Source organism: Arachis ipaensis, chromosome B4, assembly GCF_059453495.1.
Source record: "Arachis ipaensis isolate K30076 ecotype BB chromosome B4, ASM5945349v1, whole genome shotgun sequence".
In the NCBI taxonomy this organism is placed as follows: Eukaryota; Viridiplantae; Streptophyta; class Magnoliopsida; order Fabales; family Fabaceae; genus Arachis; species Arachis ipaensis.
In genome coordinates this window covers 1,547,568-1,835,925 of record NC_142439.1, presented here as the reverse complement: position 1 = coordinate 1,835,925, position 288,358 = coordinate 1,547,568, and the positions used below count along the sequence as shown (strand labels likewise).

The 288,358-nt window shown below is 33.9% G+C and overlaps 21 protein-coding genes and 1 pseudogene across 32 annotated transcripts in view; 9 read left to right on the top strand and 13 right to left on the bottom strand.

The window, feature by feature from the left end:
• The window catches only part of FU (kinase family with ARM repeat domain-containing protein), a 13,353-nt gene extending 1,699 nt beyond the window's left edge, over positions 1–11,654 (top strand). Inside the window, exons 3-22 of one of the 2 annotated variants that reach the window (XM_088485955.1) lie at positions 1–31; positions 217–291; positions 425–517; positions 1,072–1,135; positions 1,238–1,322; positions 1,977–2,049; positions 2,136–2,204; positions 2,301–2,381; positions 2,473–2,542; positions 2,896–3,048; positions 4,593–4,731; positions 4,965–5,136; positions 5,759–5,857; positions 6,633–7,160; positions 7,256–8,413; positions 8,533–8,766; positions 9,224–9,367; positions 9,554–9,634; positions 10,463–10,651; positions 11,096–11,654. The exon at positions 1–31 is cut by the window's left edge and continues 62 nt beyond it. In XM_088485955.1, the coding sequence (XP_088342081.1) occupies positions 1–31; positions 217–291; positions 425–517; positions 1,072–1,135; positions 1,238–1,322; positions 1,977–2,049; positions 2,136–2,204; positions 2,301–2,381; positions 2,473–2,542; positions 2,896–3,048; positions 4,593–4,731; positions 4,965–5,136; positions 5,759–5,857; positions 6,633–7,160; positions 7,256–8,413; positions 8,533–8,766; positions 9,224–9,367; positions 9,554–9,634; positions 10,463–10,651; positions 11,096–11,341 (3,784 nt within the window). In that variant the 3' untranslated portion in view covers positions 11,342–11,654. Of the gene's footprint in view, positions 32–216; positions 292–424; positions 518–1,071; positions 1,136–1,237; positions 1,323–1,976; positions 2,050–2,135; positions 2,205–2,300; positions 2,382–2,472; positions 2,543–2,895; positions 3,049–4,592; positions 4,732–4,964; positions 5,137–5,758; positions 5,858–6,632; positions 7,161–7,255; positions 8,414–8,532; positions 8,767–9,034; positions 9,195–9,223; positions 9,368–9,553; positions 9,635–10,462; positions 10,652–11,095 lie in introns of those variants that run through there. The other variant, XM_088485956.1, reaches the window with a different exon arrangement.
• Positions 11,655–15,148: 3,494 nt separating this feature from the next.
• LOC107638289 (ARM repeat superfamily protein) lies at positions 15,149–19,846 on the top strand. Of its 2 annotated transcripts, none has more exons than XM_088483402.1 (8): positions 15,149–15,557; positions 15,748–15,839; positions 15,955–16,105; positions 17,285–17,412; positions 17,519–17,677; positions 17,752–17,937; positions 18,596–18,858; positions 19,446–19,846. In XM_088483402.1, exons 1-7 carry the CDS (start codon positions 15,377–15,379, stop codon positions 18,806–18,808), a joined length of 1,110 nt encoding a protein of 369 aa, XP_088339528.1. In that variant the 5' UTR covers positions 15,149–15,376; the 3' UTR covers positions 18,809–18,858; positions 19,446–19,846. The 2 variants fall into 2 exon arrangements, with proteins under 2 accessions (XP_088339528.1, XP_088339529.1); XM_088483403.1 differs by lacking the exon at positions 19,446–19,846 and adding an exon at positions 18,937–19,007.
• Positions 19,179–34,022, bottom strand: CERK1 (chitin elicitor receptor kinase 1). Its single transcript, XM_016341490.3, has 13 exons — positions 33,973–34,022; positions 26,392–27,269; positions 25,004–25,037; positions 24,900–24,907; positions 24,618–24,779; positions 23,378–23,571; positions 22,697–22,786; positions 20,758–20,851; positions 20,524–20,675; positions 20,346–20,440; positions 20,059–20,197; positions 19,725–19,823; positions 19,179–19,623 (listed from the first exon to the last, which is right to left on the bottom strand). The coding sequence occupies exons 2-13, from the start codon at positions 27,026–27,028 to the stop codon at positions 19,459–19,461; spliced, it is 1,869 nt and encodes a 622-aa protein (XP_016196976.1). The 5' UTR covers positions 27,029–27,269; positions 33,973–34,022; the 3' UTR covers positions 19,179–19,458.
• LOC110270818 (uncharacterized) lies at positions 27,608–28,172 on the top strand. Its single transcript, XM_021120250.2, has 2 exons — positions 27,608–27,835; positions 27,912–28,172. The coding sequence occupies exons 1-2, from the start codon at positions 27,620–27,622 to the stop codon at positions 28,170–28,172; spliced, it is 477 nt and encodes a 158-aa protein (XP_020975909.2). The 5' UTR covers positions 27,608–27,619.
• Positions 34,023–35,443: 1,421 nt separating the features above from the next.
• On the bottom strand, positions 35,444–44,120 carry LOC107638290 (uncharacterized). 2 transcript variants are annotated; one of them, XM_088485378.1, is made up of 11 exons: positions 43,891–44,120; positions 43,183–43,820; positions 42,901–43,061; positions 41,967–42,027; positions 40,554–40,619; positions 40,369–40,454; positions 40,138–40,201; positions 38,261–38,473; positions 36,929–36,994; positions 36,150–36,229; positions 35,444–36,061 (listed from the first exon to the last, which is right to left on the bottom strand). In XM_088485378.1, the coding sequence occupies exons 1-11, from the start codon at positions 44,030–44,032 to the stop codon at positions 35,944–35,946; spliced, it is 1,695 nt and encodes a 564-aa protein (XP_088341504.1). In that variant the 5' UTR covers positions 44,033–44,120; the 3' UTR covers positions 35,444–35,943. The 2 variants fall into 2 exon arrangements, with proteins under 2 accessions (XP_088341504.1, XP_088341505.1); XM_088485379.1 differs by having other exon boundaries at positions 36,165–36,229; positions 43,891–44,104.
• A 2,192-nt stretch (positions 44,121–46,312) lies between these two features.
• Positions 46,313–52,194, bottom strand: LOC107638291 (uncharacterized). The gene is made up of 5 exons (XM_016341494.3): positions 51,781–52,194; positions 49,681–50,847; positions 49,237–49,386; positions 48,804–48,989; positions 46,313–46,711 (listed from the first exon to the last, which is right to left on the bottom strand). Exons 2-5 carry the CDS (start codon positions 50,776–50,778, stop codon positions 46,631–46,633), a joined length of 1,515 nt encoding a protein of 504 aa, XP_016196980.1. The 5' UTR covers positions 50,779–50,847; positions 51,781–52,194; the 3' UTR covers positions 46,313–46,630.
• A 1,020-nt stretch (positions 52,195–53,214) lies between these two features.
• Positions 53,215–54,933, bottom strand: LOC107635811 (ENTH/ANTH/VHS superfamily protein). Its single transcript, XM_016339374.1, has one exon. The coding sequence runs from the start codon at positions 54,931–54,933 to the stop codon at positions 53,215–53,217; it is 1,719 nt and encodes a 572-aa protein (XP_016194860.1).
• Positions 54,934–56,933: 2,000 nt separating this feature from the next.
• LOC107638292 (G1/S-specific cyclin-E protein) lies at positions 56,934–65,742 on the bottom strand. Its single transcript, XM_088485296.1, has 10 exons — positions 65,260–65,742; positions 65,040–65,166; positions 64,033–64,174; positions 63,670–63,942; positions 63,441–63,588; positions 61,760–62,680; positions 61,408–61,646; positions 61,235–61,308; positions 57,789–57,897; positions 56,934–57,332 (listed from the first exon to the last, which is right to left on the bottom strand). The coding sequence occupies exons 2-10, from the start codon at positions 65,093–65,095 to the stop codon at positions 57,306–57,308; spliced, it is 1,989 nt and encodes a 662-aa protein (XP_088341422.1). The 5' UTR covers positions 65,096–65,166; positions 65,260–65,742; the 3' UTR covers positions 56,934–57,305.
• Positions 65,743–73,459: 7,717 nt separating this feature from the next.
• Positions 73,460–87,689, top strand: LOC107638293 (uncharacterized). Of its 2 annotated transcripts, none has more exons than XM_016341498.3 (10): positions 73,460–73,761; positions 76,557–76,674; positions 77,615–77,711; positions 78,898–79,004; positions 80,792–80,914; positions 81,052–81,205; positions 81,836–81,896; positions 81,985–82,352; positions 84,888–86,409; positions 86,862–87,689. In XM_016341498.3, the coding sequence occupies exons 1-10, from the start codon at positions 73,634–73,636 to the stop codon at positions 87,094–87,096; spliced, it is 2,913 nt and encodes a 970-aa protein (XP_016196984.1). In that variant the 5' UTR covers positions 73,460–73,633; the 3' UTR covers positions 87,097–87,689. The 2 variants fall into 2 exon arrangements, with proteins under 2 accessions (XP_016196984.1, XP_088339995.1); XM_088483869.1 differs by having other exon boundaries at positions 73,495–73,761; positions 78,898–78,991.
• Positions 87,690–90,093: 2,404 nt separating this feature from the next.
• On the bottom strand, positions 90,094–101,862 carry LOC107638294 (uncharacterized). 3 transcript variants are annotated; one of them, XM_088485273.1, is made up of 17 exons: positions 101,354–101,862; positions 100,592–101,256; positions 99,217–99,583; positions 98,843–99,144; positions 98,006–98,440; positions 97,850–97,921; positions 97,626–97,706; positions 97,418–97,458; positions 97,237–97,324; positions 97,011–97,163; positions 95,736–95,912; positions 95,563–95,642; positions 95,415–95,484; positions 95,221–95,322; positions 90,872–90,977; positions 90,632–90,719; positions 90,094–90,430 (listed from the first exon to the last, which is right to left on the bottom strand). In XM_088485273.1, exons 1-17 carry the CDS (start codon positions 101,706–101,708, stop codon positions 90,250–90,252), a joined length of 3,363 nt encoding a protein of 1,120 aa, XP_088341399.1. In that variant the 5' UTR covers positions 101,709–101,862; the 3' UTR covers positions 90,094–90,249. The 3 variants fall into 3 exon arrangements, with proteins under 3 accessions (XP_088341399.1, XP_088341397.1, XP_088341398.1); XM_088485271.1 differs by having other exon boundaries at positions 98,843–99,583; XM_088485272.1 differs by having other exon boundaries at positions 97,418–97,455; positions 98,843–99,583.
• Positions 101,863–104,174: 2,312 nt separating this feature from the next.
• On the bottom strand, positions 104,175–118,215 carry LOC107638295 (subtilisin-like protease SBT5.3). Of its 2 annotated transcripts, none has more exons than XM_016341506.3 (11): positions 118,033–118,215; positions 117,805–117,917; positions 117,507–117,604; positions 117,210–117,374; positions 113,375–113,483; positions 109,866–110,400; positions 108,559–108,653; positions 107,534–107,779; positions 106,132–106,246; positions 105,835–106,048; positions 104,175–104,875 (listed from the first exon to the last, which is right to left on the bottom strand). In XM_016341506.3, the coding sequence occupies exons 1-11, from the start codon at positions 118,099–118,101 to the stop codon at positions 104,334–104,336; spliced, it is 2,301 nt and encodes a 766-aa protein (XP_016196992.1). In that variant the 5' UTR covers positions 118,102–118,215; the 3' UTR covers positions 104,175–104,333. The 2 variants fall into 2 exon arrangements, with proteins under 2 accessions (XP_016196992.1, XP_016196991.1); XM_016341505.3 differs by having other exon boundaries at positions 117,507–117,607; positions 118,033–118,214.
• A 13,918-nt stretch (positions 118,216–132,133) lies between these two features.
• LOC148566441 (uncharacterized) lies at positions 132,134–133,517 on the bottom strand (annotated as a pseudogene).
• A 1,627-nt stretch (positions 133,518–135,144) lies between these two features.
• Positions 135,145–144,096, top strand: LOC107638296 (RNA recognition motif (RRM)-containing protein). Its single transcript, XM_016341507.3, has 4 exons — positions 135,145–135,348; positions 135,653–135,985; positions 140,609–141,828; positions 142,647–144,096. Exons 1-4 carry the CDS (start codon positions 135,346–135,348, stop codon positions 143,845–143,847), a joined length of 2,757 nt encoding a protein of 918 aa, XP_016196993.1. The 5' UTR covers positions 135,145–135,345; the 3' UTR covers positions 143,848–144,096.
• Positions 144,097–150,094: 5,998 nt separating this feature from the next.
• LOC107637497 (Leucine-rich repeat (LRR) family protein) lies at positions 150,095–151,505 on the bottom strand. The gene has a single exon (XM_016340906.3). It carries the CDS (start codon positions 151,329–151,331, stop codon positions 150,099–150,101), a length of 1,233 nt encoding a protein of 410 aa, XP_016196392.1. The 5' UTR covers positions 151,332–151,505; the 3' UTR covers positions 150,095–150,098.
• Positions 151,506–164,771: 13,266 nt separating this feature from the next.
• On the bottom strand, positions 164,772–168,403 carry LOC107638297 (uncharacterized). Its single transcript, XM_016341508.3, has 2 exons — positions 166,936–168,403; positions 164,772–165,161 (listed from the first exon to the last, which is right to left on the bottom strand). The coding sequence occupies exon 1, from the start codon at positions 168,068–168,070 to the stop codon at positions 166,955–166,957; it is 1,116 nt and encodes a 371-aa protein (XP_016196994.1). The 5' UTR covers positions 168,071–168,403; the 3' UTR covers positions 164,772–165,161; positions 166,936–166,954.
• Positions 168,404–175,098: 6,695 nt separating this feature from the next.
• On the top strand, positions 175,099–176,865 carry LOC148566440 (uncharacterized). Its single transcript, XM_088483334.1, has 3 exons — positions 175,099–175,855; positions 175,938–176,335; positions 176,416–176,865. Exons 1-3 carry the CDS (start codon positions 175,099–175,101, stop codon positions 176,863–176,865), a joined length of 1,605 nt encoding a protein of 534 aa, XP_088339460.1.
• Positions 176,866–194,427: 17,562 nt separating this feature from the next.
• Positions 194,428–221,184, bottom strand: LOC107638298 (ARM repeat superfamily protein). Of its 2 annotated transcripts, none has more exons than XM_016341510.2 (27): positions 220,900–221,184; positions 220,713–220,808; positions 220,434–220,615; positions 220,027–220,288; positions 219,870–219,937; positions 219,551–219,620; positions 219,112–219,477; positions 212,134–212,213; positions 211,954–212,005; positions 211,581–211,734; positions 211,344–211,431; positions 208,603–208,705; positions 208,426–208,513; positions 205,096–205,193; positions 204,459–204,641; positions 202,063–202,311; positions 201,413–201,508; positions 201,240–201,334; positions 201,069–201,132; positions 200,889–200,964; positions 200,706–200,779; positions 199,908–200,156; positions 199,738–199,811; positions 199,100–199,206; positions 198,548–198,666; positions 197,023–197,100; positions 194,428–194,970 (listed from the first exon to the last, which is right to left on the bottom strand). In XM_016341510.2, exons 1-27 carry the CDS (start codon positions 221,095–221,097, stop codon positions 194,773–194,775), a joined length of 3,567 nt encoding a protein of 1,188 aa, XP_016196996.1. In that variant the 5' UTR covers positions 221,098–221,184; the 3' UTR covers positions 194,428–194,772. The 2 variants fall into 2 exon arrangements, with proteins under 2 accessions (XP_016196996.1, XP_088339538.1); XM_088483412.1 differs by lacking the exon at positions 194,428–194,970 and adding an exon at positions 195,909–196,103.
• A 9,429-nt stretch (positions 221,185–230,613) lies between these two features.
• Positions 230,614–235,746, top strand: LOC107638299 (DCD domain-containing protein NRP-B). The gene is made up of 5 exons (XM_016341512.3): positions 230,614–231,526; positions 232,456–232,556; positions 234,125–234,208; positions 235,027–235,137; positions 235,435–235,746. Exons 1-5 carry the CDS (start codon positions 230,962–230,964, stop codon positions 235,504–235,506), a joined length of 933 nt encoding a protein of 310 aa, XP_016196998.1. The 5' UTR covers positions 230,614–230,961; the 3' UTR covers positions 235,507–235,746.
• Positions 235,747–243,803: 8,057 nt separating this feature from the next.
• On the top strand, positions 243,804–254,561 carry LOC107638302 (heat shock protein 70 (Hsp 70) family protein). The gene is made up of 14 exons (XM_088483547.1): positions 243,804–244,923; positions 245,232–245,464; positions 247,631–247,790; positions 248,359–248,604; positions 248,732–248,868; positions 248,985–249,318; positions 249,421–249,576; positions 250,020–250,094; positions 250,173–250,273; positions 250,363–250,432; positions 253,041–253,097; positions 253,471–253,532; positions 253,729–253,801; positions 253,892–254,561. Exons 1-14 carry the CDS (start codon positions 244,153–244,155, stop codon positions 254,120–254,122), a joined length of 2,706 nt encoding a protein of 901 aa, XP_088339673.1. The 5' UTR covers positions 243,804–244,152; the 3' UTR covers positions 254,123–254,561.
• Positions 254,562–255,099: 538 nt separating this feature from the next.
• Positions 255,100–259,731, bottom strand: LOC107638301 (Cysteine proteinases superfamily protein). 3 transcript variants are annotated; one of them, XM_016341514.3, is made up of 10 exons: positions 259,353–259,731; positions 258,667–258,882; positions 258,435–258,508; positions 258,093–258,147; positions 257,917–257,991; positions 257,284–257,357; positions 257,130–257,178; positions 256,111–256,195; positions 255,445–255,501; positions 255,100–255,364 (listed from the first exon to the last, which is right to left on the bottom strand). In XM_016341514.3, the coding sequence occupies exons 2-10, from the start codon at positions 258,832–258,834 to the stop codon at positions 255,321–255,323; spliced, it is 681 nt and encodes a 226-aa protein (XP_016197000.1). In that variant the 5' UTR covers positions 258,835–258,882; positions 259,353–259,731; the 3' UTR covers positions 255,100–255,320. The 3 variants fall into 3 exon arrangements, with proteins under 3 accessions (XP_016197000.1, XP_016197001.1, XP_088339674.1); XM_016341515.3 differs by having other exon boundaries at positions 258,962–259,705; XM_088483548.1 differs by lacking the exon at positions 259,353–259,731 and adding an exon at positions 259,135–259,253.
• Positions 259,732–263,099: 3,368 nt separating this feature from the next.
• LOC107638304 (U6 snRNA phosphodiesterase-like protein) lies at positions 263,100–269,212 on the top strand. 2 transcript variants are annotated; one of them, XM_016341518.3, is made up of 7 exons: positions 263,100–263,573; positions 264,387–264,576; positions 264,992–265,081; positions 266,191–266,440; positions 266,534–266,630; positions 268,711–268,776; positions 268,981–269,212. In XM_016341518.3, the coding sequence occupies exons 2-7, from the start codon at positions 264,429–264,431 to the stop codon at positions 269,170–269,172; spliced, it is 843 nt and encodes a 280-aa protein (XP_016197004.1). In that variant the 5' UTR covers positions 263,100–263,573; positions 264,387–264,428; the 3' UTR covers positions 269,173–269,212. The 2 variants fall into 2 exon arrangements, with proteins under 2 accessions (XP_016197004.1, XP_016197003.1); XM_016341517.3 differs by having other exon boundaries at positions 263,303–263,573; positions 266,531–266,630.
• Positions 269,213–270,502: 1,290 nt separating this feature from the next.
• LOC107638305 (uncharacterized) lies at positions 270,503–286,326 on the bottom strand. The gene is made up of 20 exons (XM_016341519.3): positions 286,066–286,326; positions 285,745–285,829; positions 285,461–285,617; positions 284,524–284,596; positions 284,309–284,352; positions 277,752–277,794; positions 277,459–277,677; positions 277,224–277,340; positions 276,822–276,893; positions 275,395–275,439; positions 274,966–275,045; positions 274,807–274,871; positions 274,662–274,728; positions 274,431–274,544; positions 273,629–273,702; positions 272,651–272,748; positions 272,464–272,523; positions 272,316–272,384; positions 272,185–272,238; positions 270,503–270,822 (listed from the first exon to the last, which is right to left on the bottom strand). Exons 3-20 carry the CDS (start codon positions 285,589–285,591, stop codon positions 270,757–270,759), a joined length of 1,491 nt encoding a protein of 496 aa, XP_016197005.1. The 5' UTR covers positions 285,592–285,617; positions 285,745–285,829; positions 286,066–286,326; the 3' UTR covers positions 270,503–270,756.
• Positions 286,327–288,358: the final 2,032 nt, after the last annotated feature.

Below are 288,358 nucleotides of genomic sequence, written 5' to 3'. Positions count from 1 at the left end.
AGAGTTTTGTGTTGTCACAGAATTTGCTCAAGTAAGCATCTGTATTTTCTCTCATGTTTGCAGTTCAATGTTTAACTAGCGCTGGACCTGAAGTATTATTATATCTTTTAATGTTATCCTTTCAAAAATGACGACGCTTGAAATCTTGAATAATGGAACCAGCCAATATGATTGATTAGAAAATTGTCATTCTGATTATGTTTTTTTATACTACAGGGAGAGCTATTTGAGATTCTTGAGGATGATAAGTGCCTTCCTGAAGAACAAGTTCAAGCAATTGCAAAACAACTGGTATTTTCTGTATATTTATTTTTTTTATTTCTTTCTTTCTTGCTTGCTTTCCTTATTTTTATTGATTTCCGGATGAAGAGTTTTGGTTCACAAGACCAATAACCGCATTACGTTTTTTGGTTGGATTATGCAGGTAAAAGCGTTACATTATTTGCATTCCAACCGAATCATCCATCGTGATATGAAGCCGCAGAATATTCTCATTGGTGCTGGATCTGTTGTCAAGGTTGGTTTGACTGATTGTATGTTTGTTCCTGTGATGAAACACAAGTCAGAATTTAATCATGATCTTCATCTTGCCTGTTACAGCAGAATTTGCGCAGTATTAAATGGAATTTTTCATCTTTCTGATAAGTACAAAACTGCAACATACACTGTTTATAGACTGCATATATTTGGTAACCTTCAAGTAGCCACCTTCTTGTTTTAGCCATTTTCAACTTTTACATGAAGTTTAACATGTAAAACTTAAAACACCCCTAAGTTCAGGTTATTGAAAACATGTTAGATTCTGTTTTATTTAATGTCTCATAATCCTGTAAGTGGTCTAATTTTAGTCTTAGAAGTTCTCTCTCTTAAGGCAGCTGGGGTGGGGGTGGGTCGGTTGATGTGATCTAAAATGAACTTATATATGAAAATTGAAAATGGTTGAAACAGAGGGAGTTGCTTAGAATTTAACCTATTTGTTATTCTGACCTTCTGATGTTATGGCTTCATTTTCTATAATTAAGTACAGTTGGCTCAAACCTAATTTGTCTTTTTCTCATGAATCTGTGATAGCTATGCGATTTTGGTTTTGCACGAGCAATGTCCACAAATACAGTTGTCTTGCGATCCATAAAAGGTTTGGTTTATGAGAGCTGATTATGTTGTTAAATAGCTGTTTGTTCTAGAAAGTGATTGCAGTACTATCTACATGTTTTTTTTAACAGTTTTAGTGTTACAGGAACTCCTCTATACATGGCTCCAGAGCTTGTACGGGAACAACCTTACACCCACACTGTTGATTTATGGTCTCTCGGTGTTATATTGTAAGTTAAAGATCTGGTGCAAACAATAGACTTCATATTTAATTATTCTTTACTTTGTGTAGATTTTTTGCTACATTTGAATCTGAGTATCTGACATAATATTTGATATTAGGTTAGATATCTCTGCATGATTTAAGTTGGTCATTTTTATTTTGTAAGATATAATCACAGGAAATTAAATCCACAATCCTTAAAAGTTAAAACAGAGAAAAAGGTTGCCATGCATTTGTCCATGTTATTCTTTTATCTTTTGCCATTCTTTTGCTAGCCCAGTTGATTACCTATTTGTTAGAAAATACTCATCAAAATAGCCAATGGATTCACCAAAATTACTCATTTTAAGTAGTCAGTTCTCTTCTTGTTCGTTTGAGCAAGAGGGATATTTTGTATTATCTTTTTTGTCCTTTCTAGTTGTCATATGTTTCTATTTTTCTAATTTCTAATTTTGAAGAAATTTCTAGCTTCAATCTAGCAATTCTTGTTCAGTTTTACTTTCCCTTTTTCAAAGTGTGACATTTCTCTTTGAGCTTTTTTAAGTCTCTTTTCAGCATGTAAAAAGGTGGGTTATGATAACCTGTATTGTTGAGCAGCAATTTCCAATCCTTATCGTTCTATTCACCTTAAGCTGAAGCCAGTATTTTGTGTGTCTAACAGATATGAGTTGTATGTTGGCCAACCTCCTTTTTACACAAATTCTGTGTATGCTCTCATCAGACACATTGTCAAGGTACATTTCTCTAATACTTTAAATTTGTTATGCAATTTCTTGTATGCTGTATTAAATGTGGATTAATTGCTCATTCAATAATCCAGGATCCAGTTAAATATCCAGAGAGCATGAGTCCCAGTTTCAAAAGCTTTTTGAAGGGCCTGCTAAACAAGGTAGCTAACTTGTGAATATTCCTCATCCACTGTATATATATATACATACATAAAATAACATACAAATTCTTTGATTTCTAATATTATTCTGAGCAGGCACCTGAAAGTCGTTTAACTTGGCCTGCACTTCTTGAACACCCATTTGTTAAAGAGACTTCTGATGAACTTGAAGACAGGGTACCTAATTCATCTTTATTTCAGTGGTATTTCCATAGTGGGCAAGTTGTTCCTTGTTAATTTAGTAAAATATTCACTGAACTTGTCTTAGGCATTGTGTGAGATTACCGGCTCACCTGGGGACTGTGATGCTGCAAGGAGGACCATTCAAAATTCAACAGGTCAAGCTTCTAATTAAACTGTTAGTTGATTGTGGACACTTTACTAATTAGTGCACAAGAAATGGTTTTTCAACTGAGTTCACAAATAAATTAGATTTTGGTATATAGGTGTTGGATGTTTTAATTTAAATGTCATACATCAATATTTCACTTGCTAAAACTGAAATCCACTCTTAATTACAATTTACATAAGAAACCGCATATTTTTTCGAGTCAAAATTATATGTTAAAATAATGTAATATAAACTGGTAGTGTGTATTACCAAAGTATCTACTACATTAGCCTTCACTTATTTTTCCCTTTATTTAATTATCTATTTATTTTGCTTCCTTATTAGTTTAATTTGTCACAGGTTGTAACTATCCCAAGTCTGGTTTGTTGGAGCATAATTCTTCTCCACTTGAGAATAAAGCTCTGTTAAAGAGCCCTAAACCAGACAAGGAGAATTCATTAGTTCCTGATGAGTCCCCTGGAATCTCAAATCAATCTGCTATAATAGAGTCAGGTAATTTTTTGATTTCATACACTGTTTATTCTATGAAACTATTTCTTTGCCTCTTGTGACTACCATTGTTTTGTAATCTTTCACAAACTCAGGTTTAATTTTACTTTGAAATTCCTTTTGGTTGAGATGCCTTTTTTTGTGTGTGTAAATCATATTGATTTACCACAGAATTAGCTGATTAGGTGATATTATACATAATAAAATTGGGATAATGCTCATTGTTAATGGACGATCAGATGATAACTTATGATCATATGTGGAAAAGACCTACATTTGTTTGGGCAAAGAAGATAAATTAATGGGAGAGTAGCCTAAAAGTTAAAGTTTAGGAAGATGTAGGAACTCTAAAGATATAATCAAATCATTTGTTTGTGAACACAAATAAAAAGGTTTAATTACTCTTCAACACCAAAAAATGTGTTAAAGTGCTACTTCTATACACTGTAACAAAAACATCACAGTATATATTGAAAATTTTGAATGCACTTGATCTATTCCTATAGTGTAAGAGTTTGGTACCACAAATATTATGTTTAGGCAATAACAGCAGAATAATAAGAGTATAAGAAAGGAAATATAGAATTATGGAAGAGAGAGTAGAAGGAAGAATAGAAGAGAGAGTAGATAAATTCTAGTAGAAAGTTATTATTAGAAAACTAAAACAGTTAAGCTTTCAATACATTTATTATTCACGTTCTTTTGAATTTATCCAGTATGAGTAACTTAAAATTTTAATATTTGATACTCGAGGCCAATTTGGAAATAACAAATAGCACAACCACTACAGATAACAGCTTTTCAGATAAAAATACTTAAGTATAAGCTTCTACCTTTTTGATAAAACACAGCTTCAGCGTACAAGAGTACCCTAACAGGAATTTATTTTTATTACATCCTTTTATTTTTATTTTTATTCTTTTTAAAAATTTGAGGCATACAGCTTTTCTCCATCTATTATGCATTTTGTTCATATAATTGTGGTTTCGTATGCCCCCATATCATGTCAGGAGGGGTAACATGTATGCATTATTGTCATGGAGCGGGTTGAATGCCACATATGCTGGAAAGTGAAATGGACTTTGCCAGACTTTGAGAGGAGATCATCCTGGCATATTACCCTAAGGCCTAGGTGGTTAATTAGACTGAGAACTTATAGATACATATATCTGTTGCCATTACTGATTCTATCCTGATTGGAAAAGCCTTCTTTCTACAAGTTCTTGACTGTGATCATGTGCAACTTATTGCAAATATAGATGACTCATTAATGAGAGAATAACTTGTGAATAAATACCAGTCAGCTGCCCTAGTGGTAGATCATCCTTGTTGCATCTTTTTTCCGACTGTAGGCAACCATATACCCGCTTTATGCTTTTAAGAATTTTCTTACTCTTTATGCGGACATCTTTAGACAATGAATTCAAATTACAGTTTGTTCTATGTTTTTGGGGAAATGGATTGTCCACTATGAATGTAGAAATTGATATTTTTGATTTTGTGTTGACACCTCTAATCTGTGATTGAGAATATGTACTTTTGTGTAGGTTGCCAAAGATTGGATCAACTTGAAAATAACTCTCGAACAGTCAAAGGTGCAAAAATAATTGGTCAAGATAGTGAAGCTTTGGGGCATATTCTTCTACCACTTAAAAAGTGGTCAAATGGATCTCAAAATATTTGCAGGTAAATACACATTGCATGTTTACAGCTACTATGCATTTCATGAATCATCATGAGTCTTATTAAATACTGATTTGGCTTTAATGTCTGGAATAATTTGTTAAACTGAAATGTGGATCCATATCTGTGAAATGTCATGGTATATAGAAATGTGATGGATATAGTCCTATCTCTTGGTTTTCAACTTTTGCATACATATTCCATCTTGAAATCTAACTTATTGTTTTGAATTATAGTGATCAAGTACTCATTGAGGCAAACCAATCACTAAGGATTGTTTCAAATCTTGTTGCGGCTGGTGTGCTAAGTCTTAGTGGGAAAATGGATGAACTTATAACTGAAATTCTTCTATTCATTGGGTCTGTTCTAAGCGTGAAATCCTCTGAACTTGTAGACTTGATAGCAAAGGTATGCATTGAAGCACTTTATCTATCCATTTCTTTCACAATTATGACTGTTTCCTTTATATCTTACAAACTATTTAAAAAACTCCTTGGATCACCACAAATGGTTGTTTGACATGGTTGTTCGAGTCAACTCATGAGCCAACAAAATGAGCTTACTCAAGGTCAGGCTAGGCTCATTTAATATATAAGCTCAAATCCAGACTCAAGCTTGGCTCACAAGCTCATGAGTTCAGCTTATTGAACTGTTAATAAGTCGAGCTCGAGCAAGTTCACGAGTCGGATTGACTCGCTTCCAGCCCTATGTGTGAGTGATTTTCATTTGGAACAATTAGTTATTACTTATTGGGCCAACTTAGTTGGACTTGTAAGGGAGTATCTGTTTCCTACTCTATTTAGTACAGAAGTATCATGGGCACTTACCAAGAATATTAGTTGCCGTCCACAAATGTTCCCATTTAATTGGTGTTAGAATTTTTGTTTGTTACGTGTTTGAAGCTTTGTAAGTACATTAAACATGAAGTTCCTTTATTATTAATTCACCGTTGTTTGGTGCATGGTTTGATGTTAATCTGTTTTCTTCACTTAAGTTGCTAGTTAAACTACAAATGTCTTACATTTTGCAGGGTTTCTCCATCACAAAAGTTTTGCTAGAAAACTATGGGGCTTGCACTTCAAGTTCTTACTTCAGGCACTGGGTTGCAATTGTTGAAATTTATTCTCAGGTAGTCTGGTTGTACCAGTTCTATGTAGTAAATTCACATTAGATTTTAATCTTCTTTCCAAAGTTTAAATTGTGGGCTTCAGGTCAGGGAGAACTAAGATATCCTTAATTAATGAATAACGTGAAGCTGATATTGATTTGATGTACTGTTCCGTGACTGAATAGACAAAATATTAGCCCTGATTTTATGTTGATTTGAAACTCCTAATCCTCATTACATGATTCAACCCAAAAGAAGAAAAAAGGGTAAACTTTAATGGCAATTTGCAATCTATGCTATAATATAATATCTTTGCCTTGAGTGACACTCTCAATTCATTTTGTTTTATGATCAAAGTTTCTGGTTTTCTTTTAAATGTTTCACTATATGGGATGCTGAGGAATGTGTATTACTTTGCATCATTTGCTTTTTCCTTTATTTTCTCTCATTTTTTCATTAGTTTTGGTTTAGAAGGATTCCTTGTATTTCCCACCTGTAATTTTATGTACCTAAACAATTCGTAAAATTAAAGAAGGCAACAAATAGAATTAGATATATGGAAACTTATACGGTGCAGTAGGATACTGTGGGATATTTTTATTTTTATGGTATTCTAATACACAGCTAACCACTTAACCTCACCTAACTGGAGTATTTTATGTATGTTTCCTCATTCAATGCTAATGACCTAAATTGGAATAAAAGAAGAAAATGGAATTAAGCTAGATGGAAAGATCCTGTAATGGTCTGTTCTTTCCCTTCTTACTATAATGTCAGTGATTAATATATTTTGCAGATTGTAACTTCAAGCAGTGAAGCATCTGGAAGGGTACTGTCTGAGTCTAGTGCGTGCATTACAGTCATGCTATCTAGAGTTGTTAAGGTGCTTAGATCATCTCAAATTTTGGATCCAGATACACATAATGAAACTGTTGGTAGAGTCTTAGAACATGCTAAAACATCTGGTCTAGTAGACAATTTGTGTCTGTGCTTAGCCACTTCAGGTTCGAGTCTCATCTCAGGCTCTTCGAATATGCTACGGGCTGCTACTGAAGCATGCAGGGCTGTCTGGTCTTTTATTAATGCACTGGATATATACTTTATGAAAAAGAGTTCCCCTTTGTTTCCCATAAACGCTTTGTGGAATCATTCGTTGAATAGGAAGCAAATTATGGATCATGGGCGAAGTCCCTTGGCTGTTACAGATACCGCCCAAATTGTTGATGCAGTAACGAGAGCATACTTGAGATCTAAAGCTGTACAAGTTGCTGTTTACTATTGTTTTCACCAGCGTATTGAGTTTGCCATGAATTGTAGTCTCCAGGTACTTTGTGCATGTTCTGATAGAACTTATTTGCAAATGGCAATTGTAGATAATAGGTCAACAGTAATTAATTTTTGTATTGCTTTTTTTCTCAGCTTTTGTCAAGGTGCTGCATACACAGCGGTACTGTTGCAGCTCTCCTTTGTGGTCTACCTACTACCCTTCCGGTGACTACTCTTGTTAGTGGTGGTGGTGATGGTACTATTATTTCAGAGATATTCTCTGTTTTGTCATTATGTATTAACTCTGCTAACAAAGATGCACAGAGTGGGGAACCGAATAATATTCAGTGCAAATTATCATATCCCTCTGCTTTGGTTCGTCATTCATGTCTCACTCTTGCAATAATTGCACAATGCTTAAAGTCAACTGGACGAAATTCAGCAATTTTTATGCTGACTACCTCACATAAGAAGCAGTTTGCTAGACTATCATGTCTAGCCCATCATATGTCTTCAGATGACAAGGCAAAAGCTTCTCAAACTGCATCAGCATTTTTGGCTCTGGCGTCCATTTTATTTCTTGAATCTGGGGCTTCAGTTGAGTCTCAAATAGCTGACATTGCTATGCCTTTAATCCCTCGAACTTTTGCTCTGTGTGACCATCTTAAAATTTCTTCTTGCAAAAAGAATGACAATGAATTGGATCCTGACTACCTAAGTGGGAAGCTTTCATATTGGCAAGGGGTAAGAGATGGATTTGTTGGTCTATTAGATTCCAGACTGAAATGGGGAGGACCATTAGCTGTTCAGCAGTTTTGTGCAAGTGGTATCCCTCTTCTTCTTATTGGCTTATTAGGCAATGATGTTTTAAATGAGGCACATGGAAATGAGTGCCTGAATGATAGAGTTGGATTATCTCCAGTTGGGGTTGTATGGACTATTTCTTCGATCTCTCACTGTCTTTCAGGCAGTGCTTTGACTTTTCGCCATATTTTAATTAGAACTGAACACATTAAGCTCATCACCAGCTTGATATGTGATGTTCATATTAAGTTAGTAAAAGGCTGGATTGGACCTGGTGGAGGACGAGCAGGAGTAAGAGAACTAATAAATGCAGTAGTAGATCTCTTAGCATTTCCTTTTGTTGTGCTGCAAAATGCCCCTGGCCTGCCATCATCAGCCACTGCTTCTGTGAACAGTGGGTTTCTACTCAACATTGGTTCACCTGGTCAGAGAGTCTGCTTGGAGGACAAGGATATGGTTAAGGCCATACAAGAAGACATGAACAAATACATTAAGATCCTTGTGGATGTAAATTTATCTTAATACTTTAACTCATAAGCTGAATTTCTTTTAGTGACTGTTTGAAGTAATAGATATTCATTTCTAGTCAAATGCTTGGAAAATATTAACTGCTTTTAAATTTTCAGGTGGGTGTGCCTGTTATTATCCTTCGATGCCTAGATCATATGGAGTTGGCTGACTTGGGCAGACCTGTTGCCTTCCTTGCCAAAATGGTATTCCACCGGCCTTTAGCAATTCAACTTGTGAGTAAAGGACTTTTGGAACCAAACAGGATGAGAAGGTTATTTGATTGTTCAGGCCCAAAAGAAGTTACACTGGACACACTAATGATAGTTTCTGATCTTGCTCGCATGGACAAGGTTAGTTTTTGTTCCTTATAAGTTCTTTTATCAACTACAAAATGCCAAGTCTGGTCCCTTGTGCCTTGTTTTTATTTGGTTTATTGTATGGCAAAGTATATGTAGTTAAGTACAGAAAAAGTGAAAGATATAGATATATGATTGCATGCTATTGAATTTGTAAGGAAACTATGAGAAGTTTTATTTTTGTTGCCTCTAATTTGTCGTTCTCAATTGTAATCAGGATATATTTCTTAAGTATTTTTTTGTTATCCAAAATTTGGTTTAGTGTGAGAGGCTACTTGGGTTTCGCTATACTTTTGAAGAAAGACTTTTTGTTCTCCCTATTCAATGTCTCAGGTTATGCTTTTTATTTTTGATGTGTATAGTCTATTCATCTCTCTTTGCTTAATTGCTTTAGGATGTCCCTCGTTGATACTTCACAAATTTATTATTGCTTTCTCTTTGTGGTGTCCAGCGATTCTATGAGTGTATCCAAGGTGCTTCTATTTTGGAGTTCTTAAAAGATTTTCTTTCACATGAAGATCCCAATTTCCGTGCCAAAGCTTGTTGTGCTCTTGGAAATATGTGTCGTCATAGCGCCTATTTTTACAGTTCATTTGTAAGTATCATGAATAATAAGTAATATAGTATTGGTTTTTCTGTAGTCATAATGGACACACAAGAAAAACTTGTTTCTATCCAAACAGAGAAAGTAATATTATTCTGTTTGATCAACACAAATTTCAGAATTTGTTATCATAAGAATAGTACTTTTCCAGATAATATATTGAATTGGAATTTCTAGGCAAGGCACCAAATTGTTGGCCTCCTGATCGATAGGTGCTCTGATCCTGACAAAAGGACACGAAAGTTTGCTTGCTTTGCAGTAAGTTTTTATCAATATCTCCAGCAGTTATAATGCTCATGTTTTTAGCATTTATTTTATTTGAGGTGAAGTATTTTGACTTACAATAATCTTGTGCTACATAAATAAAATTTACAATATAAGTAGACGTAGATCTGTGGTATGTGCCAACCAATCGTAGATTGTGTTAAGCTGATTGTAGATCGTGGTAATAATGTGAAGTCTATTTTAGTTAAGCCATTTGTAGAATGTGGATTATGTTGATGTTAATAGATGATTATTTTTGTTAAAGTTACATAATATCTTAATTGTGTTTGTAATTTAACATATTTTGTTTTAAAATAATTAAATCTTAAATGTTTAAAATAGGTTTTAACATTATTCATATAATTCATAAAATTAATGAATATAATAAATTTGCACAAATTTATCAAAACTTTGGAATCATATGACTTAAAGCAATAGCCAATATGAATTTGTTAATAATGATCACTTGCAAAAAACAAAAATCTAAATTTTCTAAACTAAGAGTTTGAACATTTATAAAAGATAATACTTTTATATCTTCTTCCCATTCGAGGCGTTAATGGTTGACACTCCTAAGAAATCAATGATTTTTTGCCATAAAAGAGTATATTTTTTGTTTGAATTTATCTTTACCTATTTCCATTTCAGATATTTAATAGTTCCTGTCAATAAAATCAATTTGAAACAGTTGTTCGTGGCATAAAATTATACTTGTTTTTAGAGCAGATTTCAAATCTTTCCATGTTTCTTACCAAAATTTGGTGCACCCTTTTTTTTTTTTTTAACATTCCTTTTGATTTGCTTTCTGCAACCTGAAAACAGATTGGAAATGCGGCTTACCACGATGATACATTGTATGAAGAGCTGAGAAGATCTATTCCTCAGTTGGCTAATGTACTGCAGATGGCAGAGGACGACAAGACTAAGGTAAATGCAGCAGGTGCACTCAGCAATTTGGTTCGACACTCTGACAAGCTTTGTGAAGAAATAGTGTCCAAAGGAGCGATTCAGGTGAAGTTCTTGCTGCAGTTTATTACTGTTTCTAAATTTTTGTGATATGAATTAAGGAGCGATTCATCTTTGGCTTAATTCATAAAACCTGGAAATGCACCACAGAAAATAAAGTAGTTTTCTCTTTTTGGGGCTTGAGAAAATAAACTCTGTGTGTGTATATTTTTTGTAAACAATGGTATAAAAAACTCCAATAAGATGCATTTGCAAATTCCAATTTTTAATTCCATTTCTGGCATCTAGAATTGAGCATGGAATTCTGAATTTCAATTCCTATCCCATGCGCCATTTCTTTCAAAAAAAAGTATTAAGAAATGAGTTTTATTGGTCTGCATTCAAGTGCTACTATGTCTACTATTTTCATTAAAATGATTAGCATCTTGATGCATTTATCATTCATAATTTTATGTGTAAAATGTCTCATACGGTTTTTAATCTGGGCAGTCTCTGTTGAAGTTAATTTCTGACTGCGCGGTGTCAGCCCTAAATCCAAGCAGGAATGAGTTAGCAACCGAATCTCCAATGAAGATTGCTCTCTTTTCCTTAACAAAGATGTGTGCATACCCACTTTGCAGACGGTTCATTCGTTCGTCACCTTTGTTCCCTGTCATTCGAAGTCTTAAACAGTCACCGGAACCAAACATTGGCAAATATGCTAACATGATCATTGACAAAGTTGCCGAATCATGACATTCATAGTCTAGATGGCATTTGGCAAATGCATTGAAGTTATTGAGTAATTCTATCTTAAACACGTAAGGGCAACACTGAAGAGATTTTCTCGTCATATGATGGAGAGAGGTCAAAGGATGTCAATCAAGTTAGATGATTACGCTCGTACATTATTTAGTTTAAGGGAGCCCCTAGATCTTGGGATTGACATAACTTAGCCGCCCTTTGGGGTGTCATTGTATATAATATGATCATTTGCACATGTATGATGATTTTTACATCATGAAAAATACATCTACTTATAGATATTATATATTCCCTTCTCTGCAAACCCAACACACACAAAAAAAAAATGATCTACAATGTATTTTTATCCAAGCTATTGTCGATTTTTTGTTTAGGTTTTTGTGCACTAATATCATTTAGATGGCAAAGTAGTTAAGGAAGACGGATTCATGGCTATTGCTTTAGTATCTAACTATCTATGGTGATGGTGACTTTAACCATCACCACAAAAGTTAGTTCATGGCGGGTGAGTCCAAAGTCTTATAAGGCATCTATTTTAGCAGGTGTTGGTCCCTTGATATGGGATTTTTTTTTAGGTATTGATCTCACGAGACTTATAACGCAGCATCCTCTCTAAGAGATGACATACTAATCGCTCCACTTTGTGGCACTTCACTCAGTGGTAATTTACTCGGTCTTTTGCTGGTCAAAACCCCTAGGTAGTCCTTTCCAGATGGTTGACTCTCAATGAGAGTACCAATGTAATGAGCTATAAGATCTTGAAAGAACTATTACTACAAAAACTAGCTCTTTATAACGCATTTTTTTAATTGTTGGGCTCTTGTTAAGAGACTCTTTTTTAGGTATTAGTTCCACTAGACTCAAAACATAATTGAAGAGTGAAATATATAAATTTATTGTTAACTAGAGTGAGAATCACAAGAAGAGATAAATTAATTATACTATATAGCATATTTTAATAAGTATTATATTATTTAAAGATTGATTAGATAATATATAAATTAATGTTAAATTTGAATTATTTATATTAAAATTATTTTGTAGAATATTTATTTAATAATTTGTATATAATTTTATATAATTATTCAACTAAAAATAAGATAAATGATTTAAAATATAGTTTATTAATTTAAAATTTTGAGCCAATGAGTTATAACTCAAATGACATAGTCTTTCTATACTCAATTAAGAGGTCGCGGGTTCGAGTCTCCTATCTTTGATAAAAAATAAATAAATAAATAATAATTTAAAATTTTGAATTCATTTATTTTTAAAAAGACATAGGCTTTTTTTTATTAGAGTTGTATAAAACTACATCTTCATTTGTTGCTTCTATTTAATATAAATTAAAATATAGTTTATTAGTTTAAAGATTTGAATTTATTTATTTTTAAAAAAGACATTGGCCTTTTATATTAAAGTTGTACAAAATTACATCTTTATTTGTTGCTTCTATTTGCTTTAATTGTCCTACTTTGTCTTTTTATATGGTGTTATTTGTCTTGCAAATAATTAAAAAAAATAATAAGAATGAGAAATACCAAAAATATAATATATTAATTTTATAATTATGATATATTTGAATATATCTAGTAAGAAGATGTGGCAAATTTAAACTTATTTTTCTTTAGAAAAATAAATAAGAATAAAAAATACCAAAAATATATTATAAAATTATAAATTAATTTTATAATCATGATATATTTAAATATTTTTAAGTAAGAAAATGTCATATTTAAACTTACTTGGAGGTTGAAAGGGTAAGATAGATATACTATTAATATGTATAAGTTGTAGAATTTTAATATTGTAACTAAAATTTTTATAATTATTATTATTATGATACTTTTTAATGTATATTTATTGTATTTAATTAGTACTTTATGTTTTAATAAATAATAATCAATAATTTTTTTTTATTTTACTAAAAAATGATTGGTTGATTTTTAAGTTTTGCTAAATCATCAAAATTGCTGAAGTGGCATCATTAGAAGAGAAACACATAACTGGTAAACTTATTGTATAAGAAGTTGGTATCACCTTTTACATAATAAAACTAGAATGAGACCCGCACGATGCGCGGAGCGGTAAATTAATGATAGTATATAATAAATATTAAAAATTAATATGTTTTGTAGAATTAAATTAAATATGTAACTAAAGTTAAATTTGGAAGGTGTTTTATTTAAAATAATTTGTATTACAAAAAATTTGGATGTTAGAGTTTTACAAAGTGACATTTTTATTTGGTAGTTTGATTTTTGTATTTGTTTTAGTTGATGAACTTAGTCTTCTTATATGCGTTCATCCTCCTTTTTCTTTAAAATTTGTGTTGGCATTGTCTTAGATAGATATCTCTATTACTTTTTCATGTTCATAAGTCCTGTTTAGGAATTTTTATATTTGTTAAAATTAAATATTTAAATAAATTAATTAGTTTTTGAGAGACTTATTAGTTATAAAATACCTATTAGTCATTATGCAAATTTTTCTATTTATAGATTGATGTAAATTTTTGTATTTGAAGTTGTGCTAACCGAATAATCATCTAAAATATTATAATATAATAGGTTATATAAAATAAGATTGTGTTATATTTGACTCATTTAATATATTATATAAAATATAATTCTTTGAACAAAGAAAAACAATAGATTTAATTTTTTTTGAAAAAGCGTAACTTTATATTCACTAACCAATATTGATGTGAGTGCAATCATTTTTTAGCTCATTTCACTAACTACATCTCAAGTGTCGTCAACACTTTAATCCGACCATTAGTTTCAGGGTGATAAGCCAAGCTCACAGCTAAACTTGTTTCTTGGGCCTTAAATAACTGCTTCCAAAAGCTGTTAATAAATACCCTATCCCTGTCTGACACCATAGATTTAGTAATGCCATGAAGTTTTCCCACATTCTGGATAGCTACTAAAACCATGCTTCATGGTAAGGATGAAAATAGGGCAAGTTAAGAACAGCACTTTAAATTTTAAATTATTTTAAAATATTAGTGAAAAGATGTATTTTAAATTTTAATTTTAAATTTTTAATTATTTTATATATTTTATTTATATTTTTTGTTTTTGATATTGGAACAGCAATGATATTTTTTTGAAACGTAGACTGATAGAATGTTATTTTTGAATGTGGAACTATTTAATTAGAGAAATAGAAATTAGATCATTTAATTTGTGAAAAATATAAAAATTGGACCGTCTAATTTGTGACAGGTACATAAATCAGACCGTCCGATTTGTGAGAAGTATAGAAATTGGACAAAAAAATTTCTGTTAAAAAATATTAAAAAATTTGAATTCGCACTTTTCACACTTTTAAAAAATATAAAAGATTACAATATTAGGATATATCACTACTTTTACTTCCATATGAAAAAAAAGCACCTTTTATTTACTGAGACTAAATTAATCGATACAATTTAATGATCCAATAAATTAAGGAAAAGTATAAGTAGACAATGAAAATATTAAATTAATATGAATAATGAATATATTGGATATTTTTTTTTTTTACCGAAGATATGAAAACTCAAACCTGCAACCTCTTAATTGAGTATGGAGAGACTATGCCATTTGAGCTATTGCTTCTTGGCGAATATATTGAATATTCAATTCACTAGATATGTGAATAGTTATACTAATATTAAGATCTAAATGAGTAATTTAGGAGTATAATATATTTTTATTTTATTAGGTCAATTTTAGAACTCATTATGCACTTTATTCACAAAAAACCATTCCCTACCTAACAAACTCCATAAATTTCCAATTTAATCACTGCAAACCCTAAAAATAAACTACACAAACGCGCATCATCATTACGAAATCTCGCCGTTGGATCTTGGAACGAATGGTAGGGATTGATCTACATGACGTGTCAATTAAAAAGAAAAGTTTGAGGTTCTCTGAAGTGTGAAGTTAGTTCAGCACTCCTGCTTATTAAGAAGCAAGCAGAAGGAGGGGGGAAAACTCTGAAGTGCCTTGTTAGTTGTTTCTTCGCGTTTTCCGAATGGACCGAATATGCCTCACTCTCCTCCTCTTCGTGGCGGTGGCGATGTGCCGCGCAGACACCAACAACAGCTCCGGCGGCCTGTTATTGCCCACTGATGCGGTGGATTCTGTTTTAGTTCCGCCTGAAAACTCCGACGGCGGCTTTTCTTCACTGGACAGCATGTTAAACTGGGCTATAAGTATGTCAACTTATTTTTTTATTTTGCTTTTCATATTTATGTAAAATCATCAATGTTTCACTTTTCAGTAACTTTTTGGTCAATTTGAATGTTTTTTTTTTTTTTAATTAGAAAAGAATCTCAACATGAAAAGTTGGAAGTGAATGTTTAATGCTGTAAACGATTTTTCTTTGTTAATTTGGCAAATTAGGTAATTCGGATCCCGAAAAATTAAAGGAATCTGCCCAAGCTCAGCAACGGCTCTCACCAAGCGAGCTCCAGAAACGCCAAATGGAAATCAAGGTTGGGGATGTTTGATGTGTCAATCCATTCGAACATTAATTGCACTTATTTTTGTGATATCTGGTGTTTGTTGTTTCTTTGTATTGTGATACATACTTTTTGGCTGTTAAAACAGGAGATTATGGAGAAAACAAAGATGCCTTCGGACGGGGAACTAATGAAGATTGCTATAAGTGACTTGAATAACAAGTCAGCATCATTGGAAGATAGGTACCGTGCATTACAGGAGCTCTTAGAGCTCGTGGAGCCAATAGATAATGCAAACGGTAGGTATTTTCTGTTAGGGTAAAGTATGTTTTTTTTTTTTCTCTAACATGTTTAATTTGATTTAGTTTTGTTTTTAACGTATTCGATTCATTCAATTTTGTCCCTAATGTTTTCAATTTATGTCAAAATTATCCATGGATGTTTTCGATTAGGTCCCTAATGTTTTTGATGGAGTTAACATTCATGTGTAATTTTGACACAAATCGAAAATGTTAAGGACAAAATAAAATCAAGTTAAACGATAGGGGTATTTTTGAAAAATTTCCTAAATGTTAGGGACAACATGCATACTACCTTTTGTGTTATTGTCTATGTTTTCATAACCGAGGTGTACCCCAATTACATTAACTTCCCTGTGGTTAGTGTCTCAGAGATACAAATACAAAGACAATGGATATAGAAAGTTGTATGTAGGAGAGTGAGAGATTGTGAGATTGAATACAGTGTGCATCTTAGAAGGAAGTTCATTAGTGTCTCTACCTTAGATAATGAAAAATGAAAAACCATTTTTGCTGCTTGAAGTGTTTATTCCTAGAACAATATCCATAACTCATGTCAATTCTGGTAGAATTGGCTGCTATTATAGTCATAAATAAAGTAATTTTATTTTATGTTTGCGTTTAGGCCAAATTACAATCACCTCTCTTGAGGTTTCTAGAAATTCAACTTGACTCCCCCTTGAGAGAGAGAGAGAGTTTTTATTTTCTAAGAGTCCTCGAGAATTACTCACAACCATTGGAGTAGGAACTTCAAAAACAATTGAAAAGAGAATCAAATACTGAATACTTTTGGAGAAATGAAGGAAATAAGTGTGGGAGTTTGAGACATTAGTGGATCCCTCTGTTATATAATGCGTTGGAAACAAATAATAGGTTCCAATCTTCCTTTGTTTTGGACAATGCATTTAATACAACATATCTTCATCTGATTTTCTTTCCACTAGTCTTCATTTTTTTGTTCTATATGTAATTGATTTGTGTAATGTTGCTTATAGGTGAATCCATTATGGGTAAGGATATAAACTAGCATATTCGCCTACCACTTATAGCACTAAAGAAGAAACCTAGACATAACTTCAAAGATTGCCACAATACAAAATTATTTCTTTTTTGTTTAATAATATTTCTTTTGTTATAGAAAAGTAGTGTATTTCTTATAGAGATTTATGCATCTCTCAGATTTGCACAAACTTGGGGGACTTGTCGTGATTACACAGGAACTTAATCACTCTGATCCAGGCATAAGGACAATTGCTGCATGGATCCTCGGGAAAGCTAGTCAAAATAACCCAATTGTGCAGCAGCAGGTATGCTTTTCCTCTGATGATGCATTCAGTATTTGGAAGTGCATTGGTTTCTAGAGAATGATTGAAGCTAAGCAATATAAATTAACATTCTCAAATGTCAACTTAGGTCTTGGAACTCCAAGTACTCTCTAAGCTGATGAAAATGGTAAAATCTGATTCTGTAGAAGAAGCCAATAAGGCACTATATGCAGTTTCAGCATTAATTCGGAATAATGCTGCAAGTCAGGAGAAGTTCTATGCCGAAGCTGGAGGTTGGATGCTTCACGTAAGCAAAAATTTTATATGATAATTTGATGTTGATGTTTACAGTTTTGGTAACTGAGGCTGGTTTATCTATAGGATATTTTGAGGAATGCTAATCTTGATATCAGACTACGGAAGAAGGCTGTGCTCCTATTGGCTGATCTAGCAGCGTATCAACTAGAGAATGTAGACAGAGATGGCCCGCCTTTTTTCAATGATCGGGATCTGTTGAAGTCAGTAGTTGATTTAACTGCATCACCTGATCTTGATCTCCAGGAGAAGGTGATTATTGACATGGCATCTCATATTATCTTTTTAATTGTTGGAAATCTGCTTTTGTGTTGCGTGACTATGATGCTATTGGAAAATGCAATCCTTCATTTAACATTTTAAGATTATTTCATACCGGACTAGTCATTTAGGCTTAGTTTGGTAAAAAAAAAAATTTCAAACGGACCTTATAAAAGCTAGCTTTTCAAAAGTTGTAGCATCTATGTTTGATAAATTAAATTAAAAATGACTTTTAATAAGCACAAGCAACAAGTGCTTTTGACAAAATAGTTTTTAAAATTTAAAAATACTATAATAGACATTAATGTAAGAATTAAATTTAGATATTAGTTAATGATTGATGTTATATAAGACTTTTTAATTTTGATAAACACAAGTTAACTTTGAAAAGCTCTTCCTTAGATGCTTTCAAAAGCATCCTAGCTTTTAAAAGCTGCAAACACAAGCACAAGCACCTCTCGAAAAACTTTACCAAACCAAGCCTTAGTCTAGTCACATGCTTATTTCGTTAGGTTTCCATGGATTGACCTTTGGTGGTTGTGCTTACCTTCTTTAAATATCTTGTCTGAAAAAAGGAGCCCATTTTGGGGTTCATGTTGAGCTTTCTTGATTTGACTTTGTGGCATTGCTTCTGCCATGTGTTAAACAGGCTCTTGTAGCGATTAGAAGTTTTCTGCAACTAAGGATCACCGAAGCTATCGTTTTCAGAGATTTTTGTGCTTTGGGAAATGCACTGAATAGGATGAAGCAATCGTTGCATGATTTGATGGCAGACGAGTATCAGAGAGACTATGTGATGGATGTGGAAACCCTTCGCATTGAAGTGGAACAAATTTTCCATAAAAAACTCGTAAAGCAGTGATGAGTTCACATTCCTGTGATCATAATGACGCATAATTATTCAGTTTCTAGGTTTGTATCATTATTTAATGTTTTTTATACCTTTTTTTTCCTTTAGTTTTCTCACAATTTTGATGTATCATATTACAGGGATTAATAACTTAATATCAATCTTATAGTTGTGTATACCAAAAAGGAAAAAGAATCTATGAACGAGTCAATCCAGCGTTGAGAGTTGTTATCGACAATTGTTCATTTTACTATCTTATTCTATGTTATGGACAAATGTTAATGAGATTTTGATTTTAACAAATCATTCCTTTGAAGTTCAACATAGGTAGTTGTTGATCTGCTCATTACTAAGATTGTGATAACAAAGAGGCAACAATATCTTGAGATCAAATTGGATTTATTACACAGCTTTAAAAGGGATGAATGTACCTGGGCATAAACAAACATATCTCAATGGCTTATGTACTATGTACATTGCTTGAAATTAATGATGAAAATGTTAACCTCACCACCGTTTCTACTTTGTTCAGACTAATAAAATTTTAAGATGTACAAATTCCTCCTAGGTTTTACTGATGTGTTTCAACTTTCAAGAATTCCCGTGTATTCTGAACTTACCCAAATTGTTTACATGGTCAAATACTCAGGTGTCGTATCATCCTATCTTCCGGACATGAGATTCACAAGATTTTGGTTTTCATAGAAGGAGCCAACATCCCAATCATCAGTAGTTGAAGAAAGTGTCATTAAGGCAACGACAATGGATCTCATACTCGGACGCAGTTGGGGATTGTCCTGTGTACAAGCTTTCGCTAGATGCGCCATCTGGAAGCCAAATAAGTCATGGTAGATTGAGGACTTGAAATCATTACAAAATAAATAAATAAATAAATGCTCAAACAGTCGAATCAAACAAATATGCTCACTTTGCGAACTGAATCAATAGGGTAGTTTTCCCCAAGCCTTGGATCCACTAGTTTACAAAGATCTTCTGTAGGATCAGGCTGACTAAGAACTCCTTCAAACTGCATTATAAAAAGAATTTAATATATTTTACTGTGATTAGGCAGTTAAATGCTACTCATCGCAGAAAATAATGAAAATGACTAAGAAGGCATGTGGTTCATGAAAATTTTCAAATTCGTGGGAATTGTAAAATCATTCCGATGTAAGGTTTTAGTGTAAAATTTCCAGGAATGAAACATTCTTCTAACCACACCCCTTAATTGTAAAATTTTTGAGTGAAGAAATTATGATCACCAAAGCCACAAGGCCCTTTGAGTCAGCAACAGATTCGCTTGTCTTGACGATAGCTTCCTTAGCTGAAATAAGTTCAAAAAGAACTACTCCAAAAGCATACACATCTACTTTGGGTGATACATCTCCATATTGAGCATACCTTCAAACAAAACAGTGGTAATTACTTAACTGAATTCCAATGAAATCAATGATTTCAACCTCAAATAAATGCACTTGGCAAACAGATTTGATTAAAAGATCTAGCATGACTAACAACACTCGTACTGAAAGAGCGTAAGTTATCATACTCTGGAGGCATGTATCCAAAAGTTCCGACAAGACGACCAGTAGGAAGTGATGAGCTTCCAACTTCTGTCAGTTTAGTCAATCCGAAATCGGCAACCTACAAAGATGAATATCTTATGAGTATCTATGATGAGGATCCAAGTAATAGAAATTAAGATAAGATCTGAAAACTTATTGAACCTTTCCGCGGTAGTTTTTATCTATTAATATATTTGCTGACTTTATGTCACGATGAATATATACAGGCACTGTATGCTCATGAATATATTCAAGACCTCTGGCAGAATCCAACGCAATTTGAACACGGGTAGCCCATGGCAGTGGCTCTCTTCCTGGCAATATTATCGCTTCAGCATTAACTCAACAATTAGAAATACAGTATTTGTAAATAAAAATCACATGAGCTGATCTAACCAGAACCGCGGAGATGCTGACTCAAGTTTCCATTCTCAATGTATTCATAGACAAGGAAAAGCGAACCCTCGATACTATATCCAATCAGCCGCACCTGGATGGTAATGAAGAGTTTCAGAGACACACACCAAAAGAGTTGAGACTTTATAATACAAAACACATCTCCATTGAATCCTTGTGCAGACTTACATACACTAAATATCAAAGAGGAGTGACAAACGATGTCACAGAAGTTCTCCCGACAACATATGTTAAGAACAATATACTTAGAAGGTTTTGTAAACAGAAGCGAGCAGTTTATGCCTAAATGTTGGTGAAATGGAAAGCAAACGAACCAGTGGAAGGTCAAATGGAACTGAATTCCTCAAAAGAAAGCCAAAGACAACAAACTGGAAAAGATTGGAACTACCACAAACAAATTGGGGAACTGGAACTGCTGAAAAGAAACCCAACTAGAGTGCAGGACAGACAGGAATGCTAAAATGTAGTAGAATATATGAATGACAAAAAATAGGCAGAAAACATGAAAATGCAATTGCCAACTTCAAGGGAAACACAGAATCAAAATTTGTGTTACCATTTCATGATTTATAGGCAAAAGGGGTCCATAAGATCCAAAATCCTAAAAACAAGTACCAATATCATCCCAGATATCCTGGAAACAAGGTCAGAGAGCTTCCAACCACCAGAACAAGATGAGTAGACACCAGAAAACAGATGTTGGAGACAGATAAAACCATAGTACGCTGTATTCCATCATCCTTCTGTTTTTCTTTTGGTGTTAAATAAAGATAAGGAATTAAAATTGGAAATGGAAGTAAATTGAACATGCATGGAAAATTAAACAGCTTCTGAGAGGTACTGATATGTGTCACTATTAAAGAAACCGAGAAGAGCTCCAATTACCAGGGTAAAAGCATACTTAATGAAAGGAAAGAAAAAAGAGATGCAGACTGCAGGCTCCCAACTCTCCTATGACTGAATCCCCCTTTCTCCTTGCACCCTATGCTTCCTATCTTAAACTTCGTGTATCTTTCATAATTCACTTGCACTCCCGTGTAAGGGGCATATCAGTTTTTGGGATAGTTTCAATAACAAAAAATAAATAAAGACAGCCCGGTGCACAAGTATCCCGCATTAACGCAGGGTTGGAGGAAGAGCCACACCCAAAGGGTGATTTGTATACAGCCTAACTTGATAATTATATCAATTGCTGTTTCTATGGCTTGAACCCTTGACCTTGACGTCACACGGAGACAACTCAACCGTTGCTCCAAGGCTCCCCTTCGATGGTTTCAATAAGAAACAGAAACAAAAAAGAGTAAATGGTCAAATTCATCCCTAAAAGATCACTCGGTCTACAAATTGGTCCCTGAAAGTTTTTTTTAATCAAGTTCGTCTTTCAAAGATTTTAAGTTGGTCATATTAGTCCTTCCATCACTTCCGTTGTTGAGAGCGTCAGAATTTGCTTATATGACACGTTAAATGACATCATAGTGCACACCTAAAAATTTTAATAGCTGCTAACATGATAAGTTTATGAAATTAGATCAAATCAATTCCAAATTGTGGAATTTCAATGCCTCAAGGTCCCCCAATTCAGGATTGATTTGATCTAATTTCATAAACTTGTCATATTAGTAGTCAATTATGATTGTCAGATGTGTGTTGTGGTCAGTGTGGAGTCATTTAACGTGCTACATCGGCAAATTTTGACGCAATAGATAGCATTCACCAGTAACAATATTCAGTTAGTTACTTGTATAATATAACAATTATGGATGGTGCTCTAATCTAATTACTAAACACATATTCTAGAGGCAAAAAGTCTATGCCAAAGATATTACTAGATCTCATCACTGACATTATTAAAACTATTCTGATGTCACCTGCATGTACACAATTCAGAAACACAATAAAATTTTGAAGCATTTAATACCAGGTTTAGATGATGAACACGTGTCAGGACTTTCAATTCTGCAAGAAATTCTTTTGATGCTTGCATATCCATCTTCTTGATTGCAGCTTTCTGCAGGCACAGAATATTGGCTGTTATAATGAGAATAAGGATTCTATAAAGAACACTAGGGAATGGTTCTTAAGAACCAAAAATACTTTGATCCTTGTAAAACATTACCAAGCATTGTAAGGCATTGATACAGAATTTATAGTCATGATGCATGATTATGAATTTCTAGACTCATGATACATCCTTTAATTTAATTAATTCAATAACTAGCTCTAGGAAATAAGGTCCTGCACTAATTAAGAATTACTTCCTTTTAAAAAGGCACTAGGAACCAATGTTTAATTAAGTTACAACTCTTGATTTATCCCAACGTTACTTCACAAGAACTGGTTTGCAAGTTACAATAAGACCACGACATCTTTTCATCCACTTTCTGCCATGATTCGAGGATATCTATCTTCTTCATAAATCAATCTTTCTATCAGTTAATAGTAAATTCTATCATCCATTTTCTTTTGACTAGCAAGGAGCAACCACTCCAAGACAAAAGCCTTCATTCATCAAATATGACAACCTCCGCAAATAAAAACAGTAAATAACAGGTTGAAACTTTCTTAAAATTGCTTCGGTAAGATGAATGTGAATACTAACCTCTCCCCTCAACTCTGCATAGTAGACAGCACCAAAACCACCTTGACCAATTTTATTAGCCAAATTGAAGTTATTCGTGGCAGTTGCTAATTCTTCATATGAAAACTCAACTGATTTGTCCACTGTTATGCCTGTGATGGTACCAGGCCCAGCAGGCCCTGCAGCTTCATAAGCAGCACTACGCGAGGTTTCATCTAAGAAAGACAAGCACCATATCACAAACTTTAGTTATGAGGGAAAGGAAGTGAATGTTGTAGAAGGTTCCAACTGTTGATGTTTCATTGAAGATTATTAGGGCAATTATTTGAAGATTGAAGCCTCACTTTCAGGATAAATATCTTGACATTAGTGTACAAATTAGTGTAGATTATTTTCTATTTAGTTTAGCTGCTATTGCAGGAAAGCAGATTCTCTGCTATCTATCTTATGAGGAATATTTCCTCCCTAATTCTATGAATAGTGTAATGTACAGCTGTACCCTCTGGACTATTTATTTGGCCACTGTTCTACTATCTGAAATATACAAAACACAATTTTCACACCAACAAGGGCAACACAAAAAGGTTAGCAGAGAAATAATTGTTGTGGCAAATAATTTGAGTTACAACAAAATATGAGAGCAGGAACAAATATAGAAAGTTGGGATGACACCTACAGAAACGTTTATAGAGACTTAGCAAATGTGGCTTCATGATGTCAAATGGAAGGCATATTGCTATATGTGGTAGAGCAAGATTAAAAAAAATATAAACTGTAGGAGGGCCATCAAAACAAGGCTGATCTAAACAGATTCAAAACGAAACCAATTCAAACAAGAATAGCACACATCTCATTCAATGTATGTAAAAGATAATTAGATAACATTAAATGGAATCTGAAATCTAGATTCTTTGCCTAAGATTTTTTGTTTAGTGTCAAATAATTTTCTAGTAACAAAGTTAACACACTAAGCTAGAACATATTCTATGTAAAAGACAATGATAACAGCTTTAAATAGTTTACACCTTCAACTTTTTAGATTTCATTTAGATCAGGGATATCTGAGCTACAATTTAAAGGATGAATGAGGTTATTTTGGTTAGATATATTTTAGTAAATGTGAATGAGGTTTATTTAGTTATTAGTTTCAATGATTAACTTTTTTCAAGTCAAGTATACGTTTCAGCACTGTATCATTCATCAGCATCTAATGTTAGTGGAAGGAAGGTGTTTGACAGAATATAAGTAGAGATAAACACACCTTTACCATCTTGTCTGAACATTGGTTTGGAGTCTTGTGAAAGCAATTCTTCCCTCTGCATCTTTTTTTTCCTGAAATATCCGAAATATATACCAACAGCCACTAATAGAAGACCAGCTACTATACCAACGACTATGCCGGCAATAGCCCCAGCAGCAAGACCTGCTTATATAGTATCAAATTATGAGCTTAAAGTAGCATTACCAGCAGCTTATATTAATATCATATGAAGTGACAATCATCCTCACAAAAACAACTTTCCAAGAAGAAAGAAAGTCAGACCTCCAGAACTGCAGAAGAAAATAAAATGATATTCAGTCATTTTAGTCAAATGAAAGGTAAAGCAACTACATGCAGATTGCATAACAAGTGCTGTAACAGTTTACCTGGATGACAAAAACACAAAGCTACCATTTTGATCTGTAAAATGACACAAAGAAGTAAGACATTTGAATAGAAACTGAAGTACCTAGGAAAATGCTCTGTAACAGCCAGATTCAGATAAATAAAAATGATGTTTGCTAGCATCAAATGTGCTTGTGCTTCAAGAATGTAACTATGGAAACTATCAAATGTGCTTGATTCTGATCTTATATGGACATAAGAAAAAGGAAAAAATAACAATTCCAAAATCATTGTTGAATTAATATTAGGCTCGAGTCATTCTACTATTGTCAAATATTAACGGTAAACTAATAGGCACTGTTGTCCCCTCTTTTGGCATTATTTTTATTCACAACTCAAGGAGAGCTTATAATTAAATGATCGGGGCATCCAATCAAGTTCGACGTAATAATTGTTGCAAAACAATGCTGAAAAGTGAAGGCTGGCATCTCCTAACCCACATGAAAAGTTAACACACAATTACAAAATAAAAGCAGCTTTTAGAATAGCGGATAGGGTGGGACAAGAGACCGAAATTGAGACACGGTAGAAAATGAACACTAGTGTCCTTTCTTATGATAATGTATTTAATAACTTACAATGCAATATGTACACGGTACGTTCTAGTATAATAATTGGTACCTTCTTAACAAAAGAAAAAAAGAGAAGCAAAAAACCTATTTTATTCACTTCTCTTAGTTTGGATCCACCCTTCTAACTTTTCCTCTCTTCACTTCTTTCTTTAATCTCTTATGGACTTGCTTCTTTGTTTTACCACTTCCAAAATCCAAACATCCATAGCTGCGGGTTCGCCTTTTATGTTTATTAATTTTCCTCTAAGTCTGGGACCAGTACTGTCACCATCATTAATGGTAATCCCATAGGCAATTCAGTTAGGGATCCATGGGTCCCGGTAAGCGAAAAAACCTTGGTAAATTCACGAAACTATGACCATGTCTCTCCCATAGTTACATAAAATGCAATACGTTTCCAGTACAGTAATGGGTTCACAGTTCGCAGTACACCATATATAAAATATGGTGGAAATTCAGGTGCAATCAACTTCATGTGAAATTGATAACTGAGAGCTATTAGATAAAAATTTAGTCAAATCATTCAAATTATTTAACTGCTTTCGAGCTATCAACTTCTCGTGAAGTTAGAAGTTAATAGTACCTGAATTTTCACCATTTTATGTGAAAAATATACATGTGACGTTCCGGTACGTAGATGAATTGGTACGGAGTAAGCTACTTAATTAGTAAATTCATGTAAATATAGTCTCTCCTATCTTTGTCTCACCGCAACCAAAAATATTTAGTATTGTGTCAACAAAAACAAACCAAGAGCACCAAAGAGAAGCAAAAAAGGGTATTTGAGAAAGGGTTACCTTTGCCTGGAATATAAACAAGGCCAGAGCCTTGGTTGAAATTGACAGAGGGATTGTACTTCTGAAGCAAGAAAGCGTCAACACTCTGATTCTTCGCCACAGCCTGTAAGGTGTCCCCAGGCCTAAGTGGATACGTGATGAACAAACCATAATTCGCCACTTGTCTGTTCCCACAGGAGCAGTTAACGGTAACGTTAAGGGTTCCAGTGTTAGGGATGTTGTTAGGAGGATAAGTGTTGAACTTCCTCAGCCAATTCACGTTCGTCAAATTGGCGTAATTGTTAGTCGCCACATGCTCGTACGTGTCCCCGCTCTGGATATCGTACTTGAAAGTGTGCCCTAGAAACTCGCCGTTGATGCAGTCGCATGGGAACGGAACGTTGACTCTTATGAAGGCTTGGACACTGTCCTTGTTGGGAATCGTGTCTTTGTTGTAGTTGACTATGCCGTTTGGGTCCGAGAGGACGTTGGATTTCATGATCTGTGAAACGTACGTCAAGTTGGAGCCTGTCCACATGTAGTAGGAAGCTAGAGCTAGTGGACAGCCCTTGCTGCACTGAGATTCCGCGCCGTAAAGAACGCAACCCAGCAGCAACAACTGCAAGAGCACAGATGCAAACCCATATCTGGGTTCCATCCAGAGAGAGACACAGAGAAAAGAAAAACGAAGAGCTGGGTTGGGGTTGGTTGATTTGGAAATGTGTTCTTGTGTTCTGCAGAGTTGACCAGGTGAAATGAAGTTTTGATGCGGAAAGAGAAGGTTGACAGTTTCCTTTTAGTTTTTGATTCCGATTTAGTTTTTTCTACTCCGCAGGCTTGTAATTGTTTGAATGAGTCTCCACCATTTTCAAGCTGGAATCTCAGTTATTGGTAAAAAACTAAAAAGAGAAAAGGACAAATATGTCCCTGACCTTTTGTCCCGCGGACATTTTCGTCCCTGAGCATTTGAAAATACTTTTAAATCCCTGACCTTCACAAATCTTGGACGGATGAGTCCCTCCGTCGAATTGCCTCTGCCAGACTCGCCGGAGAAGTCTGATGTGGCTCTCGTGCGGATGACGTGGCATGACTGGTTGACACCTGGACTGCTAACTGGAAAGCTACATTATAAAATTGGACAAATAAGTCCCTGCACCACTAAACTACGTCGTTTTGATTTCATCCCTAATCCTTAAATTGATTGCGTTCTTTCTGGAGGCCAGTGTGAGGAGCTCAATCTGCATCAACCATGGCTGCTAATGGAGCATCAGCAATGTCGAGAAGAAGCCGCAGAGGAGTAAGAGAAGAAAATTATGCTTCAAGCTCAGACCCTTGTGTTGTGCACGACGGAGACCTGAAGGACGATGTCGCCCCGAGATGCTTCTGTGGAGTTTATGCGATAATGTATATGTCGAAGACGATTAGCAACCCAAACAGAGTCTTTTTGGGTTGCCCATTCTATAAGGTAAGATAAAAAAACCTGGGAATTTTGTTCTGTTTGAATGGTTTGATATATTACATTATTTTGGGAATTTTGACAGGGAAACCAACTGCATTGCAAGTTTTTTCTTTGGGTCGATGAGCATCTTGTTAGAATTGGAAGCAGTGGTTGCATCTTTGATAAAAGACCTCTGATTGAGAAAGAGGCAGAAGTTGTTGAAGAGGAAGAGGGATTTCGTCATAGGATGGCTGTACTGGAGGAGAAGGTTACTGTGTTAGAGAAGAAAAAAAATTTGTTAGCTTGTTGTGTTGTTATAATTGTATGTGCAGTTGTGGCTGCTTTTTATGTATTTAGTGACTGAGCAATGAATTTTAGAAAGTAGAGTAGGAAAATGTGTTGATCCTGGTTTTTGTTGTGTATTGAAACATGCTGTTTAGGCAATTTATGTATCATATTATCTATCTAAATGCAATTAAAGTTATGATATTCGTAGGTTGTTGAAAATATGTTGTCAATATCCAAAGAAGCATTAAATGATTGAGGAAAGTAGGGATGAAAGTTGTATACATGAAAGTTATGTAAACATCTTTGCGACAGTTAAATTTTTTAAAAGCTGCCCAAAAAGAGCAAATCTGTTCAAGTGTATAGTATTATGAAGCTTAACATCACAAAAGTAAGCCTCAAACACCTAACAAGTTTGCAACAGTTTATAAAATCCTAAGAGCTTCTCCAAAAAAAAAAAACCAATTCTCCCAAAAAAACATTGTTCTCACAGTCAAGTTTCCTAAATGCTATTACAAGGCATAGTGGGATGTCCAAGGTGTCATATTTCTTCATGTCTTTGGATTGATGGATGGTGGATTAGGAATGAATTTGAACAGTCTTGTTGTTGCTGTGCTTGCTGCTGCCAATGTCTCCTTGGAAGCTGCTGTACTCGGTCCTGGCCTGACTTGAGATGGTTGTGGGCCATGTGGAGCACCTTGTGGTTGAAGCTGTGGTGGTGCAGGCTGACTTGGAGGTGGGAGTGAACTGGGGCAAAGTGGGACAGGTGGCCTGAATATCTTCTGTTTGGGTCTGATTTTTGAAGTTTTTGGTTGAACTGTTTGGTGAGCTGTGGATGGAACTTGAAGTGGAGGCCTAAATGGTGTACCTCTGATTGTGAGTTGGTCTGCCACGAGAGCTGGTGTTACAGGGTTTGGTGTTGCTGCCACAGCACTTGGAACCTGTTTGTGATACATAAGACGGTATTCATGAGACTTAGGATAAATAACAGTTTAAAGGGTCAACATTTCACAATAATATATAAAACTTACATCTGGAGCCTAGCTAGATGGATCACTTTGGGTGTTAGGAGCATCCTGTCCAATTAAGTTGACCAATGTTGATCATTACTATATAAATCCTTAAATATTGAACTAAACATATATATACACCAAATATCCAGATTACTAAGAATAAATAAAATACTAACATCATCTTTTGGTGCTGACTGTGATAGTGGAAGGACAACTAGTGACTGACTTGTCCCACCTTTCTTGGACTTCTTCGTCTTAGGTTTCCAGTTGGGGTTAGATGGAGCACCCTTGCATGTCTTGTAATTATGTCCCTCTGAGCCACATTTACTGCAAGTTACCTTAAAGGATCTCTTCAGCTTGGCACCTTGCTGCATCATTGGTTCAGCCGGATCCTTTTGTCTGTTGTGTACCTTTGGTCTGCCTATTGGTCTCTTTATGATGGGAGGATCTGGTCTTGAATACTCACTCCGTATCCAAAATTCCTGACTAGGCACCGGTTGAATAGAATGTGAATATGTCTTATGGATTGACTCCATGCATAACCATGGATGAACATATTCTTCTGGTTGATCATGTCTTTTCCTGATTGCTGCTACTGCATGGATACAGGGCATGCCTAAAACAGACCAATATCATGCACTAGTTAGCAATAAACCAGATAATTTAGAACAGTAAACCATATAATTCAGAACAGATTTAACATATAATTAGAACTAACCAGTCAGCTGCCACTTGTTGCATGAGCAAGTTTGCTTGATGAGATCCACATCTACCTTTGTATTCTTACGACTCACTTCAAATCTCTTACGTTCCTCGTCACCTGTCCACTCTGCAAGCCACTTGTTGCTGGGCCTTATAAGACGATCCAGCCTTTTCTGCTGAACAGGTGCGAGCTTTCCAGAATAATTTTCTAGTTACTGCTTATGTTTGACCATCCTCCTCATCAGATAGCACCTAATTTCTTCACACATTGTGAGAATAGGCTTGATTCTATAGTTTACTATCTTCGCGTTGAACACCTCACACATGTTATTTGTGAGGTTGTCCACTTTTGGTCCATGTGAGAAATAGGCCTTCACCCAAGTTGCTGGCTCAAATTTCGATAGATACTCCCATGCACCCTGGTTAATTCGCTTGAGTTTTTCCATTTGCTCCTTAAATTCTGGTATGGTGGTGCATTTAGCACAATCCCAAACCACCTCCCGAATATAGAGGTCCTTAAAACGGTTGATAATAAAATTTTTCCAAATGTGCATCACACAGTTTCGGTGATGGGCATTTGGCATAACTGACTTCAATGCAGGTAACAATCCCTACATAGCAGTTGCACAATCATATAAAGTAACACAACAGTCATGATACATTTGCTACCCAATAACATAATATTAAAAATTGAATTTTTATGAAACCTAATTGTTATTTAGATAGTTTTTAATTATAATATATAATTAATTAAAAATTTTCATAAATATCTAAAATAATCGATACAATTTTATTTGATACGAGTTCAGAGAGTTTGTAAAAGAAAGGAATATATTAATAAAGATTACATGGATTAAATTATTGTAGAAGTTACATGATTAGAAGTACATGCTGCTATATATATATAGTATGTGCAGCAGAGTTATAATGGAAACTAACTAATTAACTTGCTTTGATTATAACATTAACTAATTAACTTGCTTTGATTATATCATCAAGAAGTCAACATATATAGCATATCACGATTGGTAACTAACTAATTAACTTGCTTTGATTATAACATTAACTCTTATCTTAATAATCTTCATTATGAGTATAACAAGTTATGCAGCAGTAGTAGTACATTCATAGTAAGTACATTCTTACAAGTTATAACAAGTTATGCAGCAGTAACTTCCTATGATTATAATTTTAACTTATATCTCTATAAATTTTTATACTTATGCAGCAGTAACTTCCTTTGATTATAACTTTAACTCATATCTCTATAAATATTGAATACTTATGCAGCAGTAGTACATACATAGCAAGTAAAACAGCACTAATTCATATCAAGTTATGCAGCAGTAACTTTCTTTAATTATAACTTTAATTGATATCTCATTAAATTTTTATACTTATGCAGCAGTAGTACATACATAGCAAGTAAAACAGCACTAATTCATATCAAGTTATGCAGCAGTAACTTTCTTTAATTATAACTTTAACTGATATCTCTATAATTTTTTTTACTTATGCAGCAGTAGTACATACATAGCAAGTAAAACAGCACTAATTTATTTCAAGTTATGCAGTAGTTGTACATTCATACTAAGCTAAACAGCACTAATTATATTAAGTAAAGCAATAGTTGTATCCAGCTACTAAGAAATAACCTAGTATTCAATAACACTCATCATTAAAGAATTACATAACACTATGGCAAGACATAAAGTAATTATCAAGTTTACCTTTTGTTGGTCGGACATAAAGTTCCAACCATGAGTCTGCACATCCCCCAAATCCTCTTGGAGCAGAGTCAAAAACCACTTCCAGGACTCCTTAGTTTCAGACCTAGCTACTCCGTAGGCAACCACGTAAAATTGGTTATTTGCATCCTGAGCCACTGCTGTGAGGAGTTGTCCACCGTAATAAGTCTTCAGAAAACAGCCATCAAGATGTATCAATGGCCTACACCCACTCTTGAACCCCTGTTTGCATGCTTCTAAGCATATATAAAGCTTATCAAAAACAGGGGGGGATTGAGGTATAGGAGTGACACACAACTCTGCCCTAGACCCTGGATTGCTTCTTAATATCTCAAACAAGTAATCTCTAACATTACTATACTGCTCCCTCTCATTACCCATGATTCTCTCTCTTGCCTCTCTAACTGCTCTGTAAACCATTTTTGGATGTGCAGTGAGTGAGAATTCTTCTCTGAGAAAGTCAATAGCCTCACTTGTCCTCATATGAGGCTGTGTACTCATTCTCTTCTCAACCTTCAAGCTAATCCAATGTTGATCAGCCGCATTACTTCCCATGTCCCTTGCACATGTATGGTCATTTTTGTAAGTCTTCACCTGGTAGCATTGCAGAGATTTATTGTATGATAAATGAACCAACCACGGACACTCATCATCCATGCATCCCACCCTCACTCTCTCTTTGTCATTCTTAATCCACCTAAGCTCCCTACCCTCAGCAATGAATGAGTCTTTTACAACTTCCTTAAATCGCTCTATGGTGGCAAACCTAGTCCCTAACTCAAATCTCCCCTCTCCATGCTCATAATCATCATCAAACTCAGGGAATTTATGCTTGTTAGATTCATCATCTGATGAAATAGGTGTATGTAAATTCTCAGATTCATAATCATATACCGGGTCATCATCATCATCTTGGATCAGGCTCACATAGAACCTAAAATGTTGGTCCCTGTTTGGTTCTGGGCCTCTGTTGGGCTGCACATTAGGATCAGACCCAACATTATTTCTGGTCTGCTGCTCATTGGGTCCACTACTTTGTCCCATCTTCTTCCACGTCTTCCTGTTTCTTTTAGCACCTGTCTTATTTGCAGTTGTCTTCTTTGGAGACACAACTTTTTTCTTTCCCTTCATTACTCTCTGCCTTTTGCTACCTTTCTCATCAGCACTGGTATCATCATCACTATTACTTTCAAATCCGGGAGGTGGAGGTTTGTAGGGCTCATCCTCCGTACTCTCGTACCCATCATCAGATGACGAACTCTGATCATCCACCAAAATCTCTCCATCATCAGGAGTGTTAGTTTGCTTTCCAGCATCCTCCACAATCTCAGGTTCATCAACAGGGTGGTCAAAGTATAGGTAAAACTCATCCGTCTCTGTATTCTTCATTTTGTTCTCTCGCATTGCGTTAATCCCTGCATCTCCTGTCAAAATATGCAGCCCAGACTCAATATCAGGACTCCTTGGATCATACCAATAAACTGTCTTGTATGATTGGTACCCCAACCCCTTGAACAATGTGATCAAGTCTCCGAAATTAATGAAGTCCAGGTCCATTTCTGGAAACTTCTCCACCTTCCCATTTTTGTAAACCAGAGAGCCATTACTTTCTCTCACAAAATTACCTCCATGGTGGAATACAGGCACCACAAACACATCAACCATCTGAAAAAAAGAAAAACAAAAAATTGTAAACAATGATCAAGAATTACTCTTTTCACATATTAACAAGCAATGGCCTTCAACATACAGAAACGAAAAATCACCGCAGAAGCTTTCTTTGCCCTAACAGTAATTCAATTTCAATCGAAAAACCCCAATACTTTTTTGACAACTTCTATCAACATGCACGATCAGTCCTTTCACAACAGAGTTCATACTTGCATAAGTATTTAACATCACAATCCACTAACTAAGCAACACAACAAACTTCTTACCTTCGGTGACGAAGACAGCAACTCAGATAACAATGGAGGCCTCTTCGACGGTCACTGCACACGGCAAATGTCTCAGCCTGGGTAGTGATCTTTTTGGAGGGAGAAACAGAGTATGATGATCGTTGGTATCCTTAGGGTTTTATGCAATTCAGAAAGGGTGGTATGGGTGTAATGGGTATTGTAAGGGACTTTGTAAGGGATGAAATCAAAACGACGTAGTTTAGTGGTGCAGGGACTTATTTGTCCAATTTTATAATGTAGCTTTCCAGTCAGCAGTCCAGGTGTCAACCAGTCATGCCACGTCATCCGCACGAGAGCCACATCAGACTTCTCCGGCGAGTCTGGCAGAGGCAATTCGACGGAGGGACTCATCCGTCCAAGATTTGTGAAGGTCAGGGATTTAAAAGTATTTTCAAATGCTCAGGGACGAAAATGTCCGCGGGGCAAAAGGTCAGGGACCTATTTGTCCTTTTCTCAACTAAAAATTTAGTCTAATCAATTAAATTATTTAATTATTTTTAGTTATTAATTTTACATAAAATTAAATATAACTTGGTTACAACAAATGTTTTCCAGTTACGATTCTAGCCGTTATAGTTAAATTTATTTCCTACTCACTACTATAATGTTTTTTTTTGGTATGTTTTAGAGATTCTTTTCTCATATTTTTTAGTGTTTTTAAAATTTTTTAATCTTTTAGATCTCACTAAATAAATATAGTTATTTAAAAAAAATTATATTAAAATAGTAAGATTCAACAAGTGATCTCACAAATCGGTTTTTTAATTATTGAGTTCTATCATATAAATTAAATAATAAAAAAATTATAATCTTAAAAAATTTAAATTTTAAAATAACTACTATATTATTTAGTGAGATTTAAAATATTAAATTTTTAAATATATAATCAACAATAATTTGATAAACTCGTTTAAATAAAAAAATTTACTATAAAAAATTATAATTTTAAAATATAAAATTTTAAAATACAAATGGCAGAATAATTTTATAATAATTTAATTATCTTTATTATTTTATGTAAAGAGAATTTTGTTTATTAAGGTCTAAAAAATAATATTAAAATAAACACTATCAAAAAAGATTTTAAATTTAATGTTATGAAGAAAAAATAAAAAAATTTATATAAGAACTAATTTGATTAATTTTTAAAATTTTAGGGATGAAAATGATTTACGTCTAGACTTTCAGGAACTATTTTGATTATAAATAACTTTTTTACATGTTAAGTGACATATAGCATACTAGGTGTCACTGACCTAATACGTCAACCAATCATCTTATGACACGTGGCATTAACTTACCACGTCATCATGCCACGTGACACTTAACGTAACACGTCATCATCTAACTAACAGAAGGACCAATTTGACTTGTTTTATCTTTTAAGGACTAATATGACTAAAAAAATCTTTTGAAGACTAATTTGAAAAATGAATGATCTTTTTCAAAGACAAATTTAACTATAAACCCAAAGTTTGGATGGTGGTGGTAAAAATAAATGAAAACATTATGGACCTTTTAGTGTTTTTTGTGTCTTGTGTATTTACTTTGCCAAACATAAAATATATATATATTGTGTCTATATCTTTTAAATCTGTTTCGGTATCTCTGTCTCTTAATATAAGTAACCAAACGTAGTGTTAATGTCAACCGAGGGTTGTCCTACGAAAAAATGGTTTAGTATAGAGTTGGACATATCAATCAAAAAAGCCATGAGAAAACAAAAAAGAGAAAAAATGTAAGATCAATATGTTTCTACCTTAGTAACTTTGGATGTTATGTTTCTATAATTTTGGATGTTCTTTTATGTATACTTGAGGATGTTCTTTTGAATTTTTTTTTATAAGATGACTTTTTTTAGGCCGGCAGTTGATATGGAAGAAAGCAATAATCCACACGATATTGGAAATAAATCCTTTAGTGCAACTCTTGGAGTAAATGAATCCCAACAAGTTGTTGAATTCATGTCTTTGTTAAATTCTTTTAGAAATTCTTAGTTTATTGTAAGTAGGCATATAAAACAACCAAACTAGAACAGTCATCTAATATGCAGGAAATAAAACAATTGGACAACGAAAAAAAAAATTACATCATCTAATAATACACATACAGCAGTTCCCAGATTTCCTCCTCCACTTATCCTTGAATGATTTGCTTTATTGCTTTATTATTGGGGAACTTTCAAGGGTAACTACCCATTCAAAAGGGAATAAACTATAAATTCAATAGAATAGAATGCCTCTAGTTCATGCTCAATGAATTTTCCTGGGGACTTTTAGAATCTATGCTTCAAAATTTCCGTCATATGAAGGGCCTTTCTTTAGTTAGTCATGCACCTTGACACTTCTAGCTTCAGACCCTGTAGGTCTCCCAACGCCGCAAGGGCACCTTTCGCCTTTGGCTACCTTGACTACCTCTACGCCCATGCTCTAGTATTTGCTGCCTGGCTGTACCATCAAATGGCGATAGTAACGTCCACGAATTATTCTGTGGCACAAAAATTGAATCTTGTTGGGGAACCTCAGCTGCATCTGCTGCTGGACAAACCTTCAAAACATGTAACAGTTTAAATAAGGATACTAATCTTTTCAAGTTTAGAATCCGATATTTAGATTTAGCCTAGAAAAACTGTTACCATCTCACTATACACCTCTCAATTCCTCTAGATATTGGACGAAGGAAGGGCGGATCCCGTTGAGCATAAAGCAACCCAACCTACAAGAGAACAGAAAGTGGAAAAGAAAAACAGCAGAGATTTACTTTTACAAAGTTTCTTAGAACACATGATACTGTGAATTTCAGACAGTTTTTCACAAATTTAAGGCATTCATACTACCAACCTAAAACTTCTGTACATATACATTCTGTTCACCAACCCATATTATATCCAGTTCTATTTTATTGGAAATGTTAGAAAGAATAACCAATCCTAGAGAGGTAAGCACAGTTTAAGGGAAACAATAGCTTGGAAGGCTAGGGCTTATAATCAAGGTTTATTATCCAAATTAAGAGAGATTTGAGATCACAAATTCCAAGCCCCCTTTAGAGAACCCGAAAATTGGACAAAATATATACGGGCTTGCCCATTTATTTGATGACAGTTAGAGCCAAAGCCAATCAAAATCACATGAATTTTGATTTACATATATTTGAAGTAAATGTCACGTAATAAAGTTAAAACCATTTTGGATGCAAATAAAAAGTTAGACATAAAAATCACTTGATAAGAGACAATAGAATATAATATAAAAATAATTAAAGGAAGCAATTTTATAAATAACTGTCAAAGATGGGCAGAGAAAATTCCAATCCAACTACATGATCTATGAATAACTTAACAACTATGAAGAAAGATCTTGGAAGAGGCCACTGGTCTTTCCTGAAATAGAATGCATAAGAACAAAGATTATGTACCTCCAATAATGCAACAGCAGACGGGTCGTCAAATATTTCTTCGCTATAATCGATTCGGTAATTAACCTGTCGGAAGATTATGAATATCTTCATTAGTATATTCTAATCTAAGCAGTTTTACAGGATCAGTAAACATAAATAAAGCGCAGTGCCTTCCATTAGTTCAACTATGCAAATCTATTGATAATACTTCTTACAGATCGTGTTGGAATATTTAGATTTTATTGCCACTAGGGTAACTATATTGTCTATATTGATTACATCAACCCTATCATTTAAGTTTCCACTTTATTGTCCAATCGCCGGTTGTCAACTAGGGGAATTGGGGAAAATTAAATTGTTTTTTTTTCATCTTGTGCTACTTTTTCTACTTGTTCTACCCTACTGATCTGATATCATGATGCCAGATCTAGGGAGGGGATAAACATTTCAGTTCCTACTTTAGGAGTGATTATTCATCAAATTGCTCCCAGATCTTAAACAAATATACCTGATTTGTGCCTACTGTTATCGTCTAAAAACTCCTGTTCTTTTGAACAGAAAGAAATAAAGAATCTTGTTATGATCAAAATACAATTTTCACATTATAAAATACATCTATATTTAATGAACATCAAAGGCAATATTATTTTTTCTAGTTAATTGGTCAACTACAATTATAAATCCTAATAAACAACCATGGAAACCCTTCTCAATTCCTTCTCCCACAGAAACCATATAAAAAAAAATTACAACAAAAAATAAAAAAGAAAAAAGACAAACAAATGCAAATAAAGATAACCAAGGCAATAATAATATCAATCATTATCTATTCAAATGACATTTTTGTTGTTAAATATTTCCCCTTTTGACTTAAATAAATTAAGCAAAGCCTTCAGTTTGAAATGTAAACAAATAAATTAAAATGCAAATATTTTTCCTGTTTTCCCATTCTATAGTTAATGATAGTATATCCACTTTCATACAAGTACACTCAAGTGGATATCAAATATTTGCTGGTCAGCAACATCATTAGATACACTAATCAGATATGAGGATATACTAAGAATGAATAACTAACTTTCAAGCAGCGTCCTTGTTTGTTAGGTACACCATTACAAACACTAAGCTTCTTGTTCCTCTCCTCCATTAACATTTCAAGCAAAATATACTTCTTTAACAAATAGAATTTCAACATTAGGGACACCATCCTTTGATTTTACAATTTCATATCCATGTGTACATGTTCGCATTTCCCATGTGTGAAGATTGTTTTCTGCCAATATTATTCATTTTTCAATAGAACTGATGCAACATACTAGCAGCATATAAACTTTAGTTAGGAAAGTTTACCCCAAATTCTGTGTTGACAAGAGCTTGAACGAAATCCATTAACTGAAGCTTTGCCCACTCCATGCGCAATATAGGATCATCAATTTGTGGTGGACACCTCCAAGGGGCACCAAAACGTAATTTGTCTTTTGAAACCTCTCCATTGCATACATCAATTGCAAACTTTTGCAAGATCTCCAATGCTCTATCCATCGCCGGATTCAGGACAGTAATCTGAATGAAGTTGTTTAATGTTTAAACCTAAAATGGACGGAATATATATTTTTCCCAAGTATAGAAAAGTCAAAATTCACATATTCAGGACAGTATCCTCTAGTAGTATATGTTAATAATATTAATACATCCATTACCAGTGGATGCATAGAACAGTACATATAATTGAAAACCTCCGGATCATCCTTCAAGAAAGTATTAACACTGAAGGTCGTAGCAAACTAGCAATAGTTCCCGAGCCTTCAAAAGACTCACTCTCCTGGCCTTAATTCTATTTCCAAATTTGTATGAGATAATCTCCTCACTCTCTCTCCCACCTCTCTAAATAACCTCTCACCTCTACCCTAAAATAGAATTGTCCATACACCACTAGTCTGCCAACTTGACTGAGTTAGTTAAAATACTAGTTTCCAAAATACCCTTAGTCTTTCTCATTCTCTCCCATAAAAAGCATACATTAACAGTATACAATAGGGTGGGTAGGTGTCGCTAGTAGTTTAACTAGTATTTTTTCCCATTAGTTTCATCTTCCATGGATCAAACAGTGCCCATTATATCAGCCACAAACAATGTTTCCAGAAATGCCAGTTCGATCTGAATCAATTTTATTGGATTCATTTAGGGTATTTCTTGGTATCCTTCTAGCTGATGAACTCTTCTTAGCTCTTGACATTTTCTCACATGATGAATACACCTTAGATATTACCCAAAAAACTAAAGGTAGGTTACACTGACTTCAGATAATAAACTACAAATGAAATCCCTAGATTTGTCAATGATACAAATCATGAGCGGCAGTTAGTGTCGTGTTTATAAGGGATGTCAGTGTCACATTTTACAAAAATTGAAAGGTACCAAACGTCATATAATTAAAATCTCATGGGAGGTGAATTTGAATCCCACCTTAGACACGGAAAACATCCTATGGCCAGCAGTTTGCCCTTAAGTGGATGTCCTATGGTGAAGGGATAAGTCACCACGTCCAGTGGTGGATATCTTTGGAAAAGTTTAAAAAATAAAATAAAAAAATCTCATGGGAGGTTAGGTATACTTTCACAGATGGAGGGATACCCTGTGTAATATTGCCTAACCTCAAGAAATTCAGTGTAACTACCCAAAACCTAATAGATCAAGCTGTTCGCCCTCACACCTAAGACAGGCTGTCCCAGATTCAAAAAGTAGATTCTGTACCCAAATTCTAAATTCACACTAGTCCTGACCTTCCAAATTAATTACCGGATATACATATATAGACATACATATACAAATCCTCAACCCTTCAACAGCAGATTGCTAGCCCTACATTGTCCAAGCCACATTGATCACGGTAACCACCAAACAAAATGCCACTCAAGCACCAGATTATGTTAAAGAGATGGTTATTAACATAAAATTCCAGCATCCTATCAAGCAAGCCAGTTCAGCCGATGGATCAGTTCCATCATTGTGTTTAAAAGAAACATGTTCTGGATACCTTTTAAGCAGATTTTAGCAGCTATAATTTTTCTTTCTCCTTCCTTGATCTTGAGGATAGACTAAAGAAAAAGATACCAATATACCCAGACACAATTTAACTGAACATAAATAGAAGCATTTCATGTCAGAGAATAGACAAATAAGGTCAAGAAAGAAGATGCATCCCATGCTCATTATTTGAAACTTACTTGCAAATACGCTAAATATGCATCTACAATATCCTCAAAAGTACTAGCCTTGTCTTCCGTTATCCTACAGTTCAACAAAAGCATCAACCACTGAGACATACAGCAAAAGGTAGATGTAAAGAATACACAGCTATACAACATAAAGCACTTACACGTGCTTAATGGTATACTACTGCTCAGGCTACATATTAGATGACAAAAATAAATCAAACAATGAAAATTAATTCTTACTTTTGGTAATATTTACTTTGCTTAAGTGCATAAAGCTCAAAGAGATGTCGAGGGTTTGGCCCAAGTACCTCAGCAATTACATTCCACTGACATTTAGGAACCACAAGTTAAAAATTGCAAAAATTTCTGTAACTTAAACACCAAAATAAATGTAAAGTTATCTGAGGAAAAAGTAATATCCTCACTTCTTTATGACTGAAATAATCAGGGACCATATGCATTTTAGCTTCCTGTGGAGTCCATCCAAAGGTCTACCAACAAAAAATTGTTGAATTAATGATATAAAGAATATATGACAAACATAAAATGTCACAGACAGATATACATCATTGTCAGAATACACAAAAGTTCTCACACAGAAAAACTTCATAACCAAAGTCCAGACACATACTCTCTCAGAAGTCAAGTGATAAAGTATTATCAAGGATTGACCCACAGGGGTTTAAACCCCAGTGCCAACTATAGCAACTGTAGTGACTACAATATTTTTACTATTCAACCCATATATAGCTTGCTCAAAGGATCACAAACAGATAGACACCATTGTTGAACTGCTACCCAAATCTAGCTGTATGTATAATACTCTGTAACAGATAGATCTCAACTCATGCAGATTCTCTCTCTACCCATCCCTCTCTATTCTGAAGCCATACATAATTGAAAAAGCACAATTTTACTGCTAGAGAAAAGGGGGCACTAGCTCCTTAAAAGAAATTGTAGGAGAGAAATAACAATCTGACTTGAAAATTAAAAGGGGAAAAAATGAGAATCCCAACTCCCGGCCTTAGAAATAGTGTGATCTACATTAAATTCCTCAATCTACAAAGCACGCCTTGCTCGGTCCTCCCTCCCCTATAGCAAAGTCTAGGTAAATACATGAATGTCCTAATGCATGTGATATACATGACTACTTCAGAAAGCTCTTCTTGCATGGGTTCAATGCATTTCTCACCAAATTTTCAGCACCAAAATGTAGAGTGTACAGTCAAGTTTATAAACAGATTCGGCGAGAATTGGATAGTGATTTCCTTCTGTTGAAACATGCATAAAACTACAATGAAGCAGAACAAGGGTCAAATGTATTCTTGTTATAATCTCATTGATTCCATAAAAAGATTATTGGCAGAAGCAGGGCAAGGTTTGCATTCAGCATGTGAAAAATAGATAGGTTGGAAGGAAGGGAAGAATAAAAGAAAGGGATACGTTTGCGACGAACAGAACAGAGAAGATCTATTGGCAAGTAAATGTTCATTTAAGATTTCATTTTCTTAAGGTTTAACTAAGAATTTAATATACTCCATTACTATATGTCATTTATTACACAGAGAAAAGGCAGATAGAGAGAGATTTCAAACAAAAATGCTGCAGATTATTCCTACTTTTCCTGGGCAATGACTCAATGCATAACTCAACGATATCTGATAACATGAACATTTGTCTTCACATATCTAGTTCCAAATTCCAACATTTAATCTCTGGGTCCTCTATATGTGCGCACGAGAGAGAGAGAGAGAGAGAGAGAGAGAGAGAGAGAGAGAGAGAGAGAGAGAGAGAGAGAGAGAGAGAGAGAGAGAGAGAGAGAATAGTTATCCAAGTACCTCGCGTGATATGAATATATCCTTATATCCGAACTCCAAGAATGCTTCATATGAATAGTAGCTGAAGCAAACAACAAGGTATAAGACGCAATAGAATGGAAACAGGCCCACGCAAGATATTCCAGTTAGTGAAGATATTAAATGAAATTGCGGAAGAATAGGAAAAAAGAAGGTAGAGGGAAGAGAAGTAATAAACTAGACTGAATGATGAAAATAACCCTGGACTCAAACACAAGAACATAAAAATGCAATGAACCAAGTAGTGGAATATAGCTGAGATAGAAATCAGCTTAGACCACTGACCATACCAAATATTTAATTCTCGAGTGAACATAAAAAATAAATAACTCTTTTTTTGATAAATGACTTCTTACAACAGAAATCATAATCCACTGCAATTAACCATCACAGAGATTGTGTCTCCTACAAAAGTTCTGAGTTGCAAAGAGGAACGTCCTAGAAATTGTTTCTACCTATTCTAGTATACATATCCGATAATGTACTTTGCATCATTTTCTTCCATTCCCCATATTATATGACTTTATACTCAGAAGCTGAGTATAAAATTCAAGCACATTCCGTAAATAGAAGTAATAAAAGGATTCCTAGTATCTAAAAATTCAATTGTACACTATTTAACAAAGTCTAAAAATTCTTACAGTAAAACCAGCGAAATTTCAACAATCCATCTATGCCTATTTTACAGAATCCAACCTCATCAGCCAATGGAAAGTGCACTTTTTTCTGAAATTCTGAATCTGACTTTTCATTTTGGAAGCAAGCAAGTTTCATAGCCATAAAATTTGGAGCCGGAACAGCTAAAAGGTTTTAATTAAATTCCAGTGACAGTTTACAGTTACAAAGAATTTTTTATACCTATTCTTGACAACATTAGAAGGGGCAAAGAAAGTGAATCTGAAATATAGAAAATCACCTGTCAGATGTCACCAAGATCACGGGCAGAATACGCTCATTCGCACCCAAAGCAATTATACGCCATATCAGACTATCATGATACAGTGGTCCGCTAACTGATATATCATCATTTACAGTAGCATGCTTTAAAACTTCGATATTATTAAGAACTAACTTCGGCTGCAAGTGACTAGAACAGATTATAAATTTTGAAGCATTATACAAAAGCAGAAAAATCCAGTTGAATTACTTGTGTCCAATGTCTAACCAGAGAAGTTTACTCCACCATTGAATTGCATACCTGGAAATGGTCCACTTCAGCAGCTTGTGATAACAGCTCCAACAACAAACAAGGCCAATCAGTAGAAGAATGCGTCAAACTCCTTGAGAACACGCCAGTCCGGTTCATATGAGCAATGGCATTAGCCCTCCACCCTTGCTGAACCTCGAGCACCTTCTTCGCCAGCTTCAGCGCCACAACCGCCTCCTTGAAATAAGAAGCCTCCTCCACAGACAAGGAAACCTTCTCCTTCTCCCCGAACCCTAAAATTCTGTCTATCTCGGCGGCATCGCAGCGAGCGGACATTGCAAAGATCGCCCGGTCCCACAGCACTGCGGGTGAGGCCGCCCTGTTGTTAGGGACAGGGGACTTCGAAGCACTGCCGCCGGCGAGCAACACGCTGCGGAGAGCCCCGGTGAGGCCGTGCCATTTGCTGAGAGTGGCAAATACCTGCTGAGCGGTGATGGTGCCCATCCGGACACCTCTTTCAGCCATGGACTCAAGGCATTGTTCGAGGCTTTTCCGGCAGTCGGAGATAGAAGGCGGCGGACAGCTGGACCACGACGCCCACGGGTGGGAGGAGCAGTGGCCTTCAACAGATTGCGCAAAGTCGACGTAGCCGGTGAAGTGAGGAGCTTTGTTCCAGTCAGTGAGCAAACCTGCAAAGAATTGAAGAATTGAAGAAGGGAAGAGAGAGTGAATTTGTTGAGAGGGAGAGAGAAAGAGTACGGTTGAGGAAGAGGGTTGTTTTTCCGACGCCTCTGGGGCCGTGGAGGATGAGAGGCTGGGGGACGCGATGGTGCTGTGCGTGGTTGTTAAGGATTGTTTCAAGGAGAGGTCTGGGAATGATTCTCCATGGCTTCTTCACCATGTCTTTGATCTGATCTTTGCACTCTTCTTTCTGCAGATGAGTGAATGAAGTACAAGGGTTTTGGAGGGTTTTGCTCACTGTATCATTAACTAATGGGAAAGTATAATGAGTCAATAGAATATTTGTACAATGTGTATAACGAAAGTTTATGGAGTATTAGAGATATAATCATTAGTGTTATCTTTTTTCAAGGTTTATGAAGTATTAGAGATATAATCATTAGTGTTACCTTTTTCCATCAGTTGAAGCTTTTGAGATGAGTGGTATAATGACATGGTATTAGAACGCTAGATGCGAAAGGTTAAGAGTTCGATCGTCACATGAGAGTTCCGTTCATTTTCATTAAAATCAATTGTACCTGAGTTTCCACTATAAATAAATGATACTATTGTACATGTTTTTTTTACAACCAACCTCAATCAAATTGCACAACTATAACTCAAATGTCATAATCTTTTCATATTTATTTAGAGATTATAGATTCCAGTCCCGTTATCTTTCAAAAATAAATTGGCACAACTATAATTAAGAACATTTTCAAAATATAGCGTGTGCACACCTCTTCCATAACTCAAAAGAGCACACTTTCTTCTACTCTCAGTTCTAAAATTGTTTCATCATCAAATTTAAAAATCTTCCAAAATCCAAAATTATTCACAATAAAAAACTTCTCAAATCAGAGCACAAAAATTCCAACAAAACTTAAGAAAAAAAAAACTGATGAATGATAATTATTTAAAGTAATGAATTCGATTTTACCTTATTTTATTACTGTCAAAATTCAAAACTTGACGAGCATAAAAAATCTACGACTAACAAGTATATATGCATGCAATTACTTAGCATGGTTTCTATTACTATTTTTATTTTCCTCTTTCTCTTGTTTAATAAGATGCTCATCACTAATTCAAGTTATTTGATTCTTCTCTACTTTATCTCGCTTCATATTTTTTTCTCGAAAAATTACTTATCAAGAATGTAAATGAAATAATAATGATATAACAATGAAGTTGAAATGTTTATTGTTTGTGTTGGAATTTATATTTTGTGTACTGAACTTTATTTTTTTGTGCTGATTATTTTTGTCCTAAAATTCATTAATTTTGTTGATGGATGATAAGATTGGAGTTAGAACAAAATAAAAGATATTTTTGTCTGAAAAATTTTAAAAATACGATTTTAATTCAAAATACAACGTTGAGGACTATTTTAAATTAAAAAAAAAAGATTAAGAACGATTTTAATTTTAAGGACCAAAATAACACTTTTTTTAGTATCTCTATCATAGTAGCTAGAATCTCAATTTAACTCTTAAAATCTTTCGATATTACAATTTTAAATGAGTTAGTCAATTTTACGAAATTTGTACTAGATTTTACGATTTAAATCTTGTTAAGATTTTACGTTTTACGTACTTAATTTATTTTTTCGATTTTACATAAAATCTCAATTTTCTCTACCTTGATCTCTATCATTTTTATCAGAATAGATACAAATATATTAATTCAATATCTCTAAACACAATATCTCTATTCTTGTCTCATATGCCAAACATATACATCTTCCATCTCATGTCTATAAACAAACTCAACCTAATAGAGCACTAGAAAGTCTAACAGCGCACTTGATTTAAAACCCTATTTTAAATCATATGCTTTTAGAGGGAATAGATTCTATCAAGATTCATCATATATACCGAATTATACCGGCTAGACGATTGTTATTTTACGTTCATACAATGTTATACAATGTCATAAATGGCGCATGGTTAGAAACACTTTTAAATTAATGACTAAACCTTATACATCATATGTAAGGATTTTTTTTATGCCTAATAAAAACAAAGATTAAGAAGAGATTAGCATTTCAACTATGTAAATCCAAAAAACCTTCCCTTGACAAGTTGATATCCATTATTATTAACAGGTATTCGTAAAACACACCTTTTTTATAAACAGAAAGAACTAAAGTTAAATACAGAGTATAACCGTTCAAACTTCAAAGATACATTTAATATATTGAAAATAAATGAAAACAAAAAAAATCCTTTTATACCACCATATGTATCCATAGAGTTGACGAAACCTCCTCTAACTTCTGATGGACAAATAGCTCACTATAATTTCTTTTATATCTAAATACATTGAACTAATACAGCCTATTTGGAAACTAGATCAATTTGTATCAAATTACATTGAACTCTTACATAGTAGTTTATCCATTATCCAAACTAAGAATTATATGACGCTACTGACCACAATACTAGAAATTCAATATTAATCTAATAGTCTAAAACAAATTAAAAATTATATAATATCCGTCTAATAACATCATGCAACCATGCTACAAAATAAATAATAAATATCTTTCGAATTATTATTACAAGAGTTGTAACAGTAATTTAAAAGAAAAGAAAGAACTAAAATGAAGCAAGGCCAAAGTTGTCTAATATTCTCCATTCCTTTCAAGTGTTGAGAGATCTTATGAACTAACGACAATTAAGGCAAAAGTTGATTAATCCGCATAGCATTGTACACCTCAAAAGTTGAAATCTATCATGTAAAAGGTTTAAAATTGAAAAGAGCATATTAAACCTCATCATTTGTAATGTTGAGATACCTCCCAAACTAGTTTATCCATGAAATGGCATTTCTTGTCGAACCCCCAGCCTGGATTGCTCTGCATCATCATATTCCAATCCAAACATTAACATAAACATGCTACATAGAAAGCAAAAGAATCAAGCATGCTATATATGGTGGTGCATCATTTATGTAATTTCCCCACCACAGGCATACATATGATTTGCAGTCTTGTACTATTATACATTAACAAAGACATATGTCATATACATACGTCATATACATACTGCGCATATATAATTCAAAAGCATGCAAAATCATGTATGGATTAACATTAACATATCATTCAAAGTCCAAGGAAAACTTCTATTCCTTGTCCTTTTTTCATTTAATAAGAACTCTGGCCTATGTAAATATCTTACATAGTAGGTTCCAAGGCCACATAAAAGAGGAGGTCACGTAAAACTTTGTTGAAACTCAATGACAGAGATCAAACACGGAATTGCGCTAAGGTTTGGTTGTTGCCAAAAAGCAACATGCTATAAATTTGTGAAGAATAGAAATGGAATAGGTATTACTGTTGATAAGTATTGGAAGAATGATGTGATAAAGGTTAAACGGATGGGTGATCAAATCATCACAATTAAAATAATGATTAATGGGGAGGCCTTTTATGTGATTAGTGCACATGTATCACAAGTCAGTTTGGAAAAACAACACAGGCAAAGTTTTTGGAAGATCTAATTCAAAACATACCATTAGTAGACAATATTTCCTTGGGAGACTTAAATCGACATGTGGGGGAACGATGAGTGCAGATATGAAGGGATCCACGAGGTAAATGGTTTTGAGATAATCGACACAAAAGGCAAAATAATTTTAGGATTTTTTTTCAACCTTCGCGTTTCCTATAACAAACACCTAGTTTAAGAAACGAGACAAACATCTTCGGACATATAAAGTGGGCAAATCGATTTTTTCTCGGACTAACTGCAAAATAATAATTTTTTTGTCAATGTGGTTGAAAATGCTAGTAAGAAGAATCACAATAACCCTCCTTATTAAAAAAAAAAAAAATAGCGTGCTCTTCGACTCCAGCAAAACGTGACATGAAGTCATCAATAAAGGAACCCAATGATTAGGTGGTGGCTAATGAAAGGGGAGAAATAAAGAGATTTCCAGAAACAGGTAGAAGAAAAAGGAAGTTAGGATGAGATGGCAAACGTGCTGAAGTGATTAGAAAAGTAGCAAAAGAAACCTTCAGAGAAATGAGGTACTGGAACAAGATATAAAGAATCATGGTGGTTGGACAGAAGTATGCAAGAGAAGATGAATGTAAAAGGAAATATTTCAACGATTGTTCTTTATGACAGAATACGAAAATAGGGAAAAAGTATAAGCCGACTAAGGAGGTAACAAAGCAAGAAACAGATCTTTTGGGAGTCTTTATTGGTCTGAGGGCATGAGAGAGAAAGTTGATGTGACGCCTATTGTTGAAAAGATGATTTAATCACATATTATGTGGTTTACCAGTAAAGTATCGGGACAGGAGGTTATATCAGATAAGAAAAACATCAGTGGTTAAGGGTTAAGAAATGACCTAAAATGGCTCTAAATGAGATGGTTGAGAGAGATCTAAATACAAATAGACTTACTTCAGGAAATGACATGACACAATGACGTCATTTAATTCATGCTGCCAACCCCACTTATTGGGATAAGGCTTGTTTTTTTCCCACTTTACATTTCAGAAAAGTACGGTATTTTGGTCTTTGTATATCAACCATGTATACCATCTCTATGGTGATATTTCATACTTTAAGACTTAGAAGTATTCAAATTGTGACACAAAAAAAAACCCCTCATTGTTTGAACCATTCTGCAGTACACTACAAAAATGCTGAGAAATGATTCGATTACTGCATAGTTTCGACTTTGGATAAGATATACTATCGAATTGCTTTTCTACTATATTTGTAGCTAATAGAATGTTTTTGGTTGTACTGCAAATCTACAATTAGAACCATTTATTATTATTTGCTAATTACTTTCTTTATAAATACTTATGATGAATTCCATAATAGGAACTTATTATGAGACTACCAACATAAGAGACAAACTCATAATAGGATCTACGGTTCAATGCCTAAAACCAAAATAACTTGCCATCCAGTAGTTAGTTTCCAAACCTGTAGAGAGATGACAGCACGGTTAGTAAATTGCTTCACCGAAGATGGTGCACTTTTAGGAAGAGTGCTAGCAACTCTTTCTAATTCTTCATTTTGCTTCTTTGCAGTTACCCTATCTGGTCCACTGTAGTGATCGACGATCTTTTTCAGCAAAGGAACTCTCGCCATTGTCTCTTCCATTATTTCCTAGTAGGATATAAATGTCAGAGAAGCAAAAAACAAGTGTGAATAAATACAGAAACATAAAGCAGACAATTACTTCAAAGGAAAAGAAGTAATACAGCAGTTATCTAAATGTACGTGTTAATCAAGGGGAAAAAAGTGAGTTATTGGAAATTTGGAAACCAAACTAATTGTCAAAACTCAAAACTTTGGCACGTTACGTAATTTCTAGTTGCCCTCAATCATAGATAAGATTACTAATACAGCATACCTCCCACTCCTCTTGACTTTGAATCCCTTCATATGCCATCAAGAAGGGTTTCATCTTCTCGAGTGCATCCCGAAGTGGAATAGGTTCTTTCTCATCAATATCGGGGTTCTGATCAAACTCACCCATCAAATATTCTGGCTCAAATTCAATCTGCCATAAAAAATAAAACAACAGGGAACAGTCAAATACTGTACTATGAAGATTAAACATGGAACAGAGGGTTAGATTAAAATTTTTCTCTAAGAAAGCCATTGTTCTTAATTTCTTCTGAGATAGATGAATCAAGGCCAACAAGTTTCCTAATAACAATTCAATTAACTTAATCCACTTCTTTATGCCCTTCCAATAAATCCAGCTAAGCTGGAAAGTTTCACCTTGGTTCATTGAACTACTTTTGATCATTTCTCAACAAATTCAGAATGACAGCGGCGGCTAACCACTTACAGCACAATTGGTGTCAAATGCTTCCAAATACTCATCCTCCAATGGTGAGGGGAAAACACTATTAGCCATCTCCTCAAAACCTGCAGTCAATTGATTCATGATGTCAGGCCCAACCCGCTTGGCAAACCTCTCGCCGTCTGCATCATCTCCATGAAATAGCCCTGAGGCGTAATCCTCTTCATCCCTATCCCCATCACCCCTTTCCTCCAAGTCCCTCCCTCTAAATCCTCCTCTCCCCCGACCTCCACCCCTGCCTCGACCAAAGCCACCTCTTCCTCTTCCAGCAACATCATTATCCCGTTGCGACAGAATCCTCCGTGCAACATTCACTGCATCGTCAACACTTTGCATTGGCTGTCTCTTACGCACAGAATCAGATGGTGCAGCATCAGCAGGAGCACGACGATCACCAACACCACCACCACCAGTGCCTGGAGCTCGTTGAGCACGGATATGCCTATTCTCTTGGGAAACTTGAGTCCTTTGATCAGGCTGCTGCTTGGGCTTCCCACGTCCACTGCCAGACAACACACCTACTATGCCTCCAGGAAGGTTCTTCTGATCACTCTCACCATCACCACTGCTAAAAATTGGTGTTTTTGGTGGCAAAACATCTGAAGACGCACCAGCACCAGCATCAACACCAACATAATCATCATCTTCCTCTCTTTTGAAGAAAACGGGTTTCTTTGGCTCAGAATCAGGCTGCTTCTGGGAATCTTGTTGGATATGGGATGGTAACGGACCACCACGACCACGACCGGCAGATGGCTGTTTTATGGACGACATGAATGACGAGAAAGAAGGCATGCCTGACGGAGGGGCTGGCCTACCACGACCGTGTCCGCGACCAGAAACCGAAGATGGGGGAGAAGGCAACTCTGGTTCTTCAGATTTAGGATCACCAAAATTGGGCTTTCCTGGAGCTTTCTCATTGAATCCAAATGGTCCTCCCAAACCAGAGCCTCCACGACCTCGACCACTACCACTGCCGCTGCCACCACCAAAACCAGAAGAGGTGGAAAAATGTGCTAGAGTGTTCCTAGTGGCATTAGAGATGGTGGGGGTTTGGAGCCTTACCCCAATTATTCCTCTCATTGGCAATTTGATACAAAATCCTTTCTTGGGACAATACACAAAGAGGTTCAGACAGACAACATGAAATACCTGAAACAATAAAAAATCCTATTATTATGGTGATCCAATTAACAAAAAAATAAAATGAGTGTGACTTTTAAGTATGGGAAACTAAATCAATCTGAATATGTAATATGTAATATATTTTTTTGGTGTCTGAAAATAAAAGGAAAGAAAAAGAAACGAAAAAGAAAAACAAAGAACAAGCACAGCCTAAATAGCAGTAACTACATCACAATGCAGCAGAGAAATGTAATATGTAATATATAATGGGTCATTCTAGTAGGACTATATTATGGTGACTAGCATGACTATAGTGTTTTAAAAAGTGTGGCTAAAATTAAAATATCGCTCTTTTATTGTTAAACAACATTTTTAAGAAAGTGTTACTTAAAAAAAAAGTGTTACCAAAATATAAAAAAATGTGACTTTAATTTTAACAACACTTGCATAGTCACACCATAGCCACCATAGTATAGTCATACTAGAATTCACCATATATAATATAATGCTACTGAATATGTTTGAGTAAGAACCATTAGATTGAAAACATAAATTTATAAGTGTTCCAATCTTCCAATACTGCACCTCATGAAGGAAAACATAAATTTATACAATCCCATGAACAATCCAGCATATATAACAATTCCATCCATCAACAATAACATAAGCCTCAATGAAAACATAAATCTAACATAAAAAGTTTCAATAAAATCATAAATCCAATGATATAGAACATAGCATAGTCTCAATTAAAACATAACATAGTCATTCATAACATTGTTGACCTTTCAAAATTTTCTGCTTTTAACTTCTAAAGACACTGAAATTAAATTAAACAGGGGACAAAAAAATATAAATTAATAACTGCCTCAAGGAACAAATTTCAACCGTGAAGAACTATTATCAGAGCTTACAGGGACAACACGAAAAAACAAAGAATATAGAAGCAGAAAATGGTACCACGAAGGGGACGGCTGGAGAAGAGGACGGCGAAACCGCAGAACCCGGAGAAGACACGGCTAGTCGGCCGTGACGCCGTGCAGACGAAGGCGGCGATGCTCGAGACGGAGAGGCGACTGAGCTTGAGGCGCAGTGAATCGTTAACGGCGGAGCTCCAGGCGCAGTTAATCGCGGACGGCGGAGCAGGAGCTTGAGGTGTTGTGAATGGTGGATATTGCGTGAGATTTGAGTGCGCGGAAAAAGAGAAAAGTGATGAGCGATGAGCGATGAAAATGGAGAATCGAGAATGGAGGCGCTGTGAATGAGAAAGAGCTTGTTTGGAAACCGAATTAGAATTAATTAGAATTATTTTTCATTGTTTTCGAAATCTTGACTTTTCAAATCTAGAACTCTAATACCATATAATGAAATCACTCATCCCAAAAGCGTAATTTTACAGGACAATATAATACTAATGGTCATATCTCTAATACTTTCTAAACTTACATCTTACACATTATACGCTTAGGCTATTAGCTCTCTATACTTATTCTAAAAAAAAGAACTTGAATTCATAGTTATCACTCATCGTAACCAAATCGGTAATCAACCTAACTATAAGACTGGGTCATTAAATTATTAGTTCAACTAGTTGGTTACTAATTTATCCAATTGACGGATGGTAATTAAATAAAAATATAAAATTATAAAAAAATTAAATATTAAATGAGGAGTGTTAGAGGGTTAGTAATTTTTGTTATTTATAATCATCAATAATATTTTGGTGTGAGATTTCGTCCAATAATATAGGATTACTCATTTTTTTTGTTAGTTATATATTGGCCAAAATTTAATAAAATTATTGGCCCGTAAATTTTTTCATATTAAATTAATTGAAAAAAAAAAGTGCAAGACCAACAATGGAGATTGTGTAGCAGTAAAGCCATACTACAGCCTAGAAGAAACATTTTTGTAGAGAACACCAATTGAAAGAGCAAGCCTGATTCATCAACAAATTCAACTTACTGACCATTTTTAACAACAAAAAATTTAACAAAAAATTCAATTTAGAGACAAAATTAAATAAATAAAAAACGTTAAATATAAAATTAAATCAAAATAGATATTAAGAGTATTTTTTGAAAAAAATGATAGACTTCAGAAACAAAAAGTATATTTTACCATTTTCTTATATTTAAAATATAAACCATTTGAAGATGCATGACTAAAATATTTCTTTCTATTCTTGACAAAAAGTTATTTATAGTCTATGATGGAAATATTCAACTAGCAAAAACACAATTGCCGAAACTAAATGGACAAATTACATCTTAATGAATAACCAGTAAAAGGAGAGACCATTATTTAGAAAAGTAAAGAAAAAAAAACAAGGTGACAATGAAACACAATTGCAATTCTTAATTTTTTTTTTTTTTTTGTTAGTATTTTGAAACCTCATGTCATATACTTTGCCATAATTCTGCTTTGATGCTCCAACCATAGTTGTTGCTGTTGAAACAAAGTTTGCTCTTGATTTGACAATTCAGATGTTTTTACCATCATGTTTGTGGTGGACCATGTCTCAAAAGGATCATCTTCATTTGGTGTTACCAATGTTTCCTCATTACTATTTGTCGCTCTAAAAGTTGGTGCCACAACTGAATTATGAATACTCTGTGCTTCAAATTCCATAGGAATCATATTCAGAGTAGATTGGAAACTTAATACATTATTGAATGTTGGTGCTATAGTAGTTTCACACGAATTATTCACTTGGAACCTTGGTGTTGCAATAATTGTTTCACTGGAATTTCTATTTTGAAAATCTTGATGTTGAGCATCAAAGGTTGCCTCTGATTTCTCATTTGTATTTATCACACCAAAAAGTATATCCAAATTTGTCATGGAATTAGAACCTTGAAAATCATCATTTAAACCAACATGACTTTGTTGGATAGGAGGATCAAGAAATGGATTATATTGGATTGGAGGTACCAAAGGTTGATCCAAAAAATTGACAAATGAGTTAAAATCATTTGCCAATTTAGGTGATGCTTTTTCAGGTGCAATTGTTGACTCTGCCAATACCAACTCCCAACCCTCCTTGGAGGCATCATCAACAACAACTTCTTGTGATTGTTTCTCATCCTCTGACCCATCATTATTAGAGCAAGTGTCTTTCTCATCCTGTGATGAACTTGACCCTGCATGAAGAAGATTCCTATTGGGTTTGGATCCATCATTCGTCGAAAACGAAGCTTGGTCTTTAAGGAACTCCTGCAATGTCTCCATAAGCACTCCAGACAATTTCTGCACAGTTGGGTAATCATAGGATCTTCCAATCCCAATGCCCTTACAGAAACCATAAAAAGCAGATAACTCTTCAAATTGCTTGCATGATTTGTCACAAGCCTTGTAAGCAGCCACACATGCTGCATAAGCATATGGCAAATGGAAAAAGCTATCCAAAACTACACCAATCCCATCACTTATATCACTGTAAAGATCAAAACTTTCCTGCACCACGGCGTAAAGCGAAACTTGAACCAGACGGTTCCCTTTAGCCGAACCGGTAGGCCTAGTACCAATGGCTCTGTCCAACAACTTTTGCCAATTTACAACTCTATCCAAAACAATTCTGGGTTTCATATCTTTCATATTATCATTCTTTATGTGGTTTTTATCATGATGATTCGCGAATCTCCTGTAAAGCTTTCCGGTTAGGAAGCAATACAAGCGCTCGTCGAGGTAGAGAGCGAATGTTCTTACAAATGCAGTATAATCCCAAGGACTAGAACTGGAGTCATCTCTAAAATTAGAAAGGTTGAGAATCCTTGCACCTTGTTTCATTGCATGGAATATTTCCCTTGGAAAATAGAGATTGCCATCTTGGAAGATTCTAAGCACAATCATAAGAGATTTGAGAGCAACAACCCAATTGCGTGTCTTCCCAATACGTTTGGCTATTGCTTGGGCGCATGGGGCAGCATAGAGTTTGTTGGATGAGACTAGTTGAACAATTTCATTGATGTAACGTTCTTCTATTTGATTTTTATCATGGGTTGTGGCCTTAAGAACCATCACTTCTAGATTGGCTGCATTGGTTGCCTTTGCTAGGCTAATGCTAGTTTGGTCTTTCACTGCTCCAATGGCCTTTTTTAGCTTGCTTGGCATGCTGATCCAATTCGAATTCTAATTCTAATTCTTGTGTCTACTTTTGAGAAAATAAACGAAAAAGAAAAAAAGAATTCGAAGTTGAGGAAGAAGGAAGAGTGTGGATGCTCTTTTGGATTCTACTTTTAGTGAATGGATTTTGATGGTAGTGAGTAAAGAATGGAAACAAAACTAGGACAAAGCAAAAGTATCGTTCTTTGCGCTGACTAATAATCTATGCTTTCTAGTTAGTAATGTACTTGGTTATTTTGGATTAGATTTGTTACCTTATTGTCTTCCATTTGTCTATTCTTTTGTGTAGACACTAATTATTATATTTGGAAAAGTATATGTAACCAACTCTAAATCAGTTAAGAATGGAACAACTTTGTTAATTATAAAGATAGTAATTAGTTTTATTTATTTATGATTTAAAATATTGGTTATTAAATGTTTCACCACATTCAAATTAGGAGGAGATATGTTTAATATCATTACAACGTGAATCACGAAAATTGATTCAATTAGCTTCCGTCTCTTTATCCTCCTTCTTTCTTCAAATACCTGAAACATGATAAATCAGAAAATAGATTCAGAACCATTCAATTTACAAAGAAAGGAAACATCCTAATGCCTAACATAAATACCATCCACGTAGAGATTTTAGATTCACCCAGACACATTTAGCTGATTTTTTTGCTGGAACGATCTTGGATTCGGAGTTTAGCAACGGCCCAATACAAATACAGAGTGCGAGTTCGATTTACCAAAATATCCTTAATTTAAAATTCTAGTCTCATTGCTAGCTAGCTTGCTCCTCAACCCTTTCTTTTCTCCAAAATGTAAATGAGAATTTTCTCTAAATCACTTCGCTCCAAAATCACTCGTTAACACTAAAATAATCATAACTTCACCACACCCAACATAGAGAGACACACGCCCCATCCGACTCTGGCACGAACAGTGTGGGAGAAAGAAAAAACCCAAGAAAAAAAAAAAAAAAGAAAAACCACTCACTTCTCTGCTTTTGCCTCTCAGTACAAGAGGTTCGTAGAGCCTTCGCCTTCAACCATAGTTTAAGATCGGGACTCAATATTTACAATAAGATTTTGGAGCGCTCTTTAGCCCCTAAAATTTTAATTGCCTTTATTTATTTAGTCTCCAAACTTTGTGAACATAATTCATGTTAATTCTTTAAACAATTTTCAACATACAAACGTTAACGGAACACTACAGCCGAATGCCACACTAAACTTTGTAAAATGATGTCAATTTAATTTTGGCACTAAAATAACCCAAAAACATCATCGTAAATAGTGTTTATTAACATTTTACCTAACAAAATAAGTGATACGATGCCCTTTTTGAACTATTTAAATGCTGCATCATTTTACAAGTTTTAACTAGTCTATAACAGTACTCCATTAACGTTTTTATACTAAAAATCGTCTCAGGAACTAATATAAGGCACATTTATAAACTTTGGGGACTAAATAGAAGCAATTGAAACTTCAGGAAATAAATTGAGACTCGCATATAAGTTCAGAGACCAAATTGAGTATTAAGTCGAAATACTAATATTAATTAATCTCATAAACGCTAAGTGACATGAACATTAATTAAACATCTAAAATCTTGACGTCTGTCTGGATAGCCTGAATGATCAAACTACTCAAAATTTTTATTTTAATAGATTATTTTGTGAATAAAATATCTTAGTTTCTTAATGAAATCCCATAAAAACAAATTAAGTGCAGATAATTAAATGAGTCATTCTCCACCAACATATAAAAAGATGTCAAATTTTGAACTATATGGTACACTGTTACACAACTTTTTTTTAAAAAAATTTATGAAAAAAAAAACCATTAAAAGTAATAAAATCCTATTTCTATTTTTACCTATTATTTTTTCTTTTTTCTTCACAAATATAAAAACAAAAAATAATTACACAAATCAAACACTTTTTTCTTTACACTTGAACTAATACTAAACAATTCATTTTTTTTCCACTAAAAGTGTTTAACTCCCTAACATTTCTCGAACTATTATTGACAAAATAATAAAATAATATTCATCTCTGAATTAGTGAATTTACAAATACCGAAATTACGGATTTCAACTCAATTTACAAGATTTCTATACACATATATACATACTATATACCTGAACATAGTGTTACAAAAAGAAATACGGATCAAAAGGAGAAAAGGTGAAAACAAAATTTGTTACAAACAAAGAATATCTAAATTCCTATACTCGTGGCAAGTTCACTGAAAATGCAATGATACAGAATGCGGCATTCTGGTGTTCCAGTACTTGAGGTCGATATGTGAGGACTGTATGAAACTTGTTTTGCAATTTATAGTAGTCTTTGAAAAGGCGTTATCTACTCAAACCAACTTCTTTTCTTCTTCTTCCTGAAAGTTGACTTCAATAAATAAGCTTAAAGATAAAGAAGTACCATGAACTTGATAACTAAATCCCACATCAACACAACATGGAAGTACCAAAACCAAACAACGCTATCCACGTATTTGCAATAAAAGTGGCACACATTTCATTTTGTAAGGTAAAATAAAGAAGTTACTTTAATTTCTTAGAATAAAGTAACGCAAGTAAATATGAGGCAACAAACTTGAGTTGAACTCATTTACCAAGATGCAACATCTTATTGATTTATTCTATGCAACTGTAAATAATCCAACTTAAAGTCACGGAGTTAACTATCAAGCTTTTTCTCCATTTTTTCAGTACCTTAAAGCTCAACAACTTGGAATAATGTGGAAAAAAAAAAGGAATTATATTCAAATAGAGTTCAGAAAATTGAATGGCATAATGAGCAGATATCAAAATTTGAATTTGAGAGTTCTCACAAATAGAAGTGTCATTGAATTTGTACTACTGCCTCTCAAATCAGATTGCTGTGATCTTTGGCATCCCCGGTATAATCTTTTGATAAACTCCTGTAGATGATTGTAGATGCTGCATGCATTTATACCAAATTAAGGTTAGCACATATAATATTTGCCTGATGGGTGGACAGTAAGAACTGACATGTCACAGTAACAAGTGTGATTTTGAAGAACGCCAGTATCACTGCCAAACCAACATCTACTCACACAATTTACGATCCAAACCACATGGTGTCATCCCCGAGGGGAAAAAGAAAAGTAAATTTCAATCCACTTGATCAAAAGAAATGCACATATAAACTCTAGCATACTATCAAGAATGCTTAAGAAAAACATGGAAACCATGCAACAACCTGGAATTCCACTGCTCAGATTGTAACAACCATGTTCTTTAACTTCCGTGATCCCAACTCTTGAGAGCCAACCATACTCTATGGCCTATATAGATTTAGAGAAAATTGATCTAAGAGGAAGAAAAAGTCATAGGAATTTCCAGTTCTGCCATTTGATTTCTATAACTTGCAGAAAGCGAGACAATTTCACATATCCACATTTCTTAGGCTACAATTGTGAGTATAAAAGTGAATGGAGAGATATGGCTAATAATGGAATGAAAGAGAAAAGTGTGGAATGGGATGGATATGTTTATGCACACCCTCGTTTGGGAGTTTGATGAAGGGATTGGGGAGAGATCCAACACTCATTTGGAAGTTCAATGGCTAATAATGGAATGGCAAGATAAAATACCGTTTCTCACCAAACTTCTAGCGTAATTGATCACTGGCATAGTATCAAAGCCTTTGACAGTTTGACACTAAGAGGGCAAGATATTATCCTTGCTTCCCCTAATAAGTACAATTTATTTATGGTGGATCTATACACAATCCACATATCAAGTTGCACTGAAAGATCGTGTGCAATGATGTGCTGCTTATTCAGATGTATTGCATGCTGTGGTTACCACAGATAAATTCCTCATCTATCCTTATGTTTTTCTGCTCCTATTTGTCTATTGATCTTTATTCAGGGTTCTTAGTTAGCGTGGAAGTGCCCTTGAACAAATTATTTTATGCTCAGCTTCCATTTGATACAAATACAACAACAATAAAAGCATTTTTCCACTAGTGAGATCAACTATAGAGATTAAACCACATTAATGCGTCCTATCATAAGCCATTTAAATCTAGTTCTTAATCATTTCTTTATTAATTACCTTGGTTGCCCTCAACCTCTAAACTTTATTCAATCCTCTTTTTGAAAAGAGATATTGACGACAGGAAACTAGGCATATATAATAACTAACTGTATAGAAACTAAGCTTTTATAGGAAATTATCACTCTCATTCATTGAATTTTTTTTACTATAGTCACTTTGTTTCGTGTGTGTGTGTGCACGCGCGTGCGCACGCTACTATCAATAACACTAAGGAAGTTTCTATTCTCACATATTCATTTTTTTCTCAGTCATTTCAAGTCCTCTGTATTAGGGGAGAAAATAGAAAGTGTAAGGGTATTTTGAGAAAGGTCTAGTAACTAACTCTGCCAAGCTAGCAGAGTAGTGGTATGTGAAAAATATATTGCTGTTAAAGGAGAATAAGGTGAAGAATGAGAATTAGAGAAGCTCATTCTGGTCTTTGGGACTAAATCAGTCCTTAAGAGAGTGGCAACCTCTCGAAATACTGCCATGTTACTTAACTTCTTTCATAAATAATACTATTTTGGGAAATAGGGTGATGTCACAATGATATCACTCTATAGCTCCCTGTTTCAGAAACTCTCTCTAGACTACTCTGTTCCTTTATACTTCTTACTGGTACCATATTCTTATACTATTAGATCTATTCTTCTTATTAGGGCTTCTACAGTTCATTTCATCACATGATCAAGCCATCCAAGGGAAGGTTCTTCCATCATTTCCAAAACAGGTGCTACCCTAACTTTCTTGGTAATGGAAATCTTTACCTAGATGGTCCCAATTTTTGACGAGACACGGTTGTTGATAAGTTGATAGCCAGCCAAGAAAAAAAATGTTCTTTTCCCACTTGAAGATATTAGCTATATGCTTCAAAGAACCATTGCATATACAAGAATCCATGTTGTAGACACTGGCATTCAAATATAGGTCATTCCTAATCATTTGTTCTATAACTTTTCTTGATCTCCCTTTGCCCCGTCTCTCAACAAATTTGTTAAGGCAAGTTAATTAAAAGGACCATTTGCTTTGCAGAAAATAGAAATCGATGCATAATCTTATCCCAAATCACTGATTCACTGGTTGTGCTGAAGAAACCACCTTTATATGCTCAAATGACATGCAATAAAGTGTGTTCTAAATTGCACATTGCACATAAATTAAGTTCCTTAACTATCTTAGGTGCTATTTGGTCTTATAGAAAGAAGACCTGTAGAAGCCCATGTAAGAAGAATAAATTAGATTTAAGGAAATCTAATAGTAGGAGCAGAAGGAGACCAAGGAAAAATGGAATGACTACAAACATGGTTCATATGACACATTGCGATGCGCTATTGCATCATGGATTCCTTATCCCCGAAGCTATGGGGTTATTACTTCACTCTATTTATGAAAGGAAAAGAACTTGTTAAAATAATGATTTTCTATGAATACAATAGTGTAAATAGTAACTCAGCAAATCAGAGAATGAATATATTACTCTTACGTGATGTGTGTAGATTGCATCTTGATTGTATTGATACATGAGAGAAGACTAACATGAGCACCTACTCAACTACTCTCCATCAATGCACTACCTAAACTACTAACCACTAACTAACATTAATATCTCTCATCATATTTCAACAAAACTATCATCTGATTTTATCTCTTTTACTAAACTACACGAAACTTGTTCCAATAACTATCAATTTATTTTCTTATTCCAAATAAATAAATTTCTATATATAGTTTGCCCTTTCTGTGCACTTTTCAGTTTCTTAACTTCTTCTCCCTCAGCAAAAACCAAAACCTTAGATAGATGAAATCCATAGAGTATTGAACAAGCAACCTCATGAGTATAAAGCAACAAGAGAAGCCCCACGGCTTCCCTCATGCTACAGCAACAGAACCTTAACATGGATCAAATGAGGGGCTTCCCTCATTCAAATCAAACAAAAAATGCCACAACTTCTCAAAGAAGATATGACATCTACACTAAAAGTAGCAATCAGAGAAATTAAAAGAAAGGGTAATACTCTATAAAAGGAATAGACAAAACTGAAGGATTAAATCCCCTTCGATCAAAAATCTTCATATTACTGAAAAAATCATGCAAAAAGGAAAAGAAGCTATAATGAATAAAGTCAAACGCCATGCAACAAAAATTATATGAAAATTTATCACTACATTGAATGCATTCTCTTTCGATGTAAAAAATGAAATAGACACATGCCTTAGTCGATGCCTGTTGCAGGCTGTGAAAAAAGCAACAAACCCATATAGAATACTCTTGAGAGCACGGAAAATCTGAAAAGGAAAAGAACAAAAATCTACAGATCAGGATAACTTTCTAGAAAGAGAAGAGGTAAAAGAAATGCATAATTTATTGGAGTGCCATATTCAAACCTGGGAAAAAAGGTCATTCCAAAGAGAGCGCCAAATGGAAACCTCATAGGTGGTAACAGTTGCTTCCGAAGATGATGCTAACTCAAGAATGCTACTAATAATCTGCCATGCATCCCCAAGTACATCAAAAATGCACGTACATACAAAAGTCAGCACACTTGATATTGCAAGGACCAGACGTACAGGTGCATACAGTATTTCCCAGAGAATAAAAAATACAGGATATATGACACATGTTCCTGCAGTAAATTAGAGATGAACACCCAAAATATATCAGATGACAATTTATGTTGAAAAGAATAAGTTTAAGAAATAACAGAGTACCAGAATTCCAATACACATGATGACCTACCAATTCTCCAAATAAAAGTAACCAGAAGCCATATTGGTACAAAGAATAGCTCCAGTATATCTCCCACTAGAGTGTAAAAAGTCCCAATTCCAAGCCACAGGACAGAAAATATACTTTCTACTAATTCAAACAACAACTTCAAACTTGGGAGAAGAAATCCAAATATCTCGAACAGGGCCTCTGAAAGAGGTTGAACAAGAACAGAAAAAAAGGATCTTGTGGTATGTGTAAAGGCAAGCAACCACCTAGTAGCCTTCTGCAAGTTATGTAGAAACAGCATTGTCCCTAAATATCTGACCCTTGAAACCATTTCCCAACTTTCAACCCAATCAAAAAGAGGTCCACATATACGAGCAGCAGTTGCCTTCAGAACAGGAACATTTTTGTATAAATCATAGAATCCAATGAGAACAGTTACTAATGAGATTAAAACATATAAAAGTCTGGCAAGTGGGCACATCCATGGACGATAAAGATTGCATAATACTGGGTAAGACTGAAGGAAGATGACCCAAGATGGAAGGCCTGCCTCTAGCAAAGTAAGCAATCGCAGGTCAGATATTATAACTTCCCTTAATTTAAATGGAAGGTCATGATCATTAAACCTAAATAATAGTAGAACATCACTATACTGAGTGGTTTCAATAGTCTCAACAGCATCAAAGCTTGAGCTCCGGGAAAAATTCACTGAGTTATAACCAGAAACACAACGGGAATTCACTAGTTTTCTTCGCTTATTGGGTCCAGAAGAAGGAGGTGTGAGTAGCATGCCTGGTGTTTCTACAGCATCATCAGAATATAATCCAATAGTGGTGTCCCAACCATCCTCGACAGTTAACAAACCATCGTTGCAGATGTTCTCATCATCATCAATAGATATTGTTCCAGAAAAATCTTCACTTGCATCGTAAAATATCTCCCCTGTTGAAATTACAGATAAGAGGGGAAAACGATCATTGAGAAGTTAACATTGCTCCAGAAACTACACAAATCATGCAGCTTGTAGTTGTCATCGTGTAACAAGATTCAGCAAATTCTACAATCAATATATAGTCTCAAATTTTGAGGCACGAAATGCATCAGTTTAAAAGGAATAAAAAAAAGGGGGGACATCTGAAAGTTCAAGGGCTAGTCCATGGGACTCCCACTATGACTATAGGACACAGGATAAATGGTGACAAAAAATTTCCACCATTTGAACCCACCCCCAGCCAAAAAAAGTGCACTCCAAACATGGCACAGTCCAAACAATCCTATGAAACCCAAACTTATGTTAAATAAATCAATATAGTCATATGTCAAGTGTTTGTGTCTGTGTGTGCATGAGAGAGCGAGAGAGAGAGAGAGAGAGAGAGAGAGAGAGAGAGAGAGAGAGGGGGACAGATAGAGGGAGCAGGGACATAGGGGCGTATCTCCCCATGCATATCCTTGTTTCTGCTCTTGCATGAAATTAAAATGGAAAGATACGTATCAAGGCTTCTCAATTTACTTATGTTGTGCACACTCACACTAAGGCTTTGTTTGTTTGGAGTAAAGTAGGAGGGAAATAGAGGGGAGGGAAGAGAAATTAGAAAATTTTCTTTGTAAATTACACAATAAAATTTAAAATTTCTCTTCCCTCTCCTCTATTTCACTCTACACAAACAAAGCCTAAAGTAAAGATAAGAATTCTTGTTACTACCTGAGGCAGAATCCAGGTGTATTTTCAAAAGCAGAAGTTCAGGTAGTGTTCCCGAGAACCAAGTAGTCATACAGCTTCGGGCTTGAGCTATACTGTCAAATTCCCATCTTTTCATGCGTTTTGCTTCTATAGCCAGTGATGTATCAGTCTGCAGATCAAATAAAAGATAACAAATAAAGGTAAATTGTGAATGAAGAAAGTAAGACAGTGTGGCGAACAGATGTGGTACCTGAAGTTCATTAAGGTAGTTGATACCACGAACACTTTCCCATTCAACTTCAAATATAATAAAACCATACAAAGTTCTTTGCAGTTCACTGCTAAATTGCAGAGTCTCCCTTAGGTTTTTCACAGGTAGTAAAGCTTTCTTCCTTGTCATCACTGCTTCAACGAATGAGAAACATCTCGTAAATTTCTTTGAATTACTTGATTGTGAATAAACATCCTTTTCTTCCTTTCTCCCTCTTCGGGCTTTGGTGTATGCAAAAGGAGATAACCTTGACTGCAAATCAATAAAAATGATATAAAATTTAACAACCAACAGAGTTAATTAGAACAAATTATTTCAACGACCAATGGTGTGCTTAACAACCTTGGTAACCATCAATTGCCAAATGTGCGCACCCCGTAAACCAAGGTCACTCAACCATGGTCTGTTGTCCACCAAAATATACATTTTTTTACTTTCATTGGCAAGGAAAAGACTAAGATCTGCAAAATAAGATTGCAAGTCTCTGCAAAATACATCACAAATATTCATTAGATAAGTATGACAAATACCAAATTATACCAACATAGCACAATCAGGCACTGTCGATGTAGATTTAGAAAAATTTAATGTCCTAAATCATTAACAGAATTTGATAAATGTGGCATGCAATATGTCAATCAGCAAGCAGTTAAAACACAAAACTAAGCAAAGCCTATCATGATGAAGGACACCCCCGCGCCATATTTGGACACTAGAAAGCTCCTGCAACACAAATTTCCAACTTGCTAGTTATGTCTTTCATTTCATAACTTTCAGCTTATTGTCTATAGAGAATAAGGTCAAAGGTAAGCCTAACAATTTTCAACAGAGATTGGCTATGAAACAGCAATATTGAACCCAAACTATAAAGCAAGTAAGTCCCAGAAGCAGGACTCATCAGTCCACAGAATGGGATGGAGGGATTAAACTTGTCCATTTTAGGGAGTAGGGACCTATAAATCCAACATTGTAATTCTTCATAGACTTAATTTTTTTTCCTTTCAGACATATAAGTATTCATTTTACGTGGTACTTAAAACGAAATTCAACCCCTCCTACAAAGACAAATATTGAGAAGAAAAAATAAAAAACTAGTGGATCCACCAAAAGTTTCCCAACAGCTTCCATTCCCATGTGAAAATTCCAACATAGTACAAACCTTTCCCAACACCGAAAAAAAAAAAGAAAAGAAAAAGATCAAATGGATCAAATGCAGTCCAAATGTGATGGTTGAGAATCGAATTGAGAATAGTAACTAATAACGATAAGGGATAAATGGTATTCCCTGGATATTCCGTTGTTTTACCACATAACACAAGAATTAAAAAATATATATTTAAAAAAAATACCCAATTTGCAAACTGGTGAGGGGGAAAATGCAGCGTCCATCGTCACCATTCCCCATGAAGAAGAAAACAAGTCCTCCCTCTAAACCTTTCTTATAGCTGCAATCTTCAACAAATTAGCAACTAGCACCTGCTTCAATTCAAATTCCAATAATGATAATTATAATAAAAAAAATAATAATATTATTATTAAATTAAAATTAAGATGAGAAGAACAATTCACCGCATGCATTGAACACAATTCAGCACCAGAAACAGGTGCGTGAGGAAGAGGACCTGACGAACGGGCATTCCATGTAAGTGGAGAACGATGGAAGAATTCGAGCAGAGAAAGGAGTGCGATGAAGCAAAGAGCGAGTAACTTCATAACCAAGAAGAGAATAAGACAATTGAGGGAAATTAAATTAAAAACAGAGAAAGAGAAAAAAAAAGGATATGAGAGAGAGAGAGGAATTTAAAGGGTAGGCATAAATGCGGGGACTGAAATAGATCTAGAAGAGCGGTTTCAACGAGTGTCAGCGAGATTCTATTGACGGTGATGACAAATTTCAATTGGATTCAGAAAGAGAGAGAGACTGAGAAGGAAGAGGAGAGGGAGGAGGGAGGGAGGGATGGAAAGAAGAACAATAACAAGAAAGAGAGAGAGAGAGAGAGAGAGAGAGAGAGAGAGAGCATTTAAACTCGTCTAGATCACGTTCGTTGTTTTGTTTTCTTGTTTTTATCTGCTATTTATTTATTAGGTGAGGACCCGGGCAACTTGCACAGGATTATAGAATTTATTATCGCATGTCAGAATGTATTTAATTTAATCTATAATATTTTTCACTTTGTGATAGTAAGAAATTCAATTCACCCGGGTTCAAGAATTTCAATTTCGGCCGGTCGATGAGTTATAACTCAAATGACATAGTCTCTCCATATTTAATTAAGAAATTACGGATTCGAGTCTCTTATTTTTGATAAAAAAAAATTTAAATTTCTAATTGCCATTCTAATTTCTTGTTCTTTTCACTGTGTCAAACAATTTTTACAACATTAATCATTCTAATAATAGAAAAAAATATTCTTAAAATTAAATCTTAAATCGTAAAACTTTGTTAAAACTAATTGAAGATATCATAAATATAATATGTATTAATTACATTAAAATTTAAAAAATTAAACAGAAATACTAAATAACTAAATCTTTTTTTTAATCAAGTTTGATTAAGTCAAAATTTACACCCATACTTTCATAACTTAGCTTCAATTCGGAGGAGGAACAATTGAGTTGATGTTTTAATGCTCAATGGAAGGTTGGTACGGAATCAAGCTAGGATCAAGGTTGCTATACGAGATTTCTACAAAAACTTATATTATCAGGAGACCTCGCCTGTTATAGGATTCATGGACGGATTAGTTGAGCAGATTAGTAAGGAAGAGGCAACAAAGTTAGAGTTGATGCCATTTCTGAAAGAAATAAAGGAGGCAGTTTGGGAGTGTGAGTCAAGCAAGGCACCAGGCAACGATGGATATAATATGAATTTCATTAAGAAGTGCTGGGATGAAGTGGTAGGGAATTTACTGATGCAGTGATGGGGTTCTTCCAGTCAGCAGTACTGCCTAGGGAGTCAAATATCACTTGGGTGGTGCTAACACCGAAGTTTGTGGGAGCCAAAGAAATAAAAGATCTCAGGCCGATTAGTATGGTAGGTTGTGTGTACAAGGTCATATCTAAGGTGTTGGTTCGGAGAATGCGAAAGGTTATGCCAGGTTTAATTGGGGAGACCCAGAGTGCTTTTGTGAAGGGCAGAAAAATCCATGATGGGCACTGATTGCCTGTGAAACTGTGCAGTGGCTGAAGGTAAAGAAAAAGAGCTCCGCGATTATTAAATTGGACTTTCAAAAAGCTTATGATAGGGTCAAGTGGGGTTTTATGGATATTGTTCTGCAGAAGATGGGTTTTGGACTTAGGTGGAGGGCTTGGATAAAGGAATGTGTCTGCTCCGCATCTATGGCGATTCTTATCAATGGCTCCCCTTCTAAGCCTTTCAAGATGGAAAGGGGCCTACGACAAGGAGACCGACTGTCTCCTCTTCTGTTTGTTCTAGTTGTAAATGTTCTCCACATAATGACTAGGAAGGCTGTGAGGAATGGACGTATTTCCCCGCTCTTGGTTGGGCGAGACAACATTGAGCTATCGTACTTGCAGTTTGCTAATGATACCGTCCTATTATGTCCTACTGAGGAAGAGACTATCAGAAATTACAAGCGGTTGTTGCGATGCTTTGAGTTGATGTCTGGGTTGAGTATCAACTTTGAGAAGTCTAGTTTTATTCCAATTAATTGTGAGCGGCGCTGGACACGGCGGATGTGTAATTTAGTGGAGTGCAAGGAGGCATCTCTCCCAGTCAGATACCTGGGCATTTCTCTGGGAGCAAATCCGAGGCTCGTTAAGACTTGTCAAAAGACGCTCAATAAGGCGGGTAAGTTGATCCTCATTAAATCGGTTCTTAATAGTCTGCATGTTTACTATCTCAGTCTGTACAAGATGTCCAAGGCAGTGGCGGAGAAGTTAATCTCCCTACAACGACGCTTCTTATGGAATAAAGAGGATGGGAGGTATGGGATGCCGCTGGTAAAATAGGAAATAGTCATGGCTCCAAAAAAGACAGGTGGCTTGGGAGTTGGTGATACAGTGATTTGAAATACAGCCTTACTTTTTAAGTGGTGGTGGAGATTTTCGAAAGAGGACTGTCCGTTATGGAAAAAAGTTGTTTGCTCTTGTAATAACATGAACCCCACTGAGATGCTAAGTGGCCAACCAATACCTACAAGAGGGGGTCCATAGAAGGAGATCTGCCAATTACAAATCAGAGAGCCCCATGTTAGAGAAAGGATGATCAGAGGCTTGTCCATGGAAGTAGAGAATGGTGGAACAACCCGGTTTTGGGAGGATAATTGGCTACCTGGTGGTCTGTTGAAAGATGTGTTTCTAAGACTGTTCTCGGTCTCAAACCTGAAAGGATTTGTTATAGGGAATTGTGGGTTTTGGGATGGGTTAGAGTGGAATTGGAGCTTTCAATGGAGGAGAAAGTTATTTCAATGGGAGGTGGAGCTACTAAATCAGCTCCTTGGGATGTTACAAACAGTTAAGCTCACAAGTGAGAGAGAGGATAGTGTGATATGGAAATTTGATAAATCTAGTTTTTTCTCGACTAACTCCTTTGTGCAGGTGATGCAAGCAGAAGTTCTTCCGGAGGACATCGCGAGATATAGCTTCACTAGTGCTATTTGGAGAGGTTTCGTACCTCCCAAGATCGAGCTGTTTTCTTGGTTTATGTTGGTTGGCAGAGTGAATACCAAGGATAGATTGTGTAGACTAGGCGTTATTGAAGAGACTGATAATATGTGTGTTATGTTGTAAGTATGTAGAGTCTGCGTTTCATTTGTTTATTGGGTGTGAGATCACTTGACAGGTGTGGAGTGCTTGGCTATTTGTTCTTGGGAGGCTCTGGACAATACCAGGTTCACTAAAGGAGTACTTTCAGAGTTGGACGTCTGGTTCAGTGAGAAAGGATGACAGGAAGCGGTGGTTCATTGGTTTCTCTGCTGTTATATGGACAATTTGGGTAGAAAGAAATGCGAGGATCTTCAGAAATCAAGCTTCTAGCGTGGAGGAAATTATCAACTGGTTGTTCGAATTTTCTGATGAATTGTTTGGTGGTGAGCCATATGGTTGTTGATGACAATGCCGAAAATAATTGGGAGCTATCACGTACTTGATGTTGTTGGTTTGTACTGTTTGTCTCTAAATACTCCACCTTGTGTGTTGAGCTCTTTACTTCAAATATATATATATATATATATATATATTCTTTTTTCATAACTCTTCTTTTTTTTATTATTTTTTTCTTTTCGTCCTCTTTCATTATCAGAAATGGAACTAGATAAAATATTAAAGATGGGCCAAAAATTAATTTTATAATAAAATAAAACTAAAATAAAAATTTTAGGAGGACTAAAATAAAATTTATATATAATTTATATAAAAAAATTTAAGGAGTAATTGCCCCTTCCTCATAGTAAAGTTTCGCACATATTCATTATCATTATTATGATGATCGTTATTATTATATCACCTTCTTCTCATTCTCTTTCACTATTATCATCACCATCATCATCATCATAATTATTGTCATCCTCTCTCTTCTTCTTCTTTTTCTTTAGCATCCTTGTCTTCTTTTAAAAAAAAAAAAAATTTGCAACATTCTATTTTATGTTTTTGTGCAAATTTTTTTAGCATCATCTTATTCTTCTTTAAAAAAAAAAAAAAACTACGACATTTTATTTTATATGTCACCTTTAAGAATTTTTAATATCAAAATTAAAAAATTTAGATGTCACAATTAAAAAAATTTTATATTATTTTTTATATATTTTTTTTAAACAACTCCTTTTCCTCCTTCTTCTTCTTATTTTGATAGTTTTTTTTGTTTCACACTCTTATAATTTTTATTATTTCATCTTTTAAAAAAAATAAAAAAATCAAACAAAGAAGAAGAATGAATAAAAAGAAGGAATTACGCAATTTTTTGTTTTATTTTTTATTTAAATTTTTTTGACAATAAACATAAAAAAATAAAAAAATATGTAACTTTATAAATAAAAATACAAAAATTTCGCACAAATAAAAAAAAAAGAAAAATAAGAAGCAAAAAGAAGAAACTACAGTATCAAATAATCTTAAAAAATTTCAGTGTTAAAATTAAGAATTTTTTGTATCAAAATTAAACAATTTTTGTGTCACAGGTAAAAATTTTTAATGTTATTTTTCACGTGAAAAAGAAAAATGTGTAATTTTATGTACATGTCTGTGAGTAATTTTTACTAAATTTAGACTAACTTAATTGAATTTAATTAATAAAAATATCGGGATACATAACAAAACTCAAAATTAAATCAATACAAAATACTAAATTATAAAATTGTCACTCCTAAGATTTTAATAAGAAAATTAATTAAAATTATTGTAAATTGAATATAAATACTTATTTGAATTTTAACGTTAAAAATTTATTAGGTCCCAAATCTGTATTGTGCATAATAAATGATTGACTCTCATAAGTGAATTTTAAGAAGTGAACTTTGAGAAAATATTATAAATAAAATCAAAATATATTTACATTTTGATAGCTACTTTATATTTTGTATTTTAATAGGTGGGTATGTATTTACATTTACTTTCTATTTATGTATGCATATAAAATTTTAGTGTTTCGATCACTTTTGGATTTTTTTAGATACATTAATAGATACTATCTTGTTTTTCGACAAACCCAATTTTTTCTAAAATTTGGTATTCTAAAATTTTTGGACATTCTAAACAAGACATACTTTGTGATCTCCACCCTATTTTTGTAAATTTTTATTGTTTTGACCACTTTTTAAATTTATTTTTACTTTTTTATATATTTTTTTCATATTTTCATTCTTCTTTTACCTTTTATTTCTTCATCACATCATCCATTAATTTTTTGTGCATAATTTTATTAGTCATTTTAATCAGTTTTAGTAGCTTTTACATTTTATTTTACCTTTTTAAAATTGTATTTAATTCTCATAAACACTTATTTTTATCATTTTGAGTTGTATGGTTCTAACAATATTGCAAAAATTAGTAACTTTAATGATAATTCATACTATGGAATGGAAAATCATTTGAAAAGAAAGTCATATTCATATAGACAATTCTAATAGCATCAACCCTTTATGAATTATTATGATCACAATCCACTCTATCATGCAATTCAATGACTATGGTGATACTTGCTATGATTATACATCTTCTCAACCAGCGATGGATTTAGAAAATTTTGGTAGTGGGGCAAAATTTATATAACATGATAATAATTTTATAATAAAAATAATATGTGTATAAAAAATTAAATATTAAATTATTTATTAACCACTATATATCTGTGTATAAATACATGTATTGTTTAACTTATTTTTAATGTATATTTTATATTTTAATATATATTTTATACAGATAATTATTTTTTATGTACATATAATATGATTATTGTTATGATTATATTTTGTTATTGTAAAATATAATTAGCTTTCAAAATATCTAATATACAAATTAAAAAACTAAAATAGTAATTTAAATAATAATATATAATTTAAAATTCTATTTTTTTAGGTTTTATAATTTTAAAAAATTAAGTAATTTTTCTATTTAATACTACCATCAAAGTTTCTCTCTTTCTATATATATTACTAAATAATTATTTAAAAATTTACTTCCCAACACAATTAGAAGCAGACTCTTATTGATATTCATAGTTAAAAAAGTTCTTTCAATTAATATAGTTGTTACGCAAAAATTAAAGCTAATTTAAAAAGAAGATAAATAATATTCTCTTGAGTTGATTTTTAAAAAAGAACATTAATTTCGTTTAAATCTGAGAATTGATTATTCTAACGAATATCTAATATAAAAATTTTAAATTGACGATTAAATATCAAAAGTTGAGTAAAAAATTATTATGGGATCAAATTTAATAATCTAATGGGGGCAAATAAATATTATTATCATATACTACTCAAAAAATTTTCAAATTGTAGTTGGGCGCTTGCCACCACACCAATACACTTAGAACCGTCTCTGTTCTCAACCAACATATTTATATGACTTGCATTCTCAATATTTTTTTCAACTACAATACTCTCAAATTTCATTTCACTACCAACAAATTTCATGGGATTCAAGTCCAACATTTCAATATCATCGTCCATATGAATCATTTGAACAAGCACCTTCTCATACTCCTCTTGAACTACCAACTCAATATTCTTATTTTTGTAAATCACCTCCCGCACGCTATGATTTTCTCCAACATGACCAATCTTCTTTTTTCCTATAACCCTTAATAGAAGAACATGTTCAACCATTAAATCAAGAACAAAAAGAGTTTAAATCTATCATCCAAAGACGAGAAGAGAAATTGGATCGCCTCAAAAAATTAATGAATCAAATTACTACAGGCATGCCTACCCTCTCTTCTATTGTACTACCATCGTACGTATGTGTAAAAATAAAGTTAACCAAAGAGAGTGGTGTGGAAGAAAGTTGGAGCCTCAAGTGAAAAAAAAAAGGAGATAATGAGTGAATTACAACAAAAAAACTATTGAATGCATCAAATTTGAAGGAGTGGTTGAAAGTTTAGGATGAGCTAAGTAAGTAACAAACTTTATTATTAAGAATGATTCCACACCAACGAGTAACTTCGATAAATTTGTTGAACCTTCGCCCGTTGAATGTGAAAACAATGTTGAGGAAGAATGTTTATAACCTTTAAAGCACACTTTGAGTAACGAAAATGATGTAAAATAAATTAGTAACAAAAAGGTGAAGATTATCATAAAAGAATTCAAATATAAAAATCATATTAGTATTTAACAAATTATTTAAGAATTCTTTTTATTAAGTCACTATCTAACACATTTTTTGAATGAATAATTTTTTTCACTTAATTTTTTTTATCCACATCAATATGTTTTATTGGAATTGAATGGCTAACTTCAAACTCTTTATTAATTGAAGAGTAAAAGTAGTCAAATATTAATCGATAATAAAAACCAAGGCTCGTAATAAAATTATAAAAAATATTTTAAAATTTAAGTTTTAAAAGTGGTGTGAGATTCAATTCATTGAGATTCAACTAAAAGTCCGAAACTTGTGGAGAATTTACAAATTTTTCCACTCCAAAAGAAGCATCATGAGCAACAAAAAGTTCTTTCAGAAGTCTCAAACTTTGTAAGAAAATTTATCTTATTGTTGGACACCTAATATTTTTCTTTATTTTTTATTAAAAATATTTTTTTTCATTCAACTAAATTAATCTAAACCAACATTTAATAATACCGAAAAAAGCTCATAAAGTTATTTTTTCTTAAATAACATTCGTAGGTAAAAAATGTTATTTTTTGACTAATAAACTATAATTCAAATAGCATAATTTTCTCATAGAAATTGCGGATTCGAAATTCCTCCTAATTTTAAAAACAAAAATGTTATTTCCTGAATAAAAAAATAAGAAAATGACAAATAGATTTCTAACCTTTTGTTTCGCAGACATTTTTGTCCCTGATCATTGAAAAATATTTTTAAATCTCTGACCTTCATAAAACTTGGACGGATCAGTCCTTCCGTCCAAATACCTCCGTCTGTCCAAATGTCTTCGTCAGGAACTGATTTGTCCAAATACCTCAGTGAGGGACTGATCCGTCCAAATTTTATAAAGATCATAAATTTAAAAGTATTTTTCAACGATCAGGAACAAAAATATTCGCAGGACAAAAATTCAGTATCTATTTGTCATTTTCTAAAAAAAAATTGTGTGTGTAAAACTGTAAACGAAGTAAATAGAAAGTTTAATTTGGTCAAATTGATTTCTTTCCCACCCGTACTGAAGTCTTACGTAGTTGTTGTTTGTTGATGGTAGCACCTCCACCATCTCGCTCAACCAGATCTGAATACATACATCACTCTCACTTGTAATCACGATTATTCCGTTCATTTCTCTTGCTTGGATTGCAGCAAGTGAGAAATGCAGCGTGCTTCTGTCACCGTTGAGGAACAGCTGTTGCAAAAAGCGATCAAGGAAGAGTGTCCATGGGAGAACCTTCCCAAGCGAATTCAACTTACCCTCTCTTCCAAAGAAGAATGGCACAGAAGGTTAGAGTAGCTTCCTCATGCTTCCTTGCAAAATCTTCATGCTTTCAGTTGTAACCTAAATTAAGTCCTCACTGTTTTAAGATTTCTTGGTTGTTTAACTGTTTATGTTTGCCCTGTGTCTCTTTTATTTTCCTGTTTCCACTATCAAACGAGTTTCTGTTTCTGTCTCTGAGACAGTGCAGCCTAAGGGACTAAAATTCAGGGTTCGGAGTCTCCGTCACTTGGGGCTCTAATTACCATAATTTTTCTCGTGATGTGCTAAGAGATTGCAGTTTGAGAATGTTCTATTAAAGAGTGAACAAACTGGACAAGATAGAATTGAAAAAAGTGTGCATTAGAGGAAAAAGAAAGTTATAATAACATATGTGGTTTAGAGATAGGAAGAGAAGACTAGTAGAAGCACATAACTTGGTTTGATCAGCCCAACCAACCCTAATTAGTGGGGAAAGCAAGGGTACATAACTTTGTATGTTGTATCAATGAAAATAAGATACTGAGGTATGAGCCTGTTTGATTTGCATCTCCAGTTTTATCATTTTCAGGGATTTTGTTAAAAAAAATTATGAAAAAGATAAAATTGTCTTCTATTTTTGCCTAAATGCTATTTCTTTTCTGTATTTCTTTGAATTGTTTCCTTACAAGATTATTATCAGAACCCATTTGGAGAATCTTAATAAATTACAAAACCCATTTTGTCATCCAGTAACATCAAGTCAACAACTGCCTCTTTTATTGTTGCTGAAATGGCCCTGCAGTTGGATAGTGGTGCAACATTTAGTATTGAGCAATCAATATTTGAAAATTCCCATGTGTAGTTGCATATGTTAGACTTAATATGCTATGCAATAGCCTTTAATTTCCGAATGTGATCAACTCCCCTTTTTAAGAATTACTTGGTGCAAAGTTCTATGATTTTTCATTAGCTTATTTTTGTACAGAGTTTAATTTGAATCCTGGCTAATCCGTTTTCGGATTTAGCTTTACTTGTAGGAGAGGAAAAGAAATACATCCTCTGATTCTTGTAAGCTTGTTTCAACATGACTGGTCTCTTGCTAGATATGTTTCCTTTGCTTGTTTTTGGTAAATTGGAGGTAGGCGTACATAATAAATAGGATGGGATGGGATGGGATGGTACCGAAAACAATACAGGATGGACTGGATGGTGCTGGCACCAGATGGTGGTTACCAATGACTTGGGGTTGTTCCCGGTGCTGGGCAGAGGTTGCCAGTGGCATATGGGTGAACTTGGGTGGTGGTTGTGGGGTGACAGTATGTGGTGGTTACAGGAGTGGGTGGTGGTGGGATCTAGGGAGAAAATTGGGATGAAACATACTAGTCAATCCTGGATCTCGTCCGGCCCAAAACTGGGATGATGGGATCTATGGACATGGGATTTGAACAAAGGTAGACGCAAATTCTGTGATATGAATAACATCTATATCGTATATAACTTTTTTTTCTTTTTAAAAAAAGCAGAAAATCAAGAGAAACCATGTATTAAGCATCATAACTAATAATCCAAAATCTTAAGTTCTATATTTCATAGTAGTTCCATAATCCATACTAAATAAACTCATAAAGTCATAAAGTCATGAAGTCATAAATCCTAATTTAAGTTGTCAATAACCAATCATCATGATAGAAGGGCAGTGAAATTACCCATATACCTCCCTTAAAACCATCATAGAAGTTGTTATAAAGAGGCAAAGTCGGGTTTCAACACCCGTGTAAGATCCCAGTTGCATTTGCTGAGAAAGGCTTAGATTTTGGCCCAGATCACACCAGGATCCCAGCTGGGACATCTGGAATGAAAAAACCTAGATTTCATCTGGTCTCTTCTCAGATGCATGCTGGGATGGGATTGGTTGCCGAGATCCCATGAGATCCAACGAGATTGACTACCGTATTGTGGGATGAAATAACCAACTTAACTTAAAATTATTATTATTTTACTAGATTAGGCTCATTTAAAATATGGACAATTTTATGAGGAGGTTTTTGTGTGGAGAGAATGAAGACGAGTATATAATCTACCTTAAAAAATTAAAAAAATAAAATGACATATTCTTCTAAATAGATATCTAACTATTTATCAAAGAGAATCTTCATTCTCTTTTTTTCCCTCTTTACCATAGCATGCACCTTAAAATATTTGTGGAGCTACCAAAAAATAATTTAAAAGAACTAGGCCACTTTGTACTTGGTTAGCTGAGTTTTAGCTGTTGCCAAACACCCCCCTAAATTTTCACTGGTTTGATGAATCTTTTCCTTGGGTTATTAGCTGGAAAATCAAAAATCTATTATTATGCAATGTACACTCAAGAAAATTCTCATTCATTCATGAGTAGTTTATTTATTTACTTATCTATACCCATTATGACGAGGATTAAGGTAGATTGATAACTGTTTTGGTCCCCAATTTCAGTTTACAATTTTATCCTTATTGTTCATTGTAAAAAATAAACACATAAATGGTTATAAAACTGTTCTCCGGTTACTCATTGCTCCCCACTTTCTGAGAAATAAAACTGTCCAGTTTCTTCATTTTTTCTCAGTTTCACATTTAAAAAAAAAATATAGACATTATATCTTTTTTGTTATTTCTTTAGATTGAGATCAAGTTTTCAATTATATTAACAAAATTTTAAAAATTATTTCTCTTGTGAATAATAGATATTCAAAATATGTCACACATCAGTTTTTGGTTTTCATGTGTTGATTCCTTGACTATACATTTTAGAAGTACATAATTAACATTTCCTTTAATTTTGTTGGCCATGGGAATTGCTCTGCAGGATAATTGAAAGTTGCATAAAGAAGAGACTCCAATGGAATAATTGTTTTGCTCGAAAGGTTTGTAGAGAAAGCGAATATTATGAAGACATGATGCAGTACTTGCGGAAGAATCTTGCTGTATGTGCTCTACTAAATACCTGTCTCGTTCTTTTTACTGCAATTTGTATATTAAATAAATTGTTCTAGAACTTTATATCCCTAATTAATTGGAGTTTTAATGCTGAAAAGATAAAATAATATCAACATTTTAACTAAAATAGCAGGTTACTGTAGTTTTTGGATAATGTTTTGTTAAAACTAGTATCATGTAAGACAGAAAATATGGTATAAACTCTGTATATAATAAGGAATATGATAATCCACTAGTTGGGAAAATAAACCTCAGAAGCATGCAAAGTATTATGAACACGTATGAGATGTAGAGAAGTAACAAGAAATAGTCAGGGCATAAATGAGCCCTTCACCGTAATTCCAGAAGTTACTCTTGAAGAACTCCTCACTAATGGAAACTATGGTCTTTGGAAATCCATAAAGCAAAACTTCCTCCGTAACAAACAATGCGGTCATTTCCTTGGTGTGAAAGAGGGATGACCTTGAGCATGTTTGTTGAGCCTATCAACATCAACCAAGATAATTGGCTTTGGCAGTCCTTTCAAGAAGTCTGTTGATAGTGTCATCCTGTGTGGTATTAGACATAGGAAGCATTTCCACTTATTCACCAGGAATGGAATTTCATTTTTTTTTGTCAAACTTCATATGCACGCACATATTTCTGGATATTGTTTTGCACTCTTTATTGAATCATTTCAATAGTAGGAGACTCCTTGGAGCAACAACTGGTTTATCTTCATGTGACCTCAAGGTCACAGATTCAAGCTGTTGAGTTAGCACTGACACTTGTGTACTCGGCAGTCCCTTTATGTTCCTGAATCGTATTTTATCTAAAATTTTAAAAATTCAATGCAAGATGTATATACTAGTTAAATATTGGGCAGTGCTCGTGTATGCTTTCATTGCAAGCCACCTGTATTTATTTATTTATTCCTTTCTTTCGCAGCTTTTCCCATATCATCTAGCCGAGTATGTCTGCCGTGTCATGAGGGTATCACCTTTCAGATATTATTGTGATATGATCTTTGAAGTAATGAAAAATGGTATCTTTTACTTGTTTAATTTCTCTAGTGCATTTGCTCTCCATGATGGCTACTTGCAATGAAGTGTTTTGTTTTGTTTTTTGTTTTTCTCTTCCTCCTCCCCCCACCATGTGTCTGGCCATCTTAATGAGCCTTTCTAATACCAATAAAAATTTTGTATGATATATTTTCTGACTGATGATTCATCTGTAACTTGAATGGATAGAACTGGAATGTTAGATTGTTCTTAAATTGAGAGTTGCTTTAATAATCCTGGTTGGTTGTCTACTTGTCTATCAAAATCTTTTCTGTAAATTCGGGTGGTGTGAATAAGTAGTTGGTAAATAGGAATGTCCCTGAAGTCAGGAAACTTATGTTTGAATTTGAAAAGCTTATTCCTGTTTTTTCTTTTCCCCTATTTTTCTGGTTATAGGTGATGCTTCTAAGTTTAAATAGAGGGAGCAAATTGGTGCTATAAGATGAAATGTGATATGTATTGATTACAGGTTGATGGTAGTATATATATAAAGCGAGCCATATATGTGAGGAAACATATCATGAGGTGATCATATGCCTGGCAATAATGCAGACCTTCTGTTGAACTTGATGTCGATCCAACAGCCATTATGGTTATAGCAACTTTAGTTTGGGATTGTTTTATTCAAAAAGCAATCACGTTAGGGAGAAGGGCTTCTAGTTGTGCGGTTTCCTGAGTATGCTTGAAAACAAGGGTTAGTGCTAGTGTTTGGAATTAATGATAAAATGGTTAAGAAGACAAGAGGCTTATGGAGACCAAATAGTAAAAAAAGGAGGGAAAGGGGGGGGGGGGGGGGGAGGTTTACAAGTAGCTACATCTTAGAACTTCTGTTAATCTCAGAAGTTATATCACAGAACTTATGTATTCTCAATGATAATGTTACTAGTTACACATGTTTGTATATACGTATAGGCATTCAGTTTAGCAGGTTTCACATGAAACCTATACCACGCTCTATTGTAGGTAGCACTCTATGTTGTAACTTCATTACTTGCCTTGCAGCCTATATTTATTTCTGATTCGTTGTTACTGTATATTATAGTCTGCCAATCAAAGAATCCACTCTAGTACCTGTGATGCCCTTCCCTTCCCTTGTTATTTGTACCAACCTAATCTTTATTTGCAAGTAAGCCTGTTTTTTGAATTTATTAAATGTTTAATTTTACGCAGAGCAACCTTATGACAGCATTCCAAATTTTAGTGCTGCGGATGCTTTGAGGCTTACAGGAATCGGAAGAAATGAATTTATTGATATAATGAACAGGTGCAGATCTAAGGTACTGGATTGATTTATGTAGGCAAATATTAATATATAATTGGTACTTGGATTTCAAGTCTATCATTTTATGTTTGACATCAGCTGTTGCAATGTTGTGCCTATCACCAAGGTATCAATCAAGAAAGACACTAGGTCAAATCTGATTGCCTAATCATTTGGTGAATTGGTTGTATTATTATTTGGTTTCTCTTCCTAGCTTAGCCTTTTTGAAATGTTCATGTTTACCAAGAAATCCTCCCTGATTCTAGGAAGTGATTCTCTTAATTCTAGCTATTATACTTCGTTAATTTCTCTATCAGGAGGAGACATTTTTTGTATAGAATAATCTGAATCATATTACCAAACATTTCAAGTTGCCATCAGACAAAATCTGTGTGCAGTGCCTCATATTCACAATCATGGCTGATAGTTTGTCAGTCACTGAGGGTACCCTTAAATGGAGAATACCATTCAATTCCCACGTATTTAATAACTCAACTAATTAGAGGGTACTGTTTGCTTGTCCTACGCATCAGTCTCCCTCCTGGCTTTTGACCATCACCATTTCATCCAGTGATCTTGAGGGCATTCCCGATCACATTCTAGTGTTCCGGAGTGTGAATGATTTGGTACACGAGCTTATGGGTGACTTCATGTATTACCAAACAAAATACTAGGACCATGTTTGTTTGTATCTCTATCCGTAGTGTCTACTTGTCTCTATAGTTTGTCTCGGGGAAGCCTCAAACCATAGCGTAGGTTGCTTTTGGATTCTATCTCTATTAGAGAAATATGGAGACAAGAGACATAGACAAAATGGCGAAGATGGCTATTTTGTCTTCAGTTTTAGAAAGTACAGAAAATACACGAACTTTCTGTCTGAGACCAAAATTTTGATGTCTCTGTCCTTGTATTCACAACCAAATGAGTTTCAGTATACAAACACAGCCTAGGGTTCAAGGCCATGGAACACGGGCAAACATATGTTTTATGACATTCAATATGTTACTTCGGAACGATTGCTTGTGATTTTCTTTCTTAATGGGGTTTAGAGTAGGAAACTTTGATAATTAGGAAAATAGTAAAAAGTAAAGTTGAGATATAAAATGTAATAACTTCAATGGAGAAATGTAGGTTTGCCTTTTATGCAATCATATACCACAACCAGACTGGATGTGGTTGATATTTCTGTCTTCATTAGCAAAATCTACATGTCATTTATGATGCATGGACATTGACACCAACCTGGGATATGACACGATACAGGATACGTGGACAAGCGAATTTTAATTTCTTATAAAACACGGGAACACGACATATATGTAAAATATAAAGTATTTTTTAGAGTAATGATATTTTGATATTTATTGATATTAAAATATAAATTAATTTTTAAACTGTTTTTAATATTTTTTTAATTATATAAAGTATTTAAAATATTTTTGTTTTAATAAATGATAATATATACTATTTCTAAACTCATTTTAAGAATATATGTTAAGAGTAAAGTTGGACACACTGACATATGGTATTTAGGTGTGTCTAAGCGTGTCCAGAGAAGAATTTTTTATTTTTTATTAAGATGCAGTTGGACACAGAAGACACGCGTGTTGGATGAGAGTCGATGAGTTTCGTGTCCGACTCGTAGACACAGCAACTCGGCAAAGTGTCCGTGCCTCATAGATTATCATTGTTTAATTATCTAGGGAATGTATCTTAATTCTGGCCCTCATAAATTTCAATTTGATTTTCATAAACATCTCTATGTTCTCAAAATTTGGATTTTTTTTTTCTTGGGTTTTACAGAAAATCATGTGGAAATTGAACAAATCAATTGCCAAAGAACTTTTACCAACACAACCTGTGGATTTTCCAATTGAACCGTGGTGGGGAGTTTGTCTTGTCAACTTTACATTGGAAGAATTTAAGGTGAGTTGTGCTTAAGACCCTTTGAGTATGGAAGAAGAGTTGTATGTAATAATGTTGTCACTTTTGTTAATTGCAGATAGTTGTATATTCCCTTGTCTTATAGTTTCTTTTTTTTTTTTCTTTTCCTGCTATTTTAGAAACTCTCAGAAGAGGAAATGGCCACAATAGACAAAGTGTGTAAGGAAGAGGCAAATTCATTCATCTTGTTTGATCCGAATGTTATCAAGGGTCTTTACAAACGGGGATTGGTCTATTTTGATGTTCCTGTATATCCTGATGATCGGTTTAAAGGTGTGTTCTATGTGTTAAAATGTGCTCTATGTTTTACTCTGAATATCCTTAGAGGTATATTCACGGAGAATTAAAGTTTTAAGCTTGAAGCTTAGGATATCCCTTACACATCATGGTCCAAAGCATATGCTAAACTATATGGCAGAGAGTTGTACATCAGTCATTGTCCCTAACAATTTTTTTGTTTTGGTTGCACAAACAAATTGGCAAAACCAAAATATAGATATATCTTCTGTCATTTACATTAGTTTCTACTCAACCTCATGCACAACTCTTTTGTCCATTTCTAGGTAATAGTAAGTATATTCTAACCATTCCAAACTCAATACTGTCTAAAATAATGATACTAGTTATGTTTCTGTATCTTGTGCCTTAGCTAATGATTGGTCAGCTGTGTAGTTAGTAATTATGGTGAATTAAATTTTGTAAAATATTAATAGTTGGTGTGCTTGTGTAATCATTCTGAGGCTTATAAAGCCTATTGTGTTGAGAACTGAATGGATGTAGTGTACTGAGCAATTATACTTCATCAGTAATATCTTTTTATTTTGTGTCCTTGTGTGGATCATTTACTTGTTAATGGCTATTTGATCAATTGGCTTGAGAATTTTTATATTTATGGTTGTTCAGTTTCTAGGCTCGAAGGTTTTGTTTCCAACAGGGAGCAGACTTATGAAGATCCCATTGAAGAGTAACATTTATTTCAGTCTGTATCTTTTTTGTTAAACTTGCTTTACGTACATTGCGTCCCTAATTCTAAGGTTTTCCTATTCTTCCAGGTTATTATATGCAGTATTTGTTGTTTCAAATGAAAACGCATCTGTTACCGAATTGGCAAGTACCCTACAGGCAGACTTGGCACAACTGCAGGCTGCTGCTTCTTTTGTATGTCGATTGGGATGGGCAACGAAAGTAATTGATCCAGCATCTATTCTTCAAGATACAAGTGCATCTGGGTCTCGTAGAAGTATAGTTAGCGATGAATTTGGTCAAGCCCTTGAGAATATGGTTATCAATAATGATTCCAACCGGCAAGGAGATGCTTCAAGTTCCGGAAATTACGGTCCACGTCCTGCCTATACACGTGCAGCTTTCATAGTAGATGCTAATATAACATCCTATCTTATGATGGGTTCTGTTTCACCAGGTTTCCTTTCACTTCTCCATCATGCTGAAATTTATTTGCTAATGATTCGCCAGCTTTCGTTGTTGATTTTTGAGCATTTTGTCGATAAGATAATAGATAGGAATGGACACAGTTTGATAAGTTTAATATTTATATTGTTCTCAAAATAAAGGAAAATGGTAGCTAGGTTGACTACAGAGCTTTTTATTATCCGTCATTTTGCCTATATAGCTCTAACCACCTTGTGTAAAATATTAGTGCTAGAGGTATCTTGCATCCCTATGAGAATAATGGAGCCCTGGTGTCATATTAGGGGACAATATTTCCTAATAAAATTAATATTGACTGTGAGTGAGCCCTAATAATCAAACTTGCAAAAGTCTGTGCGAAGTCTCTCTGGTTTCTTTGCTTATCATATAGGTTTTCTAGTTATATGTTATACAAACCAAGCTACTGAATGAGTTGTATTCCATGTAAATAGGCACTATAATTTCTTCAATGTAAAATGGGATAGCACTTACTGAGTTACTGTTATTAATAAGTCCATTTCCAATTCTAATGGATTTGGTTTTATGCATGATCATGTCTATTCAACATATAAATTCGTGAACTAAAACTTCTCTCTAGTAATGCACATTAGAAGTGAGTACTTTCGAGTAGAGAAAATAAAATATAACAGCGCCAGATCTTGAGGGTCTGCCAATGCTGTTCTAAAGAGGCCCCAGAATTGGGGTACTTTATTTTGTGGAACTACTTTTTCTGTCTCTCACTTTTGGTCTCGCATACATTTTCTCTCACCTATTTTCTCATCACTTAACCACATCCACCCCAAACTTTAACTTCTTCGTCCATTATCAAGGTTAAGAACACTCCCTAATGCTACTTCTTTCTTCTCTGGTGACCACAATAGTTGATAGAGTGAGTTGAAGAGTGAGCTAAGCAAGAGTCTAGAAGAGGTAGAATCTGTTAGATTGTTAAGAGTTGGTAGCAGATAGATAGATCTTACAACTAACTAAGGTATGAAAACTCCCTTCTACTCCTTTGTAATAGCTTATTGAATAAGCTACTCAGCTATGTATATAAGCAGTGAACTGAGCTTAAACTCAGTAATATAACACAATAAACATTCATTCTCAATTCTCTCAACTCTTTCTTCTCTCTTCTATCTCTCCTCTCCTCTCTCTCTCTCTCTCTCTCCCCTTTTCTCAAACTCTATCATGGCATCAGAGCTTCAGATTGCAAAAGCATGGATCCTCCGCCAATGCCACCGCTGGGAAATGTCTCTGCCTGCGGTTGTGCCTCTCTCACTTTCTCTTCCGAATATCTCTCTCTGACTCGATGATCAGAATTTTCTTCTCTGGCGCCATCAAGTCCTATCGGTAATCAAAGGCAATCGCCTTTTCAGTCTCGTTGATTGGTGTGCTCTTCATCCTCTGAAATTTATGTTGCTGGAGGATGCTCTCAATAATGGTGCATCCGACGAGTTTGAGCTCTGGGAAGAGAAAGATTAGACAATCCTCATGTGGTTGATGTCGATGATGACTGAAGGGTGCTCACACTTGTTGATTGTGAGTTTTCGTGGCAAATGTGGTAGAAACTTGATCTTTACTTCACGTCGCAGACAACAGCACACATGCAACAACTGAAAGTAGGGTTAAGCATTATAGAGAAGACTTCGCAACCTCTGAAGGAATGTCTCCTCTCTCACACTTTTCTTTTTCTTTTAATTTAACGTGACTCAGTGGTGGTGGTGGCTTCTGCTGTAATCACCACTCACTATCCTACTTTTGTACCAGTTTAAACTATCGAATAAAACACCAAAACCCCAAAATAGTATGACTTCCCAAACATTGAGTGGCATGTCTTGAAAATAACAATAACACCGGTTTAGGTTTAGGTTTATGCTTTACTTCATATTTGTTGGTTATCACGGATTCAACTTTGGGGCTGCCTAAATTGCAAAAGAGCCAGTGATTGAGAGCATTGATGGCAAAGAATACTGACATAGTTGATGATTTAAAAAATAGGCGAGTAATTAATTTGGCTTCTACCATATCAACTTGAGATATTGAATGGTTCTAAGATTTCGGGCTAGATAATGAAGGGTATTGTGGTGGTGATTTTCATCCGATACAGCACATACTGATCCTGTTGATAAATAATGAATTTGTTTTTGGTTTGTATGTTACACACACATACTTCTGCAACAAATGCTTTATTTTCTTTGTTATTCTTTTAATTATATTTATTTATTCTCTGCATTGTTAGCGTAATAAAGTTCAAGGAGAATTTTTTTTAAAATAATTTGATTAACAATTAGCAGCTAATTCAACTTCCATTGACCACATACTTCCAGAAATAAGCAATCAATCTAAGGTTAATAATCTTCATTACATGATAATCTATTTCATTTTCTTTTCATTGATTTCCAAATCCATTATTAACTTGTTCATGCTTTTTTTGTATTTGTACTGTATACCAATAGCAAAACTATTATTCTGTGGTGCTATTATGTGTACTATAGTCTGACCATGTTCTCCCTGTAACCTATTTCAGGCCTGAAATCTCATGCTGTTACACTATATGAAGCCGGCAAATTAGGCCATGCCAGCATTGCTGATCTTTGCAGGGATCTTGGCACTCTGGAGGGTGCAAAATTTGAGGGAGAGCTGCAGGAATTTGCAAATCATGCATTTAGCCTGCGTTGTGTATTAGAATGTCTACAAGCAGGTGGAACTGCATCCAATGAAAAAGAGGAGAAAGGTTTTAACAAGATGGATACTGTCACTTCATGCACTGATGAGTCAAGTTCTATGAAAGCTGAAATCTCTCTGGCTGGGAAATCAGAATACTCTGTTATTGCAGAACTTAGGATGAGTGGTGATAATTTAGATCTAGATAATTCGGCGGAGGCTTCTACTTCATCAGAAGCAGTTCATAGTAGTGCATTTGCAACCCATTCTACTACTTCGTTAGATGATGCAAGTATAAGTGGGAAAAAGAAATATCGGGTAGACATTCTCCGCTGTGAAAGCTTGGCTTCGCTTGCACCGGAAACTCTTGATCGTTTGTTTCTTCGTGACTATGATATAGTTATGTCCATGGTGCCTCTTCCTCATTCATCAGTTCTTCCAGGATCCACTGGTCCAGTACATTTTGGTCCTCCCTCGTATTCTTTTATGACTCCTTGGATGAAACTGGTATTATATTCGTATGCAGCTAGTGGGCCTCTTTCAGTTATCCTTATGAAAGGACAGTCTCTGCGCTTGCTTCCTGCTCCCCTGACTGGTTGTGTGAAAGCTCTCATATGGTCTTGGGATGATTCTACAGTAGGAGGCCTGGGAGGAAAGCATGATGGAAATTTAGTAAATGGAAGTATACTGCTGTACTGTTTAAATTCCCTTCTTAAACATTCGGCTGTCCTGGTGCAGCCGCTTGGTAAGTTTGATCTCGACGAATCTGGAAAAGTGGTTTCCTTGGATATCCCTTTGCCCCTAAAGAACTCTGATGGATCAATTGACCCCTTTGGAGAAGATTTAGGAATAAGTGAAAAAGAAAGCTCAAAGTTGAATTCTCTCTTGACCGACTTGGCAAACAAGATTGAACTACAAACAGTTGGATATATTCGCCTACTGAGATTATTTAAAGGAGCAGATTCAGAGCAGTTCTCACCCGCTAAAGAGAACTATGATTGGGTTCCATTGGGTGTTGAATTTGGGATGCCGCTGTTCAGTCCAAAGTTATGCAATAGTATATGTAAGAGGGTAGTTTCATCTCAGTTGCTTCAATCTGGCTTATTTGGTGAACACCATAATGCTATGCAAAGCTTAAGAAAAAAGTTGCATGACATTTGTGCTGTGTACCATGCAACTGGTCCTGCTGCAAAGCTTCTTTACCAGAAAGAGCAAGTTAAGGAATCTTCACAACTTCATATGAACTATGCTAGCGGAAGATGGAAGCCACTTGCAGAACCTTCGTCTCTGATTTCAGGAGCAACTAGTGAGAATCAAAGGTTAAAACTTGCTAACAGGCAGTGCTGTGGAAGTGAAATTTTGTGCTTTGATGGCAGCATTCTTAGGTTTGTTAAACTTCTACAAATTAAGTTCTTGAATATTGTTGAATTTATTTTATTTATTTATCTTTTTTATCAGAGGAATCAATTATCACAATAAATTTGCTTGTGGAGTCCTTTACCAGTTTAAAATTGAAAGTACAATAATTTATAAGAACTTCATTTATATAGCTTGTATTTTTGTTTTTGCTGTATTAGTTGACAGAGATATAATCATTTATGTTTTTCCTCCTATTAGTTTAAGCTTTTGAGAAAAATGGTATCATAACATGGTATCAGAGCTTCTATGATCGAAATGTCTAGAAAATTCACGCAAATCCAAAAAAAAATCTCTTGCATGAGAGGCGTGTTAGAGATATAACCATTTATGTGATTCCTCCTATCAGCTTAAGCTTTTGAGATAATTAGTATCATGATATTAGTTAAATACAATTCTCAGAAACTGTATAATGGTGCAGGTCTTTTGCCTCCCCTCCTGGCTATGAAGCTGCGACAAAGCTCAATGAAGAAGCGCGGCAAGTTGACACAAAATCTGAGGCAGATGAAACTGATAGTAAGGAAGTAACGCTTCCCGGAGTAAATCTCATTTTTGATGGTTCTAAGTTGCATCCATTTGATATAGGTGCCTGCCTCCAGGCTCGTCAACCTATTTCCTTAATAGCAGAGGCAGCAGCAATCAGTTCCACAAAGTAAATCTCAGCCTCTAATCTAAATGTGTGCGCTTGTAACCTACATTTTGAATACTAAAATGGACTCAGGTTTCTTGTTGGCTTTCCACTTCAACAAATTCCTACCACTTGCTAGCACACAAAAAGGAGTAATGTAATCAATTTCTTTGATGGGCTTTCGATTCTGTAGCTCTTTCTGAGCTGGGGTTACTGCTAGTGCTCTGTTGATTATTATATTTGTACTTCGATGTTTATCCTACCCCCAAATTGTTTCATTTTTTCGAAGTGTTTCATATTACGTTCCTGGAACATGAGTATTGCAAGTAAGGTATCATGTTTCATTTTGTCTTCTAGCACTTCAGGAAATGACAACACTAGCCTTTCAATCAGAGAGAAAAAGACGGAAAAGTTCACCTTTGTAAGTGGCAATGCAGCTTTGTTCTATGGATACTGTAGTCTGTAGCCCATTGAGCAACACAAGTTTTTGGGACGTTTTATTTTTTATTTCTTTTGGGTGGCGTGGCAAGTATTTCACGGGGTCTATTATTTAATATAATTGTAATGTCTATTCATATTTATTAATATATAATAAGAATGTAGGGATGGTTCTTTGATTGACCCATGGTGCAATGAGTTATTTATTATTAATAAGAATGTAGTGGATGTTTCTTTGATGCTATGTTTGGTTAGTGTATACCAAGAGACAAAGATAGTGAGACATAAATTTAGAAGACAAAGACACAAAATACATATGTACATATTTTAAAATACATATGTACATATTTTATGTTTGGCAAAGTAAATACACAAGACACAGAAAACATTAAAAAGTCCATAATACCCCCATTATTTATCTTCACCACTATCATCTAAATTTTTCATCTATTACCATCTATTTTTCTCTTCTATCACCATTCATAACCAAAAACCAATAATTCAAATAATAGAAAATTTCAATAATTTCAACAACAAATTCATCCATTAATAACAGTAAAAACGCTACTTAATAATCAATTTAACAACTCTAAAGTTAAAAAAAAAAAGAAAAAACTGAAACAAATATGACAGAAAAGTGTGCAGAGAGTAAGAGCGGAAGAGAGACGACAATGGCGATCTCGAAGAGAAAAAGGGAGAGAGGCGACAATGGCGAACTCAAAGACGGAGAAAGGGAGAGAAGTAGCAGTGGCAGATTCGAAGAGGGAGAGAAAGAAAGACAGATCTGGAGGCAACAACGGCAGAGGGCGACGACAATAGCGATGAAATAGCCAAGGAACAAAGAAAAAGAGAAAGAAAAGAGTGGAGAAAGAGAGGCGGCGGTTGTTTAGCGGCAGAAAGCGGGGAAAGAAGTGACATATGGTGGTGGTTTGGGTGGGAGAGAGGAAAGGAAAAGAAGATCTGACGGAGGTGGTTTGGAATGGTGGCAGGAAGAGAGGTGAGAAATAGAAAAAAGAGGAAGAAGGTCTTTCTGATGGCAGAAGGAGGAAGAAGATCTGGAAGGATATAATTGAAAAATAAATGTAAAAAAGATTGTGTTCCACCTCCTATTGTAGTACACAAATTTTATGTATTTGTGTGCTTCCGTGTCTATCTGTGTATCCATACAAAATTTATGTCTCAACAAACAAACAATGGACATGTACTATTGTGTATGTCTTACTAACCAAACGCTACCTGATTGACACGTGGTGCGATGAGTTATTTATTAAGAATGTAGTGGATGGTTCTTTGATTGACATGTGGTGCTATGAGTACTCGACAAGTATGTATTCTGGTTGAATGACACGTGGGAGATAAGAAAACACAGCAGTACCATGTCGCACAACAAATTTTTTGTACAACTTTTTTCTTGTTTGACAAACGAAATTTAAAATTTGAAATTGGCTCGGCTGAAATTTTTCTCAAACAAAAAAGCTTTTAAGTAAGATTTAATCTTTTCTCATTTCAAATTTATGATTTGAATTTCTTGCGCTCTTATTCCTAATTTTCTCTCAAAATCTATCATTTTCTGCATCTCTGAAGAAGTAGCTTCGAGTTTTTGGGACTCATTCGGTGTTTCATAGTCCGATTTTATGCGACTTTCACCTCCTTACCCTATCGGCACCGGTAATATTGGTACCATCTACCTCTGCCGCCTTAGATGACTTCCTCTCCTTCGAGTACGATAACTACAACAACAACGTCGACAATGAACCCTCTTAACAAAGGATCGTCTTGGAGTGCCTAACTACAAGGAAGTTAGCATCGTGAACATTAGCGTCGCAAGTCCAATATAAGCTAGCCTGGTCCGACTCGCATGAAATCCTAGCCCCAATCTTGCACAGTTTGCATTTCATCATATCTACCTTCTCTAATCTTTATTTTATTTCAGTTCTCAAATTAGAAAGATATATGCATTTCATCATATCTACCTTCTCTAATCTTTATTTTATTTCCATTCTCAAATTAGAAAAATATCTTATTGTTTTTGCTCTCTACTCTTTTCTCTTAAGTGTGAAGGAAAAAGATAAAGAAAGAAGAAAAAATTGTAAGTTACATTGTCTTATTTTATAAATGAGAAACTTGAGTGATGTTGGAAAGCATTATCCAACTGCCAAATGGGCTGTCATGTTTCAAACAAAGAAGAACAAGCACAAACAATAACACATAATGACCCTTCTACTACTACGATTATTGCAACTAGCAAGAGAATTAAAGTTCCTAACCATGTAAGTTACTATAAGTTGTTATTATTATAAATTATGACACCTTTTTGAATTTTAGTTCATAAACTAATGGCTATGGCATTGGTGAAAATGATTTGTTTGGCAATTTTTGAATGGTGTTCATCATGCCTCAATCCCAAAGAAGCTACATTCCAGGTGAGTTTTTGTGAAGTTATTTTCACTATTTCATGACATCTTATATTAGTAACATACAGGACTTTGAGCGCGACAATTCTACAATGAAAAATGTATAATAACTTAATACCCATAAAAAAAGAAATTACTTTGACAGAACGTTCTAAAAAAATAAGATAATTTGCAAAACTCATTTTGGCCCGTGGAAACCTTCTATTCATCCTACCAGTTATAAGTATATATAGTAGCATAAAGAGTACAAGTATACAAGAAAAATCTCCGATGGCAAAAATTGAGAATAACGGAAATCAAACAGAGAAGCAGCCATCGATTTTGCTTCTTTAAGTGCAAGGCTGAATTATCCGGGAGATACACCTGCAAAGCCTAATAATTCTCAAATATCCAACTCCCACATTCTCAGCTGCACTTCTTACTTGAGATACAAGGGACAAAGGCGAGTCATGTTCCATGCCGGTATGACCAAGTATTTGAGATGGAAGGACCTTTGCAGGATAAGCCCCACTGCTCAGACACAATTTGTCCAACCAATTAGCTTCTTTAAAAACAAAACACAAATAAAACTGATCTTCCGAATGAAATTATTAAATAATACTAAACACGTTTAGAATTAATGATAGAAATAAGGATTTACATTTATTTTTTTGAAGGGGGGGGGGGGTGTTGGGTGTATTAGGAAAATAGAAAGACCACGGCAGGACCTACCATTTAATGCATGTCATATCAAAAGTCACCTTCACTTTCCTACCACTACTAAAGTCCATGAAAACTAGCTGCAAATCAAGCTGTTGACCTGCAAAACAACATACATTAAGTGAAACTACAATTAAGTCCTTGATCAAGACTCTCAAATTGCAAGGATGTAATTCCTATCAAGAATTTTAAGACTTTGCTGCATATAATTGGGAATCAAACTCCAGAATTCAGAAATAGAACTTTCTTTACCAGAATGGGAAAAGAACTTTGCCTGGACCAGATTTCTAATTTCTATGCGAGATAACTGAACCTCCTCAACCACATCTAGCAAATTACTCAGAAGTGAACTAATTATCTGCATACAATAGCAGGTCAGTGATAACAACAATAAATTTCAGCAGAATCCAGCATTCATCCATTTCCTACTCTGATAATTGCATGCTACAAACTTGTAAAAGCAAGCATTTAGCCGAAGAAATTTAAAGAAAAATGAAATTCTAACTAGAAACATAATTGCTTGAGCCTGAGATTCTTCTGGCCAGCTACCAGGATTATTAAATAAAATAAAGAAACAAATCCTCAGCCTGTCAGCCAGATAAAGCAACTAAAATATTAAGGACGCAAGCTTTCTTAGATTTTACAACCCAGCCCGTGCAAAAGGTTTGGCTAAGGTATTATAAACCCCACTTACAAAAGAATGCATGGTCAAGGACCGTCCATAATAAGATCTAATTTATTAGAGAACACAATGGTTTTTATATCAAACATACCTGTCACACAAACTTCCTTTTGGCTTGAAGTATGAAAAAGATACATAGATGCACCTCTCTTGTTCAAGCCTTTTATTTATAAAATGCCGACTCGAATAGCAATTACTTGAGCTTAGTAAGTTGAATAAGCCCAATTTAGGCAAGGAAGAAGGGAATGCCAATTGACATGATTGGATATTATGGCAGAATACCTTCAAAATCAGATCTCAATTTCAAGAAATTTATCACTCAGTAGTTTCATGAACTTATACTAAAGGAAGACCTTCAGCAGACAAGTTCTCAAAAAATATTAGTGCATCCCCATATCAGTTTTTCCATTGTTTTCTAATAGTTCTGCAGAGCCAGCATCATCAAAACCTTTATTAGTATACCAAACAATATCCAGCTATCACTCCTAATCAAGCTTATGAACACCAGAGGCCCTTCCCAACCACCCTATGGCTGTTGATCCAATACTTGATTCATTACCAGCTCCATTATGGCATAGTTCAGACATTTATGAACCCCTGATAAGTATGGTTTTTCTTCCATTTTTTATCCATGACAGCAACTTTGGCATATGTTTCTATACCTTCATCCAACAAACAGGCAATCAAACTTGAACGTTGGCAACAAGCTCTAATGAACAAAACTAATAGCATTGAAAGAAAATCAAACATTGGATGTTGTTCTATGCATCCATTGCCAAGATGACTATTGTGCACACCATTCTTGCCATTATTGCATCCAAATCTTGGCCTTAACACACCAGATTGATGTCAAGAATGCATTCCTCCAGGCTGACCTTAAAGCACATTCTTTATATGGATTGAAACAGGCACCAAGGGTATGGTTTGAGAAGTTCTAAACAACACTGACTGGTTTTTCTTTCATACAAAATCAGTATGATCCAACCATTTTTATAAAAAGGACTTCTAAAGGAATTGTGGTATTCCTTGTTTATGTACACGACATTGTGGTGATGGGCTCCAATCAAGAGGCTATCTTTGAAATCAAGCAACAGCTGCATTCAACTGTGACGACCAAGAAAATAAATAAATAAACAAATAAAAGAGACACTAGTGGCCAGATTTTCTCACGCACTCATTCTTTTTTTCTTGTCCATTTCTTCTCCTTTCCCGAGCTTCTACCTTTGTGTCACCCATTCCCCTTCTCTCCTCTCTTCATACCCGTTTTATTCTTTGATATGCAAAACTCATCTGGTTTTTCATTTTATTACTCTTTCTGCACTGTATCAATATTATATACCCATCATTTTGTACTCTATTATTTTAGCTTACATCTTCAAAACCCCATTTGAAGTAGCCTAAGCTTGAAGAGGAAAATCACTCTTATATGGAAGTTTTGATGATTACTTGTTTAGTTGTTTTAAGTACTTAAACTAATATTTTCTTAAATTTTGATTATCTCCTGTTAAATCTTGTATCTGTGGGATCTGCTGTGCATTCAAAGAAGGCTTGAAACCCCAAGATATGTGAATGTATTGATTGAAATTATGTCTGGTGACACTAGTCGTTTTTTCCTATGAAGTCTATCTGAGGCTTGCTAGGTACGGATGTCTCTATGCACCAATCATGGCTAGACCAAGTCATGACATCAACTTTCAACAAGAAAGATCTTGGGCATCTCAATTTTTCCTTGGGGTTAATGCAAAACATAGAAGAGATGAAGGTTAACTTCTACCAGACCCATCTTTTTACTAAAAGTTGGTTGGTAGTCTTATCTATGTAATCCACAGTTGACCAGACATCTCTTTTGTTGTTCACATAGTAAGCAAATTCATGCAATGCCCAAATTTCCATCTTTCAGTAGTGCACCACATTATGAAAATACCTAATGGCTTCTGACTGCAACTTGAAGCATATAGTGATGCTGATTACACACAGAAATCTACCGGTTAGTGATGCTCCAATTTTCATGGAAATGCAAGAAGCAAGACTGTCAGACATCCACAGAAGTAGAATATCAGTGTATTGTACTTAACATGTTCTGAGGTTATTTGGTCGCCTGGTGTTACTTCTAATCCGGGTTTCTTACGAGCTCAACCAACACCACCCCATGCTGACAACACAAGTACCATCCAGATTGCAACACCACGAATGGACAAACTAGAGGTAGATTGCCACTAGATCCATCAGGCATCTGACCACCAAGTTATCACTCTACCTTGGGTCTCCACGTCCATTTAAGTGGCAGACATCTTCACAAAATCCTTGCAACGTTGTGCCAAATTTCCTAATTAGCAAATTGATGCTCATAGATTTTTCCAATATCAATTTGAGGGGGAATGTCATTAGAATTGACTGGATATTATTGTAGAATATCAACAGAATATCTGCCATTATATTAGCAGATATTCCAGCAGAGATTTGCTCATTCAAATCTGCAAATTCTGTGGGATTACACATCTGTATTAATCAAACTCCATGGTATTGTGCATCTGTAATTATGTAATAATATCCTAAATTAGGTTAGCCTACCTATAGGTTAGCATTTGAAACTGATGTGTAGTTGTGTACTTACTCTATATTAACTGGGCTGAAGACAAATTATCATTTAGTCAGCAATGTGTGGGCAGCGTGAGGTGTGGAGAGTTCATTAGAGGAGATTTCAATCATGTGAGTGGGTTAAGCAGGAGGCAGAGCAGATTTGAAACTAGATCCGAGAACCTAGAGGCTGAAGGGCTCCTAGGACTTCTATCTTTCATTGTCATTTACACATCTTCTGCAATTGTTCTCATTCAAAATGCAGGAAACCTTGCTACTATTTGGGTTTTAAACATGTATTCTTCTCATCCTTGTGTAGGACTGTTCAAATAAACTGGTTGTTAAACTGATCCGTAAGCATACCATTACGAAAAAAAAGGGCCTGGTTTTTTAAATAGTTTTAAAACTGAACCAATAATTTTTGAAGTGGTTCCAAACCTGTTTCTAACCAGTTTGAAAATGTTTACACTTTACACATCTATTTCAAACATTCCCAGTCTAACAGAAAAATAAATGAACCACTATGCACTACCCATCACACCCCATAACCCTGAGTATGACTGAATTTGTGGTAAAATGTGCACAGCAGACATTCATCTTTACCACAAATCTAGTGTACAAAACTAGTAGGAAGGATAACCGAATGATTAGAAAAAAGTTGGGGTTAGCGTCAGATAGAGGTGAAACAAGCACAGGTACAGGTTGATTCAGAGTAACCAAGCAAAGACATCCCTCTAAGATGAAGAAGCACTGCCCAAGAAATATTGCTCAAAGAGTCAAACTCGGGTGGCAAACCAGCCAATGATAGAGAAATGAAGAATTACTCATATTTCCATTCTGCTTTCCAGAATCAAAATTTGGAGAACTTCAACCAGGCGACCTTAATATGCCCAAATAAGCAAGATGTAGACTAACCCAATTTTTTAAGATTGAAATTCTTAGATATAACAGCATAAAATAGCTTAATACCATTATAGGAATAAAATGTAGAAACTACTGGTCTTAGATCACATCTAAGAGTTAAATCATTAAATGTACAAATATCAAACTAGTATGTAGTTAAAAGTGTTAAACTATGCCTATTAGCATAGGATGATGACAATTGTCTCATAATTATAGTGGCTGTAAGTGTTAGTGTGTTACATTCCTAAGCAGTTAGCCAAGGCTCAGCTACTATCCTCAGCTCTTGGCTTTAACTATAAATCACATTCATTAAATTCATTCTCCTATTGGTTTGCCTTGTTTATATCAAGCATATTAGCCAAACGAAAAGCAATTTGTGGACCAATCCTTTTAAAAGGGGAAAATATGAATACATAACTAAACAAATGGAGTAATTTACCTGTGTTTCTTGTCCCAAACTTATTGAATCTGTGCATTTCTTAGTGGTATGGGTATTTAAGACAAATTCAAATGCAGAACAAGCATTGATGTCAGGAAAAGTCTGAAACGAGACACTTCTCCATATTAGAAAATAAAAAAAATTATGAATACTGAATATTGTAATAAAACAGCTAACTTGAAAAATAAAATTACCTTCATAATGTTCACATCATTCAAGTCGTTTGAAGTTATTATGCTAGGTAGACTGGCATTTACTGCAAACCTAAATTCCACCAAACATATACTTAATGCTTCAAGTAAAATAAATAAATCATGGAAAAAGAAATCAAATATGGCTAACCTCTGGATGACATAACCACAATAGTTGAGAATAATTTTGTAACCACCATCTGTGTGCTCAAAATCTTCAATAACCCATTGCTTAAAGAAAAGGTAGAAGCAAAAATCTTTGTCAGGTAATGGTATCTTTTATATATATATATATATTTGCAAGCACAAAAAAAATGTTGAGACCTTTAAACTCTGAAATATAAACTTGTTAGACATTCTCTTCTGGATATAATCACGAACAAATTCTATGGTATCAATATAGCTTTGAACCCCTTCAATCTTGCAAACACTATGAAAGAATTCACTTAAGGATTTTGCTTTACAAGTCAAATTTTCAAGCTCCTGCCTCAGTTCGATCACCTTTTATCAAAAGAACAAGCATTAACCACTAAAATATCATCAATTGAAAAGAAAAAGCGAACAATAAATTAAATCTATCATAGAGTTGCACCAATGAACCACAAAGAGAAACTAGCAACAACATATAAGGAAAATACATCATACTTTCCAACAGGAAATTCACAAATTAGGTGAAATACTAAATTAAAATATTTCTTTATAACAGTGATCTGTTGAAAGAGAGAGCACAAGTTATATGAACTGTACGGTTTTAATTATGCACCTTAACTGTTTTCTGGCATTCTTTTCATACTAACAACAGATTTGGGAAGAAACTTGTTAGTATCTTAGAATATCTAGATATACAGTTAGTATAACATGGAAATTTTAAGAATATCAATTTCTTCATGAAATCAGTGGTCCATTTCTATTTACAAAGTAATTATAAGAGTTGTCGCTTATTTCCTTTATTTTTCTTTCTCTTCTCTCCTTTTCTTGTTTTCTTTTTTTTTTTTTTTGGTAAAAGAATATTATTCAATTGGGGAAAAGAACATTGCAAGAAGACAGGAACTTAACAGGTCCTCGAAACAATCAGAAAATATAAAAAGATAAATGAAGTGTAACTTTCTTATCTTAATATGTCCACGAAAAAAAAAAAGGTCCTGTTAAATGATCATTGAGCTTTACACTAGACTAGATAGAGGACAAATGTCTTTCTTTTCCCATAAAACCTGTTAATCTGAATTCTGATCTAAGGACTTGCTGGAAAAGACATGTTGTACTGTTTCTGGATTTCCCCACACAGCACACATATTAGGGGAGATAGCCTCATATTTCCTTTATATCTCTATTCTAAATTGTTTCTAACACAAAATAAGAAACACAAATACACACTATTAGTACTACACTGTCCTTGACTATCTGAGCTTAGTGTTGCAAAGATGATAATGTTGCGTTACATAAGTAGATGCACTGGTCAAAACAGGATTAAGAACAAATACATTATAAAAATTGTTGGGATAGCACCATTATTTAAAAGATAACACGAGTTTGCTTGGGTGCATCATTTTGATAGGGATTATTAAAACAATTGCATATGTATATATCCAATCAAAATACCTGACATTTTCCCTCAGAATTGAGCAAGCTAGTAGTGATACGAATATCATTAGCTTGAGTTTCCACTGCCACACTCTTAGATAAGGATGCCATGAAACGCAACTCCATTTCCTTAGACTCCTGAAGGCCATGGTTCAACTGCTGTACTTTTTTCTGTAAACAATGAAATTTTAGTACCACCACCAACCGCAGGTGCAGCAAAACATCAAGACGTAAGATAGAATACCAGCAATCTGTCACGCTTCATATGCATTAACTGCAATTTAGCCTTCTCATATGATATATTAAGCATCAGCATTCTTCCTTCAACATATCTGCTAGGTTATATAATCTATCATTACAGCAAAACTGTTCCACAAACATAATGTGAACCATTTTAAACTTAGTGATGCAGTCAAAGAATGTACCTTTTATGTCTAGAAACATTTTGGGTATCGGCTATTTTCTTCTGAAAGGAAAACAAGAAACATGACCATAAGCAATGAGACACGTCAAATTAACATATTGCTTATTGTCTTAATATTTAATATAATCTGTTCTAATCACTATAAAATGTAAGTTTGCCCACAATTAAACTGCAAAATGCATTAAACTTGACTAAATAATGTAACAGACCTGAGGATGAATGTCAGAACAAAGAAATTCACATTGCTTAACTTTCTGCAGATGAACAAGAACTTCTTCCAGCTTGCATATCTAAATATTGAGGATAAAATAAATAAATTACTGATACAGAATATTGATGATAAAATATGCATGAACTGTATAACAAAGTAAGCAACAATATCCACAATTTTATTTGAATGCTATTACTTCCTAATTCTACATTCATGACTTACCATTCGTAAATTTAGCCTATCAACTGACGGAGAAAGGAAATGTTGTGTGCTCCCGAGGAACTTCTTGAGAAACTGCAAAGTACTTTAGAAGTTTAAGAGGCTCTAACAAAAATATCAAAACTAAAATTGATTCTTATCATAAAAAAATACCCATACATCAGCCCAGTCATTCCATGTCTGATCTCTGAGCTTCTCTCCACTGCTCATGTAACGTCTTTGCTCCGAATTAAGTTGTATAGCACTATTCCCAATATGGACCTCTGGACTTCTTATAATCCTCCCAAATTTGTCTTTGTCTCCATCACCTGGTAATTGTATCTCAAAACCCTTTCTTTTCTTCTCAAAAGAAAACTCAAAGCCAGACTTGGTAACAGGGCTCAGAGCTACTTTGGGTGCCCCTCGGCAGTTGTTGTCAAGATGGCAATGACCATATGAGTTATCTTTATTAGACAAGTCTTGCATATTACTGTTCAGCAGTTCACTCGAAGACCCATAAAGAGATGGCGACAGAGTTGGAGTTTCTTTGCTAGGAGTGCTCAGAAACAAAACCATATTACTAGGACTCTCAGCTGGTTTTCTCTTGGATGCACTCTTAAGAAGCATGAAATCAGTGACAAAAATGAGGATTAAAAATCGAAGAAACTGAATCGTCAACATCTTAAGGCAAGGAAAGTTCGCCTTCCAATAGGAGTTAGCTTTTTAGGTTGGCTAAGATACCTTTAGACATATCCAGTACATTTCACAAGGGTCAAAATTTCAATTTAACACAGGAAAAATCTAACCATAGCAAAATTGGGCAAACTGAAGTAGATTTCGTAAATTTAAAGCTTTTGAAATGAGATGGATTAAATATCTAAACTTTATATCAACAAAATCTCTCATCAATCATTTAATATATGACTCCAGATGCCCCTCAAGTTACTAATGATTTTCAGAGACATTGTCTTTATTACTTCCATGAATCATGACTAACATAAATCGCTTGCATTTTACCTGTGAAATCATACAATCTGTACTAGTCTTTACACTGTTTTCAAACCCAGACAACCCAAATCCATCAGCTGCTGCGTCTGAGTTGCTCTCAGCATCTTGCCCTAAACCACTATTAACAGATTCATTATGCTTTTTCAGCTGCTTCAATTCATGAGAACAAGTCCTTTGGCATTCCACATGTTGTGATCGCTTCTGGTTCAACATCACAGGAGAAGAAAATGGATTATCATATGTAACACTTGCAACATCATCTTTCCTTTTCTCAACTGTGCTATCTGTTTGGTCAATCTGCAGGCAAGAAGCTGTGATTTCCCCAGTCTTAGAATTTTTGCCACTCTGGAAGTCAACAGAAATCAAACTAAAAGCTTGCTCACCCGTTTTTGAGTCAACAGTCTGTTCATTATCAGTTAGCATCGCAAGGTTTCTAAAGGAGTCAATCCCATGGGAATCTGTGATGATCGAACCTTGATTCATCCTATTCCCTTGAGTTAAACCATAGAGATGCTCATCTAAAGAAGCATTTCGAGTTTCAACTTGATTGTATTCACAATCTTTTTCATTAATGTCAGACATTTGTCCTCTGTCTTCAAGATTACTTCCCTTCACCTGGGCAACACCATAACCAAGTTTTGATTGAACTGAGTTGCCCATCATTAGTGGAGTTCTTGCACTATTAGCAATAAGAAAGTCTAACTCTTTATGGATTGCTGCACTTGCACCTTCAACAAACTTCTTGGTTTCCTGCAGAAGGTAACAAGTATCACCTAGTATGCATTGTAGTTCAAAAGATGCACCACTGGATGCAATGACAGCCACAAAATTATCATTATAAACTATGCAATTCTACAATCTTATGGGCGTGTTTGGTTGTCCATAGGAGACATGACACAGTGCCACACATTCACCGATTGATTGCTATGACAGATTTTCAATGGACACGGTGGTATACAAATGCACACTAAATACATATCCTTCCAAAATGTTTATAAACAGACTCTTATAATTTTTCCCTTATTCTTTTCTCATAAATTTTATTCTTTTCATTTTTCCAATCCTAACAGCCTCTTCTCCTTTCTCCTCTCTCCCCATCCCTCTCACCTCCTCCTCTCCTCCCTCCCTCCATTATTGAGCCTCCTCTCATCCTTCCTCTCGACTTCTTTTCATTTCAGGGATATTGTTTGCTCTTTTGTTGACTATTGATGATTTTTGGAGGATGATAATGAATCTGTGGTAGTGGTGGTGATCGATGATGGTGGGAGCCGACTGCTACTGCTGAGGGTACAACAGACATTTTGTTATGATTGAGAATGTATTGTTTTGTCATGTACTTTGTTACCAAACAAGATGTAAAATTTGTGTCTTCTTGTGTCCATGTACCTTTGTGTGATTGTCTCTATGTCTTCATTGTGCATGTACTATTGAATAATAACCTAACAACCATGCTAGGTTTACCCCAAAATCAACCACTAAAATCAGCCACTAGAATAGAATACACATAAAAATACAAAATAAATACTAAAAATTAATTAAACTACACCTATATTTATACACAAATACATAGTGGCTGATTTTAGTGGCTAATTTTGGTGTGCAAATATCATTTTTGATAAACTAATTACTTATAAATAAAAGGTAAGTGTATTTTGGGGTACCAGGGAGTGGCATGGAATTGCAGATAAATTTTACAGAAAAGGTATCAACATCATGAGACAAAATGCAAATCAACATTCAACTAAAAATGGTCCTTGCCTTGATTGAAGTATCAGGAGTTTTGATTTGGTGAAGGGAATCATCTGCGACTGTATCATGTTTCCCAACTCTACCCATAGCTGGACCTACGTTCGGTGTATCTGCAGCCTCAGAATCATGGATGCCATGTGGCTGAACTGAATCATCCACACCAGTATGATTCCCCTCGTTGTCTAAGAAATCATGGATGACTTGATCAACTGGAGAGCTAAGCCGTGAATCTGCAGCCTCAGTATTCAAAGGGGAGATGGCAGGCAAATCCTTGCTTCCTTCTACAAGGATTGCGTCCAAAGTAGGAGAGAGTCTGTCATAATCGTACCTCTGCGGGTCCAACCCAGTCATACTCATGTCACTGGAATCTCTACAAACATTCACGGGATCCGTAGGTACTCCAGACTGAGGAGACTGCATCTTGGCTTCCGAAAGAACCATAAAACACCCAGTAGTGGAGGCTGAGTGGCCGGAGCCTTGGCTCGGCAATGTCTCTTCAAACTGAGGACTGAACCTCGAGGGCGTCTTCAAGTCTTCAAAATCCGACCTGGCAAGACTCCGGTAATGCAATGAAAAGGCAGTTGAGTCCATTGTGAGATCATCAGATGCAGCAGAGTCCGGCAAGCGTTCGGGTCTGATGAAACTGGACGACACCGGACATCGAAAATCATCTTCTGCACAATGTAATGGAATGGAATGGAATGAAATGAAACACGACGGGAAAAAAGAATAAAAAAGTGAAACAGAAGTAGCAAGGGTTGCGCAACTCGCCATCGTCAGTGGAAGGAGCGGCGCTACTGCCACTGGGGGAAGGGGAACCGAGTGGTCTCAGAAAGGAGTGATTGAGATCGGCGGCTTCACCGTTGGGCGGGGAAGAGGACTCCTTGAGGTCGAGCTCGTCGTCTTCGTCGCTGTCGCCGGCCAGGTCCCGGAAAAACCCTAGGACCTCGGGGGAGGGGGAGGAGGAAGGAACTGAACCGGGAGGAGTGTCGGAGGAAGAAGAGTCGTCGGGGCGGAAGATGTGGACGGAGGTAATCTCGTTGTCCGCGAAGCTGACGCGGCGCAACTTCTTCCTCCGAAGCGCGACGGTCTCGTCTTCGGTTTCGGTGTTGTTGGAAGGTTCCATTGTTGAAATGAGCTTGGGCACTGCAGGAGTAAGAGAGTAAGCAGAAGGACACCTAGATGGCTAGATGTTTACCCTCAATTTTTGTGCGGGAAAATGCGCCATTTTGGTCCCGCTTCGGATTTGACTTTGGCGGATGACAATAACTAAAATCCACAGTGGTTATGAGATTTACTGCAAATTATTCAATGTCTTTTTTTTTTTTTTTTTTTTTGGAGCGTAGAGGATAAGGATAACAGTACAGGAAAACAAACAAATCTCATAAAGGGGGCTAATTCTTTTAGTTACGAAAATTTAGAAGGTGTTATACTCAATTATAAAAAAATGGTGTATTTTTATTGATATGAAGATAAATTTTTTTTAACTAAAATTCACAAATTAGAGGTTAAGTTTTGTTTTAACTAATCCAATTTGAGGTATTAAAGAAATTTGAACCTCAGATTTATATGAGGTGAAAATTTTTTTAAAAATAAATAAATCGGTGGGTCAATTTTGTGAAAAAAAAATTATAAACTACAAATCTAACTCTCGTATTTGTATTTTTTGAAAGAAAAAAAATTAAACCACAAAAATTAAACCCTCATTTGTGGTATTCAGTATTCACACCCAAAAAAATACATTAAATATTTACATTGCTGAAAAACACCACTTGAATAACAATGTCAAAAATAAAAAAACGGGAGCAAAACAAAACAAGCGAATAAAAAAAATAATTCTTTGTCACTTTTTGCATAACCATCAATAATAAAAGAGATCTATACTTAACCACTCGTTATAATTTATCTAATCGCTCTTTATAGTTTAAAAAGCATATATTAATTACGTAACTAATAAGAATTCTACTAACTCTGGCCAACTTTTGTTTATAGTTGTGTTTAATAAAAGTGTTTAATAGAAATGTCTTTTTTTATGGTTTATCTAATAAAAGTGTCTTTGTAATAAATATGTCTCCTTATATATGTGTCTTCTAGTAGAAGTGTCTTTAATATTAATTATTGTTGACAATAAGTTAACAGATAATATATTAGTACCCTATACTTTTTCCATGTTAATTATCTCCTCAATCATTTTTTTCTTTATTCTGAAAAATCATTCTATTTCTTTCTAATCATATGTTCCAAATAATCGTATAAAAGCATACGATTCATCTCTTGCATTCTTTCTTTCTATTTGATATCTCAGTCAAACTTAAAAAATATTTCTTCAATGTACCAAAACAAGACCATAATCTACCAACATATGATATTCATACATATCATACTTGTCAATAAAAGCTACAACCAAGAAATAAGCGGTGATAAATTATCTTGTTGATTAATAACCCCAAACCGACTTAGTCTCTCCTTAAATTGATCCCGTCAGTCAAAACAAATCAGACAAATAATTTTACTTTTAGTGGCACTAGTCCTTTCTATATAGTCCTAGTAAAGTTGTACCTTGTTACATCCTCTAAGACCAATTCTGCTTGCAACACCTACACAAATGAGTTAGTAGAAAAAATACCTTAACGTATCGTGTAGCTGGTTCACTAGATTCAACTCTCATTAGCTCAGATCTCACCTCCATTTGAAGTTTCATATTCACTCAAACCCATTCCAAAACCTACAATCTCGTATCACTGATCCTCTTTGGTTTGAAATCGAGAAAAATCTTGAAAAATGATCTTTCAAATAACCTCCAAGAAGCCAAATATCTTCTTAGAATCTAGTTCCTCTCCCATCACCGCTTCCATAGACAATCCAATAATCAATTTCTGTCTAACTTATTGATTCGTGAACTATAATTGACAAATATCCTTCGACGAATCTCCTAGCAGGTAGTTCTTAGGTGGACAGAAGTTCATTTGGATTCAAGTTATTACATGAACACAAACACCTTCTCTCATAACAAACACTCCTCCTCAAAGAAGCGTCATCACCACTTAAATAGAAGAGCTGTGTTGCGAATCATAGTATCACTGACTCCTAATCCACCTAACCTTTTAGGAGTTTGCACCACTTCCCACTTAACTAAAGTCATACCATTCCTCTCATCTTTCTTACCCTATAAAAATTTTTTCTGTAAAAAAATCAATTTCTCTACAACACCTTTTAACATCTTACATAAATTTAAATAATAAATCAAAAGACTATTAAACACATATTTTATTTTTATGTATTACTGTGTGTATTTATGTTTATTGTGTATTTGTGTTTCTCTTTTTGTGTCTAAAAGACAGAGTCTAAACACTGCCTTGGTGACTATAACAATACAAACAATCTTTCTTTCATTGTTGTCTCCATGAACCACTTTTCCTCTAATTGTAGGTTTAGTTATGATTATTTGATGCACAATTTGTCATGTTTTTGGAGCATCCCATTGCGAAATTCTTGCTTCCAAGCATACCACTTTTTCTTCAAATCGATAACTTGCTAGATGAGCGAATGCTATTTTTCCGAAATTGAGAATTTGATATTAAGAAGCGAACGATAATCGCAAGAAATACCAACCAAGCTATAAGTCTATTTGGTTCACATTTTTATTCTCTTATGCAATCATTATTTTTCCATCAACAACAGTACATGAAAACTTTCTAAACCACAAATTTGGAAGCTGTATGGTACAATTTGCAATAATGCATGCACCAAATCAATTAGACTTGACGACAATTGGACTTTTCACATAATGGTTGCCATCTGTCCAAATCAGTTTTCCAAATTTGAAATGATTATTTCTTGCTTCTCCTTGCCTCCCCTTCAGGGTTACTTCAAAGATCTTTTCTTCACCAACCTCTTTGAACTCCAGTATGTTAGGCTTGACAGAAACAGTGATCCCGCTTGGGTTTTGAACTTGAGCAAAGTATGTAGCCGGAGCACCAACGTTTTTGAGGGTTCTTGTGAGTGTGAGTGAGCCAGGGAATTCTGGAACTGTGATTGAAGGATAGTTGAGGTTGAGGATACTGAAATTCGTTGCACATTTATAGTGATGACCTTCTGAAAACAAGGAAATTTGTTTTTCGTGGTAGCCTAAAGCACATAAGAAGTTGAAGTAATCATCGATTTTTGTGTCATAAACAAGGCCAGGATCCATTGCGCTGTTGGGATCAACATGCCCTGCCCCATAACTAAATGGTGTTGCCTTGCCATATGTAGCATTTAGCAGTGGCTCTGCCTCATTATCTAGTGTTGTGGCTGAAAAGTAGCACAGCAAAATCAGTACTTGCAAGCACAAATGCAAATGGTTTAAACAAAAAGGGTTTAGTTAAGGTGTGTCTTTAAGACACATAATAAGTTTACTATTAGTAGAAAGATTTTGAAGAAAATCTCATATCCTAAATTATTCAAGCTGTGATGTTAATGGTTTGACGAACTAGAACAGAGAGAGAAAGAATGAAAGTTGAGAGAGAAAAAAATTGATTCTTATCATTTTGATAATTTCTAACGAATGAAAAGTAGAAAAATGAAAAATTTTATGTACCCTTAACTAATTATTAGGCTTATTTTTTTTGGATATGAGAAGGATGTGTGTGTTATGCGTTGTTGTGGAGAATGTGGATGTTAAACATGGATGTGGGACAGTTTTTTCTGAAATAAGGATAAAGAAATCGGACCATTCGATTTCTTTGTAAAAAAAATTAAGCCTACTAATTGGACAGTCCGATTAGTGTGGAAAAGAAATTTTAAATTTTGGCAAAAGTAATCGGACCCTCCGATTTGTGTTCCCAAAAATCGGACGATCCGATTTTGTTCCTGCGTAAAGCACCTATACATTCCATAATTGCTTCCTACACCATTTTTTCAGCCACATCTAAATTAAAAAGTGAATTAATTACCATCAATATTAAACTAATAAAAAATAATATAGATAACATATTCAAATGTTTTTATTTGATAAATACAGAATAAATTCATTGAAACTTAAATCTTGGTGGAAACTCAGGTGCAGTTCACTTTATATAAAGTTGATAATAATTTAGAGTCGTTAAATAATTTGATAAATTTGACTAAATTATCATTTAATAGTTGTCAACTATAAATTTCATACGAAATTAACTGCACCTGAATTTTTAACCTTATATTTCCAATGAAAACTTTTTCATTTTGTAATCTTAACATTTACTCTAAGCGAGGCAAAATTGAGATTTTCTCACCCGTGGTCATGATTGCAGACTTAATAGCCGCCGGACTCCAGGACGGATGCATGGTTTTCAACAATCCAACGATGCCTGAAATGTGAGGGCAAGACATTGATGTGCCTGAGAGTGAGTTATAAGGAATCCTACGCTTGTCAAACTCCTGATTGGTTGGCCCTTGGCCTTCTGTGTAAGCTGCTATAACTGACACACCTGGTGCAGTGATATCAGGCTGAAAAATTGAAACCAAAAAGTGTTTAGATATTTGACAACAAATTTGGAAGAAACATTCATCAATTAAGCAAAATATTACACCTTTAGGATCTCTGGTACAAGGATATTAGGCCCTTTTGATGAGAATGAAGCCATGAAAGGAGCTGGCTTAGTATGTAACAAAGTCTTTGGATATGTAATATAAGCCACTGGGAACCTAGCAATAAACTTCAAGCAGTTAAATTTGATCCATGATTCTACTAAATACATGGGATATATAGTTGTAGAGATAGACACAGATGCAGAAACTAAAAAGTTCTTATATATTTGAGAAAAAGACAAAGAAATTTTAGACTTTTTAATTAGAAAATATATGAATTTCTAATTAATCGAAATAAAAAAAAATCTATCACTTTTTGTAACGTGAGATATTTAAGTTATTCTGTTTAAAATATATAAAGATAAATAAGTCTTTTTAAAATGATTTAGGTAGTGTTTGGTTGATATTTATGTCTCAATGACACATGCACACAGTGACATATGCCTACTATTTGATTTGGTGAGACACATATTTTAAAAAAACACGGGAGGACTCGGATGGATATTAAATTTATGTACCTCCAATTTGGTGAGACATTGAGACACAACTTGTGAGATACTAATTTTTTACTCTTTTATCCTTATTCAATTTTTAAATTTTCAAAATTTGTCCTCTTATCTTTTCAAACCTTTTTTGAATAAAGGGTAATTTAATCTTTTAATTTTTTTCAAATATTTGTGTTTTGTTTATTATTTTTACCAAACATAATACATAGACACAAATATTTTATAGGGGTATAAGTTACCGAACCGGATCGAAAATTACCGCAAACCGAACCAAAAATTACAACAACTGATTTAAAAACCGAAAAAATCGGTTTTTTTAGTTTTTTCTGACAAAACCGATCGGTTCAGTTCGGTTTTCGGATGGCTCGATAGAAACTGAACCGAACCGAAGATATGCATCCATTTTAATGTTTTAACCATTTTAACTTTTAACCTAACAACAAAAATCCCCAACCCCTAATCATTTCAATGTTTTACTTTTATTATTTCAGTTTATTGACTATTTTAAACCTCTAATTACTGTTATTCATATTTTGCTCATTAGATATTAAAAACCGAAAAAATCGACTGAACCAAACCGCTGTTGGTTCAGTTCGGTTCGGTTCGATTATTGTAAAAGTAGCAAACCGAACAGTTGTGTGTTTATAAGAACCGAACCGAACCGATAACACCCCTAATATTTTATATCTATATTTTTAATGTCTGTGTTTTTGTGTCTATGTCCATTTTATACATCAATAATCAAGCAAACGAAGTCTAAATGTCTCACATTATAAAAAGTGAAAGACTCTTTTATATTATTTATTTGTCTTCGAAATAAAAAATTAAAAATTTATTTATCGTTTTTTCTATATATTTTCTTTTGCATTTTTTAAGATGAAAATGGTAGATAACTTACTTGGTGGAGTTGATGTAATCAAATATAGCGAGACCATCAGTGAAATTGACATGAGTGGCAGGAAGGAGGTGAGGATCGGCTAATATTTCATTCCCATCGATCTTATCATTGGCAAGAACCATTCCCACGGCACCTGCTAGAAGAGCTTCCTCTCCCTTCTCCGCTCTTGGACTTGATCCCCGGAGGCACAACACAATCTTTCCCTTCACCTTCTTCGGGTCTAGTGTTCCATCCAGACACAACTCACTGCATAATTCAATTGGATCATTCTTATAAATTCAGTCCAACTCTTTATAAAACTCTTTTTGAGTGTTAGTTGGGTACACCTAAATATTATATTATTTTAGTTTAGTTAATTTATTAATTTCTATAATTTTATTAAATTTGTAATTAAATTTTTATATATTTTTAATTAAATTTTTATACCACTTTTAATTTTGTAATTAGGTTTATTTTAGTGTAAAAAATATTAGAATTAACTAAATATTTTTCTGTAAATTAAACGTATATATAACTAAAAATCTAATTAAATTTTTTATCATATTAATTTTTTTATTAATTTTAATATTTTTAATATAAAAATAATATAAGAATTAAATTAAAAAAATATATAAAAATTTAATTATAAATTTAATAAAAGTATAAAAACCAAAAGAATTATTAAATCTTATTTCCCAAGTCTAGTTTTATGCTTAAGTAAAATTCTAATGTTGATTTGACTCAGAAAAATAATAAATATAGGCTACTAAGTACTAATATATTATCTCTCAATTTATTACAAAAAATAATTAATAATTATATTTTAAATACATATATAAAAATACATATTTAAAAAATATATTTATGAAGATACTTCTATTAAACATAGATATAAAAAAAATATTTTTATTAGACACATTAATAAAGACACTTCTATTAAATACAATTATAAATAAGAATTAGTAGAGATTAACAAAAATGATGTTAGTAACATAACGAAATTAAAACAACAATAATCACATTATTGATCACTTTTTGATACTTACGCATTTATAACTTTTGCGCTAGCCAATTTAGCATCTGCAGCTTTAATGATTGGGTAGAACTTGTGCGCCATTTTTGAAGCGGATAAACTTTCACCCTACAAATGAAACCATACAAGTGTATTTTCACGTTGAAAAAGTATAGGTAAACAATAAAAATATTAAACAATGTAAATAATAAATATATTGAATATTCATTTTACTAGCATACAGATGGTTATTTTAATATTAAAATTTAAAAAATTAATTTAAAAATGTAGTATATTTTTATTTAATTGGTGATTGTTCATATTGTTCAACAAAATTATTATCCCCAACATTCTCCTTTGACATTGTATACTATTTACTCACACAATATAAACTATGTGAACATCCCATGAGATGCTACCCTTTTTAGTTCAAAGTTAGAGAAAACCACAAATACGAAAGGATCATGACGCTAATAAAATGGATGAGAAATGTTACGGTTACTTAGTCATTAACTCAATTTATTTAATCTATTTTTTAATATAATAATTTAATAATATATTTTATTTTATATCTTTAAATATTAATAACTAATTAATAATAAAAAATAATAAATTTTGATAATTTTTTAATATTTTATTACGAGATAAAGATATTATACATGAACTATACTTATTTAGTATTCATGAATTGCAGATCCGATATATCTATTGTTCACCTTATTTAATATTTTCATTTTCTACCTATATTTAACATAACTTTTGAAAAATTTCAAACCGACTTTAAATGAACGGTGAAAACTCAGGTGTAGTCGATTTCACGTAAAGTTGATATTTGAGAGTCGATAGATGATTTGACTAAATTTTCATCTAACGACTTTTAGATATCAACTTTACGTGAAGTTGATTGCACCTGAGTTTTCACCTAAATGAATTGATAATGAGGATTAAGAGCATATTTGGGTGAGCTTCTAAGAAAAGATCTTTTTTCGAATTATTTTTTTTTAAAAATCTTATAGAAAGTAAAAATAATTTTATATTTGGGTATCTCATGCAAAAAAATCTTTTTATCTATCAATTATGTTTGGGTATAACGATATAAAAGTATTTTTTTGTTTATTTATTAGATGAAAAAGATCTTGTTTTTAAGAGAAAAAGTTCTTTTAAAAAAAATCTAAATTACAGCTTCTCAAAAAAGATTTTTTTTTATTTTTCTAGTACTTTTACTTTTATTACTAAAAATTTATCAAACACACTAAAAAATAAAAAAAAAATAATAAAAAAAATTTTTTTTTATGAAAACAATGACGCCCGAACAAGCACTGATTAAAGTTAAAGAGAAACCTTAATGGTGATGTTGTTGCCAAGGACAACATAACTAGCGAACGCCCTATCCATGGTGCTGGCAGCAACGGTGATATGCCAAGGCGCAAGGTTCACAACAGAAGCATCAAAAGGGCCACTATTGCCGGCGGAGCAAACAACCACAATGCCATTCATGGCGGCATGGAAGGACCCAATGGAAATACTGTCATTGAAAAATGGAGAAGGAGGGCCACCAATCGACACCGACAAGACGTCCACGCCGTCGTGGATGGCCATGTCGAAGGCCGCCATCATATCCGCATCGAAGCAGCCGTAGCCGCCGTAGCAAACCTTGTATGTCGCCACACGTGCCTTGGGCGAGCCGCCCTTGGCGGTGCCATAGCCTTGGCCAAAGACACTGACTCCCGCAACGAAGTTGCCCGCAGCTGTTGAGAGGGTGTGGGACCCATGCCCTTCGATGTCTCTTGGTGACTCATACTCTTCTATTGACCCATTCACTTTTCCTACAGCCGAAAGAAATGCTTTGTTGAAGTACCTTGCTCCGATCAACTTCCTGAATTCATGTACCAAATATTACAGATTTATGAGTTTTTGAATAGCCTCAGATTTGTGAATTATCAGAACTAGATATGAATTAATGAGGAGTAGCTAGGTCTCAGTAACTTGCTAAACGCATAATAATTAAATTTGAGAGAGTTGTGGTCAAATTTATTGAGTTAGCAGTCTTAGTATGGGAATGAATCCTTTCAACTGTTAAAAAAAATTAAGAGGGTAAAGTGTGGTTTTTAACCCCTTATTATTCTCTTTTTTATATTTATTATTGGTCTTACTTAAAAAATAAATGATAAAAAATCACATTTAATTCTCTCAATTGTTAAAAAAATTGAGAGATTCATTCCCGTGTTAATACTATCCAAGTTTTCATTTAGAAAAGAATGAATACCCAATTTTAATTCTGATGATTTTTTTTAAGAGTTATGAAGCCTCTAAATAAAAGAAAAATTATATTTTTGGCTCTTTGATATTTAATTTTGTAGGACTGGTTAATCTTTCTGTCAATATCGATACTAGGACTGTACATGAATCGAACAATATCCGCATTCGATCAAAATTTTGTGGATATTATCCGATTCGTACTATAGTAGGATCGGATTGCGGATTTAGCAGTGATATCCGCGGATCCGATCCGCAAATCCGCATATTCGCACGTCTCATATAAATAGCACAGTTTAAGAAAGTAAACCCTAATGTGATATGAATTTTATGATATCTTGTTTTTAATTTTTTATGTTGTACTTCAACTTAGAATAATTAAACTTAAATCTTGTGTTTTTTTTTTGTTATTCAAGAGAACTTTTATTGATAATATTTTAGGAGTAAATAGGCTTAAACAGGTAAAAAATAAATTTTATGGTATTTTTTGTAAAAATAGCCAAATAGAATCTTAAAATAATTTTTTTTGTTAATTATGCAGATATACCCGGTATCTGATCCAATCCGATCCGTAAGCATGCGGATTGGATCGGATCGGATTTGGTCTAGAAAAAATGCGGATATTGTATCCGATCCGATCCGATGAGTGCAGTGCGGATCGGATAGAATTTTAGGCTATATCTGATCCAATCCGATTCGTGTGCAGCCCTAGATACAAGGGTTAATTAGTCTTATAAAAATAAATATCAAGGATCAAAAAGGATATTTTTTTTTTACGGAGTGTCTTGTTGTCTTTCGAGATAATTGTCAAGAGCCGTTTAGAGTTTTTCTCTTTATAAAATGGATATTGTCACTAGTAATATTGGATTATAACCATTAAAATTTGTTAATTTTTGTTGTCGGTTGGAATAAAGTATGTTATTGAATTACTAAATTAAAATAATTGAATTAATAACTACGTGATGGACAAAAATAACAAATTTTGATGGCCTCTATTCTAATATTTTTCTTTTAACAATTTTTTTATGTATAGCTTTTTTCATTTTAAGAGATGGTTAAGAGTAATTTTAAAAAAGACGGTCCCTCTATTTAAACAAATTTTTTGTTTTATTTTTTTTATTTAATTTATTTCAGTTACAAAAAAAAATACAAAATATTCTGCCTAGCTGCATCAAGATTTTAGCTATCCAAAGCTATTTAGTTTCTAGTCACCAAAAAAAAAAAAACTATTTAGTTTCTCGTTTCCCTTCATTGTTAAATAATAATTAAAAAAATAAAAACCTTCACTTGTTTAAGCCTTGCATTATCGCTTGAAAGCTTTATGATGTTTCGTTTTCTTTATTCCCCGAGAATAAAGCGTCGCACACTACCTGTTTGTAAAATTAGCTATTAAGAATTGGTGATAACTGATAAGATACTTAGAATATACTGTTACCTATAAGCTTTGCCTTTTAGTGGAGTGGATATTACACCTTTTTTGATAGGCAGCACAAAGTTCACGATGTCAAAATTATCGCCTTTTCATAATATCTAATGCGCGTTAAAAGAAAAAAATTATATGGTAATTATCTAAATCAGTTTCAAAATTTTTAAAAAAATAAATATTATAATTTAAAAAAAATTAATATACACGTCAATTTTTAGTATTTATCTTTATCAGCTAAATCAATTCTTAATTTAATTTTTAGCATCTTTTATTAATAAAATCTGTAGATTAACATGTTAATTCATATACATGATAATTAAGCGTCCACATATACAAAAAAAACAAAAACAAAATAATTCTTGAATAATAGTAAAACATGTCGTTTTAGTGTTCTCTTAGGTTGTATTTGTTTATAGAGACAGAACACAAAATCATGTTTGGCAGAGGAGACATGGAGAGAGACAATGTTTTCAGAAACATTGAATTAGTGTATTTTGTGTCCATCCTAATAGAAAAGACACGGAGTCACTAACAATGACACAATTTATTTTTTATTTTTTCTTTCATTATTCTTGTTAATTTTTTATAATTATATTTTTTATTATTATATTTTTCATCTCAAAATTTTTGAATGAAAAAAAATGAGAATAAATTGAATTTTTATAATTTGTTATAATTTTTCACCAAACAAAATATAAAAACACAAAATTTTGTGTCTCTGTCCATTAGTGTCTTGTTCTGTTCTTAGGAATATTGCGTTGTAATTATAGTTCAAATTCTTCATTCTTAAAACTAAATTTGTAAACCTTAATTTACCATACGCTTTATTATAAATCCTAGTTTTTAAAAGACAAATAATTTTCTTGATTTTTTTATCAACTAATAAATAAAAGTATGCATTTAAATTAATTAAATAATAATAAATTTTTAAAAAAAATTGAATAAAGACTATATATATAATAAATTTGTTTTTTAACTAATTGACTCTAGACTTTAATTAACTACATTTCTAATTAATTCTCTAATAGAATTATTATAAATTTAATAAAATTACAAAGACTAACAAATAATTAAACATCCAAAATAAATAAACGAAAAAAAAGGCATAATAAAGAGAAAAAGAAAATATGAATATAGATAAGAAGAAAGAAAATATTATTATATATACCTGTTGCAGTGAAAGGTAGGATCAGATCCATGATCACATATTCCTCTCCACTTTGAGGGAATCGGTCCAAACCCTTTCTCGTTAAAGCTCTCAGATTCAGGCCAAACCCCTACAAGACACAGTGAGACCAAAAAGTGAGTAGCGTGTGGACCAATAAAGATAAAGATATATAAATACTAGAGAATGTGAATCGAAGATTCTATTCATTAGGGTCTCATCAAGCTTAGCAACATGGTCCAATTTTTTGTTCTCGTAAACACACGTTTCACGGCTATCATTAAGTAGCAATTGTTTAGGTGGATATTCCGACAAAGACGTTAAAATAAAACGTTTTTGTTACGTTTTTAAATAAAGATGTTCAATTTTTGTTCAGTAGATAAATTATTACGTATTAAAATTTTGATATTTGATATAAATTAAAAGTGTTATTTTTATTGAAAAATATTGTTATATTTTTGAAATTACTAATTTGATTTTGATATTAATTTTTTTATTTGCTTAAAATTTAAATTTTTAACAAAAAATTTATTAGAAAGTTATTTTATTTTTTATAAATTTTATAGTGTTATTTTTTCTTTTATATTCATTCTTATATGCTAACTACCTCTTACTAGTTGCTATTACCGTGAAAAGGTAATGGAGGTAAAGTATATAGCAATAGGCAACGTTTATTTTGAGGTATTAGAATGAAAATTAAGAAAATTTTAGTCTTTATTTTTTAAATTTTAATATTTTAATACTTCTAAAAAATGAAAAAATAGTGATTGAAATTTGTAGAGACAAAGAAATTTTAATAATATTTTATATTTAAAATATTCTTATTTTAATTAATTAATTCCAACTTTATCTTTTATGCAAATTAAATTAAAATTTTATTTTTATTTTAGTCTCTGTCTTCCACTTTACATTAAATACAATATTGAGATTTATTTCAGTTTTTATTTTTCAATCTCCGTCTCTTAGTTTCTGTTTATCTTTCAAATGCTAATTGTTTCTTGGGCAACATTTACATATTCATTAGAGACTCACACAAATAAAATGAGATGGTATATATCAACCAATCTATCATAAAGAACACAACATACTGCCAATGAGTCATAGATCAAATGGCATAATCTCCTTATACTCAATTAAGAGGTTGTTGATTCGAGTCACCTATCTTTAGTAAAAAAAAAAAAAAAACTACGTACATGCCCAAACAGCTGCAACCAAATTCACATGCAGCCTGAAAAATGTCACAAGTGAACTATGCATACAAATTATCACAATCTCATTTCCTTATATAGGTATCTACTCATATTTATTGCAGCTACTAAAAAGAAAATATTAACAAAATTTGCTCAATTTCCCCCTTTGGAACTATATATGGTGTTATTCAAGATATAGCCTGTGTACAAATAGTGCCTGAGATAGATATATATCCAAATGAAACTATTTTTTATTTGAAAGATTATTCTTTTTATTTATATTCATTATACATTGACTATAAAACTATTAGTCATGTAACATGAATGATTCATATTAATCCAACGAATAAACTCCTAAAAATATCTTCAACTTATCACATGTTGGACAAAAATACCCTCTAAATTTATTAACGATAAAATATTTTTAAAATATTTTATAAAAAGAACAAAAAATACAGTCTTTTATATGTGAAAAATAAATTTTATTTTTGATAAATCGTTTAAGTATTTGATTCAACATTTTGTGAGAATATTTAAATAATTATTTAAAAAATGATAAAAGGTAGATTTTTAGGTTTTCTTTTCATTTTTTTTATATTATTCGCCATTTACCAAAAAATAAAAAAAAATCTATTTAGCATAAAATCACAAATTTTAAAGATAAAAACATCTTATTTAATTTTTTTAATCATGTTATAAAAAATCAACATCCGATATTTTAAGTTTTTTTTTTGAAAACAAATATATTTAATAGTTAAATACTTTTGTTATATTTTAAAATGTTTTGGAGGTGTATGTATGTTTTTGTTGTTAATAAATTTTAAAAATACTTTAGTCAATAATTTAATCATTTACTCTGATCCAACTTGTAAAGGTTTTGCAACATCTTCAAGTGTTTAACAAAAGACATTTACTAATTAAAAAAAAAAAAGTGGTATATATACAGATTTGAAATTAAAGTTCTAATCAATTGGATAGAATAAAAGTTTAAAATGTTCTCCTTGTGGGACCTTGAATTAATAAGTCCATAGAATATTGGTTATTAATTGTTAATTAAAAGAAAAATGTTTCTTTCTAGAAATTTTAAATATGTATTTAGTAGTAACTTTTCTGATTTTATAGTCTAATCACGGTCAAATTAAACAAACCGTTTAATATTTTTTTAATTATATTATCTAAAGTTACTGGTATATATATATAAGAATATCCATAGAATATTAATTAACAAAAAAGTGAAAAACAAATATATACTCCTCTTATTTTAAAATATATGTTAGTTTAAAATCTTGGTATATTAAAAATTAGTATATTTATTTATTTATTCAATCATGCAATATATACATAAAAATGCAATCATTATATATCTATATATTATATATTTGGCATTTCGAAATTTTTATTATATTACTGTAAATAAATTTAATTACTCTAATAGAACAGATTTATTATTCTGGTAGCTGGTTATTAATTGAAAAAATATGTAAATTAATTTATATAATTTACACAAATATATAGTGGTGAATTTTTAGTGTATATAAAGTATTTTTGTTATTTATTTTAGGTAAACTATTAAAAGAGTACCATAAAGTTTATACAGTTAACAAAATTAACACCGAAAGATACGAATTATAAATAAGTTTTTGAATAATTTAAAAATATAACAAAAAATTATATTTTATTAATAACAAATAAATTTTGTATTTAGCAAATAACTTATCTATTTGAGTAATATTTGATCTACAAACCTTTTTTAATTCTTTATAGAAAAGTCCAATCATTTAAAAAAAATAAAGAAAATTATTTGGCTAAATAAAAATATCTTATTTTTCTAATAATGCTTACAAAAGATTATATCAAAATATAATTTTTAAATTTTTTTCTAATAATATATATTTAATATTTAATTATTTTTATCATATTTTTTAATTTTTTAAGAGTTTATTATCGATTTTGAGTTTTAGGATTATTTTTATTAACAATATAAATTTTTAAATATTATTTTAATAGTTTATCCTTTATTTAGACAAAAATTATATCTAAATAATTAAATTTTAATATAAAAAATTATAAAATGTTACAAACAAAAGTTTAGACCTTCCAGAGAGAATAATAATGTTATTGAGTGAAAAATTTCGGAATCAACCTTTTTGAAATAATAAATAAAACTCCAAAAAAAATATCATTAGAAGCTGGTGGGAAATAATAGATCAGAGATAATGAAAAAGAAAAAAAAAAAATTGAAAGCGCCGTATTTTTATTAAAATTTAGTCAATATTTAATTATTAAAAAAATATTTTTTATATTATTAAAAATATTAATAATAATTAATTAGAAATCATAAAATATATTGATTTACTAACACTTCTCAACGAAAAAGGTAAAAATTCAGCTGAAGTTGACTTTACGTGAAGTTGATAAATTTAGTCAAATCAATCAAATCATTCAACGACTCTCAAGTATTAACTTCACGTAAAGTCGACTGCACCTAAATTTCTACCCATGAAAAAACATGTTACGTGTATTTCGTGCTTGTGTGTAAGAGTCAACGATCAAGATCAAGAGGTTATTACTTATCTATTATAATTAATTAATAATTATAGTAATAATCAAAGCCATAAATTCATAGACGCTGACACTAATGCACTGACCTGTATCCAAGTTTCCAATGATAACACCTTCACCATATCTTGCTTTCTTCCATATTGAGTTCGATGTTACTTCTCCATTTTGCTCCAGCCCCATGAATTCCCATGACCGAGTCGTGTGTAGTTTCCTCTCTCTATTCTCGAGCACTGATATCACTTTCGGATGCCCTACAACCATGACGCAGTTTCGTCAAATAAAGAAACTACAAAAAAATCGTTAATGCTAAAGAAACAAAAAAAAATATAAAAAAGAAAGTTAAAACAAAAGAGAATGCATAAAATAGTGTTCTCATCAATTACTTGCGATCTCAGCTGCTACTTCTTCTTCCAAGATTGCAGCAAAACCATTTATGTGCCTTGTGTAAGAGTAAAAGATAGATTCTTTGGCTGCATCATAACTACTACGTACAAGGAAGGAAACAAAAGAATATATTAATGGATAATTTAGATATACATAGAAATATTATATATTAATATAATTTCTCACTATTTCTTTTATAAATGAAACTAAGAAAAAATATTTAATAGTGAGAGATCACATCTTATCTTGTAAAGTGAAAATTTAAAATTTAAAAGATCCAAATTCATATTATAATACCTTTCCAAGAAAGATTGAAGAAACTGATGGTGGGAGTGCGTGACGTGATCGAAATTAAGAGAAGACAGATGTGCTGGATCATGTGAGTGGGCTCCCATGTACACTACATAAGACTAGAACCACAATAAAACAGTAGAGATGAGAGAACATTAGAAAATTTGCTTTCTAGTTCAACAAAATAAATAAATAAAAGATGTGAAGAGTGTGAATTGCAATGACTCATATCACCTTTTTTGCGGCACAGCAGGCAAGAAGAAGGGAAAGGAAATAACAGAGGACAGAGCTTGGTACTCTCATTTTGTTTGGGAAATTAAATCAAATATCCTTTGGCCTTTGATTATTGCAAACTTCGCAACTGAAACAACATTTATATGAATGCGGAATCAAATTAGCCAAAAGTTGGAGGCTAGGAAGGAACGGTAGGGACCGATCACACAATAAGGATATAATCACATGGAATAAGTCTGGCGAGGAGTGCTAGGACCAACAACTTTCGTGATTTGTAGTTATCAAGTAACTATCAATAATGTTTTTAATGGTGTGAGATTATTCACTTTTTCTTTTGTTGGTTACATGCTGACTAGAATTTAAAAAGTTGTTGGCCCGTAGACTTTTTTTAAGTCTGCGTTTGTTTGAGAACATTATAAGACATGACACTAATAACGAAACATAAAAGACAGATTATATAATTTAGTGTTCTTATATTCTATTTGGTAATAAAATAGAAGAAATTATGAAAAATTAATTTATTTTCTTTTTTTATTCAAAAAAATTGAAAAAAAAATATAATAATAAAAATGATAATTATAAAAAATTAATAAGAATAATAAAAAAAATAAAAAATAAATTGTGTCTCTTATTAGTGTCTCTATATCTTTTCTGTCAGAATGGACATAAAATACACTAATTCAATGTCTCTAAACATAATATCTTTGTCCATATCTCATCTGTCAAACACAATTTTATATTTATGTGTTCTTGTCTTATTGTCACATCTCTATAGATAAACACAACTTAATAGATCATTTTAATTTTTTTTATGTCAATTGATATTTTAAAGTGTAATGTTATATTCATATAAGATTTTGTTTACATTTTTTTATTTCAAAAAAATATGTTTTTTTAGATGTATCAAAATTTTCAAAAATATTCCTAAAATTTAATTTATTTACTTCAATTTTATCCTTAAAAAATTTAATTTATTTTAAATATATGCTTGACAATTAACACTGATTAAATCAGTGATAAACATCACTGACGTAACAAACAGAGTGTTTGATGTGGTAAGTAAGCTTCTGACTCAGTTAAGAAAATTTTTTTAATTAGTTTTTAATATTTTTATTAAAAGAATTTAAAAAACAAAAACTAAAAGCTCTAATTTAAATCCTAAATTCTCATTTGGTGTCATATGAAATCATAAGATTGAAGATAAAAATTTTTTACTTTAAAAATAAAATTAGCTTATGCTGAATGGAAACTTTTGGTTATTGTTATCTTTAAAATTTTGAAATAATTTATGGCTATTTTTATGTTTTATTTGCGGGTAAAAAATAAAACCCACATAAAATTGGGATATTAACGTAGAAAGTGTGGGAAGTTTTTTATTAAGTTTGGAACTGATGTTTGGTGATAACATGAGTAAAATTGGTGCTTCAAAGTTTTAAAATTATACTCAATCGAAAACATTGTAATGTAATTGTCCTTGAAATTTTATTTATGTTTCAAAAATACCCATGAGTACCTGTAAAAAATTTAGCCTAAAAATTGTAATTATCTCCCTATTATAAATTGTAATTTTAGTATAATATAGTGACATATGCAATACAAAAGTCACAATTTATAAGTTGGCATCATTTAGAGCCTGATTGGGAAGCTTCAAAAGTAATTTTTTTTGAGCTTTTAATTTATAAAAGGTAGTAGTATTAATGTTTGGTGTAATTTTTAAAACCAAATTGCAACTTTCTAAGAAATTATTTAAGAGCTTATAGAGAAGTTAAAAAAAATGACTTCTCTCGTAATACTACTACTTTTTATCACATTTATATAAAATAAGTACTTTTAAAACTAAAAACTCAAATACAAAAATAACTTATTTATAAGCTATTTTTAATATAGTCATTTATTGTTTAAACTATTTTTTCAAAAGTAATTTAATTAAGTTATTTTCTCAAACTAGACCTTAGTGTTTGCATAATAATGCAAAAATTGCTAACGAGTTATATTTCAAATGTTGTAATATTTTCATACTCACTTAAAGGTCGCAGATTTAAATTTCATTCCTAACTATAAAAAAAATATATATATATATATATATATATATATATATATATATATAAAATTTTTCCATTACATTAATATAACCGACAATCTAAAACATGACACTTTTTTTTTTGTGTCACAAATTACACATAATAAAAGTTGATCTAAATCAATCTACCCTAATAATGCATAAATCCAATAGCAAAACAAGAGCAAGGGTTAACTCAATTCAAAGACAAAAGTATAAAAGTAGTTGGTTTTGACAGCTCAATACAAAATGGCTACATCTTCCAAGCCAAAAAAACACAGAGGCCAAATTGCAATTTACGAAAATTACAGCTGCAAAGTGCAATTTGTTTTTTTTCTATAATTATCCTTTCCACGTTGCCAACAAGAAAATAGTTGGATTGAAAAATTATATCAAACTAAACAATTTCTAATTACACCAAATTATTCTATTTTCATCACATTCTTGTACTAAATTTCTCCATCTAGTATCTATCAATAAAGAGAAAATTATTTGATCTTTGTCAATTGAAACTCCAAATAATTTACCTCTTACATCAGGTTTCTTTATTTATTCATTTTAAAATTGTTTTTTCAGTTTTCTTTAGTCTTTTCTTGATGTAATTTTATAAGTTGTTGTGCATGGGAACTAATCACTCATTTTTCTAGTGGACTTATATCTTCTTAAGGATGAACTAATTCTTATTGGATTAACCCACATTATCCCCGGCCTAGTCTCAACCCATTTAATTTCCCCCACAAAATATTTACATAACTACAATGTAGGGGTGTAAATTACCGAATTGGACCGAAAATTACCACAAAGCGAACCGAAAATTACAACAACCGAATTAAAAACCGAAAAAATCTTTCTTTTTTTGTTTTTTCTGACAAAACCGATCGATTTGGTTTGGTTTTCGGTTGGCTCGATAGAAACCAAACCGAAAATATGCATCCATTTCAATGTTTTAACCATTTTAACCTTTAACCTAACAACAAAAATCTCCAACCCCTAACCATTTCAATGTTTTACTCTTATTATTTCAGTTTATTAACTATTTTAAACCTCTAATTATTGTAATTCATATTTTGCTCATTAGAAATTAAAAACCAAAAAAACTGACCGAACCAAATCGCTATTGGTTTGGTTCGGTTCGGTTCGGTTGTTGTAAAAGCAGCAAACCAAACGGTTGTGTGTCTGTAAGAACCGAACATATCGGTTCGGTTAGTTTTTGATCTAAAACCGAACCGATAACACCCCTACTACCATGTATAAATAAATAACTCTTTTTCTTCCGCTTCACCACAATTTTTAAATGATAAATTTTAATACATTCTTTAGTCCATACTTTTTGTTATCATTTGGAATATTTGATTTAAAAAAAACAAAATATTCAAAAATCAAGAAATAGATGTAGTAGAAATAATCAACAGGTCGCTTAAGAATATAAAGAGTGAAGTGGTATTTGATTTCTATGGTTATTGATGGCAATATCAGAAATGATTATGGATTGATTTTTTTTATTATTGTTTTGCATGTATATTTTTCTCTTTAATTACTCCACCTTATTATATTGAGCTCTTTATTTAAAAACAAATAAGCTGAAATTAGAATGAGATTTCTAAATATTCGGAACATTACAAATTTCCTTTGACAAAAATACTAAAATATTAAATTTATATTGACTCTAAAAAAATAACGTCAAATTCCCAAATCATCCAAATCAGTAAACTTTAGAGTTACATTCAACAAGTTTAGTTTCACATTGCACAACAAATACCAAGAAAAGAAAAACAAAGAATCGAAGAGAAGAAAATTAACCAAAACAGCAACAACATTTTTTAATGCATTACGAAATACATCCAAAAACGTGGAGTTTATGTTAGTTAATAAGCAATTATAAATTTTCACCCAAAGACATTAGATTTCTATTTTACGTGAATTTATTAGCGAATTTCAAGTATTTAAATCACGTACTTAATATTTTTTGTACCACTTAAATTAAATAGCTTAAATAAAAGAATGAATATGACGTAATGATACTTTTTTAAGAGTTTGCAAGGAAATTCTGGACACTTACAAAAAATTATATTTTTTACATACCATTTTAAAATATATAATTTTTTAAATATTTTTAATTTAAAAAATAAAATTATTTTTACCTTTAACAAAAATTTAAAGTCCTACAACTAATATGCTGAGTCTTCCACTTGATCTTGTCAACTTTAATTTCTTTCTTGCATCCTGAAATTCATAATGAGTATAAGTTCTAAATTTGAAACACAAACAATCCTTTTGTTAAAATTCGCTTTTCATTTGAGTTAAAATGATATTTCATAACATTATTGTTCCGTTTTCATGGTCAAAACTTGAATTTTAATTTATTATTATAGTTCAAATGACATAATTTCTCCGTATTTAGTTAAATCATTAATGAAATCGTTATTACAGACACAATATGTTTTGCCTTGAATGTTTGTAAAACATATATTTGTTAATTAACAAAACACAATCATAAACAATTTACAAAAGATAAATTACGAATTTAACTAGAATTACAATTCAGGTCATAACTTATTTTAGGGCCGTTTGAGAAGCTTTAAAAGTAATTTTGTTGAACTTTTAACTTATGAAAAGTAGTAGTATTAATGTCTAGCGCAATTTTCAAAACCAAATTGCGGCTTTCTAAGAAGCTATTTAGAGCAACTCCAATGCTAAGAAATAGAGTTCCTCTTCTGACATATGGGGACTCAATTACCATTGGAGTGAAAAAGAAAAGAGGGTTCTTCACGGGGATCAAGGTTGAGAGTCCCTCTAAGCAGAAACTTGCAACAACCAATAAAATCATGCCATGTGGTAAATTAATAAAAAAAATAAAAAATATATTAAATATATATATTAAATACTTATATATATCTATTTAATTAATTATTTATATTAATTATTTAATAATTAGTTATATTAAATTATAATTAATATAAATAATTATATTAAATCAATATCAAATATTATTTATATTGTTATATTAAATCATAATTAATTAAATTTATTTTACATAAAAAATAAATTTAATTTTTATATATTATAAAATAATTTTTAGTTGGATTATTTATTTTTATTTATAAAATTTAAAATACTAATCAAATTTAAGTTATTTATTTTAATATTTTATAATATTGAATTATTTTGAATTTATAAATTTAAATAATATTATTATAAAAAAATAATAATTATATTAATTTTAATTACTTAATTAATTAATTAGGTGGGATCACAATAGGGATTAAAGTTAGTTCCTTCTAGTCACCAAAAAAAAAAAAAGTTAGTTCCTTCTAATGGAGAAGAGAGAGATTCTTTGAGTTCCTATTTATTGGTTATGACGCAAAATCTGATGTGAAGTCACTTTTTTATGACAGGTGGGCCATAAATAGGGATTGAAATAAGTTCCGTACTGGAGATGGTCTCAGGAGTTTAAAAAAGTTAAAAAAAATGACTTTTCTCTCAATACTATTATTTTTTATCACATTTTTATAAAATAATTACTTTTAAAACTAAAAATTTAAATACAAAATAATTTATTTACAAACTACTTTTAATATAATTATTTATTATTTAAACTATTTTTTCAAAAATAACTTAATTAAACTGTTCACTCAATCTGGATATTAATAGCTAAACAATTCCTGAAGCATGTATACAAAAAATTTCTATGCTTCACACCACTACTGACCACATCGAATTTGAAGTATTCCACTGCCAACCCCATGTCCATAAAGACAAATTTGGTGCTGATAATCCTTCCTATCAACCTAAGAGAGAAGAATCCAACTTTTTTACCATATCAACAAATACAACAATAATGGGCAATAGCAAATACAACCCCAAAAGTGTATGGGGGGTATATATGTCTATTCCATGCATTCTATCTATGGCTAATAGGAAGCACTATTGCAACATTAGCCTGCATTATTTAAAAATCACAAAGTAACATATTACATGAACCTTGTGATCTTATCCAAGCTCAATCACACAAGACGTGAGGAATCACAATTTCTATCAAGTAAATGATTCTATTATAATTATAATTTCACCCTAAAATGAAGAAGTTTCAATTGACAGAATCATGAGGATGACAACAAACTTGAATTTATCAAAAATCAAATGGGATAAGAATTGGCACTTTTTTGTTATACTATATTAAAAAATTATATTTAAATAAATACTTCAATATATGTATACATATTATAGATTGAGAGAATTATAATTTTTTATACTATAGAATTTTTATGATACAATTCTTTATTTTAAGAGTAAATTTTTTTTTACTTAAGCAAATTAAATACTTCTATTATATATATATATATATAGAGAGATTAACCGAATTAGTTTTTATTACATTATTATATTATATGTATTATAGTATAAAATTTATTATGAAATTTTTTTTTGTTTTAGAGTTATATAAATTGTTCAAAAAAACAAAAAGTATTGGGAGGCAATACTTGTCAACCAACAAATTAGCTAACAATTAAACATTAAAAAGAAACATCTAAAATTATAATAAAAATTTTCCAAAATTTAAATAAAAAGAATATTTAAAAATGAAATAAAGTAAAATATATTTAAAATTTTAAATTTAGAATTTAGACTTTAAAAATAAAATTATGGATTTAGGATTTATAATTTAAAATTTATGGTATAAAATCTAAGGTGACCAACGACACGCAGTCGACCTACAACGAGGGTCAGTGGTCGGAGGTGGTAGTTGAAATTGTGGTGTTGAGAAATGAATAAAAAGATAATTTAAAAGAAATTGTAAATGTGTGTTCTTTTTTTTTTATGTTGGTTGAAATTAGCTTATTAATTATTGGTTCCTAACATAATTTTTTCATAAATAATTATGATATCTAAAACTCTTCTGTTATTATTTTAATTATCCGAAAGATTTTGTATAAAAAATGTTATAGCTATTGGCTTTTCAGACATTATGCGGATTTAAAGCCAGTTAAATTTATTACTGGTAATTGAGTAATTTACTTGGCAAATGCCTATTTTTTATAGTTGTTTTATTTTTTGTTTTCCAAAACATTCTCTAATTCGACATACCAATAACTAATTTACCATAAATTTAACGACAAACTCCTTTAAAGTAGACAAAATCGCAAGTTGACTCGTCAAAATGTACGACTTTATGCTTTTACTCACTTCTTCTGTCACGCTTCTACTATTCGTGTTCGTGAAGATATTTCTACGCAAAAACGCTGAAAAAAGTCATAGAATCGTTGGAATGGCAGTTCTGCACTTCTGCCGCTGACCCACATTTCGGAAAGGAAGTTGGCCTAGTGCTTAGTTTTGTTGTCCAATCAAAGAACCTGACTCAGAATCTGAGGCACAATATATTACACTAAGAAGAAGGTGCTAGAATCTTAGATTTTTCTCCATTTTCACTTTTTTTAGTTTCTTTGTCTCTAAAATCTAAAGCCCACCATGCGTCTTTAAAAGAGTAAAAAGACGTGTCTGGAATTAAGTTTATTGTTTTTTAAAATAAATAAGGGGGACAACAGAGTTGATTAGACAATACTGATTGCTATGGAAAAAGAAAATTTTGGAAAAAAAAGTAAAGATAGAGCACGGAAGAATACGTTGGAGAAGAGATCGGTGATGGAATTGAAATGATTTGTAGAGTCGTCGGAATGGCAGTCTTGCCACTGACCCACTTTTCGAGAAAGAAATTGGCCTAATGCTTAGTTTTTTTTGTCCAATCCATAATCCGACTCCGAATCTAAGGCACAATATACTAAGAAGAAGGTGCTAGAATCTTAGGCTTTCCTCCATTTTCACTTTTCCTAGTCTCTTTGTCTCTAAAATCTAAATCCCACCATGTGTCTTTAAAAGAGTAAAAAGATGTGTCTAGAATTTAGTTTATTTTTTTTTTAAATAAGGGGGACAATACTGACTATAATGAAAAAAGAAAATTTAAAAAAAAAATTAAAGATAGAACACGGAAGAAGACAGTGGAGAAGAGATCGAGTGGTGATAGAATTGAAATGATTAAATAAAAGGTTAAGTACTTTTTTTCGTCCCTAAGATCTTAGGTCAAAATCAAAATTGTCCCCGACCTTTTTTTTATTGATATAATTTTCAACGTCACAAAATGTTATAAAATCATCATTTTCATCATAAAAAGACAAATTTACCCTTACAAAAAATATAAAATTAAAAATTATAACATAAAAAAATTAAACTCTATTCTAGATCCCACCATCATCTTCAGCCCTAACCCTTCCTCATCAACATCCTCTCATTTCTCTCATCTATCCCTAACAAGACACCCACGCAGTTGCGCCGTCACCTCCCAACTGGTGTTGACGAGCTTCCATCTGCAGCAAGTCGCAACTTGTCAACTCGCCGGCAACGACGACCACAACCACCACGAAGGGAGCCCCGAGCACGGTCGACCAAGTGCCGCACGTTCTCCAGAACTATTCGTTGGCGACGAAGACCATGGCCCCATGAGCGGAGTTTCGAGTGCCGTCGTTACCCGCATAAACAAAGCTCCCGACCCCTCGACGAAGCAACTGTCGGCATCTCCTTGCCGCAGAAGATGACGTCAACAACCACACGAAGGTAGCCAGTCTATGCGTTGCACCCAACCATACCCTCCATCAGCCCTAAGCTCCCCTGTTTGTGTTTTGTTCGTTGTTTTCCATTTTTTAAAACCATTAATTAAAAGGAGCGAACATGAATAAATTAATTATTGTTAGTATTGTTGCTGTTGTTAGCAGAAGAGATACATTAATGGGTAGGAAAGAAAATTATTATTATTTCTTAAGTAATTACCCGAATCAGTCCCTGAGAATTTTAAAAGCGAACACTTTAGTCCCTAAAGAAAATTAATATACAAAAACATCCCCAAAATTTTTCTTCCGCGAACAATTCAGTCCCTGGCTTGATTTCTCCGTTTGTGGCCGACAGAAAATGATGAAGTGGCACGTCTAAAAGCCACGTTGACTGCTACGTGTCAGGTGACGCGGCTGGACAAATTAGTCCCTATCCTCGTCAGCAGAACGGCGTCGTCTTTCCTATTTGAGAGGAATATAAAAAGTGTCTATTCACTTCATACGAAGGTAAAAGACCCTAACCCACTTTTGTTCAGTTTTTTATAGAGAAAAACATACCTTGTTGGAGCGTTTATCTTCTACATCATCTCCCACCTCATCTCTCACATCATCCTCGTCAGCAGAACGACGTTGTTTGTAACTGTGGTGCCCCTCATATTTCTTCTCTACAAATCAAAAACCCTACCGTGGCGGCCTCCTCGTATTCTGAAATTGAGCGTGTCCCAAATGAAAAGTAGTGTAAGAGGCTCAGCCGCTTCTAGCTGCCGCGGAGGGAGGTTCGTCCATGAGGGCGGTGAGAATCTGAGTTTAAGTAAGGGACAACACCCGAAATGCTTATGTGGTCTCTATGTAATTATCTCCAAGTCCAGCACTGTCGAGAATCCATGAAGGTTGTTCTTCAGGTGTCCAAGGTATAAGGTAATTACCGATTCTTTTGTTGGACTCAAATCATTTAGATTTAGAATCTTGTTAAGACATTAAGGGTTTGGACGCAGGAAAAACTATCCTACTGCAAATTCTTAGTATGGGTTGACATAGTTTTTGACCTCAATGAAAAGAATGTTGGGTTGAAAGAAGTTGCTGTTGCTGATGACTTAGTGGGTGGTTTCCGAGAGACTTGTTGGAGCTGCAAGGCAGGGTGGGTGCGTTAGAGAATAATCAAAATGCAATTGTGAAGAAAGACAGGAAAAATATTTGCTTTAATGTATACTTATTGGTTGGGTTTATTGTGTTAGTTTATGTAGTTGTGTTTAATTGCTCTGCAAAAGCTTAGATTTGTATGTTTATTCTGAATTTATGAATGAAATCAAAGTATTGTGTATATTATGCATTTTTTTGGATAAATTTTGAGTGAATTTGTGTTGAATTTCATAGGAGTAGCTGCATTATTATGTTCGGAAACAAATATAAATGAAAAGGGTATTTTCTAATTAGCTATCACAGTTAACTAATCAATGAACGAACACATGAATTAAGGAAAGACACCCTGGAGTACAATAATTGAAAACATACTTAGTCACATACATGCATATGCACAAATCCATGAAAAATAATAACATAATAATAGAAAAGACACATGCCAATTTCATGGAAGGCATTAGCATGACCACAACACAGAATATTAGAGTTTTATCCTGAATTCAAAGTTCATCCAAAAAAAGAACAACCACGGAGCTATTTCTTAGCACAAAAGACTAGAGTTTTATCCTAAATTTCGTTCATCCAAAAAGAGAACAAGCATAGAGTTGTTTCTCAGCACAAAAGACTATAATTTTCTCCTAAATGTTAAAGTTCATCCAGAAAGAGAACAAGCATGGAGCCGTTTCTCATCACTTCTTTCCGGGAGCCTTGAATCTTGGATTTGGGATGAACTGGAACATTCTTGATAATGTACCCTTACTAGCAGCTGCCATTGTTTCTGCCGAGACCCCATCATTGCTTTTGGGAGGTGGGATAGATGGTGGAGTGCTTGACTGCACTAGCGGTGGTGGGGGATGATGTAGTCTGATAATAGGCTGCTTAGGTCTTGCATGTGGCGGAACATTGGATCCCAATGCAGAATCCTATAAATTGTAAAAACCAAAAAAATATAGTTATACTAAAATAGAGACACAACAATGTAAATTATAGAAACAAAAAAATGTAGCTATTGCAACAAATCACTACATTTGGAATTGAGTTGATATTATGTATAATATTATTCATGAATGACTATGTGCACCTTATTAGTGATTCAATTTTCGAACAAAATAATGGTAAAAAAATTATTTCAACATGAACAGGATAGTAACACGATAAAATTAGCTTCAAGAAAAATTGTTCTTCAAATTCAAGTATTATAATTAGAATTCTATATAACTACAAGCATCATGACGCATTCTAGCAGTTTCTTATCATGTCTAATTCAAACAACCAAATGAATTAAAATAAAGACGGATCAGTCCTCAAGAAAAAAAAATTAGTCATATAAGTCCCTAGAGAAATTTAAATAATCCTATTCGGTCCCTTTGATCAGTTTGGTTCACGTTATACCTGAGGTTGTGGTGCTGATAGTGAAACATATATCTCATTTGCCCCAAGATTGGAGGATACAGAACTAGCTCCAGCACCACGTCCTCCATTCGTCCTAGATGTAGTAGCAGGCCTCTCTTTGGAGCTGGAGGGCCTTTACAAGTTTTTGGATTATGGCCAGCCTCGCCACATTTGGCACATGTAACTCGAAATATCTTTGAAACCTTGTTTCCATCTGTCTCCTTTTCAGAAGGGTCCTTTCTTCTTTTATTCACTGGCCTTCCAACAGGCCTCTTCAGCTTAGGTGGGACTGAGTTTAGTATGTTTGTCTTCTCCTAATACTCTTCAGAGTTGACTGGCTGGATGCAATACTGGTATGTTGCTCTAGCTGCCCCAATTTTCAATAGTGAATGTACATATGGCTCAACTCTATTACCCCTTCTTGCAATGGCAGCTAGTGCATGAACACAAGGAAGACCTGAAGATAATACATAGTTAGTAACAACTCCAATTAAGTTCAATATACATGTGTTGAAGTAAATAAAAATTGAAACAATGCACCTGTCAACTGCCAAGTATTACAAGTGCACTTGTTATTGCCTAAGTGAATTGTTGGACCTCAAAAACCATCCTCTCATCATCCCCAACCCATACTGGATGCCAATACCTAACCCCTTTTATAATGTCGTCAAGTCTCTTTTGCTGTACAGGGGCCAATTCAGTGCCAATATATGTCTCCAAAACTTGTTTATACTGTCATTCTTCGCATAATATAACACCTCAACTCTTCACACATTGTAAAGATAGGTTTGCCTCTATAATTGACTATTTTTGCATTCCACATCTCACACATGTTATTCGTCAAGTTATCAAACTTTGGCCCGTGACTGAATTGTGATTTGGTCCAACATGCAGGCTCAAATCTAGATAAGTTGTTCCATGCATCTTCATTCACCCTCTGAAACTTCTGTATACTTTCCTCAAATTCTGTGAAAGTAGTACACTTGGCACACTCCCTGACAATGTTCTTCACCTGCTTGTCTTTGAACCGGTTGGTAAAGTTTTTTCATATGTGTCTAACACAATTTATGTGATATGCATGTGGTATCACTTCCTTCAATGCAGGTTGAAGATCCTAATTACAACAAGAAATAAAGTTATATAACAAACTATAAAGTACAAAGGATGGTTATATAATAGTGATTGGTTCTCATCAAGATTATACTATTGAGACAAATAAAGGTTTTTTGCTATTTTAATTACTCTCTTTTCTTTATTTCTTTTATTTTTTCTTTCATAAAAAAAAATAGCTAATCATAACACTTTCCAAAGCATGTTAAGGTAATATAAATCAAACATTATTTTAACAAGTCAACTGTGTATACAAGAAATTAAAAGATGAGTTACGAACTATGACTTAATCAAAAGTTTGATATGGAACCTTAAAGAAAAGTAAAATTGAATAGTTGACAGTAAACAATCTTGTAAACCGTGTACATTTGTTATAAGTTGCTTTAGATATTTAGGAATCTAAACCGCTAATTATAGATATAAATTGATGGTACTTCTATGCTTGTTAATACAAGTTTCATGAATGAAAAATTCTTAGTATACTAAAGATGACTAGTAGGTCCATTCACCTCATTCTATTTTTGCTTATAATTATATGAGTTTTGAAAAAGTTTGCAGTTATCCCGCTGAAAATTAAGAAAACATTTTTCCAGAGTTTTGTAAAGAATATCCCGCTGAAAATTAAGAAAACATTTTCCAGAGTTCTGTAAAGAAAATAAGATTTAAAGCAGTGCATTCTCTTTGTTTAATAAAAATCATGAAAATAAATGTTCATCAGAGTGCATAACATGTCCTCTAAATAGAGTATTTAGTGATCAATTTGTATGTGTGGGATTTGAGCCACCAATGAGGCTGAAAATAGAGTATTTGGTGATCATCACTTTCTTTATTAGCAAACAATGAACTTATATCACAACCAAAAATAAATTCATTTACTAAATGTGATTAATATACTACAAGAAAGCAACTTCTATAACACACTGTAATGACGAGAAAAGCCACCTTATCTTGGACTTGATAAAAAAATGACTTAAAAAAATATTATATAATTATTGAAATTTAAATTTATATTAGCAATCCTCCGACAGCAAAAACTTAAATACAAATGTATCTTCTATCTAGTTGACTAACTTTTTTATGCTAACATTTAAATATTAGAACTATTGCATATTTCATATCCATAGTAAGTATGAGGGTAGATTGAATGGTACCTTTTGTTGATTGGAAATGAAATTCCAACCATGGATATAGTGGTCTCCAAGATCTTCTTGAAGCAAAGTGAGAAACCACTTCCAGCTCTCCTTTGTCTCACTACTAACTATAGCATACGCAATAATGTAAAAGTGATTGTTTGCGTCCTGGTCCACTGCTGAAAGGAGTTGCCCCCCGAAATAGCCCTTCAAAAAGCAACCATCTAATCTAATCAATTTCCTACAACCCGATTTAAATTCCCTTTTAGATGCATCTAAACAAATATATAACTTGTCAAATAATGGAGGTGACTGGGGGATGGGAGTAACGTCCATCAATGCAGTGCTCCCGGGGTTACTCCTTAACAACTCCAAGAGATAATGTCTCAATTTGCTGTATTGTTGTCTCTGGTTCCCAATGACACGTTCTCTTGCTTCTTTAAGTGCTCCATAGACCATTTTTTCATTGATCACGACATTGTAATCTATCTTGATGTGGTCATAAGCCTCACTTAGGGTTATGTGAGGTTGAGTGAGCAACCTCTTTTCTAGCTTGTTGGCCACCCACTTTTGATCTGCCATATTGCTTCCAAATTCCCTCCCGCAAGTGTGAGTGTGCACATATGTCTTGAATTGGTAACCCTTCACTTGATTATTCCAGGCACAGTAAATTAGCCACGGTCCCACGGACAAGGGTTAGTTCTACCACTCACAGCACCTGCAACCACAGCCCCACCAACCACAATCCCACCATTCCCAGACCCAGCATTCACAGCTTCTTCTCCTATGGTTCCAGCATTGACACCTGCATCCTTTGTATTAACAGGATTCACATTCACACTTTTCACATTGTTTGCTTCATTACTTTGCACAGCTACCTCATCATTACTTTGCACATCTCCACCTTTACTAGTAGATGCCTCCTTAGCCCTTTTTGGTTTTCTTGATTTTTTATCCTCTCCAACCCATGCTCACAATCACATCTCACTCTCATTTAATCATTCTTGATGTACCTAATCTTTCTCCCCTCATAGATAACATGATCCTTCAGAGCAGCCTTAAAGCTTTCAATTGTTGCGAATTCGATCCCCAATTCAAAGTACACATCTCTAAATCCAGTATTTTCATTAAATTGTGGAAACTCATACCTCTCTCTCTCATCTTTAGAGCTCTCTGGAGTTAGCATTGTCTCTGACTCATACTCAAAAGTAGGTTCTTTTTCCTCCTCATTTTGTATACTTTCTTCATTATTTTCAGCACCATTGTTGCCAGTACCACCAGAATTTGGCACTGGAGCCTGTGATAAAGTTGGACTAGCATTCATGTGTCTAACATTGTCTGAGGACATAAAATTGGACCCAACACCAGCTGGTCTACTATCCTTCGGGCCACCAGATTTTGATCCAGAACCACTTGGCCCTTCAATTTTTGTCCTTGCAGATTTTGGGCCCCTAACACTTGGCCTAATTGAGCTAGGCCCACTTGTTTGTTTCTTGTCAACCTTTGACTTCTTCTTCTCCATACCACTCTCTGGTTTTTTCCCAACTTTACTACTCTTTTTCTTGACAATCACATAGTCGGAGTCACTGCTTTCATCTTCAAATCCTGGAGGGGGTGGTTTATATGGTTCGTCCTCCGTACTTCCATATCCATCATCATCACTAGATTCCTCTTCCGCATCTGCATCACCCTTAAAGTCCAAGTCGATATCCTCAAGTGGAGTAACCATTATCGGGTGATCAAAATACAAATGAAAGTCATCAATCTCCTTGTTCTTTTGTATGTTCTCACGCAACTGATTAATCTCCAAATCTCCTTTTATTGGGTGTAGTCCACTCTCCAAGTCAACAGTCGTGAGATCATACCAATACATAGTAGTGTAGTCCAAATAGCCTAACTCTTTAAACGGGGTTTGTAGGTCAAAGAAACATATAAGATCAACATCCATCTTAGGAAATTTCTCAACTTTTTCATCCAGATAAAGAAAAACTCATTTTTTATCCCTAACAAAATGCCCACCATGGTAAAAAAAACAGGAACCACAAATTCCTCCATTTATATGCAAGAAAAACGCGTTTAATGATTAACAAACATAATCATATAACCCTAAATTCTGACAAATATCATAAAGGAAAAACAAAAACAAAAACAAAAATTCTACCTTCAACACCGTAAAACTAACAACATTGTATACTACTGAGCAATTGTGAGGGAACATACATGCAAAAACAAAATCAGAACTAGCAAACAATGCCATAGCACGTTTTGTGCTCTGTACCCCAACCCAAAAAATGAATCAGTAAATCTAAATTAGTTTTTCAGACAGAGAATAAGAATATAAAATATTCTTTCCTTCTTCAACGCAAGTCTTGAGTGGTCCTTGTCACTCTTATATGCGATTCCGTACTTCTGGGTTTGAGCATGAGGCGTTACAAATGGTAATAGAATACAGAATTTTATCAACATCGTCACGATGGTGATGTGGGAGATGAGGTGGGAGATGATGTAGAAGATGAACGCTCCAACAAGGTATGATTTTCTCTATAAAAAACTGAACAAAGGTGGGGGTTAGGGTCTTTTACCTTCGTATGAAGTGAAGAGAGACTTTTATATTCCTCTCAAACACGAAAAATGACGCCGTTCTGTTGATGAGGATAGAGACTAATTTGTCCAGTCGCGTCACCTGACACGTAGCAGTCCACGTGGCCTTCAGACGTGCCACTTCATCATTTTCCGTCGGCCACAAACGGAGAAATCAAGCCAGGGACTGTTGTCCGCCGGAGAAAAACTTTTGGGGTATTTTTGTATATTAATTTTCTTTGGGGACTAAAGTGTTCGCTTTTAAAATCTTCAGGGATTGATTTGGATAATTACTCTTATTTCTTTATATCTTTTTTGTTTCTATTGTTGCTGTTGGTAATGTTGGTGGATTGTGAAGAGTCTATGGTTTGCGTCTGATGGTGAGAGAGTGACAGTGGACTAAAGGTAGAGGTGTATGTGACTGAGTGCATATGGTGGTGGGTGGGTGAAGTTCAGTGGTTCACTGGTGAGTGGATGAGGTTGAATGGTGGTGAATGATGATGAAGATGAAGTGGAGGAGAAGGACAATGATCGTGGAAATTGAGAATTTTTTTTTTCAAAAAAAAGATAGAAATTATTATTTTTTAATTTTAAAATTTATTTTTTATAAGGATAAATTTATCTTTTTAGGTTAAAAAGATGATTTTATAACATTTTGACAATTTTGTAATGTTGCATATGATATTAATAAAAAAAAAATCGAGGATAATTTTAATTTTGACAAAAAATTTTATGAATAAAAAAATTAATTCACCCTTAAATAAAAATAATTTATTTTATTTATTTTTTTTTGAGAATTTTTTGTCAAACTTTTTGAAATGTTAAACTCTCCTTATTTTTTTTTTTAATTGAATCTCTCTTATTCATTATTTGTTTATTAACTTTAGTTAAACGAGTCTAGTCCATTTTTTTTACCCAAATTTTTTCTAGGCTTATAACATTTACATATGATATATTATGAACTAATAAATTACTTTGTATTAATTTAAGAATTAATTATAAAATTTATTTTATTTTATTAATTTTTTTATAATTTACGAATTATGTTTTTATAGTAGTCTTTTGAATTAAAATAAAAACTACGAATTTATTACCTTGACCCGGGCCGTGCACTCACGCGGTAGTCGGTAGCTGACTAGTAACTAGTTATCCCCCGTCTTGGACGAATGCTTCACGTCAATCATCACAAACCCTAAAACTCTATCTTCTCAAACACTGACGGAATCGTCACAAAATCGCTGCTTGCTGCTTACTCCTTACTTCTCTTCCAAATTGGAGCAATTCTCTGCCTCTTCACTCCTCCATGGTCAGTTTCATCTAACACTCGCTGAACCCTTTTCTTTTAAACCGTTTTGCCTGTCTCACGTTGTCATACAATTGTTTCGATTTTCAAAAGCACTATTCAATCACCAAAATTAATCACTAAAATCAGCTAATAATATATTTGTGGATAAATATATGTGATTTAATTTATTTTCAATGTGTATTTTATGCTGATAGTTGACTTTAGTGGCTAATTTTTGGTATACACGTAGTATAGTCGGTCAGTTTTAGGAAGTTACTGAAATTACTATACTGTTTCTGTTTCTGTTTATGTCTGTTTTGTACAGTCGAGTCGGAGCGGCAGGGACCGGATTAGGAGGGATTACCCTCCAAGAAATGAAGATAGGGACAGTGGTGCTATTGGGCGAGGCAACAGCAGTAGTGGCAAGAATCCCCCATCCAGGCACCTCTGGGTTGGGAACCTGTCCCACAACATTGTGGAGGACGACCTTGCTCATCATTTCTCACAGTTCGGGCCGCTGGAGACCATCGCCTTCCAGCCCGGCCGCTGCTACGCCTTCGTTAACTTCAAGAGGGACCAGGATGCTATTGATGCCATCAGAGCACTGCAAAGTTTTCCTCTTGCTGGCAACACGCTTAGGATCGAGTTTGCGAAGGCGGTCAGTCTTGCCCACCTTTTACTGCTTGTTACTTTTCCAGATGATTGTTATTTTTGTGTATATGTATATGTGCCGGAAATTCAGTTCAGTTCATTTAATGGCGGCCATACTAGTGGCTTTAGATATGGGAGTAAAACACTCTAGTCACCGCTGTCCTTGTAAGATAAGGTTCAACGTTCAATCCATTACATCAAAGTGCTCCAAAATATGCACATTTACAGCCGAGACAAAAACATGGTGGGGAAGTTACTTCTTTCCATGTTTAGTCAACAAGTCACTCCAACTTCTCTGATAATAAGGAATACTACATCTAGATGGACCAATGCATCCAGCAATCAGCTACTACCCTTTCCACAAGTCCTGCATTGATTTTCCATATTACTAAGCTGTGTCTCGGGGAATGGGTTAAGAAATGTTTAAGCTGCCCTCTTGTTTACTGTAGTCTAAATATCTCTAGTTCCAAATTCATTGTGATTTTGCACTCTTAACAAATTCATTTCCCAAGGTGGAAGTCTGAAAAAATGGGTGGAGTATATTGTACCTAATACATCGGATCATTTTGTTTTGGGTAAAACCATAGGGTTTCAACTATTGGAGTCAATCCTATTCAAATATTTGAGATCTATAAGGGGTGTGGCTCCTCCAGCACCTGTTTTTCCATATCTAAGACTCGAACCCAAGACTATAGGTTAACTGGTTAAGGGGAACAAGTTGCTGTTACTCAAACCAACATCAAATCAATTAAATAGCATAAGTACTTGAGAGTTAATATGAAATTTAATTCTAGCTTTCTAAGTAAATATTGCACAAATGAAAAATTTGAGTTGCCCATATGGTTGAAAGTACTAGTTACTATGAAATTAACAAGTCTATACGAAATAAGGATTTTATTGATGATATTTCTTATGTCTAGTTGCTAAATTCAAATTGACGTTTTTACCTCACTTTGAGTTTCATATGCCACAAAATGTCAACCTGCTATGCTTTATAATTGTTGTAAATAACATGAAACAAAATTACTTGGAAAAGAGGAATGCAACTTCACAAAGGATGGCTTAAAAGGAGATTATGATTGTAGGGAAATTTAAGAAACTAAAACTACAAGAAGGTTCATCATATGTGGAGTATGAGTAGAGTAACCTAGTTAGCACATTATTCAATTTTGAATAAGATTTGGTGTTTCCATCAATGGAATAAGGGAAATGAAGAGCAACATAACATCTTATTTGAAAATTGAAACTGGTTGTAGCTTTTCATTTCATTGGTTATTTATCTTAAGTATTTTACTATTATCTAGCTCCATTTATGTATACTGTACTTTAATAAAATATTAAAGAATCAGTCAGTTTTTAAGAGCAATTGAATTCTCATTTCATTATAATCCTATGCTAACAATCCTAATCTTTTCCAATGGGGGGTTGGAATGGATTATATGCTAGTGCCTAGTAGTGGTTTAGTGCCATGGAAGACATTGAAAGAGAGTCATTTAGAAGAAGTCACATATATCTCAAATGAAGTTGCAAGACATCCATTTCGATAATAATGTCTCCATTTTCAGTTTAAAGGATATAGTGCAGCAAAATCTGCAGGGGAAATCTGAGTTAAAAAACTTAAACCAGTTCACTTATCCAAAAATGAAGCAACAAGTGATGATATCTGTTCATGTGTTTGACTGTTAGCAAACTTCCTCTTCACACAAGAAGTGCACTTGTGTGGGCAAAAGTTGACATGCATGAACTACAATTGTGAAATTGTAGCTGCTATCTTTGGGTTTCCTTTGCAAAGCCATCCTGACTTTACACTCCTACAGATCTTTTAATTTGTTTGCAAGGTTTTACCCTTCTATTATAATTGCCATATACATATTCCATATTTAACTTATCATCTGGGCCTTTCATTTTCCATTTACTTTGATAATGGTTGTTGCCAATTAAGACCTGATTTAATGCTGGCCAGACTTCAGATACAAACAATATATTGAAGAAGTGATGATATGTGATAAAGGAAAGTGCAAATCTGAATGCTTCCAACACTGTACTTCAATATAGGGAAAGACATGAAAAATCCCAGTTCTCTTGATAAAATACATGTTCTGATTAATCATTTGGTTATAGATTTTAGTGTATGATTAGTTATAGTTATTCGTCTGGCATCCAATAGCTTTTGCAAATATTATGGGGAAATTCATTTGAGTTATATTATGGTGCAGTTGGAATATGATGTTCATTGCTAAATCCAGTAACTGATTATGCTTTCCATGCCCAGTCATAGAGCTGAATTAAAACTATTGATATTGGGGATTAAACTGTAAATTAAACCACAGCTACTTGCTGTTAGTGCCTTCTGTTGTAATCCCTGTTAAGTGGGGAGTGAGAAACCTGAATCACCATAAAATTATTTTTGCTAAAGATTGCTGATAGACCATCAATCCAAACATGTCATCTGCCTAGTCTTAATATAGCTGGCCTTAGCTATTTTACGTCTTACGGCATCCCCCCACTACTAGCCTCACACTACTGCTCATGGCTGAAATCACTTGCTTCAGTCAACGCCTTAATACTTGAAGCAAGAGAACACAATCACAGGTCATACATGTTGAGATTGGTGGCTGGTGATTCCATGATGATGGAAACTAACAAATATTTTATCTGACAAAGCCCCCATTCATTTTCACCACTGTCCCCGTATCAGCAATGACAACTTAGGCATCAAAGAGTTAAGCTGATAATGTGGACACCTTGGGAATGATAATAATTGCATGTTTCTTGTACAGTTGTACTATAACAAGGAGGTTATTATGTTTGGTGTTAGAGACAAGGAGTGATTGGTGTTGGCGAGGATCTGATAAAGTGTTTCTAGAAGGGGTTTCATCATTTGTGTGAGGATTTTCCCCCATTCTGGGTGCTGATGGCTTGTGGCTTAATAGATGGAAGATGGTGTGGGTGGACAACTATTTTCCACAAACACAGGAAGAGAAAGGGAGAGATGCTACACCTATTTGAACCAATGACTTTTGGTGTATAGATATTCCACACTAGATAAATGAGTGAGATTAAATGATGTGTGAGACAGCTTAGTTCACAAATAGTACAGCAGAAATATCACCCTTGCTGCGAATAACTAAGTAATACTAATAAGAGATCACTGCATAAGATGGTATTGATGTAAAGAAATCACTGTATAACACTTGTAAAGCACAGCAAAGCTGAACAAAAGGTTGCACTAAATAAGTAAATATCCATGGATACCCATCTCTAAGAATAACAATGTTTTGCACCAAATCAAACAAGTTTTCCATAGATGTCCGGTCAAACTTAAAACTTTGATTAACAATGCTCTTCTTCTATCAAACACAAGAAATTGCTGTGTTCCCTATCCATTTCTTCTTACGGCTTAGCTCAAAATATTAAAAATGCTGTTTAATTTATTAACCATCTAAAAAAAAAAGAGAAAACAGAAAAACGAAAAAGAAGACTTTAATCCCCTCCAAATGGATGTTGTTTGTGTTCAGCACAAATAAACAACGAGTGTGCATGTTCTGCCTGAGCTGAAAAATCGACGTCACAATTAAGAACTAATAAACATTGAGAAATTCTGCAAAGGATTCTTTTTGCAACGTGCATCCAAGCCTGTAATCTGCTGGGAGAAACAGCTTCAGTTTCCAATTAATCTGCTCGATTGATTCAAATCTTACAAGAACATCAGTATTCATAATACAAGTTCAGTATTTAGCAACCTCATATTTAGCGATTATGGTGATCTAATCCGTCCAAATTGAATGAACCTTTTATTTTGTCAGTGATCAGTTGTCAACTATATGGTTTCATTTGATAAATATGCACCATATTCATTAAAATGTGATATTATCTGCTGATATCTTGCTACTTCAGTCCCTGAGAATATTTAGCTTCTCAGCATCAGGGTCCTGATATGGATGTGATAATCTGAATAATCCTAACTCGTTGCAATTATATGGAAAGAAGAGATATCTTAAACTTGTGGAAATGCTACAGAGGCCAAATCAATCAAAGAACTGTATTGTCTGCATATTGTCATTCCATGTTAGCCTATTTGCTTCAAAACCTGCAGAGCAAGCAATCAAATACTTAGAAAGCATGAATTTTTCAGTTCTTGTCCAAATAAAGTCCTTGACTAAGGGACCGAGTCAAAATTGGATAGAATGATTTGTTGGAAAGCACACCTCATCGATCCGAATACGGCAGTATGAAACTGTCATGCATGGGATACGGATGATTTGAGTACACTCAAGTTATAGCAATTCTTTATAGCATTTTGTACTTTGATTCTCTATCATTGAATTTAAATTCGTACAAAAGTTTAAAGTCCCAAGTTTATCATTTAATTCAACATTCTATACAGATTTAATTTGCCTTAATTGGAGACTTATTCTTTTTCCTGGAAAGAAGAGAAAGGGGAAGGGATGTTAAAGAGTTTCCCATTCGTTATTAATAATTCTTGACTTCATGATGTTATATTGAATATTGATATATGACCTTTATAATTTTCATCTTCTGATGTGAGCTTGGTTATGGAATTCTTAATTTCCCTTTTTAAGGATCAAAACCAAAATGCTAGGAATGATAGTTTATATGCTTAATACAGGACAAGCCAGTGACAACAGCAAGAAATGAACATTACTCACGGGATGAACGAAGCTCCTCATTTAGGGGATCACCTCCCTCCCAAAGGGACTTTAGAGGACGCCATGGTAGCCCCCCTCAACCGGTTTATTCGGAGAAATCCAAACTGAGTGATAAAAGTCCAGAACCCAGTGAGATATTGTGGATTGGATTCCCTTCTTCTCTGAAGGTGGATGAATCCATTTTAAGAAAGTCATTTTCTCCATTTGGTGAGATAGTGAAGATTACTGCATTTCCAGGTCGTACTTATGCCTTTGTTCGCTTTCGGAGTATTGCGTCAGCACGCAGAGCAAAAGATACTCTGAACGGAAAATTATTTGGAAATCCCCGTGTACATATTTGTTTTGCCAAGAATGAAGCAGGTCCATCAAGTAGTGGGAGGAGCTCATATAATGCTCCACATTCTCCACTTTACAGGTCCAGTGGCCGTGAAGGATCAGCTGAGGACCTCAGACTGGAGAGGAGCTTCAGGGAAGACCATAACATTAGTTCACCAAACTTCCTCGCAAATTGGGATCCCGGAGATTCTGATGCTTATGATTTTAATAGGGGCTCATCATGGGTTAGTGGAAGAAACACATATGAGAAAAGAAAAGTTGGCGAGAAAGGAACTCCACCGGGATTTGGATCATCACATGAAATTCATGAATATATGAGTGTTCCTTCTAGAGAAAGACATGGATACCTGGGGGATTTGCCACAGAGGTTTCCTGAAAAGGGTGCATTCTTTGAAGATTTCCGGACGTTGCCAGAAGATGTTTACTATCTACGCGAGGCGAAAAAGCGGAAGACCAGTTCTCCTCCTCCGGACAGAGAGCTTCCGGAGTATCCTTTCTCAGAGTTAGAAAGACAGAAAGGTGTTTTCCCACGGTTATCTGGTTTCTGCCAACACGAATCTTTTAATAACGACGATGGAAATGTTGCTTACAGACAGACCCTTGATTACCCACCAAATTCACCTATGGCTTCTTTAGATAGACATGAAGGCTGGAAAACTTATGATAATTTTCAAATGGGTCATGGTGCTCTGCAATCGGATTTTGTATACAAGAAAAGATTTTCATCTGAACCTGATAATTCGTCTTTAACTGAGTGGAACTGGGAAGGAACCATTGCTAAAGGTGGAACCCCTGTTTGTCGCGCACGCTGCTTCCCAGTGGGGAAAGCCCTGGATATGATGTTGTAAGTACAAACTATTCTGTGTAAAATATATTTTTGTAGTTCAGAATGTCTTTCTATTGATTAACTGGTCAAATTGTACTTAGAATTTTATGAGACAATCACTTTTGACGAAAATAAAACATAGATATGTTATGGTTGAGAAAAAAGAAAATGCCTCTATTACATAAGATAGATTCTTGTTAATCCATTTGCCCTCCCTATGCTTATGGCATCCGTCTACTTTAGGATTGTGCAACTTCCCCTCTCCTTGAGCATTTGATTACCTGACAACTTGCTGATAACTATTGTATTTAATATTTTATTATGCATATTTCATAGGGAAAATTGAATTTGACTTTTAATCAATTGATCATGATCATGCGCTGTATTCATCAGTTTATTTTTACCATTGAAGGCTTGTTTTATGCCGGAGTTCTGTTGGATTCTTATACTCTGGGTTTCCCTTGTTTTTCAATTTACTCTGTTTTCTAAGCCATTCATGCCACACGGCATATGTCGTTTGGTGGTGACTGGTTCAGGTTTTAAAATCCAACGGGTTAGACTTTAGTTGTTGCTCGCTGTGGTTGTATCCTTTATGAATAGCTTTCAGCTTTCAGCTAAAAGCTAATTCCTATTAAGATTAGTATTATTACTGTCGATAATGATGGGTTTAGTATACAAAAATTATTAAATTTATGAATTTAAGACTGAAGAAAAAAGGCAATAAACAGCTGGATGAATACAACCATACAACCAGAGCACAACACTGAACATTTTATTTTCTTTTTCTCCTCACAATTATTTTAAGTTAGATATTAATATCAATACATTTATTTCAGACCGGAATTCTTGGATTGCACTGCCAGAACTGGTTTAGACATGCTCTCAAAGCATTACTACCAAGCAGTTGGTGTTTGGGTTGTTTTCTTCGTGCCTGGAAGTGATGCTGATATTGAATTCTACAATGAATTTATGCATTATCTGGAGGAAAAGCAGCGTGCTGCAGTTGCTAAGTTGGATGATAAGACCACCTTATTTCTTGTACCTCCATCAGATTTCTCAGAGAAAGTGTTGAAGGTACCTGGGAAATTGAGCATATCAGGGGTTATTCTTAGACTGGAGATTCCTGGTTTAAATGATGGTCCTTTACATGTGCAAAGAGAAACAAACAATGAAAAACTGTTGCATTATAACGGGAATTCATTGTATCCAAAGCCATCATTCCCTTCAGTACGTATTCATTCCCCATCTGTTTCAGAATTCGGTAGTTCTGGAATGAGCAATACTTCTTTCCTTGGAAATAAAATTGCTCCATCAGTTCCTGCGGTTGGCTTGTCTGAGCCACACGGTGAAAGAAGCCTCGACTATCCACCTGTCCAGCAGCAGAACCCAAACTGGTTTTCTCACAATATGCAGAATTCAATCTCAACCCGAATACCACCGCAACTACCAAGTGGGTTTATCAAACCTACTTCTGAGGATGGCCGTGCCATGATTCCAAGGGCAGAGGCAGATGCAAACTCAAATCAACACAGCAGTGGAATATCTGGTATTCCTAACTGTAAGTCATCTCAGCTGGATTTGAGACCTGTGAATCCTTTGTCTGTGCCTGTGGGATCCCTGCAACCGGAACAGCTTGCACAACTAGCTGCATCTCTTCTTGAACAGCAGAGGCAATCAGGAAACTCTGCAAATGCATCTGCATCGAACGATCCTAGGCAGACCAACAGAGCTAACATGCCCGACAGCTCATCCAGGCCATCCCAAAATTACGCAGTAGAAAACTTGGTGAATCCTGAAGTCTCCACATCTCAATTTGGTCAAGCTCTACAGTTGCAAAAGCAGCAACAGGCGTCAAATGTGCCTCCATCGTCACATACGATTCAAAGAGAACCTCAAAGAGGGGCCAATGGGAATCAACAGGTGATAGATAGTAGCTTGCAGGAAGAAGCCGAAGCAGATCCGCAGAAACGTCTACAAGCAACATTACAGCTGGCTGCTGTTCTTCTTCAGCAAATCCAGCAGGGAAAAGGAAGCTAATCAAATAGGACGGATTGGATTTCAGTTTATGCTGTTACTCATGGCAGAGTGATTCTAGTAGCGAAAATGCAGTCCTTTCGTTATATCGTCAGCATTTACTGGGTTGTACCCTTTTTTCGCTAAATTCTCTAAAGTAAGAAAGTTGGTAAAGTGATAAAGTGAAGAGTGAATTACCATTAATTTTGTAACTTTTATAGAATGTGTGTCCCACTATCTTAATTTAAGAGTGATTAGCTTCTCACTTTATTACTTTACTAACTTCTATTTTAGAAGATCTTGATCCTTTTGAAAATTATGCTTAGTCACCTTTTTTTTCTTTTTGGATATTGTATGGATCGGGTCATAACCAGGACTGACCCAAAACCCAGACCCACCCACACAGACCACCCTACTCAAACTACCTCACCCTCTCACCACATTCCATCACCTAACGTGCTAAGAATCATAACGAGTATAATTGGGTTTGTTCCAAATGATAGAAATAGACTAAGATACTATTATAAATAGAAGGAAAAAAATACTATTAAGAAATCGGAGTATATTGAAAAATGCCTTTGACTTTTTTATCTTCTAATAGTATTTTTCCCTCTCTTATTTATAATAATATTCAAGTCTATTTTTATCATTTGGGTCCAACTCAATTGTATTCTTGTACTTATTATACTCTCATAAGCAGCTTTTCTTGTGAACTGGTTGAGAAGTAGGCCTTGTTGGCTGGTTCGGTCAACTACAGCCTCACTGCGAAATCTTGTATCAGAGTTCAGATGATTTTCTTGGTAAAGTTTTTTCCAAGAGAACAAAAACAAATATATTACTCAATGATTCTGGGGCAAGGTGACCCCATTAACATCATCACTCAGGAACAGAAGAAGTTCAAAAGGTGAAGAATCTAAGAAGCAAAAATTTTCTTTATACTTAATGCTGGTTTGAGCTAATCAATGGGTGTATTTATTTGTTTCTCTTTTCACGTGATTGAAGGAGATCTCCTATGGTTTCTAATCAAATTTAGGATTTCTCTTAAAGCTTGACTATGACAAGTGGTTATTTTAGTGCGATCTTTCAACATCTCATAAACTTCTATTGCATCAACTTCAACAACCACTCTTCGCATTCTCAAGTCAGCAGCCATTCTCAGACCATGTAGAACCCCTTGCAACTCCGCTTGGACTGCATTGCACATTCCTAAATTCGCACGAAAGCCTCCAATCCATTCTCTCTCACTCGATCTCAATTGTCCAAATATGAAAGTTTCATTACGATAAGACATACTTAAAAATTTTGTTTGAGAGTCAAAAATGGCATGAAGTTTATTAAATATATCTCAACATTTAAAGTCAAGCAAAAGAAGTGAAAGTCATTCAGCTATTTGAAAGTTGTTGTAACCAGAAGTTCATACACATAAATCCAAAGTATTAAGGTTTAATGAATATAACCATAGGATTTGAGAATGTGCGACAACGAAAAAACCAATACAATATTACTTTGTTACTTGATTTTTTTGCTTTTATTTTTTTATGTGGACTACAAAAGTATTAGTTATATACTAGCTATATAGTGTATGACACTCTTTCCTTTTCTTTTCTTTTTTTACAAACCAGATTTTCTATTAGGAGAAAACTCTTACAGTTTGACTTCTATGAAATAACCAGTTTTTGCGTTTTTTATATTTTTAATTTGTTAATTTCAGCTTTTGATTTTTCTTTCGGCTGGAACTTATTAATAAATTGGATAATTTGAGAAAAAATTTATAAAGTAAAACTTTTTTGGAAATTCTTATAATTTGCAAAAAAGATTTTTTCATAATTAATTATTATTAATGTTTATACTTGAATCCGTTAGATATAAGTCTAATTCACATTCTACTAATAGGCAAAAAGGGATTTGAAATTGAGCCACACGAGCTTGGTCTAATAATGCCAAACTCAAACCGTGTGGTATTATTCACATGGATCGAACTGAGTTAGATACCCGTATCTTATCTAACTTGGGGAGCAAGCTAGATACTTTTCCTACTATAGTTTTCACTTTTAAGTGATAACCAACCTGAAGTCCTGAACAAGGGAGATAACATTTTATTCTGGAAGGGAATAATCACTAATAATCTTTAGAAGTCATCTCCAAGAAACGACTAAGTCTTGTGTTGCTACTCTATAAATACCATAGCACTTAGGTATTTTTTCCAATCTAATCTCACCAAATTCCTGCTTAAATTTCTGTTGACTTAGGCATAGAAATTTTTTGCAAGTCCCCCAGACCACCGTCCAGGAGAGGACGTCTGATAAACCATCATCCTGATAAACAAGTCGAAACTCTCATCCAAAAGAATTTGAACCTTATGTCCAAGTCCAAATTCACCTTGGTTTCAGGTAACACCTCAAAACATTGACACCGTTATCGGAAAACCTAAAGAGTTACACTCTAACTGGCAGACAATAACAGAAAGAGATGACGAAAAGGCCTCGAATTCCGGTTCTCACACCAAAAGTCATGGTCAGAATCGCCGTTCCTCATCCATACCATCTCTTCCTCCTCCACATTCTCATAACCAGCATCGACAACGTTCTCTCCAACCTCACCATCCCATGCCTCAACCTCAAAACTCCCAAAAGTTGAAATCCACCATCCATATACCCCACATCGAAAGAGAGGGACGCAACACTACCAAAATTCTGGGGCTGGTGCTCAACCGTTTAGGCTGGCTCCAACAATTGGAATACGAGCTAACCTGACAGAATGACATTGAGCACCAACTTAGAAAGAAAATGCACTAGCAAATGGAGGCTGACGAGAAGATCAAAAAACTGGAAGTTAAAATAGAAGGGAGCTTGGGAAGCTAACGACGACTTGACTACTGCTATGGTGGAGAGGATCCGTTCTTAGAGGGTATCATGTGGGCAAAAGTTCCAAAGAATTTTAAGACCCCAAAAATGACCCTTTACGATGGAACTACCAACTCGAAGAATCACCTCAACAATTTTAAAAGTTGGATATACTTCGCAGGAGCATCTGATGCAACTCGGTGTAAGACCTTCCCAACTACCCTTACCAAAGCAGCCTCAAATGCTTTGATGGATTGCCACCCAAGCCAGTTACTTGCTTCGACGATCTAGCTTGTGTTTTTCTAATCCATTTCTTTATCCAAAAACAAAAAATGAAGCATGCTTCGACTTTATTGGAAGTAATACTTAAAGTCGAAAAATTTCTCCGAGCCTACATGAAAGATACAGCACCTGCCTGTCGAAGCAGCTATCATGGGACTAATAATTGGTCTAAAAGATAGATAGTTCTCTCAATCCATCTCTAAGAGTCTCACTAGTGAAAGTCTATAGGGACCTTTGCAACGTAGAAAAACTCCCACACCCCGACCCATCAAAAGCAAGAAAGGAGGGAACAATATGGAACATTGTGAATATCATCGTATTTTCGGCTATCACACCAATGACTTACGACCTCAAAAATGTAATAAAAAAAATTGGCCTGTGATGACCGATTAGATAAGTATGTCGCTCCTACTAGGTCGGACCAACAAGGAATATGGGATTCAGGAGATGAAAGGAGTTCCCATGAGAAGGATAGGAGCGAGGATCGAGAAAGGACCCTCTAAAGGTACATCCATATGATAGCCGGAGAGTTCACAACGAAAGGAACCTCCAAGTCATCTTGAAAAAGACGTCTCAAGGAGGTTTATGAAGTTAAAGAAGAAAGTCGGGAGACTGACATTCTCAAAATTGTTTTTACCAAAGAAGATGCTAAAGGAGTCATCCCGGGCCACAACGACTCGGTCGTGACTACCATGATATTGGCAAACGTCAACTTCTATTAGACCTTGATAGATCAAGAAAGTTCAGCTGACATCCTATTCAAGCTGGCTTTTGAGAAACTTGATCTTGAGATCAAAGACTTGAAGGCCTATCCAGACACCCTAATCGGGTTAGGAGAGACTCTGATCTAACTGTTGAGCTATATCAGTCTCTACACTACGTTCAGAAAAGGTCCGAAGAGCACTACTTTAAAGGTGGATTATGTGGTTGTAGATACACTAACTTCTTACAATGCCTTGATAGGTCAAAGTACCTTAAATTAACTCGCCACTGTAGTCTAAAACCTCATATATGCATGAAGTTTCCAACCAAGAATGGAATTGCCACAGTAAAAGGAGATCAAGCGTTATGAAAAAGTTGCTACAACAAAATCTTGAACCTTAAAAGACAAAAAGTCAGGGGATTGACCTCCGTCCTTGAACTCAGAAGGCCAAGGGAGAAGGAACAACTTCCACCACAATCCGAAGGCAAACTCAAAGAAGTTTAAATCGGACAACACCCATAAAAGATCACCATCATCAGGGCAAACTTACAGGAGAATCTCAAGAAAGAGCTCGTTTAGTTACTACAGGATAACACATATCCCTTCGCATGGAAAGCCGCTGATATGCCAGATGTCAAACTCAAACTCATGACTCATAAGAAGGAGAAAGCTAAGCGAAGAACGAGCCAAAACTCAGGTAAGGACATTGTTCATACCTAACCCACTAGATATAATCTATGTTCACATTCTATTAACATGCAAGAAGAGATTTGAAATTGGGTTGTATAAACTCGGTCCAATAATATCAAATCCAAACCATGTGGCTTTATCCACATGGGTTGAACCAACTTAGATACGAATTGATGAAACTCGTATCCGATCTGACTTGGAGGGCAAGTTAGATGCTCTCCCACTACTTCGGTTATCACCCTCCAAGTGATAACTAACCTGAATATGGGGGATAATTTCTTATTCTGTAAGAGAATAACCACCCACCATCTTCATAAATTATTTCCTAGAAATAACTAAGTCTTCTGTTGTCACTCTATAAGTACCCTAGCACTAAGGTATTTTTTTCCAATTCAATCTCACTAAAAACTTGCTTAAACTTTTGTTGACTTAGATATTGGAGTTCTTTGCATGTTTGGATAAACCACCGCCTCAACAACAACAACAACAATAACAACAACAACAAAGCCTTGTCCCACTAGGTGGGGTCGGCTACATGAATCAAACGACACCACTGTGCTCTGTCATGTATCATGTCTATAGAGAGACTGTTTACATGTAGATCTCATTTGACCACCTCATGGATAATCTTCTTAGGTCTTCCTCTGCCTTTCACTCATTGTCCATCTTCCATCTCATCCACCCTTCTGACTGGGTATTCTGTTGGTCTTCTTCTCACATGTCCAAACCACCTGAGACGCGATTCAACAATCTTTTCCACAATGGGTGCTACTCCAACTCTCTCCCTTATATATTCGTTCCTTATTTTATCCAATCGCGTATGACCACTCATCCATCTCAACATCTTCATCTCTGCCACACTCAGCTTATGTTCGTGCTCCCCTTTGATCGCCCAACACTCTGTACCATAAAGCATAGCCGGTCTTATAGCAGTGCGATAGAATTTACCCTTAAGTTTTAAAGACAATTTTTTGTCGCATATAAAACCAAATGCACTCTGCCATTTTGACCAATCTGCTTGGATCCTATGATTTACATAATGTTCAATCTCTCCATTATCCTATATGATGCACCCAAGATACTTAAAACTTTTCATCCAAATTAAGTTGAAATTAAAATTCACCTTAATTTCAAATAACATCTCAGAATAATTAAATTTTTAAAACTAGTTAAATAAATAATTAATATTAATTATGATAACATAATTTATTTTCTCTAATAGCTATTAGACCTATCACCGAGAATAGCATAGCCAACCCTTATATTTACGAGAGAATGGGCGTAAAATCAAGTTGGATGTTACGAATGCACAAGGACTCTAACCCATAGCATATCTTCTGGACAGCATCATCTTTGGGGATGGAGTTCCTTTCCGTAACTCTTGCCAACTCCTTCCTATCTTCGTTACCATTTGTTCAATTAATGATTGTCTCTAATTATGTGCGAAACCCTCTCTTTTCTTTATTTTGTTGTCCTAATGGACCCGAATGTATTTCTTCTCACAAAGAATAAATATATATCTACCTCTGATAAAAGAACATTATTGTCTTACCAACCTCAATTAATTTGGAACTTATAATAACAAAATATACATGGCTCGTTAAAACGAAAGAGACCCTTCAATAAATGAAAGGAAAAGAAAATAAAAGAGAATTTACGGCAGTATTGGGCCAAACCGTAAAATACATAGTATACATTATCAATAATTTAATTTATAAAAAAATAAATAAATATAAAAATATAAATTGAAAAGGAAACTAATTTAATCTCTTGTTAAAGAGGGAACACTGGGCCACCGGCCTGGACAATTGCTCCCCAGCACTAGCCGGACACGTCATCAGGCTAGCCGGCGGCACCATGCAATTGTAAGACAAGCACAACGACGCCGTATCGGGCAATACAGTCCCCTCTTCAAACGGTATCCCCGTTAGGTAGTTATGCTGAAGGTACAATGTTCTGGTGCTACCGCGGCACATGCTCTTAACATACACCTCAGGGACCGTCCCAATAAATCGGTTGTTATTCAAGAACAAGCTTTCCACGCCATCGAAAACCGTTGATAGTTTCCCGCTGAGTGAGTTATGGCTGAGATCAACGGTCGATCCTTCACCGTACGATGGGGACCAGATCAACGGACCGTTATCACCGGGACTTTGCGGAAGCTCACCGGAGAGATTGTTCCGTTGTAGGAAGAGAGAGGAGAGCGTTGGCAAGTAGAAGAGTTGGGCCGGGATGGGCCCACTGAAATGATTCATGCTCAGGTCTAGAAACTCCAACTCTGAGAGTGAGTCCAAGCCGTTGCTGAGTGGACCCCACATTTCGTTTTGCGAAACGGATAAGTAACGCAGTGATGACGGCATCCACGGCGGTAACGTCCCGGTGAGTTTGTTGTTCTTCAGATCCAAATGGAGTAATGGCGAGGAAACGGTTTGCGGGAAGTCGCCGGTTAGTGAGTTGGAGGCTAGGATGAGGACTCTGAGTTGCGGCAACTCGGTGAGACTCGGTGGGACAGACCCGGCGAGTTGGTTATTACTCAGGTCGAGGGTGTGGAGGGTTTTGAGAGAGGAGAAGATTGAGGGTATGGCCCCTGTGAAGCGGTTGTTGGATAAGGAGATGACTCGGAGTTTGTTGAGTTGACCGAGTTCCTGGGGAATAGAACCGGTGACGATTCCAGGTGAGAGGATGAGCTGGGTCAACTCGGTGAGAACGGAGATGGATGGTGGGAGTGAGCCGGCGAGGCTGAGTGAGTTGGCGCCGAGTGAAAGTATGGTAACTCGGTTGAAGGAGCAGGTAACGCCAGAGAAGGAGGAGCAGGGATCTGGTGCGGTGAGGTTCCAGGTGGAGAAGAAAGGCGTGGTGGGAGAGACGTCGGTGAGAGTATTCTTGATTGAGAGAAGGGCTTTGAAATCAGTGGGATCCAGAGATTGGGCTGAAAGGAGAAAAAGGTGAGACACCAGAAGGAAAGTGTAACAATAATGTGGTGTGGCCATTCAAAGAATTGAGAAAGAAGAAGAATGGCGTGAATGGAGAGAGGGATGGGGGTGGCAATGCTACAAACTTGAAGGTAAGTGTGTGTGTGATTTAGTGAGAGTGGCACAGTCTCAGTGAATGAAAGGAGCTCATGCATTTTGACTGCATTTGCGAATGGGTCTGGGTCCCACACTATAAAGACATTATTGCGAAGGAATTAAACTTGCTGCATTAATGAATGAACAAACAGGTGCTCAAGATCGAGCTAGGTGCAACTCGATTTAGTGGAGAATATGTATTCCCAAGTTTAGAACATGTTAGGGAGACTATAAAGAAGAATAAACTATAGGATTATAACATAAGGAAGATTTTTAAATGTTCTCCAAGAATCGGTATTTTAATAATTTTAATCGTTAATTTTAATTATAAAAAAAATATATAATATATTAATTAAAATAAGTGATTAAAATTATTCAAATATTTAAATTTTTTTATAATATATTCTATATCATTAATCTTAAATAACTAAATTTTTTAAGATTATTTTATTTATTTTAAATTTTATATTTTAAATTATAAATTCTTAATCATATATTTTAAATTATAAACAATAAACTTTAAAATTAGTTAGAATTGGCTAATTAAAAGTTAGTTTTTATAAAAAAAATTGTATATTTAAAAAGAAATGATATATTTTTTATTTTTAAAATTTGATAAAAAATAAAAAAAAATATTCTTAAATTTTATTTTATTTCAATTTTATCTTATAAATTTTTTATTTACATTAGTATAATACTATGGCAGCTAAACTTTTAAGAAGCTTAAGACGATTCAATTATAATACTTAATAACTAAAAGCTAGTGACGGAATTATGTATCTGGTTTGTTTATGTAAAGATTATCCTTGTGAACTTATTACTGAATTTGTCTCAAGTTTCTTAAAACATTAGTCGATAGGAATATATTTGATACAAATTAAAAATTTTTGAGACAAAACTAAAATAAAATAAAAACTTTAATATTTTTGACAATTTTAAAAATAAAAAATATACTTTATTCTTTAAGAAATAATAAATATGAAAAACTAATTTTTAATTAGCTAATATTAAAAAAAATTTATTATAAATTAATTTTTAACATTTTTTTTGAAAAATTTAAAAAATTTAGAATGAAGATTTAAGATTTAGAAATTAAAATTTATGGTTTAAAATTTAATATTAAAAAAATTAATAAATATTGACTAAAAAAATTATTTATAGTTAAAAACTTAAAAAAATTAATTTTCATCCATTCAATTTGTTATCACTAGGACTATATCATGATTTTGATGATCTCAAAAGAAAATTAATGAAAGAGTTTAATCCGGGAATCAATTTTTTTAGCTAATATTAGTTATCTTTTTTAAAATAATCTTTTTATTTTAAATATTAAGAGTTCAATTTTAATGTATTGATAGTCAAAATATTTTTTTACAATCGTTAAATCATATTTGTTCTTTCGAATGATCATTCACACGATTAATATAAAAGATTGTTATTTTTTTTATGTGACATTACGTAATTGGATACAAATATAAAATTTTTATACTTGTAATATATCAAAATTAAATTATAATTCTAAATTCTAAATTTTAAATCTTTAACACTAAATTATTAATTTTAAATTATAAACCCTAAGTCTTCTAAAAAAATAAAAAGTTTTGCAATTAAAAAAAAGAATAATATCGATTAATTAAAAACTATTTTCTATGTTTATTCTTGAAATTATATCGGAATCAAATAAGAAAGCACACACCACGGACACACCTTAGTTTTTTTTGTTTTTTTTTTTCTTATTTTTATTTAATTTTCTCATTTTTTATTCTTTGTTTGTTTTTCTTTATTTTTCGACTAAAATTCCAAAGTGGTTCGTGAGATTAATTGTCCTTGACTTTTAAAATTTTCTAATAGTATCCCTCACATTCAGCTCCGGGACCCATAGTTGTCCTGCGACCATTTCCGGCGCATAGTCAGCAAACGGAGTAATGATATAGCACCTCCCATGCCATGCTGGAGCCAGCAACGGCTAGCTGACGTGGCAAATCTTAATTTTCTACTTAATGTGGTCCTGGTCCCATTAAAACCCTAAAAACTAAGAATGATTATTATATGTAGTATCTCTTCTTCCCTTCTCCTTCGTCCCATAATTGTGGTTCACCATTGTGATTTAACGGAGATTCCATTGACATGTGCAAAGGTGCTTTCCACATAATAAAATCAACCTGTCAGAGCCAGATCTCAGTGAAAATTTAGGGTTGCAGGATGAAACTCGTGATGAACTTGGTACAGAATTTCACAAGAAGTTGGATTTGAAGGATGAAGATGAAAGAGTAGCTGAAAATGAGAAGAAAGATTCAGACTTTGTAGCTGGTAGTGGAGAATATGGTGGTAAAGAATTGGGTGGTGAAGGTGGTTGTGCCCCGAAAACAGGTGAAGCACAAGGGAGTGATGATAATGATAGTTGGGATGATGATGAGGGTTATGGCTTGAATGAGAATGTGAAAGAGAGTGAGGTTGATAAGGTAAGTGGAGATTTTGATGTTGATGGTGATGGTAATGGTGATGATGAAGTTGAAGTTGAAGGTGATGAAGAAGTGGAGAAGAAGAAAGATAGAAGCAGTAGTAGAGTTCAGCAGCAATATCCACTGAGGCCTGATGCTAAAGATTGTGCTTTCTATCTTAAAATTGGAACTTGCAAATTTGGATTCAATTGCAAGTTTAATCACCCACTTGGTAGGAGGAAGAACCAGGTATTAATTATTCTTCTGTTCCTATTATCAATCTAGCACAGTAGTCTGGATTGTATGTTTGAAAATTAGGGTTAAAATTCACTTATGAATATTTATCATTTGTCTAAGATTTTTTTCCTTGTATTTTTAGCATTATATTATATCAATGGAATGAGTAGATTGAGATAAAGAGCATTTATGTTTAGCTGAATAATCACTGGCTTGTCCTTCACCTCCAAACATTGCTTCAGAGCATCAATGGAATTTCCGTTAAATCACAATTATGGGACAAAGGAGAAGGGAAGTAGAGATACTACATATAATAATCATTCTTAGTTTTTAGGGTTTTAATGGGACCAAGACCACATTGGGTAGAAAATTAAAATTTGCCACGTCAGCTAGCCGTTGCTGACTCCAGCATGGCATGGAAGGTGCCAAATCATTACTCCATTTGTTAACTGTGTACCGAAAAGGATCGAAAGACAACTATGAGTCCTAGAGCTGAATGTGAAGGATACTGTTAAAAAATTTAAAAAATTAAAGACAATTATGGATAACTCGTCCAATCTCAGAAACCACTTGAAATTTTATAATCAAGCAAAACATCATTTTCAATCTAATATAAAATATAAAAAGTGTCCCTTAACTTATTATTTATATCCGTCACATTTAAATTTTTTATTTTTTTCTTACAAACAGCCCTACCGTACATGAACCCCACTATACATCAACTCGCCCCTCCATTTTCTGTTTTTTGGAAAAAACATATTTTTTGCTTTTTGCAGTAATCACTCCCTTTATTATTTTTATTTTTATTTTTATTTTAAAATTTTTTTTTTTTTTACAAATTGCGGTAACATTTTCTTCATACCTCCAATATACCAATAAAAACACACAATTGTATCGTAAGTCGTAACAACTCATTACACCAAATATAAACTAATATTTAAAAAAATTAGCCTATTTTTTATAAATGTTAAATAACTTGTAAATTTAATCTACCTTTTTGAAATTTTTTAAAAAATGAATATTATTTTAATGATTTTAGTCAAAATTATATCCGAATAAATAAATATTAAAAAGACAAAAAAAATATTCATTTTAAATATTCTTTTTTTAGAATTTTAAATAAAATTAATATTATAAAAATTATATAAATATTTGTAAGTCAAAATTTTTAGTAAAAGTAAAAAAAGTAAAAAATTACAAATTTATAGAAGAAAAACAAAATTTAACAACTATGATGTCTAGATGATATTGTCTAATTTGTTAAAAAATAAAAAAATTAAATTTTTTTAAAGGACAATTTTGACAAATTTGGTACTAAATTAAAAGGCATAAAAAAATTTGCCAAACAAAAAACATATCAAAAGTCACTGTAGCCAAAATAATTAATTATTACGTTTAACTAATTTCTTTTTTTAAAGAAGGACCATATACAGACCGGAAGAAATGACTGACAAATTGTAACTTGTAAGCATAGGAGTATGTAAGACCTGAAGCATTGCTATCAAGTTTAGATGGAAAAAATTGGACGAAGAAGCAACATCTTGGTTGCTTTGGAGAACGTGCATTGGAAGAAAATTTTAGTTTAGTAGTTTTTTTTATAAGGAAACTATCATTTATATTCACGAAAGTTGAAAATGCTGACATATTTACTCATAGAAAATAGAAATTACCATTTGTACCCATGAAATATGGATTTTGCAAATAAAATTATCCAAACACTAAAAAATTACCTAAAATCCCTAAATTACCCTTATTTTCACCACCACATCACCTCCTTCACCCAATCACATTTCTAACGCTAACCCCCTTCACCCACTACCACCCCTCAAGCTCTTCACTCAATGGTGGCTCCCGCTACCTCCGCAACCGTCATCGGAATCCTCGCTCTCGTTCACGAATTTACCGGCGAATCCAGCTGGTTCCTCCAGCTCACCGTGTTCAGATTAATGAAAAATTCATCTCTCTTCTGTAGTTGCGTATAGGCTTTCCTAGCCTTAGAATGAGATGAAAAATCCAAAATTGCAAATCCACGGTTCATTCCTTCATTGTTACTGTCTTCTACTAAAGCCAGGTTCTCAAAATTTCTAACCCCATAATGTCTCAGCTTATCTTTTAGCTGGCACCAGAAATTGCATAAATAGTTAGAAATTAAAAAAACTTCTGATGAATAAGCATAACTCAAGCCTTGAAGGAGGCAATCGATAGGCCAAGAAAAGAACTTACAGCTTCTAATTTCCATGTCTTGCATATATTACCCAAATAGATGGTATCATTGTCTTGAACGGAAGAAACACGGCATTGTTTGCCATTAATCTGAAATTGCAGCGATGAAAAACCAGCTGGATTCGTCGGTAAATCCGTAAACGAGGACGAGGGTTCCGGTGATGGTTGCGGGGGGGTAGTGGGAGCCACCATTGAGTGAAGAGCTTGAGAGGTGGTAGTGGGTGAAGGGAGTGGTGGTGGAATTTGATATTAGAAAGGGAAAGAGAGGTGATGGTTGGGTGAAGAGGGTTAGGGTTAAAAAGGTGATTGGGTGAAGGAGGTGGTGTGGTGGTGAAGGAGGTGGTGTGGTGCTGAAGATAAGGGTAATTTAGGAATTTTAGGTAATTTTTTAGTGTTTGGATAATTTTGTTGTGCAGAACCCATATTTTATAGGTACAAATGGTAATTTCCGTTTTCTATGGGTAGATATGTCAGCGTTTTCAACTTTCGTAAATAGGAATGATAGTTTACTCTTTTTTTTATTTTATGAAATCAATTACTTATTATAAAATCATAATAAATAATTGATTTCATAATAAGTAATTTAGGGAAAATTGGACATTGATAAGTTAGGGCTACTAATTACTTATTATTATAAAAAGAATTTAACAGACATTATTGAGATTATTCCGTTTTTGTCAAATGAGGATATGAATTAGGTTTTTCCAAGCTTTTAATGAATATGTTTTGATCCAGGATATTGTCATATTGAAGATTTTTCCTTGGAGGATTATCCAAAAATTTGTGAAGACTAATTGTTTTGAATGATGTGTCGCTTGGTCGGATAAATCTACTTGCCTAGATCTCATATTTAGATATTGTCATAATGAAGTCTTTTTTCGGAACTTTTTTAAATAAATATTTTATTTTTTTATTTATCAACATACATAATTTATAGATAAATTATTAATTTAAATATTATTATTTATTTCATTTACAGTATAAATAAATTGATAATACACATATTTTGTTTATATTGTAAATAAAATAAGACACATACATCGTTGAACATGTTATAGATACACACATATTATATAACAACACAAATTTCGTTTACACTATAAACGAAATACATGTATTATCAACTTATTTATACTGTAAACGAGATAAGCGCAAACGATGCTTATATATGGAACTCGTTCACAGCATCTTATGGATGTCACTTTCATTCATTTGGGTAAGCTTGAACAAAATTCGAGTGTTCAAAATCACTAGTACCTACGTCGCTAATTTCCGCAGAAAACTCCATCACTTATTAGGTCATGATTCTTCCATAGACATCAAATATCAGTCACACATACTCATCGTCATCAAACCAAAAAACACGAAATAAAAAAACTCTATTTTCCATAGGTGCTAACAACTTATACCCAACTCTTCGACCTCCTTTGTCTCATTAGCACCCAAGCTCGTCAATATTAGGCTCATGAATATTAGGCTCTTCAACTCAGAAAAAGAACCTAGTCGATGAGTGCGCGATAAGATAAGACTTTCATACTTGAAGACAACCGCATCATAATCCATTCTTATGTAACAATTAGGATATACACTCATGAAAATATATTCAAACATTCTTATTAAACCTATTGAGAGAACAGAGAAAAAAATGGGTAAGAAGTGATTTGCTTGTGACCAAAACTACTACTTGCAAATCCTTTTATAGTTGAGTTAAAGCTGTCGTTCTATATCCCGTTTATAGGGTAAACGACTTTAGTATGATTTTATCTCGTTTACAGTATAAACGAGTTGATAATATACACTGTAAACGAAATATGTTGACACCTTATTTCACCACGTGTTTTGTATTCACCCGATTTCTTCTTTGTTTACCAAACATGCTTTATCTTGTTTATAATATAAACGAGATACGAAATACGTGTATTATCAACTCGTTTACACGATAAATAAAATAAATAGAGAAAAAGACAAATAGGTCCCTGATCTTTTGCCCCACAGACATTTTCGTCCTTGAGCATTGGAAAATACTTTTAGGTCCCTAACCTTCTTAAAAGTTGGACGGATTAGTCCCTCTGTGCAAATGCCTCCGTTAGACCCAACGAAAAAGTCTGACGTGGCTCCCGTTCTGCTTACCTGGCATTACGGCTGCTCACGTAGCACATTAATGGAAGGTCAGTTTTGGAAAATGGACAAAAAAGTCCCTCTGTCTCAAAGTAGCATATATTAACTAAGCAAACTTTTCACTCCTCTTGTTTTAGAGCCTTAATCTTATCTACTCTATCCCTCAATATATTTTCCACTGCTACAAATAGCTTCAATAAAGATTTAGCGACATGTCCTACACTAACAACATTATAGATGATAGAACATACAAGCATGTAGCTATGTATTATACTGAATACAACAATTATAGAACACTTTAAATACACGACATACTATTCTAGTCACTCTAAATCAGGTACGATGCAATAACCAGATAGGTAATTGATCTAAACAGAGCGCCTTCATACTTAAAAAGAGTATCACAGTAAAGGAAACAGCATGTATAGAATTTATAAGCTATCGTTTTAGTATAAAATACGTCAGTAACAAAAACGAGAGAAAGTGAGTTAGTGGATGAACGCTAGTTCACTTCCCTTCAACAATTAACCATTCAACTTCCAAAATCAAGCTAGAAAACACAACTATCCATAAGGCGAAGCACTTTTTTAGCCGGAATTTTGAGAAGAGGAGAAGTGTATTTACCCGGAAGTTACTTCTGCAATCGTCAACGAGAGCCATGAAGCAGTCCATGAGGTGGTTGACCATCTCGGAGCGGTTCAGAATGATCGAAACAAGCAAGAACCGCGCGTAAAACCTCAACTCCTTGGACCGGACTCCCAGATCTCTCGGCGAGCCTTCAGATCCTTCGAAGTACCTTCTGCTGAGTATGGCCTCGTAGAATACGTAGGCCTCGACGAGGAACCTGATGTCGCTGGTCCTCATGTACTGGCCGAAGTAGAGCTAGCCAATTCGGCTCGCGATGTCGCCAATTTCCCAGCGCTTGAGACTGCACTGAACTATCTTCGACCGGTTCTCTTGCTGGCACTTCTAGAGCCGCGTGTACGCCTTGAACACCTTGTGGAAGAAGTGTCCTTTTTTTAAAATTGGCCTTCCACTAATGTGCCACATAGGCAGCCGTAATGTCAGGTAAGCAGAACAGAACCACGTCAGATTTTTTCGTTGGGTCTGACGGAGGTATTTGTACGGAAGGATAAATTTATCTAATTTTTAGAAATTTAAAAATATTTTCTAATGGTTAGAGACAAAAATATCTACGGAACAAAAAATAAGAGACCTATTTGTTCTTTTCTCAAATAAATAATAATACATAAATTAATAATTTACCTGCAAATTATATATATTAATAAATAAAAAAATAAATTATTTATTTAAAATAGTTATTGTTTCCGGCACTGTTACCTAAATTTTAATAGACATCAATTATAATTATATTGATTGATGTGCCAACTAGTCTCACAAATTAAATCAGCTTATTTTCTAGAGATCCCCAAAAGGCGGTTATGAATGAAGTCATGCATACCCAAAAGTTGAACATGTTTTTAGCTTTTTGTTTTTTTTTTTTTTGGACATACACACATCTCCACATGTTTTTCGCTTACACTTTCCCTAATATGAAATGGGCTTGGTCTTTAGGTTGAACTTTTTTCTTCCATCCACAATTGCTTTTCTCTAGTAATTAACAAATTTCTTCCTAGTCCATCACTAATTGCTTAATCATTTTTGACATAGTCTAGTGTAGCCCATTGCTAACAAGCATTGACCCTTCATATGTGCATAACAAGTCATGAATTTCAAGACACAAAAAAAAAAAAACTAAGAAATTTTTTTTCTACTGTATCCTCCAATCTGCCAAGTCAAAAACTAATTTATCATAGATATGAGAGTTTGCCGTTGGCCAATGAATTACTGTATGTACGAGACAGGATCCAAACCCCTTATACTTACTTAAGTGGACGAATGAGCTAACTACTCACCCAATCCAAATTGGTTTAAAAAAAACTATGAATTTGTCAATATGCTAAGTAAGGAATTTCTTAGTTAATTTAGATACCTCACACTAAACACGTGATGAATTAGGAGAAGCCTAGCATCAGGCTTTGTCTCCTTCTTGTAATTACAGTAATTTTTTTTTTTTTTGGTGACATTGTAATTACAGTAATTGCTTTTCGGTTTCCGTTGTAGGTAGAGCTTTTTTTTTTCTTTTTTTTTTTTTGGTGTACGTAGAGCTTTTTCTTTTGTTGTTGAAAGGGTAGAGTTTTAATAGGCTAAGGAATGACTCAGACTTATATGTAGAAGAATGCTTGGGTCACAATTAATGGAACTAGATGAAGATTTGTTGGACCCTTCTTTTAAGTCTTGGGCCAAGTTAGAATGCCTAGTATGTGGACATGAGTCATGACTCATGAGGCTATGAAAATTTACATAATTCTTATAATTTTCATTACCAATGGTTAATGATTATTATTGAAATTATGATGGTAATTTTTTAAACAAATAAAATTAATATTTTATTTATCAATAAATATAATTTTAAAAGAAATAATATTCTTACACTTTATTACATATCTTGTTTATCATGCAAGGTAAATAGGTATACACATATTTTATTGATGTGTAAACGAAATATGATGTTTGTAATATAATTTTTATCAATTTAAAAGTAAAAGAAATATAATTTATTATGATTTAAACTATTTTTATGTGTATTATATCGATTTGAGATTTTTTTTTATCTAATTTAATCCAAATTATCGTGATTTATATTGAATTGGTTTAGTCGATTTTGAAAAGAAAGTTGACGATTTAAAATGTTTAAATTATAAAATTAATAATTTCAAATTTTAAAAATAACTGGTTGAAGGTAGGAGGATTCCAACTCCCCAAAATCTCCTCCTCTTTGTAACAGATTATTTTTTAAATTTTAAATTATTAATTTGGTAATGTAAAATTTAAATCATTAATTTTTTTAGAATTACAAATCGATCCAATATAAATTATAATTATTTTTGGATCAAAGATAGATTTTTGGGGCACCGGATTCGATGGTCCCAAAACATTTGAATTATTAAATTGTCCCATTACAAAATATATTTTTTAAGTTTTTTAATAACGGCTAAATAGTTCTTATTTAATTTTAATTACAAATTAATTTTTTATATATTATTTAATTATAAAATCTATTTTTTATTTTATAAATTATTATTTTATCATACATCTATCATATTTATTAATAATAAAAATAAAAACAATAACGAATTAGATCTTCCATTAATCATAATAATCTTTTTGACTATCCTAATTGATTAAAATTTTATCTTTGATTCGTATGGATTATGAAATCGTGTTTCTTAAAAAATCAATCGATTGTATTCACAAAACAATCGATTGAATTTCAAGTTTTTCATAATTCAATCTATTGGAATTCAGGTTTCCACAAAACAATCGATTGAATGTTGGACGATAGTATGGTTTTTTCAAATATCAATCGATTGTAACTTTTACACAATCGATTGAACGATGCTTAGAATGTGGGTTTTTTCTAATTCAATTGATTGTTTATATTACCAATCGATTGAAGGCTTCAAAACAATATGAGGTCTCAATTCAATCGATTGGTTGTTTAAGTCTTCAAAGTAATATGAATTTTCACAATTCAATCGATCGGTTGTGTTATCCAATCAATTGAATTGTACATTACGTTATATGTTATGCCGTTCTTAATTTTTCTGCTCGTGTTTATAAATTATTATTTTATTATTCATCTATCTTATCTTTAAAATTTTAGTCAGGTAGATGCAGAACTTTCATCCTCAACCCTAGCTCTCTTTGCGTTTTTAGTTCTGGCCATTTTGGAGATATTGGTTCGGTGGGTTTTGTAGGGATTTGAATGAGGATTAATAATATGTATATAATTTGGAATGGGTGTTGATGAGATTGGAGAAGATGAAGAGAGAAGCTTTCTAGATTTAGAAAGAGAAGAGAGGTTATGCAGAAATTGAGTTGTTATATTAAAAAAAAAGAGGAATACCAATCGATTGAATGTAAAAAAAAATCTTATTCACGGTACATTTCAATCAATTATATTATCAAATCAATGGATTGAATTCGAAGATACCATTAATCACGTAAAAATTTCAATCGATTGAGTTGTGAGACCTCATATTGCTTTGAAGATTTCAATCGATTGGATAACACGAACAATCGATTGAATAAGAAAAAGCCCACATGTCTTGCAAAATTTAATCCATTGTATATCAATTCCAATCGATTGAATTATGAAAAATCTAAAATTCAATCGATTGTTTTGTGAATTCAATCGATTGATTTTCTAAGAAATACGATTTCACAACCCTATACGGATATAACGGATCAAAGATAAAATTTTAATCGATTAGGATCACTAAAAAAACGATTAATGAAAGATCTAATTCGTTATTATTTTTGTTTTTTATTATTAATGTACATGATAGATAAGTGATAAAATAATAATTTATAAAATAAAAAATAGATTTTATAATTAAATAATATATAAAGAATTAATTTATAATTAAAATTAGATAAAGACTATTTATCACTTATTAAAAAACTTAAAAAAATGTTTTATTATGGGATCATTTAATGGTCCAAACATTTTGGTACCGTCAAATCTTTGGCTGAAAAACGGCTGTAAAGAACTACAGACAAAAGAAGTAATTGTGAAATTAAAAAAAAAAAGACAGAATTAAATAAAAGAAAAAAAATGAAATAAAAAGAAAAAGTGAATTAGGGCTTCTTTCACGCATGGTTCTTTATGGCTGCATCCATTATTTTACTCAGACGAAGACGCGACCTTTGAAGATGAAGCAATATAAATTACAATTGTTTCAATTGAATTAGATCAAAATATAATTTTAAATTAATATAATACACATAACATGAAAAATAAAATTAAACCCATATGATTTAAATTAATTTATATGTATTTTATTTTTTTGTTTGATCCAAACTTATTGCAAACATCATATCTCCTTTACACTAGCAACAAGTATTTAGTTTACTCCATGTATCTCGTTTGTAGACATGAGTAATTAATTCCTTATTATACGTGTATATTTATTTTATTGTTAGTGTAATTAAAATATATAATAATAAAGTGTAAAAATATTATTTTTTGTAGAATTATATATATTGATAAATAAAATATATTTTTTATTTATATAAAATTAAAATCATAATTTTTACAGATAAAAAATATAATGAACAAGTTACTATATTATGATATTTTATATATGTTTTATTAATTTTTTTATTTTTTAAAATGTTTTTAATTACTTAATTTTTGCTATAACAAGAACATGAAAAATAAGATACTATTTACCAATCAATGATAATTCCATTAAAATTACAAAAGAGAAAAAGATGTGTCATATACTTGTGAGCGGAGTTAAACCCTAAAATGATTCCAGAGATTGGTGTCGTATACTAAAATTGTTCCTGAGATTTCAATTGTACCAATTATGTCCTTGAGATTGACAAAAATGCACCATATTAATCCTTGACCTATTTTCTATTAACGACGTGATGACATGGCTTGATAACGTAGCCCGTTAGTGACACGTGTCACTCCATGATTTGGCCACGTGTAATGGTATGGTGATGATGTGTTGACCAGTGACATGTGGCATACTGATGTGGATAGTTGTGCCACGTATCACAACCGTATTCGTCCACATGTTATTCATTATGCCATCATTATAGATGTACCAAATTAGTCCCTTAATTTGCATTAAGTGAGTCATTTTAGTCCCTAAAATTGAATGTTGTGCATCAGACTAATCCTTTCACCAGTTTTTTCTCATTTTTTTAAAAAATTTAAAATTTTTAATATCTTAAATACACTAATTTCAATTCTATTTTTTACGTATTGTTTAAATACAAGGCCCGCATGATGGCCTTCTAGAACAGGTCATCTCCTCCGTAGTAATAGTCGGAGTTGTCATGGTGCTACTAAGCTCCTTTGTCAAATAGATTTTGGGCTGGACTATATGTATCTGGACCCAGGTATGCACAATAACTTGCAATATAAACAGTCAGATGCAGCATATTAAGAGACATATGATTTAACTGAGCTAGGCCTCAGCTGCACCAAGTGTTAAATATAAACCCTTAAGCGTTGTGTGAACGAGTGTGTAGTGTGGGTATGTTGTGATACCTAAAATTGGAGGTTGTCCAATTTACTTGACAAAAAAAAAAAGAAAACAGAGGTATAGAGGAAAATGCGACCGAATCATGGTCCGCTGGCTGATCCATGAGATTCGTTAAAACAAATAAAACTTACACTAATTGGTAATTGCCCTTTTGTACCTGTTATATGCATGGAGGGCAGATGATAGACATAGATATAGATACACCGCATCTAAAATTGGGAGGCATGGTGCCCCACACGTAATTGGGGCACGGCAGTCAACATAACTTTCTTACTATCATACAAAAGTACAAATTAAGATCGGTCCGTGAATGAAATTCCAATTCCCACTCTGATTACAAAAGTCTAAAATTGAACTAACTTTAACAATTCCCAACGCAGTCACGGGTCTGCGTACGTAACCCAGAACCACATACGCAATAATACAAACAAGCAGACAAAACTAAACGAAAACCTTTTTGCATGCCAGCCCATCGCAAGCACTACTTAGGTTAACACACGACTTGAAGAACAACCATTAAAAAAAAAAAGACTTCGTAAAATTATGAGCAATAACCTCTCATTCTTGTTGTTAATACCTTATTCAATGCCAAAGTGACGCCACTCCTGCAAAAATAGCCATAATTAAATTCATATTGAAGTCACACCATGAGATAATGACTTGGGAGGGAATATTATATATATATATATATATATATATATTTCTAAAGTTAGGAGTGAGACTCAAATTTGCGATCTCTAAGTAAGTATAGAGAGATTATGTCATTTTTTTTTTACCAAAAATAAGAGACTCAAACCCGCAACCTCTTAATTGAGTATGGGGAGATTATACCATTTAAGCTATTACTCATTGAGAGATTATTTCATTTGAGTTATAGTTCATGCGGAATATTATATATATTTGGCAAGTAATTCACACGCTTTTACATAAATTTGATATTTTGGTGGTGATTTTAGAATTAATTTCAAGATTATTCATATGAAAATAATAATTAGATTAATTTTTATGTGAATATAATAATTTTTAATTATTAGATATATAGAATTTGGTATATTTGACAAATCTGGTTTCAACTATTTTCTTCTCATAAAAATGATTATAATGAGATGTAAATAATTACTTATATAAAAGTAGATTAATTTGGAAAATTCAAGGGAAGGTTGTTTGATATTGGTAAATTATTTCAGTAAAGAAGGCATGCTTATTTATCTTTCAATTTTTTTTTCCTGATAATGAACTCTCAAAACACAGCTACCTTTCATGTGAATATGTAAACATTTCCTCTCAAAGCTCAATGGCATATAATTACTTGTCCAAACTAGTCACATAATAATGAGCATAATCATATAATCACATGGAATATCCATTTTTCGTAAATAGCATATGATGATTTTATTTTGAGAAAATGATAAACAAGCCATTCACCTTTTGATTCACTGATATTTTAAGTCTCTGAAAATTTAAAAATATATTTAATTTTTTGACTTTCTCCTGGATACATCAATTTTTTTTGTTCAATTTTTTTCGTTGTACTGATCTGACCGACCGATATACAGATGCACACTTAGAAAAATTTTAAAATAGAGCAAATTAGACCTAAAATCAATATGTCCAAATTTTGAAAAAGTTAAAGAGTTAAATGTATTTTCAAATCTTCAAAGACTTAAATGTTCGCGAGCCAAAAGGTGAAAGGCCTATTTGTTCTTTTCTCTTTTATTTTAAATAAACACTATTATTGCATTGGTATTCAATAAATTTTAAAGAATTTTAGATTCAACACTCTGTGAATCTTTACAAATTATTTCAATCGGTTTAATTAAAATTTTTTATAGGTCTATTAAACAAATGATTTTTTAAAAATTGTAATATAAAATAATTAAATTTCATAAAAATATTATTATAAAATAAATTAATCTATATACAGAGACTAGATTATCTTAAAAACTTTAAAAGTACTAAAAACTGTTAGGTGATCAAAATACGTAATCCAATTTTCTTTAAACCAATTTAATTTTTACTCTTTTTATTTTAGAGTTTAAATTTAATATAATAACAATGTAAAATATTTTATACATATTAAAAATATTTCTTTTTGTATAAACAAGTAGAACACTATGTAGAATGAGAATTTTCCTTCAAAAAATATATTTATATATTGAATATAAAAATCCACTAGGAGATTTATACAAACAATTAATAAAAAGCAAAAATAAATATTTTTTTATATATTTTTTATATAGTATAAAAATAAATTTTTAAAATATTTTTTTATACCATGTGTGTTTGGTTTGTCGTTTTTGTTAGAAACAGAAAGATACGATAAAAAGACGTAGAAAATATATTTGGTTCCACAATTAAATTGAGAGACACATGCAGTACCTTTGAATATAATAATTGATTAATTTGGTGAGCACTTGAATCCATCTGGCGGAGTCTTTCCACAATCAATGAGGAGCTGAAGGGCGATGGGGATGATAATGTTGATGTTGAGAAGCTTCGCCCTAATTGTAGTGCAGAGACACACAGCAGCATCAAGGTCCAGAAGCCCTTCAAGCACCGGACAGCATGTTTGTTTAGCACTTCCTCCGATTCCGATGTGTATGAGTCCGCCAAGAACGTCCACACAGGCACCAAGCTTCAACGAGTCTATGGGGCATGTTGGTTGCGCCGGCGGTGGCGGTGGCGGACACGGTGTTTCACTTGGTGGCGTTGGTGGAGTAACCACCGGTGGCGTCGGTACATATGGAGGAGGTGAGATGATGGGCGGTGTGGGTACAACTGGTGGCAACGGGACGTACGGAGGATGAACAATAATGGGCGGCCTTGGTGTGTAAGGTGGTGTCACAACTGGTGGAGATGGTTTTGGTACATATGGTGGTGATGGTGTAGGAACATAAGGTGGTGTAACCACTGGTGGCTTTGGTACATATGGCGGTGTCACAACCGGCGGTTTCGGTACATATGGTGGTGTAACCACCGGTGGCTTTGGTACATATGGTGGTGTCACAACCGGTGGCTTTGGTACATATGGTGGTGTCACAACCGGTGGCTTTGGTACATATGGTGGAGTTACAACCGGTGGTTTCGGTACATATGGTGGTGTAACAACCGGTGGCTTAGGTACATATGGTGGAGTTACAACCGGTGGCTTTGGTACATATGGTGGTCTAACAACCGGTGGCTTAGGTACATATGGTGGTTTTGGTACATATGGTGGCTTTGGGACGTAGGGTGGGTGCACTATTACTGGAGGCTTGGGGACATAGGGAGGTCTTGGTTTTGGTGACTTTGGTGGTGGACATGGAGTGGTAGGAGTAGGCTTATTGTGCTTTGGTGGTTTGTGAATTGGGGGCTTCACTCTTGGAGGCTGTTTCGGTGGGAGTTTTGGATGCTCGTGGTGCTTTGGAGGCTTTGGAGTTGGGTATGGACAGTACGGACAAGCGATGACAACGTTGATTAGAGTGCTCAAATTGAAGAGAAGAATGAGTATGCTAGTTACAACATAGTTCCCCATTTCGAAGCCGATGAAAGGAGGAGGTGTGTCCTGTGTGAGTGTAATTTTCTCACTTCTCACTGAAAAAGCCAGTGTGAGAATCAAGACCTTATATCGTGAAGAGATATGTCACCATGTCAGCCTAGTATTTTTTTATGTCACCAAGTCCATATAAAAACTAAGTCATTAAAATATTTATTTGGGTAAAATATATATTAAAATAAAAAATATACATTAAAAATTATATATATTTATTAAAAATATTATTTATATATTAAAATTAGACATCATATATTTATGTAAATATATGTATTGTTAAATTTATTTTTAATGTATATTTTATATTTTAATATTATTTTATATTAATAGTTAGTTTTGATATACACTTAGTATGATTGTATATTCATATAAAGGGTTAAGTATGATTTTAGTTTTTAATTTATAGGTCAAATTTTTTTCGTCCTGAATTTTTTTTTTTGCATACAAAATTATTCTTAAAGTTTAACTCGGTTTTAAAATCGTCCTTACCTTAAGGATTAAAATTATACGGAGGTTTATAAAAGTGGAGGCAGAAGTGAATCGTAGACTCTTTCTTTTCTCCTTCTTCTTCTTCCCTTTGCAAAAATAGAAACACTCTTACTCTTTTTTTTATTATTTTATAATTTTTTGTTATAGTAATTTGGTCTAAAATTTTAATATTTAAATAAAAGGGACGATTTTAAAACTTGATTTTAAACCTTAGAGATAATTTTGTATGCAAAAAAAGATTAGAAACAAAAAATATTCAACCTATACCTTAAGAATTAAAATCGTACTTAACTCTTATATAAATATATAATAATTAATTCAATAACTGATTTATAATGTACATATAATATTTATTTTTTATTAATAGTAACTAATATTTTGATTTTATACTACTAAATTTAAAATTTGAGAATTAAAAGTTAAAATTTAATATTTAAAAATTTAATTAATACGTATTTTTAAATATTACATATAAAATTATATTTATTGGCCAAATATTAGCATAAAGTAATAATTTTTTTTCTTCAAATAATAATACTTTATTGTGAATAATTATATTATATGTATTAAAATAAATTAAAAAATAATATATATTTATAAATAAATATATTATAATTAATTTAGTAATTAATTTTTTATACACATCACATTTTATTCCGAATTCACCGTAATCCCCACATGCTCTTTAAAAAAATTATATGTAAATAAAATGATAGCCAGGCACTTTTAAAAAATAATGATTGTGTTAGATACATTTTCTTGTCACCTCGCATTTAACGCCCCACGTTATTAATTAATCGAATAAATATAATTACAATATACAATTATAAAATTTTATCATAGATTCACCGCTGTATCTATTGCAGGGGGATATGTGCAAGGTTTAGTTTAATTTCAATTAGTTTTATTTGCTTTTAATCGCTTCAAATTGCATTTTCGATTCCATTGCCAAGGTTTTTTTTTTTTAATTAACTTTCTTGTTTTCAATTTTTTTTTTATTCTTTCATGAATAATCTAATGCTCCTTTTTTAAAATACGACTCGAACCTAAAGTCTCACTTTAACTATTTAGAAAGTTTAAAACTTTTTTACCTTTTTTCTAAATTTAATTATAGAAATTGGTATTCGAAGTGTGCTACAATGACAACATAATAATTAGATATTAGAGAATTTTACTTCGAGTGCTAATTTTTGTTCTTAGAGTTTTCTACTCAGGTTCTTTTACTATTGTTTTTAGTTTCTGACCTTTAGACTTGATAATAGCTTATTGAACCTCATATATCCTCTTTTGCTCTTGGTCTAAGCTAAACTTCGTCCTCAATTAAGATAATCACTTCTCCATACTTGTCCATTAAGCCCTTTGGGCAGTCAAAAACCATTTTGGTGTTTCTCATTGATGGTGGTAGCCTTCCAATAATCTAAAGATTGATTCTTCTTTTAAATTTAAAAGAAATTACTCGACGAATCCTCACTTAATAAACTTTACTCTTACACGAGAGGTTGTCATGTTAGTTAATAAGAGAAAGTATAAGTAAACAATGTTTGTTCTGAACAATGTGAATAATGATTTAAAAAAAAGGTAAATTTAAATTTAAAATTCAGATTCTTAATTAATTAAATAAGTATTAACGGATTTTAAAATTTGAAAAATTAGGATTAGCACCTAAATACATTCACACTACGTATGGTTACTTCCAATTCTACTATTACTTTATTTCCGACGTCCGCGGCATAGCCCACATAGTTTCTCTCCAGTACCCCACCACAACTTGTCGTCGTCGCTAGAGATAGTTGCTCAGACATAGCAGAACGCCGTCATTCACTCATTCCTCATCACCTCGTTCAGATGCAATAGAAGCCCGCAGCCCGTGCCGACGTCGCTGCAACCTCACGTTGCCCTGCTGTCCCATAGCAGCCCGTGCTGACACTGCGACAGCCTCACGCCGACGCCGCCATTTGTCTCTCGCCGACGCCGCCATTTGTCCTGAGATGGAAGATTTCTATTGAAATGCTAATTGGTGATAGGATAATTGATGGACTGAATAAAAATTTGAGTTAGCAAACAATTCATTTTTTTAGATTCTATGATGGCCATGGTGATTCTCAGGTAAATTTATATTTTTTTCTTATGTCCAAAAATTTAGGATTCTCTGGAGAACTCCACATTGAGAGCTTGTCTTTCTCATTCAGGTGGCAAACTATTGTCATGAGCATATGCATTTGGCATTGGCAGAGCTTGTCTTTCTCATTCAGGTGGCAAACTATTGTCATGAGCATATGCATTTGGCATTGGCAGAGGAAATAAACTCTTTCTTTCTTTCTTATAGAGAAACGAGAATGGTGGGTGATGCTGATGGTGATAGATGATTGTTGTTCACATCCTCTTCATTCTTTGAATTGTTATTCATCTTATTAGGTATACAGATGATTATTTTCATTCTAAAGTGAATGTTTATTTAATTTAGATTGGATTTAATTATGTATAATGAAATTAGATGGATGTTCATTTTACTAGGTATATAGATGGTTATTTTCATTCTAAACCGACGACTCGATGGAGAAAAAGCTCAGCGGCGTTGAGGCTGGCTAGTGAGGGAGGGACCGATGGCGCAATGAGGATTTGCGGAGAGGTATCACTACAAGAGAAACAGAGCTTTGCGGCGATTTTTTTGCCAGTTTGCAGCGGTTTCATACCGCTGCGAAATAGAACGCCAGCGGATTAAGGACCGCCTTCGATAAAGGCGGGGGGATTGCATTTTGCGGCTGTTTTCAGCAACCGCCGGCATAAGCGCCGCTAAATAGAATAAGTTATTGGCGTCGGTCTTAAAACTACCGCTATTTGAAAAAAAAGTTTTTAATATAAATTTGCGGCAGTTAGAAAACTGTTGCAATTTTATGGGTGAATTTAAAAAAAAAAATACAACCACCAGTGGTTTGTTCCATTTTATTTACTATAAAAATCCATACAAAACTTGTAATACAACTTGCATTAAAAACTATATCCGCATTTGGATTGTATATCTTCTCAATATTCTCATTTATTTCTGACATACAAACATTGGTGTATCATTAAAAATAGAGCTGATATTATAGTCTACAGAATAATACAATAAAGCCAAACTATAAATATTTCAAGCTAGCAAAGTGAAATACAAAAGTAAGTGAAAATATTAACCTTCAAATATGATGAAACATTCTCTACTTTTATGAAAACTCCTGAAGAATCAATAACAAAATTAGCCTAAAATCACCCAAGTGATCTCCACAAGATCTCTAAATAGAAAAATAAATAATTACTCAGTTAAATCAAATAATCATATAAAAGGAGTAACAAAGCAAAAACAGGAGATAACAAATTCCTATGAAACTCAGTAATTTAATAATTTATCATATGTAACTCAGCAACTTATAAAAATAGTTACTTGATATAATGACCAATAAGGTCATCATGGGTCATGACTCATCTCTTCACATAATTTCTGGAACCACCGCCAAACCTGAAAAGAAATAAAAAAGAATTTGTTGAACGAATAAGTGAAATAAGGAACTCCCAAAAACACATAAGATAGAGAATCTTGTAGCACATTACCATCTTGAGAATCAATATACACGAAGACATGACATGAGTCTCAGCCCAAAAGATTTCCAAAGACAACAACAAACAGAGGAAACATTTCCATCTTAGAAAAAGACATAGTTTCTCAACATCTCTCAACACTTGTTTATTTTCTTTTTCTTATTATACAAAACAATTTAAAGCATCAAAATATAATTGAGTATGGTTAATGGGCACGTTAAAAATGGACATAAACAGCTAAAATGGACATAGCTTGCTAGTTTTATGACACATTAGAATTTGGATTATTTTTCAAAAAAGTGTTCAACAAAATAAGAATAAGTTGATTGGCTCAGTGGGTCATGATGACAAAATTCCTTCTCATAAAATCAAATGTATGGTCAGAGTGCTCTTCAACATTCAATACTTGAACAATTATAGAGTCCTGATGGAGTTTGAAACTGGTAGATTTGTTATAGAAGGTTTATCTTCAAATTTAACTAAAGAACTACCCTAATCCATGTTAGGAGTTGGGTAAACCTACTTAAGAGTCATCTTACACTTACTAATGTTGAGATAATAGAATTCCATATTATATCTCTCTCTACAAAGAGAATAGCATCATAAAACACTATGTCCAACTAATTATAAACTGTGCTTAATTTTGGAATTATCTGATGTATTACATTATCCCCTTAGCTCATTAATATGCTAAACTTCGAGGTTCTTGAAACTCATTACTATAGAAGCATACATAGTACTTGAATATTTTAAGTACCATCAAGTACCTGAAAGCTGTCAAATAAGCGCTCTGTGATGTTGTCGTCAAACTGCTGCATCTCATCCCACGGTTCATCTCCAACACCAACCAAAATAGGTTTACGTAAGAGACATCTACTGTAGAAATCAGCAAAAGACTACAAACGATATCGATTTACTTTGCAGCAACTATAGAATAATTAATAGTTGCTTGTTCTTGTGGACCAAGCATTTTGCGTCCTCCTGTATCTGGATTTCTGGAAACTTAAAGAGAAAGAAGAAATACTATCAATAAAAGGAAGATAAGTAGAAACACACAGCTACTCATGCCATGAAAAGAAATTATTGAGAGAAAAATAAGTAGATAGAACCTGTCCATCAGCAATAATAACAAGAACATGATATTGACCATTGCTTTTCTCCACAACATCAATTGCTGCATCAATTACCGGCGCAAATGATGTTGGACCTAATAACAAGGAAAAACCTTATATAATCAAATCTTCATATCATTGCTACTATACGTAAGGTCTCTTAGATAGAGTTTTCCCTCTTGGAAAACAATGAAGAATTAACAACAAAAATGAACAAAATACAGGAGGATTACTAAAGATGTACTATGATAGAAAGCACACTAGTCCCTTTGCTTATCATACAAGGAAATTCAATCAATTCAACCCAAGAGATGAACCCTCCTAGAAGGCTAAAGAAAATATCATATTTGACAAAAGGTCAAGTAGGAAGAGATCTTCGGCAAGATTTTTGGAATCGTTCTGTAGCCAAATGCAACAATTTCAAATCACATTCTCATCTCAATGCTACTGCTTAAACCTCCATACCATATAAAAGTGAGTAATACTAAATAAAGTGCACCAATCCATCTCCAAGTTCCACAACCCCAAAATATGTACTAAAACACTAAATACCAGAAGATAAGCTCTTATGCACTACAACAGCTGAATAATGTTAATGCTACTATGCACTACTGTCAAATCTCTTGGCTATACCAACAGCGACAAATATATCCTATGTTGTAAAGTCATTTTGATTCAACTAATAAAATTTATAATCTCTCTTTTAGTCTTCACTTTTGTCAATGCTTACACTCAATCAAATGATTTAATCAGCATCATCATTGTCGTTAAAATATTCATCTTCACTATCATGAATACCATTTTGAGCAAATTTGAGAAGAAAAAAGTGGAAAAAACAAATGAAAACAAATAAAAATCCCACTTTGTTTCTGTTTCGTCCAAGATACCCAAGCCGACCTCCTGGCGATCCGAGCTTTTAGTAATTTCAGATTAGTGGTGCTGCTATTCGTCGGGGTGAGGTATAGGTCGGCTTTCTTTTAAAATTCCGTGGGTGGAACACCTGCAAAAGAATCTCCGACGCTCAAGTCAGAAGAGGTATTCAAGTAAATCGCAAATAAAGTAAAAGAAAGAAGAAGTAGTGATACTGTGTTGTGCTTATGTGTTTTTACTCTGTTGCTTCGGTGTTGTTTATATAGATAGAGAGGCCGTTGTGCTCAACATCTGATATCTTGTACTCTTCCGCAGATCTCGCCGTGGTTAGTTTTTAGAATCTTTTTTCTGTTATTGGATGATCTGTTACTTGATTCCTAGCTATTGTGGTAGCCGCTGTGTTTGTTTGGGCCGAGGTTTATGGTCCACATCACAGCCCCTAAGCTTGACCTGTTAAAAAAAAGAGGAGGAGGAAGGAAACGGGTCGAGCTTCGGAACTACCTCGGCCCTAAAACTTTGTTGGACTATATTGGGTGGTTCCTCAGCCCCCAAGCTGGGCCTATTTCCTTTTAGTGTTTGTTTTTGTTTGATATGTTATTTTATTTTATATATATGTTTCATTGTTTATTTATTTGTTTATTATTATTATTAACATGTTTCCTAGTTTTTCGCACCTGTAGCATTTAATGGACATGACCGTGGCACTTTCCTCTATGCATCCCTGACCGCTTGATCTTGCTCCTTTGATTTGAAGTTAAATGTTGAATGGTTATTATTTTTCAAGGCTATTTCTTGTCAATGAACCGTTTTTGTCATATTAAATTTTTGTGGTGGTTTAGTGGACTCCTTGCCAAAAACTGAAGTTCTTTTGTGTTAAGAAGAAAATGAGCAGAAAAGGTTAGTCTATTTGACTAATGTCTAGTTTCTTTTTGCTGTATCTATTCTTTGCATGTGTTACTGTAAATGGAGAAAACTCAAGTCACTGTTAGCAAGAGTGATCCCTGTAGTTGGGTGCATGAAAATGTTAGGTGTCATGCTTCTTACTTTAATGATGTGGAGTCAGTAGGAGTTCTTGGTTCTAATGTGTGGGTTAGGGAAGGGAGTGAAGTTAGAATTGAGGTGCTTCCGTGTGGGGTTGATGATCATGTTTGTGAAAAAATTTGTGACTGGTCCTATTTCTATGTTTATAGTTGTGTTCTTACAGAGCTTGGAGTTAGGTTTCCTTTTACCGATTTTCAATGTGGTGTGTTGCGTTGGTTGAACTGTGCTCCATCACAGTTACACCCTAATTCCTGGGGTTTTGTTAGAGCATTCGAGGTGTTAATGGATGTTCTGGGGCAGGCTCCTTCTCTGAGAGTGTTTTTTTCTTTATTTCAAGCTAAGGGTGTTCGTAGGGGTTTGTGGGTTAACCTAAGTAGCCATCCTGGTAGGTCCCTTTTCGCGTTGTACAAATATTCTTTCAAAGATTTTAAGAAAATGTTCGTTAAGATTAGGAGTATTCCTGAGCAATTTCCCTTTTTTATTAATGAGACATTGGAGGAAAGGTTTCCTATTTCGTGGTGTTCGGAAACGGTACAGGTTTTAGATGTAGAAGATCGGTGTCCTAGTGATAATGACATTTTGGAGTTTTTAGTTAGTGAAATGGAATCTAAAGAATTATTATCTGTTGCTGAACTTTTGAAATGGGATTCTGATGAGCAATCAGTATTGGATTACCTAGGTAAAGCTTTTTCAAAAAATGGAAAATGGCTTCTTGTTCTATTATGTTTTTAATAACATGTTCTGTTTTTGTGTTTTATTAGGTGAGAAGGTTCCTACTATTACCTCGGCTAGTTTGAAGACATTTTTTAATCAAAGAAAAAAGGCTGAAAAAGAAAGTTTGACTACTAATGTTGATAAAGAGGTCGGAGGTGGAGTTATTCAATCAGAACTTCAACCTGGAGTGAAAAGGAAAAGAGTAGGGCCAACCAAAGGGACTAACCTGGGTACCTTAAAGAGTGATGACAGGGTAAATTTTGAGTTGATAGAATCTTCGTATAAGTCTCAGGAAGAGCTTCATGGGTACTGTGTTGATGATCACGCCAAGTCTTTGTGGAGCAAACTGTTTCCATTTGTACTCTCTGAGCAATTTGGTCAATTTCCTGTTGATGTTGAGATGATCAACAGGATTGGTCCGGTTGGTGTTAGTTGCTTTTTACAGGTAAATTGTATTATTTTACCTTTTTGTTTATTTTCTTTCTGTCATCTTGTCATATGTTTTTGTGCATGTTTCGCTTGCAGGTAATTGGGGCTCGGCTTGTGTCTATTGGGCGGACACAGGGGGTTGCTTTAGAAACAGAAAAGAAGACTGTCGCCGTTGTTAATGAACTAACAAGAACTATAGAGGAAAAGGAAAAGTTGGTGGAGGAACTTTCCTCTTCTTTGAAATTAAAAGGGTCTGAGGTTGAGAATCTTCGAAACCGGCAAGAACCCCTTGAAGAGGAAATAAAGGATCTGAAGACTCGTAATGACCAGTTGGCTGCTCGTGTGAGAGAATTGGAGACGGAGGTGTATGAGTCGTTTGCTCAAGGTTTTGAAAGATCGGTGGCCCAGGTTAAAGTATTGTTTCCTGAAGTTGATGTAGAGAAACTGGATGCTACCAAGATTGTTGTTGGTGGAAAGTTAGTTGATGATGAGACTCCAGCTGAAGAGTTAATAGAGGATTCCAGTATCGGAGAGAAAGATGATTGAATATGTTATTTTTTGTTTTGTATTTTGTTTTTGTACTTGTGAATGTTTGATTCCGAGATTTACTATCATCGGTTATTTTGGTTTAATGATTGTGTACCGAGTAAGAAGCTCGGTTTTATTTGACTGCATATTGTAGAATGGTAGGATTTGAATTATGTTTTCCTTATGACTTTATTTCTTTATTGTAAAAGACGTACAAAGTCTGATGTTGGCGTCCGGCCTCGTTAAAACCTTCTCTGAGCAAAAACTCAATGTGGGAAAAAAACTCATGAGTAGGAAAAAGAGTACCATCATGCGCCTATGTGATTATGATATGTACAATTTTAAAGATGAAACATTCCAGGTTCCAGGGATTGTGCTTCCCCTTAGTGTTTGTAGTGTATAAGCCCCCATGCCGAGTACTTTGTCGACTCGATATGGTCTGTCCCAAGCAGCCACGAGCTTCCCATGTCCTTGAGTTTGTCGTGCTTCTTCTGTTTTCCGCAAGACTAGATCTCCTGCTTGGAAAGCTTGGGGGATTACCTTTCTATTATATTGTCTTTGAGTCAATTGTTGTAGAGCTCTTTGCTTCAGCGACGCACTGTTTCTTACTTCTTCTATTGTATCAAGTTCGGTTGCTCGAGCTTGATCGTTTGAGGTCTGTGTGTGGTGTTCGGCTCTGATTGTGGGAGTGGCTATCTCTACTGGAATCATTGCTTCTGCCCCGTATACTAGTTTGAAAGGGGTTTCTCCCGTGGCCGAATGGATAGTGGTGTTGTAACTCCATAGCATCTCGGGCACTAGGTCTGCCCACTGGCCCTTTGCCTCTCCGAGCTTTTTCTTTAATGCCATTAAAACAATTCGGTTAGCTACTTCTGCTTGTCCGTTTGTTTGAGGGTGTTCTACGGAGCTAAAATGGTGTTTAACATGAAAATTCTGTAGAAAAGAAGCAAGTTTTGAATAAGTGAATTGCCTTCCATTGTCAGTAATGAGCTCACCTGGAATTCCATATCTACAAATGATGTTTTTCCAAAGAAAAGATTGTACCTTTTCTGCAGTGATTCGTGCCAGTGGTTGTGCTTCAATCCATTTAGAAAAGTAATCTATACATACTAAGAGAAATTTTACCTGACCTGGTGCTGTTGGAAATGGTCCTAAGATGTCCATTCCCCATCTAAAAAATGGCCAACTTACCTCCGTGCTGTGCAACACCTCGGTAGGGCTGTGCATTATCGTTGCATGTTTTTAACAGTGGTCACACCTTTTTACTTTGTCTATGCAATCTCTTCGTATGGTCGGCCAGTAGTAACCTGCTTTGAGTAGCTTTGCTGCTAGGCTTCTCCCCCTATGTGATTTCCGCAGACTCCTTCATGGACTTCGTCCATGGCTTCTGCTGATTCCTTTTTGCTTAGGCATTTGACGAGTGGTTGTGAAAATCCTCTCCTATATAGCTCGGCGCCGACCAACACATAAAAGCTTGCTTGTCTTCGGAATAGTTTTGGGTTTGTCTCATTGGTAGGTATTGTTCCGTGGAGGATGTAATCTGTAATGGGTGCTCTCCAATCTGGTTCATGTGACATGCTTAAAATATATGTTAGGTTCACGCTAGGTTTTTCTAGCGTTAATTGTGACAGTTTGGGCAAAGTGCCCTTTCTGCTTGTTGCCAACTTAGATAGTATGTCTGCTCTTTGGTTATTTCCTCTTGGGACATGAATAATTTTGAAATTATCGAAAGTCGAGATAAGATTTCTTACCATATTCCAATATCGCTCCAGTAAGGGGTCCTTGTAATAAGATAGGGCTAAAAATAATTAATTAGGTAATCTATGGATAAAATAGTTATTTTGGATAAAAGAGAAGGGTAAAATGAATAATTACGTAACATGAGGGGTCTTTTTGATAAAATGAGGTTAAAATAATAAATGTAAAAATATTAAGAGTAAAATAGTCATTTTGATAAAAGATAATGGTTAAAATGAGTAGTTAGGTAACTCAGGAATAAAATGAGTATTTTGGTAAAAATATATGGTTAAATGGATAAAATTGACATTTATAAAAAAATATATGATTAAGATGGTAAGATTAAAGATAAAGGGTAAGATGATCATATTTTAAAATACTAAGGGTAGAATAATAATTATAAAAAAAGGATCGAAGAACATAATGATAAATTATTAAAAGATTAAAAAAAGGTCTAGAATGAGATTGTAATATAAGACATAAGAAGGGTAAAATTGGAATTTATTAAAAGATAGAAAGAAAAAGAGTCTCACACGGAGAATGAAATCATGTATTGAAAACATAAAGGGTTAGAAACCTTAAACTTCAGAATGTACGCTCTTTCAGAGTATGCATAACAAGGGTAGAAGTTCAGTCCCACTTGCTTAGTGCGATGACGTGAGAATGCCCACCTTATGTTTGGAAACTATTTTCTCAACTATTAGCATACTATGGCGTCAAACTCTGCGACTATTGCGAGTTGTCAGAATGCACATGGCCTTGTCCATTAGACATGTATGCAGAACGTACGCAGTTGAGAAAACCGTATTTGGGTTGTCGGTAGTCAACCGATGTGTGAGCTCATGGCTTGCTTAGGATAGACACACATCATATTGTTTGTGCATTGTGCATATTCCTTGTGTTTGTACTCTATGCATATTCTCTATAATTATGTTCTATGATTTATCTCTACTTTTTGTATTTTGTGCTTAATATGTGTTTGTTTACTATTTTGCTACTTGATTACTGTGATGGTTTAAGGAAAGACTGGGACTAGAATAGATTAATGAAAACTAAAAGCCTTAGGGTTAACACGACAAAACGCATGACGATCTTAATGCTAGAGTTGTGCTCTTGGATTGATAAACGATTTGTCACTTCGTTAGTACCTTGCTGGGAACCATAGGTTCTCACCCCTTCCCTTAACTTTTCTTATAGATAGAGATGGTGTAAATGTTCATCAGACGCAGAGGCTGCCTTTTGCTATTATCCAGACTACGAGGTACATAAAGCATTCTGGAAGATATTTTGAGTACCTATGAAGATTAGGGTATTTTCCCTCTAATTGCTAGTATCTTTAAGGAGTAGAATTTTACTGTCTTCTATTAACACCAAATTTCATACTAGAGACTTCTTAAATAAGCCAGAAATATACATACATACATACATACATACATACATACATACATATAAGTTCTAGTCGAGTCTATGTCTGGATTAACATGTTTATGGATTGTATGACTGATGCTACTGAAGTCTTAGCAGCATTAGGTGTTATAATTTGTTTATTTCCATGTATATGATTATTGTATATTTATTTGTTTACTAATTCACATTCACCTATAACGATATACAAAATCACTTAGAATGAATATGAAAGGATCAATATTATATAATTATTCTGAGTCTGGAGCTCCATAAGTCAACTGAATGGTAACGCCTGATAATTAGCATTGGTGATGACGTGCTAAGAGTTAGGTAGTTACAACACGACTAACTGTGAGTTTGCTGATGAATATGAAATATCTACTGCATGCTTGCTTCATAAACGATAGGCATAATATCAAACTGTATTAATACGATAACAAGATTTCTATGTAGAATATTACTCACCCTCATTAAGATATCATTTTTTATGCTTTGACAAAAACTGTACTGTAGCTTTATAAACATCATTGTGCTGGAATATCAACGGAAAATGGATTCTCACACGCAAAACTCACATTCTCATGTGTATTTCGTGTAATCTCACCATTGTAATATATCAGCATATTTTTCCTACTCTTTAATTCACTAAAATAACTCTCCTCACAATGAAATAAAATGATAACGAGCTTGGTATTTTATAGGCAGAATTTTTGGATAAAAAAAGAGCATTTAATATGCAACTCACGTATTGCATTAGCATACGTTCTCCATGCGACACATGGCAATGCATGTTGAAGCCTGCTTCCTGCGTGCTGTGTCAATACGTCACCAGTGTATTAGGTTTGCATGTTTAGGGGTGTTCATAGATCGGATCCGATCCGCATATCCGCAGTGTTTATCCGAATCCAATTTGAAAATTGCGGATATGGATCCGATCAGCAAGGCTATTGGATCGAATCCGATCCACACACTAATAGGATCGGATTGCGGATTTTATTTAGGTATCTACAGATCCGCGTACGGTGTATCTACAAAAATAAAAAAATAAATAAGTAAATATTTTTTTATATTTTATTTCAACTAATAATTATCATATATGTTGTATTATTTTAATTTATTATTTAAGAAATATATATTTAATATTATTTTAAAAGTAAACATATTTAAAAGAATAGAAAAAATGAATTTTATTGATATTTTTAATAAAAATAAAATTTTAAAAATATTTTTGTGTTTCGCGGATGTATTCAATATCCAATATCCGATCTGCAAATGTGTGGATCGGGTCGGATCCACATTAAAAAAATGTGGATATTAGATCCAATCCGATCCAATTATTTTAGTATAGATCGAATTGAAATTTTGGACATATCCAATCCAATTCGATCCGTGTCACCCCTATGCATGTTTGCCATCTCTGAACACCTATTATACCTGATTAACCTATTTTGACAAAAAACACATGCTACTTTTCCATATTAAAAAGAATGAGCCACTAAGTTAATGTTTCTTTTGTTATTTTTTCTTTATCCTTTTAGTAAATATTTATCATGGGAAACCAATACTAGTGAATAAAACAATTTATCATATCTTATTTTTCGTCTTGTGTGCTACGGATGCCAATTAACATTACATCAACATGAGTTTACTATAATAACATGATACAGACCAATTTAAATTTGTTGATTTCTTTTCAATAATGCCAATTGAGATGTTCATTTGTGGTATTTGGAGCACTAAATGTTATATATTATATACAAAAAAAATAACACTTTTTTCTGAGTCACTCACGGACAATGATATATCTCAATCAACGTAATTAAATCCACTATTCCCAGCTGGAATGAAATTACTCAATTCATGTTATAATTCATTGACCTGATGGATAAAAAAATAGATTATATATAGAATAAAGTATCGTTTTTGTCCCCAATGTTTGGAATAAATTTTATTTGTGTTGCTAACGTTTAAATCGTCCTATTTGTATCCCTAACGTTTGTAAAAGTGATTCAATAATGTTATCCTGCCGTCAATTACACATAATGAGCGCTTTAGTTTGAGTTTTAAAAATCTCTTTTTGAAATTAGAATACAAATATCTGGGATAGAATCGATGATCTACTCCAAAAAATAGCTCATCAAATGTTGAAACTAATTCCTACAATATTTACATAATTCACTTTTGTAGGGACATAATTGAATCTAAACACAAATAGTGGGTATAATATTAAAATCGAACACATCCAAGTGAGACCTAATTGAGAATGAATACATCTAAGTGAGAATAATTAAAAAATATAATCTGATTTGTTAGTATAATTGATAGTAGGATAACATTGAATCACTTTTATAAACGTTAAGAATACAAATAGGACGATTTAAACGTTAGGGACACAAAAGTTGGGGACAAAAACTATAAATGTTAAGGATACAAATATTACGATTTAAACGTTAGGGACACAAAAATTGGGGACAAAAACAATACTTTACTCTTATTTATATATATATATATATATATATATATATATATATATATATATATATATATATAAGTGGGAACAGAGGGGGAGTATCTTGTTTGGATTTGCGGACAAAATTGAATATGAAAAAATCAGGCAAATAAATCAGACAAGTGGGGTAACATATAAATTCCAAGATTTCAATTTTATAATGAAGAAGAAGAAAATCTAGAAAAAGTTGAGTTGTGTCACAGGACATTTTTAACGTGTAACGGCAAGAAGGCTATTTAGCCCGTGAAGTCGCACATGTGATACTCCTACTTGCACTCTACCACCATGATTTTCGCATTTAAAATTATAATAATAATCTTCAACAAATAAAATCGAATATCTAATAGTTTTGTTATCTGATTTATTTATTGTCGTGCAAATGAAATTATCATAGAAAATTATCTACTTCTACCGGCAAAGTCTCACTAAATATGATGCTAGACACTCAGACTTTACTTATATCTTAACGGAGCCAAGGTAAAAGATACTTAAAATATTTTTTTTAAATTAAAATTTAATATATATAATTAATTAAATTATATTATAATTTTTTAAAATTAATATAAAATTAATTAATTTGACTAAAAAATTAGTAAATTAAATTTTAAATTAATATTTTTTTATATAAAAATAATTATAATATTTTTATTATAAAAAATGACTAAAATATTTCTATTATATATATATATATATATATATATATATATTTATTGAGAACTTTAAATTTTAATATTTTTTTCTTTAATTTCTATGTCGTTGCAGGATTAGAATTTAGAATTTTTAAAATTAATATATATAATAAGAGTATTTTAGTCATTTTTTATAATAAGAGTATTGTAATCATTTTCTATAAAAAAGAATATGAATTTAGATCAGTTCAAAGTTTAATTTCTCAGTTTCCCGGTCAAATTAATTTGTTTGGTCTAATTTTAATGACAAAAATACACAGTTTAATCAATTATATATATTAAATTTTAGTTATTAAAAAATATATTTTAAGCATCTTTATTTGAATAACTCCTTTTTTTTACCGTAAACGTTAACCTATAAAACATTCAAAAATATTTGCATATAAAATTTATAACATATTATTTTTTTTTAATGAATTGTATAATAGTTATAAAAAATTAATCATTTTACTTATATCTATCTTAAGTTAATACATTGTAAACGATAACTTATCAAAATTAGTATGGAACTAAATTACGGATAAAAAGGTAGTCGTCAACAAAACATCCACTTAATGCAATGATTTAGAACGGGTCAAACACAAATGATATATATGATGTTGCAATATATCCTAATGCATCTACTAATTAATAATAGATTGATTCCACTAATAATAAATTAAACAAAACTTAAGATGAACTTTACCTTCTAAGTATTTTAGTTAAAAATTGTTAATAATTAATAATAGTTTAAAGTGATATTAAAGTATTTTTAATAAGATACAATTACTTAATTTAAGATAATCTTTTATAGTGTGTTTAATAAAAAAAATTGTATTTATTTTTTCTTAAATTGTAAGGATATAATTAGAAAAACATTGGCTATAAATATTAATGATAAAACATGTTTACATTTTCTCTTCACTTGTTTCTACTTTTGGTCTTCTCCAAAAATGTAAAAAAAAAAAATTATTTTCTACTTTTATTTTTAAAAATACGAACAAATGATACAAAAAAAAAAAATAATTAAATTTTTGCAAAAGCTTAAACAAATAATGAACGTTTTACTTTAATAAGATTTTTAGCGATTTATATGATGTTAGTACTTTTAAAAAATGAAAACTCACGTGCAGTCGACTTTACATGAAGTTAATAGTTAAAAATTCTTAAATAAAAATTTAGTCAAATCATCTAACCGCTCTCAATTATCAATTTCACGTGAAGTCACTGCACCTAAATTTTTACCGTATTTTTAAAAAATGAAAATTCACGTACAGTCAACTTTACGTGAAATTAATAATTGAAAATTCTTAAATAAAAATTTAGTCAAATCATCTAACCGCTCTCAATTATCAATTTCACGTGAGTCACTGCACCTGAATTTTTACCGTATTTTTAAAAAATGAAAATTCACGTACAATCGACTTTACGTGAAATTAATAATTAAAAATTCTTAAATAAAAATTTAGTCAAATCATCTAACCGCTCTCAATTATCAACTTCACGTGAAATCACTCTACCTTAATTTTCACCAATTTTAAAAACATTCGGTTCCACTTGATGATAATAAGAGGCTGTGTCTTTATCGGCATTCTTTTTTCTTTTCAATATTATCATTAAATGTTTGGATATTACATTCGGAAGCCCGTTCATGCATAATGGCACTTGAACAGAATGTCTCAGCCGACATCAAAACACGAAAGATATTATTAATAAGACATTTGATGTGATTATTTGATCGTCGGCTCTGCTTTAATTTGTCGTTAAACAATTTGTCAAAAATCGATTTTGTTTGATCCAGAATAATAAATAAGTGCAATAATATACTAATGAAAAGGACTTTTCTTTCATACGAATATATGTATGTCTATAACTTTGATGTCAATATTGGTAAATAGTTTACGGTGTTTATGAATTGTTGTTTAAATTTTGTCTAATTTATTTTTTTTAGTAAGTTTGATTTTTTAAAAATTATTTATTTTTATATTTTTTTAATTAAATATTAATTTTTAATTTTTTTAAGTAAGTAACCATTACTTTTTAGGCACTATATTTCTATAACATTCATCAATAGTTAATTTGTCAACCTTTTTGCATACATAAAACAGTGGAGAGAAGTGATTCTTTGTCACGGTTTATGTTTGTGCTTGTTGAGGTGTTAAATTAAATAATTCATAAATCTATGAAGGAGGTCGGAGTAGGTAATTAATATTATCCGAGTCCTGCTAAGGAGACAATGACTTATTTGTATAATGTGTATAATGAGTTATATGAGTTACAAAGGGTTCACCAAATATCGAACTTTTGACCTTTCGGATCTAGAGTTTTAATACCATGTCATGATACCATTCATCCCAAAAATTTCAACTAATGAAAAAAGGTAATACTAATTATTATCTCTCTAATACTCCGTAAACCTCCATTGTACACATTGTACAAATATTCTATTAGTTTCTCATATTTTCCCTTATTATCCAGGCGAGGGTATGTGATAGCATACCATATCTGCATATAGGCATCCATGTTTGTGTAATCTATGCTCTATGTCGAAATAATAAAATTAATTCTCTAATTTTTACTCGACAATCAAATTGGTTTTTCAATATTTTTCATTTTGTAGCATTTTTAATAGTATTTAATTATATTTGATTCAGAGTGCTATTAGGATTTTTTAGTGGGATTTTTTAGAGCTTTTAAAAAAGTCTTTTTTTGACCGTTTTTACATCGAAATTGAGTCACTTTTTCAAATTGTGTAATACGAGTTTAAAAGAGTATTTTTGTCATTTTATAACTAAAGAGTACAATAATAATTCTGTCATATTTAAGGATTTGATTAGTAGAAAAATTGCGTTGTGCTAACATTGGAGATCAAAGAGGCTAAGAATTCATTTTAAGAGCAATAGTCTTGACTTAGCAGTACTCATACATTAACAAATGCATCAATTGTTAGCCAAAGAAAAGAAAATAACGCCCAATGGGCTAAGTAAGGAGAACAAGAAACCCAAAAATCATTAAAATTGGAAGTTATTTAGCTATATTTAAATTTAATTTGTTGTTAGAATTTGTCAAAAGATTTAATTTGATTTTGACTTATTTAGTAGTATTTTTAAAAATTTAAAATTTAAATTAAGTCTAATCTTATCTAATAAGATCAAATTTAATTTAAATTAGTTATCATATTTTTAGAAGATTTTTTTGGTGATTATATTTTTAGAAGTTTAAATTTAAATCAAATTTGATCTAATCTAATATGAACAAACATGATTTAAATTAGTTAAAGTTAGTTTTGGAATTATATATTTTATTTAATTTTAGATTTCATAGTTTTATTCTAGGAAGATTTGGCTCATTTTTTGGTTGATCAGTTAGGGTCTATTTAAGCAAATTTGTAAGACATTTTATAAAGTTTTTTATGAAATAAATTTTATAGTATTTTTATGCTCGTTTTTTTGTGAATTTAAGTGAGGTGAGTAATTTACTTTGCTAGATATATGAAGAAATTCGGAAATTGAAGACTCTAGTTTAAGATAATTTTTAATGTTAGTTCTTTTAATTTCATCTCTTTAATCTACATTGTCAAAGACAGATTTTTTAAAGGTTTAGTAAGAAAAACTCTTTCGATAACCTAAATTGCTAAAAACAAATTTCTTATAAATCTAGTAAAAAAATCCTTATCTTTTTTATTATTTTCATTGTATCTTTCGTCCCTCATTCTTTTTTTTTTATTGTGTATGTCTTGTGGGAGTCATGGCTGATCACAGGAAGGTAGAATTTGGTAACTCCTTACAATTAGTATTTGTCATGACATACTAAAAATTATGATGTTACAAATAAGAAAAAGTATAGGGTATCAACATATTATCTGCTAACTTCTGCCAACTCTTATTTATAATTGTGTTTCATGGAAGTGTGTTCGTGGATGTGTCTAATAATTAATATATTTTAAATATATATATAAAGAGACACATCCAGAAAATATATCTATAAAGACACTTCTATTAAATACAGCTATAAAAAAGATATTTTTATTAGACACATCTACGAACACACTTCCATGAAACACAATTATAAATAAGAGTTGGCAGAAATTGGTAGATATGCTGTTAGTAACGTAGCGGAACCGTACAAATAAATGTTCTTTCCTTTAGAGTTACACTGCACAAGTTGAAGTAAATATTCTCTTTCCCATAACAAGCCACCCTCTTTTTGCTCTTGTGAGTTTGGATTTTCTCAAATATTACAAGTTTATTTAATCATTCTTATAAGTTCAAAGAGAGATTGGAATTTCTTTTATTGCTGGATAGAAATTCATAAATATTTCATTATACTCAAGGGGTATTGTTGCAAAAGCTCGAAAGACCTTGATGTAGACTCAACATTAAGAGTAGATCACCAAATTTGCCCCTAAATTATTAATACACTGACAAAAATAATCCTAACTTTTGTTAAAATAAAAAATGCTCCCTAACGTTTTAAAAATACTACAAAAATGTCCAACCATAAAGAAAAACACTTTCCATTAACAGAATCAGTTGAGATCACAAAAGAAAATATCATTTCCCCCCTTACCAATCTTCTCCTCTCCTTAAAATCACCTCTACCACCCTAAACCTAACCAAATTAAAATTGCAAAACTTGGATCCGTGAATTCTCTCATTACAAATAAAATTCAAGAAATCAAATCAAAATTCCCTTATTACAAAAAAAATAAACAACTCTAATTTCATATTCAATTTCAATTCCATCACTAAAATTCAAAACCCAGAACAAATGGAATCAAGGAAAATAAAAGGCAGTTTACTTTGCAAGCAATTGCAATTCTCGACCTCCTTCCTGACAACATCAAGAACCGAATCAATAAGCTCAGCTCCTTCAATGTAATGTCCATTTGCCACTTGTCTTCTTCTCTTTTTTCCTCTCTGGCTCATGTTTCCATTATGCAATACCAATTCTAGCTTTACTCAATGCCATTACATGCTATCAGAGTGTCAGGAAGAAGCTTTTGAGGCACATAATCTCCTAAAAAAAGTGTCAAAGAAACTTCTGAGATGTATAGATAAATTAAACGATGTAAATAAATAGAGATAGAGTTAAAAAGATGAATATCAAGGTATATTCTCAGTAGGCCATAGTCCTTAACCAAACTGAAAGTTCTATCATTTGAATAAGTGTTACAAAATATTCTTTCCTCAAGATTGTTAAGAGAATAATTAGAATCAAATTAGATCAATTAGCATCATTTGTATTTATATAGCGTATCTGTATATTAATTGTAGGATTCTATGTTTTTATTACTTTGATTCTTCTAGCAGCTATATATACCCCTTGTACATTGTACTTTTCCTCAGACTGAATAATACATAAAACACTTTCTTTAGATTGCTCTCTTATTTTTAACATGGTATCAAGAGTTTAGGTTATTTTTTTCAAGTAACAATTGGTTTCTAACTCTTTTATTTTGTCTCCTTCGGCAGTACTTTGTCTTCACTTTTCGAATTCTTCCCGATGCCTTGGTTCGTCGCCGCCGCCACCATCTCCTTGTCCTTGTCGCAAGGTTTTCAACGCCTTCGGAATCATCGCCGAACTCCGCCGGATGCGCCACTCGAAGTTGCCTGTCCGCGTGAAGAAGTTCTCCTTCCAGACACCTCCAACACCGTTGGATTAGCGCTCCAGATCAATGCTCCGCGTCGCGCCACGTGTTAGCCAGAAGCTCCATGGACCCGTGCTCGACCCACGCGCCCAACCCGATCCGCTTCGCAACCTGCGTGGCACCACACGCCTTGTCAGTGCTGACGTGTTCTTCCGCCTCCAATCACGAAGCGCCACGTGTCCTTTCCTGCTGACGTGTCACCTGACGTGGCAGACAAGTGGGACCCTCTCTAAGGTTTTTTGGTGAGCTCTTTCCGATTCTGCACTCAAATTTTTTATTTTCTGCTCCAAAATTGTAGTTTTCTCTCATCTCTTTGATCTCTGTGACTACTATTATGGGAAAGTTAGATGTTTTTGTTGCTACAGACAGAAAGGGTAACTTATGTCGAAACTGTAATCGTTCCGGGTACCTCTTCTCCGACTGTCCCTCTGTTAAATGTCGCATATGCCACCAGAAAGGTCATATTAGCTACAATTGTTCACAGTTGTTCTGCCATTATTGCAAGCTATCGGGACATTTGATTATTACCTGTCCTACTCGCCCACCACGTCCTGATCAACTCAAGTATCATTCTCGTCCCACCTTCTCAAAGATTGTGCCTGCTTCTGCTATTGCTGCTACTATTGAATCTACCACCTCTACTCCTCTCAACCCGTCTCCTGTCTCTCTATCTGATATTGCGTCTCTTCTTAAGCATCTTCTCTCCCTTTTTGGTAATACCCATGCTGCTTTTTTGACTCCTCTAGGTAATTTTAAATGGTATTTTGACTTAGGTTGCTTTAATCACATGTCTCCATTGTGTCATCTCTTCTCGTCTCTGTCTGCCACTACAAATGCACCTTCTGTCAATACTACTAATGGTTCTCTCTTGCACGCAACACACAAGGGTTTTATCTCCCAGTCGACTCTTAATCTTCCTGATACTTATTATATTTCCAAATTAAACTTTAATCTTATTTCTGTTGGTCAACTTGTTTATATAGGTTTTGATGTCACTTTTTCCATTTCTGGTTGTCGTGTACAAGATCGTTGGACGGGATAAATCATCGGGACTGGATGTAAGGTCGGAAGGTTGTTTGAACTCGAGAATCTTCATATTCCTCCTGTACCAAATCTCTGTGCTGCTTCTTCTCCATCTACCCTTCACTTATGGCATCAATGTCTTGCCCACAGCTCCTTAGAAAAATTGCGTCCTCTTGTATCTCAAGGTGTTTTGGGTGAGGTTCCTAATGAATCTTTTGATTGTATTTCTTGTCAAACTGCCAAACAACCTGCTTTATCTTTTCACAATAATTCCTCTCTTGCTTGCTCTCCTTTTGATCTCATTCACTCTAATGTTTGGGGCCCCGCTCCCACTGTTTCTATGGGCGGAGCTCGATACTTTGTTATTTTCATTGATGATTATTTATGTTTTACTTGGATTTATTTGATGACTAATCGTCATGAGTTACTTCAAATTTATATTAACTTTGCCACTATGATTAAAACTCAGTTTTCCAAGATCACTAAGGTTTTTCGATGAGATAATACTATGGAATACCGTGATTCCAAAATTTTAACCTTTCTTGCAGAACAGGGTACTTTGTCTGTGTTTTCTTGTCGTGGTACCTCTCAACAAAATGGCCGAGCTGAACGTAAACACCGTCATATTCTTGACTCTATTCGTGCAATGCTTCTAACCCCAATGTTGGACTTTTTCCTAGTGATGATTCTACAGATTCTATCTCGAGTCACCCTCTACAGCCTCATATTCTTCCGCCTTCTCCATCTCTCGATGATTCTAGACCGGGCGACGATCCTGCTCCTACCGTCATGCCTCCTCCTTCCACTCGTTCTTCTAAAGTAAGAAATTTACCTCCTCATCTTCTCGATTATCATTGTTTTTCTACTATTCTTCATCAACATGAACCTAAGTCATTCAGAGAAGCCTCCACAAATCCAAATTTGCAACAAGCAATGCAGGAAGAAATACAACCACTTGAAAAAATACACACTTAGGATTTGGTTGATCCTCCTTCTAATCAGGAAGTTGTGGGAAGCAGCTAGGTATACAAGATCAAGACTCGCTCTGATGGTTCTATTGACTATTATAAGGCACGATTGGTTGCTCAGTGTTGTATGCAAGAGTATGGTATTGACTATGAAGAGGCTTTTGCTCATGTTGCTCATCTCACATTTGTTTGAGCTCTTCTGGCCATTACTGCGGTCAAAAAAGGTCTCTTAATTAGATGGACGTGAAGAATGCATTTCTTAATAGAGATTTGAAACAGAAGGTCTATATGAAACCCCCTCCAGGTTATCGTTGTCCTTTTAGCAAAGTTTGTCTCCTTCGCAAGGCACTCTATGGACTTAAGCAAGCTCCTCGTGAATGGTTTGACAAGTTCAACACTATCATATGCAATCTTGGTTTCACTTGCAGCCCTCATGAGAATTCTCTCTTCATTCGTACAAGCGAACGTGGAGTTGTTCTTCTACTTTTGTATGTTGATGACATGATCATTACTGGAGATGATGTTGATGGTATCTCTGATCTCAAGGCGTCCCTTCAACGTACTTTTGAGATGAAAGATATTGGTTCTCTTAGCTATTTTCTTGGTCTAGAAGCATATCCACCAATGATGGCATCTATCTCTCTCAAGCTAAATATGCTTCAGATCTTCTTGCTCGAGCCGGAATTACAGAAAATCGCACTGAGTCTACTCCTCTTGAGCATAATGTTCGATTTACTCCTATCAATGGCACTGTTTTGGATAATCCTACTCTTTATCGACAGCTAGTTGGAGGACTCGTCTACTTAACTGTTACCCGACCAGACATCGCCTATTCGGTTCATGTCCTTAGCCAGTTCTTGTCAGCTCCTCGTACTACTCACTATGCGGCAGTTCTTCGCATTCTTCGCTACATCAAAGGCACCCTATTCCATGGCCTTTATTTTTCTGTCTATTCATCTTTATCCCTTCAGGCGTACTCAGATGTTGATTGGGCTGGTGATCCCACTGATCGTCGTTCCACTACTCGTTATTGTTTGTTTCTTGGCGACTCTCTCATTTCCTGGCGAGCTAAGAAGCAAACATTCACTGCTCGATCAAGCACAGAAGCTGAATACCGTGCTCTCACTGACACCACTGAGGAAGTTATCTCGATTCGTTAGCTTCTCGAAGACTTGGGTGTTCCTCAGTCATCCCCAACTGATGTTTTTTGTGACAACCGCAGTGCTATTCAGATTGCCTATAATGATGTGTTTCATGAACGCACCAAACATATTGAGATTGATTGTCACTTTGTTTGGCAACGTATCCTTATTGATGTTGTTCATCTCATCACTGTTAGAACACTGGATCAGACTGCTGATATCTTCACGAAGGCTCATCATCCGACTCATTTCCGGACTCTGTTATCCAAACTCAAGATGGTATCCTTAGCTCCTACTTGAGTTTGAGGGGGGATGTTAAGAGAATAATTAGAATCAAATTAGATCAATTAGTATAATTTGTATTTATATAGCGTATCTGTATATTAATTGTAGGATTGTATGCTTTTATTACTTTGATTCTTCTAGCAGCTATATGTACCCCTTGTACATTGTACTTTTCCTCAGACTGAATAATATACAAAATACTTTCTTTAAATTGCTCTCTTGTTTCTAACATTCATATTAAGATGATTCAAATCATCACTAACCTAAGAATTATTAAATATTTTTGCCTCAAGCCTTCAAAGTTTGACTCAGATCAATCACACTGATCTAAGAACCTTATTGTGTCTTATTACTGGTATAAGTAATTTGGATACAATTTACCTTTTGTGTCATATTACTTATTTCGTTTACAGTGTAAACGAGATAAGATACATACACCTATGAACTTAACACGGGTGCACACGTATTAAATTATAGAGCATATTTCGTTTACAGTATAAATGAGATATGTTAATTGTTAAATCATTCACAGCACCCCTCATTTGTCATTTTCCTTCCATTTTGGATTCTCTTCTCCCTCTCCGAGCTTTTTCTTGACATATTTGAGTTTGTTGGATACTATGGTGCGCAAATGTATGGTCGGACGAATATCATCAGGCTAAACGTGATATGGCATATTGCTAAAGCGATCGACTTCGATGTTAGTATTGTTATTTTCTTCTTTTAATAAAGAAGAATATAGTTAGGATAGTTTGATTGGTTTTATTATAATATGTATGACTAGAATAGCTATTGTGTTAGGAACATAATTTAGGTTAGGTCTTAGTTTAGTTTTTGTAGTTGTTGATATCTATTTTTAGAAACTTGTTTTATTGAACATTAGGGTTCTCTTTAAAGAAGTATTTTAAAAGTTTTATTTAGAAAAAAAAAATCCACGACAATATGTAAAATATTTAAAATAAATCTCTAATAAATTTTATTTTAATGTATATGTTAGGGGAACATAATTTATCTTATTTCGTAGTTTAATTTTGAAATTCTTTTTTACCTACTTTTAAGAATTAAATTTACTGTTAATGAACTTTAGAACTTTTTTAAAGATATAATGTAAATGTTATTGTAAATGTCCTTTTAATATAGATGTTATTGTAATTGTTATTATAATGTAAATTTACTATATTATTTTTTTTAACTAAATCAGTTAAAAAGACTTTATATAAAAAAAATTAAAATATTATAGTCTTGTTAATATAAATGTCATTGATTAATTTATTTTTTGACATAATGCACTTCAGAAACTTTGTGTTCTGCATTCTTGGAGCATTAGGCATGGTTCTTCCATGGACATCAAACACTAGGTGCACATGCTCATCACTATCGTGCCAAAAAACACAAAAACGAAATACTCTATTTTTCATTGGTGCTAACAACTTATTCCCAACTCTTCTAACCTCCTTTGTCCCATTAGCACCATACTCGTCAAGATTAGGCTCTTTAACTCAAGCAAAGAACCCAAATTACGAGTGTGCAAAAGGATGAGACTATCACACACAAATACAATCCAATCATCACTGTTTCTTACATGACAATTAGAATATACACTCAAAGATATATTCTAACACTAGATATTTTTACTAAACTTATTAAAAAAATGAAAAAGAAGGATTGATATGTTTGTGAAGAGGGCTAATACTTGCAACTACTTATATAACTTATTGAAATTTGTCATACTATATCTCCTTTACAATGTAAACGATTTAATTATATGCATATATTATTTACATTATACCCGACTTTCTTTTACATATATCTCGTTTACAGTATAAATAAGATATGTTTATCATAAGATATGTTTATCATGTAACTCCTTACATATTCCATTTACACTCGTTTTATGTGTTTAAATTGTGATTTACAGTAAATAAGATATGTTCATAATTAAATTATTTACACTGTGAACAAAATAAGTATAAGATACAAAATGGTAAATTGTATCCAAATTACCTATACCCGTAAATAAAATATTTATTTTTAAAAGAATCCCAAGATCTCATTAAGAGGCAGACATCCAAAACCTATGTAATAATGGATATAACACTAAAATCTACAATAAACTATTTTACATTTTTAAATGTAAAAAGATTTTATAATAGATACATGTTATTCACGACAGGTAGGGCAAGTTTGCTGGTTATGGTCCAACTTTGTAATGGATCTCCTTTTATATCATCAAAGAATCAAGTTTTCATAAATGGGAGAGACAAAAAACTAAAGAAAGCCTCACGTTATTAAGGTCAGAACATGTAAATATTTACATAAGTTAGGTATATGGATACAACTTATCACAAATAATGAAAAGACGAAAACACGACCCTCGTGTTTGCAATGTAGCAATTGCTCAGTATTGGTACACCCACTCGCCGTTCATAAGCAATCTTGGGGAAGATCATTCGCCAATATCTTGCTTTGCTCTGAGGCACTACATTTTCACACCCCAAAATAGATGGTATTCCCAAAACTGTCATTCAAGAAAACATCACAAGCTGCCCTCCAATTCCTCAAACCTTTGGGCGATTGCATCCTTCTGTTTCCCTTTGTAGACTTGTGTCAATGATTGTATTGCATTGCATATCATCACTTTCTTTCTGTCTGTAATGATTTTATCTTGAACATCAAGCTCACCCTCAACCGATGAGCACAGTCCCTTGAACCAATCTTCAAGGATCAATGCTTTCTAAAATAATATAAAATTAACTCATGGTAAATTTTCATCAGACATCAATGATTATTTGAAAGCGTAATAATACTATTATCTGCATCTATTTCAGACAACCAGATGAGTGATAGAAATCATACATCTATACCTCAAGTTGGACCATATAACTTAATCCGTCAAGATTGTTACACATGTAGATTACCAATAACTGACGTAAAACTTCCTAAACGTGGCAATTTGTCATTTGAGTTAAAAACTATAGTAGAAAAGATTAACTATTTTTTACAGTCCGCTTCAATGATTATTACCACTTTCATGACTACGTCTCCCATAGTTTTGTTCAGCAAAGAAATGGGGGTTTATGCTCTCTTTCTTTAAACGAATCTAAAGCAATCCCTTGAGATGGGGGGTTATAGGCTTCTGCCAAACTGCAGTTGTCCTGCAAGAACAGCAATTTCAGACTAAATAGATATATTATCCCTTCCCTGTTTAAACATTGTTGGGATCACCTACACAATGATTGTACCCCAGTGTGTGTTTGTGTTTGGCTGGGTGTTCTCTTTCTCCTGTCATAAATCAGACGCAATGGTGGTTTGCGAACTGATCAGTAAAATGTCAGACAAGATGTGTTTCAACACTGACAATACTTTTGGATGGTTTCTCTTCTTTGATTGGTTTCTGTGCCTCTGATTCCGGCCAGTTTTAGTTCTATCTTGGTTTTTATTATTATTTTGTGTAATTTGATTGTTGCTCTGCCCCTCCTTTTGGGATTTCTTTCATTCACAACCAAAGTACCTGGGCAGTGATATTGAACTGGACATGATGACTGATGCGGTGTGACCTACCTATAGTTAAGTGAGATTGGATTGGATTGGCTATGAATGTAACTGGTATCCACATCAATCCTCATGACTCATCTGCACTGCAACAGAAATTGCAAAAGATGAGTTGCTGCCATTGTGACAAACACAACACTCCACAACAACCATGCTGAGCTTATAAGGTCTCTCCTTGAAATTAATACATGCTTCCTCATAGCTCCTACTTCGAAGTTCACTTTTGTGTAGGACTTAGAATGGGATGTGATGTTGCATCCCATTGCATCAAATCAAGTTTTCCAACAGAAGAACAGGTGAGAAGGTAAATCCCATCTGCAGGCCCCATCATTATTTTCATCAATACAGATAAATAGCCAACCAGCAGAAGCCTTAATGATGCTTTCTCCTTTTCAATAAATCTGAGAAACCGTCCTTGTAATGCATGACATTATATATCACTTGTGGGGCAAGTAAGACCCAGGAAATATCAGTTACTACCTAGGTTCATTCCAACATGTTCAAGTGTCAACATAGTAATTAGGGTTTTTATCTTTTTCTTAAGAACATGGTTTCAGACATATGCTTCTCTTTTTACTCTTTCAACAAGACATTAGTTTCCTAGAATAGCAATCACAGGTGTAACAACTTTTTTTTCATGTTAGTTGATGGAGAACCATGTGTCAAAAATAGCAAATAACTTTGCTGTTTCAACATTAAAACACGTTCCTAGGAAAAATTTCAGCAGGAAAACACAAATTAAACACCTACAATATAGAACCACAACACACAGCAAAAAGCTGTCTCACTAGAATTAGAAGACATCATTGTGTCCTATAAATAAAATTTTCCAACAAAGCTGTCTCACTGAACTAAGCTACATGAATCAGAAGAGGTCTGCCTCCTATAATAAATCATGTCCAGCTTCAAATAATTGCAAACTAAACCTCTTGCAAAAAGACAGCAAACAAAATTTTATTTGTGTTTTCAAGTCTATTGTAGTTAATGTGCTTGATGTATCATGTATCAAGTACCATATTCTTGTAGTAATTTTAGTTTTCAAGCGTTATTCTTAATTTCAATTTAGTGTATATGCAACTAATTTTCACTTTCATACAATTTTGTCTCTACATTGCATTTTAAAAAAATCAAAAAGAAAAAAGAAAGTACACTGTAACAATTAACATATTATCAATATATAGTTTTTGTAAATGATATCAACTAATAGAAACATTAATCACAATAAAATACTTACCTGAACTAAAAAATCTTTCAACTGATCATCATCCGTGCTTGATGTAAAGCTTAGAACATGTAACATTGTCAAGGTAAGCTGCAAGAGCAAATTGAGGAATTCACTTACTCCAACAACATGGAAAAAACATAACAGAACAATGTTGTCATTCCATTAATAAACCACTGAAAAAAAAGGATAAGAATACCTAGTCGGCAGTTTTAAGCAAGGTTCTGTAAATCGAACTGAATATTGAACCATTCAAGTTATTGGTTTAGAGGTTTAGAGGTTTGACCAATTTAACCAGGGTACAACCGTATTATCCGGACTATAATAAAACAATATATTTGTATATTCAATTATATATATTAGGTTATAAATAACGATACAAATTTAAGATAATAAGTTACTAAAATAATGAAAACCTTTTAAATGTAATTCAAACTATTGATTTGACAATTTGTTAGAACTCAAATAGCACTGTTGATATATTTTTAAGTACATCTAATATATATTTTGGTAGAGGTCTCATGTATATTTGAGTAAATAGTTTTTGATCCATCAAAAATAAAACAAACAAAAATATAGCTTTTGATTGGTTTTGGTCGGTGTTCATGATTGTTTTTTCTTTTCTTGAGTTGATTTTTTATAGTTGTTTTAAAAGAGAAAGGAAAGTAATATTGATAAAAGGGCATATGTCCAAGAGGACATGAACCACAAGACATTAGAAAACCCTAACTCTTTTTAGCAACATAACCTTGGAGCATCATCCGCCACTTCTCTACTTGGTTACTTGCTTTATTCTACTTCCTCTGCTATGCCAGGATTCTCTATGATTCAACATCCTTCCCTTGAACATTGTTTTTGGACGCAAACTGCCAAACCAGATAGTTTCTGGGTAAGCGGTTCCCAGTTTTTGGCCCTTTTTTTTTTTTTAGCTCTAGTTCTGGTGTATGATTTGGACAGTTTTGATTACTGTCCAAACCAGACTGGTCACAGGTTCCCCTCAAAAACTGGTTTGACCTGCCGGTTCAGTATGGTTTTCAAAACATTGGTTCTAACTGCCTTGCTAGATGGGATAGGACAGCGGCGACAACTGTGATAACCAAATATAGAATGGCTATTCTGCTATCTCAATCATAATTTAGAATTCTATTAATACCATGAGTTTAAATTTGTATATAAAGCACAACTCTGTGGTTGCTATCTCATAATCATAATTCTGCATATTCAGAACTCTACTAATACCATGAATTTTTATTTAAATTTTAACCATTAAATAGTACTTTTCTATTTTAAATTCAAGATATATGCCAAAATTAATTCCATTTTCCTCCCAAAAGTAAATGCCACGAAAAATGTCAAAAACAAAGATTGTAACTCAAATTATCTCATTCCAGAGTTATAGCAGAAGCCCTGTAAATGTGAAAAACAAACTAGTGAAGAAACAGCTACACCTAGACATTTGATGCACAACCACCATAGTGTAAATTAAACCATTAAAAATATTTAAATCCACATGGAGCTGATGGATATGAAGTAGGACCTGTTTTTGTAATGAAACCCTATATTTGAAATTTGATGGCCCTGAAATTTGGTCCTGACCTATGTTCTCCATTACATCCTCCACACATTGCACAATATCCGAGAAGGATGGGCCATAATCTGGTAAACATGAAAGAATGAGTTATTTTCAACTCATGACTTCAAGTTGAAAATTGTCTGAATAAAGGGCCTGATTAAAAACAGGTTGAAATTAGGCTTTGTGTATGTATATTCACCGTCAAAATTGACAAGACTTAAAAACAAAATAAATTGCAGATATTGTATGTATTTTTTCTTTCATCAAAATTTTAGAATTTCATACATAGCACATTAAATATATAATTCAGGGTCATCCATTTTAGAATTTTAATGGAACAATTTTGATTTAACAATGAATACATTATCTTAGGAAAATTAGCGTAAGATAATAATTACATTTTATTACTTAATATTTAAGAAGTGTCTAACAGTCTATGATGTAACCTTTCTTACTTTCGGTCAAAAACATTAGTGTAGACAATTAATGGAAATCGATGATAAGAAAACATTATACCATGCACTGACGCAGGCACAGCCAATGCAGCTGCAGCTTGTATTCTGATCTTATAATTTGATGACTCGCGTAATAATTGCAGAAGAACACCATAGACATCGGAAGCCCTACAAACAAACAAAAAATTATAATTTTCCACTATATTTCCGTAACAGATATATCACAGACGAATTATATATTCACAAGGAGGGCATACAGAAAACAATACTTTTGTTGTATTTCACAAGGTTGCATAATTCTATAGCTACATACATGAAATCAACTGTTATAGTTACATATCTGAAACCAGGGTTTGCAGAATAACTAGGTCAAATTTACTCAATCCATACACCCACATTCTTTAGTAAATAGTAACTAATAAAATATATTCATATAAAAAAAATTATTGTAGTAATTTATTTGTAGTAAAGACTTCATCATCCATGCAATGGTGTTATTGACTTTGGAAATCTTGGTTAAACCTTCAGAGTATATTACATCAGGAAAGTTAAACATTGTGATGGAAAGGTGAGAATACACCTGTGTCTTTGTTTTGATCTATCAAAACTTTAAAGTGTGCATTCAAATTGACCATTACATGTAATATCATATGCATATCAACAAAATTTTAAGAGGCAAATATGATGCCGCGTCTTTACCAGTCCATATCTTGCAAACTTAAGGTCTCGTTCAGGAATAGATTGCCTAGAGCATGGCAAACGTTCCACTGGACCTGTCACACAGATACTCGAAGTTAGGAAAAAGATAACACACATTGCTGACAACAAATAAAACTTACTATCAAATTGTGACAATGTAATTATTGTACCTTAACATTCCCCGTAATAACACAAGAAATGAGTGCCTTAACTATCCTTTCCAATCTGCAATAATTTTCATGATAATCCAATTGGTAATGGTTCGAATTAGACCTTTGACACTTGATGAGATTCTGACTGCAAGAATATCCTTCAGTCCTTGGGCCTAGATGGTCCATTGACATGTCTTGAAATCTTGATGTTGAACATTTAAAGATTCTTGAAATATATCCAAGAGCCCTAACAGCGTTAGATTTTACCTAGTATTGAGAAAAAGAAGGAATTGATAAAAAAACAAAGAATGATTGGACAACTGCATCTAATGGTGTCCATTATGAACATAGAATTAAAGAAGTATTTAACAATATCTATATTATATCTTAGAATATCTCACATCATATCTAATTTAACATAGATTAAGATTCTAGTATTATTAAATAGGGTTTGGTATATTTCTTTTTCTATCAAACCCTATCGCATTTCATTGGACAACTGTATATAATTGCGTCTGTTAGAATTGAAGTATTCAACAATATAATATATCTTAGAATATCACACATCATGTCTTTATTTAACTGGGATCAAGATTCAAGTATTATCAAATAGGTTTTGGTGCATTTCTCCCTATCGCATTTGATTATATCAACGTATTTGTAGCCTCTCTCATCTCTTTCTCTCCTATATAAAACCCCCAGTCTCAGCCGTATCATATAATCCATTGTGCAAAATGGTAAAAAAAACCACACTTTATCACAAATTCATCACCGAAGAAGAATGGAAATCGACATACAGAAAATAAATCAACCCACCTTGTCTCCATCCTCAGTAAGATGCAAAGCACATTCACTTAATGATACAATCAATTTGGGGTTAGAATTTGAACCTGCATCAAAGATTAAAATAAAAGAAAGCAAGGAGCAATGTAAATAGATTACCAAAAAGAAGACACCAAATGGTTGAATATTCAATCACACAAGCAAAATTAAACTCACCCATATGTTCCAAGCTAACTGTGTGACGAATAGCGTCACAAATATTTGCCAAAGCCCACGAAGCTGTAATCCTCACCTAATTTAAAAAAATAGAAAATAAAAAAAAAGGGGGGAAAAACTGAGTTCCTACTTAGATAATTAAACTTGGTACAACAATGTAAGTAGTTAGGCCAATCTTACTGAGATTAGGGTATGACAAGTGTTAATCTCAACAGCATGGATAAACCTGTCAAGTACCTCTGCACTACAGAGACCATACAAACTTTTTAGCTAATCTAAGGAATTGAATATGAAATATTAAGAACTAAGATATCATAAGATTAGTACTACTTCTACGAGTTTCAGTACAACCTCTGACAAACTTGAGGAAAACATGAAACAACACCAATAGCTCGACAGGCAGCAGACCTCACCGATGGAACATCATCATTTATAGCAGCATTGATCTACAAAATGTTTAAAAGAGAGACGTCAACTCATAACAAAAAAAGAAATTAAATATGGCGTTGAGTGTAATAACTTACTAAAGAAGACAAAATGAAGCCTTGCTTCTCCATAGTGAATGAGATGAACACCGAAGAAGTCATCCCCGCAAAACATGTAATGGATGCAGCTCTCACCTTTCAAGTGGAAGAAACAAAAGACAATAAATATGGAGAATGCTAGCAATAGCACAAGCTCTTGCTACTGAGATCGACACTGAGCTTACCCATGGTGTATGCTTTGTAATCCTAGCTTTAGTTATGAATTATAATGCCTCATAACTTGGGGATAGTGTCAAAAATCATGTGATGCATTTACTGAACATTAAGTACCAATCTTATTTCCAAACTTTATCACATCCTTGCATGACATGACATCAATCTTACCTACAAATTAGTAATACTATTATGCCTAGCCCATTTTTTAGATTTTTGCCTTGCTGGTTAACCAAAAGCTTACAACCCAAAGTATCTAATTCGGTACTTCCTTTGCCTTTTCTCTCTACACATTCAGTTTCTTGTCGCGTATAAAGTTGGATATCCTAGTCATAGCATTTAGTATTCCTATTGATTTAAGCAAGCCTATATTCCAAAATCTTAAATGAATCATACTCCTATGTACTAACTTTCAAATCTAAACCCTAAACAGTATATCCATCTGAAAAAATAATTTTTGAAATAAATATTATTACCAGTGAAGAAGAATGGCATAAGATACAAGGCATATGTTTCTCGATAGCCTCACACCATTCATGAATCCCACATTCAGATGCCTCAGAATTTACTACATCATCTTTGCCTTCTGATTCATACAATGGAGCAGATGACACTTTCTTCCCCCTTATGAAATCAGACGCAAATGGAATATCCGCCAACTTATCATCCGAAAGATCTTCTGTTCCTTGAAATCCAGATAACGCACGAAGACACTCATCCAAAACCTTAAAAGTTATAAAAGATTTATGGATACCCAATATTGATGGTAGTTATCATAGCACTAAAGCAAAATCAGCTATAGTATACCATGGCCAGTAAGAAACATATCTGTAATAGAAGTATCCTATCAAGAAATTTTAAAAGCATTTATATCATGTAAAGAACTCATGCCACACCAAACAAAGAGATGCTTTTAACAACAACTAAGACATGTTCTAGTAGGAAGGGTCCCACTGCATGAATCAATGTTATTGTTACTATAAAAAATTATCATAACATGTAAATCTTTTCAGTTTCACCTATAGTGTTCCTAGGTTACCCTCTACCATTGAACTACCCTTCATCTAATACACTCTCCTTGTTTAGGACAAGGAGATTTTCTTCTTAGAAACTAGAATATCACATAATATTACTATTGTAGAGTAATAAATACACTCTCAATTTGCCCCACTCATAACACACATCAGGGAAGATAGCCTTGTGTGGCCTCCTACAACTAGTCATTGGTATTAATCATGTTGAGCATAGTTGTCCATATAAAATATTTGACTTTAGAGGGAGCTTTGGACTTCCAAATGGGTTTATCAAGATGGAAATAACTTATGTTGGAGGAATGAGTAAGAAATTGGAAGAAGGATTTACAACTAAAATTACCAAAGGAGTCGAGATCATATCCTTTTGTCAGGATTAGAAGTTAAAGGAAAACCATCAAAGGGACCTAATACAATCAAAAGCTCAAAAGGTTCTCTATCATTAAGGTTATGAAAAGTGGAAGTTCCAATAGAAAGTGGAGCCATGTGAAACGTAAAAGGACTGAATAGGAGAATCATGTTCGGAAGAATAGATGACAATGACATGGAAAGGCTAGTTTTTAAGAGGTATCTCCTATCCAAGGGTTTGAAAGTAAGGTAACCTTGAGAAATGAATTTCCAAGGGCTAGAAGGAGTAGCGCAAGTAACGGCATTAGCATCCCACCCATTCCTGTCCATACTATATTTACTTATGATAACTTGATGCCAAAGACATTGAGATTCTAATGGAAATACCAGAGCCATTATGCCACCCAAAAAAAAAATGTTCTTACTTCTTAGACACAATAAGCCAAGACCTAAGCCTCCATTTTTAGGACAACAACAAACTTCTCAATTCGCCAAGTGGACCCTCTTCGAACCCAAAGTGCCATACCAAAGTACGTCCCTCAATCTTTACAGCCATGTTCGCCACTCCCACTGGAATACAGAACAACAATAAGTAAAGAGCAATACTTGAGAGGTAAGACTGATAGAGAGTGATGTGACCACCTAAAGAGAAGTAGGCTCTTTCCGAATTGCCAACCGTTAGAAACCTTCTCTATAACAGGACCCCAAAAAGAGATATATTTACGATTTGCACCCATCAAAACACCTAGATAAACAAGAGGACACTCCAAAATGGGGCATCCAACCAAAGACGCTAAATCAGAAGGTCCTGAGGAGTTCTATTAATCCCAGCTATAACATTTTTGAGCATATTGATCTTTAAACCACAAGCACACTCAAAATTGAAAAATAGAGAGAACATTTAAAACGCTCGCCCTATCAATTTCCAGGAACAAGATGGTGCCATCAGCAAATTGTAAATGGATCTCTACTTGGACTGAGTTCCACCCATACCTGGTGAATTGCCAAGTTATGAACGGACTCATAGCATGCAGTCATGCATTCATGCACTTTATTTATTTATCCTAAAATCTCATAATTATTATATCAATAGATTAGTGACTCCAAGCTTTCTACCATACCATAAACATTTGTGTGGAATTGAAATAGTCTTTTATTAAAGAAATCACTTCTCTCAAATGGAAAACAAAGTAGATGCTCAATTCATACAGAACTTATTTGAAATTAAATTTTTCCCAACTAGGTGAACCTGGTTACTTGGATCAGACAATGCAATAGTATCCTAAAAACAATACCATAATGAACAAAAGAACTACATAATTTGGTAAACATGAACACAAATAAACAACAGAATTCCTTGTCTACAGCACATAAACATTTTAATTTATATTTTTGGTTACTGAACTATAAGACAAACAGAAAGGAACTAAAGGATGAGTCACTGAAGGATTTAAGAAGAATAAAGGCAAAATGAGTAACAGAAAATTTGCCACCTTAATAGCAGCTGCAAGAACTTTTTCACTAACGAATGCAGTAGGAGAACCACCATGTTCACTTGACTTCCTTGAAGATATTTCAGGGTATCCAAAACTAAGGAAACCAGACACAATTGCAGAAACTCGTTCCCAACATGCAGTGACTATGTTGGGGTAATTGTGGCAAACAGCCTTCAGTGCCTGCAGAAGATCATACTGAATCAGCTACCATGATATGTCAACTTATTCTTGAAATATCAATAATGAAACACATCAACTAATTAACTATTGGTTTGAACTTTCCACTCAGCTCTTAGTGTAACTGTGTAACTAATCATGACAAATAGCAAGTGACCAAATTAGATTGAAGAATAAAGCATATTACAGTTCGCATTTACAAGCTTAATCATCAAATTTGCAGCACTGTGTGCACCATCTAATTTCAGCAGCCACTCCCAGAATAAACCATCATTAAAGATAACAGTTACATTATTTTTGAAACAACATAAATTTGTCCAAAGTATGTAAGAGTACAAGAATGGAAGAGAATAGGCACACAGGTCAGACAAACTTTGACAACTACGTGCACCATCATACCTCCTTACAACCAAATCAGCAGTATATGTCGAAAATGTATATTAGCTAACAAGATTACCTGAAGTGCCTCAAGGCAAATGGTTGGGCAGCTCCATTGCAATGAATACTCAAATAACATAACGAGAACACCTGACTTCTTTTCATTTTTAATATAACCTGAACAATGGCCAACAATTATTTACTTTAAGTCAAACCAATAAATATCAACAGCCTGACAACAATTATCAGTCAACACAACCAATAATATTTTGTAGCTAAACATGTGCTCCAAAGATAAAGTTTATCGAATTAGAATGCTACTAGTATCTAGCACTAAGAAGTGGTACTGCAGATATTGTCACTAGTGAACATGAAGAAAAACAAATCACATGAGGAAAACTTAAGGAACATGCTTATATCTTGTCATGAGAGCATGTACTTGAAATGTAGACACAATAGTAGTTGATTAACACTCTGTCATAGGTATGCAAAAAAATCAAGACTACAATTCTAAGTTCTAACACTCTCCTCAAGCTGAAGCACAAAGATAATAAGCATTAAGCTTGTTTGATGTAATGGGAATTTATAAAAATAATGTTCTGAAATAATGCCACATATAATCATTGAGTAGGAAGTTTACATGTACCAACCCCACCGGTAGCACCCCAGTGGGTTGTTGAATCTGCACTATCCAGTCTGTCACACACATCAAGCAAAAGAATGTATGTCTGCATCTATTTCTTCTTTTTTCTGTCCATTCTCCAATTATCTATTGACCAATAAATGGTTCATTTCTTCTGTGTCTCTGACTGTCTCTGTTTCCCCTTTATTTCCCATTTTTGTTTTTAAATTTCAGTAATGCTCTGTACCTTTCTTATCTAATTCTATTTCTGTTCGCTTCACTTATAGTTTTCAGCTCTGCTCTCTGAGGAGATTCAGTTCCAATTCACTCACCATTCAATTTAGTTCTTCATTAATCATTTCTATTTTACTTCTCCATTTTGTGTTTGTTTCTCTTTAATTTTTTCATTTCTATTATTCTATCCTTGAATCTTTTTAACTTGGCTTTCAGTTCTCCATCAAGATCGTAATGTCAAACCTATACCTCCAGCTAGAAAACAATCTGTTGAGGCTCCACCAGTCAGGTGATCATAAAAAGGGTCAAAGGGAAGAGGCATGTTAACCATCATGATTGCTACCTTTTCCCTTTAGAAAGTAAGAGACGGATGCATTCCAAATTTGAAAAACTTAAAGTTGTTTCTAGTCATTTAGCTAGGAGATGGATTAAGGCAACAAGCACCAACAAAGCCTTATCCCATTAAGCAGGGTCGTTGTTAGGGATATGGTTTTTATGAGGTGCTCAATGTCTCATTTCAAGAAGTATGGGATACTTGATGTTGTATTTAAGAGTGGTTCTTTCGTTTCCTTAAGTAACAATGGTATTAGAGTCAGGTTGTCGGAGGCATGGAAAGGACTATCTATAGGCTGGATAAAGGTAAATTCTAATAGCCAATAACCAGGTGGCTACCCTAGGTCAGTATCGATAGAATGAAGCCACCGTGGACGTCGGCTCCCCAATTATGGTGTACTGTAAGGCACTTTGGTATTATGGGGTGCACAAAGTCCCACATCGAAAAGTATGAAATGCTTGATTTTGTAGGAGCAATTCTTCCCCCTTAATAGCTTGCTTTTAAATTGTGATTCTCCACTTTCCTTAGGTACTTAACAGTTGGTTGCATGATCAAATAATGCCATTGTGCCTATCATGTATTATGTTTGCAATAAGGTCACTTATGTTTAAATCTCTCTTTCGGCCACCACATTAAGAGTATTTTTAGGTCTTCCTTTGCCCCTAACCACTATTCATTTATCCATATGATCAACCTTCCTGACCAAATGTTCTGCTAATTTTTGCCCTATATGTCCAAATTACCTAAAGATGAAATTCTATCATCTTTTCAACAATGGGCATCACTTCAACCTTGTCTCTCATGTCCTTATTCCTTATTTTGTCCATTCACGTTTAATCATTCATCTATCTAAGCATTCTCATCTTAGTCACACTAACCTTATGTTCATGTTCACCATTTGCAGCCCAACATTCTGTTCCATACAGTATAGTTGGTCTAATGATAGTATAATAAAACTTACTCTTAAGTTTTAAAGGTATTTTTTTCGTTACATATAAATCTTGAAGCACTACATCTGACCTCGCTTGAATCCTATAGTTTACATCATCTTCTATTTCTCCATTGTCTTGTATAACACAACCAAGATACTAAAATCTCTTGATCTGTGATATGATATTTTCTCCAATTTCCTCTTCAATTTTAAAGTTCCCTCTTACCGGGCTGAACTTACATTCCATATACTCCGTCTTAATAGGACTTGAGCATAAACCATATATTTACCAAAGCTTGTCTCTACAGTTCTAACTTCCCATTGAATATTCCCTCGATTCTCCCATAAGAACAATGTCATCAAAGCATGACCATGGTATAGATTCCTAGATATGTTCAATAAGCACCTCCAAGTATGGACTTAGAGATGACCTTTTGTGTAATCCTACACCAATGGAAAATTCCTCTGCTACACCACCTAGGGTTCTCATACAAGTTGTATCCTTATCTTACATGTCCTTAATTGTACAAATATATGTCATTTTTACTCCCTTCTCCAAAATTTTCAATAAGACTTCTCTTGGTTCCCTATCATATACCTTTTTCCAACTCAATGAAGACCATAAACAATTCCTTCTTGTTGCCCTTACTCCTTTGTAATTTCCATAATTTTGTATGTCCTCCAATATCTTCATTCAATTAACATCTTAGGCTTTAAAATCTCATTAAAAAGCTTGGTTGACCAACAGATGTCTTTCCCTCCTAACTCTTTCCAAACATCAATCGATATATTGTCCGAACCCATTGATCTACAATTCTACATCTGGTTTTAAGAGATTCTGAAATCGCAAACTTATTTCTATAAATTACAAAGGCATTTGGGATCTTGAAGAAGCTCCTCATGGAATCAAGAGTGAACCCTACATTTTAAGAGAATGCGAATTGACTTCTTGCACTTTCCAGAATATGCAAATTAACCATTCTTTTAATTTTTCTACAATTTGTTAATGAAAATAGCACACATTCGAGAAAAAATAACCAGTTGTGCATTTAGGAACATTCAGGGTAATTGATTTGGAAATGACCTGGAGTGCAAGAGAGCATACACTTATTTGATTAACATGCACATTAACAAAAATGCACAATGTTGATTTGCACCTTTGTAAAATGCAGAAGAACAAATGTGCATAACTTAGAATTCAAGGTGAAGCGCCTTTCTCCTTTCATTTTATATAACATTAAGCATTAAAGCAAATTACTTTTGATATCAAAGAACTATCTAGATCTACCTGAAGAAACCTCCTCATAAAGCATCTTCCGCACTTCAGTTGATGGTGAGGAACATAGAGCTAGAGTCAAGCAACCAACAGCAGCAGCCTACTATTACATTTGAGAGTTATATATAGATGTTACTGCACCAGAGGGAAGAAGAGAAGTATGAACAATCACTCAAAGGAAAAACTAACCAATAGACTACTCTGGTCACTTTTAAATTGAAATCCCTCTCTTATCCTTGTTCTAACAGATGTCACAACAGTAGCCAACAAATTTGGTGGCATTCTTGAATATCTGAAAAAGCAACAAACTTAGTTCAATACCAATTTTTCATGAAGAGCAATGGATAAGAAATAGAAAATCTTGGCTCAACAGCAAAAGAAGCCTTCAGACCAGATCCACAGTATCATGAGTAGGCACCACATGTTTTTCATACACCATATGGATGTTCAGAATCTCATCTACGTGTATAAACATGTAATATTGGCAAAAAAAAATAAATTTCTTCAAAGAATATCATCTAATATCAAATGCTATATCTATGGCATAATTAACACCCATGACATTTTCCAAGTATGCAGGTTACACAAGGCTATGTTCCCTAATATGTGTGTTACTTTTGCAATGTCTTGGGGCTGATATTTTATAGAATATTTTGTTTGGTATTTTGGTGAGTGTTGGGTGTTCCTTACAACCGTAGATTAGTTTTTCTGGAAGACAATCTCTGTGGCAATGTGCACTATACACCATTGTTCAAATATTTGGTTCGACTGCAATTAATGCACCTACGATGATGGATTTTTAGACAAGCAAGTTTTATGGGATACAATTTGTAGTTTAACCTCTATTTGGTGTAAGGCCCAAGGTCTTCTTTAGAAGACCGTCCTTTAAGACCTGAGAGATTGAAAAGGTATGCTTTAATAATATCCTTGTTCTTTCCTTGTTTCTCTTAACTACACCTATGTTACGTAGTCAATCCCATGCCTAGATAAAGAAGAGGGTTGTGTTAGACCCTTGACAATCAACATAAAAGTTTGTCGAAGCTTCATGACATGGACCAAACACGATAGTGCGCTAAGGCCAGTCATTGCCTAGAAGCAACGCGCTGTATGGTTCGAGTATAATGTCAAATGAATAATGGCCGCTGCATCAATGCCTCGGTGTAGTGCAAAATGTGCAAGGATTCCCATGTTTTTGTCAACAGATGAGAATAAACAAGCTAGTTCACAAAGGTAAAGGAAAGGTAAAGATAAAGGTAAATGTAAAGATAAAGGCAACAGAATGTTGCAGTTTGAGAAATGGAATGTATGCACGCTTATAGGAAAATCTATGACAAGGAGAATGATTAACATAATGTGCCTACAAGAAACAAAGTCGGTGGGGACAAAGGCAGAGGAGGTGGATACTTCCTAGTTTAAACTTTGGTATACAGGAAAGATGAACAATAGAAATGGAGTAAGTATTATCGTGGATAAACAGTGCAGGAAGGGTGTGGTAGATGTTAAGAGAGTGAGCGGTCAAATCATTGCAATAAAACTTGTGGTGGAAGGAGAGACCTTTTATGTGATTTGCACCTATGCACCACAAGTGGGTTTGGAAGAAACACCATAAGACAAGTTTTTGGGAGGACCTAGAAAGTTGAATTCAAGACATACTGTTGAGAGATGAGATTTTGTTGGATAGAGACTTAAATAAACATGTTGGAAAAGATGTGAATGGATACAAAGAAATCCATTGTTTGGGGGGGGGGGGGGGTCATGGTTTTAGGGTTGTCGAAGATATCTCTAAGTCCATATCTTTCCGCATTAGCTTTAGGAGTGCTTACTAAACATATTGAAGTACGCGTACCATGGTGCATGCTTTTCACAAATAGCATCGTCCCTATGGGAGAATCAAGATAAGATTTAAATCAGAAACTAGATTTTTGGAGGGAAGCCTTAGAGGTGAATGGTTTGCCCACAAGCCATAGTAAAATGAAATATATGAAATGTAAATTCGACACAAGGAGGGGAAACACAAGTGAAAATTGGAAAAAGCACCGTATCATAAGTAGAGAGATTTATGTGAACCATAGAATTCAAGTGGAGTTATGTGACAAAACATTACCTTTATACTTCAAAGTAAATTTTATCTCACTACCATTATACCAGCTATGTTATATAGAACAAAACGGGAAAGGATGAGCATTAGCATAAGCATAAGCTTAGTGCTCAGAGATGAGAAAGCTTATATGGATTTGCGGCCAAACATGTATGGACAGAATAAAGGACAAATATAGAAGAGAAAGTTGAAAAGCATCTATTCTTAAAAAGATCGTAGAATTTCATCATAGATAGTTTGGATATGTGGAGAAAAGATAGGCAGTACATCCAATTAGAAGGGTGGATTCAGATGAAAGATAGACAAGTAGCAAAAAGTAGAAGATTTAAAAAGACCATACACAACAGGGTCAAAAGAAATCTATGGATAAACGGTCTTATTGTAAATATGATATATGATAAGGCATAATGGTATCCTTTGAAATATTATTCATCTCTTCTTTTATATAAAACCATTGCACGCATCTCCCCCCCCCCCCCCCCAACAAAAAAGCAAAAAAAAAATCTTTTTTCATGTCCAACTATTTCTACAGTACCCCTCTGATTTTAACAAGGTAACTATGCAAATATAGATTAAAACAACTGACTTGACAAAATTCTTATTTGGCCTCCCACTTTCATCATCCTATTTCAGTTTTTCAACCCCAATGCATTTTAAATGCGACCAAAGAATATGACTAACTCCAAAATAACAGTATCAAACACCACGAAAAGCAAGAAACAAAATTGAAAGATTATCCCATTACAAATAAAACCAAAAACAGAAGGGAAACTTAAGATTGCAACTTCAACTGAAAAGTCCAAATAAATTGTATTGGAACAGAGGAACATACGGTGTAGATAATATCACAAGCCGAAGAATCTTGAACAACAAAGCCAGCAGTTTACCATGGGCCTCTTGCTGTATTGAGAACAGAATACCTACAAAATATAAATAAGGACACAAGTATAAATAGCTAAGAAAAAGTTATTCATGGAAAAGTAAAGAGCAAAAAAATCAGCACAACACAAAAAAAAAAAAAATTAAAACACCGCCTAAGTCAGTTAAATTTCTCAATTTATGTCGGTACCTCTATGAAGTTCCAGTAAAATCTGCCCAAGGGAACTTGAAAGAGCTGTAAAAGATCCAAATTTGCTAGAATCCTTATATTCTGCTACTTGCAAGAAGATGGAAGAAAGACCATCCAGCATGGCCACTAGTGTGGATGCAGATGCCATTCGCACCTACATAACATTGACAACCTTCTCTAAGCTGGTAATAACTATAACAAGAACAATAATATCATAGAAGAAGTCTAAAACCTAAACGTATTATAGCAGAAAAATGCCAGAAAACTTCGATATTGAAAATTGTGTTGGGCTAAAACTAACAGATGAGATGAATGCATATCAAAAGTATATGCAGCTACACTCAGATATAATTATATAAAATAGAGCTATTACCTTCAAACATGGATCAAATAACAAGCATGTCATTAAAGTTGCATCACGCTTCCTATGAATATGAAAAACTAAAAATTTAGTATTTTGAATATTGAAAAAAAAAAAAAAGCAAAGTCAAATAGAGAGAAAAATATAATGGAAGTTCAATTTAAGAAAGGAAGGAGAATCCTTTGGTCATACCTTGGTTGTAGCACATCACTAGTTGGTAAAAGCAGGGACCATTGCATAGAGAAAGATTTAGAATCCGCTTGACAAAGGTCCTTACAAACAATACCAAATTGTAATCCATAATTTAGCACACCAAAATAGTAATAAGGCTTAATTACTCTCTCGGTCCTTATAGTTTAAAAGTTCGTAATTAAGTCCCTATGTTAGATAAAATTTTTCAATTAGATCCTCTCAAATTATCTTTTGTTAGAAAATACAAAATATTTTTGGAATAGTCGTTTTTGCGTTTGATGTAGGATGAATTATGGAATATTCTAAAAGCAAATATTATAAGATTATTGCATTTTTCTAAAAAATAACTAGTAAAGATCAAATTACAAATTTTTATCTAATATAGGAACCTAATTACAAACTTTTAAACTATAAGGACCTAATTAAAATTTTAGTAAAGCTATAGATACTAATAGAATAATTGAACCCAATAATAATAGTAATAGTAATAATAATAATAAATGTGACTCGTTACAAAAAATAAATTGAAAAGGGGGGGAAATAGAAAGTCAATAATTGCCCGTCATTGGTTCTAGAGGAAATATGTTCAAGATCTATCCCACTTATGTGTTCTTGAGGCAAGAAAGGGGCAAAGTGAATAAAAAAAAGAAACATGTAGGTTTGATATGACAAATCTTATTCCCTCTCTCTCTCTTGTGCATATTAAAACATTAATTGTATTACAAGTCCTAAGTTGATCAAAGATACGGCCTCTATGATCCTTCTCTATGGAGAAATGCTCACATCTTTAGTTAACTCTTGGGTCGAGTTAGACACACTCATTCTAATATGATATCAAAGTCTATCCAAACCAATGTTAGTTGGGTCACCCCGAAATGTCCAATCCTGCAAACTTCACACTCTAGAAGTCTGGTCCTAGGTCTGAGAGTTTATTACAAGCCCCATGTCAATCAAAGATATAGCCTTTTTTGTTTCTGTAAGTGTAAGCCAACTCTCTCCTCTTGAGCTAGATTTTGAGGTTGAGTTCAGACCATTCAATTCTAATATAGTATCAAAGTTGATGAATCCAATGTAGTTGGGTCACCCGCAAATGTCTAGTCCTGCAAACTTCACACTCCAAATATCCAATCCTAGGCGTAAGGGGTTTTACTACAAGTCTAATGTCGAACAAAGATATGGCTTCTGGTCTTTATAAGTGTGACCCAACCCTCACCTCTTGGGCTAGTTTTTTATGGTTGAATTAAACCCAATCAATTCTAATGAAATTAAACAGAAGCAATTACTTTTCATGCCCCATCTTGTATTATTCTTTCTTCATTTTAATGATATTTTTCTTTTATCTTTTCCACACACCTGCACTCATCGTGCAGTTTGGTTCCATTTAAACAAAAGCAAGATTTTACCACCTCTTCAATAAGATGAGTTCATAATATAAAATAATTATAACATTAACATGGTTTGACAACCATTCAAACTTTTTTTACTTCAAATAGCAATCTCTAGCAACACAAACTTATCAGTTCATTAAGGAAAGAAGAAATATATAGTACTTTTCATTTTTACGACAACAAATAAATAGAATTTCACCCAAAGCAATTCGGATATAAAATTTCTACATCTTATGCTACTAAAAAAGATTGCTTTCTGAAACTAATGCTGCAGAAAGCAAGTTTAAAGAAAAATTCAAAAGAATCCAAATTTGAGGAATTGGCTTCATAGTGAGTTTGGACTAGTTTGTTTCGGGATAATAATAGGTTATTTATCTATCACTCAAGTTTCGAATATAATGAAAGTTCCAACAAAGATTATCCCAAAATTCAATGATATATCTCCCCTTTGTTTCCTAGCCATTATGGATAATGGGCCCAAAATACTTACAATAGTACGAAAATAGGTCAAACATTGGTTCTATGTTCAACAAAGCTATCGTATTATGAATTCTGTTAAATCAAGTACTTACCACTAGACCAAAAAAATATTTTTAGTTAGGGTGCAACTCATTTTACTTAAACTCACTTGGCCATTACCAAGTGTCATGGTCTGATTTGACATCAACCATATATCGGCCTTGCCAAGGTAGGATCCTAGCCTATTGCCAACAATCCCTCCACCCTGAAACATGTCAAAGTCATGCTATCCAAGAATCAAGCCTCCAACCCAATCTAAATCCAACCTAATCCGGGTCTTGCCAAAGGTAGAATGTTAGCCTCCAACCTACATCCCTCTCCCCTAATACCTGCATGCGATACTTGGGCATTACCTGATAACCAAACTCATGGCGTTGATTCTAATACCACTTATAGGAGCCAAAAAGCTATTAGTTAGGGCACAACTTTTTCTACTTAAATTAGTTGGCTATTACCAAGTGCCAAGCTATAATTCAACTCTAACCTTGCGGCCTTGTCATGGCAGGGTGCTAGCCCATTGCCAACGAAATCTTTGCATTCTCTTTTACCAATTCTACGGTTTGTCGGATAGGAATAGGCATATGGTCATTTTTCAGTGTAAAGCAACGTTAGAAGAATTACCAAATATTTCAAGTGATTTGAAAGTTGAATTTCATTCATAGTTTCTTATCTAGCTAGCTTTTTCTTCCCTTTTGTGGTCCATTTGTGCCCCTACTTGCAAATTTCTATCTTCTCAATAGAACTCCTCTTTTATCCTACACAACTTTTCTCCCTTTTTCTAGCAAAGCTTTGAATTTGAAAATTGGGCAAAATAAACTTCAGATCTTCACTCTTAATTATTGAAGTTCTAATAAATTTACCTTAGAAAGTTGAGTAGGAAAAAAAGATGGAATTTACAAGCATCATCCTTCAAGATTTAGGTTTTCATATAATAACTTTTTATTCTTATTGTCGCGGAGGTTGCATCACAATAGTTTTGAAATTTACCTGTGTTGAATATTAGATTAGATCTGTTTTGATATAGTTTCCATCTTTAGATATCTGATTCTGATTGGATCTCCTAGTATTAAGGGATCTGATTCTATCTCCTAGTATTAAGGGATCTGATTCTATCATATCTCCTAGTATTAAGGGATTTTATTTCTGTACCTATGTATATATATATTGACACTGAGAGATGATTCTCTTAAGTGAATTCATCCAAAACACAATCCTTGTCTCACTCCATTCGTTTATTTCAAGTTGGTATCAGAGCAGGTTCCGACCCGGCTCTGGTTTCTATTTGTTTTTCTTCTTTTCCGGCTGCAATCTCTCAGCCGTGTTCCCTTTTCCCACCAGCTGACACTATCAGTTGTGTCTCTTCGTCAGAAACTGTTTTTTTTTCGGCCAAAACCTTGTCAAACATCAGACCCACTCCGAAGCAACCCCAGAATCAGAACCGGAAAGCCAAGTTCGGCCTGTCCCCAAAATTTCTCCGCTGCCCAGGCTTTTTCCGGCCCTCGTTTCCCTTTTGCAGGTGTTTTCCGGCCGTTTCTGAGTGTCTGCATCATGTCTTCCGCCGCACAACCACAAGGGATATTTGTCTCTGGCAATGATTATCATGAGTTTCTCAAGTACCAAGCTTCAAAGCAGGCATCTACTCCCATTGCTTCGGTGGCCCACTCTGGTAATTCTGTTGCTTGTATCTCTCATTCCTCTTCTCTTGGACCATGGGTCCTTGACTCAGGTGCTTCTGATCACATTTCTGGTACTTCTTCTGTCCTCTCTAAACTTGAACACCCTGCATTTCTTCCTTCTATCACTTTGGCTGATGGTTCTAAAATTGGTGCTAAGGGAATAGGTCAAGCAACTCCTCTTCCTACATTACCTTTGAAATCTGTTCTTTACATGCCCAATTGTCCTTTCAATTTGATTTCTATTAGCCAACTTACTCGTTCTCTCAATTGTTCTGTTACCTTTTTTGCTGACTCCGTCATTGTGCAGGATCGAGGGACGGGACAGACGATTGGTACAGGATGTGAGTCTCAAGGACTATATCGGCTTGCCTTACCCACTACTAGTGTGTCTTCTGTTGCTACTGTTGAGTCTCCGGACGTGGTCCATTGTCGCCTGGGACATCCTAGCCTCTCGAAGTTACAAGCTATGGTCCCGAGTTTATCTCGTCTTACTACCTTAGAGTGTCAAACTTGTCATTTAGGTAAACATGTTCGTAGTTCTTTTTCAAGTCGTGTCAATACACGGGCTGCGTCTCCTTTTTCTATTATTCATTCTGATGTATGGGGACCTAGTCGGGTTACTTCTCATTCTGGTTTTCGTTATTTTGTCACCTTCATTGATGACTTTTCTCGTTGCACTTGGCTATATTTAATGAAGGACAGATCTGAATTATTTGTACATTTCAAGTCTTTCTGTTCTGAAATTCAAAACCAATTCAAAACTTCAATTAAAATTTTACGAAGTGATAATGCTCGTGAGTATTTTTCAGCACCCTTTTCGTCTTACTTGTCCTCCCAAGGCATTCTACATCAGTCATCTTGTCCTCATACCCCTCAACAGAATGGTGTGGCTGAGCGTAAACATCGTCACTTGATTGAAACTGCTCGCACTCTTCTTCTCCATACTCATGTTCCCCTTAAATTTTGGGGTGAGGCTGTTCTGACTGCATGTTATTTAATTAATCGTATGCCTTCTTCTGTTTTGCAAAATCAAGTTCCTCATTCCATTTTATTTCCTCATGAGCACATTTTTTCTCTTCCACTACGAGTCTTTGGTTGTACTTGTTTCATCCATGATCTTACCCCAGGCAAAGACAAGTTAACTGCTCGCTCTATCAAATGTGTTTTCTTAGGGTACACTCGATTTCAAAAGGGTTATCGTTGCTATTCTCCAGCTCTTAATCGTTTCTTCGTGTCTGCCGATGTCACTTTTCTTGAGAATACCCCTTTTTTCTCTGCACCCGACATCACTTCACCTTCCATTACGGAGGTGCTTCCTGTTCCTTACTTAGATGGGCCTCCTATTCCCACAAAGCCTCTCCAAGTTTATCATCGCCGCCCACGGCCTGCAGTCCAAGATAACTCATCTCCTGAACCCGTGGTTGAACCGTCCTTGGATCCTTCTTCCGGAGTTAGCAGTAGTCCTCCTATTGCTCTCAGACAAGGTACTCGTTCCACCCGTAATCCTAATCCTATTTATAATTTTCTTAGTTACCATCGTTTATCATCTTCGCACTATGCTTTTACCTCCTCCTTGTCTTCTGTTTCTGTACCCAAAACAACAGCAGAAGCTCTTTCACATCCAGGGTGGCGCCAGGCTATGATTGAGGAGATGTCTGCCTTACATTCTACTGGTACTTGGGATCTTGTTCCATTGCCACCGGGCAAATCTACTGTGGGTTGTCGTTGGATCTATACTATTAAGGTCGGCTCGGATGGAACCATTGATCGATTAAAGGCCCGCCTTGTGGCTAAGGGCTACACTCAAATCTTTGGTTTGGACTATGGTGATACCTTCTCTCCTGTTGCGAAGATGGCATCTGTTCGTCTTTTTCTTTCTATGGCTGCCATTCGCCATTGGCCTCTTCATCAACTTGATATTAAAAATGCTTTCTTACATGGTGATCTCGAGGAGGAAGTATACATGGAGCAACCTCCCGGGTTTGTTGCTCAGGGGGAGTCTTCCGGCTTAGTATGTCATTTACGCCGATCTTTATATGGCTTGAAACAATCCCCTCGAGCTTGGTTTGGTCGCTTTAGTGCTGTTATTTCTAAATTTGGCATGCTTCAGAGTGAAGCAGATCATTCAGTTTTCTTCCGTCATTCTTCCTCCATGACCTCCATATATCTGGTTGTTTATGTGGATGATATTGTCATTACTGGAGATGATCATGAGGGAATCACTCAGTTAAAACAGCACTTGTTTGATCACTTTCAGACTAAGGATATGGGGAAGTTAAAATATTTCCTAGGAATTGAAGTGGCACAATCTAATGCTGGGATCTGTATCTCACAAAGAAAATATGCTCTGGATATTCTTGAAGAAACTAGAATGTTGGATTCTAGACCTGTAGATACACCAATGGATCCCAACACAAAACTTAGTCCAAATCAAGGAGAACCTCTTGCAGATCCTGGTAGATATCGCAGATTAATTGGCCGATTGAATTATCTGACAGTCACTCGGCCAGATATTTCATTTGCCACAAGTATCCTAAGTCAGTTTCTTGACTCCCCATGCGATAGTCATTGGGACGCCGCTGTTAGAGTCCTTAGATATATCAAAGGTGCTCCAGGAAAAGGTTTGTTGTATGAAGATAAAGGACATAACCAGATTGTTGGGTATACTGATGCAGATTGGGCAGGATCTCCATCTGATAGACGTTCTACATCTGGTTATTGTGTTTTTATTGGTGGAAACTTGATATCTTGGAAGAGTAAGAAGCAAAATGTTGTAGCAAGATCTAGTGCGGAAGCTGAATATAGAGCTATGGCACTTGCCACATGTGAACTTATATGGTTGAAGCAATTAGTTAAGGAACTTAAGTTTTGTGAGCCGAGTAAGATGGAACTGGTGTGCGATAATCAAGCTGCCTTACATATTGCTTCCAACCCTGTGTTTCATGAACGGACCAAGCACATAGAGATTGATTGCCATTTCATAAGGGAGAAGTTGCAAAGTGGGGAAATAGTAACAGCCTTTGTCAACTCCAACGATCAACTTGCAGATATTTTCACCAAAGCTCTCCGGGGTCCTCGGATACAATACATATGTAACAAGCTTGGTGCATATGATTTATATGCTCCAGCTTGAGAGGGAGTGTTGAATATTAGATTAGATCTGTTTTGATATAGTTTCCATCTTTAGATATCTGATTCTGATTGGATCTCCTAGTATTAAGGGATCTGATTCTATCTCCTAGTATTAAGGGATCTGATTCTATCATATCTCCTAGTATTAAGGGATTTTATTTCTGTACCTATGTATATATATATTGACACTGAGAGATGATTCTCTTAAGTGAATTCATCCAAAACACAATCCTTGTCTCACTCCATTCGTTTATTTCAAGTACCTGTATACAAATGAGGGCAGCCACTCTAACCCTTGAGTTCAGTGTTCCACCGCTCTCTTTTGCTGATCCATCGCCATCACTAAAATCTGAATCTGAAGATGTAAAATTAACAGCAGAAGATTCACTATCTGACATATTTTGAGAATCCCAAGCTCTACTCAGCTTCATTTTTGAACACTCTCGCTTGCGCAAGTGTGGAGGCCTATAGGCAGTACGATTCGACCTGTTCACTTGTTCCCAGCTTGCCCGTGGACTCTCTGCATTACATTCCTTCTCCCCGCGACCAATAAGAACCGGTGTACTTGGTGTTAGACCACAAAGTCCATATGTTAAGAACATTTGCAGAACAGCAGCAAAAACCGACACCTAGAAAAAGAATCCATATAACACATTAATTTGTACTTCATAGTTTATATCAAAATAAAATGTCTTGACTTACATGATCAGAAACAGAGCATTTAGAATCAGTGAGGATCAAATGAAGACAGCTTAGAAAAGATTCATAAAACCTGCAAATAAGATACATCAACTTGTAAGAAATAACAAGCTGCCTAAGCATTATTATCTGCCAGTTTCATCACTGCCTCTGTCAATCACACCCACATGCACACACATGCAAAGGCTGACTTTTTTTTAAAACTGAAAGCAACTCTACCAACGTAAAAAAAAAAATGAAAAACACAAGAAAAACACAAAAACAAAGCTATGAAGCTTCTACATATCATACTTCGTAAAAGTCTTCTCAGCAAATGGGTTACCTGGACATCACATTATCTTCCACAAATGAACTTTTTTGTGCCAAGAAATCCATTGTTTTCCTCACCACCTATGTCAAAATAGATCATTCATAATATTTTGCTTGAATTAATAACTTTAAACAAAAATAGAAAGAAAGACTAAAGTAATATTGCATACCTTAATCATAGATCTCCACATATCAACTGAGAAGGATGAACCAGCTCGTGAGATTGCTTTGCTGAGCATCCCAAAAGCAACAGTCTGCAATTCACAGGAACTGCTTTCTATGGATAATCTCATATCAACCTTGTCTTTGCTCATTGAATGAGGTATCAACCAAAATGCAGCTTGATAGCTAGCAATAGTGTCAAGTAGAAATTTAACCAGTAATGTATCTTCAGACTGCAACCATCTTCTTTGCGACGAAGTAATAATGCATCTGGCAAGGAGCAGATAAAAGCATTACCTTAAACTCTCTAGGCAATATCGCATTAAGAATATGCTTGATTAGTAGTAAAAATTGAGGTAGAAATTTTCATAGATGAGCTCAATGTGTCAATTCTCTTTTGACAGCATGAAAGAACCTGAAAGCCTGCAAACATTCAATAGCAGAGATTATTCCCGCGCTACTGCGAATTCTGTTTGACTCATCGTCTATGGCAACTTTTCCAGGGAAGAGATCCAGCATCTTACTGAAAGCATTAACAACACCGGTGAAAGATGAGGGATTCACATCGAAGGAGACACCACGACATATATCATGGATCTGTAAAATCAAAATATACGAGCAAGATCACTTTCGCTTCAAGAAACATTCGCCTGTAAAGTTAAATCAATCAAGAATAACGAAGAAAAAGTGATACCAAACGTGATGTCTGGGTATAAATATGAGTACATTCTTCTTGGTTTAAGGAGCTGGCGGAAACTAGTTCCATCAGAAACAAAATGTCCGACAAAACCTAGAGAGAGAGATTCGAAAGAAAATATCAGGATCAGATGTAGAGCGAATAAGAAGAGAAGGAAGGAGTGAAGGAGTGAGAAGAATAGGACCTCGTGAGAGGGAAGTTCAGGGAGCGCGGATAGCAAAGTGTACGATTGGGAGAAGATGAGGTTACGGAGCAAATCGGGTGTGGAAGAGGAAGAAGGAGGGGCCGTTAGCGTTTCATCCCTCAGCGTCAAGAACGCAGTCCTCCACAACCTGACCGGCGGCGTTGGAGCTTCCGCTGCATTTGACGCCGTTTCCGCCATCAAAAGCAGTGAGTGTAGACTGTAGAGCGAGAGATCACTCAACAGTGACCACTGCACGGTGCTTTCCAATTTGGATAGATTTTGGAGTGGTTTTGCAAAGTTTTTATTTTTTAAAAATAGGATATGAAAATTAGTTTTTAAAAAATATTTTGTATAAGTTATATTATTTATGTTTAATAAATTAAATTAAAAATAATTTTTAATAAATATAAATAATAATTATTATATTTAGTAAAATAATTTTAAAATTTAAATACTATAATGTAAGAGTAATATTTAAAATTAATTATTGAATAAAGTTTTATTCCATTTTTTAATTTTGATAAGTAAAACTCAATTTTAAATAATTTTACTTTAGGTGTTTTTAAAAGTATTTCTTTTTTAAGTTACAAGATTTTTTTTACTTACCAAATATAAAATAAAGAACGCACAAGCACTCCTTCCAAAAATTTTACTAAATCAAACCTATATGAAATGGATGCAGCTCTTTTAAAACTGTTTAGTGATTTTAGAGAAAAAAAAAAAGTTAATCTATACTATTTAATTATTGAATAGTTATTGATCCGGCCATTGCAAATCCAACATAACAACTCGGCATTACCAATCATAACTCGGCAAGTTACGTTATGGCTCAATATCTTATATTACAGACAGGCTCAACGGATTATATCCTAAAATCAAAACGTTCGATATAACGTCATCACCCATCAAAACCTAATCATTACTCTTCAATTCAGGAGACCAACAGAAATGTAACCGATCTATCTTATTTCGCCTATAAAGGTATGATATTCTATCTAAAACAGGACACATTGAATTCTCAATACTAATTTAAGTTTCGGAGTGTCTTTGCAGGTACACTCCCCCATTTTGGATCACCCTCTTCACAAGCGCAAGCTCGGACTTCCCAAAACTCATAGATCGACGTTGAAGGAAACAACTCGGCGTCGACTTGTAGAAACCGAGCTCCCCTCAAAGTATCCATACAGGAACAATTGGCGCCCACCGTCGGGCCGAGAATATAATATTTTCTTTATTCATCGGCCCAAGCACTTTCACCGTCGACCATGGCTGATCAACTCCCACCTACACCAGCCGAACTTCTTCGGATGGTGACTGAGTTGTAACAAGTTAACCAGCGCATGGCCGAGGAGAACCAGCGAATGGTAAACTAGATTGTCGAGTTAACTAATACTCATATTGAAAATAACAATGATCGACAAGAGTAAACGGAAGAAGCCGAGCATCAGTCTGGACCGACGCATGTCTTGGAAACTGCTCGGCGTGAAGAAGAACAACCTGAGCACAACGAAGAGGTTCGGCCAGAGAACGAAGATGACGATCCCGAAAACTCCCCCAAGCCATTCACGGTCGAGGTGATGAACTTCGTGCTGTCCAGGAGGTTCACTCTACCAACTACCTTAACCCCATATGATGGGTTAGGTGATTCGAAGAAATACATCAAAAAGCTCACCTCCATAATGATAGTAAATGGTGCATCAGATAAAGTTTTATGTCGTTGTTTTTCATCTTATTTAGACGGTTCTGCACTTGATTGGTTTTATTTTTTGCATGCAGAAAGGATGATTCTCAGTAAATTTCTACTTACTGCTCTCATCTTTTATGGAATCGATCCCTCTTTGACTGTACAATAATATATGGAGCTCAACATGTTTGGAAGCACCGAAAAACGTTCTTTTGCTGATATTATTACCAGTATTCGATACTGGATTATTCATAGCATTACTATACCCTCCCTATTCATTGCGGATTGGTTATTTGTCAGCAAGGATTTAGCTTACAATATTTTTGGAAGTAAGGTTTTTGTGACTGATATTAAAAAGGTCCAATAATGTATATATATTGGACTTTTTGAGTCAATTATAAATTCTGGAAGACAATTCTAATTGATCAATAAAATAAACTTATTTTACATTATGAAAAAATCAAATGAGTTCTTAAAAAAGAAAATCCTGCAACATATATTGTGAAGGGATCAAATAAGTTCGTAACATTATTCTACTTCTTTTAAAAGGTACCAGCAGGACATTTTGATTTTTTTTTTTTTTGTGCTTTAAATAAAAGATAAAATAAAAAACTTATAAATTATCATGACATTTTGCATAGATCTATTTTAAATAATAACAATATATACTAATAAATAAAGAGTAAATTATCATTTTATTCACACAAATTTTATATATTGACAAATTTATCCATAAAAAAAATTAAGATTATACTCATAAAAAATAAATTTCGTATAAAAAAATTATTCAAATACTAAAAACATCACTTAAAAAAAAACTTCAAATTACCCTTGTCTCTAATCCCGCCATTTCCAAATCCTTCATTACTTCTACTCTTTTCCGTACCATAAAACTAAAAAAAGAGAACCTTCCCTCTCCCCAGCCATTTCATTTCGGCTTAAGAAGATGTTAAAGCGCTTCTCTCTCTATAAGAGCGGTGCGTTCCGAAGTGTGAAGTGAGCGAGAAGAAATTTTATAATTGGGATTTTGAATAAGACGACCTTTTTCATTTTGAATTCTTATTACTTTTTTAATACGCCGCTTGAGTAGTAAAATCTTGCGCTATAAACGTATAAGTAGGTAAAGAGTACATGTGTTGAGTTACCAAGGAAGTAATAACTCCTAATATAAAGGCAAGCGCGGATCGATGAATAGGAGATGTTATGCGAGTACCTACAGAATCCAAATTTTCAATAGGTTAAAAATTTGTCCTAGAGTTGCTCAACCCGCTTTTTTTTTTTTTTCTTTTAACTTTTCACTAAATTGAAAATTTATCAATTTAATATAATTAAATTTATAGAATAAAATCACAAAATAAAAAAGATAGTAATAAAAAAATGAATTTGAATATTCAATAGGAGTAATATATTCATATTTATAGATTTTATTAATCTACTTGATTAGAGTCTATTAATGTTGTAAATGTAAATATTTATGTTATAGATTGAATGAACAAAATAAAATATAACAAAAACAATACCAAAAAGTTATTGAAAAAATTGAAAACAAAGATTCTTTTTAGTTTAGTAAAAAAAAATAGGAAAAATATCTTTTAAAGATTCGAAATCCTCTATAAAGATTCTCTTCTCAAATTGAATACTATTCAATTCTATTCTATTTATTTATTCTATTTATACTATATTAGACTATAAATTTTTAGTAATTTATAATACACATAAATTATTCCACAAAAAAATAATTTATTTTATAGCTTTTGGGTTATCTAGGGTTTTCTAGAGTTATTTAGAGTTTTTTAAAATTTTTTAAGGTTTCTTAAGATTTTTTAGGATTATCTAGGATTTTCTAGGATTATCTAGGATTTTTTATGATTTTTTAGGATTTTCTAAAATTTTTAAGAATTATTTAGGGTTTTCTAGAATTATCTATTAGTATATATTCATTAAAATGAAAGATATTAGTATATATTCATTAAAATGAAATAATGTTAAAGAGAAAAAAAAGTCTAAATTGATTTTATTTAATATTTATTAATTTTAGTAATGATTATTGAATATTAAATAAGATAATTGTTTTACTGGTTTTTTTTTAATAATTAAATATTTTCGATATAATAGTTGTTTATATTGTTTAATGGTGTTAATTTAGTAAAAAATAACATTATGTACATGTGTATTGTGAAAAAGAAAAAAGAAATCACCAATGGTGCTCAAGATTGAGTTTTTTGCTTTTCTTGGTATAACCAGCTTAAATAATTCGTAAATATCGATAATTCATATATATTAATATAAATTATTATAATTTTTTAATATTAATTATCACTAATGTATGATAATTTATTGTAGGGCCAATAAAATGGAAAGAAATAAATAAATTTAAAATGTTATGCACCCTAATTGATAATTTGAGATATTGTATAAATATTATATTTTTAAAAAAATTAAAAAGGGTTGATCATTTTACTCCCCAAATTATTTCTATGTTCCGCTTGATCCGTAGGCCTCCCAAAAAAGGGAGGGGGACTATATTTCTGGGAGCGAACTCCAGGCAAATATGAAGCGCATGGATACAAGTTATGCCGTGGAATGAAAGAGAATTCCGAATCAGCTTTGTATACGAGCAAAGAAGCTAATAAATAATGCAACTAGGAATCTCATGGAGAGTTCGATCCTGGCTCAGGATGAACGCTGGCGCATGCCTTACATATGCAAGTCGGACAGGAAGTGGTGTTTTCAGTGGCGGACAGGTGAGTAACGCGTAAGAACCTGCCCTTGGGAGGGAAACAACAGCTGGAAACGGCTGCTAATACCCCGTAGGATGAGGAGCAAAAGGAGGAATCCGCCCGAGGAGGGGCTCGCGTCTTATTAGCTAGTTAGTGAGGTAATAGCTTACCAAGGCGATTATCAGTAGCTGGTCCGAGAGGATGATCAGCCACACTGGGACTGAGATACGGCCCAGACTCCTACGAGAGACAGCAGTGGAAAATTTTCTGCAATGGGCAAAAGTCTGACGGAGCAATCTTGAGTGGAGGTAGGGTGATAAGCCGGAGGAAGGTGAGGATGACGTCAAGTCATCATACCCCTTATGCCCTGGGCGACACACGTGCTACAATGGCCGGACAAAGGATCGTGATCCCGCGAGGGTGAGCTAACTCCAAAAATCCGTCCTCAATTTGGATTGTAGGCTGCAACCCGCCTGCATGAAGCCGGAATTGCTAGTAATCGTCGGTCAGTCATACGGCGATGAATTCTTTTCCAGGCCTTGTACACACCGCCCGTCACACTATGGGAGCTGGCCATGCCCGAAGTCGTTACCTTAATCGGAAGGAGGGGGATGTCGAAGGCAGGGCTAGTGACTGGAGTGAAGTCGTAACAAGGTAGCCGTACTAGAAGGTGCGGTTGGATCACCTCCTTTTCAGGGAGAGCTAATGCTTGTTGGATAGTTTGGTTTGACACGGCTTCACACCCCAAAAGAAGCGAGCTACGTCTGAGTTAAATTTGGAGATAGAAGTTTTCTTTCGTTTCTCGGAGGTGAAGTAAGACTAAGCTCATAAGCTTATTATCCTAGGTCGGAACAAGTTGATAGGAGCTCTTTCTTTTTTTTCGCACCATGTCGCCATACGGGGGCGAAAAAAAAAAGAAAGAAAGAAAGAGAGGGATGGGGTTTTTCTCGCTTTGGCATAGCGGGCCTCAGCGAGAGGCCCACACGACGGGCTATTAGCTCAGTGGTAGAGCGCGCCCCTGATAATTGCATCGTTGTGCTTGGACTGTGAGGGCTCTCAGCCACATGGATAGTCCAATACGCTCATCGGTGCCTGACCCTGAGATGTGGATCATCCAAGGCACATTAGCATGGCGTACTTCTCCTGTTCGAACCGGGATTTGAAACCAAACTTCTCCTCAGGATGATAGATGGGACGATTCAGGTGAGATCCAATGTAGATCTAACTTTCTATTCACTCATGGGATCTGGGCGGTCCGGGAAAGACCACCACGGCTCCTCTCTTCTCGAGAATTCATACATCCCTTATCAGTATATGTACAGTTATCTCTCGAGCACAGGTTTAGGTTCGGCCTCAATGGAAAAAGAAAAACAGAGCACCTAACAACGTATCTTCACAGACCAAGAACTACGAGATTGCCCCTTTCATTCTGGGGTGACAGTGAGATCGTACCATTCGAGCCTTTTTTTTCATGCTTTTCCGGGGGTCTGGAGAAAATTGCAATAGGATTTTTCTAATATTTCCTTCCCGAAAGGAAAAACTTTAAATTCTTTTTACTTTTCGCAGGGACCAGGAGACCCAGACCCATCTTCACCCGACCCATGAACACCCCTAGCCATCGTCGCCATCTCCCTCCTCCTCTGCCCTATCATCTCCATGACCACATTATCCACCACTCCGATCGCTTTCTTAAACTTCTTCTTTGAACCAATATTCAGTAATCGTTTCAGTTTTCATATGAGCGGCAACGGCGACATTGCTCGTTGTACTGATAGCTTATATGTGAGGTCGAAGCTGTCTGCCAACTTGAACTCCAGGAAAGAAGGAATGAAGCACCCATGGCGCATTCCAAATGAGAATTTGCATATAATGTCGAAAGAGAATCTTCTCATGATGTCGAAGAAGAATCTTCTCATAATGTCCTAATGTCCAACAATCTATATTGCTCGCCGGAAAGTGGAGAAATGTGTGTCCTTGGAGTAGTCGTGGAACTTGGTCTTAAGGATGTGGTGGATGTTGTTGGGGTTGGAGGTGATGCTGTTACCAAGGACGTGGAGATGGATGCTTCTGGTGGGTGAAGTACGGAGGAGGTGGGTGTACCAGTCATAGATATTTAGGAAGTGTTTGGTCCATGACATGTTGAGGTAGGTGCGACACGCGTGACAATTACACCATGGCTTGATCTTGGAGTTGAAGAGGAGCAAGAAAAAGATGGAAAAGAATAATGTGAAGGTGAAGAAGGAGAGTATTGTTGAGTTAAGAAATTAAATAAATTAATTGATGATGACAAACATTATTTTATTGGGCAAAATAAATAATTAAATGTTGATTATTTAATTACATTTTGCTTATTATTTGAGATTAAGTATTGCAGGCTAAAAGGAATTGTTGCAACAGCCCAATATAAGAGCAAGCAGCCCAAGTGGATGAAAGCTAGAAACAAGGCTGGTAAGCTATAATATAAATAGAAGCCCAAAGAAAATCAAAGCAAGAGATCAGGCGGGCCAAGCAAAACAAGACCCGATCCAAGCCCGATTTGATTTCAGTAAATCCCTCCATCTTGCTTTCAAAGCAACGTTCAATTTTTCTGTGTCTCAGTCAAATCACAGAAGTAAGAGAAAGTGCTTAATTCCTAAGTTATTCACAGAAGAAGAAAGAAAGAGAAGGGTAGGCAAGAAAGGTTGAAGTCAAATAGCAAGTTCAAACCAAATCAAGCTTAGGCAAATGTTAAAGGTAAATCATTTCCTATTGCATGAATACTGCGTTCTTCTCTTCTTCTCAACTCTCTGCCATTCCGAAAATGGGTTACAAGGGAAAGTTGATTTCTGCCCAAATCTGTTGTGTATCTACTACGGTCACGAGTAAGTCTTGGGGACCAAGTAGTTTATCAATGGCTCAGATCCGTTTTTACTATTGGAAGACTTTTGTGGTTGTTATTTTATGGCTTTCGGTCAACAAGAGAAGGTCAGAAATAAAGTTTCTACTATGAGGATCAATGAGAAAAAGTGAGTTTGTGGGTTGGTGAAGCACAGTGCTCAAGAAGTTGACCTAGGAAGAAGAACCCAGCAACATGCAAGGAGATAAAAGAAGATTTTCTGTTTATTCAGAAGCAAGGAGAGATAACCCAGAGTATTGAGGTTTTGTTCTGTGAAGAAGCTCTCTGAAGAAGTTCCTCTACTTAGACAATGCTTTCTTTCAAAGAAGCATTCCGTCAAAAATGAAGAACTGAATCAGAGACATGCAAATCTGGTTTATCACATAGCAAAGAGGCTGTTGATGAAGTCAATCTCTTTCATGTTTTACAGATTGTAATTTACTTTTCAATATTTATCTTTCTGTAATTTCTTGAGTGAAAAGACATATTGAGAGAGCTCAAGTAAAAGCCAAAGAGTGAAAAGAGGCTGAGAGATACACTTGAGAGAAAAGGCTAGAGTTATTTTCAGATTTCTTTAGGTAAGTCTGTGTCTTGTATCTTGTACCAGTGAGGTACCCCTTTCTTAGTTGGGTGAGCACTAAGAGTGAAGAGTTAGGTATTGGCATAGCCAATGTCAAGCTAGGTTAGAACTTGAGTGTGAAATGATTGTGCCAATCTTGTGGAATTTGTGTATGTAATACTTTAACTATAGTGGAAATTCCACCACTGTTGTGGTGGAGACTGGACGTAGGTTGCATAGCACAAGGCAACCGAACCAGGATACATGGTGGTGTTAGCTTTTCTCTTCTCGGCTCTGTTATATTTTCTGATATTCATGAGACAAAACAAAATTGTCTCATAAATTTCCGCTGCTGAGTTCAAATAGAATCAGATTGCAAGAATATAAAAAAGAGGTTATTTCAGTAACATAAAGAAAGGCATAAATTCAACCCCCTTCTCTAAGCCTTCTACAACCTTCAAGTATGAATGTTAGAGTTATGTGAAATATGACGAAAATTGGGGAAGAACAGTGTCATTTTCGAACAAAGAGGTCAGGGATCATTTTGTCCCCCGTTGGAGTTGTCAGGGATTATTTTGTTCCCTATTAGAGTTCTCAGGGACCATTTTATCTTCCGTTAGAGTTGATGGAACTAAGAACCTAAGTGACTGACAGAATTAATTATTAGGGACTAATCGAGTAATTACTTTTAGTTGAAGACTAAAGTGTTTGATCTAAAATTCTTTGAGAACTAAAATGGGTAAATATTCTAATAATAATAAAAGTACTTTATCTCCTATTATAAAGTGATCTTTAACTACCTAATTGATGTCCAATACTTCTAGAAAGAACAATGGTTCACCACATAAATAATAAAATAAAAAAAATTAACATTTTTCTCTTCTTGTTGTTTTCATATCATCATTACTTTTGTCACCTCACTTTTAAGATCATCGAGATCTAATCTCTTTTATGTTTTTTTTTTAAAGAAAAACAAATTAAAGTAGATTTTGAAAAAGAAAATAAAGAATTGAATGTGAGAGAGAGGAGTGAAATTTGAGCTGGTGGAGGTGAAAAGGTAAAATGGAGGCAGCACATAATAAAAGTGCGACAGCAAAAGTTGAGTTGGTTTCGCCATTTTCCTTGTGTTGGCAATTGAATTCATAATTCTAAACGATAGTAGAACAGATCGATAAATCTAGATAAGTGAGACAAAAATGAAAAAGAAAAGAAAAAGCGGTGGTGACAATGACAATAACAGTGACAGTGGAAGAGAAAACAGAAAAGAAAGTAGAAAGAAGAGAAAAGAAGAAAATGAGATGAGAGAAAATAGAAAATGATAAAAGTAAAAATAGGAACAAAATAAATAATTTAAAAGATAGTTATAGATAAAAAAGTTAAATTTTATATTTTATGCCTTGTATTTCACTGTTTTAACTTTAACAAAAGACACTAAAAATATATATTTTGTGTATATTATTGTATCTAAAAAAACTTATCTTTTAATAAACAAATGATAGACATATATTACCGTGTTTATATTTTTAATGTTCATGTTTCTCTAATCAAACCCTACTTATAAGCCCACTTAATCGCCAATAAACTATAATTTAAATGTGATAATCTCCTCATAGATAGTCACGAGTTCGAACCTCACCTCTAACTTAAAAATAAAAAATAAAAAATAAAAAATAAAAAAACAAAAACACTTAATCTATTTTTACCGGGAGTGTCGCATCATTTCAAACTTTAGCTACATCTTCTAGAAATATGTATACTAGGAAATTTCCATGTATACTAAATCAAAACACGAGGAAATACTCAACGCCATACCCAACTACTCCCTGTCCATGTAGTCCCTGTCCACTTCCCCCCACCCCACTCTCTCTTTCTATTTGTCTTTCACCTTTGTACGCGGTTTGGTTCCGTCACCAGTTGAATTAATAACTTATGAAATAAAATAATCAAAATAAAAAGGGAAATAGACCCACTCAAATGAAAAAGTCAGTTCATAATTCATATTTCAAATTTAGATTATACTCCATTTTCTTTGACAATTACACATGCCCTGCCCCTGCCCCTGTCCCAGTCAACCTCACTTTCGTGGGAATTTCATACCCAACCAAACTCCCTTCTTTATTAGTTAACACTTGTTCATTTCTTTATCATTTCCATCATTCCTATCGTTCTATTCCAATTCCAATCTCAAGGGTTTCTTCTACTCATCTTTAATTATTTGGTGGCCATGGAGAACAACAATCAGCAATCTTTTTGGCAATTTAGTGACCAGCTTAGGCTTCAAACATCTAGTTTGGCCAATCTGTCTCTTAATGGTTCAATTTGGAGCAACAATTATGCCACAAAAAGGACCGATCAGAGGAGGAACTTAGATGTGAAGGGCACTGAATTCAACCCATCAAAATCCTATGATCTCAATTCCGATTCCAATGGATCCCTTTTCTCTATGCCACATATTCAGAATCCTGCTTTTGTGGGTCTTAATGGAGGCTTCAACAAGGGAAGTTATTCCGACAATACTCCTTCTTATGTTAGCCTCAACAACAATAGTAGCATCAACTTGAAGGGTCACAAGACAGGTTTTGTTGACTTTCAAGCAGCCAAAAAGGGCAGGAACAACACCAACACCAACACCAACGGCAAGAAGCATGGAGACAATACCAATGATGTCGCCAAGAAACTCAAAACACTGCCACCATCGGAGTCTTTGCCGAGATATGAAACTGTGGGTGGATATATCTTTGTTTGCAACAATGATACCATGGCAGAGAACCTCAAAAGACAGCTGTTTGGTGCGTCTTACTCTCTCTAACCCTCAAATTACTATTAGTTACACCAGGTAAAGAGGCTGAAAACGTCTTTTAAAAAAATGTTTTTTAATAACTAAAATTTAATGTATATAATCGATTAAATCGTGTTATTTTTGTTAAAATTAGACTAGATAAATTAATTTAATCGAAAAATGGTGAATCAAATCTTGAATTGGTCTAAATTAATATTGTTTTTTATAAAAAATGACTAAAATACTTCTATTATATATATTAATTTTGAGAATCCTAAATTTTAGTCCTTTATTTTTTTATTGTAGAGTTAGGATTTAAAATTTTTAAAATTAATATATATATATATATATAATAAGAGTATTTTAATCATTTTTTATAATAAAGATATTGCATTTATTTTTTATAAAAAAAATATTAATTTAGACCAGTTCAAATTTTGATTTACCATTTTTTCGGTTGAATAAATTTGTCTAGCCTAATTTTGACAAAAATAACATAATTTAATCGATTATATATGTTAAATTTTAATTATTGAAAAATATATTTAAAAAAAGACGTTTTAAGCGTCTTTATGTGAGTGGCTTCCTATTATTATTATTATTATTAGCCATTTTACACTAATAAAGATTTTAATTTTAAGAAAATGATATAAAAAAATACAGATCATAAAATGATCTACAAAATATATGATGTTTAACAAAATAAACCAAATGTATATAAATATATATAAATAAATTGACTATATTTTTAGTTTATTATATAAAATGGGATATATTTTTTTGAATATTTTATTATTTACATTTTTTTTAAATTTATTTTATTAAAATCGTAATTTGCATAAAGTAATGTGGACTTTGCAACTAGATTTGTGTCCCCCGAGATTTTAATTGTTATCTAAATGAGTTTTGATGGAAAATATTTGGGTTTTTTTTTTGTAGGTCTCCCTCCACGATACCGTGATTCTGTTCGAGCAATTACTCCGGGGTTGCCCCTTTTTCTCTACAACTATTCTACCCATCAACTTCATGGAATTTTTGAGGTACATATACCTTTTTATATCTTAGATTTTTCATTTTATTTTATTGTCTTCGTGTTTCTATATTTATTAGTGGTATCATGAAATTTTTGAGCTACATATTACTTATAATGCGGTTTGAATTGAATGATTTTTTTAGAGAATTCAATCAAATATGATCTAATTTCAAACGATCTGGATTGGATTGAATTTCCAGTTTTGTAAGTTAAAAAAATTAAATATATATAATAAATCTTAACGTTAAATTTTGAAATACCAAAAAATATTATAACAAGTCTCAATAATATATTAAAAAATTAACAATAACATAATAATAAAAATAAAATTATAGACTACTTAAAATAAATAAATAAATTTTGAATTCATAAAATATTTACTAAATAATAATACATAAATAACATAAAAATTTATAACAAATTAAATATATTATAAATAAAATTTTAAATATAATAATAAAATAATAATATTATAGCATATTGTGCGATTTGGATCGGATTGGATTGGATCAATTTTAAGAAATAAATCCGAAATCCGATTCAATTTATGCGGTTTGTCAAAAGTAGAATCCAATCAAAACTAAATGAATGCAGTATTAATCGGTTTCCGGTTTGGATTAAATTGAATGTACGGTTTGATTTGGATCGATTTGGATTTAAACATCCCAATATTTATTGGTGGTCATGCAAGCTAAGGGCAGCATGAGTCTGGAAGGATCTAGAACAGAAGCAAGGTAAGGTGTGAAAACTCTGTTCTGGTGCAGAGTTTGTGAGATGAGAGCGAAAGAGAGAAGAGAATTTAGGTAGTGTTTGTTTTGAGGTATTGAGACAGAGACTGAGAGACTGAAACTCAGTATCATGTTTGTTGGTTCAGAGACTGGTACTAAAATTTCTGTCTCTGTCCCTAAAATTTTAGTATTTCAGTACCTCCAAAAAGTAGGGACACAGGGAACTAAAATTTTTAGAGAGGAGACTGAAACTTTAATAACATTTTATACATAAAATATCCTCATTTCAATTAATTAATTCCAATTTTATCCTTTGTACAAATTAAATTAGAGTTTCATTCTTGTTTCAATTTCTGTCTTCCACTTTGCACCAAACAGAATACTGAGATTTATTTCAATCTCTGTTTCTCAATCTCAGTCTTTCCGTCTCTGTCTCTCAACCAAACGCTAAGTGAGGGTCAGAAAATGAGAAATGAAATTAAGGGATGAATCACAATCTGTATAAGCTATAATTAGAAGCTTGCAAGTTGCATACACCTAAGCTAACTTCCTAACTGATTAAGTTATAATCCTAACTCACTTGTGATGAATGAATAATAATCTAACTAATTACTAATTAGATTCTAAATTAGCTAAACTGCTGAGTCATCTTTATTACACACTAGTTACAAGAGAGATGATAGGTGATTATGAGTTAATAATTTGGTGATTAGAAGGGAACACTTTATTTTGACCGAGATTGTATGTTTTGAAACCGTTTCCAATCAAGTCATGTATATATTAATAAGTTAATACATATCTTTTACTAATCAATTTTTTCCCCTTCTTTTTTTTTGTCAAATTTTAGGCTGCAAGTTTTGGTGGAAATAACATTGACCCAACAGCTTGGGAGGACAAAAAGTGCCTTGGTGAATCTCGTTTCCCTGCTCAGGTATGTTAGCCAATCAGTCGGAATTGGTTTTTGAAAGAAGTGCCTATTTTTTTTATCTTTTAAAAAAGATTTTATTTTAAACAGACAATTTTTTTTCATATTTAAATAGATTTTTTAAAAATAGTTTTCAAGTATTAAAAACGTATTTTATTTTTGTTTTTTTTTAAAACAAAATTTTGTTAATTTTTTAAAAAATCAAATAATTTATTTTTTTAATAAAAGTATTTTTTAGAAGATGTATTTAAATAGGTTTTAAATAAAATAAAAGTACTTAATTTTTTTTTTAAATATTTTTTTATTAAAAAAAATCAATCCAAATTAAGTATATTTATTATTACGATAGTCCTTTTCCTTTGCTATTCAAATCATTTCTCGCTTTCGCATAATAATAGGAAAGTAAAATCAAGAGTTTGCTGTTAAAAAAGGATTTGAATTCTCTAAAGTTTGAATTTTACTTTAAAGAGTAAAGTGTGATCTTTTACCATTGAATATTTTCTCTTTCATATTTATTTTTGGTCTCACCTTTAAAATAAATGGTGAGAAATCACATTTTACTCTTTAAAGTGAGATCCAAACTTTAGAGGATCCAAATCTGTTAAAAAATACTAAATTACCTTTGTTTAATAACTAATTTATTATATAAATATTAATCCATTGTTTGATTTACTCAAAATTTTTGTATGTAGAAAGTGTGAACAGATGTTTCATTAAGTGAAAAGGGAAAATAGATAAAAATATTTACTGACATATAACCGGTTTTGTTAGTTTAATTTGTGAAAACTCATGAATTGCCTTTCAATCTTTCATGACGGATATAGGTTCAAGTAGTCACTAGAAAAATCTGTGAGCCACTTGAGGAGGATTCCTTCAGGCCAATTCTTCACCATTATGATGGTCCCAAGTTTCGTCTTGAGCTTAGTGTCTCCGAGGTATTTTCATGTTTTTACTTGCTGATTATTTCTATCCTCATTGATTTTTGGTTTTATTTTCATTATTTTCAGGGTTTAGGATTTTATTTAATTGGAAATACTAAAACGTGAAAATTCAAGTTGATAGCTGATAGACGTTAGATGACAATTTAGTCAAACTTGTTAACTCATTTAACGATTCTTATCTATCAACTTTATATAAAGTTAACTGCACCTGAATTATTATACTAAAAATAAAAATAGAATTCAATCAATTTTTGCTCTTTACTGACATATGTTTTTTATTTTGGTTTGCAGGCATTGTCTCTACTAGACATTTTTGCTGATCAGAATAGCTTCGATGATATTTTCAAGGCTATACCGGCATAAAAGAGTAGTAATTCTAGAGAATAATAATATAAGGTGAAGAAGATAAGAACAAGGAATATAGTGGGTGGCGATTGGATATTCAGCATATATATTTGGTGTTGTGCTATTTGTACAGAAGGCTGTTATGCCTGATTATCATTATTCTTGTACTATAAAATTCTATTGAAACATAAGAAAGTGCAGAAAGGATGACTAATCCTGCTTATGATTTGTTATAAAAGGAGCTATAAATTGAGGTAATGAAAAGATCTGCCTGAAGGAAATGGGAGCCTATAATGTAAACTTAGCGTCACTTCAAACTTCGTTCAAATTTCAAATGGAGAGAAAAGTTATAATCACATGTATGTTCATATGCCACACTTATGCGACACATGAGCGTGCCCATATGTAGGCTTGGCCCTTGGGGCACATTCCATTTTGTTGCACCCACTTCCACCACATCTAATGATAATAACATAATTAAGGTCCATCAAACTCCACTACAACTCTTCACACATGCTGTTGCGTCGTAGCTATTCCTTCCATTAGGTAGTGTTTGGTTAATGTCTATGTATTCCTTCCATTAGGTAGTGTTTGGTTAATGTCTATGTCTCACATGTGTGCTGTTTGGTTTGGTGAGATACATATTTTCAAAAGATACGGGAGGATACGGATTGACACGGAGATACTAAATTCGTGTACCTCCAATTTGGTGAGATCCTGAAACACAACTTGTGAGACACTGATTTTTTACTCTTTTACTCATATTGAATTTTTAAAATTTGTCTTCTTATCTCCTCAAACTTTTTTTTTTCTCTTCCTCTCTTAGATTCTACAACCAAATTTATCTTTTTATTTTCTTTAAGAAAAAAAATTGTACATTTAATTTTTTTATTGATTTAAATTTTAATTAATCTTTAATAAATTCTGAGCTTTGATTTTTTATTTTTTTTCAAAAAAATTATATATTTAATATTTAAATGATAATTTAAGATGATATTAGAAGAAATAAAAAATACTAGAAGAAAATAAAAATTCTATGGTGATGATATGCAGTGTTTGGGGTAATGGGTTTACAATGATGGTGGTAAAATTTGTGGTTGAATGCAAGGTAATTCAATCTTTTTTAAATATATGTCTTGTTTCTAATTTTTGCCAAACACAATATATAGTCATAGACACAAATATTTTATGTCCATATCTTTAATGTCTGTATCTTTCTGTCTATGTCTCATCATATACATCAACCAAACAGAGCCTAAAGACATGCCAAATCAAAAAGGAATTAACTCCACTAGGATAGGGTGGTATCGGTCTAAGCATGGTACACAAATAATGTGGTCAACCATACATCTTGCATCAGTCTAAAATACATTTTTAATTAACTTATCAACATCAAATTTAAGCTCATAAAAAAAGTTCTAATTGTTAGGATTTGGTTGAATTAGTCCCACATTGCTCAGGATAGCAAATGGAGTGGGTGGCCTAGACTATAAATATGAGGCTAAGTTCTCCATTTGTTTTTGCACCAGTTAGAAACACTTTAAGCTTGTATCTGATTTTTCTTTTCCTCTGTACTCTTTGATTAGAGAGTGTTGTGAGGTGTAGTTAGATATTTGCTTTGAGAGAGTGTGGGTGTACTGGGGTGCCGGTGAGAGAAAGAAGTCTATGTGTTGTAACAATTTTCACATAGTGATATTCTCTGGTTGTCATTTGACAACGGCCGTGGTTTTTTTCTCCGGTAATTGGAGTTTCCACGTTAAATTCTTGTGTTGTGATTGTGTCTATTTTATTTCTCTGTCAAAGGTGTTTTCTCAAGGGGGAATGGTGTATTATTCCCTCAAGTGGTATCAGAGCTTCGGTTCGGTGAGATTTATTCTTAGTATGCTCTGTGGTTGCAGCCTAGTCTGACCTTCCACATCAGAAAAGAATTTTGTCCCTGTGGCTTGAGGTTGATCTTTGGTTGTTGTTGTTGTTGCTGGAAGACAGTGTGACACTGTGAGAGTGCTGTTTGGAAAGGTTCTGGCTAAGGAAAGACTTGGTATTTAAGTGTGTCCATTGTGACCCACCTCTCTTTCCTGGGGACCCTTCCTAGTGCACAGTTGAGTTATACTATTCCAGTATACGGTTGCAACAATGTCAGGATATTCAAGTGCTGTGAAGTTTGAAATAGAGAAATTTGATGGAAGAATCAATTTTGGCTTGTGGCAAATACAAGTCAAGGATATGTTGATACAATCAGGTTTGCACAAGGCGATCCTCATGGTATTACCGCACTGCCATGGATAAGGATGAGTTGTGGCAATCGGGTCCACAATTGCACACGGGCATTGGTTGGCGTTGAGATGCAAGGTGTGTGGCGGAGTTAGGTCGATGGCTGAAGAACTTCCAGGAAAAGCCAATTTGGAAGTTGCACCATGAATTTTCAGCAAGGTTTCGATCTGTACCAAGGTGAAATGCTTGGAGTGGTCTAATTCCAAGTGAGTATACTTTCATGGTGGAGTATGATAGTTCTCTGAACTATGATTGTCGGTATAGACAATGGCAGCAAAGAATTGTCGGTGTTGACAATGGAAGCTGAAGATGTGTGACTATTTCAATCAAGGTGGAGATTGTTAGGATTTGGTTGAATTAGTCCCACATTGCTCAGGATAGCAAATGGAGTGGGTGGCCTAGACTATAAATATGAGGCTAAGTTCTCCATTTGTTTTTGCACCAGTCAGAAACACTTTAAGCTTGTATCTGATTTTTCTTTTCCTCTGTACTCTTTGATTAGAGAGTGTTGTGAGGTGTAGTTAGATATTTGCTTTGAGAGAGTGTGGGTGTACTGGGGTGCCGGTGAGAGAAAGAAGTCTATGTGTTGTAACAATTTTCACATAGTGATATTCTCTGGTTGTCATTTGACAACGGCCGTGGTTTTTTTCTCCGGTAATTGGAGTTTCCACGTTAAATTCTTGTGTTGTGATTGTGTCTATTTTATTTCTCTGTCAAAGGTGTTTTCTCAAGGGGGAATGGTGTATTATTCCCTCAAGACTAATTTTGTTATTTTATTTTCAAAAAGTATTTTTTCAATTCTTTTGCATCATCTACTTCGAAAATATTACGAATATTCCTGCTAATATAATTTTTAACATTCTTTTCGATAAAATTTAATTCACAATGACAACCAATTGTTGTAACAAGTGTTTAATATGTTTTACTTGGTCTAATACCAGTTCATTATTATTCTCGATTGTCTAATACACTTCTGTGTTGTTTAAACATTTCAGCTTGATCAGAATAACATAAATGTGAATGAGTCAAAATAACTTTAAAAAGTGCAGTAAAAATGACTAATCCTACTTATGATTATTTTATAAAAGGAGATATAAATTAAGGTAATAAAAAGATCTGATCCAGGGAAATGGGAGCCTATAATGTAAATTTAACGTCATTTTATTCAAATTTCGAATGGATGTTTGGTATACTTCACTTTAATTTATTTCAGTTGTACCATATCTTGGGCACTCTCTGATATACAGCTACAGTACAATACATGGATTTCCCTCTACACGAGTAGCGGGTAGGAATATGGCTTCGCCAAATCCTAGCTCGGCTGAGATAGGTATGGTAACATAAAAATGGAGAGAAAAGTTCTAACTAAGGTTGCAAGAATCGAATCAGTCATTGAATCAGTCAAGTGACAAATTTAAGGCTGCATTTGTTTAGAGAGACATAGAGACAGGGACACAGAGACATAAAATTGTGTTTGACAGAGAAGATATAGACAGAGATAATGTGTCCAGACTCCAGAGACACTGAATTAGTGTATTTTGTGTCTATCCTGACAAGAAGGACACGGAGATACTAACAAGGGATATAATTTATTTTTTATTTTTTCTTTCATTATTCTTGTTAATTTTTTATAATTATATTTTTTATTATTATAATTTTTGTCTCAAATTGTTTGAATGAAAAAAATGAGAATAAATTAGATTTTCATAATTTGTTCTAGTTTATCACCAAACATGATACAAGAACACAAAATTTTGAGTCTCTGTCCTTTATGTCTTGTTCTCAGTGTCTTGTCTTGTCCTGTTCTCAGAAACAAACACAGCCTAATAGTTTAATGGTCCAATTGGAATCGAACTGTGATTGAACCGATTTAATTAAATATACAATAAAATCATTAAAATTTCATTATATAATTTCAAATATTCAAATTTAATGTTTTTTAAACTAATAAAATTAAAAATTTTATAATTTTATAGGGTAATTTGTTCACATTTTATCATTAAAATTCGCAATAAATTTTTTTTAATTAACTTCTAAACTCTAATCAAACTCAATTACTTGACAACCAAGATAAGTACTCCAAGAGAGGAATTCTTGTGATATAAAAAACAAAGAAATAAATTCAAAGACTTAGAATTGAGAACATAACTATTGAGAAACAATTTACATTGATCAAATTATTTTGAACTAAAAATTGAATTACACTTTAAATACAAGGTCTACGCTATATGTATGGAAGCTATTGACATAAAACAGAATAACTAACTAATCAATAGTCTAACTACTCTTCTTTCACTCTTTCTTGAACCGAATCTTATTCTGTTACATTATTTGTATCCTCAATACTAATAGAGTATTCAATAAAAATTTAGAATCCAAAACTTCTACGCATCCAAAGTCATCTAAAACCAGAGAATCCAAAAACATAAAACTAAGTAAGGAATCCAAACTCAGTATCCAAACTAAATTCAGAATATATCAACAACAATCCCAACTCAGAACACAAAATTATTTCAGAAAATTTAATGAAACACTATCAACCATCAACCATCAAAATTTAACAAAATAAGCAAAAATGAACAAAAACAGAAAAATTAGCAACTCAGAATCAGATTTCAGCAACTAACAAAATAAGAAACATAAATTGAAGCAGCTTTGCTGACGGCGACGAGGGAGGAAAGTGACCTCAGCTAGAGAGAGGGGCGATCAAAGACAGAAGCTTGACATGAAAGAGAGAGAAAGAGAGGGGGGGGGGGCTTGATAACACGGACAGAGATATGAGTTCAGGACGGTCGATGATGGCGAGGACAGAGGCGGGCTAGATGACAAGGGCAGAGGCGGCGACGCCAACAGCATCTCTGAGCAAATCTGGCGACGCAAGGAGAAGAGATCCAATATAAGAGAATCGGCGACGGTGGGGCTGAACGCTAGCTAACGAGAGGAGTCGTCGGTGACGGCGGCTGGGCGTTGGCTACTGCTGGCTGGGCTGGAGCTCAGAGAGGGAATGGCTGCTAGGATTCTATTTGTGTGTGTGAGAGAGAGAGAGAGAGAGAATGGGGTTTATGTATTTTTTTAAACCAAAAATCTTAAAAAAAAGTTCGGTTCAAATGGTTTATGAGTTAACTATCGGTTCAACTAGTTTGTACACTAATTTTTTGTTAGATGGTTTTTCATTTCAATCGAACCGATCAGGAGACCAATTATCAGTTAATCTAATTGAATTGATCAGTTCGGTTCGATCTTCGGAACTATAGTTCTAATCACATGTATGTTCAAATGCCACACATATGTGGCTCATTTTTTTTAATATGAAGATTGTCTATATGTTATGCGATGATATGGAGGTAGGGTGTGTTACACAATGATATGACGGCTGTGTTTTTTAAATTTATACAGGAGAAATCAGACCGTCCGATTTATTTGTTGTGGAAGATAGACACAAATTGAATGGTCCAATTTATTTGGTGCAGAAAATTTTCGAATTCTAAAACACTTAAATTGGTAGGTCCGATTTTGGTGTTTTTATTTTATTTTTTTAAATTTCAAAAAAATCCAAAGTACATTCAAAAGGTACAGAATGACTATGGAGATTTACATCAATAAAAAAAACAAAATACAAATCATACTTGAAAATTTAGATATAAGATTATATCTTAGTTTGGAACAATAATTTAGAAACATAGCACAACAATTCATATATTGAACACAAAAATTATGCTACATATCAAATGCTTGATCATATTGTAAGTGGTATCAAATGATACTGCATCATCAAAATATTCAAATGCAGTTGATTTCTTGTATCAGTCTGAAATACATTTTTAATTGACTTATTAACATTAAGTTCAAGCTCATAAAAGAAAATTTGATTTTGCTCTTTTATTCTCAAAAATTTTTTTTCCAATTCTTTTGTATCATCTACTTCAAAAACATTACGAATCTCTCTGCTAATATAATTTTTAATATCCTTTTTGATAAAATATAATTCACAATGACCACCAATCACTATAACAAGTACTTGATATGTTTTACTTAATTTAATACCAATTTTATTATTATTCTCGATTGTGCGACAAACATATAGGCTAAATTCTCTGTGTTGTTTAAACATTTTTAGCTTGATCAGGATAACACGGAGTCATAACAACCTTTGAAATAACTCAAATACTAATATTATTCACTATATATGCGCGTAGATTTTTGTAAGACATCTTGCAACAAATGTCTAATTTGTCTTCAGAGAAGGTGGTATACCAAATTTTCTATCCCCTTCTCTACTTTATGTAATGAGTTAGTTTTTTATTTCATTTTTTTCCTATTTGAGATCCTTATTTTAATAGAAAAACCTACATGCTTAATATAATCTTTATAGAATTTTCAAACTTTTTGAAGAGTGTTAAAAATCATTCCCACTTTAGCACATACTAATCATCAACATCATAAAAAAAATTAATCTTAAAATAACCACAATGAAAATCACATAAAAAATAAGTTTTGGTTCATTACAACACACAAATATTTAAGCATAGCACACAAATTCACACATATAGAACAAAAATCAGAATCATAAAATAACACTAATTTATCAAAAAACTCAAGTAACAAAAACTAAGATCGTCACAAATAACTAGAATCAAGAACAAAAGAACAAAAATGTATACAAATAGAACATAAATATCGAGCATAGAATAACAACACAAGTAATCGAAATTAATACTCTGATAGCTCACACTAATTTGTCAGAAATCATTAAACAAGTTTTGGTTAGTTGCAACACACAAATATTTTAAGCATAGCACACAAATTCACTCATATAAAATAAAAATCAAAATCATAAAACAATACTAATTTGTCAAACAGCTCAAGTAACGCATAAATAATCTGAATCAAGAACAAAAGAATAAAACTATATACAAATAGCACATAAATACTGAGCATAGAACAATAACACAAATAATTGAAGCTAACACTCTGGTAGCTTACAATAATTTATCAGAATCATTAAAAAAGTCATTCGTATTTCTTCAATTACGTTCAATAAAAAAAAACTTTCAATTCACACTGATTTAGCTCATATAAACTACAATTTTTTTATTATCATCGAAGATTTGTTTATTTAACAAAAACTCAAATCCAATTTTACAAGTACTGTGTTGTAAATTGAAAAATTCTAAAACAACGTGTAATTAACATAAAATTATAAACAAAATGTACTAAATATATAGCACAATACAACAAAAAATAGTAAAAAAGAAGGTGTTGAGAATGAGTCGTTATTCGTAAATGGAGAAAGAGAATAAACATAATAAAAAAAAGAGAGTGATGCATAAATATATTTTTATTTTTAACAACTTGGTTATATTTGATTAATAAATAGACTTAGTGTTTGTTTGGACGCTATTATTTTGATTAAAAAAATTTTTTTTAATGAAAAATATTTTTTTTTTTTTAAATTTTTTAGTATGTTTGACAAATTTCTAATAGTAAAAATACTAGAAAAATAAAAAAATATTTTTTTTCAGAAGCTGTAATTTACATCTTTTTTTAAAAAGTATTTTTTTTAAAAAAATAATTTTTATGTAATAAATAAATAAAAAATATTTTTATATTGTTATACCCAAACATAATTGATAGATAAAAAGATATTTTCACATAAAATATCAAACATAAAATTACTTTTACTTCTTTATAAGATCTTTTAAAAAAAAATAATTTAAAAAAAATCTTTTTTTAAAAACTAATCCAAACAAACCCTTAGACATCTAGTATATTTGATAATTTTAATACATGTGTCTTTTTCACTTTTAACATGCTTTTTTAAATAAATATATTACACACACCACATAAATAAATTCCCTTTGAAAAGTAGCAGCAAACCAAACCATCCCACACATTCCACAAAATTTCGATGAACAACACTAGGTGGCTTCTCGTTTTGTGCCACGTGTACATATTGCCACGTGCGATCTTCGCACTGGCTAAACCCTCTCTCACTTGGTCACTTCCCACGTCATAAAACATCACACGAAGCAAAGCTCTCCTCTAATTTCTATATTTTAGTAGAGAAAGAAAATATAACTAAAAAAAATAAAAGAAACGCAGAAAAACCCTTTGATTATTGTCAAACCCGTCACGCCTCGCCTGCTGCTGGTCTGAGTATTATACCATCCCTCGCCACATTCCCTGCAATTCATCGCCTAACTTTCTCGGCAACCAAACGCTGAAGGGAATGCGATCTGCTTATTCAACCGTAGCTTTTCTCCTTCTTCCCCCCTTCTCCGAAACGCATTCCCCTTCCTCAACCACCTTCTTTCTTAATCCTTGAAACCGAACTCGTTGCTAAATCCTCAACTTTTCCAGCTGCGAAAGACGATCCGAGAAGGATAAAAAGAAATGGCGTCGTTCTTCTCGAAGCCGGCGTTGATTCTCTCGTTCTTTCTGCTTTTCTTCCTCTTTCCTGCTCAATCCGCGGTGTTCAGCGTAGATCTGGGGTCCGAATCGCTCAAAGTTGCTGTCGTGAACTTGAAACCTGGTCAGACACCGATCTCTATCGCCATCAACGAGATGTCGAAGCGCAAATCACCGGCGCTGGTTTCCTTCAACTCCGGCAACCGTCTCCTTGCCGAAGAAGCCGCTGGCCTCACCGCTCGCTATCCGCAGGACGTGTACTCCCAAATCAGGGACCTCATAGGGAAACCCTACGGCTTCGCCAAGAAGTTTCTGAATTCAATGTACCTCCCTTTCGAGGTGAAGGAGGATTCCAGAGGCACAGTGAGCTTCGTGGTGGAAGGCGATGGTGGCGCCACTCAGTATTCCGCGGAGGAATTGGTGGCTATGGTGCTGGGCTATGCGGTGCATTTGGCGGAGTTCCACTCCAAGGTTCCGATCAAAGACGCCGTGATATCGGTGCCGCCTTATTTCGGGCAGGCTGAGAGGAAAGGGGTACTTCAGGCGGCTCAGTTGGCGGGGATTAATGTTCTCTCGCTGATAAATGAGCATTCTGGCGCTGCGTTGCAGTATGGGATTGACAAAGACTTTTCCAATGAGTCCAGGCATGTTGTTTTTTATGACATGGGTTCTGGCAGTACCTATGCTGCACTTGTGTATTTCTCAGCGTACAAGAGCAAAGAGTATGGGAAGACTGTGTCTGTGAACCAGTTTCAGGTATGTGTGAATGTATTGGCCAGTTTTAGGTATGCGTGCATGATACTTAGGTACAAATTGACCTGCAGATAATCAACAAGGGACTCCAGGACTTCAGTGACTTGTATTAGCCTAAAGCAATTAACCATTATGTGTTTAAATATGAAATCTGATGGAAAACACCACTGTATTTTCAATATTTCGTATCTGATGCGTGTGATCCAGAATTAAATGAAGTGATCAGTCATTCATTACGTAAATGCTTCCATGATTTCTTCCTGAAAAATTTAATCCTCTTAACTTGCTCACTTACTTTGTAATCTGTGTAGGTTAAGGACGTACGCTGGAACGCAGAGCTGGGTGGCCAGAATATGGAACTCCGGTTGGTGGAGCATTTTGCAGATGAGTTCAATAAACAAGTTGGTGGTGGAATAGATGTGAGGAAATTTCCCAAGGCTATGGCAAAATTGAAGAAGCAGGTTAAGCGAACAAAAGAAATTCTTAGTGCAAACACGGCAGCTCCTATTTCAGTTGAATCACTTCATAATGATATAGACTTCAGGTACCGAATTATAAATTTTCTCACCGCTCCTTCTGTAGTTTTGATTTAAATGAATTTGTATATTCTTATTGTATACTAACATTTTGAAACGCTGATCAAAATTTTGTGTCGTACTTAATAAACAATTATATTAAGCCACTAAAAATGTAACCCTTGCAAACATACATGGTATTGAATAAAGTTATGCTGCTTTAAACAAGCATGCCATGATCTTGCCTTGTATAATGATGCAGCTTGATATGTTCTGTGAATATTACACATTTTCCATGTTTGGTTTGTCTTTGGGTTTTGTGATCTGTATGCTTTGGTGATATATTAAGTTTAAAAGCATGACCTTCACTTTTCTTTGTTGTTATTTTTCTTTATTCTAAAGTATTAAGAATCCTAGCAGAGAATAATTTTGAAAGAGAAGGATTGAAAGGAGGGAATCTGTGTGAAACTTTCATTGACTTATCAATTGATGGGTGAGGGGAGGAAAAGGCTTTGGAGGGAAACCTCATTCATGAGTTTTATTATTTGGAGGGCTAGGGTTTTGGAGCTTTTTGTTAATCCTCCAAAATCCCCATTGTCAAGTTCCTCCAAATTGGAGGTTTCATGAGATTAATAGATTGTTACACTTTTATTCCAATAAACTATTGTATTACTATTTATTCCCTTTTACTTTTTTGTACTTAATATTCTAATAAAAGATAAAATTGTAAAAATATACGGTCTGTCTTCCAAACCTCACATTCCTAATTATTTTAAACTCGTGAATGAGAGGGGGTTTGAAAATCTCAAACCCTTCCTTCACTTCCCCTTCCTTCTCGTCTAAAACCTTTCTTTCCCTTTCCCTTGCAACTTGTAGACACACCCTAAAAGGTACAAGAAAATGAAGTAGAGAGCATTACTACTGGATCTAATAACTCTGGAGTAACATAATAATGGTGGAGTAACATATCAGAAATATTCTAATAAGAACACAAACCAATGTCTGAGCAATGCCATAGCTCAATTTTGATCTAATTCCAATTGTTGTCTTTGTCTTTTCATCTCTCACTCATTTATGGCCTTATAGTCTCTTTCCTTTATCTACCAGCTCATTGTTCTATTATACATTATAGGACACCACACCCACCTTCATATTTCCCTCGTTAAGATTATAGAAATATCATCTAATCCCTCTTCAACCCGTGGAAACAGCCACTCGTGTAATTATCAGGTTAGGCTGCATATATTACACCCTTTGGGTGCGGCCGTTCCCCGGGCCCTACATTAACGCGGGATGCTTGTGCACCAGGCTGCCCTTTTCAAGTTGTCTCTTTGTCTTTTATGTGTGAGCTGTTAATGTTAGCTGACCTAACTGATACTAATAGGAATCTAAGGGAAAAACTGAATACATATAACTTAATGGGCTGATTGTAGTCTCAGATCAATGAAATATAATCTGTTTATTCATTTTATACTTCTATTTTTATTATTCTTCTTTGCAAACAAAATTCAACACAAATGAAGTGCATCAAAATGGGAAATTAACCTATGTAGCATTAAAACTCGCAACGTATCATTTATGCAAGCACTGCTGTTCATATAAGAGATTTAACTTTGCGGGAAGCTTTGGACTTACAGATAGCCAATAGGTTTACCAAGGTAGATGGAGGTTATATCCAAGGGATGAGTTAGAAATTGAAAGTATTATTACAAGAAAACATTTCAGATGGATCTAGAGATCTGGCCTCTGACTGGATATTGCTATCTCCACTTGGATTTACAAGCTAAAAACATCCAAGAACCAAGAAGGAACTTGAGAAAGAAATGCATTTTGATGGATGAAATTCTTTTATATGATCAAACATCTCTAAGGAAGTGCTTGCTTCAACCAAAATGATGAGAAAGAATATACATACCTATTTGTCAAGAAATGTCTTCAAAATAAATTCTTTTTTTGTCAACAAAAAAAAAAAGAATCTATTTGGTGTTTATTATCAAATTACAATACATTAGACTTTATTTAATACTTAAGGCTTCTAAAGAGATTTAAATATAAATGGTTTGAACACATGATTTATATTGCTACTTTGGTATTGTTTTAATCATGTAGCTGACCCACCTAGTGAGACAGGACTTAGTTGTTGCTGATGTTGTAATTCTTAAGGCCTTTTTCGATCATGCCTTCTATTCTTCCAGGAGCTCAATAACCCGTGAGAAGTTTGAAGAGCTTTGTGATGATATTTGGGAACAATCTCTTCTGCCAGTGAAAGAGGTGATTGAGCATTCTGGCTTGTCAATGGACCAGATATATGCGGTGGAGTTGATTGGAGGTGCTACCAGAGTGCCAAAGCTACAGGTTTGAATAATATTTTCAATTTTTGTTGTCATTCTTTGGGCAGTATGCTGTTAGGGAAGGTTGAGAGTTTATCTGCAAAGTTTGAGATCCATCCTTTTATTCCTTTGCATATAATATATGTACATACAGCATAGATATTTTGACAAAATGTTTATTCTTGTTGTCAATCTTTGTAATCCTTTTCAAAATTGAACCCATTTTACTTGAAGATTTGCTTGGAGTTGGTATTGCTATCCTTTATTGATATAAATAGTGAAGGAAAGTGAAGAGAAGCTCATATGGTCATGTTCCGGTATAGACATTATAACTGAAATATGCAAATTAACTATCTTGAATGAAGTTTAAATATGACGAAATTGGGATTAAATAATCTCCCTACCAAGTTGTCAACTTATGCGTGGTACCTATTTATTTTGGAAATGGTATGCATCGCATTGTGTTTTTAGTGTTGTCTGAAACACCCATATTGTCTGTGTTTTTTGTTTAAGCAGAGTATTTCACTCAACACTACAGCATTATGCCCAGAGATTTACTTCTTATATATATATATATATATATGTTATTACAGGCTAAGCTTCAAGAGTTCCTTGGGAGAAAACAACTTGATAGGCATCTTGATGCTGATGAAGCTATTGTTCTTGGTGCAGCGTTGCACGCTGCAAATTTAAGTGATGGAATTAAATTGAACCGCAAGCTAGGAATGATTGATGGTTCTTTGTATGGATTTGTGGTTGAGTTGGATGGTCCTGATCTTCTGAAGGATGAAAGCTCGAGGCAGTTACTAGTACCACGAATGAAGAAACTACCGAGCAAGGTAAACCAGTTCATGTTCTTGCTTCAAGTCACAGCATACTATAAGAAGAATTTCCTGATACTTCATATTGTAAGAAGAGCAAACCAATTGATTATACTAATGATTTATTGTATTGCATACTTGCCAGATGTTCAGATCCGTTAGTCACAACAAGGATTTTGAAGTGTTGCTAGCTTATGAAAGTGAAAATCATTTACCACCGGGTGTCACTTCTCCTGAAATTGCAAAATACCAGATTTCTGGTTTGACAGATGCAAGTGAGAAGTAAGGATAAAAAACTTTGGAACTAGTTATGATTTGAGACCCTTAAGGAATTGTTTGCATACAAAATACTTAGAAACTCTAGTGCCCCCTCTCTGTGTTTCTCTAATATTTTCCAGATACTCATCTCGAAACCTGTCGTCCCCTATCAAGGCAATTATACATTTCTCTCTAAGCAGAAGTGGAATTCTCTCTCTTGATCGGGCTGATGCTGTTATCGAAATAACAGAATGGGTGGAAGTTCCCAAAAAGACCCTGACCGTAGAGAACTCGACTATTTCATCGAACCTATCAACTGAAGCTGGTGCTAACAACAATTCCACAGAAAGCAGTGAAAAAATGGAAACTGATAGTGGGGGTAATACAACCGATAGTAATGCGGAGGAGATAGTAGCTGCTGAACCTGTCATGGAGAAAAAGCTTAAAAAGAAGACCTTTAGGGTACCATTAAAGGTGAAGATAATTACTTGCACCTAGTTTATGCTCTTGAAATTGTCTCAAGGGGAAAATTTGAAATGTGAGCTAATATACAGTATTTACTTTAACTTGTGGCAGATTGTTGAGAAAGATCCTGGAATGTCTCTGTCTAAAGATTTTCTTGCCGAAGCCAAAGGAAAATTGGAAGCACTAGACAAAAAAGATGCTGAAAGAAAAAGAACGGCCGAGTTAAAAAATAATTTAGAAGGTTATATATATACCACTAAGGAAAAGGTTGGTAGAGAGAAATATGCTTATTGTTTCCTTTAGTATAGAAGGCCTTCATCATTTATATAACTTGTAAAGCTTTATCCTTTCAGTTTTCCATTTTCTTTGGGGTATTTGAACTCCTCCATGGCTCCATCCCACATCTTGGCCCAAAAAAGGGAAAAAAAAAAAGAAAAAAGAAAAGGGAGTGACATTATCAATTTGAGAGAGGCAAAAATATATTCTCCATCAAAATTCAACTAAAGAATGAAAGTTTTAATAAGCATTTCTGCATTTCTTTTATTCTGTCAAAAACTGTCTATAGCCAAATTAACTAACAAGCTTCAGTCCTTCAGTCTTTATCTGTCCTCAAATATCAAAATAAACCAATTGAACTATTTATTATCCACTTGTTAGTGCTGTATGCTATTTTTCAACTTTTCTTATTGCTGCGTTCTTTTTATTACCAGATTGATACTGTTGAAGAGTTTGAAAAAGTTTCTACAAGTGAGGAACGCCAGTCCTTTGTTGAGAAGCTTGATGAGGTTAACCTTTTCCTTTGGTGACATGCAAAAAATGTTATCTTGTGAGAATTCTGACCCAATCTTCTTTCATTTTGTTAGGTGCAAGATTGGTTGTACACAGATGGTGAAGATGCCAATGCTACTGAGTTTCAAGAACGTCTAGATATGTTGAAAGCTGTTGGTGATCCAGTTTTCTTTAGGTTTGTATTTTGAGTTGTAGAGTAGCACCAGTAACTTTATTGTGCCTTTATAGCATGGTGTTTTATGAATTGGTTAACATCTGTTTCAGGTTAAAAGAGCTTACAGCTCGACCAGCTGCTATTGAACATGCCCAGAAATATCTCGATGAGCTGAAGCAGGTACCAAATTAAAAGCTTAAGATGTAATGTGTCTTGTAGATTTTTCTTCCATTCATTTTCAATTGTTTTAAAACAGAAAATGTGACCCTTGTCTTCATAGAGAAGACCTTTAGCGGGAACACCTTTGACGTACTTTAGAATGTTGATCAGAGCATTCAAATGACCTTCATACGATGAGTTCAAAAATTGACTAGCCACACTTATTGCAAAGAAGATTTTTGAACACGTGGGAGTGAGATAAATAGATAATTTAGTTTCTCAACTAATTTTCTATACCTTCCTAGCTTAGATAAGGATTTCCCTTTTATGTAGTAGAAGTTTGATAATGGGATCAATAGGAGAATCAATAGGTTTGGCTCCAAGCAAGCCAGCTTCGTCTAAGATGTCCATAAGCTGTGCATGTTCAATGCCTAAGAAGTAACAATTCTATCAAGGTGTTTGATATGAAAGTGCTGACATGGATGTTGTTTAATGCGAGTTATGCCATCATCACCACTGCTAGTAATGACAGTATCATCAACATATACAAACAATCAAATATGTGCATCCTTGAGGAGTGTGGTGGTATAACACAGAGTGGTTTCTCCTTTTCATGCCAAATTGTTGAACAACAGAGGATTATCTACCAAACCAGACTCAAGGGGATTGCTTAAGACTATTAAAGGGATTTGTGGAGTCTTTTGACAAGCAGAAAGACATATGGTATCTGGAAAGATTTTGATAGAACTAGGAGCTAGCAGAAGGTTAGGATTTTACACAGTTCGAACTACCAACTCAGAGAGAGAGTTTCTCTCCAACTCTAAAGAATTAACAAACAGCAAAAGTATGAAAAACATAACTACAACACAGCTATTTATAGGTAGTTAGGAGTAAAGCTAACTAACCAACAGCCAGCTAGACCAAGCTAAAACTGCTCACTATCAGCTACTAGAGTAGAGCTACTTACCTCTTCTCTTGTAGAATAGCCCAAACCTGTTACTAGATGCCATTCTATCAGTTTTTTTTTCTCACTAGGCTTTGGTACCATGTTAACTGTGACCGAAGGAGAGAAAGACATAAGAATTCTGTGTTTTTAGCTACACACCGAAGACTGGTTTTTATAGCTTGAAAAGGGAATATGTACCCGATTAACTACCGTTTCACAATAGATCCTATAATTCCTAATCCATTTAATCATAGATATTCTAACATCATCCACCCACCCCTCTCCTTCCCGCATATTTCTTGTCTTCTCTTTCTCTCTGTATGTGCCACATGATCCTTTTAAAGCTCAAGTAGTTATGAACTTTTACAGAGATTATGGTAACCATGTGCTTGTTTTATTTGATAGGATAGATTTAGAGGATTGTGCTTGTTTTATTTCTATTATTTTAAATTGACTTTTGAAATTGAGCAATATCTCAAATCAATAAAAAATTTTCGTCGAACACTTCAGTTTTCAACAAATTTTAATCACCAAAGCATTTGCTAAATTTTTTTATTTTGTTAGACAAATCAGCCCCCACGTTAGATTGTTCGTCTATATGTAGGGATGAGAATTTAAAAAATTCTTAGGGATTGTTTTTGCTTAACTTTTTACCAAAAGTTGGCATGACGATTGATGTGTCTAATAAAATAAAAAATTAGGGACTAATTTGGTGATTAAAATTTTTCGAGGATTACAGTGTTCAACTAAATTTCTTTTGGGGATTGATTTGGGATGTTACTCTTCCCAATTTGAAGGAATTTTGCAATATAGAAAATTTTGAAAGGTTCAAAATAACGAATGGAGAAGTGCATCTGGTGCAATTTTCAATAGAAAAATATCACACTTAAGAAAAAAAGTTACCACAAAGGAGACTTCTGAGTGTGAGAATAAGAATAATATGTTGTGGAGATGTGAATGCTATGTTGAATGAGCTGACACTACTACACTAGATGAGATTTTGTTGAAAAGTTAATGCATGATTAAGTTAGGACTTAGTGGTACTATTGTGGAACTTTTGAATCATGCAGTAGGTGGTTTGTCTATGTGGAAGTTGGATGGGTGGACTTTGGAGGGTAGTTCAACTATTAGATGTAGAAGGTGGACCAAGAAAGGTTATAGGTGAAACCATCAAGAAACATTTAGCTTGAAATAGTCCATCTATAAACGGTCATGATGGCATCATTTGATCCATCTAGTCAACCAAGTGGAAAATGACTATTGTATAAATGGAAATATTGATAAAGATGCTTATCTGTTCTTTATCTATTTTTTTATTATGTCAGCCCTTGTGATGCCATTATTATTAGATTTTGTTTGAGCAATGTTCAACTGTCTGTTGCATTTGGGATTCTAGATGTGTATAACTTTTTGTTATGAAACTATCAAACTCCATGAATATCTTAAAATGACTGCAGTTGCCTTTATTGAGCTTTAGTAGATTATAAAATGCCGTAATTTTCTTTAGAAAACCAGTTTGATGTTGAACAAACGGAACATGTGCAAGCACTTGGATATACGCTGGTCTGTCTGGTATATATCCGAAGTAGTGTCTGGTTTACATAGTTCGTGTACAGTATCAATTAGGTATTTGGGTATCGAACTGGAAGCATTTATATATTAATCTTTTTCTGACATCTGCAGATTGTTCAAGAGTGGAAGGTAAACAAGTCTTGGCTTCCAAAAGAACGAGTAGATGCGGTACCTGGTTTAACCTGATTTCAATATTCTACATATTATTATTAGAGAAAACGACAAATAAGTCCCTAACCTTTTATTTCGAAGACAAATAAGTCCTTGACTAATTGAAAATACAAAAGCGTTCCTCACTTTCTAAAACGTGAGACATCTAAGTCCTTTCAGAGGACCTATTTGTCCGTATATATTTTGGACGGAAGGGTTTAAATGTCTCACATTTTAAAATGTGAGGGACGCTTTTATATTTTCAATTAGTGAGAGATTTGTGTGTTTTCGAATTAAAAGTCAAGGATTTATTTGTCTTTTTCTCTTATTATTATTATTATTATTATTATTTGGAAACTCATTCTTGGTTTTTGGGTCAATTATTTTCTAGATTCTAGATGATGCTGAAAAGTTAAAGAAGTGGTTGGATGAAAAAGAGACTGAACAACAGAAGTGAGTTCATGCAGTTTTAATTTGTGTTACCTTTGGTTATTTCAGTATTCTATTGGTGTCGGTTAGCATTTATTTTGATCTTCCTGACTAGTCGCTAGTGTTTGGCCATTGAGGAAATTGCATTGTGATTACTGCATGGTGGGCTTGTTGTAATTGGTCATGGAAGTTGATGTGGTGTTGTGTACTTTTTCTGCAGTATTTCTGGATTCAGTACACCAGCTTTTACTTCTGAAGAAGTACTTTTGAAGGTGTTTGATCTTCAAAACAAGGTACTGTCTCTCTATTTTTCTTGATCAAGACAGTTTACAGGTCCAAGATGGGGTCATTGCCTTATTTAAGTTTTCTATACTCATTTTCAGGTTGCCAGTGTTAATAAAATTCCCAAGCCTAAGCCTAAAATTCAGAAACCTGTGAAGAATGAAACTGAGAGCAAAGTGCAGGAGGATTCGGGTAATTCTAACTCCACCTCAACTACCGGTGATCAATCCGGTGACAGTTCAGAAGGCACAAGTGATGAATTCGCTGACAATCAAGAAGGTCCAAGTGTTGAAAAGAATGATGAGCAAACAGAAGTTCATGATGAGTTATGACCGAGCAGGAAAGCATGTAGGCCCAGTTTTAATCAGCTACCTGCAGAACTTTTAGTTAGTAGACTAATTTCTAGTGGATAGGGGAGAGGATGCATTGTCAATTTTCGGCGATCAGGAGAATTTATCTGAGGAAGTATTTATGGATGAATGGTTAGTTTTAAGGTTAGAAAATATGGTTTCTAATTATTTTCCTCTTGCAACTTAACAGAAGAACAGAGGAGCCGGTGTTGTGGGTTTTTTTTTTTCCTTGTGTTTTTGTTTTTTTTTTTTTTTTGTGTTGGGGGGGGGGGGGGAGGGATTAGGTTTTTTAAATTTGTAGTTTACAATATGAAGGGTTATATTATCTGCTGAAAGATTATAGGGGAGTAAATGAATACTAAGACTCAAAGTCGCTCGAGAGGGCATTTATAGAATTTTTTAAACAGCTTTTTCTTTTTCACTCCTATTTACACCAAGTAGCTGGTTTAATTTTGTTAAAACTTAAAACTAACTCTGAAAGACTGAACAAGTTTTTTCACCCAAAAACAGTGTTATTTCCCTTTCTCTAATATTCCAGTTAACGGCAATGAGGAAAGGCGAAAAATAATAGATACATTAATCAGATTAGCTATTACATGTTTGCCTGTTATATTATTAATTATAATTATAAAACCGAATTTAAATGGTAAATGTTATAAACAATGAAATGAGAAAGATGCGTCTTCCACGTTTCTTTCATGTCATCCAGGTTTCATCGTTTTGTCATGTTTCCTATCTTTATTTTGGAAATAAGAAATTATCTTAAAAACTGGCAGAAGAAAAATTTTTGTCAAAAAGAAAAAAGTTTCATAAATAGGTTTACCATTCAACTTGGCAGAATATCACAGCTGCGTAAGAAAAAACAATGTAAGAAAGTTTGATAACTTCACTGAGTTTAGCCGAATAATGCTACTGGTATAAAACAGTGAAAAGAGATATGAATATAAACCTATACAAAGTAGAAAATAAAACTGTACAATGAAGTTTCAATAAATTTACAGAGGGAAGCCAAGCTTAGCATCATGCATTGACTGTTGTTTATCCCTGAAAGGGGATTTAAATTGATGATTTTCTGTACGCAATTCATATATTAAAATGTCGTATAAAATACAAAAGTTGGAAACCTTTTATTACTTATTATAAAGTTAGTTGATGCATGATGTCAGCACCTGGCATCAATCTAGAAGAGCCAATATTTCTTCCTAGGTGCTCTAGCAGGAACATCTGTAAATAATTTGAGAAATAAATAAAAACATAAAAGATTAGGTTATAAGAAGAATTACTTTGATAGTTATCAACATTACCTCCACTTGCGTACAGTGAATTGTAGTGCACTTCACTCCAGAAGCTTAGCCATAGCTCTATAATTAAAAGAATCAAAAGGCCCTTTCAATTTTGTGTTGTGACTTTATATGAAACAATTAAAAGTTTATCAACAACGAATAAGTCTTGTTCATCCGAGTGGTATTTGGTAACACACCATAATTTACTACTTATTGAAATCTAAATCTTCCTTAAATAGTTTTGCATATATAGTTTGATTTAATAACTTACTCTTTGACCTTGCACCAAAAAACCACTTGAGCTTTGGGTCACTACTAACTTAATTATTGCAAGAGTAGAAAAAAGTAGGAACGCCTTATCTATCAATAATTTGCCTAAGTATAAACTTAAACTTACAGGAGAATGTTGAACAATTTTAATTCAAAGCTAGATACAATTACTTACTACCATTCTTTTCCCTTTTAAATTTTTCTCTTAACCATTTCTTGGACATGACAATTCATGTTTAATCATTTTCAGACAATTCATGCTTAATCATTTTCACCAGAAGTGAAACTTGTCGCTCACGGGAAACATGGCAACAACCACCATGACGCAAACAATATTCAAGCCAAATGCAATTCAAGTCAGGTATCATAGTAGTCAGCAGACATAATAGAAATATAGAATTGATTTAAAATACTTGCCTATAGTATAGTTTTTGTCCGTAGGAAGGATCTCGACATAGCAAGTGTCTCTGAACGAGGTGACTAAACAGATTTTGGCATTGAACTGAAAACAAATAAAACACATCCATGAGTAGTCAGAAATCAATTTTAACAATTGAAAGAACAGAATTATGGAAAAGTTATATCACAAATCTAGATATTACAATCATAAGAATATCAAAAGAAGTTAAAATTAGCACCCTTACTTTATTATTATTCTTATGAGATTTTATCAGAGGGAAAAAGTTTGAATCACAACACATCCTTTGAAACAAAAAACCAAATTTATACACTCTGAAAATCCAAGCATGTTGCAGACAATAGACTATAGACTTTACCATGCTCAATAATGCTCAATTATATAACCCAATTACAGTTAACTTATTTTAAATCTTTGAATCTTTTGAAGACACATCCTTTAAATCTTTCAAAGATTTTATCATTCATTCACTCCATTTCTTCATTTTCTGTTACTTTTCTATTGTTATTGTCATTTCCACTGGTACCAGCTTTTACAGTAACAAAAGGCAAACACATAGACACATAGTGTATCAAAGATTAATCCACATATATCAACTTTTTGATTCAGTGCTGTGTATGACCATTATTTTATTGAAATATATAACAGTTTATCAACATAAACAAGAACATATAAAGGCACCTATGTATATTTTTGTCCAACATTATAATATTTAGGAGAGATGCTTCATAACACTGCATCATAGATATTTTTTGATGAGGTAGGCTACTACTTGATTATTGTTTCCCTTTACTCATCTAAATAAACAAGTTATATTTCAGATCAATGTAAAGTGGGCTATGGATTGCTCACAATGCAAGTTCAAAGGCTCCTTGCATACGATATAAGGCCATTTATGTGGGCTCTACGTAAGAGCTTAAATATTTGAGAGGCATATTATGTCAAAATGTCATTCATACATAAAAGGGATGAAACTTGTCAAGATTTGACAGTTAAGTAAAGAAGTTAGATAATTTACCCGGTCTGCAGCTGCTTGTAGAGTAATATGATCTCCCCATTCTCCTGATCTATTGGCAGACAACATGCAAATATTGAATTAGTGTAATCTCAGAGCTATATGCTCTCAATTTTGTGGGAAGAAAAGCAAAAAGTGATCAGCAGTGATATCTAACTTTTTCATCATCTTCAGGTAGCTTTTGTACTTCATTGGTACATAACCTTCATACAACTTTTTGTGATGCTTTAGCTGTTAAATACAGAAAAAAAAAAGAAAGAAAAAACAATAAGCAATCATAGCCATTGGATTAAAAACAACAGCCAAAATTAAGGAGTCAGAATTGAATGCTATTTAATACTATTTGTTACTCTATATTACAACTAGTGGATTAATAGGCACTACATTTTTATTTACTAAAGGTTTGTTTTGTGTAATAATAACGAATGTAAGATCAGTGAAGATGGTAAGTATTTCCTATTTTAACTAGGAGGTCTTAGATTCGAGTCTTAGAAATAGCAAAAATTATATATGTACATGTATATGTGTGTGTGTGTGTCTACATGTATATCTATGTGAGGATTGATAGAACTCTAACTTTTCCTTCAAATCCTCAACAGGTGGGGGGAAAAAAGGAAAAAGAAAAGAAAAAGAAGAATGAGCAACAAAACCAAAATACAAAAGGGAAAAAGAAAACCTTGCAAGATTATGCATGTAATACTACCATGTAATGATTTTAATTCACTGAAATATTTAAAGTAGACACCGTCACACAGATATAAATGCACAGGGAGAGATTTAATAGTCACACCTGCTTGATAACCTGCCTCCTTACATGCTTGTGGTACTCGGGATTACGGAACAACTGATCTGCTAAAGCTCGAAACTGCCAGATAACATATTTGCATTCATTAGACAAGATATGAAATGAATAGGAGATTTTATCGAAACTCTAAATCTGATAAAACAAAATGAAACAGGATAAACCTGGCAATTCCCATCACCCTCCATCTGCAGTTCGGCCAAACCATATGTAACTAACCTACAGAAGATGTACAAGTGTAATTATTAAATAAAACAAAATACCTTGTGCATAAAACATATTTTGGTTTATATCAACTAAACTCTGTCTGTTCCTCATACATGTCTAAACTATCATCATGGACATAATTGCAGTTCTCCAGTGTGAAGAATTCTCAATCAAGATTATATTTTTATCCTGTGTTTCCTTTCCTAAACTGAAAAATTAAATTGAACTAATATGTGATACAAGAGAACCACATAAAAAATAATAAAGTGTAACTGTAAAGAAAAACTAGTGTATGCAACCTTTCAGACAACCTCTCATGGTCTAGTGTTGCGTCATTTACATCAGGAATCTCTCCATTAACACGAGGTGTGTGCTGCCAAGATAGTGAATTAGTATTCTTATTCCATTGCAGGTAACAGTATAAAACTAGCAGGAAAATAAATGAGGTTTGGTGAAAGTAAAATTGACAAGGTCTAATTAGTTTTGCAATTAGGAGGCGTAATTTACATAATAGGGCAAAGATTTTCATACCGGAATGGAATCTAAATGAGAAAGTCGCTTCCCAAGCTTGTTTCCATCCCTGAAATTCTCGTCTTCTGCCAAGATACGAGCAATGGTTTGATCATCCTCTGTATCCTGAAAGCTGCTGTTCAAACTTGAGCTCGAGCTGCCACTTGCAGATCTCAGGTTTTCACTCATAATTTTCGTCGTAGTAGTAGTAGAAGTAGAATCACCTCAAAAAGTAAGCTACAAAATTGTTGAAAGAAAATAAATAAGCAGAGACACAATTTGATAATGAAGCACAGATTACACTTGTCTAACTAACAATTAATTTCTGGTAGAAACTCGGATAAAGTCGACTTCACGTGAAGTTAACAGCTGAGAGCTGATAGCTGATAGCTGAGAGCTGATAGCTGATAGCTGAGAGCGGTTAGAATTTAACTGATTTGATTAAATTCTCATCTAATATCTATCAACTTTACTTAAAGTTGACCGCACCTGTCCCTTTAATTTCTGTCTCTCTCAAAAACTTCATCCCCGCAAAATACATAAAAAAAAAGTTACAATAAAACTAAGAGCTTGAGAGGAGCACAACTGCACAACTGCACAACTTAATTTATGAGCTCAAATCGTTTGAATCACGTGCTTCTTTGGGAATCATGTGCTTCTCAATGAGCTGTTAGATTATTTGTTAATAATAAACAAACAATAATTACCTCTGTGTTCCAAAGAAAGAGATAGAATAGAACGCAAGAAATAAGGGTGGAATAAGGAGGGTAAGAAGAAAGTAATTGAATTGAAGGGAGATGAAAGGAACTTAGAAGAGAAGAAATGAAGGGAAATAGTTTGGGTTTGGGTAAAATGTTAGAATGGCAAAGGCAACACGCTTCGCTTGTTAAAGTCTGAAGAGCAGAGTTTCTTTCTTCCTCAACCGCGTATATCCACCCTTGGATGTTTTCTCGTCCGAAACGGAGGGCTACAGATGCATGAAATTCTTTCTTCGTGATTGTGTAAAAGCATGTCCCGGGCACAGGGGAGGACATCATGTGTGTGACGAAAGTATGCAGTCGCCTATCTGGAAGTCTTCAACGGAGTAGTAAAGTCTAATACGACCGCAACAAATCAACAATATATATCTTGTTTGTTATAAAATGATTTTTTTTAAGCAAAGATAAAAAGACTATGTCATTTGAATTATAATTCATTAACGTTATAAAATGATTATTATAGTAGATGTCCATAATATTATCATATATAATGGAATATCAAAATGGAGTATGAAATTGAAATATAAATGTCCAATCATAATAAAGTATGAAATATTATTATTATTAATTAATAGAATATAAATTTTCATAATGTATTTCTATTATTGAGTAAGTAGGTTAAGCAAATAATATTATACTATTGTTTATTTTAAAATATTTATTTAGAGAAAATTTTAAGGCATACTAAGAATAATACATAGTAAAAAATACATATAACTACTTATTTGAAATAGTCTTTTAACTCTTTTAAAAAGAATATTGTGTATGTAATATTAATGTGAATGTATTACATTATATTAAGTGATACATATTGTAGTGTATACTTTATAATTCGATCAATGTAATTAGCTTTAGATATATGGAAGAATACTCCTTTTGAGGGGACTGTGATTTAGATTGTTGTGAAGGTGTGTTGATTTGAAAGAAGAGTGTATACCTAAGATGTCTTAGAATTTTTGGAATTAGTGCATCTTAGTTTGTTAGTTTATTATTGTGAGTAGAGTTCTCATACCATGAATCCACTATTATGCTTTTTTGTGGCTTGATACATGTGTTGCTTACTTACTTGTTTTAGACTTGTTTGGTGATAACAGATAATCATTTGGAACTTGAAAGTATTTACTTGTGTGGGTCTCTGTTTATTGTCTTAGTAAAGGACTCTCATTCTTTCTTCTGTGGATTATGTTGGGGTATGATTGAAAAGGGTTGATAGATATTGTTTAATTGTGTGTCGACTGATGCTATGGATTGAGATTGGTTGGATTTATGTTAATAATAATATATGTCGATTACTGTTAGTAATATATTTGCTGTGTAGACATGACGACAGGTAGAGGAGGTAGGTCGAGTCGATCACGTCGCCCAGTCATCGCTCTCTACCCCGTTGATCCCTGTGACATCACAAGCAGGTCCAGCAATTCATCATGATCCCAAACTCAAATTACGTGCCTCCTTTTGCTACGCTCCTTACAGATTCAGCGATGACAGACCCCACGATCGGTGATACTTCCAATGCCTCCAGTAGGATGCTCCTCCACCATCGCCTGTCATTCTGCTGAGGATTTGGCCCAATGGCATGTAGTCGCGAGTATATACAAAATTTTAAGTTTATTATGTGTTTCTATGTGTTTATTATGCATCTCTATGTGTTTGTTAATCTTAAGTTTAGTATGCGTTTCTATGTGTTTGTGAATGTTATGTTTTTTTTTTCTGTTAGGTTTGCACCAAACCCCAATGCTTGCACACAGGAGATCACCGACGTCATTAAGTCGATGTACAACTACCCGTGGCTGACCTACACGCAGATCTCGGCTGAGATCAGAGATCGATGGTTTCAGAAGTGGACCGTAAAAACCCAATAATGTTGAATTAATTAACTGTATTTTAACTATATCTTATTCCGACTAACTTTTGTAATGGTGAATTACTTTGTGCAGTTGAAATTCGTATGGAATGCGGAGCATAATCTCATTATCCAAAAGATATACGACCACCAAGCAGCCAAACGACTACAGAAATGATGAGTGACATTCGTCAGGGGCGCGATCACTTAACATTGTGGATCTGTCCAACCATCAAGAAAGAATTGGAGGCCTATTTTGCTAATGACAGGTTCAAGTGTCGCCGTTTGAAAACGTCGCTAACAGGGATTCGCCCAGGTCGTCGAAGTATATGAGTGGGACGACGACCTTCATGAAGACGAAGAGCAGACTGGTAGGTTTTTTTATCATTGTTTAATATTTTAGTAGTTACTTGAATTAGTTGTTTAATTTGTTCATTTATTTTTTTTGTTGATATATTAATTTATAGTCTAAGTCGTTGGACCGTGAGGCGACAATGACGAAAATCTTTAAGTATACCCATACTTTAAAGGTCGACAAGAAAAAATTTGCTGATGAGCAGTCAGCGGCCCATTATGTGAATTTAAATTAATCCGAAGTTTCAAATTTATAGTGGTCCCTTAGAAAGAACTCCGGCACTATAGTGGTTCCTGTGTTATTTTCGGTGCAGAATCAGCTGTCGGAACGCTGATGTGGCTATCTTTTGTTATATTGGACAATTCTAGTTAGGTGACGTGAATTCATTATAATTTGGACCCAATTTGGTCCCTCCCCTAATTTGTAACCCTAATCCCATTGTATTGAGCGTTTCTTCTGGTTCCTCTTCGTCATCTTTGTCATTTATTTTTCTTTCTTAATTTTGATAGTTTTGATGATCCTTTAAAGCCAACAAACTATACTTTTCTAATTGCTCTTCAAGTGTGCTAGCAAATTTTTCTGAACGCTACTACAAGAAATAAGATCAGTTATCTTGTCCGATTCATATTGCTTTAGATGACGATTATATTATCGAGTCCAATCTTATATTTTGCACAAAATTGACTCGTCATGTCTTGCTATTTTTAATATGTAGTAATATATGGTGGAAACCATTATACTTGGTATGGTCAACAAAAATTTTTAAGAATGGATGCTTTCTTGGTTGCAACGTCTTCAACAAAGGGAACAGGTCACAAATTTAAACTTTGAACTAAGATCCAATTTGGGTAAATAACTTAATTAAGTTACTTTTGAAGAAATATTTTAAATAATAAATAGTTATATTAAAAGTAGCTTATAAATAAGTTATTTTGTATTTGGTTTTTTAGTTCTAAAAGTACTTATTTTAAGAGAAATGTGATAAAAAGTTTTTTATTATGAGAGAAGTCATTTTTTTTTAACTTCTCCTTAAACACCAAAATAACTTTTTTAAAAAGTTACAATTTTATTTTGAAAATTGTACGAGACATTAATACTACACATTTTTGTAAGTTAAAAATTAAAAAAAGTCACTTATAGACCTATCCAAATGGACTCTAAATACTATTATTTTACCTTATTTTAGATTGACTTTTAGATCAATTTGTTTTCTTTCTCTTATATGTTACAAAAAAAAAATGTTATTCTATTTTTATTGCATAAACAAATTTAAGTAAGGTGGATATTTTAAAAAATATTTATCTTATGTATATGTACGTATAAATGTTCCTATTCTATTAGCTTTATAAATTTTTTAGACAAATTGATACGACAAAAAAGATAATAAAAAAGAAAATAGGAGAAATATTCTGCACAATAAGATTAAGATTATACATCGAGAAAAGAACTAAATTGGATCCAAATTAAAATGAATCCACCTTACCTAACTATTAAAATTGTCCATCATAGTAAAACAACGAAGTTCTATATGAAGAACCACCCTAACAAAATTTAGATCTCGAAGATCATTTTAGATAATTGTGAGAATTTGGAGGACCATCTTGGAGATTCTGCAAATATTGGAATCCCATTTAAAGGAGTAAATAATTAATTTTTTTTATTTAGATAAACCCCCCCCCCCCCCTCTCTTCTCATTTCTGTTGTGCACTTCTGCTATTCACTTCTCCGACGGACACACTCAAAGCTCACCGCCGTTGCACGGCGCCTCTCCTTTCCGACTTCTGTGTGCTCTACTTCGTCGGCTGGGAGCTTGTGCTACTTTTTCACCGCCTTCGCCTCTTTTTCGCCGCCACGTCCTCTCTCTGTTGGTGTTTCTTCTCCGTCTCCTCCTACTCCTCTGTGAAGCTTTGCTCCACCGCCTCCTCCTCTCAGCCCGTCTGCTCTACCTCTCTACCTCTGCCATTTTTTCTTGGTACTTATGTTTTAATCTTTGTTGTTCAATGTGTTATTGTTGATTACGTGATAATGTTGCTGCTGCTATATAGGAAATTCTGCTATCAATGTATTATGGCTGATTGTTTAGCAAGTTTCTGATTGAATTGTTGGTAATGTTGCTGCTGCTATAAGGGAAATTCTGCTATCAATTTGTTATTGCTGATTATTGAGCAAGTTTCTGATTGAATTGTTGATAAATTTGCTGATCATATTGTTTGATCAAATTACGTTAGGTTTTCAATTTTCATCTAAGGTTCTTAGGCCTAATGTTAGCTTTGTTCTTTGTTTTTGGGTTTGGTACTTGAGATTAGTTACATGGAATTTTAGTTCTGGTAGATGATTTTTTAATTTTATCAATAACCCACTCGTCGGATATTGGACAACTTTGAGAGGAGATCAAGGTATCAATAGTGGATCACGGCTCATCGCGTCTTGCTAAATTTCCTCTACTCAATAGATCTATGACACCGATATAGCGGACATTTCGTAGCTTGGGTCTCATTGTGGCTGGCTGGCATCAATTCTGCTGGTGTTCTGCTTGCTTTGTTCTTCTAGTCATTGTGTCATCTTTGTCTTTGAGTGGCATCTTCTTTTCTGCCAGTCACCGTCCCCAGTCGTCTTTCTCTGTGTCTTCGTCACTGTTGGCTTGTGCATGTTGTCTTAGAATACGAGTCTGATCCTTTTCTTTAGTTCCAATATGTTTTTTTTATCGGATTGAATTGAATTTGCCAGGAAAATATGCCAATGGAAGCCCTTTTGTTACTTTGGTTTCTTGTGATATTAATTTCAGGTTTCACACTCGCGCCCTTGCTATACTGTGAGTATTAAGCCAATGGATGCACTGAAGGCTTGTTATGGGGATGGATCTTCTGATTCGGATTCTGAAGCTGCCCCTTCATGTACAACTAAAGCTCGCTCTGAAGAATTCACACTGTTGCCACCACCTCCTATCTCACTCCTTGACCCTCTAAGTTTGCTTGGTATGGTTGGTTTTAAGTTTATTTTCTTTCAGCTTGTAACAAAAGGGCATCAGATTTCTATTCATCCCATAACAAAAGAGATTTAAGTATGAATGTGTTAAACACGTGATATGTGATATGTGACAAGTCACTATTTATTCATAAGATATTGTTTTTGTTTTTGTTTTTCGTTTTTGGTTGGTCGTAGGCATTGTTGTTGTATAACAAAAGTACAACAGAGAATGGAATATGGTCTTACTTGGATAGGTTGAGGGTTGATGATCCACGAAGAAATTTGTAACATTCATTAATTGCACTAACCTTAGAATATGTTTCAAATTTTATTAAATTTTGCAGTTGAACAAACTTTTACTTTATTTTTTACATGTGCATGTATGATGATTTGGATGACAAATTCACTGTTTTGTTGCTGAAGGTTCTCAAGATCTGGAAATAGGACAGACAACTAGAGTTAGGAGTTTCCCTCATGTTGATGGTAACTATGTCCTACATGTATACATACCAAGTAAGTGGATTATGGTCTCCTTGTCTGATTTCCATTAACAAGCACAGTCTTATCCGCTATATTTCATTTTTCATCTTTTTTCCCCTTTGTTGGCCTCTGGTGGTGAGTTGTATTGGAAGGAGCCTTAGAAATATTGTTATAGCGAGGGTCTGATGGATTTCTTTTCCTCTAAATTTTGTAATTAATTGAAGAAGGGGTAGGAGAAATATTATGATGTACTGTAGTGATTTTAGAAGAAAGCATAAACGAAAAGGAACTCCAAAATTGGTTTGCATGTGCAGGATCAAATTTCAAAAGGAATAATCATCTGGTGGACTTGATATTATTTTAGAGTTCCACCTAGGAATTACCAAGTAGAAACTTATTGATTAGCCAGAGAAAAGTAGAAAAATCATTGGGAGAACATTCTGTTAGGATTTGAACAGAAAGAACTAGACTTAGACATTATGGAATCCTTATGGATATGATGTTGAAATTGTTCTGTAGTACTTGTTCATGGAAAGTATTGCTAGTTTATGGATTAGATCTTGCTATACTGTTGCCTATGTTAAGAATGTTAGCATGTCTTATTCAAGTTTTGGTTTCCTTAATTTTATCATGGGTAATGTTAAGATCAAAAACCATTTATTGCTTTTGGTGAAATGGTTCTTCTCAAGATACTAGATATTATATGATCCCTATATGAACTAGTTATTTTCTTCCATTATTTTCTTCCATTCAAGAGTTTAATCCTTTAGGCAAAGATAGCTATCAAAATAATTGAATTTGAAGAAGATATAAGACGACAAGTGTGATAAAATGTGTGGTCAATAGTCGTAATTGTTCGGTTCAATGCTTGAATGCTAGTTAACATAATAATGTTCCTCTAAATTTTGTAATCATCTCCTTGTTATTTATTGGGCATTTGTTTGATTAGAATGTGAATATAAGTGGACGAAAAGTGATTTAGTCTCTGCATATTTTTCTGGGCAATCCCTGAGCCAAGCCCATTTTAAACTTGGATGATTCTTCTTATGACTTCAATAGCCTTCACAATGTTCTCAAAAGTTTTGAGTTATTCTATATAATATTCAGTTATGTTGGACTCAGATTGCTATTGTTCTTTGCAGTTCATATTTCATCTTCATCAAAAAAAGAAATAGCCACTTTCTTGAAGAAAGTCACCTCTCAGGAACCTAATCTTCATGTTGTTGACATTGATCTCCCACTTAAAGTCCTCTGCAAAAGTGATGAGAAGCTTGAACAGGTTGCCTTGGGAAGGGAGTTTCACATAAGTTTGGGACGAACTGTTCCAATAGGGGTTCATCAAATTGACTCAGTGGTCTCAATGCTTCGACAGAAACTTCAAACACGACACCAGTCAGTTATTTTTTATTGTTATTCTATTATGAAAATGAAACATGTATCTATCCAACTGACCTTCTTATTTTAACTTATCTTGTTTTGAAGTAGTTATTGGATTGACTTCAACCAGTGGGAGGTATTCGTAAATGATGATCATACACGCACCTTTCTCTCCTTAGAAGTTGTTCAAGGAGGTTTAGTAGAGGTTTGCTTTGCAGCCCTTTCTTTCCTTTTTCAATGGCCCTATATTTCTTGAGTTCTATTTTTGCACCAAGTCATCAGTTGGATTTAAATATTGCATTGCTGGTGACATTAATGGCTTGGTATTTATATTTCATTTGTTTTCTATATAAATCTGCTGGGTAGAATATTGGTAAAGCTTGAGGGCCATAAAACTCAGGCTAATAATGGGTAATGGTGACATGACGAAACTAAAATACATCAAGGATGAAATGTAAAACTGCCAATACCTTGTACAATAAACCTTTTAAATATGTTTTTCACACAATGAGGATATCTTTTTTTCTCTTAGTCTTGCAACTTGCAAGGAAAATGGCACAGCTCAAGAAGTTACTGGAGCATATGAGAGTATCATGCAAATGAATAGTTGATAGAATGCTATATTATATTGAACAACAGAATATCTGTATACATGTAGATAAAGTATCTAGAAAATAGAGTTAAACATATATTATAACGATATTAGCTAACTTGATGAAAATTAAAACAGGAAATGAAAATGCAAGGTGAAAGCATAGAACTGCAGCTTTTAATAGGATTTACCATATGATATGCTCCAAAATCACAGGCCTCTCCCTGCTTTGTCTTCTAATATATCTATAGTGTTGTTGTCTAGATTTCAGATGATGAGCTTATTTTTTTTTTTTGGCATTATCCAATGGTGAGATCTCTTTGTATTAGATGTTTCCGTATCTTTAGAGAATCATGGGTTTGCTCTATTGACTTGCGTAAGCTTTCATGAACAAAATGAGAGGTTTTGGATCCTACAACACAGTTCTTGCTGTGCATTGATATATTTGGTTGGAAAGGCACTCTGAAGTATACTTCCTTCTTGACTATTGATTTTGTTTCTTCCGAGGTATACCGTATACTTCATTCTGAGGTTCCCTTCAGTGCTGAGGACATAGTACTTTGTTTAATAATCTTCCTTGGCATGCTTTCATCATATTGTCTTGTCAGTTTTGTGAGCCGTATATTCTGTATATTGTGGAAATGTATCATCCTCTTCTGTACATTCTTTTCTCTCTTGATAAAATTTCCTTTTTCCACATAGATTGTGCCACAAACCTTCCAATATGATCCTTCGGGTTAAAATCAAGCTAAAATTAAACATTGTCAAGATGCTAACAGCAGGAAGCCAAAACCAAAATGATAGGATCAAGGTACTAGCAGAATTAGGGGATTTTATTGATGAACTAGGGATTGTAAATCACAATCCCTTATTGAAGTACACTGTTGGATCTAACCAACTCTGGAGAGAATTTTCCTCTCCTGAACTAACAAACTGAACAGAATTTTCTAACTAACTAAAAACTAACCCACCCCTAGTATTTATAGGCAGCAGCTAGGCCTAGCACTACTGCTCCTAAACCTTCTAAACTAGCTTAAAAGAGCCAACAAACAGCCATCTAGCAACAATTATGAATTAAGCAGGGAAAGCAGTGAAAAATCAGCCCATCAACTCCTTACCTTTCCTCCTATAAACCAAGCCAAACCTGTTTCTATCACAAACATCAAAGACAGAAGAACCAAACTGAATCTGAATTTACTGGAAATCTCACTGATAACAAAATTGAAACTGTTGTCCGCCTCACCTGCTCGAAGGTGATGTTAGATGTTAGAAGTTAGAACATTCAGAGGAGGAGGATATCAAACCAAAATTTTGCTGGAGTCTTAACTGAATCAGCCGGCACTGGAAACCTGATCTCTACTGGAAAACATAGCATCTAACAGTGGGTGCTCTGCCTCCGAAACCGGTGAACAGTACTCAGATCTGAATAGGTTTCCGATGGATAATGTTGTACCATACAATAGACTAATACCCTATTTGTACTAGTTATCAGATCAAATACTAGTAGTAACATGTTGTAACTTGCAACATAAATCAGAAGACATTTTTCTTACTATTCTCTAGCATGATAGTTTTATGCACATTCTTCCATTCATTGTGCTTGTTGTCCTAATTTGTCCTCTTTTGATCTAGTTACTTCATCCTATTTAGTTGTGATGTATACAAAACGTGTTTCCGTTTCAATGATTTTCAGATAACAAAGCAAATTGAATTGATCAATGCAATTTATAAGCTTCATAGCCTTCCTGAATTTTACAAGGTATAATCTTCTCTCTCTCTCTCTCTCTCTCTCTCTCTCTCTCTCTCTCTCTCTCTCTCTCTCTCTCTCTCAATGCAATTTCTTGATTTTTCTCTGACAAACTAGACCTTCTTTCTACAGGATCTATATCAATAATTCATGTTTAATTTTATTTTATTTTTATCTTTTTCCCTCTAATATTACAACTAGACCTACTGTCTACAGGATCCACGGCCTCACATATCATTAGCATGGGCATTGGGTGACATAAGCCATTCCCTAAAGAATACTGTAAACGAGGTATCAAAGAACTGCGTTGCGAAATCTCCAAACAAATCTATTTTTAGCTGTAAATTCAAAGGAATTGAGTGTAAGATTGGCAAGAAAATATATACAGTTTGTAAAATCTCAGATTGAAAAACAATGTTAAGTATGAAGAGCATAGTCTTTTTTGAAATATTCTTGGCTGCATAGATTTCCTTTGTAAAAAAGGAAGTCATACTAAGCTTAAACACACTGATGATGAGCTTTTTACAAGTGAAATGTGAACAATAGGTTGCTTCTTTATATAATTTCTGAAATATAGGCCCATGTATCAATTTGGATACACTTATCATGCTTCACACAATGTAGAATGAGTTGATTAAACAACTGTTAGAATCCAGAAAAATACCACTACTTTGTTCAGTTGTTTTACTAAATAACGAGCGCCCAAAGTTTTTTCTTTTTGTTTTCTCCAAGTTATCATGAAGTCTCCACCCATTATCTGCCACATGAAGGGTGGTTTCAGCCACAGCGGCCACTCAAGACAACATGAACCACATCAAACTTCTAGGCAGGAGCAAGATCAACTCCAAAGAACTTCCCATGCCCTCCTTTCCTATTATTCCTAGAGAAGAGGATTGGTTGATATGACAGTTGGACGAACTCAAGCAGATGGAGTCCCCTAAGAAGTCTTTCAGTGAAGCTGTGAGGAAGAAGAAACCCGATGGAGGTGGAAGAGAGAACGGCTTCTCATTGTCAAGTGATGAATTGGAAGAGGAGGGGAAAGAAGATATGGACAATAAGGAATATGGGAGAAGCAGATATAGGTGAAAGCATTGTTATTAAACTCGGACTGGACTGGCTGGTTTGGTCAAAAAATTGGTGTATTGGATCTCTTACCGGTCTGATTAAAATTACATACCATTTAGACTACTAAACCGGTCAAATTCGATAAAATCTGATCAATTAAACGCTGGTCACATGGATCAGCAGATCCATAATATCAGCCTACATGTCAAAAATCATACACGGTTCACAATGAACTATAGCTCCTGGCAAGCACGGAAGAGAGGGTACACCTTGTGCATCATGTGAAGAACCCGATGGAGGTGGAAGAGGAGAACGGCTTCTTATTGTCAAGTGATAAATCAGAAGAGGAAGGGGAAGAAGACACGAACAATGAGGAATAGGGGAGAAGCAAAGATACAGGTAAAAGCATTGTTATTAAATCCAGACTGGACTGGCCGGTTTGGTTAAAAACTGGTAAATTAGTCCCTTACCAGTCGGGTCAAGATTACATACTATTCAGACTATTAAATTGGTCAAACTCGATCAAACTGAATAAATTGACCACTGGTCACATGGAACAGCAGTTCCATGATAGATATCGGCCGACATGTCAAAAACCATACACGGCTCACGATGAAAGCAGTAACGCATGTTCTGTGAATTCTTAAGCTGGTGGAACTGAAGGGAAGTACAATTGAAACCAAAGTAAGTGTTTTTATTATATTGTATGGTATCAATGGATATATTATTCTACACGCATCTTATTGTCAAAAACACACATTATGGGTATGTGCAACTTTTACTTCTAGTAAATGCGTATAAGCTTTCAATGATGGCAAATTAGTTGCTAAGGTTCCATCAATACAAGAATACTCTCCACTCCATCAAAAAAGAGCAGCCTAACAAACTGTTTAACTTAATTATACTGCATAAATTATGCTCCAATTATCAAGGCACTTGCTGATGCGCTCCAGATTTTTTTCTCATCGTCCAAAATGCAGCGAAGTAACGGTTCTGCAAAACAGGATTATAAAACTCAGCAAATTCTAACAAAAGATATTTGCTATATCCAATGGTTTATTAAAAAAAAATGCATAAATTTTTTGTTTGATGTCATTGAATAACATCCATATACATCTATTCTTATTATATAAAAATTGATATCTAAATTCTCTATATTGTGTTTTTAAGCCATATTTCCCCTTGTAACGATGCCATGTCAGCAATTTTGCTTACTTGACAGTTGGCAAAACTTGAAAATCAACCAATCATCTATTAGTAAAAGATTTAAAAAAATATAATAGAAAAAATTCTTATCTATTATTATTCAATTAAAACATAAAGTACTAATTAAATACAATAAATATACATTAAAAGTGTCATAATAACAATAATTATAAAAATTCTTTATTTCTTAATCTCATACCAATTAGCGAAAACTCCTTCAAGCAAGTTTAAATTTGTCACATTTTCTTACTAAATACATTCAAATTTATAATGATTATAAATTTAATTCACAATTTTATATTTACATTTTTTGTATTTTTCATTCTCATTCATTTTTCTAAACCCAAGTAAGTTCAAATTCGACCCATCTCCTTACTAAATATATTCAAATATATCATTATTATAAAACTCATTTATATTTTTTATGTTTCTGATTCTCATTCATTTTTAAATTTTTTTTTTTTAACTATTTGCAATCCAAATAACACTATATGAGAAGACAAAATATGACAACTAAAGCAAATGTAAAAATGGAAGCAACAAATGAAGATATGATTTTGTACAACTCTAATATAAAAGGTCTATGCCTTTTTTAAAAATAAATGAATTTAAATTTTTAAAATATAAACTATATTTTAATTTATATATTTTAGTTGAATAATTATATAAAATTATACAAATCAAATAAATATTCTACAAAATATTTTTAATATAAAAATTTAAATTTAAGATTAGTTTACATATTATCTAATCAATCTCTAAATAATATAACACTTATTATAATACACTATATAATATAATTAATTTACCTCTCCGCGCATCGGGCGGGTCTCACCCTAGTTATTCATTAATTTGTCAAACAAGCCCCATTAGTTTTGTCTATTTTAGTACCAAATTTATGGATGATCGAAGTATATTATTACCTGAAACGTTGCGAATTTACTATCCATATTATAAAAAATAAATATGAACATCTAAACCTCTATTAAGCGTCTCAGAATTTCCAACTTGACACAAATCCTATTATAAACAGCCATGAACTAATGAGAAATGCATAAAGGTATTTAACAAGATCATCCCCATAGCACAAGATTATGGAAAGAAAGAAAGAAAACATATGGCTTGGAGTAGAGAAGATTTGAAGCTTACTTGCATCATTGATCTAGGATTTGTGGTGTAGGTTGTCTCTATGGTTGTTTCTTTCTGTATTTAGAAAAAGCAAATATGATTAGTTACAACAATAAACATAAGCGATCATTATCCAAATCAGATTATATTACCTCAAATTCAAATCCATAATGCAATGCAACCCTTTTAACATCTTCTAAACTCAATTCAATGGACATCTCCTACAGACAAATTTCAGTGTAAGACAAAACACCAGATAATAAGATACAATGCTGTGTGCCGAAAGAAAAAGAACCTTACATCTTCTTGCCCATACATATCAGCGAAGTGATAAAGTAGAGGGCCAAAATTTATCCAAACCTGTCATTGTGTCGATGTCAGCCAGCAATAGCATGATGGACAATACAACATGTGAAATGCAACAAGTTTATCAATTGAAGGATAAGAAAGAAGAGAGATGCAAGGAATTTTGGATAAAGGAACTTACTCCTCCGTCTTTCAAAATTTGTGAAATTATTTCGATGTACTCCACTATATTGTGAGCAGTGTCAATAAAGAAACAAGTGACAACTGCATCCCATGCACCTGTTTGGCCATGTAAGTCTCATTAGAAATTGCAAAAAGCAAAGAGTGTTATGATGTTGAATGTCATTCAGTACAGATAATTAGATACGAAAGAATTATAATGTTCATTTTATCAAGATAAAAATACATGTTACACATATCATTGAATAATTTCCTTTCCATTTTGTTGTTTGTGTCTAAAAATTGACATAGTAACTCGGTAGTAATTATTATTGTTATTATTTGATAAAAATTTCCAAGTTATTACGGGCAACTATAAATAGTTCTCTACGTTATTCTATTTAGATGGGGAAATATATTAGAGTTAAAAATCAGTAACATAAAGTTTAACATTATCCAAAAATATAAAATTACACATGTAGTTCAGTTAGGTAAAATTGACCCCCACTTTTAGCCCCCAACTAAACATACCCTAAGTTAAATTGCATGAGGATGATGATGTAAATTCATAGTTATTAAATATGGCGACCACGGTAAGGAAGGTTAGTAGTTTGATTTGAGAATTTGAGATGTTCTATTGTTCTAAGAGGGATATTGCTCCAGATAGTAAGCAAGGCTCTTGTTGAGGACATTACTCAGATTGATATGGACATGTACACTGAAAAACTTGTGCCAAGACCATATTTTCATTTGTAGTAAGATTAGAAGCCATCAGTTCAGACTCTCAAGCATCTATAGCAGCTCGTTCTCTACTCAAGTTAAGTTGGTAAGAAGTCAGGAATCATTTATCCAAATCCTGCCATAACACCTAATTTGACAAAATGTTGAACAATAAAGTTTACATTTAGGATTGAGCAGAAAAATGAATTTTACCCTGCTAGAGCCATAGATATGTGATTTTAGATAGAAAATATATATAGCTAAAGATAATCTCTCCTACCTACTTGGCTTGAATCACTATAAACTTCAACAAAGTCACCTCCACACATGGAAAAGCCTTCAGTAATTCCTGCACTGCTTCCATAGTTGCAACCAACAATGTTAGGAGACACACATACATACATACATACATACATACATACATACATGAACAAGAGGGGAAAAAAGTCTTTGACGTCAAGGCCATGGGATCAAGCCATGGTATCAGCACTAATGCTTTTATCAAATTAGGCTACTTACATAACATTACACTTTTTAGATGCCACCTTTCCCTAGACACTGAAAAGTTTATTAAAAGTTTGGAGAAATTCAGCACATGATACTGAAAAATGGTTACAACTACTAGGAGGTTTACTTCGCCTAACGAAATTCATGAGTGGTTTGCAGATACTCAGAAAATGAAGCTATATTGTGATAATCAAGTAGGTATTTGAGTAACCTATTTTCATGAGAACACAAAAATATTCATATTGATCGATACTGTGCACTGCGTAAGATAAAGGTTTTTCCAATGAAGTTATTACTGAATCTGTTAATTCAAATGATCAAGGGAACCTTGTATATGTGAAATCAGTGTAGTTAGTATTGCTATTTTTGCAATACTACGAGTATGGGTGGGAGTGAACCCAAACAGAGCCTTAAATCTGATTCCTAACAACATTGCATATCTTTTGCAAGCTTGGATTATGTAATGTGCTCCAGCATGTGGTGTTGGAAATTGTACATATAATATAATTCATGGATTTGTAAGTTTCGAATATTTGTAGTTATTTTTGGCTTTTTTCTCTTATACAAGTACATACCTGGCTGGATGAATATCAGGTAAGGAAACAGGACGAAGTTGGTCGTTATCTGACACTGAATTGCAATTACTGTGAATCCAAGGGTATATTGTCCACTCATCAACAGTTTGAGAACTTAAGAAAAAGAGGAAACTCAAAATCAGAACACCAGTCATTACTTTGACTCAAAAACAGGTGATTAGTTTTATCATTAGTAAGACTGACAACAAAGAGACAATTCATTGTCCTTACTGATTAAGAATGAAACTTGAGCATATCATCATGTAGTATGAAAATTCATTTCCCTGGCTGACAAATCCTGCAACATAATACGAAATATCTATTATAATGATGATATCTAAAACATATTTCTATGTAACCCTGACAATACACAAACCTAAACATGAAATCTCCAGAGCCAGCCGACCGAGTCCAGCACCAGGAACTAAGCAAGCAGGTGGACTGTTTGAGAAATTGAATGCTTTTAGTACACAAATTGAGCAATACTACACCCAAATAAGGACTTTCTGCTAGTGTTAACAGTGTTAATCTCTACCTCTCTTTACAGCGATTAGGGAACAGGCGATTAAGTTCTTCAAGAATTGGCTTGTAACACTGATCACGTTCTTTCTTACCCTAATAAGATACATATCAGAAAACATAAGTGAGTAGCTCTTAGCAAACTGCCAAGTAATGGGTTCACGGCGGGCAAAAAGGTAATGGACGTGGGGAATCAACAACCAAAATAGCATGAGGGAAATGACGAGTGAAGCTTAGAGAATGTGCTCATTTCATTGTTTCTAATTAAGTTCACACAGTATCATGCATGCATCCTTCAGTTATTGATATGACACCACTCAGCAGTGGTGGAAATAACACAATGTTTCAGATTGCACTGTTTAAACTAGCAAATCAAACTTTTCATACGATAGCAAAAATAGAATATCTAAAAAGCAAGGAGAAGTCAGAACTAAACAAGAAGTACCTCAGCAGCCCAGTCCCTAACTATGTTCCTAATTATACATCGCACCTGAGGAAAAAGCAGTAAACCCAAAATTAGAATCATCAATATTGCCATGCTAAAAAGTTGCAAAATAAAAAGCATCCAGAAGGAGAAATGTAAAAATCATACAATATGGTATGCAGCAGGATATAGACTGATCATGAAAATTAAAGCACCGAAGTTTTCCAGGTCGTGTAGTGATTTAGAGACAAACCCCATTTATTTCTTTCGAGAATGTATGTTCCATATTAAATGATGAGGAGACAGGCTGACAAGCATCATTTTATAGTCACAATGAAGAAAATGTAAAAGAACTTCTGAAAAGTGACATTACAAAGTGCACACATAATTTCATTTTCATCCAAATTTGGTAACAATTATCATTCAGGATATTAGTCTGATAGCAGGCATTTCAGTTCTCAAACTTAACTAGTGTGAAGAATTCAAAGTTAAGAGTACATTGACCATGCACTTATCTTTTTTATTTTTCAATGATCTTAGAGAATAGCATCATTTTATTTGATAATTATTGGTTCATTGTTTCATACAATTACAGATTCCCTCGAGTCCAGAACAAATTGTCGATGGAAGCAACAGGAAAATGTTAAGCTGCATAACATCAAAACTCATTTTGTCATTCTCACTGTTTGAGAAGCAGTGGTTTCAAAATTACTCAACTTCTGCCTATGGATAGTGATTCACTTCTATAATGAACTTTGGGGTACCAGCACTCAGTTGATGACAAATCTGTGGATCAAATTCTGTAGAAAGGATAGAGAAAATGAAGGCAAAACAGATCCATTTCCTGTGTCATATTAGAACAAGGTGTTGGAAGTCTCCATTGCAGCAGCCAAGAAGGGGGAGACAAAGATGGTCTAAGATAGAAAACATGGAAAGAGAAACAGAAAAGATTGGCCAAGGCCACGTGTGGAGTGATACAACAGCATGCCAACAACAAATTTTTAAATGACTATCAGAATTGAGCGGCCCTAACTCACCTAAGCATTGTGGAACTTATAATCACCCGTTATGCCTTCAACTAGACATTTGAAAAGTGAAGTTTACAGGATTGACATTTGCAGATCGGTGGCCGAACTAACAAACAGCAAAAGGTCTAATACTATATTAGAATTAGATGTCCCTAAATCAACTACAAAAGCTATATAAAGGGATGCGGATCGCCAAGCATTTATAAAGACTATCATGGTTGTATTCTCAAACAACATTGGACTTCTAATATTGACAAATTCAACAATGCATTGTCCATCTCCATTGTCAGGCCAGTAAAATCACAAAAAAGAAAAGAAAAAGACATACTTCAACCAACTAAAATCCAAAACTTAGCACTATCCTAATTCCTAGCATTAAACAGATAACAAGAACAAAAAAGAGCTGAAAAATAAATGTACCTTATCAACATCAACTAAAGGAACATTCAGTTGCAAAGATGGCTCTAACCATTGTTGACATGAAGAAGAGATCTGACATAAAGCAGAAATAAAAGGATGAGAAAATTCAAGTATAGCACAACATATACATTCACTGGTCAATACAAAATATTAATAGTACTTTTTTTAAAATTAAAAAAAAAAGATGTTGCTGGTCAGCACCAATTATCAGGAGAATAAAAGCAAAGTGCAGGAAGATATTGCCAGAAATAAATTGAAGTTTTCACTTGACAATTACTATGAAAAATATCAAAAAGCTTTTTGTTGCCATCAATGAGCTTGGCACAGCATAAAACCAACCCAGAAATTCTTAAAAAAAGAGGATTGGGGAACTGCAAATGTAAAACAGGAAAGAGGACTGACATTGTTATTGGAATCGGTGATGGCTGCTCCACCATATTCACGGATCTCTCCATTATGTATCAAGCTTGGAAGATTGGTCCCAGTATTTGAATTATGGTGACTCTCAATGTCCACTTCCTGTTGTTATCTACAGAGTCAAATTTCTAAATGAAAAAAACAATGATAGGAACCAAGGAAAAATCACAATTCTTATCTACTGAATCAAAAGGGGTCATGGAGTCAAATGCTGCAGAACCTCATTGGCATGCACCGGTGCCGATGATCTACGTGTATCATTGATACCTTCTGCACAAGCATGTTGACCAGATACAGAACATGTTATTCTCAATGGAGCAGACTCACATGGACAAGCATTAATCCCTTCAGAGACAAAATGATCCCTTTGACCATGCTCAGGATGTGCATCTCTGCTTAAGTCTATGTCCCCGCTCATATCAAGAGGGGGTTCAAAGGCCTGAAAGAGTTCATTTTACCAATATCAAACATTATAATAACAGAAAAATACAATCTACAGGAGTGAGTTATGACCTGAAGCATGCCGAATATGAAATGAGAATTTACTGCAATACACCTGCACCATTAGACGGCATAGAAAATATAATACTTCAGTAACTTTAGAGTTTAAAACTTGGCCTCTACAGTATTAAATAACATATGGACAACTAGTGGTCAATATAATCACATCCATGACCACTAATTTTCTTTGCAAGTAAAATTATTATATGGCAAGTAAAATCACTTATGAGCAACAGCAAACGACCATTTAATAACAAAACAACTAAAGCCTCAGATTGCATAGCATGGATCCTCCTCCAACGCCTCCGCTGAGAAATTTGTCGCCCCCCAGCATTGGAGGAGGATCCAAAGACAGCCTCCTCCTCCTCCTCTTCCGCGTCCTCTCCCAAGTATCTCTCTCTGACTCGATGATCAGAACTTTCTACTCATGGCATCATCAAGTCCTATCGGCTCTTCAGTCTCATTGATCGGTGCGCTCTCCATCAGTCCATCCTCTGAAATTTATGTCGCCGGAGGATGCTCTCAACAACTGTCTCCAACGAGTATGAGCTCTGGGAGGAGAAAGACCAGACGCTCCTCACATGGTTGATGTCGACAATGACCGAATTGGTGTTCACACTTGTTGACTGTGATGTGAGTGCTTGTGGGTCGTGGCAAGTGCAGTTGAAACTTGCTGCACACAAGCTCGGGTGCAACAACTGAAGGTAGAGTTGAGCACAATAGCAAACACTTCGCAACCTCTGAATGAATATCTCCTCCGCACTTAAGCCATCGTGAACACCTTGGCCTCTATCGGGAGTGGAACACATTGCTATCATCCTCGCTAGGCAAGGAAGTGAATACAATGCATTGGTCACCTCCATAAACACCAGGCCTAAGCCATACTCTGTGCTTCAAGTGGAGGTGCATCTGATGACTCACGAAGCTCGACCTAAATTGAAAATGAAGTTCTTTGCACGAGTGCTTTGGGCATGTTTTGCGTCTCAGACCAACACAGGTTTCAGAGGCGGATGTGGTGGTCACCGTGTTGGTAGAGATCTGTTGGCCATGGTGGCCCGGGACAAAGTGGTCGTTCAGGTCGCAGTTCCACAATCTGTCAGCCATGCAACAAGCCAAGTCATACGAGTTTCAACTGCTAACATAGGTTCGATCAGGTGTTTCAGCGTACACCTCTACCTCCACCACCGTATGCCAACTATCTTCCACAATCTGTCAGCCATGCAACAAGCCAAGTCATACGAGTTTCAACTGCTAACATAGGTTTGATCAGGTGTTTCAGTGTACACCTCTACCTCCATCACTGTATGCCAACTATCTTCTAAATCTCCCAACTACGTTGCTAACCACTCAAGTATTTCTCATTCTCCTTATTCTGCTATGTCTCACAACTCTGCACCTCATGCATATACACCTGCACCTACATTTCACTCATCACAGCTCCCTCCAAATGCCTTAGTTGCCCCTACCAGGACTCCTGCACCATCGATTTCACACTTCTCTGCCTCTGCCGCAACACCTAAATCAGTGATAGACTCAACCTGGTATCCAGATTATGGAGGGACCTCACATGTCGCTCCTGAATTCTCAAACCTCATGCAAGCATCACCCTATAATGGATCTGACTAACTCTGTGTGCGTAATGAACAAGGTTTGTCTATCTTAACACTGGTAGATCTATCATAACATCCTTTAAACAGCCACTCAAACTAAACAATCTTTTGTTCGTTCCAGAAATTACAAAGAACTTATTAAGTGTTAGCAAATTTGTGTTAGACAATAATTGTTTTTTAGGTCTGGCCTTACGACTGTTTAGTTAAATCTCATGCCACTAGAGCTCTCTTCTCCAATGGGTAGCAGGCAGAGATGGCTTATACAGATTCAGGAGTTCCCAGTTGCAACATCATCAGCAACAAGATAATCTTTCAACAAATCAAAAATTCCAAAAACATGCTTTCTATTCTAGTTTAGATTGCAACACATTTAGCATATGGCACCATAGACTGGTGGATGCACCCAAGACCCAACAAAGTGGTTTCACATGTATTAAAGACTTGTAAGATTCCATTCATGAATAAAAATGCAACTGAACACTGCTCTACGTGTTGTCTTGGCAAGGCACATTGCCTCCCCTCTTTAGAATTGGTGTTTACTAATCTTTCGGGACCATCCCTTATCACTTCTAATAATGGATACAAGTATTATATTGCTTTTATTGATGCGTACTCAAGATTCAGTTGGACCTATTTTCTTAAAACTAAATTAGAAGCATTCGCAGCCTTTTTGCAATTTAAAGCTTTGGCACAACTATTCTTAGAAACTAAATAAAAGTTGTACAGTCTAATTTAGGGAGGGGGGTTTGAATATAGAGCATTTTCCAAATACTTTCAATAAGAAGGAATAAATCATAGGCTAATGTCCTCACACCCACAATAAAAATGGTGTTGTTGAAATAAAACAGGGACACTTGGTAGAAACAGCTTTAACACTCTTAGAAAATGCATCCATGCCTCTCTCGTTTTGGGAAGAGGCAGTGGTCACTGTCACAGACACTATAAACAGAATTCCACCTTCATCACTGTACATATTCTAACCATTTGCGAGGTGGTACAATTTAGAGTGTTTGGCTTTGCATGTCTTCCATTCTTAGGACCCTACAATAACAATAAAAATAAGTTCGTATTTCACTCATTTGAATGCATCATTTTGGGTTATAGTCAATCACACAAAGGGTTTAGGTGTTAAGACAACCAAGGCAAGCTCTTCAATTATAAGGATGACAAGTTTCATGAGACCAGGTTTCCTTATAAGGAGCATCTAGTGGCTTCTCCCTCAAACACCCTGCCACACACTCCATATATAGCTACTCACTTCATTACCTTCCCAAAATGCAATCACTGCAGTGACCACCCCTCAACATCATGCATCATCTAATACTCTCCCTCATGCTTCATTGTATCAACCTCCACATGTCACTAAAATCATCTCGAGTGGCATTTGCACACTCAAATCTGCATCATAATTCTCCTCACACTGCACAGCATTCTCCATAGCACACTCGTGCATCTTTATCCTCAAAAAACATCACTATTACTCCACCTGATTCACCTATTCAGCAGCCTCCACTGTTACCCACCCCTACACACACAAAATCCCTGCAACACACTCTCCACTATCTTCTACAGCCTCAACTACATGTACATAACCCATATAGCCCTCCTTCACTCACTTACAACTCCAGGAGATAGACCCATCACTAGGTCTATGACTCGTGGTCTCCTCCCAACCCCAAACATCTTTCTTAAGTCACAATCCACTACAACATCACCCTCAGTCACAAGATGTACCTACACCAGACTCAAACACTAGCCATGGCTTTTGGCCTCAAACTGTCCCACAAAAACAATGATTATGATTCAATTTCTGATCCATCCCGTACAAGTCCGTGGTAGGAGCACTGTAGTATGCCACTATTACATGTCCAGAAATTTCATTCAATGTCAACAAAGCACGTCAATTCATGCTTACACCTAAGGAGTGCCACTAGAAGGTTGTTAAGAGGATTTTTCGTTGTTTGGCTGGAACCTTGGAACTTGGGATCACACTTAGGCAGGCAGCAACACCAAAGTTCCTCAACCTCAAGGGACACTCTGATGTAAACTGCACAGCGGATGTTGATGATCACATGTCTTGTGTGAAAGCAAAATATAGGAGCATTGTGGATCTCACAGCTGAACTAATTTGGGTTCAGTCCTTATGCATTGAACTAAAGGTTCCCACTGCTGGTGCAAGACCAGTAGTATACTATGATAACTTGAGTGAGATTATGCTTGTTCACACTCCAGTCTTGCACTCGAGGACCAAACATATGGAGTTGAATCTTTTTCTAAGAGAAAGAGTCCGAGAAGAAAAGTTGTTGATGGCACACATAAACTCGAGCAACCAACAGATATACCCACTAAAGCAGTGTCTAAAGCAAGGTTCTTAGAGATTAGACCTAAGCTAGCTGTAACAGTATTCCAAGCCTGCAACGAGCCCAATTTCAAGGGGCATAACAATGTGAGTTGAAGAGTGACCAAGTAAGAGTCTAGAAGTGGCAAAAACAATTAAGTGGATTTGTTAGACAGTTAAAGGTGCCAGCTAGGATAGATCTTACAACTAACTTAAGGATGACAGGTCTCTTCTACTCCTTTGAACTAACTTACTGAATAAGCTATTCTGCCATCTATATAAGAACAGAACTGTGCTTGAACTCAGTAATATCAACTCTTTCTTCTCTTGTCTCACTCTTCTCCCCCCTCCTCCCTTTCTTTCTCAAACTCTATCACCCATTTGGTTAGATCAGCGGATCAAATGATTTTATTGTTTGGCAAAGTTCACATCTTCAAAGGTGCCAATTAACTTTTGTCATTAAATGAGACCAGCTGTGGAGATCAAATGATGTTATTATCTTTTGCCAAATTAACTTCTTCAAAGGCACTAGTTAACTACAGAACCATTGAAATGGGTCTTGAGACTATTAAGAGTCTTTATTTGTCATTTTAAAATCCTTATTGTTGGATTGTCCTTCACCTAGTCAATATCCTTGAGGCTTCTGTTGCCTTCAATTAACAAGTTCAAACCATCATAGACACAAGTCTACCATTTTTTCCTTTAGTAAGTGCCGCTCTTACTTCCTCTGAATTCATACATTTAATCTTATCATTTCATGTATGACCACTCCTTGAAGACAACATTTCCTTTTCTGCAAAACTTTTTAATGTTGGCACTTCATTTAGTATTTAGTTCCGTAAAGTATCACTAGTCTTAATTATTGCACAATAAAAGGTTACATTAACCTTTAAAGGAACCTTTCATACCTCCATTTTATCCACCAAGCACAAATGCTATGGTTAACATCTCCCGCTATCTCTTCATTATTTTGTATGAAATAACTGTCGACTAACTAGCAGTATTATGATATTCAATTATAACATCCACGGCAGTGCTAGCATACCTGTTGCCAAACTTCCATATACCTATTTTACTTTTGTTTAAGGGGAAATTTTGGGATTCCAGTCCTTCTTTGACATCTCTAGTTTTGCTGTTTATTCCCTACTTTTCCATAAGATCTATATTCAGCTAAAATCAAATTGGTTCCTTTATTAAACTTCCAGAAACCATATTGGTTCTCTAAAACGCAAGTCCCTAGTCTTAGTCTCCATTCTATCACTCAAAACCCAAAGTTCCACTGTAGACAACAGAATAGAAGTTCTCAATCCTAACAGGGGTTGCCTTCAGGGGGCATTCCATCAAGATGAGGAGGAGGATAATAGAAATTATTATGCATCATCCTGTGGCAAGATCTGCACCTCTATGTGAATTGGCTTTTTTGGTATCTTAAAGGAATCATGGCTTTGCCCTATGAAATTACAGCAAGTTCTTCTCATTAAGTTCAAAGGCGTTGGCTAACATAAAAGTGCAAAGATTCTATGGAAGTCCGGAGTTTTTGTAAGGCTCTAGTGCATATCGATGTAAAGTAATTCCAGGAATTCCAAAGATTCCTTTTCAACGATTTCCTTTTTTACGTCCCTTTGATCCTCAACACATGGTTTGTTTAATTGGGTATCTTCAGCTGATATTCAAAGGGATTGACATGCATTGTTGCATGTTTCAGAGCTAAGCTTTTTGTGCAAGGATTGTTTATCCTCCTTTGTTATTCTCTTTTATTCTACTGAAATATATTTTTTCTATCAAAATCAAATTCTCAATTCTTACAATAAAGTTCTCTCTAGGTTTCTCCCTCCACTATAAAGTATGCCGGTAAAATTTCTAATTCTCCAATAAAAACAGACAATTCTTCATGTTCTCCTACTTGCCTCTTTTGTTCCCTGCCCTGCTGCTGCATAATCTCTTCTATTCCTTAAACCCTGACTCTGCTTGCCAGCATTTTTCTCATTTTTGAATTGGATATGACCATTTAAAATTAAATATGACCTTTTATGAGTTTACAACATGGAAGTGGCTTATGATAGTATTTGGGTATTAGCGTATGCATCAATTTAGTACTTTACTATTTCATCAATCATATACTAAAACTTAATTACTTTTTGCACCTTTTAAGCATTTTCTTTTTGTTAAAGCATCTTTTTTTTTTATAGAAAGCTATGTAATTCTTTTTTATTTAGGCATTTTATGATGCTTTTGAATCTTACCATACAAAAGCACCCATATACCACAATTCATGATTCAAAATTTGGTCAACTGATTCAAGGTTTGACAGTTATGGAAGGATTTTAAGGTATGTGTGCATCTGTATATACTTTATTTTATTAATTTAAACCAAACATGCTTTGGCATAAGCTGACCAAGATAAGCTAAATGCTTAAAACAGAACTTTTATTTTGTTTTCAAAAGCTAAAATGATCAAATTGTACAGAATTTATTTCTGAGAGTGAAAAGAAAGAAAATCACATAACAAAGAAGTATGTAGAAAAAAGTTCAAAGGCTCTAATCATTCCATCCAGCTGCTATTACTCCTAGAGAGAGAGAGAGGAGAGAGAGTAAAAAAGCAGAGAGTAAACAAAATGTACCGTCGCAATCTTTGAAACTTTTGAGGATAATGAGATAACAAAGCCTACAGACACAAGAAGAGGTGGTAGAAAGCAAGGGGTTACAAGAATGAACAGACACTTTCAGGAAAATCATACAGCAACAAATGAACAGCAAAGGAACTATTACAAGGCATTAGAATTGTGCCAGTGTTCATAGCATGTGTGCTAGGGAATGGGAACCGAGAAACTAATACCTTATGGGCAGGCGGAAGCTTTCTGAAAGATCTCTCATATCGACTAACATCCTCCTCTGCAGCATCAGGATAGCTGCACGCAAAGTCAATGAAAGAAATGTAGATACCTTGAGTGTTCTTTCAACGAGTTAGATGATAGTGTTAGAGACACAATTAATTTTAAAGCTAATAAACATACAGTAAATAAATAAATTACAACAAGTATAACAATAATATGAACAAATGAAAGCAACAGAATTTCAAAGGCATTTCATACTTATGAATATAGGTGCATTTGCACATTTTCAAATTATAAACTGAAAATTTATGCTGATGTTCAAAAATAAAAAGGAAAAAAATCACCAAGTACAACAGAAGTAATAGAATACAAGTAAAAAAAAATAAAAAGAATCATTCGAACAAAGAAACCTTGCCCAAACTGGAAACAGCAAAAGTGATCCGTCTTGAATATAAGCAGTTAATACTAATCATTTCAATCGATTAAATATTATATCTTAATAAAATTATGTCACTACAATCATGTTTTAGGGAGAGTTATATTTCACCACAACAAGCGAAAACAAAAATAAAACAGCCATCGAAAGAGACCTTTATTTCCTTTTGAGACATTCTAAGAAGGGTAAACAGCCATTTTGACACGTAAACAATTCAAGTTCCAACAAAATAGTCCATGAATAAAAGAAAAGCACTCATGTCGCCCCCAAAGATCATAAAAGCTAGATAAACTTCACCTCCCCCACACAAAAGTAGAATCTTTAGAGTGCCAAATAGGGGTTTACACTTCGACAGCATCAATGTATTGGAGAGGAAAGAAATCATATTTAAAGGTAACAGTCACAACAAGAATAACAATAGCAATAACAATAACAATAACAATAACAATAAGAGCAAGAGCAAGAACAAGAACAACAAGAACAATAATAATAATAGGTCATACTTGAGGTATGCACTAATGATGCGCCTAAGGGACTGGATTTCAAGAGCTTCTTCAAGCTTCAAACGACGACTTTTCTCCTCTTCATCAGACATAACCATTCTTTGCTTCACTCCCCCTTCTTCTTTTTCCATAGTTTCGGCTTTCCACTTCTAGAGTACTACAAAGCAAGGAAGCCAGGTTATGCTAACAGGGCGTTTGGAAAGCACATGAGAATTCAATTCTACTAAAAACTATGGAATTGAAATCAATGGTCTAATTTGGTGATGGAATTGAACCCTAACTACCTTCATAAACACCAGCGAGCCCTCCACTAAAGTGTTTCTTTCCTCTCCAGCGCAAGTTCAGGAATCAGCGGCGGTCTTAAGTGTACTGCATATAGAAAAAGAGGGAAAAAGACGCGTAGAAGAAGAAAAATGAGAATGAAATGAAGAAAGCAAGAAGAGAGGTTAGGGAAGTAATGACAATAACAGTCATTAGAAGCAGCAGAAGCAACATATTGATCAAACAGCATCAGCATTGTTCAAGGTTCAACAATAAAATTTAAAGGCTAAGTAGCACAAAAAGGATTTTTTTTTTTTTTCCAATAAAGAGAAGACTGAGCAGACCTGATCGGAGCGAGCGGAACAGAGGGCACCGGCGGCGGCACCAGCGCCACCAGAGCAGCAGATAGGAATTGCGATTTGTGGATGAATGGCGAATTAGTGGCTTAGGGTTATTGTTTTTTACTTTTCCTTGTACTTCCACAACCAAAACGGGAGGATTTTTTTATTATAAAAAAAATAAATCACCAAAAATTAGGGGTGTTACGATGGATACAAAGGTTAGGATTTTGAGGCAATCCTAACCTTGATACCTGCGGTTGAGATTTTTATTAAACTCAACTCTACTTAATTTGCAGTTGAGAATATTCCAATTCTAACCTTATTTGTTTTTAACCGTGAATATCCGATCCTAAGTGCGAGTTAAAAAAAATGTAACATTATTCTATAACTTGATAATTTAAAGAGTAAAGTATTATTTTTGTTCCCAACGTTTAGGGTAAGTTCCAAAATTATTCTGACGTCTCAATCGTTCTATTTAAGTACCTAACGTTTTAAAATTAACTGAATGTTGTCCTAATTGATAGCGGGACAAAATTGAGATGATTTTGAAATGTTAGGGACTAGGACGAAAACGTTTGGGACAAAAACGATACATAGAAATAAATTTTAGTTTTATCCTTCAATACTATCAATTTTTTTACTGTACATAGTATTCAATTATTTTTTAATCATCTGTAAGTAAATTAAGCTTAATCACATTACTACTTTCATTCTAATAAGTTAATATAAAAATATAAAAAAATTTATTAGAATGAAAATAGTAATGTGATTAAGCGTAATTTACTTACAGATGATTAAAAAATAATTGAATACTATGTACAGTAAAAAAATTGATATTATTAAAGGATAAAATTAAAATTTATTTCTATGTATCGTTTTTGTCCCCAATGTTTTGGTTCTATTTAAGTCCCTAATGTTTCAAAATCGTCTCAATTTTGTCCCGCCGTTAATTCTGTTAACGGATCCCTAACGGCAAGACAACATTGAGTCAATTCTGAAACGTTAGGACTAAAATAGGACGATTGAAACATTAGGGACAACTTTGAGACTTATGCCAAACGTTGAAGACAAAAACGATACTTTACTCTAATTTAAAATAGAACTGACCTTTATGTAAAAAAAATATTAGCTTATCAAATAATAATCTTCGTTTAGTGACTAAGCATTTTTTGTATTTAGTGAGAAGTCTTTGATTTAACATACACTTTAAACACATTTTTATATAAGTATATAACATATACTTATATAAGGTGCGGGTCGGTCGGGTTGGGTACCCACAGGTATGGTGCATATTGCCACCCCTACCAAAAATGCACCAAAAGTATTTTTTCATTCATAAAAATACTTTTAAATTATATTATCGACAAAAATAGAGTTAAATCTTAATTTCACCCTGAAATTTGGTCCGATACTCAATTTGACTTTTACAATTTTATTGGCCCTAATTAGAACCCTCAAATTAGCATTAGTGGATTCCGATTGGCCCTACAATGATCTCCGTCACCAAAATGCTTATCTAACATATTTACCTAACACGCTGGACATAGCTAAGATGTCGTTGGGTTGGTTTCGCGTCCAAACCCAATGAAAACGACGTTGTTTCAGTTTGCTTGGGGGTTAAAACTCCCGTTCTTTTCACTATGGCGTTCATAAGTTTCAAAACACCAAGAAAACCTTGACACTTCGTCTTCTTCATTCTCTGTAATGTGTTACTGTGAAACTAAAAGGAGCTCCTTACAGTCGTTTTGGAAATTCCTGCTAACTTGTGAGATTTGGCAAGATTGAAGAAACCACATGCACAGAACATTATTGTTCACACAGAGGTTAATCATGGAACCCTTGCAACCAATGTGCTCTGTTCTGCATTTTTAATTAATAAACCCATTACAAATACTGGTGATATTGCTAATACTGCCCCTGATGAAAATAATAATGCTACTGCTAACAATACTGGAAATGATGCTGCTAATGCCCCTAGAAATGATGCTACAAACAGTACTAGAGACGATATTGCAGCTTCAGAGGTTGAACTCACTCAACCTAATTATTCACAACCAAGTGATTAATGAAGATATAAGAGTTCCCAACTCATTTTCAAAGCAATAAATAATCTTGCTTTTACATTTTCTAGCAGAACTAACAAAATATTTTGCAAGTTCCTCCATCTGTTTCACTCTAACCTACCCGGTCAAAGAAATTGCCTCCTAAAAGAAGAGCAACTCAACTCCCAAACTCTGCAAATATACACCCAATGCAAAGAACAAGGTCTGGGACAACAATAAAATTGGCAGAGCTC

Excerpts from the sequence above, each read along its gene's own strand:
- LOC107638293 (XM_016341498.3), top strand. The coding sequence starts at position 73,634 with ATGCAGCGTGCTTCTGTCACCGTTGAGGAACAGCTGTTGCAAAAAGCG. Across the intron at positions 76,675-77,614 it reads ACTTGCGGAAGAATCTTGCT|CTTTTCCCATATCATCTAGC; the intron begins GTATGTGCTCTA and ends TTTCTTTCGCAG. Across the intron at positions 81,897-81,984 it reads TATGAAGATCCCATTGAAGA|GTTATTATATGCAGTATTTG; the intron begins GTAACATTTATT and ends CTATTCTTCCAG.
- LOC107638295 (XM_016341505.3), bottom strand. The coding sequence starts at position 118,101 with ATGAGAGTACCAAGCTCTGTCCTCTGTTATTTCCTTTCCCTTCTTCTT. Across the intron at positions 117,918-118,032 it reads CCTGCTGTGCCGCAAAAAAG|TCTTATGTAGTGTACATGGG; the intron begins GTGATATGAGTC and ends TTGTGGTTCTAG. Across the intron at positions 104,876-105,834 it reads GTCTGCAATCATGACCACGG|CCACAACACTAGATAATGAG; the intron begins GTGAGAAAATCT and ends GCTACTTTTCAG.
- LOC107638302 (XM_088483547.1), top strand. The coding sequence starts at position 244,153 with ATGGCGTCGTTCTTCTCGAAGCCGGCGTTGATTCTCTCGTTCTTTCTG. Across the intron at positions 245,465-247,630 it reads CATAATGATATAGACTTCAG|GAGCTCAATAACCCGTGAGA; the intron begins GTACCGAATTAT and ends CTATTCTTCCAG. Across the intron at positions 253,802-253,891 it reads TGTTTGATCTTCAAAACAAG|GTTGCCAGTGTTAATAAAAT; the intron begins GTACTGTCTCTC and ends ACTCATTTTCAG.
- LOC107638297 (XM_016341508.3), bottom strand. The coding sequence starts at position 168,070 with ATGGGGAACTATGTTGTAACTAGCATACTCATTCTTCTCTTCAATTTG.
- LOC107638289 (XM_088483402.1), top strand. The coding sequence starts at position 15,377 with ATGGACCGAATATGCCTCACTCTCCTCCTCTTCGTGGCGGTGGCGATG. Across the intron at positions 15,558-15,747 it reads CATGTTAAACTGGGCTATAA|GTAATTCGGATCCCGAAAAA; the intron begins GTATGTCAACTT and ends TTGGCAAATTAG. Across the intron at positions 16,106-17,284 it reads GCCAATAGATAATGCAAACG|ATTTGCACAAACTTGGGGGA; the intron begins GTAGGTATTTTC and ends TGCATCTCTCAG.
- LOC107638292 (XM_088485296.1), bottom strand. The coding sequence starts at position 65,095 with ATGGGGAATGGTGACGATGGACGCTGCATTTTCCCCCTCACCAGTTTG. Across the intron at positions 64,175-65,039 it reads CTCACCAGTTTGCAAATTGG|AGACTTGCAATCTTATTTTG; the intron begins GTATTTTTTTTA and ends TGTATTTTGCAG. Across the intron at positions 57,898-61,234 it reads TGCAACAGGCATCGACTAAG|CATCTACAATCATCTACAGG; the intron begins GCATGTGTCTAT and ends AAATGCATGCAG.
- LOC107637497 (XM_016340906.3), bottom strand. The coding sequence starts at position 151,331 with ATGGCCACACCACATTATTGTTACACTTTCCTTCTGGTGTCTCACCTT.
- CERK1 (XM_016341490.3), bottom strand. The coding sequence starts at position 27,028 with ATGGAACCCAGATATGGGTTTGCATCTGTGCTCTTGCAGTTGTTGCTG. Across the intron at positions 23,572-24,617 it reads GTTCAGACAAGATGGTAAAG|ATGAAACCTCGCGTAGTGCT; the intron begins GTGTGTTTATCT and ends TGTCTTTCTTAG. Across the intron at positions 20,852-22,696 it reads GTGTTCATCATCTAAACCTG|GTGCGGCTGATTGGATATAG; the intron begins GTATTAAATGCT and ends ATTACCATCCAG.
- LOC107638301 (XM_016341514.3), bottom strand. The coding sequence starts at position 258,834 with ATGAGTGAAAACCTGAGATCTGCAAGTGGCAGCTCGAGCTCAAGTTTG. Across the intron at positions 258,509-258,666 it reads CTCATTTAGATTCCATTCCG|CACACACCTCGTGTTAATGG; the intron begins GTATGAAAATCT and ends CTATCTTGGCAG. Across the intron at positions 257,992-258,092 it reads AGGGTGATGGGAATTGCCAG|TTTCGAGCTTTAGCAGATCA; the intron begins GTTTATCCTGTT and ends GTTATCTGGCAG.
- LOC107638298 (XM_016341510.2), bottom strand. The coding sequence starts at position 221,097 with ATGGCGGAAACGGCGTCAAATGCAGCGGAAGCTCCAACGCCGCCGGTC. Across the intron at positions 220,289-220,433 it reads GAATGTTTGCAGGCTTTCAG|ATGCATTATTACTTCGTCGC; the intron begins GTTCTTTCATGC and ends GCTCCTTGCCAG. Across the intron at positions 200,780-200,888 it reads AGTTAGCTTGGAACATATGG|GTTCAAATTCTAACCCCAAA; the intron begins GTGAGTTTAATT and ends TCTTTGATGCAG.
- LOC107638299 (XM_016341512.3), top strand. The coding sequence starts at position 230,962 with ATGGAGAACAACAATCAGCAATCTTTTTGGCAATTTAGTGACCAGCTT. Across the intron at positions 231,527-232,455 it reads CCTCAAAAGACAGCTGTTTG|GTCTCCCTCCACGATACCGT; the intron begins GTGCGTCTTACT and ends TTTTTTTTGTAG. Across the intron at positions 234,209-235,026 it reads AATCTCGTTTCCCTGCTCAG|GTTCAAGTAGTCACTAGAAA; the intron begins GTATGTTAGCCA and ends TGACGGATATAG.
- LOC107638304 (XM_016341517.3), top strand. The coding sequence starts at position 264,429 with ATGGATGCACTGAAGGCTTGTTATGGGGATGGATCTTCTGATTCGGAT. Across the intron at positions 264,577-264,991 it reads TGACCCTCTAAGTTTGCTTG|GTTCTCAAGATCTGGAAATA; the intron begins GTATGGTTGGTT and ends TTGTTGCTGAAG. Across the intron at positions 266,441-266,530 it reads AAACTTCAAACACGACACCA|TAGTTATTGGATTGACTTCA; the intron begins GTCAGTTATTTT and ends CTTGTTTTGAAG.
- LOC107638296 (XM_016341507.3), top strand. Across the intron at positions 135,986-140,608 it reads GGATCGAGTTTGCGAAGGCG|GACAAGCCAGTGACAACAGC; the intron begins GTCAGTCTTGCC and ends TGCTTAATACAG. Across the intron at positions 141,829-142,646 it reads AAAGCCCTGGATATGATGTT|ACCGGAATTCTTGGATTGCA; the intron begins GTAAGTACAAAC and ends CATTTATTTCAG.
- LOC148566440 (XM_088483334.1), top strand. The coding sequence starts at position 175,099 with ATGGAGAAAACTCAAGTCACTGTTAGCAAGAGTGATCCCTGTAGTTGG. Across the intron at positions 175,856-175,937 it reads ATCAGTATTGGATTACCTAG|GTGAGAAGGTTCCTACTATT; the intron begins GTAAAGCTTTTT and ends GTGTTTTATTAG. Across the intron at positions 176,336-176,415 it reads GTGTTAGTTGCTTTTTACAG|GTAATTGGGGCTCGGCTTGT; the intron begins GTAAATTGTATT and ends TTTCGCTTGCAG.
- LOC107638305 (XM_016341519.3), bottom strand. The coding sequence starts at position 285,591 with ATGGAAAAAGAAGAAGGGGGAGTGAAGCAAAGAATGGTTATGTCTGAT. Across the intron at positions 277,341-277,458 it reads CACCGGTGCATGCCAATGAG|GAAGTGGACATTGAGAGTCA; the intron begins GTTCTGCAGCAT and ends AGATAACAACAG. Across the intron at positions 274,872-274,965 it reads CCTAATCGCTGTAAAGAGAG|TCCACCTGCTTGCTTAGTTC; the intron begins GTAGAGATTAAC and ends TTTCTCAAACAG.
- LOC110270818 (XM_021120250.2), top strand. The coding sequence starts at position 27,620 with ATGGCTGCTAATGGAGCATCAGCAATGTCGAGAAGAAGCCGCAGAGGA. Across the intron at positions 27,836-27,911 it reads TGGGTTGCCCATTCTATAAG|GGAAACCAACTGCATTGCAA; the intron begins GTAAGATAAAAA and ends GAATTTTGACAG.
- LOC107638291 (XM_016341494.3), bottom strand. The coding sequence starts at position 50,778 with ATGAGAGGAATAATTGGGGTAAGGCTCCAAACCCCCACCATCTCTAAT. Across the intron at positions 49,387-49,680 it reads CATTTGACACCAATTGTGCT|ATTGAATTTGAGCCAGAATA; the intron begins GTAAGTGGTTAG and ends TTTTTATGGCAG. Across the intron at positions 46,712-48,803 it reads GTGCTGTCATCTCTCTACAG|AGCAATCCAGGCTGGGGGTT; the intron begins GTTTGGAAACTA and ends ATGATGATGCAG.
- LOC107638290 (XM_088485378.1), bottom strand. The coding sequence starts at position 44,032 with ATGGTGAAGAAGCCATGGAGAATCATTCCCAGACCTCTCCTTGAAACA. Across the intron at positions 40,202-40,368 it reads CAAAGTAAATATTACCAAAA|GATAACGGAAGACAAGGCTA; the intron begins GTAAGAATTAAT and ends GTTGAACTGTAG. Across the intron at positions 36,230-36,928 it reads CTGCTGTTGCATTATTGGAG|GTTGGGTTGCTTTATGCTCA; the intron begins GTACATAATCTT and ends GTTCTCTTGTAG.
- LOC107635811 (XM_016339374.1), bottom strand. The coding sequence starts at position 54,933 with ATGCCAAGCAAGCTAAAAAAGGCCATTGGAGCAGTGAAAGACCAAACT.
- LOC107638294 (XM_088485271.1), bottom strand. The coding sequence starts at position 101,708 with ATGGAACCTTCCAACAACACCGAAACCGAAGACGAGACCGTCGCGCTT. Across the intron at positions 95,485-95,562 it reads TGTGGTTATGTCATCCAGAG|GTTTGCAGTAAATGCCAGTC; the intron begins GTTAGCCATATT and ends GGTGGAATTTAG. Across the intron at positions 90,720-90,871 it reads AAAGTTCTTTTCCCATTCTG|GTCAACAGCTTGATTTGCAG; the intron begins GTAAAGAAAGTT and ends GTTGTTTTGCAG.